The 282,958-nt window shown below is 44.9% G+C and overlaps 11 protein-coding genes and 2 long non-coding RNA genes across 22 annotated transcripts; 6 read left to right on the top strand and 7 right to left on the bottom strand.

Annotated features, from left to right (window-relative positions):
• Positions 1-5,585: 5,585 nt before the first annotated feature.
• Positions 5,586-10,183, top strand: LOC129128118 (ADP-ribosylhydrolase ARH1-like). Its single transcript, XM_054645234.2, has 7 exons — positions 5,586-5,718; positions 6,613-6,836; positions 7,505-7,603; positions 7,679-7,784; positions 8,349-8,428; positions 8,499-8,682; positions 9,158-10,183. The coding sequence occupies exons 1-7, from the start codon at positions 5,708-5,710 to the stop codon at positions 9,531-9,533; spliced, it is 1,080 nt and encodes a 359-aa protein (XP_054501209.2). The 5' UTR covers positions 5,586-5,707; the 3' UTR covers positions 9,534-10,183.
• Positions 10,184-11,549: 1,366 nt separating this feature from the next.
• Positions 11,550-14,605, top strand: CCDC61 (coiled-coil domain containing 61). 5 transcript variants are annotated; one of them, XM_077188282.1, is made up of 14 exons: positions 11,550-11,726; positions 12,234-12,394; positions 12,473-12,555; positions 12,651-12,808; positions 12,876-13,004; positions 13,099-13,174; positions 13,257-13,339; positions 13,428-13,540; positions 13,637-13,715; positions 13,820-13,884; positions 13,977-14,046; positions 14,116-14,179; positions 14,270-14,336; positions 14,423-14,605. In XM_077188282.1, exons 1-14 carry the CDS (start codon positions 11,572-11,574, stop codon positions 14,518-14,520), a joined length of 1,401 nt encoding a protein of 466 aa, XP_077044397.1. In that variant the 5' UTR covers positions 11,550-11,571; the 3' UTR covers positions 14,521-14,605. The 5 variants fall into 5 exon arrangements, with proteins under 5 accessions (XP_077044397.1, XP_054500945.2, XP_077044398.1 ...); XM_054644970.2 differs by having other exon boundaries at positions 11,550-11,831; XM_077188283.1 differs by having other exon boundaries at positions 11,649-11,692.
• A 270-nt stretch (positions 14,606-14,875) lies between these two features.
• BLOC1S3 (biogenesis of lysosomal organelles complex 1 subunit 3) lies at positions 14,876-16,560 on the bottom strand. Of its 2 annotated transcripts, none has more exons than XM_054645269.2 (2): positions 16,405-16,560; positions 14,876-15,821 (listed from the first exon to the last, which is right to left on the bottom strand). In XM_054645269.2, the coding sequence occupies exon 2, from the start codon at positions 15,816-15,818 to the stop codon at positions 15,345-15,347; it is 474 nt and encodes a 157-aa protein (XP_054501244.2). In that variant the 5' UTR covers positions 15,819-15,821; positions 16,405-16,560; the 3' UTR covers positions 14,876-15,344. The 2 variants fall into 2 exon arrangements, with proteins under 2 accessions (XP_054501244.2, XP_077044401.1); XM_077188286.1 differs by having other exon boundaries at positions 16,369-16,440.
• A 1,343-nt stretch (positions 16,561-17,903) lies between these two features.
• Positions 17,904-24,880, top strand: DHRS7C (dehydrogenase/reductase 7C). 2 transcript variants are annotated; one of them, XM_054645268.2, is made up of 7 exons: positions 17,904-18,175; positions 18,681-18,836; positions 21,332-21,444; positions 22,573-22,783; positions 23,058-23,150; positions 23,447-23,602; positions 24,614-24,880. In XM_054645268.2, the coding sequence occupies exons 2-7, from the start codon at positions 18,683-18,685 to the stop codon at positions 24,820-24,822; spliced, it is 936 nt and encodes a 311-aa protein (XP_054501243.1). In that variant the 5' UTR covers positions 17,904-18,175; positions 18,681-18,682; the 3' UTR covers positions 24,823-24,880. The 2 variants fall into 2 exon arrangements, with proteins under 2 accessions (XP_054501243.1, XP_054501242.1); XM_054645267.2 differs by lacking the exon at positions 17,904-18,175 and having other exon boundaries at positions 18,592-18,836.
• Positions 24,881-29,025: 4,145 nt separating this feature from the next.
• On the bottom strand, positions 29,026-36,867 carry GSG1L2 (GSG1 like 2). Its single transcript, XM_054645281.2, has 5 exons — positions 36,459-36,867; positions 34,534-34,581; positions 30,497-30,649; positions 30,166-30,277; positions 29,026-29,407 (listed from the first exon to the last, which is right to left on the bottom strand). The coding sequence occupies exons 1-5, from the start codon at positions 36,766-36,768 to the stop codon at positions 29,152-29,154; spliced, it is 879 nt and encodes a 292-aa protein (XP_054501256.1). The 5' UTR covers positions 36,769-36,867; the 3' UTR covers positions 29,026-29,151.
• A 2,950-nt stretch (positions 36,868-39,817) lies between these two features.
• Positions 39,818-65,325, top strand: GLP2R (glucagon like peptide 2 receptor). The gene is made up of 13 exons (XM_077188328.1): positions 39,818-39,916; positions 46,521-46,614; positions 47,194-47,298; positions 48,330-48,451; positions 51,143-51,249; positions 51,840-51,996; positions 53,052-53,211; positions 53,341-53,401; positions 55,401-55,470; positions 55,993-56,081; positions 57,151-57,289; positions 63,421-63,462; positions 65,017-65,325. Exons 1-13 carry the CDS (start codon positions 39,818-39,820, stop codon positions 65,323-65,325), a joined length of 1,554 nt encoding a protein of 517 aa, XP_077044443.1.
• Positions 65,326-73,859: 8,534 nt separating this feature from the next.
• Positions 73,860-156,478, bottom strand: GAS7 (growth arrest specific 7). Of its 2 annotated transcripts, none has more exons than XM_077188317.1 (14): positions 156,126-156,478; positions 124,209-124,329; positions 114,202-114,273; positions 112,577-112,662; positions 109,216-109,269; positions 100,629-100,718; positions 98,095-98,210; positions 94,036-94,110; positions 91,344-91,422; positions 89,625-89,753; positions 87,228-87,351; positions 84,245-84,324; positions 82,908-83,006; positions 73,860-82,224 (listed from the first exon to the last, which is right to left on the bottom strand). In XM_077188317.1, the coding sequence occupies exons 1-14, from the start codon at positions 156,306-156,308 to the stop codon at positions 82,111-82,113; spliced, it is 1,422 nt and encodes a 473-aa protein (XP_077044432.1). In that variant the 5' UTR covers positions 156,309-156,478; the 3' UTR covers positions 73,860-82,110. The 2 variants fall into 2 exon arrangements, with proteins under 2 accessions (XP_077044432.1, XP_054501014.1); XM_054645039.2 differs by having other exon boundaries at positions 124,209-124,332; positions 156,126-156,477.
• Positions 156,479-156,491: 13 nt separating this feature from the next.
• LOC143695500 (uncharacterized) lies at positions 156,492-164,581 on the top strand. The gene is made up of 2 exons (XR_013184746.1): positions 156,492-156,649; positions 158,690-164,581. It is a non-coding gene; the product is annotated as an uncharacterized LOC143695500 (long non-coding RNA).
• A 3,398-nt stretch (positions 164,582-167,979) lies between these two features.
• LOC129128226 (myosin-13) lies at positions 167,980-196,307 on the bottom strand. The gene is made up of 39 exons (XM_077188364.1): positions 196,104-196,307; positions 195,864-196,007; positions 195,616-195,772; positions 195,049-195,076; positions 194,847-194,958; positions 191,270-191,362; positions 191,110-191,173; positions 190,922-191,020; positions 190,723-190,826; positions 189,710-189,848; positions 189,174-189,292; positions 188,924-189,073; positions 188,676-188,846; positions 188,035-188,344; positions 186,998-187,077; positions 186,369-186,456; positions 185,589-185,706; positions 184,898-185,021; positions 184,314-184,450; positions 183,368-183,623; positions 182,536-182,778; positions 181,710-181,886; positions 180,960-181,105; positions 180,783-180,873; positions 180,081-180,470; positions 179,862-179,988; positions 179,334-179,452; positions 178,176-178,372; positions 177,515-177,698; positions 176,493-176,658; positions 175,607-175,731; positions 173,838-174,146; positions 173,545-173,748; positions 172,920-173,045; positions 171,674-171,844; positions 170,482-170,586; positions 170,307-170,402; positions 169,193-169,327; positions 167,980-168,192 (listed from the first exon to the last, which is right to left on the bottom strand). Exons 1-39 carry the CDS (start codon positions 196,305-196,307, stop codon positions 168,178-168,180), a joined length of 5,823 nt encoding a protein of 1,940 aa, XP_077044479.1. The 3' UTR covers positions 167,980-168,177.
• On the top strand, positions 171,890-189,583 carry LOC143695509 (uncharacterized). 2 transcript variants are annotated; one of them, XR_013184767.1, is made up of 5 exons: positions 171,890-172,994; positions 173,504-173,756; positions 173,952-174,112; positions 179,352-179,442; positions 186,255-189,583. It is a non-coding gene; the product is annotated as an uncharacterized LOC143695509 (long non-coding RNA). The 2 variants fall into 2 exon arrangements; XR_013184766.1 differs by lacking the exon at positions 186,255-189,583 and adding an exon at positions 179,714-180,137.
• A 9,001-nt stretch (positions 196,308-205,308) lies between the features above and the next one.
• Positions 205,309-223,228, bottom strand: LOC129128064 (myosin-1B). Of its 2 annotated transcripts, none has more exons than XM_054645141.2 (39): positions 223,108-223,228; positions 220,645-220,882; positions 220,414-220,557; positions 220,166-220,322; positions 219,821-219,848; positions 219,608-219,722; positions 219,436-219,528; positions 219,274-219,337; positions 219,093-219,191; positions 218,884-218,987; positions 218,659-218,797; positions 217,376-217,494; positions 217,126-217,275; positions 216,332-216,502; positions 215,609-215,918; positions 214,908-214,984; positions 214,518-214,605; positions 214,314-214,431; positions 213,972-214,095; positions 213,752-213,888; positions 212,745-213,000; positions 211,946-212,188; positions 211,668-211,844; positions 211,437-211,582; positions 211,259-211,349; positions 210,782-211,171; positions 210,303-210,429; positions 209,634-209,752; positions 209,117-209,313; positions 208,537-208,720; positions 208,285-208,450; positions 207,989-208,113; positions 207,496-207,804; positions 207,191-207,394; positions 206,646-206,771; positions 206,381-206,551; positions 206,185-206,289; positions 205,822-205,917; positions 205,309-205,613 (listed from the first exon to the last, which is right to left on the bottom strand). In XM_054645141.2, exons 2-39 carry the CDS (start codon positions 220,846-220,848, stop codon positions 205,461-205,463), a joined length of 5,826 nt encoding a protein of 1,941 aa, XP_054501116.2. In that variant the 5' UTR covers positions 220,849-220,882; positions 223,108-223,228; the 3' UTR covers positions 205,309-205,460. The 2 variants fall into 2 exon arrangements, with proteins under 2 accessions (XP_054501116.2, XP_077044476.1); XM_077188361.1 differs by lacking the exon at positions 223,108-223,228 and adding an exon at positions 222,839-222,930.
• A 3,762-nt stretch (positions 223,229-226,990) lies between these two features.
• Positions 226,991-241,305, bottom strand: LOC129128071 (myosin-1B-like). Its single transcript, XM_054645165.2, has 38 exons — positions 241,095-241,305; positions 240,864-241,007; positions 240,616-240,772; positions 239,981-240,008; positions 239,768-239,882; positions 239,596-239,688; positions 239,434-239,497; positions 239,253-239,351; positions 239,044-239,147; positions 238,819-238,957; positions 238,352-238,470; positions 238,111-238,260; positions 237,366-237,536; positions 236,818-237,124; positions 236,559-236,638; positions 236,032-236,119; positions 235,820-235,937; positions 235,015-235,138; positions 234,795-234,931; positions 234,436-234,691; positions 233,298-233,540; positions 233,016-233,192; positions 232,785-232,930; positions 232,607-232,697; positions 232,130-232,519; positions 231,873-231,999; positions 231,523-231,641; positions 231,073-231,269; positions 230,523-230,706; positions 230,271-230,436; positions 229,973-230,097; positions 229,478-229,786; positions 229,135-229,338; positions 228,346-228,471; positions 228,081-228,251; positions 227,885-227,989; positions 227,647-227,742; positions 226,991-227,143 (listed from the first exon to the last, which is right to left on the bottom strand). The coding sequence occupies exons 1-38, from the start codon at positions 241,296-241,298 to the stop codon at positions 226,991-226,993; spliced, it is 5,826 nt and encodes a 1,941-aa protein (XP_054501140.2). The 5' UTR covers positions 241,299-241,305.
• An 18,555-nt stretch (positions 241,306-259,860) lies between these two features.
• On the bottom strand, positions 259,861-273,269 carry LOC129128069 (myosin heavy chain, skeletal muscle, adult-like). Its single transcript, XM_054645158.2, has 38 exons — positions 273,041-273,269; positions 272,811-272,954; positions 272,563-272,719; positions 272,221-272,248; positions 272,009-272,123; positions 271,831-271,923; positions 271,638-271,701; positions 271,447-271,545; positions 271,250-271,353; positions 271,031-271,169; positions 270,675-270,793; positions 270,429-270,578; positions 269,540-269,710; positions 268,992-269,298; positions 268,829-268,908; positions 268,262-268,349; positions 268,051-268,168; positions 267,717-267,840; positions 267,497-267,633; positions 267,126-267,381; positions 265,927-266,169; positions 265,648-265,824; positions 265,417-265,562; positions 265,239-265,329; positions 264,762-265,151; positions 264,535-264,661; positions 264,236-264,354; positions 263,763-263,959; positions 263,310-263,493; positions 263,058-263,223; positions 262,763-262,887; positions 262,183-262,491; positions 261,828-262,031; positions 261,456-261,581; positions 261,191-261,361; positions 260,995-261,099; positions 260,767-260,862; positions 259,861-260,346 (listed from the first exon to the last, which is right to left on the bottom strand). The coding sequence occupies exons 1-38, from the start codon at positions 273,242-273,244 to the stop codon at positions 260,191-260,193; spliced, it is 5,829 nt and encodes a 1,942-aa protein (XP_054501133.2). The 5' UTR covers positions 273,245-273,269; the 3' UTR covers positions 259,861-260,190.
• Positions 273,270-282,958: the final 9,689 nt, after the last annotated feature.

Below are 282,958 nucleotides of genomic sequence, written 5' to 3'. Positions count from 1 at the left end.
GAGCCCTCTTGGTCTCTCTGCAGTTCGTGGAGTATCCTGAGTACCTGGACCTTCGGCCATACATGTCAGACCCAGCTGGAGAACCCCTCCTCTGCTCCCTTTATGCCATCGTGGTCCACAGTGGGGACACCTGTCTTGAGGGACACTTCTTGTGCTATGCAAAGGTAAAGAGCAACTCCCCTCCTGTGTGTTGGGAAAGACAAACCTCCCCAGCAGAGTTACTGGCAGCCAAGGTTTGGGGGGAGAAGGTCTCCTTTGGGGCTTGATTGGATTTGTGTGCTCCTGGTTTGGCAGTTTTCTGCCTTTGGTGCTGTGGAGATGTGGAAGTGACAGTCTAGTCAGAGAGGGAGAAAGCTAGATAAGCTTTCCCATGAGTTGCTCTGGGAGGCTTTAGGGAGCTGGAGAGAAATAATGATAATCAAATGGAAACCACCCACAGGTGCTGTTTGTAATAAGCTGTTTTCCTCATAAGGTTGTTTACCAAAAAGGTGGTTTCTTAATTAGCCATGGTGACAGTGTTTTGATTAAAGGACCAATCAGGTCCTCCTGAAGCTAACTAGAGTACAAAAAGGAATGGGTTCCTGATAAAATTGTTATTAGCTTTCTGAAAAAGCATGGGGTATGTCACTGTTATCTGTAGATCCTTTTGTCTGTGCCATTTGTGACCCAGACAAACCCTGCAGTTCTCCCCAGAGCTGGGTGCCTTTCTTTGCAGGCCAGCAATGGGCTGTGGTACAAGATGGACGATGAGTCTGTGGATATTTGTGACATCCACACAGTTCTAGGGCAGCAAGCCTACTTGCTGTTTTATGCCAGGTAAGAACCAGGATCATGTGGTCAGAAAACATTTCCTAATCCTGAATTACCTGTTTGTCTCCTCATCCTCCCGAGTGTTTGTGCCATAGGAGACAATTCCTTCCTGCACCCTCCAAAGCTGTCACTCCTATGGTATCCCACTCCAGTCTTCCTCTTTTCCTGCTGGGATTTAGGGTGAAAACATTTCCTAATCCTGAATTAGCTGTTTGTCTCCTCATCCTCCTGAGTGTTTGTGCCACAGGAGACAATTCCTTCCTGCACCCTTCAATGCTGTCACTTCTGAACTATCCCACTCCAGTCCTCCTTTTCCCTGCTGGGGTTTAGGGTGCTGCCCTGTACAAACTCTATTGTCTGCTCTTTGAAGATGACTCCTGTAGAGAAGAGGACTTAAAGGGAGCCCCTGGGAAAGATGGGGAGAGACTCCTTGGCAGGGAGGGTAGTGATGGGGCAAGGGGAAATGATTTTAACGTGAAAGAGGCAAGATTTAGTGTAGATATTAGGCAGAAATTCTTCCCTGTGAGGTTGGTGAGGCCCTGGCACAGGTGCCCAGAGCAGCTGTGGCTGCCCCTGGATCCCTGGAAGTGTCCAAGGCCAGGATGGACAGGGCTTGGAGCAGCCTGGGATAGTGTAAAGTGTCCCTGCCCATGGCATGGGGGTTGGAATGAGATTTCTTCCATCCAAATTCCAGGATTCTGTGAAGTGGAGGCCATAGGGGGTAAAAAGATGAGGACTCACTCTGACAGTGGCAGACATGGTGGGAGGACTTTAATTAAACTCACCACTGGTGACCTCGGTGAAATCTCTCTGTTGCTCCAAGAAAATGACTGAGTGCCAGAGGAACCTACAAGGAATGCCTGAAGCAGAGATAACTCTTTTCTCCTCCAGGTGCTCGGATTCAAAGATGAGAGAAAAGACAGCTTCCTCACCAGCACCAGCACATGCCCATTCCATGCTGGGCCAGGGAGGTTCTCCAGCACCACAGGCTGTGCCTGGCAGGATTAAAGTGATGCACAGCCAGAGGAGCCATGCCAGGGAGAGAGCCAGGAGCAGATCCCCACAGTGGGGCAGTGATCTCTGCAGCTGGATCACGAGCAGCACCAACGGTGGCAATTTAACGGGGAGGAGGAGGAAGAGAAGCAGTCCTTTAGGCCTGGACCATGCTCCCAGGAGTGCCACAGCTCCAGGGCTCTCTGACAGGATCTGCCAGGAGGTGCCTGCACCAAGCCTTGCTTGGGTGCAAGCCTTGCCAGTAGAGAGGGAGCTGGGCAGGTCCTCCTCATGGCAGGACTACAGCCTCTGGAGCCAGGTTGTGGAGATCACAAACTCTTACCTGTCAGTGTGGAGCTCTGAGCATCCCAGAGGTGCATGTCAGACAAGCACAGCCTGGATGCTGCAGCAGCACAGCATCTGAAGGGAACAAAGTCCCACCTGTTTGGAACCAACAGGCAGAAAAGCCAAAGCCAGAATTAAAAGCCCTTGTTGGCCTGTGGAGGACCAGATCTAAGCATGTTTTGTCTCAAACATTCTGATTATTACAATAGGAAAGGTCATTGGAGAAGACTGAGGCAAATTCCTGCTCTGCTTTGACACTCATGCTCACTTCCCAGAAGAGCTGGCTGTGCATGCATGAAGAAAACAGCACAAAACATTTAGTCAGTGTCAGAGGTAGGCACCAAGTTAACTATAAAAGGAAGCCAATTGACACCCCTGGCTCCTTTTCCTCTTTCTCTCTGGCTTTTTTTTGTCTTGCAATGCCTGCTCCAGACCATCCACAGTAGAACCAACATGGGATCTATGGACTGGTGATGAGCTTTGTTCTCTCTCTCCCTTTTCTGCCTTTATTACCTCCTCCCTTGCTTTGTCTGGGCAAGGCATGGCAATGATTCTACCCCATGCTCCACACTGAGGTTTGTTGTGGGAGCTGGTGGAAGTGTGTTGGGGCTTGTTAGCCAGCACTTCTGAGGAGCTGAGAAATTATTGAAGTGCTCTATACAAAACTAAGGGCTTGTCAGCCACCACTCGTGGAAGCCTAATGTAGAATTTAAGGGTTTGTTAGCCAACATCTTTTGAGCCTAAATATTTGGCTGGTTGCCAGAGTTATGGCAAGAATAAAACATAAAGAATTCCCTGACACGTCATCTTGTGTTTTTATTGAGCCTGTTGACAATTTCCAGTGACCATCATGCCTCTGACTGCTGGGCTGTGACATGGTATGAATAATTTACAGGGTGTTTCCTTCTTTGTAGGTTTTGAGGCAGCTGCTGGAAATGCCCACAGTGTGATGTTTGTGTGATGGGATTTTGGGAGCTGTGTGCTTGCATGTGCCCATCCAGCAATTTTAAACATGGAGTTTAAGTCCCTGGAAGGGACGTGGGCTGGATGTGACAGCAGGGGCTGAAAAGGGCTGAGGGCAGGCCCTGAGGGGGCTGCCCAGTGACACCATGACAGGTATGGAGCCAGGAACAAACAGCACCTCCCAAGGGTCAGGGCTGGTCCTCGTTAATGTCTTTCCTAACTGGATGCTGGGGCAGAGAGGACGCTCAGCAAGCTGGCAGAGGACACCAGGAGCGGTGCCTGGGTCAGGGGACTCGTGCCACCACAGAGGGGACAAGGGCAGATTGTCAGCCTGGAGGAGGGAGGAGCAGGTGATGGGACTTGTGCAACGCCAGAGAGGAAGAAGAGGAGTGCAGGAAGTACTAAAAGTGTCTCTAGTAGGGAGCAGCTTGCACAAAGAGCACCAGCAGACTGCCCTGATGTGGTTAGAAAGGGAAGAGATGAGAATCTTGACTCCATGGTTCAGAAGGCTGATTTGTTATTTTATGATATATTTTATAGTGAAAGAAAATGATATATTAAAACTATACTAAAAGAACAGAAGAAAGGATTTCATCAGAAGGCTTGAAAGGAATAGTGTGACTGTGTTCACAGGGGTCTGAGGATGAGGGAAGAGATGAGGATTTGACTCCATGTTTAGAAGGCTTGATTTATTATTTTATGATATATATTACATTAAAAGTATACTAAAGTAATAGAAGAAAGGATTTCATCAGAAGGCTGGCTAAGAATAGAAAAAGAAGGAATGATAACAAAAGCTTGTGTGTCAGACAGAGAGTCTGAGCCAGCTGGGCTGTGATTGGCCATTAATTAAAAACAATTAACGTGGGCTAATTAAAGATGCACCTGTTGCATTCCACAGCAGCAGATAACCATTGGTTACATTTTGTTCTTGAAGCTTCTCAGGAAGAAAAATCCTAAGGAAAGGAATTTTCATAAAAGATGTCTGTGACAGAATAGAAAGGAATGAAATGATGATAAAATCTTCTGAGTGACCAGAGAGTCCGAGCCAGCTGGGCTGTGATTGGCCATTAATTAGAAATAACCACATGAGCCCAATCCCAGACCCACCTGTTGCATTCCACAGCAGCAGATAACCATTGGTTACATTTCGTTCCTGAGGCCTCTCAGGAGAAAAGATCCTAAGGAAAGGATTTTCCATAAAAGGTGTCTGAGACACCCTGACCCTGCTGTGAGTGCTGCCCCCAGTAAGAGACCCCTCAGACACTGCAGAAACCTGCCCAGCCCTGCCAGCTGCTCCCTGCCCACTCTGAGCCTGGCACACGAGGGACAGGAGTCCCTTCAGGAGTTCCCTGCTCCTCCAGGCCTGTTGTCACCCCCAAGAGCTCCTCCTCCAGCCCACAGGGACAGCCTGCTGCTCTGCCTTCAAGATGAATTTCTTGAAGAACATCCGTCCTTCCTGGACACCTTCTGTTTTTAAGGGCTGCTTCCCAAGGAAGTTTGCAAATCAGCTTCTTGAAAAGGTCAAAGTCTGCCCTCCAGAAGTTTTGTCGGTGCCTCTCCTGGTTTCACCAATTACTGAGAATTCTGTTATTTCATGATCATCAACCTGGAGGTTATGAAACAGTAAACTTCCCTTCAGGACCAAACCTGTCTGAGGTAGCACTTTAATTTCTGTAGAGTGTGACCAAGCAAGAAAGAACAGGGGTTTGCTTGTTGGTTTTTTTGGTTTTTTTTTTGTTTGTTTGGTTGTTTTTTTTTAGCTGGGAAAAGAGCCAAATTGCCTGAAAAGAAGGCTTTGGAGAGGAAAAACCCTGCTTGGAACTCACAAAAAGAGAAGTTGTGAGCTGAAACATTCTTTGGATACTAAAAATGAGACTTTGTAGCCTAAAAGGAGCCTGATTAGGAAGCCAGAACTAAGAGCTTCAGAAGGAAACATGGGGTTTAGGACCATCCCAATGTGGATTTGTAGCCTAGGCAGGATTTCTGTCCAATAAATGAGGGTTTGGATCCAAAAGATGAAACTCTGTGCCCTAAAAAAGGCAACAGCTAATATAAGAGAGATTGGGAGGCCAAAAATTAGGATTTTGGCCCCAAAATAGAGGCTTTAGGCATGAAAAAAATTAATAGGTGAGATGCTACAAATGACCTTGTGGACCCTGCAATGGAGGTGAACCTCTCTTGCCCCAAGAAGTGAAGCTTTGGTCCTGACTAGAGGGGTTCAGGCAGTCCAGTGGAACCTTTGAGTGGTAAAAGAGGGTTTTAGACCCTGCAACAGAAGGTTTGGGTCTTAAAAAGAGGATTTGGGGCCCTGAAAATTCAGCTTTGAAAACATTTTGAACCCTGAAGTTAGGTTTTGTGCCCTCAGAGGATGCTTTGTTCCCACAGTTTAAAGCTTTGCCCCTGAGAAGAGATTTGGGGCCCCTGGAGCCTCTCTTTCCCTCTGCCCCTGGAGTCCCTCCCTGCTTTCTCCCTCTCACTGTGGGGGCAGCAGCCCTGCACCCCACATCCCCGGGGTGTTCTGGTCCCCTTAAGGGCCCCTGGCCAGCACTGGCCCCGTGCCCTGACCCTGACAGGCGTTCCCAGCTGCTGCACCATGGAGGAGAGGTGAGTGCATGGGATCCCTGGGGCTTCCCCTGCTGCTGGCACCCCTGAGCCCTCTGCTCAGAGAGGGCTCACCCTGAACCCTCTGCTCAGAGAGGGCTCACCCTGAACCCTCTGCTCAGAGAGGGCTCACCCTGAACCCTCTGCTCAGAGAGGGCTCACCCTGAACCCTCTGCTCAGAGAGGGCTCACCCTGAACACCCTGAGCTCTCTGCTCAGAGAGAGCTCACCCTGAACACCCTGAACCCTCTGCTCAGAGAGGGCTCACCCTGAACACTCTGAACCCTCTGCTCAGAGAGGGCTCACCCTGAACCCTCTGATCAGAGAGGGCTCACCCTGAACACCCTGAACCCTCTGCTCAGAGAGGGCTCACCCTGAACCCTCTGCTCAGAGAGGGCTCACCCTGAACCCTCTGCTCAGAGAGGGCTCACCCTGAACCCTCTGCTCAGAGAGGGCTCACCCTGCACACCCTGAATCTTCTGCTCAGAGAGGGCTCACCCTGAACACCCTGAACCCTCTGCTCAGAGAGGGCTCACCCTGGCACCCCCTGTTCAGAGAGGGCTCACCCTGGATCCTCTGCTCAGAGAGGGCTCACCCTGAACACCCTGAGCCCTCTGCTCAGAGAGGGCTCACCCTGGCACCCCCTGTTCAGAGAGGGCACCCCCTGAACACCCTGGCACCCCCTGAGCCCTCTGTTCAGAGAAGGCTCCCCCTGGCACCCCCTGAGCCCTCTGTTCCCCCAGGGTGCCCCCTGAACACCCTGGCACCCCCTGAACACCCCCTGAGCCCTCTGTTCCCTCTGGGTACACCATGGCACCCCCTGGCACCCCTGAGCCCTCTGTTCCCTCCAGGTTCCCCCTGAACACCCTGGCACCCCCTGAGCCCTCTGTCCCCCCAGGGTGCCCTCGGTGGAGGCCTACGAGGCAGCCATGGTGCTGAGCGGGGTCGGGGATGCCCTGGGCTATCGGGGGGCCCGCTGGGAGTACTGCACCTCGGGCCCCCAGATCCACGCCGAGCTGGCTGAGCTGGGGGGGCTGGCAGCCATCAGCCTGGAGCCCCCCGAGTGGCCCGTCAGCGATGACACCGTGCTGCACCTCGCCACCGCCGAGGGGCTGGCCACAGGTGGGGGACACCATGACCGAGAGGGAGGGGTTCATGGGGTCCCCGTTGTGCCCCAAGCTGGCACTGGAGGGGGTGTCCTTGTATGTCCCCTGAGGAGTGGGGGGGTCTCTGTTGTGTTCCTTGGGCTGTGTGGTTGGTGTCTGGGTGTTCCCTTACAGCCTGGGATGTGTCAGGGAGGTCCCCATGATATCCCTGGCTCAATTGGAGGATTGCTGGGATTGTTCAGTTCTGTGGGGGCCTTTGGGGCATCTTTATTACACTTTCCCCCACTTTTTAGGGGTTTTCAGGAGGCTTGGGGGGATGTGTATCCTTGTTTCCTCTAGATGGGGGTGGCATGGGGACTGTGAGTGTGTCTATGTGGTTTTCCTCATTTATGTGCCCTTTCCTCCTATATTGGGTGCTGGAGATGGGGACGTTTCCCCCTCCCACTTTGGGAACCTCTCTCACTCAGTCTGCAGTGCTCAGGAAGATTCCCCATTTCCCCACTAAACTCATCCTGCTTCCCCTCCAGTTTTGGAGGCTCTGTGGTGCAGTGTTCCCTTTCCCCACATTTCTGGGGGTGGTGCAATGAGGATCTTATTCCCCCCTTTCATATTTGGGGGGTTCATGGGGCCTCTCCCTGCCAGCCTGGGTAACCTGGGTGGGTTCCTCACTCCCACCCTGCACAGGCCTGGAGGGGGAGCCCCTCCTGCAGGAGCTGGCTCGCCGCTACGTGGCCGCCATGGGGGACATGGAGGGACGCAAGCCCGGACCCAGCAGCATCCTAGGTGAGCAGGGCCCAAGGAGCCAGGGAGGGGCAGGGGGGCTCAGGGAGCCTCACACCCCCGTGTCCCCCTCCCCAGGCACCTCCCAGCTGCGGCCGGGGGAGCCCCAGGGCTTCCGCATCCCCTTCAACCCCCGCGGCACCGGCTGTGGGGCTGCCATGCGCAGCCTGGCCATCGGCCTCAGGTGGGCACGGGGACACCAGGGACACCTGGGGACACTGGGGGCACTCAGGGACAGGGATGTGGGTGTCAGAACTGGGGCGTGGGGACAGGGATGTGGGGGTGTCAGAATGAGTGGAAGGGTGAACACAGGGAGGGACACGGGATGGGGATAAGGGGGTGTCAGAACTAGGGGAGTGGGGAGTGAGGATGTTTGGGGCTGGGGAAATGGGGGTGTCAGAGCTGGAGGGAAGGGGATGTGAAGGGATGGGAGTAGGGTAAGAGGGACATGAGGATGTCACAGGGAAAGGAGTGGGGTGGGTGACATGGATGGGGTTGGTGGAGCTGGAGAGGACAAGGTCCAGGGCTTGGGGACGTGTGGTGCTGGAGCTGGGAGGTTGGGGACGGAGAACATGGGGACAGCAATAGGGAAGAGGGACACAGGTCACAGAGCAGGTAAGAGTGGGATGTGGAAGTGATGGGGCTGGGAGAATGAGCACAGCAGGGACAAAGGTTGGTGGTATGGGAATGGGGACATTCCTGGAGGTACAGGAGCAGGGGCGTGGGGACTGGTCTGATGCCAGTGCAGGTACCCACATGCCTCAGAGCTGCCAACTCTGATCCGGGTGAGCATCGAGAGCGGGCGCATGACCCACCACCACCCCACTGGTGAGTGCCAGCCTGGCAGGGGAGGGCAGGAGGGGACAGCAGAACCCCCCTGAAACTCCTGTCCCCACAGGGTACCTTGGAGCACTGACCGTGGCCCTCTTTGGGGCACTGGGGGCTCGGGGTGAACCCCCAGAGCACTGGGGGGCTGAGCTGCTGCGGGTCCTGCCCCTGGCACGGGACTACGTGGAGGGCACCGGGGTGGCTGTGGAGGACAATGCTGCTGCCTGGCCATTCTTTGGAGAGGCGTGGCACCGGTGAGCAGGCACTGGGAGGGTTCTGGGGGGACACCGGGAGCACAGGGAGGGCTGGGGAGGAGACTGAAAAGGGCTCAGGGATCCATTCATGCCACTGGTGCCAGCCAGGCTCTCTGATGGTCCTGGCAAGGCATCGCAGCAGTGTCACTGGTGCCACTGCTGACCCTGACTGATGCCCAGTCTGTCCCTGCTGCACCCAGTGTCCCTCGTGTCACTGCCAGAGGTGCCATCCTTGGGGACAGTGACCGCTGTGTCCCTGGGGTTCCTGGAGCATTTCGTGTTCTTGGTGGTACTGGTATCCAGTGCCTTGCTGGAAACCACCAGGTTTCCTGGTTGTCCCCAGTGTCCCCACAGCTATCTGGGGTCACAGGGGCTGCTGAAAAGCCACAGCCCAGTGACCCCCAGCGTCACTGCTTACCCCATTGTCTGTGACAGCAGTGTCCCCGGTGAGCTCGATGTCCCCATGTCTCTGCAGGTACCTGGAGTCCCGCGGGCTCCTGGCAGGCGGTGGCCCTCCGCGGGTGCCATCGCTGCCGTCCCCAGCCGAGCGGGACACAGAGTACCTGGGCTGGGCGCTGGACGCCTGGCCGGGGCGCAGCGGCCACGACGCGCCCATGGTGGCGCTGGAGGCGCTGCTGGCAGCGGGGGACAGCTGGGAGGAGCTGTGTGCCAGGGCGGCGCTGCACGGCGGCGACAGCGACTCCACGGGCACCATCGCTGCGGGCTGCTGGGGGCTGCTGCGGGGGCTGGCGGCCGTGCCCCCGGGGCTGCACCGCCGCCTCGAGTACCGCGGGCGGCTCAGCGACGCTGCCCGGAGGCTGCACACGCTGGCCTGGGGGGCACGGCTGTGAGAAATGAAACCCGGGAGATGAGAGCGCTTTTTCACAGTAGTAATTGCTACTTGATGTTTATGACGTTGATAGGGTCTTAATTGGAAGTGTCGGTCTGTTGTTAAATATTGAATGTTAGAGTTCTAGGACTTGCCTTTAGTTGCCGCTGTTAAGTGTTACTGTTTTACCCTGGATTTGAAGCTCTCCCCGTCGTACTCTGTATTTGTACCCCTTTCTGTCTCACCCCGGATTTGTATCTATTCCCGTCGGGAACCACTTTCCCTGCTCCCCTGCTCCCAGGAGGACTTGCACCCGGACTGAATTTAAATGAGAGGCTGTGGGAACTGCATGAACCCTCTCAAAACAACAAACCAGCACATAAACTATGACTTTAACCCAGCAAAACCACACTAAATCACCCACCCTTGACCAGAGCCGGATTCTGTCCTGCCACCAGACCTTCAGAGTACTCAGCTTGGAGGATACCTCTAAACTACGAGCCAACATTGTCTTCCTAAGGACTTTTGTGAGGATGGAAGCCCCAGCTCTCCCAAAAGATAAAGTTTCACTCATCCTCCTCCTCAGTGTCGTCCAGTGGGAGCAGTGGCGGTGTGTGCAACCCCTTGGGTTCTCCACCCAGAGTTGTCTTTAATAAAGGCCTTTTTAAAGGAGCTGCTCTCCTGGCCCTGTTTATCTGTGACCACCACTGTGGAGCCTTCATGTTCACCTTTAATCTGATGCCCAGGCCCTGGGGAAATGATTTCTTTTTCCCACAGAAAATAGCCTCTGTTTGCGGCCACTCGCCCTTGCCAACAGGGCAGTGGCAGCTAGAAATTGGATTTTCAGAAATTCTAAACTTTGCTGGATTTCTCCAAAACTAAAGCTTTAGTAATCTGAGTTTAAGACTCCTCTGTCCCTGCAAGGCCCTTCAGGGTGTGCTGGGGTGCGAGGCAAGCCCCAGGGTGACCACCAGCTCTTGTGCTGCCCAGGTGGAGAGCTCAGAACCTGCCCAAGGAGCCTCAGTCACCCCCAGAGTAAAAATCATCTCCCGAGTCACTCTGGGTCTGGATTTGAGCCCTGTGCCTCTCGTCCTGCCTCTGCCTGTGCTTCAGGTCCAGAGGGTTACTCTTCAGATTCAGCCCCAAGCTTTTCAAACCTTTATTTACATAATGCAATCCTTAAAAGTAAGGAAATCAGCACCGGTGCTTTGGTGATTTTAAATCACCAAATAATCCATTTAAGGTCCAAACCGGCATTTTCATGCTACAAAACCACATTTATACATTCCAAGATTTATGTTTTTAAACTTTCAAAGAGTCATTTAGAGGGCCCAGAGGGTCATTTTGAAGGCCCCAATTTTGACCTGGGGTGCTCACAATGCCCTCAGTATCACCCACTGCACAGACAGACCCACAGACAATGTTCTGCCTGAGAAAGGCTGCTGGAAGTCCCAGGGGCAGTTTTGGGGTGTGCTGAGGAGTGCTGTATTTGCTCTCCTCCCCAATATTTTATGGGGGCCAACCTCCTGAAACATTCTGGGGCAGATCTGGAGCCTTGGGGCTGCCCCTTCCAACCATTTCAGGGGGAAAGTCTGCAATTTGGGGGGCGATCCTCCCAAACATTGGGGCCCTCTAGTGGAGTCCTGCGGCCTCTAGGGGCATCCCCCAGCTTCTCACTGGTTAATAAAAACAGGTTCGAGGTGCAGTTGCTCCACAACTTGTCGGTGCCCTCCTGCACTACCTGGGGTTCTGTGCTGCCCCATATCCAGCCCAGACCTCCTGCCCCAGGCCCAGTGACCCGCCCCATTCCGTATCTCCCGTCAGAGCGGACCGCGGCCATGATTAATGGCGGGTATGTCCCTCAAGGACCATGAGAAGGGGCGGGGCCTACACAGGCAGGCGTGGCTCCACCTCTTCCCCAAAATGAGCGACAGCTCCAATAACCAATAGTGCAGCGGGAGCAGGAGGCGGGCTTTGCCTGACAACCAATGGCAGCGGGAGGCTGGCGGGCAGGGCGGAGCGGCTAACGGCATTGAGATGACGGGCGGCGCCTACAGCCAATGAGCGGCGGAGAGTGGTGCGACCAGCCAATGAGGAGGCAGGGCGTGGCGCGGCCAGCCAATGAGGTGTGGCAGTGCGGCGGAGCGGGGCGCGGCCAGGCGCGGAGGATCGCGGCGGGCGGTGAGGCTCCCCCGATGCGGCACGGCTGCTCCCGGTACCTGTGGGCTGAGCGGTACCGCGGGCCCGGCCACCCCCAGCTCCCCTCCCTCGGTACCCCCCGAACAGCCCCGCCACGCCCTGGGATCCCCGCAGGCAGCAGGTCCAAACCCACGGCTCTCCCTTTGTTCCGCTGTATTCTCTCCACCCCTTCGCGCTGCGCCCGCCCCCAGCCGAGCCCAAGTCAACAAAAGCCCCGAGGTCCGCTCTGCTCACCGCTCGTGGGGCTGTGGGCTCCCCTTCTCACCCTGTCCGTTCCCCGTAATTCTGCTCCCGCCCGGCCCTCACCAGCCCGGACCCCACCCCAGCTCAGCTGTCCCAAGCCCTCCAGCCGGGCTCCCCTTTCCCCTCTGTGCTGCTGGGGTGCCCCGTGTGCTGCTGGGGTTCCCTGCGTGCCAAGGGTGCCCTGCGTGCCAGGGGTGCCCTGGCGTGCCAAGGGTGCCCCGGTGTGCCAAGGGGTGCTGCTGGGGTGCCCCGGTGTGCTAAGGGTTCCCTGTGCCCGCAGAGCCCCCGGCGCCATGGCGGAGCCGCGGTACCTGCAGGCCGAGTGCGCTTTCCGGCCCGGGGCACACACGGTGCGGGTGACCCAGACCCGCAGCACCTTGCGGGTGGAGGTGGAGGCTCACGGCACCAGCGACCTGTGGAGGGGCGAGTTCGATGCCGCCTGTGAGTGCTGGAGGGAGCCTGGGCGATGAGGGGATCTCCCACGGATGCCACTGACCAAATATCCTCTGCTCCTCGCAGTCATCGAGGACCTGACCCGCAAAACGGGGAATTTCAAGCAGTTTGGCATTTTCTGCAGCATGCTGGAGTCGGCACTGACACAGGTGTGGCCGTGCTGCTCCCCTACACGGCGTTTTGGGGGTACCTGGGGTGGGGTGTGTGTCCCACCGAGCCCTCCTGCTTTTCAAACTTCCTGCAGAGCAGCGACTCCGTCAGCCTGGAGCTGCTCACCTTCACCGACCTGGAGACCCTGCATAGCCGGAAAGTGGGGGCAGTCACCCGGCCTTCCCCTTCCACCTCTTCACCCCTCAACAGCAAGCGCTACCTCATCCTGGTCTACTCTGTGGAGTTCGACAGGTGACAGGGGACACCAGGCAGGGGTCACGGGGAAGTGACTCCAGCCTCACCTCGCGCTCTCCTCCAGGATCCATTACCCGCTGCCGCTGCCCTACGCGGGCCGGCCGGACCTCGTGGCGCTGGTGCGGGAGCTGCAGGAGCAGCTGGGGCAGCTCCGGGCGCGGCGCCTGGAGGAGACCCAGCACTTGCGGGATGCGTGAGTGGGGCCAGGGCACCCGGAAGGGTTTGGGGGTTCCTGTCTCTCAGGGTGAGGAGGGAACCCCCAGACCACCCCCTGGCATTCCCCCCAGGCTGTGGCAGGCACTGGAGGAGAAGCGGGCAGCAGAGAGCCGGCACCAGCGCGAGTACCGGCAGCTGGCAGCAGAGGTGGGCTGGGAGGGTGGGAGCTGCTCTGGGGAGGGACAGGGGCTGCCAGATGCACACTGAGCCTTTTTTGTCCCCCTCGAAGCTGGCCCAGGCAAAGGCGTCAGAGCAGAAGCTGCAGCTGCGGGTAAAGAATTTGACAGCTGAACTGGCCTCCTGCAGGAGGGGGTGAGGCCGGGGTGCACTCTGCAGGATGACCCTCAGGACTGTGGGGTGTCCCCCTGTCCCCCCCTGATGGTGCTGGTCCTCTTGGCAGCCGCCAGAAATCTGCCAGCCCAGCCCCACGCGCCCAGGAGCGACGCTCAGCATCCCTGGAGAGCCACAGGAGCAGCCGAGGCCACCCCTCGCCAAAGTCCCTGTCACCTGCAGGTGTGGGACACTTGGGGACACACCCAGGAGTGTGGGTGACAGGACACAGCTCACCCCCTCCTCACCCTGAACCCCTCCTCTGCCTCCCCCTGCCAGGCTCCCGCCCACCACGCTTCGACCCCACTGCCTTTGTCAGGGCCCGGCAGCGCCGGCAGAAGGAGGCTGAGCTCAGAAAGTAAGCGGTGTTTGCAGCTCCCCACATCCCTCCCTGGTTCTTGGGGGCTCTCCTCCCTGCTTCAGCCCCACATTCCCCCTTACCACCATCTCCCTTGGGTGCAGCCAGCGGCGTGGAGTGGCTTCTGGCAGCAGCAGCCCGGCCAGGAGCCACAGGCGCAGCTCGTCTGGTGAGTGGGGAACAGGAGGAGAGTTGGGGGTGCACCCACTGCAGGCTGGGGCTCCTTCCTCAACTTCCCCCCATTCCCATTTCTCCCTGCAGCTGAAAGCTCCCGGAGCTGGCGCCAGGGAGGGAGCCCTGGCAGCAAAGCCCCCGAGCCCACGCCCTGCAGGTAATGCTGGGGTTGGGCAGGATGCTTGGGCATCCCTTCTAGCACCCTTTAACCCCCCTCCTTGGGCAGGGACAGGAGAGTGACCCGTACACGGAGACCCCTGAGCACCTCACTCTGCAACAGCCCCTGTATGGTGAGTGGCTGCCCCTTTGGGGTTCCCCCACCCCTCCATCCCAAAGCAGGGTGACCAGGAGGTCCATGGTCACCCCAACCTCCCCCCCAGGCACCTCGCCCAGCTGCCAGCCACAAGCTGCCAGTGTGCAGGACTGCTGGCAAGCGTCCTGGTAAAGGTGAGGCCCCATCTGAGCCCCTAGATATTTGAGGGACACCCCAAGCCAGACATTTTTAATCCTTTTTTCTTGCACTGCCTCCCCAGAGAACCGCTCCAAGGAGGCCTCGGCTGAGCTGGCTGAGATTGATGCCCGGCTGCAGGCTCTGCAGGAGTACATGGACAGCCTCAACACCCACATGTGACCCCTCCAGGGACACACAGCCTCTCCCTGTGTCCTCTGGAGTTTTGGTACAAGTGTCCCCCCAAATAAACCCTTGTTTGGCCCCACAGTGTGTCCTTCTTGGGATGGGGTGAGGGCAGTGTCCCCTGGGAGGGACACAGTGTTTGGGCTGAGGGCACCAGGGACTTCACAAGAGGGTGACAGTACCAGTGCTTGGGGACATGTGGGATACAGCCCAGGCCACCAATCTTGTCCCCTGGGCTACCAGTGAATCAAAGGCCACTGCAATGTGACACCAGCACCCGTGTCACCCTCCTCTGTGCCCATGCCTGCAACACCACTGTCTTCACAGTGCTGGCCAAGCTCCTCACTATGGCTCTGACACCACCACGGCTTTATTCAGTTCCATGTCACATAAAACAGTGGTACTTGGGGACAACGGTGACGAGCCAGCACCAGGCTGCAGTTCAGGGATGGTGGCAGCTGGCCAGGAGACCAGTAGTGAAGATGTCACCAGATCATGCAGGTCCTGGGGCACCAGGCTGATGCCCTCTGTGCCAAAGCCACTCTTTGGTGTCACCATAGTGCACTGGTGCTGATGCCACCGTGGTGAGGAGGTCTTCAGGGTCAGCATGGGATGCTGCAAACACAACTCACAACTCCACCCTCGGCAGGATGCTGCACTGATGATCCTGTCGGTGATGACCCCGCCGTGGCAGATGCGGTACTGGCGATGCCGAGGACAGCAGCGCTGCTGGCAGCTGCCCGTGGATATCTGCCAGGTGTCGGTGCCGCCGCTGGTGCCACTCATTGAGGATGCTGAAGGCGGTGCCCCGGCGGCGCCGCTCAGAGCTGCCCGCGGATGTCGGGCAGGAGGTGACACGCTGTGACGATGTCGATGGTGTCAGCCACAGCCCGCAGATCGCGGCGGGCCAGGCGCAGGCAGTGCGCGGCCGCAGCTGCGGTCACCTGCGCCCGGCCCAGGGCTCCGCCGAGCCCGCCCAGGCTGCGGGCGGCGCTGCCGTAGCTGTGCCGGAGGGCGCTGCCCACCGCGCCCCGCAGCCGCCCCGTCCCCTCCCGCAGCCGCTGCTGCAGCAGCGAGGGGCCGCCCCCCCACACGGCCGCCGGCTCCTCCGCCAGCACCGGCGGCGTCTTCGGCCTCTGCTCCTGCTCCTCCTCCTCGTCCGTCTCGGAGGCTTCGCCCGGCACCTTCAGCCCGGCCCCGAGGGCCTCCCCGCCCGTCTCCACCAGCAGCTCCGGCTCCGAGTCGCTCTCCGAGGCTTCGCCCGGCACCACCCGGGGAGGGCGGGGGGCGGCCATGGCCTGGAGGGGACACGGGCGCGTCAGGGGCGGCACCGAGGGGAGGGGGGCGCCCCGGGCTCGTCCCTGCGGACCGGTGCCAATCCCTGTGCCCAGACCCCCGTCACCCGCGCGGCTTTCCCAGCGATCCCCGGGGCTCCCGCGGCCCCACACCGGGGTCCCCTGGATCCCACAGCCCGGCAGTGACCCCACAGCACGATCCCCTCGATCCCATGGCAGTGACCCCACTTCCCCACAGCGGGGTCCCCCTCGATCCCATCCATCACATCCCTATACCGGGGTCCTATCGATCCCACATCCCCACAGTGACCCCACATCTCCACAGCACGGTCCCACATCCCCGGCAGTGACCCCAGAGCCCCATAGCAGGGTCCCACATCCCCAGAGCGGGATCTCCTGGATCCCACAGTCCCGGCAGTGACCCCACATCCCCACAGCGGGGCCCCCTCGATCCCATATTCCCACAGCAGGATCCCACGGCCCCACAGTGACCCCACGCCCCCACACCGGGGTCCCCTGGATCCCACAGCCCCACAGCACGGCCCCATACCCCCGCAGTGACCCCAGGGCCCCGTCCCGCTCCCACCTCCTGCCCGCAGCGCCGCCGGTCACATGACGCGCTGCCCACGTGACCGCACCCGGAAGCGGCGGCTCCAGAAGGCCCAGGAACACAAACAAGGGTGGGATAAAGAGAGAAAACCAGCAAGGATGGGACTAATTAACCTAAATCTGTAACTGCACAATTAAATCAAATAAACTAATGGACTAGAACTTATAAAAATGAGAGACACCGTGATCGGTTGCGCATTTTGTGACCATTTTGGTTCGTCTTGGGTGCAGCCCTGGCTGGGCTCTGGTGCTGCCCAAGGTGCATCCATTGAGGAGATCCTTTGAATAAATCCCTGCTTTATTCTGGAACTCTGTCCAGCCTCTGTTCTGGGGCAGCCTTCTCAAGGCATTACCGTCTAGAACAATTTTAAATATCCTTGTTCCTCTGGCGTTCCCAGCAGTGCTCTGAAGGTGGCAGTGCGCAACACATTTCTCGGGTGTTTCTGAAACTCAGATTTCTGTGCTTTTGAAGATTTGGATGTTTGGGTTAATGCAGTCACTGCATATCTGTATTTTCCCAGATGACTCTGACAGCTTTCCTTTACAATTTTTCATTATATTAATGGACATGATAGCATTTTATCTTTACAGTCTTACACACTGTGGGCTATATTGTTCTTTCAATTGACTTTTTCCTTCCTTTTTTTACTTTTCTTGTGACTTTATTGTAGCTCATTTGGAAACAAATCACTTGGAACTCGTATAAATCCTCTATCTCTACTGTGTGCTTTTTTTAATTTATTTTTAATGTTTCAACTTTCCAGGAAAGATGTTTCCAGAGCCCTGACTGAATTAAACAAACAACACATCATGTTCCATAAAAGGAACAAACTGGCTCAGCTGCTGATAGGGAACTGCTCATTTGTTTATTAAAAGCTGATGCTTTAAAAGTAAGAGAAGATAGCTGGGGCTTTAGGAATGATGAAAAATTGGATTTCCTCTCTCTTGCTGCAGGTGGCCTGGCATGACTCAATGTTTTTACATTTGCTTACAGAAACTGAGGTACATTACAGCACACTGTGACCATTTTGCATTGAAAAACGTATTTATTTCTGTCATAGTTTTTTTAGCTATGTGAAAAACACCAATCTTGCATAGCATAGTTTCTATTCAGTTTCCTAAAATGTTTCATTTTAACATTATGTTATAATCTAAAACTATATTTAACACACTTCTTAAGAAAATTAATACAGCATCACTTTCTAACCATAACACATATAATATTAATTTTAATTTTTGCCAATTATAAAATAGATATGATTATAAACGATAATATAATTTTTATATATAGTAACATATATTTTATATAAATATATAAGATATAATCTATATATAATAATATATAATGATATAAATATATAATATAGTTTTATATGTAATAATTTTATATATATATATATATATATATATATAATATGATTATATATATAATATGATTATTATAAAATACACATTTTTCACAACAGCTAGAAAAGCATGCATTGTGCAGGTGAATTGATTCTGAACCAGGAGCTTTTCTGTGGCTGGTGGGGTGGGAAGGTCAGGCATGCAGATCACTCTGGGCAGGCTAAATTTACTCTGGAGTGCCTCTGTCACCAGCCATACATAGCCACTCTCACTCAGGGCAAGCAGCCTCAACAAATCAGTGCTCTGTGAAACTCGGAAGGATCTTCATTAAGTCTGTAATGAAAAAGTTTTCAAAAATGCAATAGAATGCTCTGTGTGTATCTGGAGTCTTCATAGCCATGGTAAGTGATTCTGTTTTCTCTGTCTTTTAGAACAGAAAAGACTTGTGTTGTGAGTTTTATCTGAAATTTGGATTAAAAACTTTTTCACTGTTTTCTAACAATAGCAATGTGATTAAAAGTTCAGTGTTTATTTCATGTTTTGCTTCAAGGCATAATAGAATACACATGCATTTATACATACATGCATACATACATATATACACACATATATATGTGTGTGTATTTTATTATGGTCTTGCCATCCTACAGTAATTTTGCATAAAAGGAAACCAGATTTGCTTAGACCATAAAAAGACAAGGAAAACAGACAAAGAAACAACATTCCCCTGTTCATTAAAAATAACATTCCACCATTGATTGGAAAATCACCTCCCTACTGTTTCAAGTTGCTGCTTTGGCATGCTGATCAGTAGATTTTCTATATCAGAAAACATTGGAATAATTGAAAAATAATCAATGTGCATTGTGATTGCTGTACTCTCAAGTGCTCTTTTGTTTCCCACAGCCATGGGTTTCTTTTCTGTCCTTGCTCTGCCATTGCTGCTCTTGGGGATCAGTGGAATTATTTACATTTACCAGTCAGTCAGGTGGCTGCTGTCCAAGTCAGCAGTGCAGAACAAGGTGGTGGTGATCACAGATGCCATCTCTGGGCTGGGCAAGGGTGAGTTGTCTCATTTCTTCTCAGTGGCACAGAACAGAAGCAGCCAGAGAGCCACCCTCGGGGTGATAAACATGCACACATTGCCTTGGGTGCATTCATAACTGGCTGGACGAAGCAGAAGTTAATAATAAATATTTCTATTTATAAAATATTTCTATTTGTATAAATATTTATTTATATTTTATTTATAATAATAAAAATATTTTCTATTTATGATATGTTTAATATATGTTTATATGTGTTTAATAGATGTCTATGCAGGTTTAATAGGTTTATATATGTCTAATCTATATTTATGTTTCATAGATGTTTATATTTATAATGAATATAGTTGACATAATATATATATAAAAATTATATCATTATATTTATATTTATATTTATTATCAATATTATATTATTATATATAATATATAAGTATTATATTGGTTAACTAGTAGGAGCTGCAGAGCTTTGTATTTATTTAATTCACTAGAGTGAGAGGTTTTAGAAGAACACTGAGTGCTATTTTTAGCAGGTTGCTACTGTAAGATCTCATTTCACAGGCTGTCAGTGCAGGGTGGCTGCATAAACAGGTGTCACCTTACTCTTTACATGTTCCTTTTCAGCCCTTAGAGACTTCAACAGTTCCTGCTTCTTGTGGACAGCAATGCTCACCCATTTTCCCTTGTTTTTATCTCTTCCCCCTCTAAATATATTTTAAATATCGCCCAAATTACTCCTCCAGTGTTTCCAGATGGGCTGCCTGGCTCTGTGCAGTGTGACTTCAGAGGACAAGGAAAAAGTGGCTGCTTAGAACAGAGGCTGGACAGAGTTAGAGAATAAAGTAGGGATTTATTAGGAGGCCTCAATAGAGCCACCTCTTTTAATATTATATATATTATATGTACGTTATATATATTATATATATATAAATAAATATATATATTGTCCACCTATATTATTATTATATATATTATATGTATATTATATATATATAATATATAAATATATTTTATATATATTGTCTACCTGTCACATTATTGTATATATTATATATCTATTATATATATTGGACAAGGTTAGGAGAATTAAGTGAGTATTTATTAAAGGCCTTCCACAGATTCACCTTGGGCAGTCAGAAACCTTGCAGAGCCTCCACCCAGGATGGATGATGGTCACCAGTTTTTTATACAGATTTAAGTTTGGTCCATTGCATATCAGAGGTTAATTGTCCAATTACAGCTTCAGCTAATGAAGTCATATTCTCCCAGTCTGCTCTCCCCTCCAAATTCACTTTTGTTTGTACTTTTTGGGGCCTGAGGCTGTAGGGTGTCCTTGGATCCCAGGCCCAGAGGGATTTTTCTGTCTGACCAAAATGTGAAGGCAGTAGGTGACACTTTATATGGATTTCAGAGTCCTACACTAATGGATCTGAAAAACATAAAAGCTAAAACTGAAGGCATCAAGGGTGTGCAATAATTTACCTGTTCAAACAACTGATCTGATTCAGCCCCAGAGCACCCCTGGTCCAGGGGAAGTGACAAAGATGCCAGGCTGGCAGAGTGGGGTGCTCAGGCAAACCTTAGAGCCACTTCCAGTGCCTGAAGGGGCTCCAAGAGAGCCAAAAAGGGACTTTGGGCAGGGGCCAGCTCTGGGTGTGGGCTCTAAGGAAACAGACAAATTCTTTTCCTACAAGCCAGAATTTCTGGACTAAAGGCAACATTCATCAAAGTTAAAAAAGAGAAACAAATCTATGATGATTGAGGATGTTTTCAATGGTTTGTGATTGTTGTTGAAACCTAGTTCCTGTTTTTTCGGAGTGCTGAAACTCAGAAAAGTTCTAGAGGAGAACATCATTGGTTTCCCTTTCCACCTTTATTGCTGTTCACATAGAAGTCTTTTTCTCTTTATTTTTTTTCACAAGATTGCCTCAACTGTTGTTTATGGGGAAAATACTGCTATAATTGTTCTGGCAAATACTTCTTTGGGCATTAAATTAAAAATCCTTCTATGCTAGAAAAAGAAAAAAGAAAAGAAAATGGAAGGCACTCTTAAAATTACTGTTGTAAATAATGAAAAAGATTGCTTAAATAAAAGCTTCCAGCTGCACAGGTTTGCAAAACTACAAGGGTGGATCCAGAAATACTTCCATACAGATATTAAGAGTCTAACATGATCATTTAAGAAATCTAAAATGGGTAAATTGGCATAACTGGATTTCAAGTGGGTATTGAAATCTGGAGGAAATGTTTCCTAGAGGACAGCAAGCACTGGGGTTGTTCTGTTGCCCATTCAACACAGGCATTATCCCATTACATTAAATTTAATTTATTCCTCACCTATGTACTATCACAAGCCAATGCTTTCTTTTTTCTCCTATTATTTTCAAATTAATGAATTTTAAAGCATGGATTCACCACCCTTAACAAAACCAGCATCCCATTTCAAGCAAAATAAACAAAATCAATTCACCACTATTGTAATTAATTTTTTTTAATGTATTTCTCTCCTAGAATGTTCTCGTGTGTTTCATGCAGGAGGAGCAAGGCTTGTGCTGTGTGGCAGGACATGGGAAAAGTTGGAAGCCTTGTATGATGCCTTAATTAGTGTGACAGACCCCAGCATGGTAGGTATGCACAGCCTGGGATAAACCTTGCTCAGGGACAGAATGGAATTTTAGATGCAGTAAAAAAAAAATGCACAAGAAATGGGATTTGCTGTTAATGATGGCTTTGGTCGCCCAGGTAATGACAGCAACAGCCCAGAGAGAGATGATGCCAAAATCCTGCTCTCCTGAGCTATTCCTGTGAAGCATCTGGGTGCTCCTGTGTTCTGAACAAGCCACCCAGCTAGAAATCCTCAGCAGAGCAATTTGCCTGATCATGTGGATGGAAGGCATCCAAATGCTTCATTTAATGACAGGAAATGCCACCAGGTTTTGATAGCATTCGTGTGCTCGAGGAGTGGGAGATAGGGCTAAAGATCAAATTAATTTTGAGCTTCTTCACTGTTTGTGGATAAAGTGCCAGGTAGAAGGGATTTGGAGTAAAAAAAGTAAAGAAAACTGCTTTTTCCTCTTGGCCACTGACAGTGGAGATGCAGGACTCCAGCTCTTTGGCAGATGTTTCTTGAGGCTCCTGGCCAAACTTCCCTTCTGTGACTAATTCAGCTGGCTATTCCAGGGCACAGGTGTTCCTGAAGGTATCACATCAATTTTGCAGCCATTGCTCTTCAGACCTACAAATATTTGCCCTTTTTTTTGCAGTGGGCTTCATTCATCTGCATAAATAACCACAAAAGTCGTGTGTTCATGTTAGCCTGCACAGATTCAACTGGGGAGAAATATTAAGTATTAAGAGAATATTAAAGAGAAATATTAAATATTAAGACTAAAAGTTCTGCATTACATTCTCTAATTAATACAGTAAATGGAAAAAACTTGAAGTTTATTCCTCTGTACCACAGCTGATAAAACCTGATTTTGCAGAAACCATACAAAAGCAAACTCCATTTGTATGACCTGTAGCAAAACAAACAGTTCCTACCTTCCCTCTGTCCCCATGTGTGTGTAGCTCATCCATCAAAGGAAATAGAAAGATATAGAAATAGAAATAAATATAAAGAAATAGAAATAGAAATAACTATAACTGTAACTATAACTATAACTATATAACTATAACTATAACTACAAATACAAATATAAATATAGTTTGTATCTAACAAGTCCCACTGAAATGAGTCTTTTGCTCACCAGACATATGCCCCAAAGCTGATTCTTCTGGATATCACAGACATAAGCTGCATCAGAGATGTAGCCAAGGAAATCCTGAACTGCTATGGCTGTGTGGATATTCTGATCAACAATGCAAGCATGAAGGTGAAAGGAGCAGTGCAGAGCATTTCCCTGGAGCTTGATAAAAAGATAATGGATGCCAACTATTTTGGACCTATAACATTAACCAAAGGTATTTAATTATATATTTTTTTTCTTTTTTTTGCTGTTACCACTTAAAGCACATTGGCAATTAAGTGTGTTAATTAATACTGCAGCCAACTCTGCATGTAGAATTCAGGTGAAGTCTAGAAGACAATTCCCAGCTACTGGATTTTGGGATACTTTTTCTTGTAGTATTGAGACAACCTTCACTAAATTTGTGCTATTTACACTTCAGCTGTTGCTCCTTTTCATTAAATCAGCTTTTACTCATGTGTCTCTTACTTGTATTTCTCTTTTTGCAGCCATCCTTCCCAATATGATCTCAAGAAGAACTGGCCAAATTGTTCTAATTAATAGCATCCAAGGGAAAATAGGAATTCCATTTCGTGCAGCTTGTAAGTTATACATTGCAAAAACATGAACTCTAATGCATAAGCTGTGAGGAGTCCCTGATTATTAAAAGTGGTTATTAAAAGTGCTAATTTGCATCCAAATTTACCATTACCATTACAGTATTTGGCTGAAATTTTTTCCAATTGGAACTCAATTGAAAACAGTTAAAATGCTACCTTAGAAATGCATTTTGGTTCATCATTCCATGCTCATTTTCCCAAACATTGGTGCTTTATTATACACCTGCTTCCATGCAAGCATATATCTAAACATGCACATGTGTGCTTTTTGCTTTTAGATGCTGCTTCCAAGCATGCTGCTGTAGGATTTTTTGATTGTCTTCGAGCTGAAATGGAGGAATTTGATATTTCTGTCAGCACTGTGAATCCAACCTTCATCTGCTCCTACCATCGCCAGCCAGCACCAGGCAACTGGGAGGCATCAATCTGGAAATGTAAGTTTGGGTGGATGAAGATGAGGCACATAAAGCAGGAGGGAGGCTTTTCCAGGGTTAAAAAAAAAAGGAAAAATGATGGAAATGACAGAAAGGATGAACAGGCATTAGGAGCAAAAGGAAAGAGATATTTCATATCTCTTTATGTACATATATTCTATATCTACATATAGATCTAGAATCTGTATTTATATATAAATATATTCTATATTCAGGCATGAGGAGCAAAAAGAAAGAGATATTTTATATCTCTTTGTACAGATATATTCTATATTTATATATAGATCTAGAATTATGTCTATATATAGATATATTCCATATCTATATAGAGTACCTCTATATTCCTCTGTATAGAGGTAATATTGGCCTGTTGAAAAGAGAAGGAGCCTGGAATGAGACAATGTTGTGTGAGAAAATAAATATATCAGGGCATCAGGAATGGAGGGGGAGGAGAGCACAGAAGTGTCACTATAGGACACAAAACAACACAACACAGACTTGCTGCTCTTTCCAAGGTAAAAAAGGGACTTTTTATTTTCTGACTCCAACATTTATAGATTTCCAAAAGTGACAGTGGATTGGAGGGTGACAGTGCCACCTCTCCAATGACACTGGACAAACCAACAGCCCATCAAATTTCTCCTCCTCCATAAAAGAATGCAAAACAATGAGTTATTAACATAAAGTGTCTGAGAAAGTTCCTTACAGGAATGTAAACTTAAGAAGGCTTAGAAAAATCTTAAAAAAATCAAGGCAACACAAAAGGGACAATTCCACTGCACTCAGGTTGCTCCTTCCCTTAGGGACTGGAAGGACTTTACCTCAATTATGAAAAGATCTTGGCCACATACTGATGAGGAGAATGGAGTGGGGAAGGGATTGAAAGTGCATGGAAATTAAACTGCTTTGACTGATTCAGCAGCTGTGTACCTTTCTAACACCATTCCCTCAGAGTACCTGCCTGTCTCTCTGTCTGTGTGTCTGCAGCTCTCACTCCTCTCTCATTTGCAGTCTTTTTCAGGAAGGTGTCCTACGGTGTGCACCCCGTGGAGGTGGCAGAGGAGGTCCTTGCCACGGTGAGCAGGAAGAAGCAGGAGGTGCTAATGGCCAATCCCATCCCCAGAGCAGCAGTTTACATCAGAACATTCTTCCCCGAGCTGTTTTTTGCCATTGTTGCCTCAGGGATTAGGGAAAGGCTGAAGACAGAAGAGGAAAATTGATTTTGTTCGGTTATTTCTTTGCTTTTGACCTGAAAAAAAAAGGTTTTTGTTTCGAATGTCAGTGACTTGGTCTGTTTGCTATGAGTAGAATAACTCCACTATCATTGACACACACAGTCTTCTATAAATTTAGGAACTTCAGATGAAACAGAACACCATTGAAAGGTCAGCTGGACTAGCTCCTAAATTTAAATTTAAATAATCTATAAATTGGTTTTAGGGATTATGACAATGTGCTGCTGCTGCTGCAAGTCCCATTGCTCACATAACTTCCAGCACTTACAGACCTCATTCATGATACAATCACCAACCATGACAGGAATTCTGAGGGCAAAGGAATATCTGTCACTTGCAGGGACGTGAACCTTTGGCTGTAGCTCTAAATGAATTGCTCTGGCTTCAAGAAACCTGGCTCAGGGAGGTGTTCACCTCTGGGATGGAGGGGGCAATTCCTGCAGCTCCTGCTGGAGCTCCATCTGCTTTCTGGTGTAGCACTGGGGTTTTATTGTAGTGTGAGTGATTATGCCTTCACTGGGAAGTCAAACAATCATTTGTTCAAAATGTTCTTGGTTTTCAGCAGAGCTCTACTCCTTCAAACCAATGGGCATTTGCTGTGATCTCAGTTCTCTTTGTTTCTGTACCTCAGCAGCAGCCAAGTCCTCCTCATTTCCGTAAGAGCAAGATGCAGAATAAGCATTCTAATTTCATCAGAAAAGGATCAGGCACCACAGGACATCCCAGCTAACCATGAACCAACGTTTTTTGTGGCTGCCCCATCCCTGGAAGAGTTCATGTCCAGGTTGGATGGGGCTTGGGGTAACCTGGGATAGTGGAAGTTGTCCCTGCCATGGGTGAAATGAGACAGATGCTCATTGAGGTCCCTTCCAACCCAAACCATTCTGTGATTTCTATGATTTCTCTTATTGTCCTTCTTTTTTTTTGTAAAACCAAGTGGATTACATGTTAAAATAAGCTGAATAATCCTTCTGCTCCATTTTGCATGTTCTAGAGCTCAGCATAAATTCTTCACACAATTTCACTCCCAAACTGTGAGCAGTTCAAGGAGCCACAGCAAAGGCAGTGAAAGAGGTAAAATAACACCAGTATCCTGTCAAGAAAGTTTTAAAAACCAGATGAATTTTTATCTAGAAAGTTGTATCTGAATGATTTTCAAATTCCTGAAATGTTCTGCAGAGAAGGAAGGACTGAAGTGTTCTCCATGTCTGCTGGAGTAGGACAATGTGCTAAAATTACTGCCAAGGAGATTTACAGGGACAGCATTTTCTGTAAATCCTAAGCACAAAGGATAAATTGCCACAGAAATTTTCAAATGCCTGTCTTCAGAAGCTTTAAAGAAGAGATTAATGAAACATCTGTAAAAAAGCAATGTAGCTTTAGTTTATCCTGCCTAAAAGAAAAGAGGGATTAGATGACCTTTTAAATGGGTCACACTTTTCTCTAATTCAGTGGCTTTTTCTCATCTTGAAGATGAGGTTTCTCCACTGGTATTTCAGACACAATATTTTTTTTTCCTCTCTGGGGAAATCTATTATTTAATCTGAAGTTTTCTATTTCATTTGTCGATCTCTGTTTTGCTGTCTCACCTGTGGATATATGTTGCAAATAAAGATATTATGATAAGAAAAAGAAATACTAAGATGAGTTCAGGACAACAGGAATTGCATCCCAGAGGTGCCTATTTCTCTCATGGTTTCCAGTGGTAACCAGGACTGCTGTAGATCTGTGTCTGAGATGCCACATTCATCAAAATTGATTGGATCTAATGAATCACAATAAAAAATGCTGCTGGTGCTCTTCCTCTGCTTTCAAATAATGTGGTTCCAGGACTTAGTGGGTGTCAAAAGTTAAAATAATAGGCAGAATATAAAATTGTGGCTCACAAATAGGGATAAGAAATCTTGCATTTCATCAGGTGAATTTATTTACCAGATGTCCAGCAGAAGACATACAGCTTCTGGAATGGTTAGCATGAGAAAAACAGACAGTTTGAGATTTAGGAATGGATCTGGATGGATTCTTACTGGGATCTGGATGGATTCTTACTGCACAATTATTTTAAAAGCCCTTGCCCACCTATAGCATTTTATGTGTTTGCAAACCAGTGTAAGAAACAATCCTGAAGAAGCAGCATATGGAGAGACTGCCAGGCTGTGTTAGTGACCTGAAGGCTAAGGAAAAAAATGAGGCACTTGCATAAATTTGATTTATCCAAGGACTTGTAGGCATTAGCCAAGTTTGTTCATGGATGAGGTGGAAATTCTTCCATCACACTCAGGAACAGCATGAGATGGGTAAAAATCTATTGTAAAAAGAGTTAGGGTTGACAAAAACCAGATGGAATCAGAAATAATTCCTCTGTTGGTGAAGGTGTTAGGAACATATCCATCACAAAGAAATGAGTGAAACAAGGGGAGGAATCAAGATCTTGTGTTTTGGTCAGGGGGTTGAGACTGCTTCTAACAGAGTGGGCACCAACTGTGGCCACTGCTCTGTTCCCCTGCTGGACTCAAGGTGGCACTTTTAGAGCACTGGAAAGGATAAATACAGACTTTTATAAAGATTAAAGAGGAAAACTTATTGCTATCTGCAGCCACCCTGGAGGATGGTGTAGGGAATATGGAGCCAGATTCTTCTCAAATATGCACAGTAGAAATAAAAAAGGTAATGGACATGAACTGGAACACATGGCGTTCTGATTTGATATAGGAAATTGTTTTTCTACAATTGCAGCAGTGAAGCTTTGGGACCTGTTGCCAATGAGGAAATCTCTTTTTTTTTAGTATATTCAATACACACACAAAACCTCTCCTCTCTTACCACTAATGGTTTTCTTCTGATTTAATTTTAATTTTTTTTCTTCTGATTTAATTTAATTTTGGGACCTGTTGCCAATGAGGAAATCTCTATTTTTTTTTTTTTTCCAGTAATTCAGTGCATACACAAAAACTCTCCTCTCTTACTACTAATGGTTTTCTTCTGATTTAATGATGCTTCTCTGTTATCAGCTCCAGCTTATCACTGGCCATAACCTGACCTGGTACACATCCTGCTGGCAGAAGAAGCTCAAACTGAATTTATTGCTTGAATAAAGGCAGATAGGGATTTTTCCAAAGCCAGAGCTGCTCAGTAGGCTGTGTAGGACCTGTGCCACCCAGAGTTCACAAGTGTGTTTCCCAAGGGGCTCAATAACAGGAATATTCTGGTGTCCTACCAAGCAGGCACGTGGCTCAGTTTCATGAGGAAGCTCCATGTTCCTGATCTGTGATGTTTGCAATCATTTCCACCTCCCCATCTTTAATGTGATTATAGATTCTTTATGTAGAAATGTATAAATCAAATTTTGATTCTTTCTGACTCTGTTCCCAGAATGATTCCTGGGCAATTCCATAGGTGAGTTGTGTGCTGTCCACAACCAGGTATTTTTCAGATTTCGTTTTGCCTCCTTATGAATCTTCCAGATTTTATTTTGCCTTCTCATTTTATCTAAATGTTTACACTGAAACCTGTTTCCTCTACCAACCTTCCTGTCACAGCAAATCCACCATGTGTAACTCTTGAACCATGAGCTGAGGTCCACAGGTTTTCTTGGAGAGATTGAACCTTTCACCACCAAAAATTATCCAAGCCATGCACCACATGCCTTATTTGCTGCCCTGTGTCACTCTAGTTTTTTAAGATTTTCTAAACTTTCTGATGTTGACATTCTGGTAGTGAATTTTCTCACACACTTTCTGTAAATAACTCATTGTTTTGCATTCCTTTATAGAAGAAGAGAGAGTTAATAGACTGTTAGTTTAACCAGTGGCATTGGAGAGAGTGCCACTGTCACCCTCCAATCCACTGTCACTTTTAGAAAACTATAAATGTTAGAATCAGAAAATAAACGGCCCTTTTTTCTCTTTCACCTTGAAAACAGTGTGAGCGTGTGTTCTTTTGTGTCCTATAGCAACAGCCCTGCTTCTCATGGGTTTTGGTTTCAGGATGGGATTTTTTACAGTCTTTTTAATAAAGAATCAGAATGGAGTGATGCTCTAAAATTCTAACAAACTCAAATACTCTCTATTACTTAAAAACTTAAAAACTAGACCTGGGGGGAACCTGTCTCACTGTTTTTATCTGTTTTTATCTGAACTGGGCCACCTGAATCTTCTTCTCCAATACCAAGACTTCCTTGAAACATCCACGGAAATATAATTTCTTTATTAAGAAAAATAAATAATACTACACATCGATGCATTTTATTCATTACACTGTTTTGTTTGGATCTAGGATTATAATTTACAGAATTCTCTGAGATCTGGTTCAGCTTTACAGGACTGAAATAGTGGCCAGGTGACGCAGACTTCTCAATGCATGTGTGGGGTCATCTGTGGTGTTCTGGAAAGAGTTCACATACACATTGCAAACCTTCTCTGGAGCTGTGTACTCAGGAAACTTGTACTGAATCCTAAAGCTCCTTTCCAGCTTTTTCCTTTTGTGCTTGAATTCCAAGATAGTTTTTGTGTATTTGTTAATCGTGGTGACAGCTGCAGCCATACAGCAAGCGAAGGAGGTCCATGCAAGGCTGTGAACAAAAAAGGAAAAAATTAGCAGAAATTAGCAGGGAATTTTCATATTCAAGCCCTTCAATTTTATTTTTGAAAACACTGTTTAGGTGTGATTGTGTTGGTGTGTGTTAGGGAAAGATGAAGAGGCCAGGTGAGGAAGAAATACTCTTGGTCAATGACCATTTACAGACCTCTACATATTTATTGCAATATATACATTTAACATACCTGTTTAATGAATTACCTCAAATTTCTCTATTTTAGCTCTATTTAAGCTTTATTTCTCTATTAAGCTTTATTTGTCTATTAAGCTTATTATTTCTCTATATATGCTTTATTTCTCTATTAAGCCTTTCTTAATATCAGAAAGGGTTTTTATAAAAAAAAAAAAAAAGAGGAATGCAGAGAAAGTGAAAAGGTGCCGTTATTAAGGGTATAAATCTCACAGAGGACACTGAGAAAAATGTGAGTTACCCAAAAGTGTTAAAAAGAACTATTAAATATCTGGGTAAAGCAGGTTCAGAGCATTGAAATGCATTCCTGAGAAAATGCATGGCACAGTAAACAGAGTAAAAAGGACATCAACTCTGAAATGTTAAAACACCTAAGGAGACAGAATTAAAAAAATTATATTGAAATACAATTTTTTTTGAAAATGTGTGAAATTAAAAAATATGGCCACATGAGCATGAATTGGAGGGTGCAGAAGGGCTTGGGCTCTTCTCCCAGGGAACAGGGACAGGACAGGAGGACAGAACCAAATATAAACCAGTACCCATAGGACCAGCCATAATCCCAAGTGTGAGGTCTCCAGTCTTCAGGACCAAGATTTACAGTCATTTGAAACACAGTTGTGTACATCATGTGAGCAACCATGCCCAGAAGACCTAAAAAATACAATGTTATGATGACATTAGTTATTTAGTACTTGGCAACCAACCTGACAACTGAATGAAAAATGATCAAGTTAAAACAATTAAGTTAAAGATAGCAAAAGCCACAAATCTAAAATTCCAAATAGGCCACATTAAGAAATAATTAATTGAAAAGAATATTTCCCCATAAAATTTGGCTTCACTTTGTGCAATGGAGATGTTTAGCTGTACCTGCTAGCACGGTGACCACTGCAGAGAAGGCGTTGATCTTCAGCCCATCAATGACTGAGCTGTAGTAGCAGATTTCTACTGACATGAGAATGTTCCCAGTCAGGAGCAAAACCACGTAGAGAAGCTCTGCTACAATAGACAGCCATAAAACCCCTGCAAACCAAATCAACAGCACTGAGATTATCAGCAATCATTTCAGATTTTCACCATTTCCTTCTTTGTTTGTATTGTTCACACAAAGTTAAATAGAAGCACAAGGGCTGTGAGGATGCTGTGATGATGAGAACATCTGTGGAGGACTTCAGTGTCAGTGGGCACCCCAAATTTTAATTATTGGAAAAACAGTTGCATGTTTATTTTCACCATTTCCTTCTTCGTTTGTATTGTTCACACAAAGTTAAACCGAAGCACAAGGGATGCGAGGGTGCTGTGATAATGAGAACATCTGTGGAGGACTTCAGTGTCAATGACAAACTGATTATAATTATTGGAAAATAATTTCAATTATTTTAAAAATTAATCTTAGTAATTTTAATTAATTAATTAATTATTTTTCAAATTATAATTATTGAAAAAGCAGTTGCATGTTCCTGCTACACACTTAGTGCAAGGTGTGTCAGTGTGGTTTTATACTCGGTAGCTACCCTAAAATCACCATAAACCAAAGGTAATATAAAAAGAACCAAAGGTAATATAAAAAGAACCAAAGGTAATATAAAAAGAGCTGTTGATATCATGGTTTTGAGTGCAGAGAGGAGCAGCAGACCCAGCTGACAACCTGGGGACCATGCACACACCTGCACTGTCAGTGGGTCCAGTCATTCAATAAAACCTTCCCCACAGGCTTAACTTTCAACCCAACAGGATCCTGATTGTACAGAGAAACCTTCCTGAGGCCAGACAGCCGCCAGGTTTTGCTGAGATTCATTTCCCTGGTTTTCTGCTGATTCCTCTCTTTTTGGAGATCTGGTAATTACATCTTATGCAAGAAGTTAATCCTGCCATGAAAGTCTCTCGGGCTGCTGTCTGACCTTTAGCGCGCTAATGTCCCACAGCCAGGAGCAGGAGGCCTCCTTATGTCCAAATCTGCTGTGGCAAGATCTGGCAAATGCTCTTCCCCAAATGTAAGAGCTGAAATGAGAGATGTGGGACTCCAGGCTGCTCTTCAAAATGCAGTTTATTGTACCAAGGATGTCACAGCAGCCCAGGGTTGTGGGTGGCAGAACTGGGCCTGTCAGCTCCAGCTGCAGGCAGGCCTGGAGGGCCACATCCCTCACTGAGGCTTTGCTAATGGTGCCTCAGGTTGGGCACCACTGTAAGAGCCAAAATGAGGGATGCAGGACTCCAGGCTGCTCTCCAAAATGCAGTTTATTGTACCAAGGATGTCACAGCAGCCCAGGGTTGTGGGTGACAGAGCTGGGCCTACGGCTGTCAGCTCCAGCTGCAGGCAGGCCTGGAGAGCCACATCACTCACTGAGGCTCTTGCTAATGGTTCCTCATGTTAGGCACCACTGTAAGAGCCAAAATGAGGGATGTGGGACTCCAGGGGCTCTCCAAAATGCAGTTTATTGTATCCAGGATGTCACAGCAGCCCAGGGTTGTGGGTGGCAGAGCTGGGCCTACAGCTGTCAGCTCCAGCTGCAGGCAGGCCTGGACACCCTCAGTTTAGATTACAAATGCATTCTATACTTTTCTTTTGGTTACAGTGCATTATAGACTTTTCTTTGCTGAGCATCTTCATACAGTAGAACCAATCTATACCTTAACTTTTACCTATAGCCTATCATAACTACTATAATTACCATATTCATGTTACCATTCTCCATTCAATAAAAGTTAGTACATTACAGTTTAAGCTAGAAGTTGTTTTTCAGTTTTCTTGCAGAAAACAGAAACTAGAAAGTTTCTGGAATGGCAAGCTAATTTCATTCTAATAATATTTACATATGCAGAGTGAGCCCCAGTTAAATGCCACCATTTAGGGCTAGTAAGTCTCCGTATCATGTTTTAGCAGGATGAAAATAATCCTCTTCTGCTTTGATTTGTGCAAGGTGAGATCCTAGTAAGAAAGTAGAAATACTTGTGCTCAAGAGGAAATCCAGGAACTAATTCAGGGGAAAATTCAGAGACCTTTTTTCTACTTGCCACATTTGCTGCCTTGTTTGCCTGTGCTCTCTTTCTGCTTGGTAAAAACATCTTCTTGTTTGGGGTGGGTTTATCCTTTGCTCTAAGCCATAAAAACCCCTTCTAACTAACTCACCCTTTGCCTCCTTGGTTATCCAGTGAGACTGGCTCAGCAATTCTTTTCTTCTATATCAAAACTTGCTTCCATCTCTATTCCTTCATCACATTCTACATTCAAAAATCTTTCTGCAAAGCATCCATATCTGTGAGACTTTCTTGTCAAACTTTCATCCTTCCCAACACCCAAACTTTTTAAAAACCAAATATGCCATGAGACACCTGGCTGTAGATACAAGCAGTGATTTCACGTGAAGATGTGCACAAAAAATCATAATTTAAAAACTGAAACACTGCTGAGACACATCCTTGGTTACCAGACACCACCTAGGGCAGGAGACAACGTTTGTGTGGTGTAGAACTCCAAATGCTGGCTTGGACAATGTCTGTGGGACTTCTGTGATTCATGGGCCATTCAGACATTAAATTCTTGGGCCAGGCTATGTGTGGGTGTTCTTGGACATGGTTTGTTTCTCCAGAAAATCTGTCTGGGTAAAAAATTGTGATTTTCATCAGGAGCTCCAGATGTTGCATTGCCCAACAGTTCTGCCTGCTCCAGCTGTGAGAGTTTGCATTTTAACATTTTTTGGGCAGTGAGCCATTGTAAGAAATTCCCTGAACAAGGGTGCCCAGCCCTGTGTGTGGGGTGAGGAATTCGGGGAGGCTGAGCCTGCTGCACCCTGAGCTTGGATCCCACAGCACCCCCAGGCATGTGCAGAGCACAAACCCCTTCTGGGCAGGATTTCCACGCAGAATTTCACTACCCAGGGGGAGATTTCTGGTTTTTAGGTACCAAGATGCTTCTTGGCTGTCTCCACCTGGCCTGCCAGGGCCTGAGACATTCTCTGATGCTGTTCAGAGTCAGTGTCAGCTCTGTGTGTCCACCAGCAGCTTTCCTTGGGAGGAACTCTCAAAACCACCCCTCACTTCTGTGTGACTACACCCACATCTCATTTATAATTTTTTCTCATGCTACAAAATTCTGTTATTCTGTTAAGACACTGTGATGAGCTGCAGCAGGTAGAAGGAAGACTGGCCTTCAGAAAATGAGTATTTCTCCTTCTCCAGGGTCTGAAATTGCATATCCAGGCAAATACTCCAGTCCCAAAATGCTGGGAAGAATGAGTTTTGGGGTTTTTTTCTGGATCAGCCACTTGTAAACTGATTGGTCTAATCAGATCAGTGATGGACTGATGTTTTCATACTGGGGACCAAGAGGAAGGCACAAAGCAGCATCTGCAGGAATGTTTTATGAGAATATTTGAAATATTCTGTATTAAGAATTATAATTCTTTATTGAGAATTAATTATTCTAAATAAAGAATGTTTGAATATTCTTTGAAAGAAGAGAATGGAAGTGTATCCCCACAGCCCTGAGTAAGGCACAGGGAGGGGATTCAGATTCCACCAAGGCTGGGTTGTGTGCCCTCAATCCCCTGGGCACACAAACCTCCTGGGTGGATGTTCACACACTGCCACAGAATTCCTGGCTGCAAATAGGGAGGTATGAGGAGACAGAGGGCAAAAATACACAAATTTTGACTTCCAGTACCCATATTCCAATTTCAAAAGCCATTCGTATTCAAGCGGTGTGTCTTCAGAAAGACATAGATTGATATTGTAAGCTGTATTACCTTCATTTTGAAGTTAGAAAACTAAATAAAGGACAAAAAATACTCTCTGCGATTAAAGGAAGCATTTTTGAAATGGATTAATTTAATTTAATGCAGAATACCTATATGGGTAAGTGTGATCAGGAGAGTTTTGACTACAGACAAACAATGTGCAATATCTACCTCGATCAGAAGCTGGAGTCAGACTGATGAAGCTTCTACATTTCTCACCTAAAAAAGCGAAAAATTAAATCAAATTCAGGATTATTTTGTACTCTGTAATGGTCTAAAGAAATAGAATAATAGAAAGAAAAAAAATTGCAAAATCTATGATATAAGCAGAAAGTGAGAAGATCAGGAAGCTGGCTTTAGTGTACACAAAGAACCTGGTACATCAAATTTCTCCTGGGGTTGAACCAGAGAGTCCTCACAGACTATTTCAAGGTAGAACCAGAGCCTGGAAGACCCAGAGGAAGGCTGTGAATGGATTTCCACGGGGTGAGAGGCAGGAGAGGAAAATTCCTTTGCAGAAGTGGAATCAGTCCTGGTGTCAGGGCAGAGCTGCTCTCCTCACAGCAGCAGGGCTGCTGCTCACACAAATTCCCTCTAAGCTTCATTCCAATTTCTTCCTGTAAGCTTTGATTTCCAAACCCACATGCCCCCCTGCCCCCCACACAGATGCTGTGAACAAAGCTCTGGGAATTAATTCTCTGATCTGAACATGCTGGGTGGTTTTTTTCCAGCTCCTAACTGCACCAAGTCAGAAATCATCAGCTTCCAAACTTGAGCTTCCACAGCAGATGCTCAAATTACACAACCCTGGAACCCATGGCGTGGATGAAAGTGTCTTTTGGACAACTTTTGCTCTGATCTTTGACATTTTCCCCTTAAAACTGCATAACTTAAAAGAAGTTTTGGTAAAACTGGTCCTTCAGGACAGGTGACTGTGAAAATATTTGCATTTTATGGCATAGGTGACAGCTGCTTTGATTTCTCTGAAGTTCTGTTCTAGCCAGGCTTGTAAACTGATCAGGGCAATAAAGGGAAAAACTTAATGTTGATCAGGTTTTACAATAAATGCTGGGATTCTTGGACCAGCAATTCCCTTATACAAAAATACAAAATTTGCTAGAAAGTTTCTGGAATGGCAAGCTAATTTCTTTCTAATAATATTTACATATGCAGAGTGAGCCCCAATTAAATGCCACCACTTATGGCTAGTAAGTCTCTATATCATGTTTTAGCAGGATGAAAATAATCCTCTTCTGCTTTGATTCATGCAAGGTGAGATCACAGGAAGAAAGTAGCAATACTTGTGCTCAAGAGGAAATCCAGGAACTCATTTAAATCCCTAGGATATATTAGTGGAAATTATTTTAAAAATTAAAAAAAAAAAAAATCATTTGGCGTTTTTTATGTTTTTATGTTTTTTATGGATCCTTCTGATCCATAGGGGATCAGGAGTTATTTAAAGCAAGTATTCATTTTGGAATAAATGGAATAAAACTACTGGAAAATGAAATGTAAAGTGAGATCACAGGGAAAAAGTAGAAATACTTGTGCTCAAGAGGAAACCCAGGAACCAATTTAGATCCCACAGATATATTAGTGCCAATGATTTAAAAAATAAATTTTAAAAAAATCAGTTGGCGTTTTTTTATGTTTTTATGTTTTTTATGGATCCTTCTGATCCACAGGGCATTTTATCCATAGGGGATCAGAAGGAGTTATTTAAAGCAAGGATTCATTTTGGACTAATGGAATAAAACCTCTGGAAAAATGAAATGCTTTCTTGTTAGAGCCATTTAACTTGCTGTTATGGTGAGTAGAATAAAAACCAAATAATCTTCATGTGTACCACAACCTGTCAGCTAAATCAAAGCCACAACTTGTCAGCTTCATGTTCTTTGCAGAATTTATTAGGAATTTTTTAAGGAATGACTAGACACTACCCTCTAAGGTCCCTTTTGCCAGAGAAGAGCAACTTTTGAAGGACCCAAACACCCTAAAATACATCGGCGGTAATGAAGCAGAAGGGACGGCCGCACCAAATAAGCAGGAAAACCCCACGATTTCTTCATTAAATAAATTTCCACGGGTTTACTCACCTTCCTCATTGATCATTTCCTCACAGGAGTACCAGATGCCAGCATGGAACTTCTTCTCCACGAATTTGTCATCGCCGGTCTCCCAGATGTACTGCACAGCCTGGCTGCCGTTGCCGTCGGCGCTGTTGAAGCGGATGCACAGGTCCCCTTTGCTGTCCCCTTTGCAGAAAGGTTTGGCCACTTTCCTGGTGCCCTCGCACCAGTAACTGCTGCTGAAAGCTGTGATGGAGAAGATTAAAGAGAGGAAACTCAGAGAAAATGCTGCTGAGGCTCTGTGCCTCCTGTCTGCCTCTGGGATGGAGGATGGCATCTTCCAGAGATGCGCCAGAAATTATTCCTGAAATTCCTTCCTGCAAATTTCTGCATCTGCCTGATGGAAACACCTGCCTTCACCATCTGCCTGCCTTCACCATCCCATTCCTCATCCCTCCCAGAAAATTGTGCTGGCTTAGGAGTTTAAGGCAGAGAGCAGAGATCTGGGCATGATCAGAAATCATGTGGCAGGGGAGATTAAGAATAAAGGACAGTGTTGCTTGGCAGCAATGTATTGTGGAGGGAATATGAGGAAACGTGGCAATAAATGTTAATTTGCCCCATGAATCATACACAGAGCACAGAAGCATTGGAAGCACCCCAGTGTGCAATCACTAAAGTTTTATTTACACAAAAAATGCCTGTTTACCTTGATCAGAGTCAGACTGATGGAATCTCTGTTTCTTAGCTAAGGAATAAATAAAATCTCACCGTTCCAAATGCTCCTGTGACACCGAGCTCTCTAAATTGAACACAGTTGTGACTCTTACTATAAAAAAACTTGTAAGGAGCTAAAACTGGTTGGTCAGCCAGAGCATTTCACAAGCATGCAGCACTAGAAAGGGAACTGCCCATGTTCAGAGCTCACCAGTGACAAATAATTATTTGAAAATAATTCAATTACCTGACTTTTGATGGTTTCCAGGGCACTTCCCAGCCTGCCCCCATGAACACACAACACAAGTTTTGCCCAAGGGAGCTGAAACATTAGAGAAAAGGCTGAATTATCCTTATTTGATATTTCACTGTGTGAAATAGAATTTTGTTCTCCTCCATCTAAGAAACATTTCCCACCTTATGTTGTATGTATTGTGTTTTCTGCCTGTTTGGTGATGCAGTAAGTCATGCAAAGAACCAAAAGGAGGTGGGTGTTGGAGTAATTCACTGCTTTATTTTATAGCTGTGAAGTCAAAATGTGCCCTGGGGGAGGATGGTTCCTCAGGACAGACACTGAAGTCACATATGTACCTTCTAATGAAAATAATTTGGATTTTCAAGACAGCTCTCTACCCAAAGATGTCCAAGCTGGAGAAGCAGGTGACACTCAAGGATAACAGGATCAATGCCTGCTTTAGGTTGCCATGAAAAGCTCGGCTTACAGAGTGCAAGGTACAGAGTGCAGATGCTGAACTACCAAGGCAGAGCAAATCCCACAACCCAAAATGCAGGTGTAGCTCCAGCCAGGAGTTATTTTTTCCTAAAATTAGAAAATTTCCTTTGTCTCCCTGCATTTTCTCAAGGGTGTAGCACATGTGAGAACAGGAGTGGGAGCAAGTGTGAGAGCAGGAGGGAGAAAGGGAGGGAGGGAAATCCTTCTAAGGATTAAACCCTGATCTCTCTGTTTCTGTTCCTGTGACTAATCTGCATATGGCTGTAATTAAATATATTTTGAGACCTGTGAAACCATTGATGCCTTCTGGGTGACACCTGCAGTCTGAGATGTTTCACAGAGACAGTTTTTGCTCATTCCCTAGCAATGCTGGTACCACAACTTTCAAATCAATTTTTGATGCAAGAATGGCTCTGTTTAATTGGAGAAATAGGAGAAATTTATTGGTTGGATCTGTCTAAATGTGAAAAAAACAAGGAGCAAATAGGTTTGCTGGACCTTCCTTCAAGCTAGGTGTTATGTGTAGTGTTTTTTTCTGAATAAAGTTGAGAGGTGTGTGAACAGAATATGAGCAGGTAACACCAAGGCAGCCAGCTGCAGCTTTGAAGAAAACACTGAACATCACAAAAATTGTAGTAAAAATTCACTGCTGGGAGCATAATTTTTTTTTTTTTCCCACTTAGATTCTCCCTGATCCTGCACTGGCTGTGCACATTTGACAAAATATGATCAAAAAGCATAAAACCAACTTTTAGTGAGCTGTTTTCTGACAGACAACAACGAGCTTCCTACACAAAGTTTTTCCTGTGTTTTAAAGTGCCATTTATTGATTTCATTAAATCAATAAATGACACTTAAATCATCAACCATTTATTGGTTTCATGAGGGGTGTGTGAATATATATATCTGCATAAATATATATGTATATAAATATATATGTATAAATATATACATATATAGAGATATGTATAAATATATATGTAAAAATATATAAATATAAGTAGAGTATATAAATATTAAATGTCAACAGAAATATAAATATAAATATAAATATAAATATAAATATAAATATAAATATAAAATAAACATAGATATATTTGTATAAATATATATGTGTATAAATATATATATGTAAAAATATATATGTGTATAAATCTATATGGATAAATATATACATATAGAGATATGTATAAATATACATGTAAAATATATAAATATAAGTATAGTATATAAATATTAAATGTAAACAGAAATATAAAATAAATATAAATCTAAAATAAATATAGATATATTTGTATAAATATATATGTATATAAATATATATGTGTAAAAATATATATGTGTATAAATATATATGGATAAATATATACATATATAGACATACGTATAAATATACATGTAAGATATATAAATATAGATATAAATATAAATCGAAAATAAATATGGTATATAAATTTTAAATGTAAATATAAATATAAAATCAATACACATATAAAATGAATATAGATATGTAAAAATGTATGTATGTATGTATGTATGTAGAAATATATATATGTGTTTTTGTGGAGCTGGATTGCATTCTGGAAAAATCACTGGCAAAATTCCTGTGGTGATTCAAGGGACAGGATCAGCCCTTTAATGTTTTAATAGTTTTCTGCCTCCTTATTGGCTAATGGAGAAGCTGCAGTAAGCAGAGTTTGTGAAGTTTAGACTGAGCTCTCTCTGCCTTTAATCAGAAACACCAAAGCAGAGTTGGAGTCCAGCAAAGCGAAACACTTCAGGAGACTTCCTCACTTATTGGAAAGAGCATTCATGGAACAGTGGCATTCATAAAAGAAGACACTTTTACTTCTTTTTTTTTTCTTTTTTTTAATTAATATAATTGAACTTTAGAGTGAAATAGCAGCAAACTGGGGACAAGTTTATCCCAAAGGGCATGGTGACACTTCTTGCTCTCTATTCCAGCATGGGACTCTGGTCCAGGATAGCTCCAACCTCTGCCAGCTCCCTCATGGTGTTGTTCCTTGTGAAACAGGTAAGCTAATTCAATAATTAATAATGGACACTGGCAAAGGGAGTTCCTAGCACGTAGCATTTTAAGTGCCACAAACAAAAAAGCATCTTTGTACCAAAGATCCTTCTGACATAACAATTTATTTTTATTGCTGATTAGCCATGAGAAATAATGGCTGCAAAGCTGTAGGGTTTTATATCAGAACTCTCTCTGACCAGGGCATTTATTACCATTTTATTCTATTAATCCTCATTCATGCAGTGAATAAATTATGTTTACAACCATTTGCACAATCATTTTTCATACCATTATTGATCAGCATTGAATTATATTTGTTTTTCCGTTTTCCTACCAGATAAAAATACTGTTATGAATCAGGTTTATTTTCTAATGGTTTTTCTCTGTTTCCTAAACCCTGCCTTGATTTGTTTCTGGCACTGACTTGTGAGCATTGAATCTCCAATTTGTGAAATCAGGCTGGTTTTGTTCTGCGTCTCACCCTCATGCAGAAAGCAAATTAATCTGTATGAGATTTCTGCCTTTATTTCTTGTATAGATCTTCTAAACATTTTTATTTTTATTTTTATTTTTATTTTTATTTTTATTTTTATTTTTATTTTTATTTTTATTTTTATTTCTCCCCCTAAATCTTTACAAAATTCTAAAGACTTCTTACTTCCCTTATAAATAGGAGGGGTTTAGCTACTTAATGAGAAAATATCTCAGTGTAATTCACTTCAAGGAAATTTTCATGTAAATTTTTAGTAATTCTTATTTATTTATTAATATCAATCTTGATTTGAATATTTTTTTAAAACAATGACTGATATTTGGTAAATTTCAATTTAACTGAATAAAATTCACAGATATATTTAGGGTTCATTTCTATGAAGTGTATGAGCGTCAAGACAATAAACTGAAAGCAAAAAGATATTTCTATCCACTTAATCTCCATTTTCTTGGGTTTCTAAGAAAGTGGGTTTGCAGCTGTTTGTGCAGTCGAGCCCATATCTGTGTTTCTAAAATTTTTATAAAGAAAAAATTACCAGGAGACAAATATATATATTTTTAAAGAAAATACTCCTAATATTTTATATAATAAAAATCTAGAGCTTCTCTGCACAGAGCTTCTGTTTATAGGACTGAAACAACTCAGATTTGTGAGACACCTCAGCCAAAGCATTAGTTCCATCAATGCTGACAGAAAATCTCCAAAATTCTTTTGTGAAATCAAAACTTTGCTAGACTAATGACAGTGAATTAATTTGTCATAGTGGTTCTTGCAATTTGTTTAAAGAAATATGTGCTGTATTTCATTATATTTTTATTTCATAAGAAAGAAACATTTAAAAGAATAATAGCCATAAATCTGTGAAAATATATAAATACACTATATCTGTATTTTCATAAATACGGAAATACACTATATCAAATACACTATATTAAATACATAAATACACTATATCTGTATTTTCTAGCAAAAACCTCTATAGATAGGAAAAATATCCATCAGACTTAACCTGGATCAGGGCTGAAAGAATGAATAAATATTTTTCAGCTTTTCTTTTTAGTTTATGCCTGAATTGAAGGGGCTTTTTTTCTGTCCATAAGAGCATAGCCTGAATAAACAGAAACATTTCATTTCACTGCCAGCTTAGTATGAAAAATTAAAAGGGTGAAATTCTGACTGCACTGTGGTCAGTTATGAAAAACTTAAATTTAAACCAGTCTGCAGCCAGATATAATCCATTTCCTAAATGAAAGCTTCAGGCAGCATTTTCTTCTGCATCCAACAAATGTCCATAGAGTGGGGTCTTCTTGGTGCAATCTCAATAAATGGCCAGAGATTTCCAGGGAATTTTGATTAAATTTCCTCACGGGTGAACTTCAGAGCAAGCAGGGGCCAGGCTGTCAGGCTGGGGCAGTTCCTTTTTTGCCAAAACCACTTCAGACCACCTGAAATGATGTCCAGTGTAGGGCAAAACACCATGGACTGTCTGAGCTTCTGTCTTGGACATGGGTGTTTAATTTTCCCTGTTTAAAAGCAGGGGCCAAATGGCAACTGAAATGCACCACAGATCAAAGGCTGCTGGTTTCCACTGGTTGAGATCATGGCAAATGTCCCTGGAAGTTTGTATTTCTGCACTGTACCTAGCCCAAAACCTGGATCATCAGAGAACTTCCCTGGGATTTGTAACCACAACCTTTGCTGTGGTATTTGAGGTATTTGTTGGGTGTGGCATTCACATTCTCTGAAAAATCCCTTCAGCCAGGATTTTCCTCCTGGGAAGCTGAGAAGCCTCAGAGAAAAAGGAAAATAATTCTTATCTCATTTGCTTCTCCTGTGTTTTGTTCCTTTGGAATGTGTTTGGAGATTGTTTACCCACAGGTGATTGTTCCATTGGATTCTGCTGGGAGTTGTTTTCACTCTTTGGCCAATCGGGGCCATGCTGTGTCAGGACTCTGGAAAGAGTCACAAGTTTTTCATTATTATCTTTTTAGCAACCAGTAATTATTCTTTCTGTATTCTTTAGTATAGTTTAGTACAGTATTCTTTAATATAATATAGTATCACAAAATAATAAATTATCCTCTGAGAACATGGAGTCAGATTCATCACTCCTCCCTGCCACAAGGGCACCCCACAAATACAATAGTGGGGTCTGTCAGAACGCAGCCAAAGGCTGTGTGACCAAAACAAATTCATCTCACAAATATTTACATCAGTAGTGACCTGGTCACTATTATATACACATATTTGGTCACTGTATGACCAAAACAAATTTATCTCACAAGTATTTACATCAATAGTGACCAGGTCACTATTATATACACATATTTGGTCACTGTATGACCAAAACAAATTTATCTCACAAGTATTTATATGAAGAGTGACCAGTATTGGCTATGTGACCACCAAAACGAATTTATCTCACAAATATTTACATCAATCGTATTTAGGCATTGGCTGTGTGACCAAAACTAATTTATCTCATAAATATTTACACCAATAGTGACCAGGTCATTATTATATATATAAATATATATTTGGTCACTACATGACCAAAACAAATTTATCTCACAAGTATTTATATGAGGAGTGACCAGTATTGGCTATGTGACCAAAACAAATTTACCTCACAGAAATTTACACCAATTGTGACCAGGTATTGGCTATGTGACCAAGACAAATTTATCTCACAAGTATTTATATGAAGAGTGAGCAGGTATTGGCTATGTGACCAAAACAAATTTACCTCACAGAAATTTACACCAATAGTGACCAGGCATTGGCTATGTGACCAAGACAAATTTACCTCCCAGAAATTTACACCAATAGTGACCAGGTATTGGCTATGTGACCAAGACAAATTTATCTCACAAGTATTTATATGAAGAGTGACCAGGCATTGGCTATGTGACCACCAAACGAATTTATCTCACAAATATTTACATCAATAGTGACCAGGCCACTATTATATACACATATTTGGTCACTCTATGACCAAAACAAATTAATCTCATAAGTATTTATATGAAGAGTGACCAGTATTGGCTATGTGACCACCAAAACAAATTTATCTCACAAATATTTACATCAATCGTGATTAGGCATTGGCTGTGTGACCAAAACTAATTTATCTCACAAGTATTTATATCAATAGTGACCAGGTATTGGCTGTGTGACCAAAACTGATTTATCTCACAAATATTTACACCAATAGTGGCCAGATATTGGCTGTGACCAGATATTGGATATTAAAACCTGCAGATTTCAAGAAATGGACAATTCCACCAGGAAATGATGTGGAACTGTCATTTAGACCTAACCTGCTCCTCACTCTTGTTGGGTGAACTTCCCCATGGCTGTGCATCACTGGGTTCCTCACTTCCAGAACTTCCCCATGGCTGTGCATCACTGGGTTCCTCACTTCCAGAACTTCCCCATGGCTGTGCATCACTGTTCCTCACTTCCAGAACATTCCCATGGCTGTGCATCACTGTTCCTCAGCTCAGGAACATTCCCATGGCTGTGCATCACTGAGTTCCTCACTTCCAGAACTTCCCCATGGCTGTGTGTCACTGTTCCTCACTTCCAGAACATTCCCCATGGCTGTGCATCACTGTTCCTCACTTCCAGGAACATTCCCATGGCTGTGTGTCACTGTTCCTCAGCTCAGGAACATTCCCATGGCTGTGCATCACTGGGTTCCTCACTTCCAGAACATTCCCATGGCTGTGTGTCACTGAGTTCCTCACTTCCAGAATTTCCCCATGGCTGTGTATCTCTGTTCCTCACTTCCAGAACATTCCCCATGGCTGTGCATCACTGAGTTCCTCAGCTCAGGAACATTCCCATGGCTGTGCATCACTGGGTTCCTCAGCTCAGGAACATTCCCATGGCTGTGCATCACTGTTCCTCACTTCCAGGAACATTCCCATGGCTGTGCATCACTGAGTTCCTCACTTCCAGAACTTCCCCATGGCTGTGCAAAACTGTTCCTCACTTCCAGAACTTCCCCATAGCTGTGCATCGCTGTTCCTCACTTCCAGAACATTCCCATGGCTGTGCATCACTGTTCCTCACTTCCAGAACATTCCCATGGCTGTGCATCGCTGTTCCTCAGCTCAGGAACATTCCCATGGCTGTGCATCGCTGTTCCTCAGCTCAGGAACATTCCCATGGCTGTGTGTCACTGTTCCTCACTTCCAGGAACATTCCCATGGCTGTGCATCGCTGTTCCTCACTTCCAGAACTTCCCCATGGCTGTGCATCACTGTTCCTCACTTCCAGGAACATTCCCATGGCTGTGCATTGCTGTTCCTCACTTCCAGGAACATTCCCATGGCTGTGCATTGCTGTTCCTCACTTCCAGGAAATTCCTCCTCTCCAGGAATGGAACCCAATGAGCTGCCAGGTAGCCACGGCGAGGTTTCCTCTGCATTCCCTTGGCTGTTTAACACATCTGTTTATCAGAAACTGGAGTGTTCTTCCTCCAGCCCAGCAGTTCTGTCCCAAATGTGTCATCCCCAAGGCTCTGCCTCTCCAGATGGGGTTCACTGACCCACCAGTGTCTGAGGAATCTCCCCTGGCTCCCAGGATTTGGGGGCCTGCAGGAGGGAAATGTCAAGATGCTTTTTTTTTTTTAATTTATTTTGGAAACATGCATTCCTTTCTCATGGCTGCTGTAAATATTCTCTCCTTATCTTGCAAGCCCATCCACGGAAGAATGATTTTAGTTTTTCTGCTCCCTCAAGCTTCAAGTGGGTGTCTGGAAATGAGATGAGAGACTAAAAGCAGAGTACTGAGCAGACAACATTTACACAGTAAAAACATGCATGAAATAGTGATCCTGCCCAAGAGCTAGACACCAGAACCCTGTTCTTGTTTTGAAAGTAAATAAATATGATTTTCTTCATTAATATAAAAACTAACCATAGGTTTAAGGAACAAAGGTGAAGTCCACAGCCATATATTGTTCTGGTTATGTATCTCAGACAACATCAGGACAACCAGACATGTGTTAAAGGCAGTTTCAAAGAAAGGGTGCAGTCCAGACAAAACGAAATTGAATTTTCCTGGAGAACTGAAAGGCATCTTTTAGGAAAAAGATTCTTTAGAATACTTATATTTTGTTCGCTCTCCAAAATTTCCTCATTAGAATCGGCAACATTTTCAACCAATAATGAATTTTTCATTTCTGGTGACTTGTAGTAGCAGTAATCTTTGACTGCTCTGGCCTCTGAAAGCCCTGGTGAGGAGGCCAGGGGGTTTTATTGCACAGAGGATGTGTCCTTTTCTATGGATAAATAATGATCAGATCCCCGTGCTAACACTGAGCTGTGAACAGCATCTCCCATTATCCTTCCTGAACTGCTTTGCTCCCAAAAAGGCATTTCTTCACCTAAATCACCAAGCGTTTTTGCATTTAATTCTTCTGGTTTTAGCCATTGCTTTCCTAAACAGCAATTATCAGCTCTTAGAGACCTCTGCAGACAGATGAGGAGGTGTCTGTCATTTTATTGTGTGAGAATTCTAGGGGGCAAACACTCTTCTCACCTATGGACACAAGGGGAAAGCAAAACAGTGCCCTGTTGAGCAAAAAGGGCAACATGGTGCAAATGGCAACTAAAACTAAAATTTACAGAAGTGTTTCTTTCAAAAAAAGCAGAAAAGAAGAATAGAAAGATGTCTATGGCCCAGTTGCAGCTGCTGGTAAAAGAAGTGGTCTGTGAAATGCTGGGCAGAACAGAATGCACCAGAGGAAAGGTGTTAGTAGCTAAATAGCATTGTTTATTCATTACTGCTTTATTCAACTTTTTTTTTTTTTGCTCTATTGTTCAACCAGGTGTGCTTGATTGTCTTTAAATATGTTCTAAAACCAAAAAGCCCTTTAGACATTTTACCTACCATTTTTTCCTCCACTACCCTCATTTCATTTTCACCTCTCCTCTTTCTCTCCTCATTCCTTTAGACGTTTTTTACCTATCATTTTTTCCTCCTCTCCTCGTTTCTCCTTTCTCTCATTTTGGACCAGAATTTCTTGTAATGGAAAGCAATCTGTCATTTAAGGACTAAAAGGTTCTAACTGATTTTTCTCCTGTACAGTATTTTCATTCCCAGGCCAAAGGTTCTCTGCTGGAAAAAACCACGACTGGATGGAACAAATACAAACAGGAATGCTTGAAAATGCTGCAGGAATCATCTGTAGATAGTGGTAAGGAATTAAACAACGAAGACGTTTATTAAGGTTGTTGAATATGCAAATATTGTCTTGCTGTATGTCTGTTCCTAAGTTCTAAGTGTAGAACAATTCACCTGACACAAATCTTAGCCTGAAGTCCTTGTTTATTTTCCTTTCTCTGTGGTCACACTATCATAAAATCACAGAATCACAGAGCACCCTGAGCTGGAAGGAGCCCCGGGGATCACCCAGTGCAGCTCCTGTCCCTGCCCAGACCCCCAAAAACCCCACCCTGGGCATCCCTGGCATTCCTGGGGAGCCTGGGCAGTGCCCAGCACCCTCTGGGATAAGAACAAATTCCTGGATTTCCCTATGTCCAACCCAACCCTCCCCAGCCATTCCATGGGTTCTGTCCCTGTCACAGGGCAGAGTTTGGAGCTGTCCCTAAGGAGGAATCTGCACACCCTGCTCGTGGTTTTAAGCAATAAACTTATCTCATACACAACATTTATCTGCAATACCTCATTATTCTGGAGCAGTTCAGAGTGGTTTCCATGACTGACCCTTGTCTGCACAACTTTTTGTAAAACTTTTATTTGCTTCTCTCTCCAGGAGTACATTGCAATGGGACATTTGATCAATTTGTTTGCTGGCCCTACTCACCCCCAGGAAATGTCTCTGTTCCTTGTCCTTCTTATTTGCCATGGCTGGAAAATGGTAATGTGAAAGTGGTACTAAAATGTATTTTTATATTATCTAATAAATATATTAGATAACAATATATTCAATATAAATAATAATAGACTTTTTTATGCTAATAAGCATGAAGTTCCTATCTAATCTCCCAAACTGCCTCTGCCAACCATTTAGGACAAACCCAGCTCTTCATAATAAACAAAAGCATCTTGCCTCCATGGAATGGGGACTCTTTTTCTTTTTTCTCATCTGAATTCCTACAAAAGGAAGATTTCTGATCACATTTCTTGGATGGTTTAAGGTTTTTTCCAGTGTCTAGCATTCATGCAGAGCTCCTGCTCCATCACCACAAACTGTGCTCCCAAAGCAATTTTCTGAGTTCTGAGCTAAGCAAAACAAGATATTCTGGTTTGCTATCACCCTTAAACAATTTCAACTCAAAAATGATTGAAAAAGCTCAGGCCTGATCAGAAATAAACAGGTGGGAACTGTTGAGGACAACATCAAACAAACACCAACCAGGGTTCCCACACCATTCCTCTGATGCTGTGGGCAAATTCCTAATTAGTTTAATTGGGAAAATTCAATGAAAACCAAGAAAAGTTCATCAGTTCAGCCCTCCCCTGCTGAAGGTGCACAGAAATGAAATATCAGCAACATCAGATATTACAGAGAAAGATCATTCCCTGATCAAATCCTTGTGCAGTTTGGACTGCACAAACCTGCTCAATGAATTACCCATTCATGAGCTTAATGAGGAAAAATGAATAAAGGGAGATGTCTGTAGGCTTCTCTTTTGGATGTACTGTGTGGATTTTCTTGTAAAAAACAGGTACATTCTGGGAATTTAATTCTGCTGGACTACATTCCTCCTTTGTCCTATGTTACTATAAAAAATATATATTGACAAAGACAAAAGAAAAGTGGGTTTAATTCTTTTTTTTGAGTATGGGTGGTGTAGAGTCGATTGTGGAGGTAGAAATCTTTCAAACATGTATGAAAAATGAAATCTCTATTTTGACCTTTCAAACTAAAACTCTGTTTACTTTCAGGAAGTGTAGGACATGTATACAGAGTCTGCTTGGATGAAGGGATTTGGCAAACAAAGGAAAATTCCACAGACATTTGGCGGGATAGTTCAGAATGTTCTGAGAAAAATCATTTCCAAAAAAATGTAAGTATGTTTTATATTACAGCTGAAAACTTTAATCTTCTTAGTCCTTTCTTGAGTAACTGACAAAACATTTCCATTTAATACCTGCAAAGCATCTTCAGATTTCATTTAACCTACCAGATGGAAAGCTGTTATTTTATTTATAAGAAGCAGAAAAGCAAATATTAAAGAAGGGGATTCCTGCTTTAGATGCCACATTTTCTGTTCACACTCCGGAGTTCACATGTGCTGATTTTCTCCTAAGAAAACAGAAAACCACTGCAACTTGTCAAGCGAGTACCATCCCAGTATCTCCCCAAATCACACTGGTCTGTGAAAGCCAGACAGCTCAGCTTCCCTCCCGAGCCTTTCAGCGTTTAATGAGCTGTTAATTGGTAATTTCAAAGTTAACTGGGCAGAGGCTGCAGGATTCCCCCTCATCCAATGCCCTCCTTCCTGTGTTTCTCATATTGCACCAGGCCAGGGCTGGGCTTTATAAGCCAAACTGCTTTTACCACAGAATTCAGAATTAGGTCTCTTAGGTAAGCACTATCACCACTGATTTTTTAATTTTTAATACTGACTGAGTGCTGTTTCTTACCTTATCAAGTAACACTGCTTTACTGATTTGTTATGAAACATTATTAGTTTAGTAGCTCTGTGTATTACTACATTTTTACTAAACTCTTTATATGGTAAATACATGAATTTCCAAACTTTCAGTTTATTTGTGCAAATGTAATAAATATTTATTAGTTCTGAGTGTTTTCCAAGGTTTCTTGACTATTCTGGATAGCTTATTTGATATTATTTCATCTTGTGTGACAGCAGACAATTTCTTTGAAAGCTTTAACCAGCTTTCCTACCAACACTAAATGTGGGCTTGTATTATTTTATTTAATTGAATAATTTTTTTATTCATTTTGTTTTATTTAATTGAATAATATGGGCAATTTGTTTGTTTTATTTAACTGAAACCCCCCAAGCTGTTGGAAATCACCCAGAACCAGCATCTTCACACATCAGAGGAATCAGCTTGGTTTCGTGTGCTTTGGTGTGGCAGAATTGAAATAGCCAAGATGATTACTTGAGATTTTCACAAGGTTTCTACCTGCTGGAACGTTTCCATGGAGCAGAGTGACCAGCAGCTGGGAATCTCCTGCACCCACACTGCTTTCCCTGGGCCCTTTCACCCCCTTCAAGAGTGATTTGGTTTTGTTTCTCTAATAATTGGAATTTTTAGAGAAAACTGCTGGCAGGAAGAGAGTGCTGAAGTCCTGCTGCTGAGTAGTAGGACAAGAAAAATAGCAAAATCGGCGAGGAAATGACACAGGTTCCAAGAAAAGCTCTGTAGGCCAAATGTGGATTATGAAAGCCACGTATCCTGTATCTCATGGGAGATGCTCTCCTTGGGCTGGAAGTTTGAAGAGCTGAGAGGCAGACATAAGCAGCTAAAATGGAAAAAAAAAAGGAAAAATAAATGTTAAATTAGGCAAATTGAAAGGAAATTTCTGCAGGGCCAGGAGCTGGACTTCAACAATCTTTGTGGGTACCTTCCACCTCAGGGTGTTTATGATAATCTGTGAGAGTGTGGGTAGTTCCCTTCCTTCTCTGAGGTCTCATCTGTCATTCAAAGACATTCAAGAGAGCTCTGATTTAATAATTATTAATTTTTCCTTTGAACTCAGGACAGAAGTCAGCCTGTTTCAACAGCTCCAGGCAGGGCTGGCTGCCAGCATTGTGCAGGCCCAGCTGGGCAGTGGCTGTGTCCAGACCTCACACAGGCTCAGTTATCTCTGATTTGGGCTACAAATGGTGTTTGGGCACGAGAAATCTGGGAATAGTCTGGGAGAGCCTTAGGATTTGAAAAGAAATTCAGGGTGCAAGCATCTTTGTCCCACACTGATTTCAAAAGGCAGTGCAGAGAGTGTTATTGTCCTGTTTTCTGAAAAATCCCTTCCCCAGGACTTTTCTCCTGAGAAGCTGAGAAACCTCAGAAAAGAAATGGAAACAAGAATTATCTGATTGCTTAGAATGTGGTTTAGAGGTTGCTCACCAGCAGGTGCATCTTTGATTGGTTCCATGTGAATTGTTTTTAATTAATGACCAATCCCAGCCAGCTGTGTCAGACTCTCTGAGTCTGTCATGAGATTTTATTATTCATTCTTGTCCAGCCTTCTGATGTCTCCTTTCTCTTTCTTTAGTATAGTTTTAGTATAGCAATATAATATAATATAATATAATATAATATAATATAATATAATATAATATAATATAATATAATATAATATAATATAATATAATATAATATAATATAATATAATATCAGCCTTCTGAGAACTTGGAGTCAATTCTCATCTCTCACCTCATCCCAAAAACCCTCACAACACAACAACAATTAGTAACCACAACAATTAGAAACCTGAGCAGGGATCAGAATCCTGCCCTGGCTCCTTGAATGAATATTGTCTTTGTCAATCTATATTTTTTATAGTTACATAGGACAAAGTAGGAATGTGATCCAGCAGAAATAAATTCCGTAATAAATAAATTCCCAGACTGTAGCTGTTTTTCACACGAAAACCCACCCAGCACATCCAAAAGAGAAGCCTGCATCTCCCTTTGTTCAAAAATGTGACCCCCAAAGTTCCTGAGCTGGGTTCCTGCCCTGTCCCCCTGCCTACATCACACATTTCTCTTCTTTGTTCCCAGGAGGAAGAACACAAACTGCTCACCACCCTACAGCTGTTATACACAATAGGATATTACTTTTCTCTCATCTCACTGGTATTAGCTCTGCTTATACTTTCTTTACTCAGGTGAGTAAAAAATTCACATGCATTTTAAATGTACAGAGCCCTGTACTCATATTCTTCTTATGAAATTGAAGTTATCATTTAGTTATGAATGAAATTATCATTTAGTTTCCAGTGTTCCAGTACCTGAAGGGGCTACAAAAAACAAAAACAAACAAACAAACAACTGGGGATGAGCTTTGGAAAAGGGCATGGAGTGATAGGACAAGAGGGAATGGCTTTAAGCTGAAGATGGTAGATTTAAATTAGGTGTTAGGCAGAAATTCTTTCCTGTGAGGTCACCCAGACAAACTGCCCCATTCCTGGAAGATTTTAAGGCCTTGGAGTATCCTGGTGTCCTTGCCCATGGCAGGAGGGATGGAATGAGATGGGCTTTTAGATTCCTTCCAACCCAAACCATTCTGTTGGTCCCATGGAAATAATTTGCATTTTTCCAAGGAGCAATACAAATGCAATTTCTAAGCAGAATGCATGGATGGCAACAATGTGAATAAAACAGTTGTTTTGCTGGGGTTTTGTTGGTTTTTAAAAATTTTCTTTCTGCAAATTACACCTATTCTGGAGGATTCATACATTATTTTTTTCTCCCCCAGAAAACTTCACTGCACAAGAAACTACATCCATATGAATTTATTTGCATCCTTTATCTTGCGTGCTGCAGCAGTTCTTATTAAAGACTCTGTGTATTACAATATTTACTCCAAAAGACCAAATGATGAAAGTGGATGGATTTTATACCTCAGTCCAGAGGTAATGTGTTAATTCATAGCTGATAATAAATGTGTGCTTCTAGTGGTCACAACAGTTCCAGTTTTGGAATTTTCCCTACACCATCAAGTGTTGAGGTGTTTGTAAGCTGAAGTTTTGATGATAAAAGTTGGGGTAATCAACATGAAATCCTGATTGTAAGAGATTTATTTTAAATTAATAGGAAGTACAAATTAATTAATGGTAATGTTTAGAAACAGCCACTTAAGCAAAGCATCTCACACCTTGTAGCCTTTAGGAAGAAGTCTCTGTTTATTTGGTACAGATTATATCTATCTATGTCTATAAATTATATAGATATATCTATATAATATATAGACATAGATATAGATATTATATATATTATATATATTATATATATCATATATATTATATAATATTATATATATTATATAATATTATTATATCTATTATATTATAGACATAGATATATAATATTATATATTATAATAATATAATATTATTATATCTATTATAATGCACATTATTATAATATATAATATATATTATTATAGTAGTATTATATATGTATTATGTATATTATTATATCTATATATTATATACATTATGTATTATATATAACTATCTAATAGATATAATATATAATATGAATAATTATATATTATATTTCTAATAATTATATATTAGCTATATAAACGATATAGTTTTTTATATTAAATAAATTGAATAAAGACTTATAAATGTTATAATAGTAATTCTAATTATAATAATAAATAATATTATTGTTATTTATAACAATAATTATAAATATTATTATAATTATAATAATATTTATATTATAATATATAATATATTATATAACTATAATTCATTATATTTATAATTATTATATTATAATAATAAAGATGATAAATATTTATTATTTCTGTTTGTTTTTGTAGGAATAGAGCTTACACACATCAACAAGGAAAATTATCTGCAAGATAATTGTAGATAACTTTTATTTTAACAGCTCACCAGCAAAAACAATGCAGATCTTGACATCTACATTTACTCCTGGTTTCTCCTTCCTACAGATTGTGATCATCTGCAGGACTGCCCAGTTTTTCATGCATTACTTTGTTGGGGCAAATTACTTCTGGCTGCTGGTGGAAGGAATTTATCTGCACACGCTGTTGATAACTGTGGTGCTCTCTGAGAGAAGGCTGCTGCAGACTTACATTGTGATAGGATGGGGTGAGTCCAGAACTGCCCCAGCTCTGCTTTCCTTTTGCTTTGCTGAGTCAGTGGAGGATATTTTGTGAAGGAAATGAAAAAAATCTACTTCTACAAGCTTGATGGAATCGATTCTTCTTTTCTTTTCAGTTGTTCCAATCCTGTTTGTGGGCCCATGGGGAATAAGCAGATCCAAACTGGAGAACACTGGGTAAGTTATTCAAGAAAATGTTCTTTGGAATCCTGACTTTCTGTTTGCTTGGCTGTGCTTGACACAAAAACTGACCAGCAAATTATCAGATTATCCAGCACCTATGGGTATTTGTTACACTTTCAAGGTTCCCTTTAGTACTTTTACATTAAAAAAAAACTTTAAAAAAATAATAATAATAAAACTTCTGGGAATTTTCAGATATTCCTTATGCATTTAGCAAGGAATAGAATGAACTGTCACTGTTCCTGAAGTGTTCATCCATTTCGTCCTATTATATATATAATATATAATAGGAGGAAATGGATATTTATATAAAATATATATATATGAGGGAATATATATAAATGAGGAAATTGGATATTTTACCTCAGTCCATAGGCAATGTTTTAATTCATAGCTGATAATAAATGTGTGCTTCTAGTGGTCACAACAGTTCCAGTTTTGGGAGTTTGCCCTACAGCATCAGCTGTTGAGGTGTTTGTAAGCTGAGCTTTGGATGCTGGGATTTTGTTGATGAAAGTTGGGGTAATCAAGATGAAATCCTGATTGTAAGAAATTTCTTTTAAACGAATGGGAAGAACAAATTAATTAATTGTAATGTTTAGAAACAGCCACTTAAGCAAAACAGCTCACACCTTGTAGCCTTACTAACCTGTCAGTAAGGAGAGGAGGCCAGTGCTTTCCTTGGAAAAGGAAATCTACACTACAAAGGAAACCCACCATCTACACTTTGAGCTTATTTCATATTCACTGCCACTTTTTAAAGAAAAAAAAAGTCATTTTTCATGGAGGCTCATGACCAAACCTGGCAGTGATATTTAGTGAGGGCATCAGGGACAGAAACATGGGCCAGCAAGCACCAGTTCCTGCTCTGGGTGATGCTGTTGGTGACAGCCCATAAACCTTGTGGTGAAAAAAGCCAATCACTTGTTTTTGGAATTTTAGAAGTTTAATAGTAATAAAATGGTTATAAAAAGAGTAATATAATTAGAGTAATAAAAATATGGACAATTTGGGTTTAGGACAATATGAGACAATAGAAACAAAGAGATAGGGACAGTCTGGGTTCCTCTTTCTGGGCAAAATAAACCTGAAAAAGGACCCACATTAACAGAGGATTAACCCTTAAAACCAGCAGCCTGTTGCATATTCATACACCTCATCCATGATGCATGAATTCCATTTAAACACAGGATTCTGCCTGGGCAGTGTCAACTTCTTCCTCTGGATCCTCACAGCTCTTCAGGTTATAACCTAAAACTATATTTAACACACTACTTAAGAAAATTAATACAGCATCACTTTCTAACATAACACATATTATACTCATTTTAATATTTGCAAAAAGCCAATGATAAAATACACATTCTTCACATTTGTGCTTTGTGTATGGAATCTTTTGCTCTCCTCTTATTTTTTGTGGTTTCTGGAGAATTTTATTTGCAACGCCAACATGGATAATAAGCAAGATCCAAGCCATAATTATGGTCTTACAGAGCCAGATAAATTCTAAATGACAAGCCAAGATCCTACAGAACCTCAGGCTAATTAGCAAGAAGAAATAGGACAAATCAGAGGGGTAAAGCAGGAGAAAAAGAGACAGCTGCAAGGAAACCGTATGCACATTTTTAGCAGATGAAGAAGCACAGTCACAGTTCCCAGTTCTTTCATTTCCAGTCTCCAGTTTCAGATTGATAATTTAGGTAGGATTGATTCCATTCTGAGGGTTTGGTGTCGTGTTTTGTGGAGTCAAAGACTGAGTTTGCCAGATGGTTCTGAAGTTTATGGTCCAGGGAAACCTTTATCAACATTGATGCTGCAAGATCTTCAGAGCTGCTGGTGAAACTCTTCCGAGTTTTATTCCATTTCTTTTCAGGGGCCACCTGAAAATGTTGAACTTCACCAAGTTCCTTTTGAAACAGACAATTATGTGAGCATTCTAAGTCTTATTTTTTTTTTTCCTATGAAAATAATTATACTTTAAATTATTCTCCAGGTGCTGGGGAACAAATGAACACATGGGGATCTGGTGGATCATCCGAGGACCAATGTTGTTTTCCATTGCAGTAAGAATTATATAACCTGTATTATTTTTCCCTCCTTGGTCTTTGTAATTAGTGCCATTTCTGTCCTTCAAAATTTTGGAACAAATAAGGCACAGTTTCCTACCACAGAAATATCAAAATAATATTTCATGTTTCAATAATTCATATTTCATATTTCAATAATTTCACAATATTGCAATATTCAGTATTTCAATTTTCACATAAAGTGACCGAAGGGATAAACTTTTGTTCCAAAAATGAGGAGGCAGGGTTCTGTGTTAAGAACATGAAATGTGATTTTGTAGAGGAAGATCGTGTATTGAATTATATGCCAGGCTGAATAAGGCAACACCAAGTTACTCAATTTTGCATATTTAGTATGTTACAATAACCTGATTGTATTCCAACCTCATCCCAGCTGCATTCCAGTTATTTGTTGGCAGGTTTTGCAAGTGTTTAATATCAATTATACATTTATTTAGTTGTTAACTGATGAGTGCAATAACGTTTGCTCTAAATAAACCAAATGTGTTTTTCTTCAAGGTTAACTTTGTCATCTTCTTAAAAATTCTCAGAATGCTGATTTCCAAACTGAAAGCTCAGCAAATGACCTTCCATGACTACAAATACAGGTATGTAACAAATGACCCAGAAGTCCTGATAGTTTTTTTCCTTGAGTTAGGTCTGATGAGCTCTTATTGAATTTATTGCACTTGAGATAGCTTAGCTACTGTGAATGGTATAAAATTAGGAGGATGGTTTTTGAGGTAGTGTTGGAAACAGAAAAGCTTTAATAAAGGGCAAAATAACAAAGATTTTTTAGAGAAAAACTGAGCTAGAGGTAGGAGATTTTTGTTTTTGTTAAAACATTCTACAAACACTCTATTTCTATTGTTCTCTTCTTTTCCTAGTGAATTATTTAGGTGGGACTTTTTGGCCTCTGTCCAGTTGGGTAGCTCTTGGTCTGAGGTGAAGTTTTAAAGGTGTTAAGAGGTGTCTTTTTACTAAATTGAGGAGAGAAACTTTTGGGCTTTTTGTTTTTTTAAGTTGACAAAGAATAATTTGGTCACTTTGCTAACAGAGGGTCCATTCCTCCAAAGTCCTGGCCCCTTTTTAAACATTTTGTCACATCAAAAACTTAACAGATATATTCAGAGTATGGGAAATAGCTATATTCTGAATAGATATTCTGAATATTCTGAATAGATATTCTGAATAGGCTCCACAGACATTTCCATATCTGGGAGCAAAGGCAGCTCAGCACCTGTGCTGAGTTTTGGGGGCATTTTCACAAAAGCTTTTCTTTTTTCTTTCTTTCTTTCTGAGATCTCTGCCCTCAGGTACCTCCTCTCACACCTGTGGCTCTGCTGCTATGACAGATCTTTCCCTTTGTCACCAAAATTTGGGAAGAAAACTAAAAACCCTCTAGCACTATGTTTGTAGCCTGATAGAGAATTGGAATTGCTTTATTCTGGCCAGGATGTGCCGTGGAAAACATTTCATTTACACAAGCCTTTTAACTAGACTTTCCACAGATTTATGCACACATTATTCTCAAAATCACAAAACTGCTGCTACCATTCCAAAGTCAGAATATTGAGGGCATGTTTTTGGAATAATTTCTTTGTCTTTGAGCTTTTGATTTCTGTCAGCAAGGATGTTAAAAAATAAACAGTAATCAAACATTTTCTTTTTAAAAAGATTGGCAAGATCTACGCTAGTGCTGATTCCATTGTTGGGGATCCATGAATTTGTGTTTACCTTCATCACTGATGAACAGGTGGAAGGACTTTCAAGACATATAAGACTTTTCATTCAGCTGACAATGAGCTCATTTCATGTAAGTTCTGAAAATTCTGGTTTTTGTGTTGTGCAAATATTGTTTTTAGGGTTCATAGATCCATGTGCATTTGCTGCTCACCACAGTTACAGTGAAATCTGATTTAATATTATATCCCAACCTACAATATCTCTAAATACACTGTTGCAGTAACAAGATAAAACATTCATAAATAAATATGATAGTCCCAAACACCAAAAAAAGGAGTTCGACATTTAAGAAAAAAAAGGTGTCCTCTGATAACAGGCAACAGCTCATCACAGACCCCTAAAATAGGATTAAAATGGTTCATTTAAAACACTCCCAGCCAAAATCATAGCCATGAGAATGTCATCCAAGGCTTGGGCTCCATTTTCCTCAAGGTTTGTTCACCTTACCTGCAAAGTGAACACTGCCAGATGCACTCTCACAGAAGTGCTGTACACCTGCATCCATTTCCAGTCAGTTTTAGGAGAAAATTTGTCAGAGCCCTCAGATGATGGAACAGAAAAATGGAGCAGCATCTGCAGGTGGAGAAGAGGTTTCTCACCCACCCAGTCAGGAGTGTTTTACAGTGTTCAGGCACTTGGCTCCTCTTCAGTCCCCCTGTGGCAGGTTTTGCAAGTGTTTAATATCAATTATACATTTATTTAGTTGTTAATTAATTAATATCAATGCTAAAATAAATATTAATTAATTAAATATGTTAATTTAATATCAATTATACATTTATTTAGGTGTTCACAGGGGTCCCAGCATGAGGGAAGAGATGAGAATCTTGACTCCATGTTTCAGAAGGCTGATTTATTATTTTATGATATAGATTATATTAAAAGTAAATGATATATTAAAACTATACTAAAAGAATAGAAGAAAAGATTTCGTCAGAAGGCTTGAAAGGAATGGAATGATGATAAAATCTTGTGACTGACCAGAGAGTCTGAGCCAGCTGGGCTGTGATTGGCCATTAATTAGAAACAACCACATGAAGCTAATCCCAGATGCACCTGTTGCATTCCACAGCAGCAGATAACCATTGGTTACATTTCATTTCTGAGGACTCTCAGCTTCTCAGGAGAAAAATCTTAGCAAAAGGATTTTTCATAAAGTGTGTCCGTGACACCCCTGCCTTTATCTTCATTTTGCTACCACATAATGTTGGGGTTTTTTCCAAACTATTGTGTTATACTGTGACTGCTGCTATTTGCAAATGTGGTAAAATAAAAAAAAAACTGCAGCTTGGTTTCTCATATTATCTACATGCTTGTTTGGGTTTGTGAATGATTCTACTGAGATCTCATTTGGGCTCTTTTTACAAATTATTTCTATATTAAATGATTAGTGTTAGTTCAAAGTCCAGCTATACTGAGTGTTATGGCCATTTGGAATTGCTGTTTTTCCTTTGAAACTGATTCAGATAAAGACCTTAAAAAATCCTACAGCTACAACTTATTTTCAACCAAAATCCCAAAATTATAATTTCCATGGTTTGGCTTGAGCAGGAGAAAGCTGAGGCAAGGGAGGGAGGGCAGCTGTGGATCTCAGCTGCAGCACTGGGGTGAGGGAGCCACATTCCAACCAAACCGAGTTCCAAGGAGCCCAGAGGCCAGGGTGAGCTGCTCTGGAGCTCAGGGTGATTCTCAGGTGGTCACTTGTTGTTCTTCTATTATTTCTAGAGTCCCATATTGTTGTTATTACATTTCCAAAGTCCATACCTCTCTGAGGTATTCTCATGGCTGCAGATCTTCGCTGCACAGACTCCTTCTTCTGCACGCTGTTCTCTCTCAGGTCAGGGCTCCCCCAAGGCTCTCCCTGACTGGCTTACCCACCCCTTTTATCCCAGTCATCTTCATCAGTTACAGCTGCAGCCCATTTAAGGACATCACAGCTGCAGCCCATCGAGGGCAACTGGGACCTCTGGGGTAAAACCTCTATACAGATATTCTAATACAATTCCTCTACTATATTTCCCCCTTTGCTTTTACTTAAGTTAACAGTTATACAGATGTTAAATTACAATACATACATTTCTCATGACTCACAGGTCATGCACAACACCCACATAGCTCCTTGCTCAAAGGCCATACTCTTTCACAGCTCCTTGACCCAAAGGCTATGTTGTCACAGCTCTTGGCCGTCACAGCTCTCGGCTGTCTTATCTTCTGCTAGCAACCACCGAAGCTCTTGGCTGTTCCGTCACAGCTCTTGGCCGCCACAGCTCTTGGCTGTCTTAGGTTCTGCTAACTATCACGTCGGGGTCACCACTTGTTGTTCTTCTATTATTTCTAGAGTCCCATATTGTTGTTATTAGATTTCCAAAGTCCATACCTCTCTGATGTATTCTCGTGGCTGCAGATCTTCGCTGCACAGACTCCTTCTTCTACACACTGTTCTCTCTCAGGTCAGGGCTCCTCCAAGGCTCTCCCCGACTGGCTTACCCACCCCTTTTATCCCAGTCATCTTCATCGGTTACAGCTGCAGCCCATTTAAGGACATCACAGCTGCAGCCCATTGAGGGCAACCGGGACCTCTGGGGCAAAACTTCTATACAGATATTCTAATACAATTCCTCTACTATAGTCACTCATGCCCAGCCTGTGCTCCCTGGAACCGTCTGCTCCCGTTTGCCAAGCATGGGGCACTGGCACAGACATCTCTGCCTGCCTGTCTGCAGTGCTGCAGCCCTGCTGAATGTTGAATTTTTGAGAGACTGCTAAAGCTGTCCTGCACCCACATCTCCCTGCCCTGCCAGGACAGCAATTTCCAGATCTTCATTTGCTGCAAAGCCCAGGAAACCTCTCTGGCTCCAGTGGCTGCTCCCCAGCATTCACAGCCCTGACACTGCTGCCCTTTTCTGCAGCTTGAGGCCACCTGAGCCTTCTTTTGCTGCCCTTTCCCCACAATTTATCACAATCCTGGGTTTTTCCCTTTGCATAAATGCACCTGTGCTCTGGTGCATGTGTGCATCAGTGTTTTGGCGCTGTTATTGAGGCTGTAATTTAAAATTTACACCACAGCTTGAGGGGAAAAATGTCCCAGTGACAGCAGAAAATTCCTGGAGAGCCACAACCCCGAGGAGCCTGCTGACATGGTGTTCACAAAATCCCAGGATTATTTGGGTTGGAAGGGACCTTAATGTTGGAGTATAAGTTCCTTGGTTAGAAATATCCTTACTTGGAGAGGTTGCAGTGCCTAGATGTTATTTTAAAAGTGCAGAATCATTTTAAGTGAAGATTTTATTTACTGGCTTGTCCAAAGAAATCTGATATATAAACCAGCTTACTCATCCTTGCTAAAGAACACAAACTTCATTCCTTTTAGAGAAACATGCATGAGCTTGGCAGCATGTCATGCTTTAGAAGCAAAGCTCCATTAAAAAATACCCAGAGATCTCAGCCAATGTTTATTGCAGATTCTCTTTTTTAGCTGCAGCATTATTTATGAAGGGATTAGCCAAAAAGCACATAAACTGTACCCAATTACATTTGTTTAGTCTGTAAATCTTCTCAGTAGTTTAAAAAGGCAGTTAAACTGTTTTGTTAAAGAAAAACAATTATCCTCGGGATCTCAGCTGAAGGTTTAACTCAAACATTTTCAAGGAGCACGAAATTAAATTCTAAATAGGAGTTCTGTTGTAGGTAGGATGCTGCTCTGCCTTAGGAAATGGGGAAATCTAAACATCTTGGCTCCCTTGTGCATGGAAATTGTTTCCCTCAGGAAAAACCACTGGTTTCTGGTGGAGAGAACCCAGTTATTTGATGAGTAATTTCTCACATTCCAATCGTCATTAGAAGAGCTTTGAAGAACTTTGAAGCTTAGGTGTGCATCTGTCCTGTCCTGTTGGTGTTTCTGCTAAGGAGCATTTATTTATTCTGAATTTCTGATTGTCCGTTTTCACTCACACTGGGAGAATTCTGAAAATGTGTGTTTGACAAGTCACAACACACCGGGGAGCTTTCTAAGTGTGAAGATCAATTCACTGGCAGAAACATGAGTAAGCATGAAAGAGAACAGTATTTAATGAAGTGAACGTCAAATATAAATAATCAGTGAAGTTTTCCACCTTCTGGGGGGGTTTTACAGCGCTTGTCACTCCTGCTCTGGCCCTGCAGCAGCAGGGAAGGAGATTCCCAGAGGATTTCCAAACTGAAACCAGCCCAGGGAGCCTCGCAGGCAGCTGAGCCTCTGCCTTTCTCCCAGTGCCCATCACCAGGCTCAGGAGTGCAATTTAAATCCTCTTTCTGCTTCTGGTGAGGCCAAATTTACAGTTTGTACCCATAACAGAAATCCCCTAAACCACCCAGCAGAGTCAGGAACTTTCTACCCCCTAAAAAAGAGAACTGCTTCAAGGAGCAGGAGAAGCTCTGCATAAAAAGTGGCTTTTTAAGCTTGTAAATTTGTATTTAATATAATATATTTAAATATTCAAAATATTAGATGAGAAGACATTATATATTTATGTGATATATATGTCACATAAATATCATCTATTAATATCACCTATTAACTCTATAATCACCTATTATCATTAATATCACCTATTATTAACACCCATTTTTAACTCTATAATCACTTATTAATATCATCCATTAAATAATATTGATTATTAACACCTGTTAATAACACCTGTTAATATCACCGATTATTAACTCTATAATCACCTATTATTAACTCTATAATCTATTATCATTAATATCAGCTATTAACTAATATCAGCTATAATTAACACCTATTATCACCTATTAATATCACCTATTATTAACTCTAATTAACCATATCTTCCCACATTAACCCAGGTGAAGCATGAAAAATGACAGAAATAAAATACATGGAGACAGCAATTTTGTTTGCTGTTTCTCCTGTCCCCAATTCCAGTGGTGTGGCAGATAAACTGCACATATGCTGAAGGAATTAATGACTCCAAATTATTCAGGACTGCTGGGAAATTAACAGCAGGCTCAGAAGGCTGTTGGTTAATTTTAGGTATGATGAAAAATGTTGAGGCTTCTGTGTATGTGGATTTCTTTTTAAACTTTTGTCTGAGCAAAGCAGAAATATTTCTGGAAAAATGAGTGTGGGAACCATCAAATGCTGTCAGCTGAGTTGCACCTTTGTAGCTGTGATATAAATATTGCCGTGGGACTCAGAGTATTTATTCTCTTAATCAGAACTTGTGTCTCAGATGCCTTTAGACAACCAAAAAAGGGCAGTTCCTGAAGCAGGGGGAATGAATCTGCATCTCTGTGGGGCTGAGATGCAGCCTGTAAGCTGCTTTGGTCTGAGACCAAACCCAGACAGAAAGAGGCAAATGGAAATTATAATTTTGGGATTTTGGTTGAAAACATGTTGTATCTGTAGGATTTTTTAAGGTGTTTATCTGAATCAGTTTCAAAGGAAAAACAGCAATTCCAAATGGCCATAACACTCAGTATAGCTGGACTTTGAATTAACACTAATCATTTAATATAGAAATAATTTGTAAAAAGAGCCCAAATGAGATCTCAGTAGAATCATTCATAAACCCAAACTAGCATGTAGATAATATGAGAAACCAAGCTGCATTTTTTTTTTTTATTTTACCACATTTGCAAATAGCAGCAGTCACAGTATAACACAATAGTTTGGAAAAAACCCCAACATTATGTGGTAGCAAAATGAAGATAAAACTGGGGTCTATAATCTGGAAATATTATATATATATATGTAACAATATATAAAAATTTAATTATTTATATATTTTATCGTTATATAAAAATTATATATATAATGATAAATAAAATATTTTATATTTTTATATACATATATAAATATATATTTATAAAATATATAATAGTTATATATACATATTTAAATATATAAAAATAAATCTATATATTTAAATCTTTATTTATATATAAAAATATATAAGAAATTTATATTCTTCAGCATCTGCACAAAATGTGCCCTGCACTTGCCAAGGAACTGCCCAAAAACAAGTGACTGGGTACTTAATTAATTAATAATAAATAAATAAATGCAGGCAGCCAGTTTCCTTCTTGAACATTAAGGAGCACTGTTTATATTTATGGTTTTAACACTAATGTCACCTTTAAATTAGAGCTTCAGTTATTTCCTGCACACTGACTTTTCCTCTCACTCCTTTTCTCTTACAGGGTTTTTTGGTAGCAGTTCTCTATTGCTTTGCTAATGGAGAGGTAAGACTCAATGCTGTGAGAGAAGCTTTTGGCTCATTTTAGTAAAATGCTTTTAGTTCATTTTAGTACATTTTAGTAAAAGCTATTAATGTAAAATGTATTAATGACACCAAGAAGGATGAACACACTGACCAGCTCTGCTTATTGAGAGCATTTGTGCATTCTTTTGAGCTGGTAAAATTGTTTTGAGTGAAGAGAACAGCAAGAACTACCACAGGTTTGGACTCAAATGCAAAATATTCTGTCTTCTTGTAGTTTAAAACCATGCCCCTCCCTGTCCTATCACTATTTGCATGTGTAAAAATGTCTCTCAGCTTTTGTGTATGTCCCCTTTAGGCACTGGAAGGGACTCTAAGATCTCCCCAGAGCCTTCTCTTCCCCAGGCTGAACAACCCCAGCTCTCTCAGCCTGACTTGCTGCACGCTACCCTGGACAATGATGTTATCTCAGTTCATTTTAAATGTTTTCTACACTGAATCTGTCTGCTCTCCCTGACATTCGGCCCAGGTGCAGACTGCCACTACTCACACACATCAGATTTGCAGAGGAAAAACTTTCCTGAGTCAGGGTGAAGAGGTTGGGCTCTTCAGATTGATTTAGCAAACAAATCTGTTCCCACCCTACGAGCACCAGGTGCACCCAAACCCTGTAGGGGAAGATGAAACAGGAAAGCCTTATCAATATGATTGCCTGGCAAAAGATTTGGAGAATATGGAACCTATGAGTGAGATTGAAATGAAAGCAAGCTTTGAGATCCCTCAGTTACTGAACAACTGGAAAACAATGGTGTGGCCAGCTGAAGGTGATCCCCTTTTGATGGAACAACACCCTCTGCTTGCAGACAGGCCCAAGGGTCAGAGCAGACCCTACAGCTTGGCAGAAGGGGCCAAAGAGGAGTTTGTAGGGTTTAAAACTACTCCAAAGAGTAGTTTTTAGGGTTTCCAAAGAGTAGTTTTTAGGCTTGGCAGAAGGGGCCCAAAGAGGAGTTTTTAGGGGTTTAAAACTACTGCAGAGAGTAGTTTTTAGGGTTTCCAAAGAGTAGTTTTTAGGCTTAGCAGAAGGGGCCCAAAGAGTAGTTTTTAGGGTTTTTTAGGGTAACACAGTATGGTAATGTAATGATTCTTTTAGGCTGTATGTAAATGCTACAGGGTTTGTATCTTGTACTAGATTGGTCAGTGAGAATTAGAATATTCAATACAGAAGAAGATTTATTGTATTGGAACGGGAACCTTGCTTTCTCATCCCCTTTACCACGCTCTTGCCTTCTCTCTCTTTACCTCTCTCTTCTCTTTCCGTGTTCAAGCTGTGCTGGCAGCTCCAGCAGGGCCCCTGCACTTGGCCCTTTGCAATAAACCACAAATTCCAAGCCCTGGCTTCAGGGATCTCTGGTCCCCATCCATCCTGACCATCCCACCCCCCCAATCACTCCTACAAATCCCCAAAGGGGCAGGAAGCTCAGCACTTCACAGCTCCTCTCATTTTCCACCTGGGATTTGTGTCAGTGAGCAGCAGGTGCTCACATACCATTACATGATTATTTTCTCCTCTCCTCAGGTGAAAGCAGAGCTGCAGAAGCAGTGGTCCCGTTTCCTGCTGGCAGATCCCTTTGGCTGCAAGCTCTGCTTTCTAGGGGAAAACATCAAATACCTCAGGAAATGTTCCCAGAAAAGGCAAAAGCAGCACCTCAGCAGCAGGCAGCGCTGCTGCCTGGAGGCGAGCAGGCCCTGGGAGCTGCAGCTGCAGCAGAGGCAGAGCCCAGGGGCCAAGGCAGGCCCTCCCCAGATGAGCATGTCTGACAGCAGCGAGGGAGAGGTCACCACTGCAGAGACCACCGAGGAAGTCTTTGAGGAGAGTGAGATTTAGGGAGCTGTCCCCTGGGGCAGCAGCAGGGCTCAGGAAAAGGGAGCGTTCATCTCTCAGCTGCAGCCGTGCAGAGCTCTGAGATGGAGCAGTTGATGTCCCAGGCGTTTTCCAGCTGTCTCGGGCTGAGAAAAATGAGATTTGTCTGGAGGGTGCTAAGCTGTGTGCCTGGGAGAAGAGGTCCTCTGGATGGAGCATTTTTGCATTGAGCTGCCATTTCTGTAGCATACACAAGGAAGCAGGATGAGCTCTGGAAAGCAGCAGGCTCTGGAGACACATTTTGTCAGCTTCATCCATATGCGACTGGCTTGAGTCACGGCATGAGAAGTCAACTTTTCTCTTTCATAGGAGTGGATAATAAACAGAGAGATGTGTGTGGAAGACTCCTTCCTTCACAGACTGAAATCTTACCCCATCCCAAGAAAAAACACCCCAATTTTAGAACAAACCAGACCAAACACACACACACACACATACATATATATATATGCATCTGTATGTATATAAATGCATATATATATATTTATATTTATACATACATGCATATATATATGCACATACAGATATATATGTATATATCTAGATATACGTATACTTATATTTGTGTGTGCATATATATGTATATATGTATATATATATACATATATATATATATGTGTGTGTATATATATATATATATATATATATATATATATATATATATGTATATATATGTATATATATATATATCCAAAAAACCAAAAAACAAACTTGGGAAGAACCAAGATTTTCCTTGCATTTTTGAGCATCTTCACATAAAGATAAATTTCCATTTACTGCTGGAAATGTCATTATGAGGTGAAAAGCCAAAATACTTCCGTGGAATGTGCCCAAATGAAATGTTCTGATACAATTTTTGTTACCTTTTTTTTTTTTTTTTTTTTGACACAAGTCACTGTGACTTCTGGTTTGCCCTACGTGTGTCCTTAATGACAAAACAGGGGTGAGTGCTGCCTCCACCTTCCTCCCAGGGGACCCAAAATGGATAAAAACATGGAATTGTGACAGCACCAAGAGTATTGCAAAGTCATTCTTCTTCCATTTAACAAGAGCCATGGTGAAGTTTTATTTCTCACATCCAAACTCATCCAGAGACTATGAAATGCAATCAAGTTTATCAAGAATATCCTATCAAGAATATAATAAACATTCTGTGATTCCACTTCCATAACTTACCAATGCTTTGCTGATTATTTATCTGGCTACAAAGGTTTAGCCATGCAACCTGTGGCATTTATGCTCTTCTATTGCAAAGAACAGATAAATTCACTGACTAGCACTAGTTCAAGAACCTATTTCTGGCACTTTAAAAAAGTATTTCTTTTACAGTTCTATCTGTGTTAAGCTATTTAATCAATACCAAGTTGTATATTTCAGTGATCTATTAATAAACTGTAAATGTTTGAGCTATTTTTAAATAATTTATCTGTCGTTTTTAAAGGGTTTTTTTTTACTAGAATGTGAGTTTTGCTTATATAGAATTTTACTGCAATGGATTTCCTCAGCAGCCCCTGGAAACAGCAGACACCACACATGCACACTTTGTGTCTTCCTCAATTTAAAACAGACTGATTTCTTCTAGAGCCATTGTTTAAGACACTGAAGAGATTGAAAATATTTAGAATGTGTTTTACTTAGGTGTTAAAGACATTGAAATGGTAAGATCTTATGGCACCTCAGTGAAAGAGTTTACTCTTTAATTGCATTTTAAAGATTTTCATATGGTCAAGAAAGCAGTTTTCTGTGTTTTGAACAGCAGCCCCTCTAGCTGCAATTTCTCCTCTCTATTATGTGTTTGGGCTTTTTGCCTCTTTCAGTTTATAAAAATCAACTCCTGTTATATAAGCAAGCCCTGTTGGCCTGAGGTCTAATCCAGACAAAAACAACCACCACATGGATTCCTTCAGAAAAGTGCCTTTCTAAGTAGACAACAGCAAGAATACAGCGTTATTTATTTTACAGAATTATTACCAGCTCCTAATTTCTAAATATTTCTAGAAGACAGCAGCGAACTGCACAACCCACATAGGTTGGTCAGGGGCAGGAATAGCTGAGTGCCCTCGTGGGAATCTGAAGGTCAGGAATCCCCCTGGGATTTTCTTTCCACCCTCTGTGGGGCTCCTGAGGGACACTGAAGCTGATAAGACCTGGTGAGCTGATAACACCCCCTGGAGCAGCCAGGGATGCTGCAAGTGCACAGGAACAGTGGGAAGGCATCACTGGCACTGCCAGAAATGAAGGGATGGGACTGGTTTTAAGTTAAGAACAATTCACTGTTTAGATAAACATCAACCAGTGATATTTTAGAGGAGTAAGCATTTGGCTATAGCTTAAGAGTAGTTAAAAGTTTTTTTGTTATAAGGTAATATATAACTTTCTAATATATAACTTTCTAAATAAATACATTAGAAATATATTAGAAATATTAGAAATAATATTAAAAATAATATTACAAATAATATTACAAATATTATTATTAATATATATTTCTTTCTTCTATAAGCAACTAATAGCCAGTTGCTACAGGCTTTATTTTACTTTTCTAACTTATCATTTTTACTTACTTCTGCTGCACTGGGGACACTTTTATCTAATGGGCTTCTAACTCACAGGCACACATATGCTTCTGTTTTAACTTCTAAACTCTTTAGCTTATTCCATACAAGCACACCCCTTATTAGTTTAAATTTTTTCACTATAAATTATATTTATATTATTATTTCAGTTTGCATTATAGACTTTTCACTATCTTATTTAAATACAGTTTCTCACTTAAGGCATATTCTTACAACTATAGAAACATAATTTATGATTTTTCTGCTTAACGTCTGTGTTTTGTATTTTTACACCAACCTAAGTGTCTTTTAAGGCTGCAGATCCAACTCTTCAGTGCCTGTGGAAGTTTCTGTTTTTCCAATTCCCACAGGAAGGACATGAAATAGGATCTTGTTCTAACAACACAAGAGGAGGAGACAGCCTGACCTAAACTGGTGTTTGTTTACCAGTGGTATTTTATGGAAATTATGGATTTAATTTGCAGACTGACTGATTATCAGGCAACAGAAAGTTTAACATTCCCCCAGGGGTTCATGCTCATGCAGACCTGGAAACAGATCTTTTATCCATTGGTTTCTCACCTTTACTGCCCAGGTTTCCACTGCCTCTGGAGAAAGCCTGGTGGGAGATAAAGGCTTCCCATAGTCCTGGGACTCTGCTGAGTCAATCCATTGAGTAAAATAATTATTACTGTCCTCCTGAATATTGGTTAATTAATCCTCAGGACATCAAAACCAACCCATGCCCAAACGCAACTGCCACAGCTTTGGAGTTGTCTTTGCCAAGGATTTTGCTTTCTGTCAAAACTTGCATGACAAAAGAAAGGGAAAAAAATCCCATTCCAAGCCCAGAATAGCCTGTGGGGGCCAGAAGAGCTTTGCCATGAGATGTGGGGTGATAACTGATCTGATATGCACAAGATTTATTCCATCTCAGTAATCTGTTTGAGACAGGCTATTAATCTCTGATATTTTATTACACCTAGAGCACAGCCCTCCAGACACAGTGGCTCCTCCTACAGCCAGAGATGTCAGCTGTATGCTAATTATTCATGTGTACTTACATTCTTTGTTAAATATATTGCTTCTGCACGTCACAGTCTCTTGTGCCTCAAAGGCTCAAACAGTAAAGCAAACATTCCATTCTGGAAAGCTCTGTCAGTTATGCCTTGGAATTGATAATACTGGTCCTTCCTTTCACTCCTTTTCATTTGATTCTGGATTTTTCTTCCCTTTTCCCATCAGTCTGAGCTCCCATTACGGAAAATTCTGTGATTCTGTAAGGAAAATTCTGTAAAATTCTCCATGATGTTATTTCACTAACATCATCTTCCCAACTCCCATAGCAACCACCCCTCTGGATTTTTAACTGGCTTTTTTCCACCTGCCATTTCAAATCTCACAAACTCTCTGCTGTGCTAAATGTCATCTCCTGTTTAGGCATCTCTGCAGTCATTCCTGGAGCCACACACATCTACAGTGAGAAGCAGCTGCTTGTGAGCTTCAGCATTGCAATTAGCTCCAGGAAATTAAAGTTCAGCTGCCACATACCAGCCCTCCAAGGCTGTTTCCTTGTGCACCACATTGGCTCAGCAAAGAGGATGCAAAACGCCACCCAGAAGAACTAAGAAAAGGAACAAGAACAACAAAAAGACACTAGGAAGAATTCTTCAGCTTTTTCCTTTCTCCTTTTCCTTTCAGGGAAGGAAAGAGGTGGATTTATTGGACTTTATTTGAGAAAGGTATCACAGAAGATCAATTATCAATCACTGACTGAACTGTCCATCTATTTATCTCTAGGGAGGCAAAATATCTGTCAGGAGCTGTTTAATTCCAGCACTGACTCTGCTGGGGAAGATCCTGAGCAGAGGATCAAATCCCAATGTATTCCATGTAATTCATGACCAAGCTTTCTTCTCCCACCCTTCCCTATGGAACTGGTGCTTATGGACTAATTTGGTGCTATATAGATGAGTCCAGAGTTTTATTTCTCACAGACTTGGGAGAAGTAAAACTCTGGATTTGTTGCAGACATCTTTCATGAAAAATCCTTTCTTAGGATTTTTCCTTGTGAGAAGCTGCAGTTTCAGCAACCAAAAGGAAACAATGGTTATCTGCTGCTGTGGAATGTAACAGGTAAACCCATGATTGGTCTCCTGTGGGTGTTTGGATTTCTTGACCACTCATGGCAGAGCTGGCTCTTGCTCTGTCTGAGACACAGATCTTTGTTATTCATTCTTGTCTATTCTTAGCTTAGCTAGCTGCTGAAGAAACCTTTTCCTTTCTATTTCTTTTTAGTATAGTCTTAATGTAACATATATCATAAAATAATAAATCAAGCCTTCTGATCATGGAGTCAACATTATCGTCTCTTCTTCATCCTGAAAACCCTTGTGACCACAGTCACATGGATTTGCAATGAATTGGTTTCAGCAAGAGAGGAAAAGCACAAAGCAACAAAGGTGAGAAAAGCCAGCACTGACAGTGCTGGGGAAGAGTCCCTGAGCAGGGGATCAAAGTGCAACCCGGGGTTGAATCACAATGAATTCCATGTAATTCATCACCAAGCTTTCTCCTCCCACCCTTCCCAATGAAACTGGTGCTTACTGGTCACTGTCATGCCAGGACACTCAGCTACATGGGCTAATGCACAGTTTCACTTCTCACAGACTTGGGAGGTGAGGAATGAATTGGCTTCAGCAAGGGAGGAAAAGCACAAAGCAGCAAAGGTCAGCAAGGCCCCGAGCTCACATCTGCCCGTGGAAGCAGCCCAGCAGCCAGGCTGCTCCCCCTGCACAGCTGCACACAGTTTGCAGGCACTCTCCTGGGAATGTGAGACACAGAGAGATCCCTGAGAGCTCTGAGCAGGGCTGGTCTGCACTCAACCCCCACATTCCCACTTTCCACCACAGTGCCACCCAGTCCTCCTCCCTTGTACAAACCTGCAGGAAGTGGAAAGGCAGTGGGAACAGCCCCTAAAGCCCGAGAGCAGAGCTGCAGAACTCAGGTTAAAGACATCCAACCAGCTGCCACAAAACCAGCCCCAGTCTCTTTGAGCAAAGAACCAGAGACAAGTGACACGGTCTTAAAACATTTGCTAAGTCTAAAAAAAAAAAAAAATAAAAAAAAAAAATCATTGCTCTGTAAATAAAAAGACTGTAACTTCTGCTGTAGCTCTGGGAGACTCAAGTGTTTGGTTTTCTACTTGATAAAACAGGAAGTCAAAATCAAAGCTAAGCTGAAGGTTTTCATCCTCTGCTTTCAGGGGCTTGTGAAAACAACAGTGCAAACAGCCTGCAGCACAGACCACTGAGCCTGGACTGTTTGTCCCTACAATAAATACTTCACCAGTGCATGTTTGTAATTTTTTTCCATTTGTATAAGGACTGAGACAGTAACTTCCCCAAGAAGAAATATGACACAGGTATTTCTGTGGTTCCAGTCAAGCTAGAGGATCATGACTGCTGAAACTTCCCTTGTGTGTGAGGTTAGTTCAAAGTAAGCTGTGCAAATAGAATTCCCTGAGCCATCTGACCTTCAATACAGAAATTTCCTCTGTATTCCTTGAAACCACATGACAGAAATGGTGGTAATGCAGCAAACCAGGAAAGATTACAAGATCTGAGTTAAACCAATGCTTTAACTTTACACACAGCTTTACTTTTACTTCACACATAGCTTTACTTCTGAGGGCTTCGTGCAGAACACAGGTCACACTGACTTCTGAAGGTTTAAAAACCCTTTCAACCCATCCATCTTGTAGAATCAGTTTAACTTTTTCAATTGCCCCACAGCAGTATCCATGTCTACTCCTATTTCAATGGCTTTATGTGAATCCTTCATGAACACTGCAAACATACACATCTGTGACCTGCTGCAGGCTGTCTGTCTGTCCCTCCCAAGCCCTGCAAGGCAGAGTTGTCTCTCTGTGTGCCCAGTGGCCAGCACAGATGAGGACAGATCCAACAGATTATTGTCAGGGTCCCCAGGAGCACCATCAGGACTTACCTGGCCCGTGGGTCCAGGAGCGCTGCTTTAAATTCAGGCCTGAGACATCTGCAGGTGCAGTCATGTTCTGCTTCTCCTCTTGGATGGACCTCAGAGGTCAAAGGCTTGATTACATTGTGGAATCCAAGCTGATTTTTTTCATTATTATGGCAGCAGAAGCCTAGCACAGATATTCCTGTGCAGAATGGTGTCAAACCTTGTGCTCTCTGCCATGTAAATATTGCAGACTGCAAGGCTGCCACCCTGCCACTGCCAATACCTGCTCTGCTCCCTAACTGGGATGTTTTTCTGGGCACTGGCACTACACCAGCACAGCAAATGCTTTGTTCAGTGTCTCCCCAGTTTGGGTTTCCAGGTTGTGTCAAAGTCTCCACAAGGAAGTGCTTTTAGCTCAGGGCACTCACCAGCTGCTCTACACCATGCACCAGAATCTCAGAGATTATTTTAGAAGAAATTTAGGCAATTTTGGACAAGGTGTAAAGACACTGCTGTGAAAACCAAGCTTCCACCTGGAACTTCTTCAGTGTTTAACCTTCAGTGTCTTCTCCTTTCTGAGAAGAGTGTGCACACCTCTGCCAGCACTGCTACACCAGCACAGCAAATGGTTTGTTCAGTATGTCCCCAATTTGAGTTTCCAGGTTGTGTCAAAGTCTCCACAAGGAAGTGCTTTTTGCTCAGGTACTCACCAGCTGCTCTACACCAAGCACCAGAATCTGAAACAGCTTTCTGAAGTTTTTTTTACACAGCTTTAGGCAACTCTGGACAAGGTGTAAAGACACTGCTGTGAAAACCAAGCTTCCACCTGGGACTTTTTCAGTGTTTAACCTTCAATGTCTTCTCCTTTCTGAGAAGAGTGTGCACACCTCTCCCACTGCTACACCAGCACAGCAAATGGTTTGTTCAGTATGTCCCCAATTTGGGTTTCCAGGTTGTGTCAAAGTCCTCCACAAGGAAGTGCTTTTTGCTCTCAGGGTGCAGCTGAATGTACCACAGCATGTGCAGGGTACTCACCAGCTGCTCTACACCAAGCACCAGAATATGAAACAGCTTTCTGAAGTTTTTTTTAACAGCTTTAGGCAACTCTGGACAAGGTGTAAAGACACTGCTGTGAAAACCAAGCTTCCACCTGGGACTTTTTCAGCGTTTAACCTTCAGTGTCTTCTCTCTGCCACCACCTCCCACCTCCATGCACAAAGCACAGAGTGCAGGGGCTTGCAGAAACCAGTTCTTACATGAGTGCAAAACTGGAAAAATGCCCAGGAAGAATCTCCACAGAGGTTTCTGAGAGGTCTGGATGTCTGGGAGTGGGGCAGAATGTGACCCCCAGCTGCTCTGAGCCCCCTTGCACAGACAGGTGTTGGCTTAGGCAGGATTTTGGCAGGCCTGGTTTTGACTTTGTCAGAAAACCTGTCAACATGCATATTAACTCCAATATCGAAAGGAGAAGAATCACTAACAAGGTTTTTACAGCAGTGTTTTCAGCTGAGCTTCCAGCTGCATGTGAGGCTTGAAAGTGAAGGATTGACTGGGTGGGGAAGAGCTCCAGATCACTTAAAACATAAAAACCACACACCCATTCCATGGCAGCTGCTCTCATGGTCAGCCTGCTTGCTTCAAGAACCACTTAACCCCACGTGTTTCTTGAACTGATTTCCAGAAAAAAAAAAAAATAAAAAATTGAAAATAAAAACTGCAGGAACCAAACATGTCTGAATATCACGTGAAGATCTGAAAAGGGTAAGCACGAGAAAATTACACCCCAGTGATGTGGCTGCAAAATCAAGCTGCGTTAAGATAATATAATAGCAATAAATAAATATAATAGGAATTAATAAAGATAAAAAAGTCCACGTGGCACCCCACAGGGTCTTTGACCAAACTGCACTCATGAGGTTTGAGGCTGTGGGAGAAGAAAAAGCAACTGGGTAAAGACAATTCCATGCTCAATGTGTCTCTGTACAGTTTATTTTACAGGAGATGAGATGAGCACTATGGTGTATATAAACTTGCAGAACAATATAGGAAAATACAGTTTAACCATATGAAATTGTTTTACAGTAAGACAGAAAAATTACATATAGGAAATGCCTTCAACACTGAAGGACAAGATCCACAGCTGACATCAAGTAGCTTCCACTGAACCCTGCCAGTTTATTCAAGCTGAAGATCTGCCCCTTAAATCTTCTCTTCATTCAACTTAAGTTCAGTAAGTGATTCCTTCATCTACCCTTAGGGAACAAAAGCCATCCTAGAATTTCCACAATGATCCAAGATTTACTAGTAACCCAGACAGAGGCTGTGTGATAAATAAACTATTTAAGGGGTCTAGTCAGCCAAAATTTATGGGAGGTTATAAAATTTTGGTTAAGCATCTGTAAAAACAAGTCATTAGTACTGGCAAAAGACAACTTTCCTAGAAATTTAGAAGTATTTAGGAAAACTTACACAAAAAAGGACCAAATAAGCAACTTAATTTTGGTAGAAAACTCTGGTTTAGTGTAAGCCTGGTATCTGTGAATCCCTGCTGCTACAGTGTCTGCAGAACTGCCCAGTGGAATTCTCACTGCCTTGTGTTGCAGAAAAGAAGGGAAGCATCTAAGGAGAAGAAAGAATTTTTGTCCAACACCAGTAGCTGCAGTTTTCCTACTGGACAGAGGCTGCTGTCCCTAAAGAGTGTTTCTGACCTAAAAGAGTGTGGACATCCAAATTCCTTAGGCAATTCTGATAATCTCAGCCATTTCATCAAAAACCTCCAAAGGAAAAAGGGATTTCAGGTCAACCATTGCCAAATTCTGGTATTAACATGACTTTGATTATTTTGTTAGCAGATGTGAGATCCCTGAAATCACATTCAGCTTTTGAGTTCCAGGACCAGAACATTTCTTATCTGCAACTGCTGTAAAAAAAAAAAATAAAGCTGTGGGCTTTTAAAAATATTATTATTAATATTATTTATTAATTTTATGCAATAAAGTGAACATCTCTTTTATGCAAAATTATTCCTGCATACTATTTTTATGCAAAATTCCCTGCTTATTCTACTGAGACCAAGCACGGGTCCAAAGATTAGTTTCAATGCAGTTGCTTTTAAATTCTAATTTTCTCTATTCCATTTTCAGCATTGAGAACTTGGGATGCCTGAGCTGGACAGCAAATTCTGAGAGGCAAAGGCAGCTCTCCTGCAGACAGGGCTGTCCTAAAAGGGTGCCCAAGTTCAGGGCAAGGAAGGGGCTGAGAATCCTGCACAGATCTGTGCACAGTGGCTGCTCCTGAGATTTGGCAATTTGCAGGGTAAATCTGTATTTTTCACGTGCTTGTAGCAGATACTGTTTAAAGAGGCACTTCAAGGGGATTTACGAGCAGGATTTTAATAGGGTTGTGATACTCAGTTACTTGTTAGATCAGTAGCCCTAAAAGACTGCATATATTCACAATTATAGTCCTGTCCACTCACTGAACCCAGACAGAACAGCTGGAAAGCTTTTGTTCTGAATATCCACTGAGTTTGTCTCTTATGACACACCTGAAATAGTCCAACTTAATGTAAGTTGAGGGAATTAAATTTGAATGTCTCAAATCTATACGTGGGTTTTTTCTGTGACTATTATGTGGTTAATCTAAGATTATTTTTTTTATTGGTCTGTGATTTTAGATTTTATCCAGGTACAGTTCTTAAACTCAGATGCATCGTTAGGCACAAAAGGTTTCTGCCTTGAGGAATGCATGGGATTAGAAATTTAAGCTGAATTGTGCTATGTGTTGGTCCCTTCAGAAAAAAAAAAACATTCAGGAAGGAAAAAGAAACTGCAGCTAGCACAAGAAGAAGTTATTACACTTCCAAAATAAACCCCAAAATAACCTCTCCAAAAAAGCTCTTAAAACTCTCAGAAAACAGCCAAAAGCATGAAGTCTGGTTAGCACATGGAAATAACAGATATGTTCTATGAAATTTCAAAATTAAAGGTGTTGTACTTCACTGATGAAGGGCTACAGTAACAACAGAGAGGGGGAAATAAAGAGTTGAAAGATGCACCACTCATGTGAATAGAATCTATTTTAAGACAAAGCAGTGGGTGTTATTCTTCCAACAGTGGAAAGACAAGGATTTGCTGCCAGGAAAGGCTCCATCCCCACTGTGCCTGAGCAGGGCTGAGAGTGCTCCAGGCTCCTGAGGCTCAGCAGGCTCAGCACTCCTGACCTGGGGCAGCCAAAAGCCAGAGCCCCTCTCCAGGCCCAGGGCAGCACTGGCACCTACTGGCCTTGCATGGTGTGAGCACTGACAGCTCTGAACCAGCCACAGACACAGCCAGCACTGATCTTCCAGCTCTGGGCAGGACTGGGACAGTGATGGGCTCCTCACTCATCATCACCCAGTGCCCATCAGGGTCTGAGAGATGCCACTGAGGTCACCATCCTGCTTTAATCTGAATTTATCATCATCACCCAGTGCCCATCGGGGTCTGAGAGATGCCACTGAGGTCACCATCCTGCTTTAATCTGAATTTATCAGCACCACTCAGTGCCCACCAGGGTCTGAGAGATGCCACTGAGGTCACCATCCTGCTTTAATCTGAATTTATCAGCATTACTCAGTGCCCATCAGGGTTTGAGAGAGATGCCACTGAGGTCACCATCCTCCTGCCCTATTTGCCTGCTTTAATCTGAATTTATCTGTGGCTCCTGCCCACCTGGTTAGGACAGGTGTGACCTGCAGGCTCCTCTGGTGCACACAGGATGCCTGTGGCTGCTCCCCATCCCTGGGAGAGCATGGCAGGAATGTCCACACTCCAGCAACTCCTCAGAGCCAATGCTTCAGCAACCTCTGCCCCAGCACTCTGCTGTTTCAACACACACTGGGGAGCAAAAAGCCTGCAGGCTTTCCAGAGAGGTCTGTGAACTGAAAAGCTCATTATTCTGAAAACTGCCTTTTTGACACTGCCTTTTGAAGATGCAATTGCCAAGGAGAGGAATGTCAGGGTGAGCAGGACTGCCCTGAGGACACTGCTGCCATCTCTGGAGCAGAGCCAGCAGGCTGCACTAGTGGACAGAGCACAGGAGATGCTGTGGAACAGTAAATCTGCTCTCAGTTCAGAAGGAAACATCCAATAACCACACCAAGAAGCCACATCTACCCATTCCAGGGGGACCTTCAAAGTGCTTGTCTGGATTTCTTAAGGTGCTTGGTAGTGAAGGACCCACCTGGGTAAGCAGTGCCCTTTCTCTCCCTGTGTGTGATGAAGGAATGGATGGGCAGAGCCACTTGGCCACTGAATTATGGATTTGAGCTTTTACAGCTGCATCAATAATCAGCTTTTACAGCTGATCATCTGTGGGTCCAGACTCCAGAGGTGTGTTCTGCCTGCAGCCCCACACAAAAACACCACAGGAGCTGCACAGAGAGCAGCTACACGTTAATTATTTCTCATTTCTCATTATTTACTTTATCCATGTACTTGAGTATAAGTAAGGAAAAAAGAGGCTTGTGCATTTCTGTTTGTTAGCCTGATTTTCAAAGAGTCTTACCTCTTAGCTCCCTGCTGTATTCCAAGAAATCTCTGAGTGCTGAGCACTTCCAAAGAACAGGTGAAGAATGCCCAGTTCTATAGAACAAGCCTAACTTGCAGCCAATATTAAATAATGACATTAAAAACAAGGACAATTCTAGGAAGTTCTAACAAAGCCTGAGAAACTACAACTGCTACAAGCATAAAGAAATTTCCTGTGAATGCCCCACAGAAAATTCCCGTTAGGGGAAAAGAAAAAACCCCCAACCTAAGCAAAATTAAAAAAAAAAAAAAGCTGCATAAAGGGAAAAAGAAACAGTGCACAAGGTTGCATGCTGCTTGTCAGGCACTGAAGGAAGTGTGATTTCAGTGTTTATCTGTGCAATAAGGGGGAGCACAGCTGCCCCCCAGCAGCTCAGAAGTGACTGCACAGGGGGAAAGGGAGTCTAGAAACATAAGAGGGATTCCTCTATGATTTTCACTGCTGTTACAGTATTTCAAAATTTAAGAAAAATTAAAGCTATCTTCTACAATTCCAGTGTCCAATAACGAAGTAATGTCCCTATAAGGGAGCAACTAAAATCTTTCAAAAGATGTCCAACCCACAGAGGTGATGAACAAGTGTGAGCTGCAGAGATGACTGAACCTGGAGCAGGTTGGCAAACTGAGAATTTGGCCTTTTTGGGATATTGCTCCAAGAAAAAAACTGGAATCTTGCTGCTAATGGGAGAAGAGTGCATTTGGCCCATGTGGTAAAATACTCACTGCTCTCAGCTCATAAACTCCAGCAGGAATCAGCCAACAGCACTGGACCCATGAGTTCTGGCAGGAAATGAGCTGAAAGAATAACTTAGGGAGAAAGATGTTCAACTGTGCTTTGGAGACACAGGCAGGAGGGTCTGGGTGATGAATACAAAGTTCTCATTGTGTGTGGCAGCTGAGGGTACAGCTGGCAATGCCCTCAGCAGCTCTGGCACTGCTGGGTGTCAGACACCCAGGAGAGCTGAAGCCATGGGGCTCAGGAAGCCCAGAGAAGGGCCAAAAGGCTCTGGCTGAAATGGACAATGCCAGGGAGCCCTCCAGCACAGGACAAGAGTGTGACAGCATCACTCAGACCAAGAGGGAGCTCACAGGTGTGGCAGCACTCCCAAAACATGGGTGGCTTAACAAACATGGGCAGGCAGAGCCACCTGCTAAGGACCAGAGGGAAATTCCCCCTTTTCTACCCCTGGCAGTGAAAGCAAACGGTGTTAGCTGAGAGCTGGCCTCTCTGTGACCTCAGGGCATTCAGAGATGTGAGACAACCCTGCCAATCTGGTCCCCACAGCGACCAAACCAGCCAAAACTCACACCAGGGGTGTGAGGTGCCAGCTGAAATGAGATGATGCCTAAGCTCAGTGCTGGAGCTAAGAGACTTCCTTTGGTGTTCCATTGCTCAGCTACACTGCAGCAGCATCATGCAGCATCCACACGTGCTGGAATTTTAATAAAACACTGAGTTTGCTCTGAAGAAGCAGCTGTTTAGGATGAGCACGAAGACAGACTGGGCTCCACTGCATTTTTGAAACTCAGTGGAGGACAGAGCAATGCTGAAACTCCCAAAGTTACCTGTGAGAGCAGGAACCCATGCTCTCCTTTCAATGTGCCACTACCCTCTTTGAGGGTGCTGCCTGCTAGAAGCAAGGGGACTCCAGCATGCCCTGACCTGGAAGGCATCACTGTCCAAAATCCATCAGTCAGAGAGAGGGAATGAGCCAGGTAACTCTGATCTGCAGGGTCACATCAAGAGGGAATAGCATCTTTTGAAAGAAATGAGCTGAAAAATGCTTACAAGCAACAGCAAAACTTGCACTGAACGCGGATGGAAGTGTTGTGGGTGAAGCATCTCACCTGTGGTGGAGCAGAACCCAGAGGCTCCTGGGGCTGGCAATGATCAGCAGCCAGGTGCCTGTGCTCTCCTCTGCTCATGGAAGTGAAAAAGAGACACAAACTCCACCAAGAGAATTGCTGCTGTGGGCAGCTCACATCCCTGAAACATTTCAAATGGACCAAGAACTGGAAGAGGGAAAAGTGGCTAGAAATAAAACCAAAAAGTAAAAGAAAACCCAAAAACAAACCTTCCCCCCCCCAAAAAAAAACCCCAGCCAAACAAAAACAACAAACCCTCCAACTAAGAATTCAGAGCAGCATAAATACATCTTAGCAGAGGAACCAAAACACATTACAGTCTCCAGAGAAACCTGTGCTAATGGACAGTATTTCCAGTCCAAAAGAGATAAAATAACAAACATCTCTAAAGAAAGGAAAAATAAAATGTAATTGCTAACTTATTTCAGGTATTTATTAAGGAGAATACTGTATAAAGTGCACAACTAGCTTTGCTTTGCAATCAAAACAAGAATGTGCTGAGGCATTGTCAAGATTGCTCATTTAAATTTACAATACAGCCTAGAATAGGGGGAAACCTGAAATGCAGCTTTCATGTATTCACATTATATTTTGGCCACGGAAGTTTTCAAAGTTCAACCTGCACTTGTGGCTTATAAAATAAAAAAGTGCCTGTCCTCTGAAGTGCAAGGGAAGAGTCAGAAGCACACACTGACATGGCCAAAAATCAGTAAGACAGAGAATGAATCAGCAGAAACTGAAAAGGAGAGATCATAACTGACCTGCTGGAGGGCAGAAGGAGGAGAGGATTCCAGGGAGGACACCCAGGCAAACCAAACCCTTCAGCTGGTGCTGCAGTGCTCTGTGCAGGAGCCTGGGGGAGGCTCACAGCACACTGAGCTCTGCCACCAGCAAGAATAAAATCCAAACTCCCAAGTGTGCAGGGGGAGAGCAGCACGGAGGGGCCACAGCAGGAGCAGCGACCCTGAGCACGCAGCAGCCATGGCACTCCACCTGCCAGCGTGCAAAGGATGCTGCAGGTTTGGAAAGGCTGATGGGGCAGCAGAGGATGGGTTGTGAAGGCATTTGCAAGACAGGAGTGAAGCTGTGCTAGTAAAGAGATGGCTGGGAAAAAAGGGACCGATAGAAAAATGCAGTAATAATTTAGAAATAATAAACCAGGAAAATAAGCACGGCAGCAATGTTACAAACATGCTCCAGGTAAGACTTTTCTGTGTCCCAGTTTGTATTTGTAAAGAGGAATATTGACTCCCAATGATCCAATCCCAGCATCTGGAGGATGGTGAACAAAAACCTGGAATAACAGTAGAACAAAGGAAGGATGCAGCTCTGGGGCTGGGGAGAAAAAGACAGTGAGATAAAATGGAGCAAAAGTGTGGATCAAATGAAATAGTGTGGTTTGGGATATTGTAGCTAAGACCACAGTAAACACTGAGTAAAGGCCACAGTGGTGAGAATCAAGATTTCTCCTGGATCTAAAGCAAGAATCTGAATAATCTTTGCATTGTATGAAATGCTGAAAAAATATTTTAACAGCAACATTGAATACTCCATCAGAAATAACAGCAGAAGAAAATAAATACCTTTTCAAAACCAGTCTCCAAACTACATAACACTATTTGCTAAGAGCTGTGTTGAATTTTTGGTGGTTTGCAGTTAAGGGTAACAGAAAAAAACCTCAGATGGTACGGAAGTGCTGGGCACCTACATCTACACTGAATGCAATCCAGCATCACATATTCATGGCACCTTTGAAAATCAGGCTCCAAAAAGATAAAAGCCAAAATTTAATGGGACAAACCCAGTAATTAAAAATACCTAAAGTCTGTGATATTCACCTGAAGAAACCAACAAAGGAAAATTAAACCTGAATCCCAAGTAAACTATTAGAGGGCTGTCTTTAAGGAGATTCTCTGGAAAAACACCTTGCATGAGCAGGAAAGATTTTGAACATCTCATTTATTCCTTGGAATACGACCTCCTTCTGTCATTGAGGGCACTCTGACAGCTAATGAGGTAGGTATAGTACAACCAAGTCTTTCCTGATTAAAGTTGTGATGGTAACACTTTCAAACTTACCGACCGGCTGACAACAGAAATCATGAAAATGGGTTTATGTATCCCTGAGAGGGAGTATAAAACAGGAAGAACAGGAATCCTCTCCATAGGTTTTGGGAGAAGGGCCATCACTTCACTGCCATGGTGAAAGACTGTGTTATATGAAAGCAATGCATCCACACAACATTGCTGCAGGATCCACAGATTTTATAAACGGGGGAGCCAGGAAAGTGAATTGATTTGCCTATGGCCACGAGAGCAGTCAGTGACAGACCTGGGATTGGTGATCAGGACTTCCTTGCCTCCTGCATCATGTTCAGTTATCTCCTTGCTGGCCAGAGGCTCTCTGCCTGCTTGTTCTAACATACTGGATAGAGAGAGTCATGCAAGGGGTGGAGCACAAAGTCACTGGAGAACAGGGCACGTTCTGTGCCAGGAAGCAGATTTCTCCTGGAAGCTGCGTGCAATTGGGAACCTCTGGTGGGAAGCACACATCTGGTTTTTTTTTTTTCACCCTGGAATGTCTGGTGCTTAAGGCTTAGCACAACGAGGACCATTGTAATGACTAAATGGAACAGAGATAGCCCATACAGGCAAAAATTACAAGGTGTCTGTCTGGTAGTGAAACAACCTTTTCCCTATGCTCTTTTGACCCTTAAAAACAAACGTTAGCCTGCTTAATTCAGTGGACTCATCACATCCAACCACAGATCAGTCTATATTTCCATGTCCACAGGTCGGATATCTCCAGTTTTGTGTTCTTTTACCCACAGTTCCCTGTCTTTGGCAGGATCCACTTTCCGAAGCAACTGATCCACAAGTTCTACTGTCTGAAATGAAGAAAACAAGAATCCAAATGTCAAGGGCACACTTCAAGCAGAGAGTCATTGCTCTGACATGCAGAGCAGCTGTGGGCATGCCTACACTGCATCTGCAGACAAGTGAGAGCTGCACGTACATGAGACTGGATGGACAAGACAGGTCTGGATGTGCAGCCTTGTGGTGAGAGGAGAACAGGGAGGCTTGAAGAAGCAGGGACAGGTTTCCTGTGCCAGGCAGCACCAGGCAGCCTCTGACTCCTGTCCTGCAACCTGCACCTTACACCAAACACAACTGCACTGAGTCAGCGTGCATCCCCCATACTTCAATATTTGATAAACGGCCAGTTTTTAATAATGAAAATATATATATATACACTCCCTTCTCCAACAGTGAAGCAATTCAGCATCTTCCCTGCACAAACAGAAGACCTCATGGAGTAGTGCATCATGCTGGGAGAGCTAATTATGGCTCATGCTGGCCAAATGTACTTCAGCTGGCTGTGTCTCCCTCAGGAGAGAGCTGCGTGAAACGCGATCAGTGAGCCCTGCACTGCAGGGAGGCAGCACAGCACTGCTGCAGACACTTCCCCCCACATCCTTTGACAAAAGGCAGTCAGAGCAGGTCAGGAGGGACAGCTCTGCTCAGCTGGAGGGCAGTGAAGGGCACAGGGAGCAAACAGAAGCACACTTACACTTTGGTTGAACATGTCTGTCTCGTGCCGCAGCTGTGTGTACTGGCACAGATGCTGCCGAATCATCTCCACCCTTTCAACTTCTAGTCTCTCAAGCTCCTGGACATGAAGAAAAACAAGTCCATATTTTTACTGGAACCTGAGCTTGGAGGCCCAGAGAAAGGAGGATACACAAAAGGCTGCCAGGAGGTGCGATACTGCCCCAGGGTCATGCTTTGGAGCTGGACTCTGTGGTTGCACATTCCTCTGCTCTGCAAAGAATAAGAAACAGCAAGCAACAGCAGTCATCTCAGCCTAGCAACAGAAAAGAAGGTCAGACCTTTCCAAAAGGCTCCAAAACTGAGCCAACCAAGGCAGAGAGTGCAGGCGCTGCCTTCAGAGACGCTGCAAGCAAGAGGGAATCTGTTTCCTGCAGGAAATTTTGTGTGTTTTATTGCTAGCTACAGAAATGATGGTGATTCCCTGGGACAGCACTGGGGGGAGGGCTCAGACCACCCCCATTCCAACCAGACACCTGTCAGAGCACAGCTCCCCAGATGATGAGCTGGGACAAGCTTCCACCGCGCTCAGCTGGCAGTAAGCAGAATGCAGCAACACTTTGGTTGAGAAGGCAGGTGATTTCTGTCTTTCCTCCTGACATTTTCTGCCTCCCTCTTCTTCTGGATTCTGATATTATACCCCAAAATCTGCATTTAGTCCTTCGGAGTGCACTGAGCACTGTGTGCAGTTATGGGCACTGCAATATATAAAAAAAAAAAGACCTTAAGCTGTTAAGAATGTCCAAAGCAGGGCCACAAAGACAAAAAAGGGTCTGGAGGGGAGGCTCTGGTGAGATCCCACCTGGAGCCAGCTCTGGGCTTGGCAGCACAAGAAGGATGTGCAGCTTCTGGGTTAAGTCCAGAGGAAGCCCAGAGATGCTCCAAGGCAGCTTGCAGCAAGCCAGGCTGAGACAACTGGGGTTGTTAAGTCTGCAGAAGAGATGGCTCTGGGGAGACTTCAAAGAAAATTGTGAAATAGAAAAATTCATGAATGTGTAAATAGATTTGGTGATCTATCATGTGTTTTTCTGTGTTTTCCTTGTGCATTACTTCATCCCTCTCAAGGACAATTCGAGTGTTCTGGCCCCTAAGCAGCCCTGAACTGGTTTAATGCCTTCTGCAAAGAAACAATTATTTCTTCTTTCCCCTGTTGATGAGTTTTTCTTAGGACTGAGAATGGGAAACACAACGTGAGATTTATCACCCAATTTTCCCCACTGCTTTGCCCTGAACTGGCTGTGAATGATGAATACTGGAGGCTATGACAATTCTGCAAGGGTAGCTTTAGATGTTACACACCAGAGTGGTGGTCACCATCTCCTCAAACCACTTGGACTGGGCTTGATTGTAAAGATCCACACAGCGCATCAGGTCATCCCCTGAAAGAGAAAAGACAGAAACACATCAGTCTTGTCAAGCCAGAGATTAGAAGGAAAGTGCAGGTCAGGTTTTGTAAACCCCAAGGATCTGAAGATGAACCCTGGTGGAGCTCAGAGTTGTGCTACATGGACCAACATTTCAACTAAATGCATGCACCTGATGTATAGGGCAAGAAAGCAGGTAACTGGGGTGAGAATGAAGAGATTTTGAAAAAAAATATAAGCATTAAGAGTAGTATTTTACAAAGTGCCCAGAAATATACGAAAAAGGCAAGTTAATTCAATGAAAAAAAAAAAAAGCCATAGATGGAAACATAAACCAATAAAATGGGAAATCAACACTGGTGAGTTATGGAACTGCAGGGCAGCATTCTGCAGGTGAGGCTGCTGTGCAAGGGTCTCTGTCTCAGAGGGGAGGGATGCAGCAGGGCCCAGCTGCTGGATGAAGGGATGCTGATCTGCAGCCTCATGCATTCTCCAGCCTCTGGAGATGCCCAATTCCAGCTGAGCTCCTTCTGTGATAACACAAGAAGTTGCACTTCTTTCCATCTTTTTCTTTGTTGCAGGACTCTGCACTGATGGAGGGGGAAAGGCAGGTGGCAAGTTTGGAAAACAAATTTCAGAGATTGCTGCTTTGCAGCTAGGAAATTCTCTTTGTTCTTTAAATGAGGCTCAATTTCTCTGATCTTCAGCTCCTCCTTGCTTATTCAATAAAAATTGATTATAAACAATTTCTAAAGGAACCAAGGAACAAAGAGAGATGGTGAATTTTCAGGTGATAAAGAACATCTCTTACAGAGCCTCCTGTTGTTAAATCATAACTTTTCTTTCTCCTCAAATGCTTGCCTGTAGACATGGTCACACTGACAGGGACTCTTCCCAGATTCCTTAAAGCCCAGATACCTATCCTGAAGTTTTAAAATCCTCAGAACTCTGAAGGATCACTCTGCCAAGGAACAGCCCTTGTTGGAGGAATGAAACATGGGAGGCCTAGCTAAAACTTATTTTCAGCCAAGGTACTGAGCTGCATGCATCAGCTCTGCAGATCTCAAAAAAGCTCCTGATGGATCCTGCAGATGTGGCTTGAGCCTCTGTAAAACATGCAAAGGTCACAACAACTGCCTGGATCCCCAGTACAGGACAGCACACACTACTGTATCCTCAGTGTTCCTAGAAGAGAAATTATTTTAGTCACTGAGTAGCAGAGGGAAAAAACCCAAAAGCCATCACTTTCAAGGAAAAAGACAGTAATAGTAAGTGTAATAGGCACCCACCAAGCTGTGGGTGAGTGTGATTTAGGAATGAACCAAGGAAGGAACTGTGATTTATGGAAGAAACACCCTCAGCTATGCTTCTCTGAATCTGACTCTGGAAGTTCACAAACACTCAGTAACCTAAGGACACCTTCATGAGACAGATAACTCAGCCTACTTTTGCTGTTCTCACCTCAATTATCAATACTTTGTGACATCTGAGTCAGAAAAACTAGGCTTGCTTCTTCTGAGGATTTAACATCACACAGATTTGTAGCATGGTTCTCTTTGACTTTTGTACCATTCACATTCTCTGAAAAAATCCCCTCACCCAGGATTTTTCTCCTGGGAAACTGAAAAGCCTCAGAGAAAAAGGAAAACAATTCTTATCTCATTTGCTGCTCCTCTGTTGTGCTGTGGAATGTGTTTGGAGATTGTTTACCCACAGGTGATTGTTTCATTGGTTTCATGTGAGTTGTTTTCACTCTTTGGCCAATCAGGGACAAGCTGTGTCAGGACTCTGGAGAGAGTCATGAGTTTTCATTATTATCTTTTTAGCATTCTGTAAGTATCCTTTCTGTATTCTTTAATATGATATAGTATAATAAAATAATAAATTAGCCTTCTGAGAACATGGAGTCAGATTAATCATTCCTCCCTGCCACGGGGGCCCCTGCAAATACAACAGTCTTTGTTTTTACAACATTAAAAACAAGCACCACGTGGATGGAGGGATGGATGATGGATGGAAGGATGGATGATGGATGGATGGATGGATGATGGATGATGGATGGATGATGGATGGATGATGGATGGATGATGGATGGATGATGGATGATGGAGGGAGGGATGATGGATGGATGATGGATGGATGATGGATGGATGGAGGGATGGATGGAGGGATGGATGGATGATGGATGGATGGATGGATGGATGGATGGATGGATGGATGATGGATGGATGGATGATGGATGGATGGATGATGGATGGATGATGGATGGATGATGGATGGATGATGGATGGATGATGGATGGATGGATGGATGGATGATGGATGGATGATGGATGGATGATGGATGGATGGATGGATGGATGATGGATGGATGGATGATGGATGGATGATGGATGGATGGATGGATGGATGGATGATGGATGGATGATGGATGGATGATGGATGGATGATGGATGGATGATGGATGGATGGATGGATGGATGATGGATGGATGGATGATGGATGGATGGATGATGGATGGATGGATGGATGGATGGATGGATGGATGGATGATGGATGGATGGATGATGGATGGAGGGATGGATGGATGATGGATGGATGGATGATGGATGGATGGATGGATGGATGGATGATGGATGGATGATGGATGGATGGATGGATGGATGGATGGATGATGGATGGATGATGGATGGATGGAGGGATGGATGATGGATGGATGATGGATGGATGGATGATGGATGGATGGATGGATGGATGGATGGATGGATGGATGGATGATGGATGGATGGATGGAGGGAGGGATGGATGGATGGATGATGGAGGGATGATGGATGGATGGATGATGGATGGAGGGATGGATGGATGGATGGATGCATTTCCCCTGGCTCCTGCTGTGTGCTGACAGGCACAGGTACTCACCTGCCTGGGTGGACTTCCGTCTGGCCTTCTTGATTTCCTCTTCTGTCTTGTTGCTGAGTTTCACCTCTAGCTGCTGTGTTTTCATTTCCAGATCCTTCTGCCTCTCTGTCAAGGCTTTCCGGGCCTTGGAGGAACGAGGAAGAGTCAGAAGTTACACAGAAGAAGCTCTGGCAGCTGCTTTCAGCCCCCCAGGACTCCTTCTCACAAGTGGCTCTCAGCAAGGAGTCAACAACTGCGCATGGAACTGGGTCCTAACAGGGATTCAGGCTCTTACAACACCATGGAGTTCACAAAAGTGTCCTGTGGCCACAAAGGGGTCACCACCAACAAACCACAAATGTATCTGAACTCCTCACAGAGTCTTAAAAAGGCAAAGGAGTAATGGCATCATCAGGCTCTCCTGTTTTTAACAGCTTTCTCATTGTTTCTGCAAGAAAAGAGAGCTGGAGCCTCTTTCAGATGAATTAAACAGCATCATTACCAGGACACCTCTTCCATTCACTTTTCTTAGGATCTGAATCGTTGAAGTAATTTCAAGTATCTACAAAATTTGTCTTTGAGTTCTGGACCCAACGTACACCCATCTCCAACAATAGGAACTTGATTCAGAAAAACTTATTCAGGTTCATGCCAACAGTAGAAATCAAGAACCTGAGGCCTGGTTACAACTGATGACTTGAACTACTTTACTTAGAAGTTCTTCAAGCTGTTAAAACTTGATTTATCAGTACAAATATATATTATACATGTAAATTAGTAAAGTACCTTAAAAATAAACATTGGTACATGCAGGTTAATAAATACATAAAAATCACTTGTTTTGCATGGATTTGTTATAAAACATGTCACATTTGTTCTTTATACTGTGCTAGTGATTCAAACTAAATTGGCATGACTGTATTTTCTTAGAACTTTGCAGTTTTTTACAGTCACACCAGCCTAAATGTTACAGCTCTGCTAAAGCATTCCTGGAATTTTTTCCATGTGCAGCTCTGAGGCCCTGGTGGGTCCTGCAGGTCTGGAGAGGGAGCTGCAGGAGAGCAATCTGTGAGTGCTGAGTGCTCCACAGGCACTGCAGTCACAGCTCTTCCCTTCTTCCAAAGGTTATTCCAAATTCTCTCTTACCAATATTGCTACTGAGTTGCTTTGCAGACAGGAGTGTGAAGAACTTGGTGTTCTGCAGGAAAATGCCTTCCTTGCAGACACTCAGCCTAAGGACCTTGTGTATCCTGCCACAGTTCTGTCCCTGGGGAGCTCCTGCTGAGCTTTAATAAAAGCACAAACAGCTTTGGGCATGACTGGGAATGGTATTTTCCTTTCCAATTTGCAAACCTCATGAGGATTCAATTTGGCAGCTGAGGCACAAGCATCCCCATTTCTGCCAGCTGCTGCTGGGAGATCACAGTTTGTGGGTCCAACTCCTTGCACCACAGCCTCAGCCACCTCCTGGTTGGTGTCACATCAGCCCATTACTGAGTGCTGCTGCTGTGTGGGTTTTTTCACTGAGGATGTTTCTTGTGAAGGGTTTGTGATTTGCCAGGCCGTGGTCCAGCCAGGTGAGCCTCTGACCAGACCCTGCTGCCATTCTAAGGCAAGGTGCTCTAAATTTTGAGGACAACAGATGCACACTAATAAGAAGCATTTGCATCAAATTTATTGCCCCAAGCTGGCTGGATGAACCAACAAGCCACTTCAGCAGTAAGATGTTTGCCCTCCACTTCCCAGATCTCAGCTCAACACCAAATTATTGCTGGGGCTGGGCAAGGCACAGCTAACAGTTGTGGCATTCACATTCTCTGAACAGAGACACATAATTCTCTCTCTCAGCATTTTTTCCTGAAGAAGCACAGAGAGAAGAAGAGAAAAACAATTCTTATCTCTACTTGCTGCTCCTGTTGTTTTGCACATGTAGATATGTGTTAGGAAGACTGTTTACCTGAAGTGATTTGTCAATTGGATTCTGCTGAGGATTGTTTTGTTTCCTTGGCCAATCACTCAAAGCTGCGTCCTAGCTTTCTCAGACAGGAGTTCTCTTTAGTATCTTTTAGTATTCTTTAGTATATAAAGAATATATATATATATATATACATTTTTTTTTAGTATACAAAGAATACTAAAGAATAGTAGTCTTCTAAAGAATAGTAAGAATTGTAGTCTCTAATATAGTATAGTATAATGTCATATAATATAGTTTAATAAAGCAATTATTCAGCATTCTGAATCAATGGAGTCGGATACCAATCATTCCCTGTGTCAGGGGCCCCCTAATTTCAATGAACAGGGAAAGCCCTCAGCAGGAACAGCTGTGACAGAGCTGAAACCCTCCAAGGGGCAGCTGCTCTGCTCAGGCCAGCAGTCTGGTTTGTCTCAAAGCCTGCAGGCTGCTCCTGCTCCCACCTTCTCAACAGCCGTGTAGCGACTGGCCAGGTGCTTCCGCAAGTCCGCGATGTGGTGGTCACACTTCTTCATGTCCTTCTTGAAGTTCTCTCTGAAGTTCAGCAGGGGTTTCTCCACCTCACTCTGGAGCTGGCAATGGAAACAAAGGAAGGATTGAGGAGCCAGGCAGCAACTCATGGTTCTTAACAGAACCACAAAATCATTAAGCTGGAAAAAACCTCCAAGATCATCAAGTCCCATCGTCAGTGGGACGAGGTGTGGGATTCACATTCTCTGAAAAAATCCCTGTGCCCAGAATTTTGCTCCTGGGAAGCTGAGAAGCCTCAGAGAAAAGGAAAACAATTCTTATCTCATTTGCTTCTCCTGTGTTGTGCTCATGTGGAATGTGTTTGGAGATTGTTTCATTGGATTCTGCTGTGAGTTGTTTTCACTCTTTGGCCCATCAGGGCCAAGCTGTGTCAAGACTCTGGAAAGAGTCACGAGCTTTCATCATCATCATCATCATCATCATCATCATTATTATTATTATTGTTATTGTTTCTTTATTATTATTTTCATTATTATCTTTTTAGCATTTAGTAAGTACCCTTTTTGTACTCTTTAGTATAGTATAGTCTTCTTTAATATAATATAGTATCATAAAGTAATAAATTAACCTTCTGAGAACATGGAGTCAGATTCATCATCCCTGCCTTTGTCAGGACATTTCCTGGCAAATACAATACCCAGGGCTGCCAGGTCCACCATCAAACCCTGCCCCTAAAGTGCCACATCCACGTGTTGTTTGCACACAAACAGTGGGAAGGATTTGGAGGATGCTACAGGAGTTTCTGTGCAGAGTTTAAGGAGAAGTAAAATAATGGAAAAGCCCCTCTCAAACCTGGCCTGCCTACACACACACACATCACTCCAAGGTGCATTTCTTCCTTTTGGAAAACAATTCAGGAGGACAATGGGGAGCACAAAGTATTTCACTAATTACAGCCCTGATGTCGAAGTTTAAGGCAGAGCAGTGGGTTACCAAGGCAGCAGCTGGTTGCCTGAGTAACCTCTGCTGAATTGCCTACAAATGGTGCAGAGCTATAATTTTCCTCCAGAACATGGCTGTTGTGCTGAGATATCTGCCACTGAATTGAACTTGAACACCCACAGAGGTTAACAGAATGCAACAGGATTCAAGAGCATGTCACATGTGGTAGAAAAAAACCCTGATAAATACCATAATTTGTAAAAGAAATCTCTTTGGGCATCACTTGAGATAAAACCCCAAAATAACATGATGTTCCCAGCAGACTTTTAAGAAAGGCTAATGGTACAAAAAAAGCCATAATTTGGGTTCTCTTCCTTCCAGACAGGTAGAGTAGATTCTTGTTGAGAAGCCAAATAGTGCTTTTCATTTCTTCCTTTGCAGAAGTGAGGTGTACAAGCACTAGTTCAATTTACTGGCTGGAACGCAGAGTCCAGGTGAGCAACATCTAGAATCAGTTTTACTTCTTTTTTATGAAAAATTAAAGCTAGATGTGTTTTAATTTACTCAGCAGGTAGACTAAATAAACTGATTGTGAGGAAGCTGGGGCAGAGTTTCAGTAAGTTTATTCACCAACTTCTTAATTCTTCTAAATTTGTACAATGCATGTGTATTTCCCCCACTAACATGCACTGAAGGAAGAGGCCCACCAATTCAGGGCAAAAATCTTTGGAAAAGAAAGAACCATTTACCTTAGAAGAAAATTTGAGATGAACCTCTGCTTCATCAGCTAAACTCTTCTTGAGCTGAGCCCAAGCTTCTCCCAGTGTGCTGAAGGAAGAGCAGGACAATGATCAGTCCCTTCCCCACCTTTCCTTGTGGATCTGTCAGAGAAATCTGGCACAACACTTTGTACCATGTCTTAATCAGCAAAATCATGGAAAAGGGTAAGAGAAATCTGAGAAAACAACCAACCTTTGTGGCCAAGGCAGAATTGTGTTGGCATTGTTTGCAGCAGATCTTTGAAAGCCCAGCTTATGACAATCTCCTCTTACAGAGACACCAGAGCCTCCCTAAGCAAGACCCTTCAGTATCTTATCCTCACCATAACAAACTTTCCACCAATGCAGTTTTTTCTGCCTCTTCTACTTTACGCCCTACTTCAGAGAGCAGATTCGCACTTCAGGTGAAAAGTCTCAGAGAAGCTTTTCAGCACTTGAAAATTCCTCTGTTGTCTTTTTCTTTCAGATTATTTCCAGGACAGTGGCAGCTGAGGCACACTCCTCCAGATCCTTTACAACAGCCCAGACCCCTCTTAAGGCATCCCAACCAAAACTACACTGTCCCCAGTCCAGTGCAACTCCAGGGGCTAAACTGGTGACAGATTATTTTGTATCAGACACTCTTTCTTCACCATATTTCAATGTGATTGCCTTTTTAGACAACAGCATGAAGTTGTTGATGAATAAGCTTGTGATTCACTATAGCCAGATCCTTCTCCCACCAAGTGTTATGTAACTGTATCTCTCACATCCTGTGAAAGTATAAAACCCGCTGCTTTGTCCTCATTAAAATGCATCTTCTTTTTTTTTTTTCCAGTTAATTTCTCAATTTTAAGACAAGAATTCTGAATTACAATCTTTTCTTCAAATTGCACGTACCAACATTCCTAGCTCTGTCACATCTCTGGATACAGTAAATCCATAATTTCTTCTATCATAGGTTGTTCATTACAAAAACATTTTAAAACCCCCTGGACTTAGGACGAACCCTTTGGGATCTCATTCCACAGCTACTTTCTGCAGTTTAGTTTCTGTGAGCAGTGGGTTTTTCCTACCTAGTTTTTTGCACATTAAGCTTTATTTAGGCCACCATTTCTCTTGTCTGCCTACGAGAATCTCCCATCACAAAAAGCAACACTAAATTAAGAGCTGTGAGGCTTGACCTACTCTTTTACTCCATCACTGAAGGAATTTAGGTTGGCTTGGCATGGCTCTCTATGCATATACAACAATTGCATCTAATTTTTCCCCAAAGTGGAAGTTTGATGGTTTACTCCACCACTTTGCACAGGTTAAATAAAGCTGAGTGATCTACAGTTCCTGGCTCCTTCTATCTCTTCCCTAGCCCCTTTTCAAGGATAATGAGATTTGACTGTTCCTGATAGCCTGAAAAATCACCTGTCACCTGCAATCTCAAGCTAATGATCTGTCACCTGTGATGCTGCAGCAAGCACTTGAGTCCTCAAATATGGTGTTCATCAGCTGAACAACTTGGATACACCTACAGAAGTGCTCCCACTATTCCTCCTTCCCCAGGGTCCTCTCCCACTGCCCATTTCCCACTGACACTAACCCTGTTATCTGATGCAGGGAGAGCACCACTGGACAGTGCTCTCATCTCCATGCACTCTGCACCAAGCCCTTTCCTTCCCTACTTCAACATTTCTTAGGCTTGAGTGCTCATTCCCTTTCTTTTCACCTGCTTTGTTTCCTTCCCTTTCATTTCCTCACTCATTTCCTCCTTTTCCCAATGGGGGTAGGAGAAAGTGGAAGGAAGATGTGGAAGTGGGTTTAGCTTTGCTCTATCAGCTGAGCACCCAGCCCTAAGGAGAAAGGAGGACAGAAACCATTGCAGGTGCAGGTGCTGCTCAGGGCAGTAACAGCCCAGTTATCATTTGCAATTTCTGTCCTTGCCTCCTGGAAGCTGAGCAAAACTCCTCATGCAGCTCGAGTGCAGGCAGAATCACACTGTGCAAAGGTGAGGACAGTCACTCCCAGCTTTGGCCCTCAGTGCTCAGAGGGTTTGGGGTGAAACACACAGAGCCACCAGGTTCTGGTCCTTCAGGAGTGGTGCCTTTGCATTAATACTGAAAAAATGCACTCAGGCTGAACTGCACTGCCTAATGTCTTCCTAGTAACTTCCCAAGTGTGAAAATGTTGGAAATAAGCAGCAGCCTGCTGCTTTTCTTGAAGGGCCAGAACCCTGATGAGAAGAGACTTCTTTATCCTCCCTCTTGCTGCCTGTGCTGCTCTGATTGTACCAGCATTGACCTTACACAGCTACTCTCAGTAGTATATATATATATATATATATATATATTCTATGTGTCTTTCCATTTTCAAAGTAGTTTAGTACACACACATGCTAATCCTGGAAGGAACCAGTCCTGGCTACAACAAGGACAGCATATAAACCTGACTGGGAAGGCAACATTTTATACACATATTTCTAAAAAACTTCTCAGTAATAAGCTAAAAAAAAAAAAAACCCCAAACAAACAACTCTGAAGCAATTCCATCTTCCCTAACATGCCCAGGGTGCTAATCTAAATAAACCTCTACTCAGAGGGAGAGAGCTGGGGAAAATTACTTGTACCTGCGTGGGAGAAATGCCTTTTATATTAAAATTCGTCTTCTGTGAAAGTCACAGAGACACACTTACCCTTCTTCCTGAGCAGCCAAGGAATTCTGAGACAGTTTGGACAGGTTCTTAGCATATTCCTCCTCAATCTTTATCCTACACTCACATACACACAGAGAGAAAATAAAAAGACAGCAGTAAGTAAGCTTTAAGGCAGAAACCCACACACATAATTTGAAGAAATTCTCTGCATTTTAACAGATTTTGCCACAGGAATTTTCCTTTCAGTCTCCAGGGCTTGGCAGCACCAGTTTGATGAGCAGTCTTCTCCCCACATATGCTAAAAATGCAGAGGCAAGAGCAGGGCTATATGCAGGACGGCATGTGAGACAAAATTAGCTGAAGAAGCTCCAGTTCTGGAGAGCAAATAACAAGGACAGAGTGTTTCTGCTGTGTTTCTGCTGTCTGCAAAACCAGGAGCACGTGCTTCAGTCTGCTGTGAAATGTGAGGCTGCACATCCTTGAGGCAAAAATGAAGGAGTGCAGCCACCCAGGAAAAACCAAAATGAGATTTTTGGGGCTGAAGTGCACCTTTCTTAGGGACACCAAAAATGCTTCCTGCTCTCTGTGACGAGTGACAACCATGGCAGAGACGTGGCAGCAACTTCTGGCACCTGCACACGGGTGGTGCAGCCCCTTCCTCTCACTCACTGCCCTGTCCTGGTCTTCACCCACCTGGAGGCACCAGGAACAGGAGCTGAGCTTGCCAGTGGCAAGGGAGCAGAGGAGGAAAGGTGTGACTGTGCTCACAGGGGTCTGGGGATGAGGGAAGAGATGGGGATCTGACTCCATGTTTCACAAGGCTGATTTATTATTTTATGATATATATTATATTAAAACTACACTAAAGGAATAGAAGGATTTCATCAGAAGGCTGGCTAAGAATAGAAAAAGAAGGAATGAATAACAAAAGCTTGTGTGTCAGACAGAGAGTCCGAGCCAGCTGGGCTGTGATTGGCCATTAATTAGAAACAACCACATGAGCCCAATCCCAGATGCACCTGTTGCATTCCACAGCAGCAGATAACCATTGGTTACATTCTGTTCCTGAGGCCTCTCAGCTTCTCAGGAGGAATAATCCTAAGGAAAGGCTTTTCCATAAAAGGTGTCAGTGACAGAAAGGTGCTGCCACACAGCCCAGCAGGGAGGAATGAGCCACTGCTGGTGCAGAGGTGATGGGAATCCTGCCTGGAACCATCTCCTGCTGCCAGTGAAACACCTGCAAGGTGCACACTCTCCCAGGAACAGCAAACAGTTGTCTGTTCACTGGTTTTCAACCCAGCTTGCTCAACAGAACATTTCTGAGAGGGCTGTGTGTCCCCCAGCTAGAAAAACTCCTGATTCTGTGCCAGCCATGCACAAAAGCTGCTCTGAAGTGTCTTGATTTGTCCATCCACACAGACTCAGAAGGTGGGGTATTCCTGGCAGGCCCCTTTGCAGGAGCTGGTTGAGCAAGTGCCCTTTTGTGGGGCACGTTTGAGATAAAAAGAAGTACACTTTTTGTGCCCACTCTCAAACAATTTCAGTCATGACATATTATGGTGGATGAAGAAAAACTAGAGAGCTCCAATGGGAGGCAAAGATGATCTGATGTGACTGCCCTGCAAGAAGAAACTAAATGGAATAAGACAACAGGGGGAACAGGGAGAAAAGGTGGTAGAGGATATCTGACAGACAGCTCCATAATTCCCACTGAGGCACGATTCTGCCTGAGTCTTTTTACACTGTTCCTCCAGATTAGGAGGGAACAATGAAATCATCAGACAACAGAAGCATAATTATTTTTCCTGTAGTGCAGAGGCTGCAGAAATCTTCCATATATTGGTCAGACAAACAGTGAAAGGTGCATATATGGATCTGCTGAACATGGCAGAATCTAAATAATCTGCTTTTTAACTTACATTTTCTAAACAGAGCACTGCTTAATTAAAAAGTGAATAATGCAAACAATTTGCTTATGGAAACACTATTTCTTATACCTGGTGCTTCTCAGGGCAGCCTGCAGACTTTTTTTGGCTGTTTTGGAGCCTTTCCTGAATGCAAATTCTGGACATTATTTTCACTTTTGATTTAAAGTAATACATTCTTTCACACCAACACCCTGGATTTTTCAGTTCAGTATATTTATTAATTACCTTCCTTCCTTTCTTGAGGTCTGTCTTCCTAAAAGTCAAAGTCTGTGACTATTTGACTTTCATAACCCCACCTCTGTTAAACAGAACTGAATGAATATATAATTGCTCAGTCTGAAATCACTATGGGCAAGAAGCTCCTGTAAAAGCATCTACCTGATAAACCAAGTATCAGTTAGCTTCCCTTTTGATATTTGATATATTTGATATTTGATATATTTGATATTTGATATATTTGATATTTGATGTATTTGATGAAGAAATCTGGTTATCATGTCTGGCTATCATGTCCACACCAGCTTCCTATTGAAGGGCTGTCTGTAACAGCTGCCTGAACTCACCTCCAGCAGGCTGATGGTACAAAGAGATTTTTCTGGACACAGAAATTCCCTGTTAAATGTAGTCTGGTGCTCCCCTGATGGTCATCATGAACACCTTATCAGTATTTCAGCCCTCCTAGCTGGGAACACAGAGGCTCCCCTGATGGTCTGAGCTGTTTCCATGAGTAATCCCTCCAGTTTAACACCACCCTCCTCCTTTTCCACACAGAACAATCCTGACCCTTTGTTACAAACAGATGAAAAATGAAATACTCTCTCTGTGACTCCCATCCAGACTCTCTTCACACTCCATTCCCAGCCTTTTCCTGTTCCCAGCACACAGTGGGTCCTTTCCTTCCTCTCCAGCTTGCCTCCCTCTTGCTCTGCTGAGGACAGCCCTGCCTCCCCACACTGTCAGAGCTGCTCTCCTTGCTCTCTCGAATTTCACACCAACTTTCCTTTCCTCTTGAATGCCTCCTGCTTTTATTTCTGTCACATTTCATTATACATTACTTCCTTTGAAGCAGCTTCCCCTTCTTTCCCTTGCTGTCATAATTCTGCTTGCCTTCCCATCCTCTCCCATAGCATTCCTATTTCTCAATGGCATTTTTAATGTTCCAGGTGGTTCTTTCTTCTACCTCTGGTCACACTGTAGCTGCCTCTTGGATTATCTGATGTCAAAGGCTACAGAAACCTCATGTGAGTGTATCTGCTCACCATTTCTGCCTGTGACACTTTGCATTTTCCCACTGCTGCCACATCCCTAGCATGAAAATAAAGGTGAGAGGGAGAAACAAAACAAATTATAAATGAAGCAACTATCTGCAAGTTCTGCCCAGCTGAACTGCACCCTGAGAAGGCTCTGGGGAGACCTCAGAGCTTCTGACAGTGCTTAGAGGAGCTCAGGAGAGCTGGGGTCAAAGGATGGAGGGACAGGACACAGGGAATGGCTCCCACTGCCAGAGGATGGCAGGGATGGATGGGATATTGGGAATTGGGAATTGTTCCCTGGCAGGGTGGGCAGGCCCTGGCACAGGTGCCCAGAGCAGCTGGGGCTGCCCCTGCATCCCTGGCAGTGCCCAAGGCCAGGTTGGACAGGGCTGGGAGCACCTGGGACAGTGGGAGGTGTCCCTGGGACAGTGGGAGGCGTCCCTGCACTTACAGATGGCAAGGGGCTGGAATGAGATGATCTTTAATGTCCCTGCCATCCCAAACCATCCTGTGGTTCTATTACCAAGCTCAAAGTGATGTCTTTTTAAATCTTCCTCTAGGAAACTGTGCCTATGCTCCACGTGAACAAACTGCTTCTGTATTTTTCACACGAAATATTTCCCTTTTAAACATCACCTCCACTGTGCTTCTCTCCTTTTCATGCTTTTTCCTTGAATCTGCAGCTTAAAACCTTCTTGGCTCCCTCTAACAGACAGCCTTTGTGCACTCCAACTCAGACAAGTGAGAACTGGAGAAGCCTGGAAAGTGTGGACAAACACTAGAGAAATATTAAATCTTCATTAAGAACTTGTAGCAAACCTTTTATGCAGTTCAAGCCTTAACATATTTAAGGAGCATCTAAATTGGGAGAAAACAATTGCAATAAATATTTAATTTGACAGCCAAGTGCTGATTACCTTTCTCGAACAAACTCTGCCATTTCTTTCTGCATCTGTTTCCCTTTAAGCTGCTTTTGAAGAAGAATTTCGAATCCCGACACTGTGTTGTTCCCTTGTGAGTCCTTCTTATCTGCCTGAAAGAAATAAAAGGAAGTTCAACAAAAAGCTTTGGAGGCCAAACCCACAGAGATGTGGCTCCCAGCAGTGGAGCCTGAGGAATCCTGCCCTGAGAGCAGCTGTGGCTGCAGCACCTCAGACCCTCTCAAAGAAATGGCCCAACCCTCTCCTGATCCTCTTGCTCCTCTGTTTAATTTGAAAAGGGAAGCTTCACAATTATCTTTAGCCAGCAAAGGATGCTGTGGGGCCAGAGCAGCAGCAGCCCTGCTGTGGTTTCTGCCCAGCATCCTTCACAGCTGGGTAAGGGCAGTCCCAAGGAACCCTGGAGCAAGGGAACACTCCTGGGGCAGGGAAGAGAACAGGGCTGCTCCTTCCAGCCCTGAAACACCTTCAGCAGCCTGCCAACTGTGATTTTCACTGAGGAAAACAGAGCCAGTCTGCACAAATCTGCTGTAAGACAAGGCAAAGTCATCCCACAGATTACCCCATCCCTCACTGCCTGTTTTTCACACAGCCCCTTGCTCCACTGGCCTCAAGCACCAACAGATTTCTCTCTGCAGCCTCTTTTCTCTCTGCTTCCCTATTTCATTTCCTACCCTCTCCCAACACCCAAACTCTCAGAGAACATCTCCCTCAGTGCTGCAGGACCAGCCAGAGGAAAATGCCACATTAATCAAAGCAGGAGACTGGCAGGATGCCCCACCAGGCACCAGCAGGCTGAGGCACTGGGAGAAGTGGAGATGATGGAGGAAGGAGAATGAGCTGTGGGCAGAGCATGACAAGGCCAAAGAGGAAATTCCTACAAGCAGAGTTATGGAAGGATAAAAGTCTGCAAGAAGGAGCTGTAAGTAGAGTTTCACTGAAATCAAGATGTGACCAAGCACTGGCTGAGCCTGAATAGGGAGGACCAAACAGGGCAGGAACTTTTATGAGACACGTGCAAAAAAATCTGTCTGTACACCATTAATGATTTAGGGCTCACTGGGATCAGGAGGCTGGAAGGAACTGAAGAAATTTTGTGGTAACATGACCATTTTCAAATATGTGTATTTTTTTTTTCAGTGTATTTTAGCAATGTCCTGCCATCAGCACTGAGCAGGCACAAGGGGACATTCTGCTGGGCCTCCAACACTGACACTTTTTTTTAAAAAGAGAAATATTTCAATCACTAGTAACTGAAAACACACATGAGATCCCTAAAAGCTTCACTGTTGATTCCTTTTGTAGTATTTGTTCATTCTATTGTGGTTTTCCTCTCACTGCCCAGAAAAATATTCAGGTGGAAGGAAAGTTTTCCACTGAAAGACCATTTTCTATCATTTTCTATCAGCTCCACACTCCAAGGATTACTGCATCATTTTCATGTGACTCAGGAGCCTGAAAAGAGCCCTGAGCACAAGGGGGCACACACAGAACCAGCCCTGGAAGACTCTGCATGCTCCAGGCTGCATTCAAACTGCTCAAGCTATAAATTGGCCTGTCCTTCACAAACCTCACCCTACAAAGAATGCATTCATTACCTGACCTCTGGAATAGCCTGTGGAGGGAGCTGTACAATTTCACAGAGAGTTTTCAACTTGCTTTAGGAGGGGCACCCCCTGCTTCCTTGTGCATCCCTGGCTCTCGTGCTCTGGGAACAATGGAATCACATTCCCTGCCAGTCACCTGAGACTGCCCATGGAGCTGGGGGTCTGTTGGGTGAGTCCAGAGGAGGCCACTGAGCTGAACCCATCTGCTCTGGAGATGGGCTGAGAAAGTTGGGGCTGCTCACCTGGAGCAGAGAAGGCTCTGGGGAGAGCTCAGAGCCCCTTCCAGTGCCTCAAGGGGCTCAGGAGAGCTGGGGAGGACTGGGGACAAGGGATGGAGGGACAGGACACAGGGAATGGCTCCCACTGCCAGAGGGCAGGGATGGATGGGATATTGGGAATTGGGAATTGTTCCCTGTGAACAGAGCAGCTGTGGCTGCCCCTGGATCCCTGGAAGTGCCCAAGGCCAGGCTGGATGGAGCTTGGAGCAGCCTGGGACAGTGAGAGGTGTCCCTGCCCATGGCAGGGGTGGGACAGGGTGGGCTTTAAGGTCCCTTCCAACCCAAACCAGTCTGGGATTCTGGGATTCTATTCCCTTCCTCCTGCACTGCCCTTTTGCCTGTGGCATTTTGAAATATGTGGCTTCTCCTACATCCTCCCTATTTCCTGAGCAAATCCATCTCCTGGAAACTGCCCCTGCCTTTCCTTCTCTGATGATCAGCCACACCTCAGACTGGTCAGATGTTTCCAGGAAATCTTCACTGGCATGCCCAGTCTCTGTGGTACTCCCTGAACCCATTGTATCTCAGCCCAAATTCTCCTTTACCTTGTACCACAAATCAAGCTGTTTATTCCACTTTCTTGGAAGCTCTGGAGCTGCATCTGGCATGTGGCTGGCTGCCCACTTACCCAGAAATAATCACAGTAGCTCCACTCTGAAGGTTTCAGCAACTGCTGCTCTGGCATTACGTCAGGGTGGGGGAAAGTCACACAGTTGATCTGTTTAAAAAAAAAACCAAATAAAAAAAGGAGAGTAATACAGTAATGAAATTTAGCTGTTAATGAGAAATACGTAAATAAAAAGTTATATCCATCAGAAAATCCGCAGTGAAGGCATGCCAGGGCAGAAAAACTGCTTGTTGCATGGAAACAGCAGCGAAGTATTCCCAGAATGCTACTCTCTGCAGGCAGAGGGAAACCAACTTCCATTTCACATGAGGAAAACCTGCTGGATTTGGAAAGCACCACGCAGGGAGTTCTCCCAGGTCCCTAAAAACTGTGCTAAAAACCCTGATGTGAAACACCCCGAGCACAGAAACACAGTGAGCACCAGAGAGCACTGCAGGCACTGTCACTGCAAAACACCCTTGGCTATGCCATCCCCTACAGGATGCCAAAAAAAGGAATTATTTTATCAGTGCACAGCCCTTCAATCTACATCCAGGACCTTTTCAGATGGAAGTGATGCTCTGTGCAGAAAGGAGCAGGGGCTCTCTGGAGCCAGCAAACCTTCAGTGCTCACAGAGATCTGTCAGACAGGACTCATCACACGCTCATTAAACAACAGCATCAAAAAACCCAGGCACTCATTAAGCCATCCCAGTGGAACACTGCAGCCTGCTAACAGCACACTGAAGGCAATGAGCACCACAGCCACTGCAGAACAACCCTGGACACAGCTGAGCCTTCCAGAGCAAGCACCAGCATGAGTCAGAGCTCGTTTGTAATGCTCACCCCAAATCCCTGCTGGGCAGATGCCCTAAAATCAGCCCCTCTCAGGCTCATAGGAACACTGAGAGCACTTGATCCACCAAGGGATCAAGAGATATTGGGGCTGGGATGTCACAGATGTATCTGTATGGGGGTGGGGGTTTGTTTTGGATCAGTTAACTCACAGGAAATCCACACAAATCTGTGGGTAGGGTTAGCACAGCTGCACAGGCAGACCCAAAGGCATGCAGTGAATCTGCCTCTGGGCTCTCCAGAGAGGATCAGAAAGGATGTGGCTGCTGACACAGCACAAACCCACCACGCCAGGGCACAGCAGACAAAACCTCCAGCTGATACAGGCTGCTCCTACAAACCCACACTGGCTCTGCTGCCTCTGCCCAGGCTGGAGCTTCAGCAGCTGCCCTGTAACAGTGCAAGAGCTTGCTCCACACAAATCACCCTGCCAGAGCTTGCCAAGCCCATCCCAAAGCAGGCTGAGCACCCTGAACCTGTCCTGTCCTTGGCTGTCACCTCAACCAGATCCTAAACCATGTGTCTTGCTTTGCAGCTCCCACCAGGCTCCACACTGACCTGCAGGTCAGAAAATTGGGCTTTGCAGGCAGTGGCCATGCACTGGTGACCCTGCACCTCCAACCAGGAGCCAGCATCTCCAGCCAGAGCAAGAATGTGCAGTCAGAGCTGGCACATCCAACCAGATCCAGCCTCTCCAGCCAGAGCAAGAATGTGCAGTCAGAGCTGGCACATCCAACGAGATCCAGCCTCTCCAGCCAGAGCAAGAATGTGCAGTCAGAGCTGGCACATCCAACCAGATCCAGCCTCTCCAGCCAGAGCAAGAATGTGCAGCCAGAGCTGGCACATCCAACCAGATCCAGCCTCTCCAGACAGTGCCAGCCTCTGCAGCCAGAGCAAGAATGTGCAGTCAGAGCCAGCACCTCCAACCAGAGCTGGCACCTCCATCCAGCTATGGAATTTTGGGTAGTTTTTCTAGAGTTTTGAAGATTTTCAGAGCTGGCCTCCACTGGCCACAGGACCCCAAGCACAGACAGCACTGCAAACACCCTCCCTGTTCCCTTGTATTCCCCAGCAGAAAAGTCATGCACCAGCTGAGTTCAGAGCAGGATGGCCATGCTCTAACCAACTGCACCTCCCAAGTGTGTTCTGCAGCCTTTTACAGAATTCTGGGCATCACAGAATGATAGAAAATATAGAATATCTTGAGTTGGATCATTGTGTCGTGGTACTGCACACCAGGACAGGGAGGTGATCTGCAGTGAGGGGCACAGGAGTTGCATCCTGCAGATTAAAAATCTGCAAAGAGAACCAGCATGGGAAATTCCCACTCCCTGCTCAAGGCAGTGCCTGCTCCACAAAAACTAAATCTGTGTCAGTTGGAAGCTGCTGATTAGAGCTGTGACAGTGAGTCTCCACGTCCTGAAGCAATAACCACAGAGTCACTGGAAATGCCAGGGCTGGACTGGTGACAGTGCCTCACTGCAGTGCACAGAACTCCAGGAATGCAGCAGGAAGTGGAACAGTGTGTGCACATCAGCAGGTGATGAAAGCAGGGCTAATAAATCAAAATATTCTTCATTTCTCTAAAGGCTGAATTGTCTGGAAATGATGCTGAATTGTCTGGAAAGAGCCATGAGGCCATTTGGGTGTAGTATCACTTTCAAAAGGGAATTGGTGCCAGAATTAAAAACTAAAAAACACAGAAGCTTTTACAATCTTAAAAGCAAACAAGCAAAAAAACAAACAAACACATTATGGTAAAAAGAATTTACATCTTTTTACACTAAGTCCCAGCAAGGGGCATGAAAATTTTCTAAACTCTAGAAATACTACTAAAAATTCCATATGACTACAGAGGTAATCCTGTGATCTTTCTTTCCTTTCATTACCCCAGATTGCTTAGACTTAAACAAGAGCTCTTGGATTGGTATTTCCCAGTATTTCTAAGAGCTCTCAGGATTTCCCAGCAGGAGGGGAACACAGGCTGGCACTGAGCAGCAGTGGTGTGACAGTGTGGCATTCCCCCCTCCCAGTCCTCCCTCTGAAATTCTCCTTTTCTTCCTTCTAAAAGCAAAGAGAGCTGAAAAAAAACCAAAAGAACAAAAAAACCCCACTCAGCTTCACCAGCTTGGTGCCACTGATGAGCTGAGTGATGTGGAGCACTGCCCTCACTAATTGTGAGAGACCACACTTTGCTGACATCCCTGAGAGCTGTCCAGGCTCCATGCAAGCTCCAAATCCACACCTGTGGCACTGTGGATATTTTAATAATGCTGACTTGCCAGCAAGGATTAACAAAAGCTTGCAGAAGGTGACTATTACAGCTGTAATTGCCAGGAAGAAACAAAACAAATTAAAACAGGTCTCTCAGATAATGATGGAATCACAGAGCATGAAGAGAAAACAAGGTGTGATGACCTGCATTGCATTCCCACAAGCCCCACTGGGACAGCTGAGGTGATAATCAGCCTCACCCCATGATATTAAGTTCTTATGCAGCCTCTTTGTCAAAATAATGGCTATTGTCAGCTTGCAACAAAGCAGAATTAATAACAAGACACCAGCAGGGCAAAACCCCAAGGAAGAGCTGAGCAAACCTGCCAGGGGACAGCAGCTTGTCTTTCCAGCTGCCACTGGCCAGGAGTGGCACCAGAAAACCTGTCTGGGAGCCACTGGATTAAAGAGGACAGAAGGATCAGAGTCAGAGAAGGAAGAAAAACACAGTGACAAACAAAGCTTGGTGGAGGACACACACAGAGGGGATCAGAGAAGCAGCACAAATGCATTTCTCTTGGCAAGCTGTGTGCCAAACTCGATGGATTAAAATACTTTTGCCTGTGTACTGATCACGAGCAAATGCAATTATTCTCCTAACAGCTGAATATTCCAGCTCCTATTTCCCACGAGTGCACTGGCAATAATGACAAAATGAGCTGTTTATGTTGTAGGTGACTCTTAATTATGTCTGAGACACAAAAGGGTGACAGAAGAGGAACAGACCCAGGGAGCCAGGTGAATGCACAGGATTTGCACAGGAACAACAAACTTTGTTGGGCTGGACGTGCACATTAATCTCCTGGATTTCAGAGTCTCTACAGGCTTTGAAGTCACTCACCAGTAAATGAGACATTGCCAAGCAACAAGAATAAAACAAGAATAATTTGATCAAAGCTTAGATAATCAACTACATGTTTATTACATCAGTCACAACATAAATAAATGAGCAGAGAGCAGGAAAACTTACTGTGCCACACTCACGTGACTAAAGCAGGGCAGCATTTTTGCTTGTCTCTTCAACTTAAAAATGCACATTATTTTTTTTGATTTCTACACATTCTCAGCACTTTAAACACAGAAGAGATATCCCAGATTGCCTCACTTCAGGATCTTTACAATTTCAGCTGAGACCCAGAAAGTACAACATCCAACACTGAGCTCATAGGGCAAATGGAACTATTTGGGTAAAAAAAGCCAAATGCAAAGGCTGGAGAAGAGCTTGGGCAGCCTGAACTCTCCCCAGACAGGGAAGCCCAGCAATGCCTAGGCTGTGTCTGGGCAGCTTCAACACCATGAGTTTGCCCTGGGTTTTGGCTCTGGTAGGGTGATGCTGCAGCTATGGTACCACAGAAGGGAAGAGCAGACAATTCAAGTCCTCACTGTTAACAAATCCATTGATTCTCTCCTACTTCAAAGGAAAGATCCTGCCAAAAGCATGGAGGAGCCCTCTTCACTTGGTCTATCTGTAGAAAGGCTCAGGTATTATTCAGGCCCCTGCCCAGCCAGGGCTTTGTGACAGGATCTACCACAGTCAGCCCCAGGGCAGAGGGGGGACCTGTGCTGGGCAGGCAGCCTCATGCTGTGCTCATCACAGCCCTGTGTGTGTCACACTCGTCAGACACAGAGCAGAGAGCAGGAAATCCCAAGGTCCTGTGCACAGGCTGCCCCTCTCCCCATCTGCAGCACTGCTCACTGACGTGGCCAGCACCTGCAATCCAAACACCAGCATCTTCCAGGTCCTGCACTGTCCTCACAAGGCACTAGAGAATTTTTAAGAAAGAAACCCTCACTCAGAAATACCTTATAATCAGGCAGCTTTCCAAGCTCTTCCAGCTCTGTTCCTCAGGTGAAACCCCCCTGTACATTCTGCATTTAACTCTCCCTCACTATTGTAAATATTTTCAGCTTCCACAGACCAGAGGCTTCAGGAATCAGCCAGCAAACCATCCAGCCTTAAAACAGCAAGTGCACCTTGAAATTAATTGTAAAACCAGCAAAGACCACACACCTGCAGTTTCATAACAGCCACTGATATACCCAGCTGGAGTTTCTCTTCCAAAGAAGATGGAAGACCGTGTCAGTAACATTCACTGACCAAAGAGAAAACACCAGATTATTCTTGTTGGTTGCACACAGATGGGAAATACTCCAGCTCCACCTGCCTTCAGGGTTTCCAGAAGCTGTGCTGCTAAATGCCACTTGGATGCAGAGGAGGCAGATGCATCCTGAGGAAGATGCTCCCACTCCTCTGCTGAAGGCGATGACGCAGCAACAGCTTGGCTGGACATCACCTGATGTCTGCAGCTTGTGTGCCACAGGATCTCAGTTTGCAGGGAGGTTTCCTGCACCAAAAGCCTCCAAGTAGATCACAGAATTCCCCTCTGCAAGAAGAGGTTGTGCCTGAGCACAGCTACAGACCAAGGAAAAGCATCTGACAGCAAGCTAAGGACATGGCCTGCAGCTCTGCTGAGCAGAACATCCCCACGTCAGCTTGAGTGGCACTGAGCACACAGAACCTCCTAGGAGACAGTGGAAAACACTTACACTATTTTACAGTTTACACTCCTTATGAGATTTATTTTTCACAATGCTGCCTTGATGGAGGCAATGGCTTGGAGCAAACAGCTGTTAAAATTAGCTTATTTTTGTCTATCTGATTCATCCTACTTGAAAGCTTTGTGCTTCTGCAGGAGAAACGCACACCCAGTGACCCTGACATAACACACAGTTTGCTTTGCAGATGTTACCTGATGGCACATGGGCCAGCAAATATGGAAAACCACCCTCAGAGAACAGCCTGAGCCTCCAGCCCTGTAAGGAGCAGGGATTGCAGAAAACAAGCTCTCCTCCTCTTGTGCTGATGCACTCCACCCTGCATGACCATGTCTAGTCCCTCTGGATGCGATGCTCAGCCCATGATTGACCTCAAACCCCCAATATGAGCAGGCAGGAGCTGCATTCAAGGGCTGGGACATCTCCTGCCCCAGCCACTGCAGCCCTGGACCAGCTCATTCTCCCAGACATCTGCAGAAATGCCTGAACAGACAGATTTGTACTTGCTTCAAAGCACACCACGCTCTCAATGTACCAATTACCACTACTAACATTGGTAACAACAAATTTTTGTAACTAAAATCACTGATTGAAATGGCTTTTTTTTCAAAAACTGCTGAAGATTTCCCCCTCCTGCCCCAGAACACTGTACCTGCATGGCAGTGGCTGACTCACATCTCAGTCAGAGGCAGTTCTATGTGCTTCTTTTGAGCCCTGGTCTCTGTCACCAGCAACCCAGCCCACTAATGAATAAATCTGCAGGCTGCACGTGACAACGCAGACAACAATCTCCTCCTCATAGTAACACTAACAAGGATGTAAAATATTAAATTATTCCTTTTGTTCTCAGGGACTTGATACCCTGCCAATACTTGCAGCTGCAAGAATTGCCTCTCCTTTATTGCTGAAAATTAATTTATCTGTTCATTTCTTCTGATTTCCATTTGAATAAAACTTTATATTACTAGCCACTTTCATTCATCTATTTTGATTTCCCTTCTGGTTTTAATCACCTGTCCTGCACTGAAGAGCCCACAAGTGCTAATTGTGCTCCAGATGAGGTCACCAAGCACACTAAAGATATTAATGTCTGTAAACTGAGATACATCATACAACTGAGAACATTTCCATTCATAACACAGACTTATAGGATGGCTTAGGTTGGAAGGAACATTAAAGCCCATCTTGTTCACCACTCTGCCATGGGCTGGGACACCTTCCACTACCCCAAATTGCTCCAAGCCCCTTCCAACCTGGTCTTGGACACTTCCAGGGATCCACAGCTGCTCTGGACAGCCTGCACCAGGGCCTCCCCACCCTCACAGGGAAGAATTTCTCCCTACTAGCTAATCTGAATCTTCTTTCTTTCAATTTTAAACTACTGCGCTCTCTGTCCTGTCACTACATGTTCTTGTAAAAGTCTCACCATTGAGCCGGTTATACTTAATTATAAAGACTAAAAGTAAATGTAAAGATTAACTTCACACTGAAATATAAAACCTTTGCCTGTACTTTCCAACAGAAATCTTTACTTGGGCATTCTGGCACAAGAAACATCCTTGACACCTCAAATACAGATTGGGAAAAAAAAGATCCTGCTCTGTCTTCCTCTAACTCTTCAGTACTTCTCCCAGTACAGACACTGTTGTGGAGATGATCAGATGAGGGAGTTTTTTCAGGACACACTGGTCACAGTGCCAGGCACCTCTTAAGGCACCGCATTCCCTCCTGCTCATCCTGGAACCCCCCACTATTCCACGGACAACCACGCCTGAACCCCAGCACAGGGCAGCGATCCCAAACCCTCCGTGGGTTAGCAGCGTTTGAACAACAAAACGCCGCGGGGCAGGATGCTCCGGCACGGAACCCCCGGGGCAGGATGCTCCGGCACGGAACCCCCGGGGCAGGATGCTCCGGCACGGAACCCCCGGGGCAGGAGGATCCGGAACGGGATCCCGGGGCAGGAGGATCCGGAACGGGGTGCCCAGCACGGAACCCCCGCAGCCTCCCAGCCCCGGTGTCCAGCACGAAATGCCCGCAGTTCACCAGCTCACTGCCCAGTGCCCATCACGGAATCCCCGCGATCCCCCAGTCCCGGTGTCCAGCACGGAATCCCCGCGGCCCCTCGGTGCCCAGCACGAAATCCCCGCGGTCCCCAAGCCCGGCGCCCGGTGCCCAGCATGGAATGCCCGCGGCTCCCCATCCCCATTGCCCGGAATCCCCGCGGCTCCCTAGCCCCGGTGCCCAGCACGGAATCCCCGCAGTTTCCCAGCCCCTATGCCCGATGTTCAGCACGGAATCCCCGCGATCCCCCAGTCCCGGTGCCCACCACGAACCCCGGCAGCCCCGGTGCCCATCACGGAATCCCCGCTGCCCCGGTGCCCATCAGGAACCCCACGCAGCCCCGGTGCCCAGCACGGAATCCCCGCGGTCCCGCAGTCCCCGTGCCCAGCACGAAGCCCCTGCAGCCCCGGTGCCCATCACGAACCCCGGCAGCCCCGGTGCCCATCACGGAATCCCCGCTGCCCCGGTGCCCATCAGGAACCCCACGCGGCCCCGGTGCCCAGCACGGAATCCCCGCTGCCCCGGTGCCCATCACGAACCCCCGCAGCCCCGGTGCCCAGCACGAAACCCCGCAGCCCCGGTGCCCAGCACGAAGCCCCGCAGCCCCGGTGCCCATCACGGAATCCCCACGGTCCCGGTGCCCATCACGGAATCCCCGCGGTCCCGCAGCCCCGGTGCCCATCACGAAGCCCCCGCAGCCCCGGTGCCCAGCACGAACCCCCGCGGCCCCGGTGCCCATCACGAACCCCCGCGGTCCCGGTGCCCATCACGGAACCCCCGCGGTCCCGGTGCCCATCACGAACCCCCGCGGTCCCGGTGCCCAGCACGAACCCCCGCGGTCCCGGTGCCCCGCTCTCACCGTCAGGCTGCTCTCCTTGCTCTGCCGCCGCGGCGCCGCCGGGGAGCCCGGGCTCTGCGGAGGGAAGCGGAGCGCATCATCGCGGCCGCTCTCGGAGCCCAGCATGGCTGCGCGGGGCGGGGAGAGGCGGGTCCCATGGCACGGCTCGGCTCGGCTCGGCCCGGGAGGCAGGCATGGAGGGAGGGGGAGCTGGGGAGGCCCCGGCTCGCTGCTCCGCCTCTCCCGCCCCCGCCGCACCGAGCGCGGCGCCGGGGGTGGGACGGTGGCACCCGCTGGAGGGGGTGCGGAGTGCCCTGCCACGGCGTGGGATGGGGGCCTCACACCCCCCCGAGGACAGGGACAGCAGTCCTGGTGTCCCATGGGTGGCACTTTGCTCTGCTGGGTACGAGAACGGGGACATCCCCTGCTGGGGACACTGCTGGACGCCACCACTGATGGTGGCAGTGTCCTGCCATCAGGCAGTTCCTACCTGTCTGCGGAATGGTGGCATCAGATCCTCCTGGGAACAGGGACACAAAGATGCCCCAAAGCCCCCCCAGGGGAGCGGAGCAGTGTCCCCTGTCCCTGTCGCAGTCCCTGCTGGGGCTCAGATGCTGTGACTGCTGCTGGCATCATCTGGGACTCCCACCCCAAATCCCACCCGGTGCTCGTCCTGGGACTCAACACCCAGCAGCAGCAAGGTGCCAGCACCGCACACGTGCAGTTCCACGGCTGTTCTGCTGTCCCCTTGGTGGCAGTTGTGACAACTTGAACGGGCAGCATTGAGCTGCTCTCTAGGAAGCCATAAACAAGGTCTGGCTGAGTGCCCAGCACAGCATAGCTCCGCGTTGTTCTCAGTTGTGGCTTTTCCCCCCACCCCCTGACCTGTTTCCAAGAAATGTGGCTGAGCTTGCTGGAGGGATCTTGCCAGCATTTGTTTGCATGGTGGCTGCTGCCCAGGTCCAAGAAAGCATCCTGGCCAAAGCCTAGGAGCTGCTCCACAGTGGGAGACAGCCCGTGCCAGGAACAGACAAGGAAGCAGTCAAAGCAGAGCAGCTTAGGATGGCCCAAGACACACAAGGAGAGAGAGAGACAGTCCAAAAAGACTTTCAGGGTATGCAGAACAGCTTCTGCAACCACAGGTTTATGGTCAGATGCCTTCCTTACTAAGGACTCTTCTGCAAAGCTGCCACAGCCCCCAGGAAAAGCAGCTTCCCAAGAGGGCGTAGACACAAGCTGTTCTGAGAATTAATGCCACCAGCAGCCAGTTAGGGATTCAGAACTAATGCAAAGCAGGTTCAAAGCAGGGATGAAGCCAGGAGTTCAGTTTGGAAAAACCTGTAATAAAGGAGCAGTGGAAAGTAGCATGGAGGCGATGAAGGGAATGAAAAAGCCATGAAAGGGATTTCTGACAGGCTGATGGCTGAGTCAGCTGAGCAAAGCACTGCAAAGGCTGAGAGAGCCTGGAGAAGAGAAGGCTCCAGGAAGACCTCAGTGGAAACTTTCAGTACCTGAGGTCAGTCTACAAAAAGCTGGAGAGAGATTGTGGACAAAGGCCTGGAATGGTAAAAAAGGGGGAATGGCTTCCCACTGCCAGAGAAGCAGGGTCAGATGGGATAGGAGGAAGTAATTTTTCCCTGTGAGGCCCTGGCACAGGGTGCCCAGAGCAGCTGTGTCTGCCTCTGAATCCCTGGCAGTGTCCCAGGCCAGGCTGGACAGGGCTTGGAGCTGCCTGGGACAGTGGAAGGGGTCCCTGCCCATGGCAAGGTGTGGCACTGGATGGGCTTTAGAGTCTCTTCCAGCTGAAAGCATTCCGTGACTCTATGACTCCTCATGTACCTCAGATGTAAATTTGAGTAAAAAGGTGTCTGTGAATTTGAGTAAAAAGGTGTCTGTGAATTTGAGTAAGACTCAGCAGTGTAAAAACAGAAGGTGGCAAATGTTGCTACAAAGGAAATTCTGCAGAAGTTAATCTGACTGTGTTCCAAGCCAACTACAAAAACTTGGGAGTCAGATACCTTGAGAAATTATTTTTTTTTTTTTTTTTGGCAGAAGGATTCACAAGGGACTTTTTGAAGGAAGTCACAGCTTACAAGTTTATTTGGGTTCTCCGAGGGAGTCACGGGAGATGTGTGGACAGGGGTGTCTGGTAATGCACTTTGTAAGATTCTAAAATGCTTTTGACCTAGTTTAGGTGCTCACTGTCTCCAGCCCAGGCAAACTGCTCAGAGAAACAGCAGCACAGGGAGTTAGCACAAGATGTTTGATGTGGAAGAAACAGAGAATCCAAAGAGCTGGACTGTATCGTGAGAAATGCCATGAATCTAAACCAGGAATACTGACCTGGGTGAAAGGCTGAAGGGAGCTACTGAAGAGGCAGCATGTGAGAAAACAGAGTCAAGGCAAAGCAGGACAGTGTTCAGACAACACAAAATTTAGCCCAAGAAACAGAGAATGTCAGAGACACTGAGAGCACCGGGCAGGCCAGGTCCACGTGGCAGCAGCACACCAACCAACCAGGCACTTCCCCAGGGGCACTTAGCACTGTGAAAGGAATCACCACTTTCATAGAGAAAGGAAAACAGAAAACTCAGGTCTGGGACCACTGGGGGAAACGCCAGAGGGTGGGGAAGCACAGCCCAAGTGGAGTGTGATCCACCAGCTGTGGCAGTCACATGGCCATATGGGGATGTTTTGGCAGGGAGCAAAGGGTTTCATGGGAGGAGCTGGAAGAGGGCCCTGTGCTGCATCTGCATCCCCACATCTGTGGGGAAGAATTTCCCAGGGATATGACGTGCTGCAAGCAAAAGTGCAGAGATATTTATTGGAAATCTGGACAAAGGCAGGGGAGGTCCACAGGTCAGCATCCTGTAGGTTAACTTGGGGTGATGTGCTGGGTGAGGCACTGAGGAGGGGCTGTGAAAGGACAGGCCAGAGTGGATGAAGTCATTGAGAAAAAAGCTTTGGGTGAATTCTTTGTGAATACTGTCTTTGGGAGGGAAAGCTGGAGCTGCAGGAAAATACAATGAGATACAGACATGGGCGGATGTGCAAATGTAAAGAGAGGACTGTGCTGGACACAGGCCCAGGGTTCAGGCTGGAGCAGCAGGAAAATTCATAGGGTTGTTAATAGTGACTGAAGTGGCCTGGTGCATTTTTCAGAAAGGAGTGACAGGACAAAAAATCCAAAAGATCTTGGCTTTTTTTACTGTTTTACCAGCTGGCCACAAGGCCTAACTATACTACACACAACAAATCTGTCTGATCTGAGAGCTTCTAAAAGAAAATGACCTATTGACTTCTTGCTCTGGGTGGATTCCTAAACTACTTAAAAACCCATTTATTCTTGGATCCTGCTGTTTGGCTTTTTCCCAAAACTTACCTGGGGGTCCCCACTGGGTTTTCGGAGGCTGGTGTGACCTGAGTCGAGCTGGTGCACTGGGGACCCAGAGATGTAGTAGCCATTCACTGCAAGAACAGAGGGAGAGTTGTCAGGCTTGCTGCTGATAGCCAAGGAAACTTAAGATTTAAATTTAAAAATTAATCCCATATGCACAAATTTAAAAATTAACCCCATAACTGAATTTGCAGATATAGATCGCAGTGTTTAAGGCTTAGCTGCATTTCTCATTACCCTACTGTGATTTGATGGGTAATAGATTAAACATTTTCCTGAGTGGAGTGTGTTTTGCCCATGACCATAATGAGTGATGTCTCCCTGCCCTCATCCCAACCCTTTTGTTGTAGTTTTCACCCCCATCCACCTGAGGAGGAGAGTGACAGAGTGGCTGGCTGGGCACCTGGCATCCATTCAAAGTCCTGGTCTAAGGGAGTTTTCATGTAAAGAAAGCAAGCCTTGCAAGATGTTCATGGTTCCTGCATGGAACTGTAAATTGCCTTTTTTTTTAATATACTGAGCAATGAATAATGCTCAAACTAGTGTTGAAACAAGATCCTCAACTACATTATAAATCCTTTGGTCACAATGAAATGCACAATCTTCACCCAGACTACCCTCCCAGTTCTGCCAATAAAGAGGGACATCAGTTATAAAATTTCTAAGGAAAACATCTTCTAACCTACTTTATTTACAGTCAGATGTCACCAGTGGCCTTTACATTTAACACTTTTTATTCTAGAGTAATTTTTGCTTTGCTTTGTCATTCTGCAGTATCTAAGAGCTTTTCAGTACAGTTACACATCTGACTCTGTTACTTGCTTCCCTGCAACCTCAAGTCAGAGATGATCTATATGGTCACCCCTGTAGCCATCACATGCTGAAACTCTGCTGTGCATATTCTCTGTGTGGAAGAGCATCAGTCAGCCCCTGTGTGTCTGCAGCTCTTTGATTTCCCTGCCCTGTCACAAAGCAGAACTGAGGAAGTGCTTGTTGGGCCCCTCTTTGCCTTGGTGCACCCAGAGGGAAGCGCCCCAGCTCCTGAGTGGACACTTCAGACACCCAGACAGAAGATGGGCTGGCAGGGAAACAACAGTCCACAAGTTGTGTCAGGAGGGAAAGGGCACCATGTTTGCTCTGCTACACTCTCACAACCATGTAGGCTGGAGAAGAGAAGGGTCTGGGGAGACATTAGAGTCTGCCAGGATGCAGGAGAGCCAGAAAGGGACATTAGGGGAGAGTCTGGAGTGACAGTACAAGGGGCAATGGCTTTAAGCTGTGGGAGATCAGATATTAAGAGAAATGCTGTGAGGGTGGAAAGGCCCTGGCACAGGGTGCCCACAGAAGCTGTGGCTGCCCCTGGATGCCTGGCAGTGTCCAAGGCCAGGCTGGACAGGGCTTGGAGCATATTCCATCACCTGGGATAGTGAAAGCTGTCCCTGCCATGGCAGGTGTGTGGAACGAGACAATCTTTAAGGTCCCCTCCCACCTGAACCATTCCATGATTCTATATGTCCATCAATACTCCCTCCCACTGTATCACAGCACTCTCTTTGCTTTGCTGAAAGGTAAGAGAAGCAGATTGAGCCAGGCACAGCATCAGACAGTACCTGCAGAACTCTTCTGTGACACAGGGCTCTTGGGAGTGCCAGGCACACTGCTCGGCCGCTCCCACGTCGTTTCTGTGCAGGGGAAACACCAGTGTCAGGGTGATGCAGGCTTTTGTACACATATCAGAGTTATGACACATCAACCAGTGGCTCTGACCCTCACTGTCCTCTGAAGCAGGTTCTCACCCTGTGAGGAAGATGCCTGCACCTCCCTGCCCTTCCTCTCTCCCCTCATCTCTTCCTGCCACAGCTGCCAGCTGGGCTGGGTGCAGACAGAGCAGGCTGGAGGCTGCATCACTGCTTCTCCCAGGTCACTGCCTGGGAACACTCACCTGGCTGCACTGAATCCAGCCCAGCCTGGGCACTGCCTGCAGCAATGGTGGGCACTGCCAGGTGCCAGCCATGCTGCTCAGCCTGGGCACAGAGTGCTGCTGCCCCTGCTCTCTCCATGGAGGCAGCTGTGAGTGACTCACACATGTGCTTTCAGTCACATATACTACACAAGCCTTAGCACCTTTTTTCCCCCCCAAAAAAAATTTTCTCTGGAAAATTTCCTTTTTTCCACCCAGGTCACTTAGCAGCTGGAATGTGCAAATGTTTGTCACACCAGTTGTGACACTCCAAAGACTGCTGCTGCTTTCCCCCCTCAGTTGCCTCTGTAGTTTAACCATTCTGCTCACTTTCTCAGCAAATGCAAAATTGATTTTGACCACATGCTGAAGACAGAAGATTTAAGTACAGAACTTTTTAGAAGTTGTGAACAGAAGACAGTGGAGTGAGAGTAGCTACTTCCACAGAAGTCCAACCAGGAAGCCCAAGGAACCATTCCTTTTGAATGCACATCTCCAAATCAACTAAACAACACTGACTGTGCCACATGGTATCAATAAGAAAATTAGCAAGTCATGTAAAAAAGTCTGAGGACTACTTGGGGTGCTTTGTTTGAAACTGCTGTTTCCCAAATCCCAATCAGCAACCATCTAATTCTACCAAAGCCTGAAATCCTGCCCCTGTGTCAGTATTCTGGATGACCATGGTCAGGAGGGGATGGAGGAGAGCCCTTGAGCATTTTAGGGCTGGCAGTGAGCACCTCCCTCAGGGCACAGAAGGCTTTTTGTCCTGGGTCAGTGCTTATTTGGGCATCAAGCAGGATGTTAACATGCTTCAAGAACCATAAAAAGCCTATTTTTATATACAGATTCATACACATATGTATATGCATATATGTATCTATATGCACATAGATGTCTGTGTGAATATATATGCAGGTGTGTCCTCAAGGGTTGTGTTAGATTCCTTATTTCAGAAAGAACTCAGGATTACAGATCCCAAATGGAAGCAGGTACCCCTCCCCAAGCCACAGCATGCTTTTGCCTGCAAGGAAAAACACTTTGAGCTTTTTCTTCCATTACAAGTGCAAAACCTGAACTAGAAGCTTTGCTGGGTCACGGGGGAATGTTTAAATTTTAGCCTGTTTTTGTGAACTGGGTAGTAAGTAAATAAATTCCACGCTAGGTCAATAAAGAAGAACTGAGAAGTGTCTTAACTAAACAGAAGCAAAATCAAATGCAAAGAGTTGTCTTTTATGAGTCAGCTTGTCTTGGCTTACAATCCACAAGTGCATGGTTAAATAAATTCTAATTTACATTTACTGTAAGGCAAAGGTAAACAACACAGTACCCAGGTGTGTGGTGGTGTTCACAGGGGTCTGAGGATGAGGGAAGGGACGAGAATCTTGACTCCATGTTTCAGAAGGCTGATTTATTATTTTATGATATATATTATATTAAAAGAAAGTTATATACTAAAACTATACTAAAAGAATAGAAGAAAGGATTTCATCAGAAAACTTGAAAGGAAAGGAAATGATAATAAAATAATATGGAAAGGAATGATAATAAAATCTTGTGACTGACCAGAGAGTCCGAGCCAGCTGGGCTGTGATTGGCCATTAATTAGAAACAACCACATGAGACCAATCCCAGATGCACCTGTTGCATCCCACAGCAGCAGATAACCATTGGTTACATTTTGTTTCTGAGGCTTCTCAGGAGAAAAAATCCTAGCTGAAAAAGTATTTTTCAGAAAATATGTCCGTGACACAGGTGTCTTATAGATTTTTTTTTTTTATTTGAAATTGTTGAATAATTAATAATGTGAGTTGAGATCTGTGGGAAGGGACTGTGATGCCCCCTGATGCTGAGCCCCAGTGCAGTCAGTGAAGCAATGGTTTTTTGCCAGCACTGACTTTGATGTTAGCAGTAAAACAAGCTACCTTCCTATTTGGCTTGGGGGTTTCACACAACCATATCTGTCTCTAGCATTTTTGAGACCCTGCAGAGGAATGTACCTAAAAACCTAACAAATATATATGAAATGTAATTAAATGGTTAAAGAGACAGCTCAGTTAGCCAGAGCATGGTGCTAATATAAATGAAGGTTGTTGGTTTGATCCCTGTATGGGCCATTCACTCAGAGCTGGACTCGATGATCCTTGGGGGCCCCTTCCAACTCAGACTGTTCTGTGATTCTGTGAAAATCACCAGCTGCTTCTTGTAACTGCTCTCTGCTTTGCCTGCTGGCTGTTGTGGAGCTGCTGTGCAGTGCCTCATTCTTCCCCTCTGCCACACAGAGCACCCAGACACATAACTCGAGGGCAGAAAATTCACACATGAAAGAGCAGTGCCCAGTGGTTAGCAGAGTTGTGAATCCGATCCAAAACATTCGGTGTCTTGACAAATTTTCCAAAATAAAATGACTTTGGAGTTAAGCACATTGAAAAATGAAGAAAAAACCCCAATGTTATAAAATGCATTAAATAGGAAAAACATCTTTAATTAGGTAGGAAATGAACAAGAGTGTTGTAACTCCATTTATTTTGAGCATTAGGAGGAAAAAAAACCCTCCTTCTGTGCAGGGATTATTCTGGCAGCTCAAGCAGGGACAGGAACTAATCTGGATCAGGACTGCATGGCTGGAATGCCATCTACTGGAAGCAACTACATTTACCAAGGCAAAACTGTGACATTACAGATTTCTCTGCAGCTTAGTCATGCTTAGAAGTGAGAGTGGGGATTAGAAGTGAGTGGGGGGATGACTTTTTTTACAGAGACACAGAGAAGGCTTGTTGAGAGATAATGCACTGTCTGATCCAGCCAAAGCACAGTCTTGTCTGGGAGTACCAGCACAATCCTGGTGCTTGGAAAATCAGAAGGCCACTTGTAACCCTGTGGTAAAACAGTGATCGTGGCTTTAGGAACAGATTCCACACTGGCCTGGATTTTACATCCCACACAGTTTTCCCCAGAGGATGCTCCAGTCAAGCTGAAGCCCTGTACTCTGGGTGCAATTTAGCACTGGCAGACCAACACCAGCAAGTTCTGTCCTCCCTGATCAGCCACATGTTAATTAGACCATGTAGGCAGTGTGGGGAAGGAATATCCAGCAGTTTCCTTGAGAGAGATGACCCAGCAGACCAGTGCAGACAATTCTTGACTGGGAAGGAGGGCAGTGAACAAAAACAAGTACTGCAGCCCTGGGAGATACCCAAGGCCAGGAGCCATCTGGTCTAGTGGAATGTGTCCCCTGCAGGGAGCTGGCACAAGGTCCCTTCCAAGCCAAACCATTCCGTGGCTCTGTGGAATTCACTCAGTGAACAGCAAGGCAGGAGAAAACCACTTGTTAGAACTGCAATGACGTAGTAAAAGGGAAAACAGCTACAAGATCCAAGCTCCACCAGCCAATGGAACCAGAGAGGGTTTTCACAGGAAGTGGTGAAGCATTTCCTACCAGAGGAAAAGTGGAAACCTGTGGTGTTTGGGGGAAGCAAACTCACTCCTGTTTGGCAGAATGAGGAATGACATGATCTGTCCGAGAGCCACACACTCTGGGAATTGTGTTAGTCAAGAAACAGAGCTTCTGAGACTATCCTGAAGCAGACAATTTTTGTGATCACACTGTGGCAGCTGAAGAATTAATTGTTGGTCCCTCTTCCATGAATTCAGCAGCACTCTAAGGAAAAAGGAGCTGCTTTCCAGTTTGAACATACATCATCAGCCAAATGTCAGGGCTTTAGGTACCAGCACAATCCCTCACAAATGTGCTTGTATTCCTTTCATTTCAGTACCTCAGCGTGGTGCCATGTGTAGTTCTATTTTTGGAGCTAAATGCTCCATAGTTTCATTATGGAGCCATGGAGAAGGCACCATGCAGGAGTTCCTGAACTGTTGTGTCCATGTGGAATGGAGAGGTGCTTGTCACCACCTCCACAGCACAGGGAAAAGCTGCTGACAAGAGCTCTCACTTGATCTTTCAAAATGATTACTGGGATATCTCCCATGCCCCTCCTTTTGCAAACACTGTGTGACAAAAGGGAGCCCTTCACTGCAGGCTTAGCTGTGATAATAATGCTATTTCCAGCACTTTCTGAGACGTGCTTTGTTTTGCTAGGTTTTAGGCCACTTTACCAAGGCAGGTTCCTATTACCACCCTTTAGCTAGAGCATCCTGTTTCAGAGGGAAATTGTCACTGAAACATTTTAACTGTGTGAGAAAAAAATTTGTAATAAAAATGCTTGACATCTCTTTGGTGTCCCCATGGATGTCTTACTCTTTGAGCTGCAGCTCATAAGTTTAGCTGGAGTAGGAGCTGACCATAGCTGGTGAGGCAGGAATAAAACCCCTCAACTCAGAGGCCTTGCAAGAAAATGACCTTTTTCAGCCACACATTTCAGGACTGCCCCAGAACTTACTGTTGCAGGTGGCATTTCATTAATGATGCTTGTGATGATAAGAATATATGGACTTTGATTAGGATCAAGATAACACAAAAGCAGAAGTTCTGCTTTCCAGGAGATAAAATGCTGTTTAGTAAATGGGAAGGACCTTACATAAAAGACAAGAAAAGGCTGGAAATAAGAACACAGCACATAAAGCTGGCCTCAGCTGTGAAAGCAAGGTGGCAGTAAGCCACACAAACACTGGTGTCACAAGCACATAACTCATCTTTAATGTGATGGGCAAGGTAGCTGCAGTGCTATTGTTTGACTAATGCAAGAGGTATTGCAGCTGCAGCCCATCAGAGAATTTCTTCAGCATAATGAAATATTTTCTTGCTGAATCTACCACCCACACACAGTTGAAAACCCCTCCTACAGACACTGAGTAACTCATTAACCACGTAGTGGCTGTGCATTCCGGGCACTCTGTCTTGTGCTCTGCCATGGCAAGCAGGGATGGCTCTGGAGGCTGCACAAGGAATTACCCAGCTGAAATGTCACTGGTGTACATTCAACCCTCGTGTGGCAAGGCCATGCTCAGGAAACCCTGGGTGCACTGAAATTGTCTTGGGTTTCACTGGGCAGATTGTATCCAGCCCAGAGGCCCTGACAATGGTTTCAGGATTGAATTGAACCTGCTTCAAAGGAGGATAAATGTGGAGTGTTTATCTGGTGGGATATCAAGTGGAGACAGACAGGAATGTGCTGTTTGTCACCTCTGCACATCTGTTTGTTCCAGGGTCACCCCAATTCCTTCATTACTGGTTTTCCCAACATTTTTCTTCCACATAAGAACACTGTCTCATATATTCTATTTATTTCTAGTTAAGAAACAATTCCTTGTGTTTTTTTTTTTCCTGTAAAGACAATGAAAATTAGACCACACAACAACACATTGTGGAAATACTGTTACAGTCAGATAAGATCACAAAATCACAAAATAGTCTGAGTTGGAAGGGACCCAGAAGGATGATGGAGTCAGACCCTAAGGTGAATGGCCCATGTGGGGATCAAGGCCACAACCCTGCCATTGTTAGCACCCTGCTCTGACCAACTGAGCTCATCTCAGGGTCAAGATGTGCAGCAAAGGCAGATAATCCCAGTGTGGAAGGACATCAACCACTGAAAACAATGGTGACAATAATAGTAATGCCTCACAAGAAGGGAGGGCTGCTGCATTTTGAAGGCTCAGAAGAATGAAGGTTTTACTTGACCCTAAAATCCCACTTCCCCTCCTCAGGAATGCAAGCGGATCCTTGTGTTACCACTTCTGAACGGCTCAAGCACTAAGAGCAATAAAACAATTCAACCCAAACAAAAAGCTTCTGCACTGAGGCAGAGAAGATGCACCACCAGGCTAGGTCAGAAAAGGAAGCTGTTGAGCAGACAGGTCACCCAACACCTCTTGTCTTTAGGAGGAGGGCACAGAACTACACACAGGGCTCATCTCGGGAGCAGCACAGAGCTCACCACACCCCATCTGTCCAGCTTTACCTGGCTGACCTTCCTCTGTGCCCCCCTGCTCCCAGCCATGCCCCGTCCCAGCAGATCCTGTGGGGTGGAGCCCACCCTCTGCTGCTGCCTGGTGACATTCCTGCCTTTCCCTGCAGAGATCAGGGCCAGGATCAGTCCATGGAGGGGCAGGACCTGCCCCAAAATGCAGCGAGAAGATTCAGCGCAGCTGCAAATGAAAAGCACAAATGAAAAGTTCCTCTGAACTCATATTAAGATTTTTTGACTCAGACAACCAGAAAAAGCAAACCAGCAGATGAGTGACAAGAGCCTGGTTAAACATGATGATTGTAAAAACTGGGGAAATACAAAGACACCAAATAAAGAACAATTTCCATTGAAGGCATTTGTCAGTTTCTATATTAATAAATATTTTCGTGTAGTTTAGGCTTTGCAGACTGAAACAAACAGGCCTGGCAGGGATTTCAGGAAGTCATACTGCCCCTGCTCTACCCCAGAGAAGGCCAACCATGAATTTTCATGGTTTTGCATAACCTGCTCGGGTGATAGAGACTCCCAGGCAACTCTGTACTCCCACACTTCACTCCCAACAGAGCTTGGAAGGGTTAGCTGTCCTGGTTGCAACTGAAATGTGTTCTAGAGATGAAAATTGAAGTTGAAATTGAAATCTTCTGGCGATGACAGGCATTGCAAACAGCATTCTCCTGAATGGCAATTGATGCACTTCAAGCCTACTTCCACAACCCTGCCCACATCTTTGCTTTCTAAGGGCAGACATCCCCAATCTCTCAGCATTTACCCACAGGCTATGTTTTCCACATCTTCCATCACTTTTGCTACTCTCTTCTGGGCTTTATCCAGCTGACTCACATATTTCCTGAAGTGTAGAGTCCAAACAAGATAAAATATTCCAGCTGAGGCATTATAATTTCCTTGTAAAGTTGGAGGCTTACTTCATGCCTCACAGACAGCACTCCTATTTATACAATGGAAAATGCTGGCTGGTTTGTGCTAGCACAACACTGCTGGCTCTCACTCAACTTCAGATCCTCCAGAGCCCCAATGTCTTCATCTGTAAACTGTTCCATTGCCTGTCTTTGCCACTTAATTATTTCTGGTGAAATCTCTGATCCTAAATGCATCTTTACTGAACAGCATCCTCCTGTTCCAGGGTGATTGTGAATTCTGAGCCTGTTCTGTGCAGGAGAGAACACCGTGTTCCCTCCCAGCTCCAGTTAAAAGTTATTTTTTGAATAAGTGCTCTCAATGTCAACATGCCATTCATCACTGGAAATGCTGCCTAGAATGGATTCTCGGGCAGATCACTGCAGGATTCCCTTCAGCACAAACTCCCCCTGGACAAGGGACCATTGATGACCACGCTCTGAGGATGAACTGGCAAACGGTTTTGCAGCAGCTTATTGCAATTTAACTATGGTCCCTGCTTTGTTTTTCCCTTTAGTCAGCTTTCAAACTGTCTTTGTTGCTTTTAAGACCTGTTTTCCCATCAATGAAATGCCTTCCTTCACACAGGTCCCCTTCCCACAGACCCTGCCTGGATGCTGGGTAAATGTTTAGCCACAGTCCCATCCCACAAAAAGGCCCAAACCTCCCCTCACCAGAGCCTTTCAATGGTGGAAGTGGGTTTAGGATTAGTCTGGTGAAGAGATTCTCATCTGAACAGAACCTGAATAAGTGATCCCTGCAGCAAGGCTCAGAGCACAGGAACAAACCCCACTTCCACCCTCTCTCACACGCTGTTCTTCTGAGAACCACACGACACTGTAATGGTTGAGAGCACAACCACAGGTGGGCTGGGCACCCTCCTGAGAAAGACTGCATGGAAGTGACCTCTGGAAGTGTCCAGCCCAGCTACTCTGAGCAGGGTCACTGCAAACAGCAGATCAGCCACAGCCCTGGCCAGCCACTTTCTGAGATTTTCCAAGGACGGAGATTCCCCCGCCTCCCTGGTCAGCCTGTGCCAAAGTTATCCTCCCTTCCTAGACAGATCAGAAATCTCCTGACTTCTGGCCTGAGCTCTCAAGAAGGATATGGCAATTGGCCCTTGTTGTATTACTTGTAACTTTTCTGAGGGAAATACAAAACTGCCTGACATTATGGAGAAATTTAGTCCCAGTCCTGACCTTTCTGAGGCAGGGTCCCTGTGACAAGAGCTCTTATCACAAGAGAAACAGGCTCTGCCTCTTACTGCTTTTACCTGGCCTCAACCCAGTGAGTATGGGTCCATCCCAGTGATGGCTCAGAACTGAGTATAATCACCTCCTGCCCTGCATTTGAACTGCAGTGGGGATGAGGATCTAACTCCTGCTGCTCTCCCCAGCTGTGCAGGGAATGCTGCCCACCAGCCAGAGCAAACTGCTTGGAAATGGAGGCAGAGTTAAATGGAAATGCACTTTCTAGAGGGAGAGTCCTGTAAAATGTGTGTGCATCAAGCTCCAGTAAATAATGACTTGGCAAAGTCCTGGGCCAAAAGCTTCTGAAATAAAACACATCAGTCCCTGAACAGACCATGAAGTGCCCACTGCTCTCCTCTGTGAGATAAAGGAATGCCAGAGGTCACTCCTGACGGCTGCAACTTCCCTGTGAACAAGGCCAGCTCCCGCTGTCCTCTCCTTCACGTCACTCTGGCATTCTCTTTGCTGCAGAAATGTGGATTTGCTGGTCACAAGAGCCTGTTTTGCAATGCTGCTGTGAGCTCATGATGAGAAGAGCAGGTCGACACAGAGTCTGGGGTAAACTGGAGGTGGTACAAGTTTGACAGGTCTTGAGCAGGTGATAAGATCATGAGTTAAGTCTGCTTCTCAACATGACAGGGAACAGAAGACACAAATACAGACTGAAAGCTTTGTCTGTTACATGTGTTTTTTCTTTCCTTGTCTCCATGGGCAAGCTGAGTGTGACCTTCACTGTTTCTGTTTTCCCCAATGGTGCTTTAGTGATATCTGATGTTCTATCAAACTACTTTACATGTATATATAGACATAAATATCTCCAGGCAAAGGAAATAGGGAATGTGGTAAAATTGTTTCTTTAACAGTGTTTCAGATTCTAAAACATTTATGACAGGGGCATTTCTACTCTACATTCTCTGTCTTTTGTCAATGTTTCAGATGTCTTCTGATGATGAGAATTAAGATGACAGAGGATCATAATCTTCTTGTATTTTCTTTCAGGTATGGTGTCAGGATCATATTAATTACTCTGGATCTGCAGCTACTTTTGTTATCAAAATCAACTATCAAGATGATTTCCTGAAACAGATCTGTGCTGATATGATGAAATATGTACTGGAAAGCTGTGCCAGTCACATTCTCTGAAAAATCCCTTTGCCCAGGCTTCTTCTCCTGGGAAGCTGAGAAGCCTCAGAGAAAAAGGAAAACAATTCTTATCTCATTTGCTTCTCCTGTGTTTTGCTCACATGTGGAATGTGTTTGGAGATTGTTTAGCCACAGGTGATTGTTCCATTGGATTCTGCTGTGAGTTGTTTTCACTCTTTGGCCAGTCAGGGCCAAGCTGTGTTGGGACTCTGGAGAGAGTCACGAGTTTTCATTATTATCTTTTTAGCATTATGTAAGTATCCTTGGTGTATTCTTTAGTATGGTTTAGTATACCATTCTTTAATATAATATAGTATGATAAAATAATAAATTAGCCTTCTGAGAACATGGAGTCAGATTCATCATTCCTTCCTTTGTCGGGGGGAACCCAAATCCAGTAGAAAGCTACCCCCACTTACCATTTGTGAAGGTGTTCACGTAGTACCTGCGCCCCTGGGGAGACATGTAGCTCTGCCAGCCTGGGGGAAGGTGCCCGTTCACGGTGTCTTCTCCTGGCTGAGGAGTTGCCTTTCGGGGTTTCTGCTGAGGAAAGAACAAAAACAAAACAAAACAAACCTATTAAGTCAATATCCAGATAATGTAAAGTCTAACCAGACGCACAGCTGGAAGGAAATGATTTGGTTTGGCATTATACAGTTCCCAATATACTCAAAGAATTTCAGTCCATTTCTCCCTTCATCTGTGCTAGCTTCATCCAGAACAGGAAGCAGCATTGCCCTGGAGAAATCACGCTTTGGGATAGAAATGAACCCCTCTGTATTTAATGTCCCAAGAGGATGTGGAGCTGTCCAAGAAAATGACTCTGGTTGAGCAGAAAAATACAAAGCATGAAATGATGAAATGTCTGAGAAAGAGAGGCAGGCATCTGGCCCTCCTTTACCTTCCCATGGATACACCAGTGGGTCAAAGCACTGGAGGTGCTGTCACAATTTATTTTACAGGGGCACCATCACCTGAACCACAAACCCAGACCCTCTCCCAGTAACTCCACTGGATGGCACAGAGTACTGGAGCAAATCCTGGGACAGCTCCTCCACCATGGCATTATTGGTCCCCTGTTACTGTTTGCAAAAGCACTGAAGAAAATTAAACTGTGCAGTGGGGGAGTGTAGCAGCTCCACAAGGATACAGCAGCAGGTTGGTTCCCTCATGTTCCCTTCACAGATATCTGGCCTTGAAAACAGCAAAGATACTCCAGACTATCTCTGCTGTGCATGAGAACCTCACAAAGAGGAATGTGGGGTAATCCAGCCCTGGGTTCTGTTTCAGAAGATCCAGGTTTCACACATTTTTGCTGCACTCTCGCTGTTTCTGTACCTAACGCCTTCTTTCCTTTCAGGAACTGAAGTCCCTCCATTCCCACTGCCCCTTTTCCTTAATTTGATCCTACAGTGATTCCCTGTGCCAAGCAGGTCACCATTAAGCTCAGATCACTTTAGGGGTCCATGGTGTTCTTCCACTTTGCACAGTCAGCACCAGAGCCCTGCAAGGACAGGTGTTAGCAGTTTGCTCAAGGGAAGCTCTGAGTTGCCCCAAGATCCTCTCAGTCACATTTTCAGAGTGCTTCATGTGTCTCTGCTGGACTGCAGGAAAAGCAGAGCTCTTTCACAGGTGAGCGCCATGGCTGTATGCTTAAACAAAGGCTATGCCAAGAGACAGATGGCGATGGTATACAGTGAAAAATCAGCAAATGTTGGATGGAAACAGTATAAAAAGCTAAGTTAACCCGGTGTTTCAGCTGCAGTCCCTGCCAAAACGTGCATCATTTCAAAAAGCATACAAGCATTATGTTTTGCAGTTGCTAATTCTGTTTTTTGGTAAATAATATTTCTACCTTTGCTTCTGATTTTGCCGATCAAGAAGGGCTGTGAGCACAGAAGTCTCTATCAATGACAGACAAGAGAGAATCTCAGCACTGCCAAATGCTGAAGTTCTTGCAAACAATGGGGAAACAGTTTGCTTTCATGTGCATGCATTGTGGTTTAGCTTCAGCCAGCAACTCAGCATTACACAGCCACCCACTCCCTGCCTCCCACCCCTGGGACAGGGAGGAGCACCAGAAAAAAAAGTAAAATTCGTGAGAGGAGAACAGTTTAATCACTGAAATGAAGTAAAAGATAATGATAATAATAACGATAATGATGATAATAACAAAGAAACAGGAGGAAACAAAAAGAGAGAGGATTAAAACCCAAGCAAGACAAGTGCTGCACAGTGCAATTGAACAGCCATACCCATAGCCATGAGCAGCATCCAGCCCCTCCTAGCCAATCCCCCAGTTCTGTGGTGTGGAATATCCTTTTGGACAGCCCTGGCCCTGCTCCCTCCTGGCTCCTTCTGCAGCTCCCTGCTGGCACAGCACAGGACACTGAGTCCTCCATTTAGGGTTAGCATTGCTGAGCACCAACTAAAACATCAGGGTGTTATCAACATCATCATCATTATTATTATTATTATTATTATTATTATTATTATTATTATTATTATTATTATTGTATAATTATAATTATTCTCACACTCAATCCAAACTCAGCACTGTGCCAACTGCTAGGAAGAAAACCAACTGCACCTCAGCTGAAATCAAGACAGCATGGAGCAAGTGTGGATCTCTTCCTTTTGTTTTAGACAGGAATTCGACTCAGCTCACTGTCAGGCAGGACTCATCCCCCCATGGAGGCTGCAGAGGAAAATCCACTGAATGCTGGGACCACTCCTGTGGTAGAGCCCCTCAATGGTCCCAGAGCAATCCCCTCCCAACAACACTTGGACTCCAACTCCTACAGCAGCTTTAGGGGGAAAGAGGAACTGAAAATGCCATTGGGGAGGAAGAGAAGAAGAAATAAAACGTGACTTCATACAGGTTTCCTCACAGAATCACCAACTGGTTTGGATTGGAAGGGACCTTAAAGATCATCTCATTCATCTCCCCTGCCATGGGCAGGGACACCTTCCACTGTCCCAGTCTCCAAGCCCTGTCCAACCTGGTCTGGGACACTTCCAGGGATCCAGGGGCAGCCACAACTTCCCTGTGCCAGGGCCTCACCACCCCCACAGTAAAGAATTTCTTCTTAATGTCTTAATCTCCACCTACCCTCTCTCAGTTTGAAGCCGTTCCCCCTTGCCATACCACTCCAAGCCCCATTCTCCTCAGGCAGGAGCCCAGGATGCTCTGGCACAGATAGTGTGGGATGTTGAGATCTGGGATAGATGCACATGGGCCTGGGCATGTTTAGGCACACTCAGCAAGCCATCCTTTCAGAAATGAGACTTCCAGAGAGGCCATCGTGGGTAGCACATTGTCCCTTTTCTGCCAGAACAGGAGATCTGAGGAAAAGGAGAGATTTTCTTGCTCTGTTTTTCTCAGCAGACACAGCCCTGTTCCAGCCAGGCCATCTGCAGCCCCTTCTTTCACCAGCACAGCCAAACCAGGACCATGTTTGCACACCTCTGTGGGAGAAGTTCTGGTTACTGTGGCATGTGGTGACAGCAATCCTGCTGCTGGGACACAGCAAGGACAGGGCCATGGGACTGCACAGGCAACTGGCAGACTGTTCCAGGAGGCCAGCTCCACATCTGGCACAGCTCCACATCTGGCAGAGCAGCCACAGACTGGCTCCAGAGCTCTCCCAAGGCCAGCTCCCACCAGGGCACCCCTGCTCCCAGCCACATGGACAGTGCTGAGAGGTACCCCTGTGTAGATGCACCTCTTCCTTAGATCAGCAACACTGGACTGTTACTTTGATTTCTTGTTCCTGTTTTAGGGGAATTTTTGCCAGGATAATTTCTGAGAACAGTAAATCACAAGAGATGATGTCTGCATGGAGAGGAGAGGTGTCAGCAGAGAGCATTGCAAGCCAGCAAAGAGAGAGCAGCAGGCAGGGACTGGAAGCTGAAGAAAAGCTCAGCTTGAAAAGAATCTGCCAATCATGAGGATAAGTATCAAGGCTTACCAGGGAGCTGTGCACTTCTTGTGGTTCCTCCATCAAGATTAAGTGCCTCTTTCTAGAAGTTCTTCTGTATTCCAGTAAAGAGAAAAGGCCAGGAGCCTGACACCCCTGTCCCAGCTCAGGCTGGGTGGGCTTGCAGTCCCTTCTGCTTTCTAAACCTTCCAGCTCCCACAGAGCCTTTGAGCTCAGAAGTGTTCAGGCCACTCCCCTCACTGTCACTGCTGGAAGTGTCACCAGCTGCTGTCACCATGGTGGTGGACAGGCAGATCTGGACCCAGAAAGGATGTCTGCAACACACACGCTCGAGGAAACAGGAAACCTGAACAATGCGAGCAGCGAACGTGTGACCCCAGTGAAATCCTCCTCCATCTGTACTGGATGGCTGGAAAAGGGATCAAAGTGTCTGACAAAACATCAGAATCCAACAGCACAAGCACTTCTCTCCCAGGAGATTTCCTAGGATCAGAATTTTGTGTAGCAGGGGAATATACAAAAGCCAGCCACCCAACAGGTCTGTTCTATGTGACAAGGGATGGTTTTTGTCTGCTGCCTGCAGGAACACAGGGATGGAATTCTCCTGATAAATGCACAGCAGAGAGGAAACAGAAATGAGCAGCTATTGCAGGAAGGGCACTTGTGCTCTTCAGCACCAAAGAGAGATGAGAGAGAGAGGGATAGCAAAGGCAAGCACATGGAATAACAACAGATCTGTGGGTTTAACTCCCCTAATCCAGGAGAGCAGCACTGACAAGAGACAGAAGGATTTGCTGTTTAGCTCAGAGCACACAAACCTGACCATTCCCTGTGCTTCTTTCCCTGCATCCATGGGCACTGGGCAGGGATGCCAAGAAGGGGACAACCTGTGTGTGGGCCACAGAGCCACCCCAGAGGGCCACAACCCTGACCAGGAAATGCTGTTTAATGTGTGCTGCTGTACACTGATGGCCTGGAAACATGTCTGAAGAGAAGGACAGCTGGGTCAGACATCCTGGGTGCTTCACATGGAGAAGAGCAGAGCCAGGGGAAGAGCTCTGGCACTTTCTGTCTGGCTGGGCCAGCTCAGAACAGGGCAGCAGGGAGGTGCTGAGTGCCTCTCCCCTTCCACCTCTTCTGACTTTCTGACTGGTCTTTTTTTCTTTTCTTTCCTGGTCTTCCTGATCAAGTTAGCAGAAGCACAACCCATTCTGTTCCTCTGGAAAAGCCCTTGGCATTGTGATTCTGTTCCAGTGGTGGAAAAAAGCCAAAGGGAGTTTTATGCAGCAAAGTGGGGTAACAGGGAGTAACACCCATCAGTTCAATCCATGATGACTTGACCCTGAGGCAAGTTCTGCCTTGCTCAATAGAGGAAAATGACTTCCCATTTTCAAACTGCAGGAAATCCCCATTCTCCTTCAAAGAGGGATCCTAGGGAGGAAACATCTGTGTGTTGACAAGCCTGAGCTCCCTGAAGATGTATGGGCTTGCACAGTGCTCCAGCACAGCTCAGACCAGGGGCAATTCCCAACACATAACCCCAGGGAAAGGAAAGCAAAACAATCCCAAAACCACAAGTTCAGGCCTTGAGCAACCTGATCTAACTCTGAACAAGGGGCCGGACCAGAGACCTCCAAAAGCCCCTTCCAATTTAAATTCTTCTGTAATTTTATGATCCTATTTCAGCAGAGCATGCAAATGAAGAGGAGCCTCTGGCTGTGGGACAGGGCTGGAGGGCAGCATCAGCACCCACCTGCTGCTGCCACAGTCACACCTGCAGACCCAGCAGCACAAGGAAAGCCACAGAGCCCAAACAAGCAGTGCTGGAGGATCACTGGTGACAGAAAAATGGGCAAACCATGGAGGGGAAACTCCCTGCAAGGAGCAATGCAAGGACACAGCATGAATGAAGGAATGAATGAATCTGCCCCAGAGCAGCCCCTGTGCTGCGGGGAACAGCTTGTTCTGCACTGACAACACTGAGCTTATCTTTCTGTCTGACTGCAGTTCGTGTGATCACTGAGCTTTCAAAGGGTGTGTGTCAGTCCTGGTGCAGAAAAGGCAGAACCACAGGATCACAGAATGATTTGGGCTGGAAAGGACCTCAAGGCTCATCTCATTCCAACCCCCATGCCACGGGCAGGACACTTTCCACTAGCCCAGGCTGCTCCAATCCCTGTTCAACCCAGCCTTGGACACTTCCAGGGATGGGACAGCCACAGCTCCTCTGGGCAACCTGTGCCAGGCTGCCACCCTCAGAGTGAAGAATTTCTTCCTAAAAGCTCATCAAAACCTGGTCTCTGTCACTCCAAAGTCCCTCTCTAGCTGTCCTGGAACCCCTTTAGGTGCAGGAGGGTGCTGTATGGTGCAGTTAAAGAAGAGGGGTCTGTGTTTGGCTTCAGCTGATGCCTGTCCCAGCCTGTACCCTGGCTCAGGAGAAGGCCTGGGGCACCCCCAAACCCCTCAGCCCAACCCACAGCCTCTCTGTGCCTCGCACTTTGAGTCATTCTGCATTTTGTTCATTTTTATGCAATCTTTCTTGCTCAACATTTGGTTTCCATGGAGTCACATACACTGTGTGAAACAGACTTATATATAGAAAGTGGAACGGGTCATATGATCAGTCCTGGTTGTCATGGCAACCAGCACAGCTCCCCTCGGGCTCAATAGGATGGCACATTCCGCTGGGGACAAGTCACCCTCCCTGGGTGGCCCTGCCCTGCAGCCCTGCTGTGCCATTCCTCTGCTCTGGGCACCAGCCTCCTGTGCCACCAGCCCTCGTGCCCCCTTCCTGTGCTGAGTTGGAGCATCTCAGAATGCTGAGGCTGAAGCTGTGTGCTGAACTGTGCCCAGCACATACCCACATTCCACTTTAGCTGGGCAGCCTGCATTTCTCCCAGTTTTAAAAACCTCCTTGTGCCAATAAGCTTCCCCTGTGCCATGGCACTCTGCTTCACTCCTTCTTCTTCCTGAACAACTCCTGCACCTCCCTGCAGCTGCTGTCTCCTTGGATGCCATCTCTGTTTCCTTGGATGCCATCTCTGTTTCCTTGGATGCCATCTCTGCCACCTTCCCAGCAGCTGATGGTGGCTGTGACCAGGAGGACAGGGTGGCCAGCTCTGCCATATCTCTGCACTCCTCTGTCTGGTTTGGCTCTGGAACACAGTGTGCATGCTTCCCACCCAGCTCTGCCTGGTCCCCAGCCAGACCCACAGCTGCCAAAAGCCTCCCTTGTCACCCACCCAGGTCCCTGGCTGTGGCACAGGCATGTGCCCAGCACTTTGCTGCAATGAAATGCACATGAAAATCACTGTGTTAGCAGAGAAGGAGCCTTCTGGGAGTAGGGTATTTTTCTCCATCAGTACCATAAATGAGGGAGAAACAAGCTGTTTCTGAAGGTACATGACCCAGGGAGATGGAGTGGGTGATGTTTTCTGCCTCAGTGCTGTGTGAGAGACCAAAATGTGTGGGAAGAGAAATCCTCTGACCTGTGAATCCCATCCTGACCCCTTCAAAATAGGCGCTGTCAAACCAGAAGGGAAACAATCTGAGTAACTGCAGTGCAGCTCAGCCCTCTCCCTTCCTTCCCAACATGTGCCTGGTGCACAGAGCCATGTGCCAGACTGGGAGAGGTCCCAGCAGGAGCTGCAGCTGAGCCTGGCCCCGTGCTGGGTGATGTGGGACTCCTGGCACCAGGGCTGCTCCAGATCCTGCCACAGACGATGCTCACTCCCTGGCAGAGCAGCAGCTCTGGGAGTGCCTGGCTATAGCAGTCGCTGGGGTTTGGCTGAGGAGGGAAGCTGGGCAGGTGTAAGAAGTAGGAAGCATAAAAAAGATGGCAGGATTGAGATTGAGTGTGGAGAAAGAGCATTGGGAACAGAGCCCTGATTTGAAGAGGGTGGTTAGCAAAGAGACAACAAAAAGCTTTTGATAGCAGGGATCTGGGGAGTGGTAAGTGAGCAGGAGGGTGAGAGCAGCCTGCAAAGGACAGCCCAGCTGCCAGCCTGCTCTGCCTCTTGCTCTGCCTGAGCTCTGCTCCCTCTCCTGGGCTCCTTTCTCTGGGGGTGACAGCATTCAGCACTTCATGACAAGGGTGCAGAGATCTGGCACTGAAAGAGCAACCAAGAAGGGGGAAATGAAGCACCACCCTCTCACCAGGTGCCAAAGAGCATGGACAGCCAGATGGGAGTAGTGTCTGCTCTGAGAAAGCCCATCTAGAACACAGTGACCACAATGCATCCACAGAAGAATCACCCCCAGGAAAACACACAGCTGTTTTTCCCTTCTGTGCTAACAGAGAAGTCACTGAATGGACAAATCTGTCCAGTTCCCTTCGAGCAGCCCCTCTCCTGTATCCAGCTGAGCCATGCATGGCCAGGTGATGGCCAGACTGACACTGGACAGGAAAAATGCTGTGGGTGGCCACACTGAGCAGCCACAAGGATGCAGCTTCTACAGCACAGCCCTGGAAGGCCAATGAGGGGTCCTGTAGACAAACTGCTGCATTATCAGGAAAAATTTCTTCACCAAAAGGGTGGCAAGGCATTAGGAGAGGCTGTCAAGGCAAGTTGTAGAATCACTGTCCCTGGAAGTGCTCAGACAATGAGGAGGTGTGGTGTTCAGGGACATGGTTCAGTGCTGGGTTAATGGGGGACTTGATGATCTCAAAGGACTTTTTCATCCTTAGGGGATCTGTGATTCTGTGGAGGGCCCAGCTCCACACACAACAGAGCAGAGAGGAACAGGAACAGAACACAGAGGGACAATGATGGGAGCTGAGATAATCTAATCTCACAAACACAGCACTCTGTGCAGTCACCTCTGTGGTGAGAGCCATCAGGGCCTTGGTCTGGGGTGAAAATCAGCCCAGTGAGTCACAGGAAAGGTCCTCTAGACCACTGAGGGACAGAGGGACGCAGGGAAAGAGGTGTTACACAAGGCAAGAGATGATGAGGGGTAGGTGGTTAGAGGAAGAAAACGAGGGTGAGGGAAGGGATGAAGCCAGTGAAGGGTAAGAGAATTCAAGGAGCCAGTTCAATAGGCAGCTGGTGATGACATTTGTCTGTCCATACAGACTGTCCTGTGTAAGAAACAGGTACTGAAGAGAAAAGGGGCAGATCTTGGCATCAACACGTGGCCTTGGACACCCCTGTGGGAAGTCAGCACATGAACCACCCAGAAGTGACAAGTCCAGTGAAAGGATGCCAGAAGGACTGGGCTGATACCTCTCACCCATTCCCAAGCATATCTGTGACCAGCTGACCCCTGAAACATGGAGCAAACCCTCCCAGCAGCCAGCTCCCCTGCAGGAGTCATGGAGTTTTCTGAATTAGCTGTAGTCCTTTTCCTTCTTCCCCAAAAGAATTGCAGAAGTTAGCACTCTCCCATTCCTCTGTTTTCCTTTCAGCACCAATGTTTCTTGCTGTTCAGAGAGTTAACATCTGGAATCTCATTTGCTAACCAGCACAGTGGGTGTGGGCTCTGGAGGTCTAGGCATGGTTCATCTGCCAGGACATAGCCAGCACACTGAGTGCCCTGCTCTGCTGCTCTTCTGCCATCAGAAAATGAAGCCATGCTCTCTCCCTGCCACAATGTCTCAAAAGACCAGGATGTGGCCAGCTGGGACAAAGCTGATTTCTCAAGAGATTCCAGAGCTGCCATGAGCACAGTTCCATGTTTCTCTGCAAAAGCTCTGCATGCTGTTGTGCAAACTCAGCCCACTCTGATGTGACAGAGTTTGACATGAGGTACTTGAGTCACAGCCCCATTTCCTCAGTGGGATGGAGACCCAGAGCTCTGCCACAGGCTGTCAGGAGCTGCCTCTCCTGGACACCAAGGCTTCCCCAAGCAGGAGTTATCACACCATGGCTTGGTAGTGTAGGAATGGGCAGAAGAAGGTGAAAGACTGAGGGTGAGGCACATGCCAGCCCTTCAAGAGCCCTGGTGTAGTAAACCCCATAGATTTAGGAAAAGCACCATGGAGAATATGAACAATAGGAATGCTGAAACAGCAAAAGAAAATTCCTGTTTCCCTGTCCTCCGCCCTCAACCTATCTCTGTAACCCTATAAGGCAATGTCATGTTAACCCCTTACCATTGGTCAAGCTTGGATCCTTTCCAGCCCTATAAAAGAAGCATACTGTACCCCATTAGGGGAGAAAGAAGAAGAGCAGAGACCCTTCACGGACCTCCCCAAATAAAGCCATCTCCGTGGAACAGCCTGTGCCTTCTCCTTCTCCTCTCTCTCCGTCTGCTGCAGCCTCCAGCCCAGGGCACCACTACCTAGCAAGCAGAGCTGAAATCCTGAGAGCTTGCAATCACTATAGAGCTGATAATCACCATGCTTGCTGGATGGCAGCCCAGCGGCGTTGGCATGAGCGAGCTTCGGGCACCCGGTCCCTGCCCAGGGACTGAGCTCCTGAGCCCTACTGCTCTGCTTTATGATAAGGCCAAATCAGAGAGGTTATTACCCTGGGCTGGATGATCACTGTGCCAGGGCAGCCCAGGAGCAGCAGGAGCCTCCTGCCTCCTTTGGAACCCGCAGTGCTCCAGGGGGAGCTGAGCTGGGATCTGCAGGCTGTGCTGGGAGTGGGGAATCGCCAAAGCCCCTGGCAAGGGGACACTGAGCCTTCCCCTGGCCAAGGGCTCAGGGCCCTGCAGGGCTGAGCAGGGGCTGTTTGGTCACCCAGGGACTCTGCGGGAGCCAGAGAACAGCAGGAGAGCCTGGACTCAACCACTGCAATGGGAACGTGGATTGTAAGGCTGTAAAAGCCCAGGGATTCCTTTGTTCAAGGTCTCTCCCCAGGGCTGTCTCTAGCACTGTACCAGTCAATTATTAAGTGATTTTCTTCCCAGAACTGGATGCCTGAGACTCTAATAAGGGAAACCTGGAGCAGAGAAGTTTTTTTACAAGGCTCACCCTTCTCAGGAGGGATGTGCCACTCTGTCTCTGACACCAGCATCTGGTATGAGGCAGAGCACCAGGGCCAAGTACTCTGAAGGGCTGTGTTGTTCTGGGCATCCAGGGACAACAGGGCCATTGTTGAGCAAACCTTGTACTGTCAGAGTCACCCCCAGGAGCACAGAGAGTCACAAGCCCAGAGCAAGCCAGCTGCAGCATTACTGCTTGTCTCCAGTTTGAAATGGCCTGCTGTGGGGACAAATCCCTCCCTGAGGGGCTGCAGAGTGTGGCACACCAGCTGGATGGTCGGAGGCAAGGGAGGCAGCCAGGGAGCTGGGGGCATGCTGCCTGCTCCAGGTGCTCTGCCCTGCAAGGGTGACTGGAAGCAGTGGAAAAAAGAAACTCCCCACAGACTTAAATTGGCTGTCTGACCCCCCTCCCTGGGCTGTGGCATGAAAAAGGGGGGTAGAAAAGTCACCCTCAGCAGGCTTGAGGGCAAACAAAGAGCTGGGCAGCACGGCTGCCTTCTGGAATTCTTGTGCCTGTGAGTGCAGCTGGGCTTGGAGGAATGGAACATCTGGGAATAAAGCCAAATGTTTTAATGTGGGGCCTCCAGCCTGTGCACTGCAGGAAGCTCAGCCTGGCTGAGTGCTCTCTGTACCTGTGCTGCAATCCTCCTGCAGCATCCTCTGCAACCCCAGCAGCTGGATGCAATTCCAAACAATGCAATTCCAGCATCCTCTCTCCCGTCTGTGCCAGGGCATCCCTTCATGGGCTTCATTTCTCACACATCACTGGGGTTTTAACAAGCCACATTCTACTGCTGGCTTCTGCAGTTTCCCAGACACAATAAAATCACTTGACAACAACTAATAATTAGTGTCCTTTCAGGAAGGAAGGGATTCTCCCTTAAAATAGAGACTCCCTCCCACATGCACACACAAGTATGCAGAGCAGAGCTAAGGCACAGCAACCTCAAACCTTGCTGCAGTCATCAGCCAAAACCATGTATTTACAGAAACACTCTGGAGCAAGTAATCCACCTATAAGTTGGAAAAGCAAGCAAAAGCATCATAGGTAAGTTTCTGGAGATCTTGTCAGATCTCTTGTCAGATCTCTAGAGCTAGTGTATTCTTCTCATGAGAAGTTAATAAAAGGACATTCTGAGAGTGCTCAAAGAATAATCCCTATTAGTTAGTCTGTATTTATCATGGAATCACAGAATGCTTTGGGTTGGAAGAGACATCAAAGCTCATCCCACACCACCTTACTGCCATGAGCAGGGACACTTTCCACCAGACCAGACTGCTCCAAGCCCTGCCCAACCTGGCCTTGGACACTTCCAGGGACAGGGCATTAATTTATTTAACTACTTTTAAAAAGACTCTAACTAATCTTCTCTCTTTTAGCAAGAATGTTGGACAACGTGCCTGAGAACCTTATGTTTAATGATCCACATTTCTGATAATTTTATTATAATTACTATCTAAAACCCCATGAAATTAAAACAAAATTGCAATAGTTAGCTCAGATTCTGTTCCTGGCCCCAGGCCATGAGCAATCTTTTGGCATATCATAGCTACACTTTCCTCTACTTTAAAATGAATTTGCTTCCTCCTGTTGCTGTGGTTGGGCAGTTCCCTACCTTACCACCTTTTCAAGCAGCAACCTTTCACTTACAAACACCCTCAATTCTTCTTGAATGGTGTTTCCCTGCAGAGGAAATCTGTTCCCTGGATTAAATGGCCCTCCATGACCAAAACTTTGGGAACCTCAGATGCAGAGAAAGCAGTGAAATGGCCAAGACACAAAGTGCTGCCAGATGCACATTCCTGCGCCCTCCCTTGTAATCTCTCTCAGGCGTGGGGGATGTGGCTGTTGTGCCTGTAACCCCGCAGCACAATGCACTCACACACACACACCACCTCCAGTTTTTCATCTCTGCTGCTGCTACAAATGTTAATAAACCAGCAAACAAACAAACAACAAAATAAAGGGCGGGAGGGAGGCCATTCTGCCCCCTTGGCACGCCTGAACGAGGCTGCAGGAGCCCCCGCGCGGGGCCGTGGCTCACCCTGCCCAGACAGACAGACAGACGAGCAGCCAGGCAGACAAACAGGCAGCTCTGAGAGCAGGGCCATGTGGCCATGGCTGCTGGCAGGACAGGGTGGCACAGGAAGGCCAAGGGACTCTGGGGGCAGAGTGCTTGGTGCCCCTCTCAGCTGGGACGCAGGCTCCTGCCAGGCTCAGCAGGCAGGGACAGCCCCCTGACACCAATCCCTGCATCTGCAGCACTTCCAGGGGCCCCTTCTCTGAGGATGCCAATGTGGGGCTGCCTCTGTGCCCTGACAGCAGACTGAGATGCCCCTCAGGAAAATCTCCTTCTCCACCAGGCTCAGCCACGCTGGGGCCTGCTCAGGCAGGAGCTCAGCTATCTCTGCCTGCCTGCCCCAGTCCCGTCCCACAGCAAGGCAGCCACATCAGAGCTGTGTGCTGGGCTGAGACCAAGGCCAGCCTGTGTGGGACATCCAGGTAAAGCAGCACCCTGGAGAAGCCCCAGGTGGGCAGAGCAGCAGAGGGTCTCTCTCCAGGCTCTGCAGGAGCTGCCTGCTCCCCTCTTCCCTGTGCTCCTGGGAAGAACTGAGCTGGGCCTCATCGATCCAGCAGCACCAGCAGCTGCTGCCCCTTCTCCAGCACTCCTGGTTCTGCTCCCTCTGGCCTTTCTGATTGGGAGGAGGACACAAGCAGAGGGCACCTGTGTGTTTCTCCCACATGCAGCCTTCCCAGGGCTGTAATGTGAGCAGACATTTCACCAGACCAGGCAATGAACTGAATGCCTCTCACCTCTGGCTGAAATTAAAGGCTTTGTTCACGTTTACCTTCTAATTAGTGGCCTACCTCTGAGGTAAAAAAAACCTGTTTCTTGTCCTCACAGCTGCTGCTCCTGGCCCTCTCACACACTGAAGGGAGTTTAGATCTCCTTTGCCTGGTTTGGCTCTTTTTAATGAAACTCCATTCATCTGAGAAGACGAATATCCAGGTCACCACATCTGTGCAGTGAAATTTATTCAGTGCTGGTCCATGTAACCATATGTGTTATAGAATAACACTGAAGGCAGCACACTGCCAGCGGTGGGGAGGACTGCAGAGATGAGGGATGGAAAAGGCAAACCTCAAGGAAAGAGCTGAGAGACAGCAGTGGCAGCTGAGCAGGAGACCTGCTGCTGGCACAGGATCAACTGCACATGGGTCAGATGCATGCAGAAAACAGAAAAAATGGAGCAGGCAGAAACACCCAGGAAATATCAATTCAATATTCAGCTTAGAAAAAGTGCAAATAGGAGCAAACAGCCCTGAAAAAAGCCACCAGGGGGAAATCCCTGGAAACAGTTATTGATGGATTTTAATTTGCTCTGTGCAGTAACTGAGCATCCTCAGAAGAGCACAATGAGTGTCACTGGGTCCCCTCCACCCCCTCTCTTTTCCCAGCCAGTCTCCTAACTCACTGGATAAAGATGATGAATGAACTGGCCATTTTAAAACTGCCTGGCACCTCAATCCCTGTGACTATCCTGCCAGGAGGATGCATTCCCAACGTGGCCCAGACACTGCTGCATAGACCAGACTCATCAAACCACACTCTCAAAGCAGATAAAGAAAATCTATTGGTTTGACTGCTGTACACCTAGCAAGTTAATCTTGTTTATGGGATTGGGGATTTCAGTATCTGTCTCTTCCTCCTATGTCCATTACAGCACATAATTACCTGTTACTGCATCAGTGAATTTGAATAATTGTAATATAGAAACATCAGAAGTCACTGGGACTGGGAAGCCTTTGTGCTTGGTGCTAGGCATGTAAGAGAAGGAACCTTTTAGACTGCTTTTAAATTAAAAAAAGCTGCCAGTTATTCCTATGACAAGTAGAGAAGTGTAGGCGCAGAAGTAGATAAAATCAGCAGAGAAACATTAACAAGCAACAGGAAATAGTTTATAAATGTGTATTAAGAGGAAGGCCAAGTAAAAGAACCAGTGGAAGCTCAGCATGAGCTGAGGAGAGCTACCCATGAATGACCATGTTCAGGATATTCAACAAAATGTCATTTGTTAATAAAGTCCTCCACCATCCAGTTAATACCAGCTACAAAGATTTCAGCCTGCAATAGGGAAAGAATAACTTGCAGAACCCTGAGATTGATAGAATTTTGAAGAACTGGCTCATAATCTCAGAGCATTTGCTAATTTTCTCTGAGAATCCATGGAGAATCTAGTCCAAAAGAGAGTAAGAACTGGAGATCTAGGAAAAAATGACCTGAACAGAAAGAGAAAAAAGTAGTTTAACACAGGGCAGGAATAATGAATAAAAGGGGACTGTCTTGGATATGTCACCAATCTGCCAAAAAGAAAAAGGGTGGCTTTATTTTCCCATCCCTCACAGGAGAAAAATGAATTTAACCTGCAGAAGGGAAGGTTCAAGATGGAGGTGGTATCAAAGCCACAGTAAAGGTTGAATTTCTTTAAAAAATACCAAATAACTCTTTATAAGAAATGATGTAGGTATTATTCAGCCTTTCTGAAGCAAAGCTGTGAGCCTGTGACTGGAGTATAAGGTAGACATGTGTGTCCTCAGCAGCTGTTCCCAAAGATTACACCATGCTGCCATTCCACTGGGACATGGCTTGGAATGGACACGTTTGATATGAAAATAGAAACATTATTTAAATATGACATCATGCATTAAAAAGAAAATAAAACTTAATAGAAATAATCTCATGATCTAATAAGAAAATGCTGCTTAGGAAAGATCAACAGAGCTGAAAGTTAAGGATTGGGGTGGGGATGGTGCAATCTTTCTGATGGCATTCACATTGAAACCTTTAATAATACCAGCACAGCAAAGGTGCTGTCTGGCCACCCTGCACTACCTGGACACCATCACCTTCAAGAGGCATAAAGAAATCATTCCTAGCCTACAAACCCTCTCCACATGAACCTCTGCAAGCTTTTGCATGTGAATTACAGTAGTATTTGCAGCTGAGGTATTTTGAAACTGCAAAAAAAAGATTAAACCTAGGAAAAACAAGAAAGTTCTGTTGAGTCTGCCAATTATATTCCACTACTTTAGATGGGATTTTTAAGTCCATGGGGTTTTTAAGTAATATGCTTTTCTGAAAAAGGTAGAATTCAATTTTTTAATCTACACTTAACATAAAAATAAATGGCCATAAATTTCCAGATCACAAGCTGCTATCCTTGAAGAGCATGAAAACGCCAGTACTGCAGCACAGCCTCTGGTACAGCTAATCCAGGAGCCATGGAAACACTCTTTGGATATTACCCAGAGCCCCAAGCTCCTGCAGGGTCCCTTCTGGCAGCAGCTTGTCCTGCTCAGGGCATCTCCCTGTTTGTGCTACTTCCCTTCTGAGACTTCCAGTGAAGTCCTGGGGAACCTCTCTGTGCCACCTGTGGTGCTGCACCCAGCTGCCTGAATGCTTGTGCTGGGCTCAGGCACATGCAAGCTGGGGGAAAAAAAACCAAACAAACTTATTGGTTTTTTTGGGAAAATTTAATTCAAACCCAAGAGCTGCTTTCTGGGCTGTAAAAATCATATTTGCACCTTCCTGCTCTGCTGCAGCAGCCTTGTTTGTGGAGGAGGGAATGGGGAGGCTGAGCACAGCCCTGCATTCGCAGGCAGGTCCCACCTCCTGGACACCAAACCCTGGCCTCATGCCCGGGCAAGAAGCAGGAGGATGCAGAACAGATGCTGAATTCAAACTCCAGATTGATAACAACACCCTCAGGCTCCTGCTCTCTGACTTAGCAAGAGAAGAACAGCTTGGCAAGACACGAAAACTACATCTCAGTTTGGTTCCTTGTGGGGATTGCCATCCAGCCTGTTTGAGCACATCCACAGGCAGAGCTGCTCCATCCTCCCGCCTCCAGCCAGCACTGCAGCCTCAGCTGAGCAGGTGCTCACAGCTCTCTGGTCACCAGGGAGAAAAAGAACCCAGCTCCTTCATCCTGGACATCTGAAAAAGCACTGGGAGAGTCTGGCCTCAGGAGTTTCTCTGCCTCAGCTGGCTGTAAAAATCAGAGTGTTCTGTCTTTCTGAAATAAGGATGAACTTGTTCTTGTCTGCCGGACTAAGAAGTTCCTGGCCCAAAGCTTCTCACCTGTCCATGCTGGAACACAACAGCACAAACAATCCTTGGATCTTAGGAGAAACCTGCCATGCCCCTGGACAACCTGTGCTGGCACTTGTGGTGGCTCCCTGGGGCAGCAGGATGGTCACAGCACACACAGCAGCCCCTAAGGAAGCACGTGGTGCTTGATTCCATGCAGGGAAGAAGAAACTGCAGCCATGTCCATCAGTTTCTGCCCCTGAGCTGCTCACCTGGCACAGGAGGTTGGTTAATCCTCCTCTCCTGGAGACACCAGTGACACCAAACACACTCAGCTCCCAGCAGGCAGGGAGGAGCCCTTGCTCACCCCATCCTAGGAGTTTTCCACTGGTGTGACCGTGTTCACAGGGGTCCCAGGATGAGGGAAGAGATGGGGATCTGACCCCATGTTTCAGAAGGCTTGATTTATTATTTTATGATATATATTGTATTAAAACTATACTAAAAGAATAGAAGAAAGGATTTCATCAGAAGGCTGGCTGAGAATAGAAAAAGAAAGGATGATAACAAAAGCTTGTGTGTTGGACAGAGAGTCCGAGCCAGCTGGGGTGTGATTGGCCATTAATTAGAAACAACCCCATGAGCCCAATCCCAGATGCACCTGTTGCATTCCACAGCAGCAGATAACCATTGGTTACATTTTGTTCCTGAGGCCTCTCAGCTTCTCGAGAAGAAAAACCCTAGAGAAAGGATTTTTCATAAAAGATGTCAGTGACACACTGGTGAGCTCTGGGCAGCTCCTGCCAGGCATAAACCAACCCCAATCCCCTCTGGAGAAATCAGCATCACCTGCACAGCAGGGCTGGACTCCTGTGTCAGGAGGTGGAGAGCACCTGTTGGAGCAGCCCTGTCAGTGCCCAGGCTCTGGTGCCATCTGTGCCACCTTCCCACCCGTGGGCTCCAGCTGCTCCAGCCCCCACCCAGGGCAGCACAGGACACATTCAGCATTCCTGGGGAGCACCCAGGGCAGCACAGGACACATTCAGCATTCCTGGAGAGCACCCAGGGCAGCACAGGACACATTCAGCATTCCTGGAGACCAGGCTGCTGCAGCCACAGGGAAACAGGGCGGGCACTGGCTGCCAGCAGGGTCCCTCTGCCCACCCTCAGTGTCCACTCTGGACAAGTCCTGGTGCTCGGTGGCCTCAGGAGTTCACACCCCAGGAAAACACCAGCCCTGAGAGCTGCCCCAGAGCACGGGGGAGGCTCAAGAGGCCTTCCTGGGGCTGCTGCTGGGTGCAGATGGCGTTAAGGAGGCACGAGAGGGTTGAAGGGGAGCCCAGAGCGCTGCCATGTCTTCAGCTGCCCAAACATCCTTCTCACAACTCCAAATACTTCTGTGCCTGCTGCTGAATTGGAACAAAGCTTCCCAGCAGGCCTGGATGTGCAGGATGGCTGTGCCTGTGCACACCTGCAGCCCCCAAAAAGCAGAGTCTGCCTCCCCCACCCTCAGTGGCCCTTCAGAGCAGTGCAGGGCTGCTCCTGCTGCAGCACCTCCGGGCTGCTCATTGCACGTTCCTGTAACTGACTGCATCAAGGGGAAGAAGTTGGTAGGATTACAGGAGGAATGTTTTTGGGTGAATTTTGCACAGCTGCAGGATCTCACCATGTGAAGAAAAATGCTACCTGTTTTATTTGAGGGAAATCTGAGAGGTTATCTTGGTTTTGGCCTCCCTCTAGGAGTTGTCTTGCGTACTTAAATGTATTGAGTCTAATGCCTAATTAATCCCACTCTGCTACACTATGGCAGCACACTTCTGTGTACTATATTATTATAATAATATAGAGAACTGAAACTGTGCTGTAACTCGTGGTTGTTGTTCCCCTGGCTGGGCTCCTGCAGAGGGAACCTCTGGAGCTGAAGGATATTTTCTCAGCACGCTCTGAACAAAAGTTGTAAATGTAACATTTCATGATCTCCACTGAAAGAGAAAAGTCTTTAGACAGGAAACAGGGCTGAGATCAAAATTAGTGTTACAGGAATAGCTTTCAGATCTGGCCTGCTCTTTTCTGGGGTGGTAAATTTAACTCCTTCTGCTGAAGATGTTGCCTCACTACTGCTGGAGCTGCAGCCAAGCAGAGAGAGGGGGAAAATGAACAATAATGAAGAATTTATAAATTTATAAATGCATCCATTTTATTTAGTTATAAATAAATTTCTCGCCTTAAGAAGAAACTGTGGTAGTTGTCAAGTAAGGCAACATCATAAATAAAAGAAAAAGCTTACAAGAGAGGAAAAAATTGTGTCCTACATTGTGATGAACAGTAATTCAATTGTACTTAGGAATATTCTGATAAGGCAGCTGAGGTAATTTTATGTTATGTGATAAAGAGGGACAATTGCTGCTCTCCACAGAGCAGAATGAGACATCCTAGATGTACAGGCTATCAAAAGCCAAGCTGTGACCTTATTTATTAAAATTAGTAAATAAATTAGTAAAAAAAAAATCTATAAAATTAGTAAAGTGAAAAATTATTTTGAAGGATTTTAGCTGCACTGCATCTCAAACCATAAGAAGCTGGTGTGCCACCCAAACAGAGAGACAATGACAAACCATGGCCTAAATCCAGCCTGGTGGCAGAACCCCCATGGCAGCTGTGTGATAGTGCCAGTGCTGCATTTCTGTGGGGTTACAGGTGTGCACCCCAAGCAGGTACCACCCAGAGGTGCTGCAAGGAGCAGCCCCACGACCCCCCTGGCAGAGAGCACAGCTCAGCAGCCACAATCATTGCTGCTTCAAGTGAAACACTGATGGCTCACGTTGATTTTGACTCTTCCCAAGGAGGGGTGTGCCCCAGAGGGTGAAGGTGCAGGGTGGTTGAAGTGGGACTCCTCAGAGCTAAGAAAAGAGCAGAAGACTTTACGAGGCTCTCTCTTGGTGGTGAGGAGCACACATCCCATCCCTGCACAGGAAGGGATGTGCAGGTCACATCAGCCTCCCCAGAACATTTCCCTGCCGTGGGGAAGGGAGGAGTAAAAGGTTCCCAAGCTCACTTTCCTCTAACCACAGGCAAACATTGGATGCTCCAGCACCGAAAGCAAAAGCAAATTCCCTACCACAGAAGTGAATGTTGGGATTTGCTCACTCCAGGGCCTGACTCTGGGCTGGAAACAGGCTGTAGCTTCTGAGTGGCTCTTCAGAGGCTGCCAGGGCACAGCTCTGACCCCAGCCAGGGCACTGGAGCTCCTGCTACAGGAGGCAGCAGGAGGGAGGAGAGGGCTCAGCCCTGCAGCTCTACCACCACTGCATACAGCAGGGACACATACCCAGAGCACTAATCAGTGCTAGCACAGGGGCTACAGCCATTCCTGCTCATGTGTTTCTGATTCTAAAATCACAAAAGAGACATTTCCAGAGACTCACATCTTGCCCAGCAAAAAGCTGCTTCGTTCAGTGCAGCCAGCTGTATCCAAAATCACTGTGCAAGCTTAGAAGACTGTGATATAAAGACCTGAGCATCACTGGGTGGACATCTGTGATCAAGATCTCTGACCTAACTGAGTAAAAACATGCAGCCAGAGTTGAAGCATTCAGCATTCTCAGCTCCTTCCCCCTTTCACAAGCTACTTAAGGCTGGTGGTCTCCATCTGCAGGTTCCCTGTCCCCACTGTGGGGCTCCAATGTGGCCAGCACACCTCCTCTCCTCCTCCAGCAGAGTCCCACCTCTGAGCTGGGACAGTCCCACCTCCAAACGGACAAGATTCCCTAGGAGGGTATCAGAGACAAGCTGGGAGATGCCCTGTTCCATGAGCAGGCACACAGAGCACTGGCCAAGGGACCACAACGTGCTGGGAACACTGATTTGCACCAGCAGAATCTCCTCCCCAGCACTGCCAGCGAGCTGCACAGCAGAATTTGCCACAGTCCCACCCCTGAGATGAATTATGTTGCTGGCCCATGATTATGTTTCTGGCAAGCACTGAGGGAAAGCTTTGTCCCTCATTGAAGATTCATATTCAGCCTTAGTAAATGGTGCTGGTCAAGAGCAGAGCAGGGAGCTGGGCTGAGGAGTCCCCCAAAGCCTGGGGCAGTGCAGCTCAGAGGAACTGTGCACACTGACTCAGGTTCATTCCAAAATTATTGTCCAAAAGATGATTTCAACCTGATTTCTTTTTGGAAATACCTGAAGTTCTCGTCTTCATTCTGTAGCAGACTGAGGCTATTCCCAGTGTTCATTGGTCTCAGTTATCACTGATCATCAGCAGTCTGCAGTGCAATGAGACAAGGCATAGGCTCTCTTCTAAATCTTGCTATTGAGAGTGATTACTTGGCCTTGGGTAATGAATTAGTCCTATTATACAGCAGCTGGCACAGGAGAAGCTAATCTGCTGCTCAGGCAGCTCATTACATGGGCAGGGCTGGAAGTGCTCAGCTGTGTGCTGCACACACAGCCCTCAGCAGCATTTTTAAACTGAATTCTGCACACAGTTCTTCAGGACTACAAAACAAACTCCGGCTATCAAACCAGTTTCTGTCTGTTCCTTTCTGAGTTAAGCATTTGCTCACTCCTTGGAAGTACAATTCCTCTTCTGTGCAAATTCTACGTGGCACCTTGCCATATCTGTTTCAAACCCAAACTCTGTTAATTCTTCATTCTCTGTCAGCCCTTGCAAACTCTGTCACTCCTCATCTCCATTTTTCTCCTCCAAACTCCTCTGTACCAATTATTCCATCCACCCCACTACCAAAAGCTTGCCAGCTCTGCCTCTTCTATGACCAAACTTCACTTCTGTAGCAACTGGAACTGCTCCTGTACTGCACCAGATTGTCACTGCAGGTCTGGCTTTGTGGTTTTGTGGAAATGGCTCAAGGAGGAGCATTTCAGCACACTGCAACTGCAGGGTTTCATTTGGAAACACGAGCAAAGGGCTAAATAAGTGAATTAGAAAGGATCAGGAAGACAAAGCAGATCCAGGCAGCCAATTTAAAAGAATGTTCTGAAAGTGCTTATGGATGACCACAGTCAAACTAAGCAGAATGACAGAATAAATTCAATAGCAATGTTGTAGCCATGAGCTCTGTGTGGTACTCTTGGGAGTGGTGATATCTGCTGTCAGACCAACTATCACAGGTGTGCTTGTGAAAGCATAAACTCCTTTCTATGAAGACTTCCAGGAAAAAAGAAGCAGACAAGGAGTGAAAAAACTACTAAACAAAATAAAAAACAGATAAGCCAGAAGGCAAAGAGCAGAAGTAAAAGGAGTCTCCCTCAAACCAAAGGTGAGCCACAAAGGTCTGGTTATGTGTCTGAGGAGTGATGATGCCAGTCACTCCTCAGACAATTCAGGAAAGTGAGAAATAGCTTGTAAATATATTCAGGTTATACATCATTGTTTACATGAGCTCTGGTAACTTTTCAAAGAACAGGCAGCAACACAGCAAACAAACCACACTGGGAATAAATGCAAAGTATTACATATGGAGGTAATAACTGAAATCCTGTTGCACTTTTCACGTCCCAAACAATGTCAAGCTCAGAGATCCTTGTTCCTTGCCTCAGACTTCCACAAAAGCTGGTCTTTCAGCAGCCCAGGGAGCTGCTCCATGTTAACCCCTTCCATGCTCCCCATTCCACTGCTTCATTTTCCTCAAGCAGTCTCAGAGCTGCTTGGCCTGTCCCTGGTGAAAGGGCTGTGAGGGGTGAACAGGAGCCACAGGCAGGGCTGAGCTGCCTGGGAGGACACTGCAGGTGCAGTAAATAATGACATTTAACCCTGAGCTAGCAGATTTAAAGGAAGTTTTTACTGTGATTCCAAGTAAAACATAGGGGCAAGTTTGGGAAGATCAAATGAACGGTTTGAGATTCTTATTTTTGTGCCTCTCATCCCTCCCCACTCTCATACCTTTCTCCTTTTTATCCACTGCTGGACTTGCTGAGAGTGAGAGGGCATTTTAAAGATGAAAATTCAGTACTTGTGGGATAGCCTGATTATTCCAGGCTTCATTTCCAGCCCAGAGGAGCTCCTGCTTTCTCTGTCTGTGATGAGCTAGAGCCTTGCAGCTCGCCCCTGCTTTGGCAACATTGATCCTCTGCAGCTTTCACATCTGCTGTGTCCCTCCTTTGCTGAAAATCATGGAATATCTCCTCAGAGCACTCTGTGGAACATCACACACCTTCCTTACAGACCCTGGTCTGATCCATTTTACAATACAAAACCCCTGGTCTTTCCAAGACTTATTACTTCTAATTTCCTGTCACCGAGGGCTTTTTCCACAATGCCAAGAGAGGCAAAGAACTGATGGATATGGGCACACGAAGTGATAGCCTGCAAAGGAGTTAAAGATTTTGTTCCTGGAGACTGTGGCAGCAGAGGCCATTCCAAGTGCCACAGAGCTGGGAAAGCCCTGAGAGATCTGTGCAGTAAACAAACCCAGGGCTCAAACAAACACTGGAAGACCACGGCGCTTTTGCTGCCAGCATCACAGTGGGAATATCTGTGGCTCAAGAACAGCCTGCACAGTCTGCTCTTACCAACCACGAAGGTAGGAGAAATGCCAGGCAGGTCTCAAAGAAAGGTTTTCAACCTTTGCATCTGCACCTGTTGAGGAGCTCAAAGATTAGTGACCAAAGTCATCTGTCAGTCAGCCTAAATTAACTCCACAGTGCCTCATGCTGCTGGCTGAGCACTGAGGGGACTGCTCACAAATGCTGACAAAAGTGGATGTTAAAAGATGCTGGCCTGTTCTGCTGCCAGATATACTCTACAAAATGCAGAGTGGCAGCTCCTGAGTAACCCATGGCACCCCTTTCTGGAATGTGCCAGCAAAAAAGCAAACCACAGATGTACTAGGCTAGTACAAAAGCTATTTTGATAGCGTGATGTGGAAAACTGGATTACTAGTACAAGCAAAAAGCTTTCTGGGCTATTCCATATGCCTGTACAAGGACTGCTCCCCAGGGCAGTCACCACAGCAGGTACTGGGAACCCACAGCAGGGAGGGAGTCTGGGGAGAATGCACAGCCTGCTCTCCCTCTCAATCACAAGTGCACTTCTGCAGCTAGGGCAGGTATGCAGGGGGCTCTGCCATGCCTAACCCTGTGCTACAGACTCAGCCTGCTCACCTGCTCTGCAGGTACAGGGCAATTCTGTAAACAGCCCTGCCTCATACCAGCCCTGCACAGCAGCTCCTCTCAACAGCTGCTGCTTTACACAGTGGAGTGGCATAAAAAATCCCAAATACGCTAAAGCACACTTCACTTTTTCAAGACAAACACTAGTTGAAGCACAAACTTGGAAAACAGTGGCTGAGCAAACTGTTGGCCCTGGTTTCACACTGTTCTGCATACTCAAGGGCTCATACCAATAAAATGGAGTGTGACAGGTAATGAAATATGGCAAATGATGCTTTGAAGTGACATGAACTAGTGAGAGGGTGCAAAGCAGAGTGTGGGGACCACCAATTCCATTATGCTGCTCTCAGGCTCCCTCTGTCCCTGTCTGCAGAGGCAGAGCTGTGCAGGCTCCTGGAAAGGAGCACACAGGGAGCAGCCACTGCACCCAAGCCCCAGCTTTTGGGAGGCTTCAGCAAACCTGCCTTGCACAGGGAGCAAGGCACAGCCCAGAAGTGCTGGATGCTGAGAAGGCTGCCCAGAATCAGTGCTCCCTGGGGGTGTAAGAAATCAGAGACAGAAATATCAGTGCCTTATGTCAAACCCCCCAAACACAAGTTAGTAGAGTGGTTGGCTCCCTTTGCTGTCAATGGAGGGAACAGGATGAACACACACAAAGTGAGAAACTCCTCCTGCCCTGAGTTGTAGCATGGCCACAATGAAAACAACTGCAACAGACCCAAATATTTTCAAAAGAGATACTACCTGCTGCTGTTATTGTGGAGCTTCTCCAAAACAGACAATGAAATGTCCTATCTTTGGGATAGCACTTTTGGTGTCAGCAGTCAGCAAAAGAACAAAAATAAAATAACAAAATAACAAAAAAACAAGTCCTGAGAACACACTCACACACTCATATTCTGCTAATGGGCATTGGGGCACAATACTGAAAATAATGGGCTTCATGGGCATAAGCAACCATGGAAGATAAGGAATCATGGAGCATAAAAACACAGGTTTAATCTGGTTAGTTAAATGACTAGTTAATTCTACCTGGTCATTTATTATCCCACAAGTAAAAGTGAAATAAGTAGAGAAACCAAAATCCTATCGAAGCTGCCAGAATTTTCTGGTCTTGATTACAGAGCCAAATTTTCCATTCTGAACATGAAAATACAGCTTTGGTTTTAGAAAATAAGTATCTGGCATTTTCTCATTATTCCTACTGCGTCTTTTTAAATTACATTCAGTTTAAAGTGCTGTGTGGTACATTCAGCACCTCTGTTTGTGGCAAAACACTCAAGGCACTGAAGGTGCAATTTGCACTCAAGCTGCAGAGTGAGACTTGAGTTCCCCATATTTGCTGCTGCAGAAATCACTCTTGTAGTTTCCTACAGGACATGTGCCCCATTCAGAGCACAGAACGAGCTGGAAATTCTTTAGGGAACAAAGCAATCTTCAAGTGAGTGTTTAAATGCTCCACATTTTTCATGGTTCCTCTATATCCACCCTTAAATTGCAGGTGCACAGCAACTCAATCCTGCACATCTAGAAGGCAGACATCTGCAGGGAGACTGTTTTTAGATTCTTTTTGTAATCCACAGGCCATAAGAGATATTCCAGTTAAAGCCTTCCATGGCACTTTTTCATCTTTTAGCTAAGGATAAAGGAAAAACATCTTTAAAAATTCTGTCCTGTGCAATTTTTCTAAGGCCAACAGTGTGATTGCTCTCACCTGCTGCAGAAGCAGCACCTATGAGCCCAGCTTCTGCAACACCCTAACTTCTGCAGGGGACAGAAGAGCTCATAAAAAATACCACAACCGTCTTTAGGACCCTTGTATGCACAAATTTTGGCTATTTCTGGTACTATTCAGTTTTTACATTTTAGCTGTAACTCCAACAGAGCGAGACAGTTATTGCTAGATGCATAACAGGGATTGTGAACTGCAGCCTCACATCCCCTTCACATTCTCCTGGGGCTTTAAATTCCCTCAGAACTTGATTAAAGAGTGATTTTCTGGCAGCAAAACATAATTTCCTCACCCTTTTATATTTGATTTCATTCACATTTGCCAGAAATATCAGTGGTCAGATGATCACAAGCTTCAACTCTCAAAAATACAGAAAGTCAAAGACAGAAAAAAGCCTGTGTGAAACTAAACCACAAGGCAATACCACAGGATTCTCATTGTCACTTCTCTCATGAACACTTTGAACAACAGTTTGCTGTTGGATCATGCAGAGCAGACCAGCCTCAGCCTCATCTGTGAGCACTGAGCTTTGGGAACTTCACCTTTTCCCTGAGGAAACACCCACAGCAGGTTCCATCCACACCAATCTCTCCCTCTGCCTTCATTGGGGAGCCAGCCCTGCACCAAGAGAGTGAAAACCAACCTTGCACACCAGGGGAAATGCCATCCCCAGTTCAGCCGTGGTTGCTGCCCCAGCACCACCTCCCAGGGGCAGCAGAATGGCCAGAACACTCAGGATGGTGCCACAAGCACCCCTGGGCAGGAGGCAGGAGATGAGCAGCCCAGCCTGGCAGTGATGCCATCCACTCTCTGGGTTCAGCACCCACAGACTGATCACACCAGGTTAAACACCAGATTCCTTCCCAGCACCCAAGACTACAGATTGGAGCATTCCTTGCTTCACAGAATATCCTCAGGAAAAAGCAGTGGCAGCAGTCACATCTGTGCCTGAGATCATCCCCTCAGTTCCTGTGGCTCTTCAAGAATTTTATGTTAAGCTGATTTTTGAGTGGGGAGGTGGAGGAATGAGAGTGAGACAACAAACTCCAAGGATGTAGAGGAACCTTCTGAGACAGCAAAGCACCATTGCTGTGTGCAGGAGATAAGGACACCATGTACAAATAGCTCAGGGCTCAGGTGCCCACAGCCATCCGGGTGCACACACAACTTCATTCTCCTTTGTGCATCAGGAAAAGCTCTGTTGCAACAGGTACCAACACACCCTCCCTTTTAATACCTATCACACACATCATCCAGCCCCCATGATGGCAGAGAGCAGTTTAGCACAGAAATCCTCTACACATTCTCTGTTATTACAAAATAAATAAAAGGTATTTTAATTTCTGTGCATTCCTTTCATCCTTTCCTTTTCACCACGAAGGAAGCAATCTGTGCCATGCTATGCCATGCTTCCTGCAGCTGGATGTGCAGCAACCTCCAGGCTCAGCTGTCTGCACATCTCCACCTGTCCCAGGTTGGTTTAGGTGAGGTGAGTATCACACAGCAGTGGAAGCAATGAACCATCTGTCTGACAGCTGCAGGTGAAGCCTGCACCAGGGAGAAGCGCACCATTCCTTCCTTCCTTCCTAAGTGCCTCACAGTTCTGGTAAATCAAGCTGTGGAGTGCAGATAAGATCAGTGGCAGCTCGCTCAGTCAGATTCCAGAGCCACCTCCATCCATTCTGGAAGCACACACTGTGCTTCATACAGAGCCTTACATCTGTGGGATGACTGAAGCTATAAAAAGTGCTGACAATTTCCAGCAAATTTGCATATGTTGCTGCTGCTGCTGCTTATATAAGTGATTTCTAGTTAACTACAAATACAAAAAAACCAAGGGCCAAAAATAGGTTTTCAAAGAAACCACTTGGAAATGTGACTGAATGATACATCTCTCCAGCACTCCAAAAATCACTTGTCTAGAAGAAGCAGACGCAACAGAGGTTTCTCCAGAGGGTCCCATGCAAAGCACCTCCTGGAACACACCCTACCCCACTTTCTCAACATCTGTGCTGCCCTGCACCATGCAGGTTGTCACCAACTGAGCCTTGTGCCAGGTTGCTCTTACATCTGGAGCTGCAGAGCTCTCTCTACACACGTCACCATCCCAAGCACCCTGGTGCAGCTGGGGGGAGGAGGCAGCCAGCCTCAGGGTAAGGAACAGGAGCTGTTGAGAAACCCCCCAGTGCATCCCACACCACTGGCTCTGTGCACACCACCTCCTCACCTGCATCTGCACAGGTTCCCTCTCGCTCCAGGCTGGGAAGGACAATTGCTTAACCTGGGGCTGTGACAGTCTGGTACTGAGGGGCCCTGTAGGGCTCTGCTCAATGGTCAAAAGGTCAGGCAAAAATATAAAGCACACAGGCGGGAGGAAAGGGTCAGAAAATCCCAGATTTTCAGGTCTCACAGCTGCCATAGCTATTAATCACCGAAAGAGAGGTGAGGGTTGAAGCTGATGGTATCTACTCAATAGGATATGGATCAACAACATCAACAACATCAACAACATCTTCCTTCCCTTCAGCTTGCAGAAGGGTGATGCTTGCTCATGGAGCAAACTCAGCCAAAGCAAAAGCAAATGCAACTGACAGCAGTCTTCAGGATTGCTCTAGTGTCCATGGATTCTCACACTCAGGAAATACTGCTTAGAGACCATTTCTCCATTAACCTACTGTCTACAGCAGTGTAAGGAACTGCACTTGGTTTTCCAACAGAAGGAAGGCAAGGACACACTGGAGAGAGTCCAGCAATGGGCCATGAGGATGATTAAGAGTCTGGAGCATCTGTCATACAAAGAGAGGCTGAAAGAACTGGGACTGTTTAGCATCAAGACGTGAAGGCTTGAGAGGGATGTTATCAATGTGAATAAAAATCTATGTGTGGGACAGTAAAAAAATTATATAGACTGTTCTCAGTGATACCCAAGGAAAGGATGAGCTGCAATGGGCACAGATTAAAACACAGAAACTCCCTTTAAAGGGACAGAAATTCCTTTAAAGGACACAAGAAAAAACTGTGAGGGTAGTTAAACACTGCAATACATTGTCCAGAACAGTGTGTCCACCCTTGCACACGTTGAAAACCTAACAGACATAGCCAGGCAAGCCAGACTAGCTGATCTCCAAAGGTCCTTTCCAACCCAGTGATTCTGTGATTAAAACCACAGCAGCCTCCTCAACTGCTCCCAACCAGCCCAGCCTCGGGGAATCCATCTGGAACCCCCCCCCTTCATGAAGCCAATACCCTCCCTTTCTCCCTTTGCTCTCTGCTTTTGATCAGTTTTTGGTTTATGCTCCCCTTTTGCTCCCTGACAGCAGTATCCTCTCCAGAGCTCACAGAGACATGTCATTTCTGCCTTGTCCCCACCACGAGCTCCTCCAGCTCTCACTGCTTCCATCACTGCCTTGAGCATGATGTTTTCCTGCCATCCCTGTTTTCCTCTAACCCTCCACTGTGGGCTTGCAGCAGCCACAGGAGCAGGAAAGAAAACAATGCCAAATGTCTCAATCTCTTTACCTCTCTATGTCTCTCTTGCCCCACATTCACCACATTTTTGGTCCTTTCCTTGATCTTCTGTGATGAATGAATTGAAAAGACATTTTTGCTAGCAAAAGAACACAGGAGGCAGCAAAGGCAACAATCCCTCAGGAACACCCATCTCTGGCACAGGGCTTTGTTTCCTTCACAGCTCCAGAGAGAGCACCAGCAGTTGCTGGGGTAAACTGGGCACAGGGAGATGAGGGCAGGACAGAGGGAGAGAGTAACATCTTCCTCTTCAAACAGCAATGTGTGGTCAAGTTGAGCTGAGGACAAAGCATTTAACCTTACTGAGAGCTGCAGGCCAGGGCCACCAAAGCCCATGGAAGGGCTGGCTGGTACAGAAAGGAGACTGATGTCCATGGCTCCATCTGGACATGCACTGTGATCACCTCCCTGACGCCAGTTCCCATGTCAGTGTGGCTGGGCAGGGACTCAGATCAGAGAACAGACAAGGAGAGAATTCCTCTTGTGATGTCTTTCAGTGAGATCAGTCCCTGAGCAAGCTGCACACAGGGGATAAGCTACCTGTAGAGAAGGGAAAGGCTACCTGAACAGAGAGAGCCATGAGAGACAGACACACACAGAGCTTCCTTCCACACATCTACCCTGATGTCTGCCAAGTAGCTGTCATCCCATGGATTTGGTTAATTAGCTCTCATTTGATGTATTTTTTAACTCCAGCTCATGGTCCTTATTAGGTACCATCTCTGGAGAAAAGGAAAACATACAAGAATGAACACAATCAGCCCTTGCCATTTTTCTTGCCTTCTTTCTTTTTTTTTTTTTTGCCCAAGAGAAAGGGGCTAGGCTGTGTGGACAAGTGGTCTCCATCAAAGCTGTCAGTGGTACACAAGCCAAGGGTCAGAAAGGCACATTTTGGAGCTGTGGGCACTGAGCATGGTGAAACTTGCTCAAACTTAAGCAGAGAAACAAGAGTTTCTGACAGGAAAACAAAGTTATGGTATTTTGAAGCAATTCCCCACTGCCTCTGCTGAGCAGAATCTTCCACATCTCATGATACATTTTTCCTCAAACAACTCCCAAATCCCTAGATGTGTAAACATTTAGCAATTTGTGAAACCACAAACATTCACTTATCTCAAGAAATGATTTTGTAGGTGGCAAAACTGACAAACAATAGGACTCTCACATTCTGAAACCAACAAAAGAAATCCCCAGTGTGTCAGTTGCACAGCAAAGTCCACGGCCTCACTCTTGCAGCACTGCGTGGGCAACTCTTGCTTCTACTTTCCTGTCTTTCCAGGAAAAATAATAAGAAACTGGAAATCAATGGAAGCATCATGGATTTTTTAATTTATGAGAAATGAAAAGGCAGCACCAGATTTGTGGGCAAAATGTCCTTTTGCATAGACTCTTTTGGTCACAGAACATTGCTCTAGATGCAGGTTTTGCTCAGGACTCTGCTTCCTGCTTCTCTGGATTCCCTGGGAGGTGTGCATGGAAAACTGGGGATGGGCATTGCCTGCCTTGCATCTAAGCAAAGCAGGCTGGATGATTCCCCTTGGAAGGGGAGGACAAACAGAGGCTGACCTGAGAAATGAGCTGTGAATGGCTTCAGCCAAGTCAGGGAAGGGAAATGCTCCCCAACACCACTGCCATGCCCACAGCCTCAGTGTAAGTTCCTAATGACCACGGGGCATGGCCAGCAAGGAGAGGACTGATGGGGTCATGGCAAGTTCTTGTTTTAGTGCACAAGATGCTTCAGAATTCACATGCAGATATTGTGAAGGCACTCTTCATGGACATATTTTTTACCCTCACATGGAGTCTTGTTTGCATGGACTGAAAGCCATAAACACATTCAGGCACAAGCAGTCCCGAGGTGGGAATCCAACTGTCATCCCAGCTGTCAGGGCCCTGAAAATGACTGAAGCTGACAGAACTTTTCAGTATCCTGGCAGAAAGTCCACGGGTCTGCACAACCAGCCTTAACCCTGCTGGGGCTCCCTGAGCTGTGCCACAGGTGGGTGTCTGCAGCTGGCTGGGGAACTCCTGCAACAGAGGGAGAGACGAGATGGCTCCAGGGAGAACTTAGAGAATCTTCCCCATACAGGTACTGGGGAGGGACTGGGGAGAGGGACATGGAGTGAAGGGGGAATGGCTTCAAGCTGAAGAAGGGCAGATTTATATTAGACATTAGGAAGAAATTCTCCTTTTGCGAGGGTGGTGATGCCCAAAAAACCTGTGGCTTCTCCTGGAAGTGTCCAAGGCCAGGTTGGACGGGACTTGGAGCAACCTGGTCTAGTGGAAGGTGTCCCTGCTCATGTGAGAGTGGGTGTAATAGGACGATCTTTAAGGTCCCTTCCAACCCAACCCATTCTGTGATTCCATCATTCTAGACCTGAATCACCTCTTCCACAGCATAAAGCCACGACATGTTCGGTGAAAGGAAATGAGAAGGAGCGGGGCTTGCCCAACATACAACTCTCGTGAGGGACTGACAGGGGCTGCATCCCTGCAGCCACCGACTCCTGCTGCTGTTCAGCCGCTGTGAAAACCCAAGCGTCCGGAGCAGCTCGTCCCTCACACACCTCAGCTCTGCCTCTCCATGGATACAGCCACAAGCACCAAACGCTCCGGCTGCCGGAGCGAGGAGGGGCAAGGGGATTCTTACAGCACCCGGCAGCCTCAGCCCCGTGTGCCGGGACACCTGCCCGGGGAGGGGAACAGCGATGGTGAGGGGGGATCCATCAGCAGCACGGCCGTGGCTCCGTGTGCCCGGGCAGGGGAACAGCGATGGTGAAGGGGGATCCAACAGCAGCACGGCCGTGGCTCCGTGTGCCGGGACACCTGCCCGGGGAGGGGAACAGCGATGCTGAGGGGGGATCCAACAGCAGCACGGCCATGGCCCCGTGTGCCCCCGGGACCGCCGGTTCCCCCGCGGGACGTCCCCGGGCCGGCCCGTCCCGCCCGGCGCAGCCCCGGCCCCGGCCCCGGTCCTACCTCCAGCAGTTGGACGTAGCTGGCCGGGAACCAGCCGCGCAGCCCGTCCTCCTTCTGCCCTTCCCACCAGCCGCCGTCTGGCACCTGCAGCACCGTGATCAGCTCACCCGCCGCGAAGCGCAGCCCCTGCCGGTGCCGCTCCCCGGAGAAGGGGTACAGCGCCTGGCAGCGGGTCCCCGACATCCCTCCGGGACGCGCCCGCCGCCGCCGCCGCCGCTCCGCGCCCGCCCCGCTCGGCTGAGGGGGCCCCGCTCCGGCCCGGCGGGCGGCAGGCGCGGGCAGCGCGGGCAGCGGCAGCCGAGCAGCCCCGGCGCCGGGCGCCCACGGGCACCGCCGGCTCGGGGTGGGGCGGGAGAGGCGGGACGGGCTGGGCGAGGGGAGGAGGGCGAGAGAGGGAGGAGGAGTGCTGGGAGGAGGGGGAGAGCGGGAGAGGGGAGGAAGCGGCGGGAGGAGCGGCCGCGCGGTGCGCGGGGCGGGCGGTGCGTGCGGCGCCGGTGTCGGCGGGACAGCGAGAGGGAGCGCGAGTGAGTGACCCGAGGGGCGAGGCGGGGGGACAGCGTGGGGCCGAGGGCACGGGGAGCACCGCTGTATGCGACAGGCGCTGCTCCGAGGGACTCTGTGCGCTCCACACCCCTCTTCTGTGCATCTGTGTGACACACTGTTCCGAGGGATGCTCTCTGTGTGCTCCGCACCCCTCTTCTGTGTATCTGTGTGACACACTGTTCCGAGGGATGCTCTCTGTGTGCTCCGCACCCCTCTTCTGTGTATCTGTGTGACACAGTGTTCCGAGGGATGCTATGTGTGCTCCGCACCCCTCTTCTGTGTATCCGTGTGTGACAGACATTGTTCCGAGGGACTCTGTGTGCTTCTTACCCCTCTGTGTGTGATAGACACTGTTCCGAGGGATGCTCTGTGTGCTCTACACCCCTCTGTGTATCTGTGTGTGACAGACACTGTTCCTAGGGTCTCTGTGTTCTGCCTGAGTTCTCCACACCCCTTCTGTATGCCTGTGTGCGACAGACACTGTTCCGAGGGATGCTCTATGTGCTCCACACCCCTCTGTGTGTGACAGACACTGTTCCGAGGGACTGTGTGTGCTCCACACCCCTCTGTGTGCGACAGACACTGTTCCGAGGGATGCTCTGTGTGCTCCACACCCCTCTGTGTGTCTGTGCGTGACACTGTTCTGACAGACTCTCTGTGTTCTGCCTGTGTGCTCCACAGCTCTCTGCGTGGCTGTGTGTGACAATATTCAGAGGGACGCCTGTGTGCTTCACCCCTCCGTGTGGCTGTGTGTGACAGACACCATTACGAGGGATTCTCTGTGCGCTCCACACCCCTCTATGTATCAGTGTGTGACAGACGCCGTTCCGAGGGATTCTCTGTGTGCCCCACATCCCTCTGTGTCTGTGTCTGTGTCTGTGTCTGTGTGTGTGTGTGAGGGGGACAGATGCTGTGTCACCCGTGGGTGCGTTAGTGATGCTCACCTGTAGGTCTGTGAGAGGCAGCCCTGTGTACGAGAGTCACCGTGTTTGTGACAGCAGGACACCCGCGTGTGTCACTGGAAGGCAGCAAATGAGACACTGGGTGTGCCTGAAGCGTGTGTGACGCTGTGTGTTTGTCACCTGTGTGTGTGCTGGTGGGTGAAGCACCGTGCATGTCCAACACCTGCACTATGACCCTGTGTCAGACACTGTGTGTGTTTGGAAGGAATGATGTCTGTGAGTGTGAGACGTCTCTGATGTGGGACACTCACCGTGCATGTGCGTTTGTCACACACGATCAAGGGTGTGAGATAAAGACATTCTGTGACACACCTGAGCACGTGTGTGACACATCCCCAAGTGCAGCACCTGTCTGAGTGCACACCTTGCTTCCTGTATGTCTGACTGCAGCTCATGTGTGAATTTCACATGTGTGAGCCTCTCTGTGTGGCACCCTGGTTGGTGGCCTTTCTCCTAGACCTTTCAGCAGGTGGCTTTCAATGTAGCTGCCCTTCATCTAGACAGCACAGATCAGAGCTGAGCTCTGCAGGGTTTTTTATTAGGATTCTTTCAACAATTTTCAGCCTTTTTTCACAGTTCTATTTTTGATTCTCTGGATTGTGATGAATTGCTTAAAATCACCCCCTTTTGATAGGTGTTTAAGCTGATAACTACTGATCTATGATCCATTATGTGGTATTATCACAGCAGCTGTGCCTTGCTTGGCAAAACTGCACAGACCTGATATCATGGCACACATCCAGGTACATCTATCAGCAGTATTCTCTAACAATGCCATTTATTGATGGCAAGAACTGAAATCAAAACAAAATCCTCTCTTTTTCTTCAGCATATATAAACCCAGCTTTGGTTTGGATCCAAGTTGCAACATAGCAACATAGCAACTTGGATCCACATAGTTTAGAGTATTCACGTAAAATAATTAATTTTGGTTAAAATATTACTTTTCTTATGTTCAACAGAATGCTTCAGTATTTTCTTTGGTTTATTCTTTGATATTTTTTCCGTCTACTTCCAACTTGTTTTTTCTCACCATCTCCCTTTCTAATATTTTTGCAGGCTCCTGTTCTTTTTTGCAGGAACTCTCTTGATGGGAAAGCCTCTAGCAGTCCTAGGGTTGTCTCCTCTCTGAATCAATTACAAATTTCAATTTTATAGCAGGCAAACCCAAACGTAAACACTTGCCTAATTTTTATTTTAAATTTTCTTTCTAAACCTGTTACTATGGCTTGCCTTTGGCTTGTGTACAAACGTCCAGTCCGTAAGCAGAAAACCTTTTAGTCACTTGAGGTAAAGATCTCTTGAACAGTTCCATAAATAATCCTCATTTTATGCTGCAGGTAATGACCAGGTTGGGCTCTCTTGAGCTGTGTCTGGTCCTTCTCCTCAGCTTGCAGGATGGCTTTGCTTCCTGAGCAGAGAGCAGCTCTTGCCAAAGGCTTGGCTGGACCTGTGCTTGCTTCTGCATCATGTCATGTCTGTATTGTGAAGGGTGTTAAAGGGGGACAAGCTTGGTGTGTGAGGAGAATTATTTCTGAGCAAAGGCATCTTTTTTATCCAGCATATGAGAGTCAGAGCTATGGTGAGGTACAGAAGCCATCCCAGAACAAATCCTAGTGTCAAGAAATGCTGTCTGGGAATGAGAAAGAGGCAACTTCACATAACACTGCAGAAAACCTCCACTGTGGTCACCCAGTCAGAGAGAGAGATCTCATTCCATGATTTCACAGCTTGTTCTTGGGCCTTAAAATGCCACCACTGCAACAAGTCCTGTGCAGATGGGCAGATTTCCTGAAGAGAGACCTAAGAACATCCTGGGAATACCAGAAGAAGGCTCACACCTGACAGCTGTGGGAGCAGCATGGTCAATTTATTTATTTTTTTTTTTGTTCAAAGCAGTATTTGACAATCTGTCTAGCCTGTGAAAAAGATCTAAATGACTCCAGCTGTCTTCTCAGATCCTGCAGAGCTCCAAAGAGAATGGGTTAGCACAGGTGTATGGGAGAGCTTGATAACCAAGATGGATTGGAGATTCACATCAATAACTGATGGGCCATACCTGCTTTCAAGAGGCAGCACCACACATCTCCTGAGGCCAGGAACCAGGAAAGAAAGAGACTAAAAAGAAGCCACATGCAGCACTGGATCTTTAAATGACCTTTGATATCTAAGAGACTAGCAGAAATTAATTCTGGTTTTGGAGAGTAAATGTTCTGAGCGTGTACACAGAAGATTCTTGCAGTTGTTAAAATGCTTAAAAGTTTTTGGTGGAAGGAGCCATTCTCAGTGCTTTTAACAGTCAAAATACCACAACAGATCCTGGGGCTCAGAACAAAGCTTCATCTGGTCTACAGTCTCGTTTTGGTCATTGACTCACAGAGAATGAATGTCCTAGACCAGATACTCATGAGAATCACATTTGGAAATTTAGGCATTCAGGACTTCAAACATTCTAAGCAGAGGACTTGGATTTATGAGTCATGTTCATCTGATCAAATATGTGATTCAAACATGAATTTTTTAAAAAGCACCAAAGGATACAGCTTGGCTTTACCTTTGGTTTCTGCTTTTAGAAGTTTTTCAGATGGCTCTGCTGACCTTGGAACTCCCTTTGTACAAGTTCAACCCTGAAAATGAAGTCAGATGTGCAGTGCCCTGCCTGGCTGTGGTTGTAGTAAAATTTTGTGATGTTCCAAGGCAGGTTTAGTCATCTTTGTCTAAGTAGTGCCCAGAGCTGTATCTACTATTTTAGAATCAGACATAAACAAGTGTATTCTCTGTCTATAAATGGACAGTGCTTGTGGTGATTCACATGGGAATCAACTGGATGTTTCTGCCAGAATAATTCACCTGGAGAGATGGCTGCTTCCATTCACTTCCTTTCTTGGAAGCAGGCTGAGAATAACAAACTGTTCCGATAACATCAGCCTAATTCCAGTCAACATATTTCCTACGGAGAGGCAGGGCAGGCCCCACCCTGCTGCATGACAGGCAGTAATTGGCCCTAGAAATGTGACTCATGACTCTGACACTTGGCCTCAGAGTTAGGTGGCAGCAGCAGCAGCAGCCAGTTGTCACAAACCCCAGTTTGAGTGGTGCCAAGCCTTCTCTCCAGCAGTTCAGTGCTCACCTCTCACCTCTTGGGGCTCTGAAAAGCTTCGGTCTCAGTTGTGTGCTCCTATTTGATGGCTGCAGAATTTCAAATCAGAGTTTGCCCCTCTGTCTTGCTGCTGTTTCTCTTGCTGCAAACTAAACATTCAGGGCATCCAGGGCACTTCATGGTGGTCAGTGTGCCCACAAAGAGAGGGCAGGCCTCATTTTAGACCACCTCAGTGATTTCTAAGCATTTATATTGAAGCAGACACTATTGTAGCCTTATCCTCTCTTCTTCCAGCTCTATAAACACTAGGTCATTAAATGTTTAATGGTTTTGGGGTCATTGAATGTTTAACTATTTCATGCTGAATGGAAAAGTCATTAAAAGGAAGAAAGGCACTGTCTATAAATCATATAATTACAGTATTAATAACAATAAGCAGTGACTACACAGATCTCAGCTTCTAAGTGTTAGACAACAACATTAGACAAATAACTCTGGATCTGACTGTCTGACTTATTATCTTGTCTCCAGCAATATCTTACAGCAGAAATCTAGGGAAAAGGACAGGTAGAGAGAGACATTTCTGAAAACACCCTCTTCATTTCCAGCAAATGATAGCTCCTGTCTTTCCCAGTTAGAGGTGGTGTCACATCATTCCACATTCATTTCCATTATTGAAGCTAGTCATTTTTTTTTTAGGCCATGCAAACTTTTGGCATGCATAACATTCTGTAGCAAGGGTTTCCAGTGCAGGCATGGTGTTTTGGAGCCTGTCCCTTGTTTGTTTCATCTGAGGGTTGTGCTGGCCCACAGTCATAGGCTCAACCCACCCACAGTGACCTTTATCCCCTAAGAGCTGCACTGGAGTCCAGACCTGAGCCATTACTCTGATATTTACCTGCACATGGAGATGAGGGCATAAACCTACTTTGAGGTTCTAAGGACTTGTCCAAGATTACATGGAGAAGCACTGGAAAAACATCTCAAGAGGACTCTGATGAAAGCACCCAAATTTTCCTTCAAATGTCCTTCTCTCTGGCTTAGTATCAATCTTAGTGCTACAATTTGGGCTTGCCAGATAATCCACAGCAGCTTGCTGGATCCCAGAGTGTCTGATCTTCTCTTTTGAGCCCATGGAGAACTGGGCTTCTGGCCAGCTAAGGAGAACAATCCAGGCAGGCAGCCCTCTGGCCAAACTCCCTCTGGGTGTGCTAGCTTGGACATTGATATTTCCCTGACACTAAGCTTTCCTCTTCAGCATGAATTGCTCATTACTTGAATTCCATCAGGGATTTCTTGTGTCATGAAAGAGTGGAGATTCTGCCTGAGCACACTGAGCAGGACTGGCTGCTTTCTGTGGATGGAGCTGTTGATGTGTGTGTGTGTGCCTGTATCTGCAGGACATAGATGTCTCAGTGTTTGCCTCTCAATGGTGCCTCTGTTCTACAACCATCTGTGGATAAAGCTGCTATTCTGCCATGAACAATGACTCATACAGGAAAGTCTTGAAGAATTAGGCAAGAACTGTGTTTATCCTGAGGACTATTGAAGATGAGGCTCCAATCCCATAAATTCTTGGAAAAACTCAGCCTTAGTTTTCCCTTGACAGCTTTAATCTTTAAAATCTGCTCTTGCTGATACGCATTTGCAAACAGCAGGTTGGCAGCAAACTGTGTCTGTCAGTGGGCATCACACATCCACTGCTTGCCTCTGAGCCCTGCTCACTGTGACCAGCTTCTCCTCACTCCATTTTCCATGCAGGATTTTACTAGTGACTCTTCCATCTCCTATAACCTTCTGAGCCCCCACAGATTATTCTCTCCAGTCCCTTTTCTTGTATTTCCAGGCTACTCTACACCTCTGCCAGCAATAGTGGCGGAAAGTAGGCTCACTATTCCTGACTCCCTGCAAATTTCACCTGGACCTGGGGCTGCCCAAAAACTCTGTGAAGGCTGTAGGGACTATCTGGGTATCAAAAAATCACAACAATCTCTGCTTCAAATATCTAGCCAGGTTTGGGTACTCAGGAAAGAGCTGAAAGGAAGGAAACATCCAGAGGATTTTATCAGGCAGTCTCCTGTAGGCAGAATGAATACAGAAGGAAGAGTTTCTGAAGATCAACTGAGCTTTCTCCAGCTCGTGAGGAAGGTTCTAGTTTGTGGCACCACTGTAGAAAGAAAAGATTGCAGGGTTCTTACATTGCAGTGACCCAGAAAGGAAACTGTCTGAGGAATGAAGATTAAAATGATCAAGAAAGTTTAAAACAAATGGTGACAGATCCTCATAATGTAATCATAAGGAAATTCCAGGTATGTAAACCATACATACAAAAATTACACACAAAACCCAAAAGTTTTCAATTGGACTAGAATTTAATGAGGAATTTTATTCTCAGATTTGGAAATTTCTCTAGGTACCAGGCCTGTGCTTCTTGACCTTTCCAGTGACTTGATCAGTCCTCAAGCTGCAGAGTGCAACTTCCTTCCTTCCTGCTAGATTAGTGAGTTCAGCTGAGTCAGTGACAAATATGCATTGAAGTCCCATCTCCTGCTCCAAGCAGGGCTAACTTCCAACTTGGCTAAAGTCACTCCAGGGTCTTGTTCACATCTATCCTGGAAATCCCAAGGATGCAGAGTCTACAACCTCCTTGGGTAGCATTTTCCTGGTAGATGAGGTGCTGCTCCCTTTGTTGAGAAAGGATTTTTCTGGCTGGCAGCACGAACCCATTGTCCCTTGTCCTTTCACTGTGCACTCGCAGGAAAAGCTTGGATGTGCTGAAATTCTGAAATTCTTATCCCCCCTTGCAGCAGCATCTCTGCAGTGCGATCCCCCAGCCTTCCCTAATTCCCACCTCCTCTCCTCGCCCAGCACACGCTCCTGCTGGTCCTGGGGCCGTGCTGGAGCCTGTCCAGCGTGTCAGCATCTCCCTCACAATGGGCTGTGTGTGTCTGAGAGCTGCACAGAGCGTGGCAGATGCAGCCTCCCCCGAGGCAGGCGGGAGGGAGTGACCACATCCCTGCCCTTGCTGACCACTTGCTAATGCAGTCCCGTGACTGGTGGGTGTTGCTGCTGCAGGGCAGCACTGCTGACACGGGTCCAGCTTGTTTTCCACCAGAACCCCAAGGCCTTTACTGCAGGGCTGCACTCTACAGTCAGTCCTCACTTCGTCCTAATACACGGAGTTGTTTTGTCCCAGGTTAAAAAAAAATAAAGAGGTTGTATTTATCGCAGAACAAATGTATGAGGGGGATTAAAGCAAATTTATCATGGGATTGGAAAGGGTCAAACCCTGAGTCCTCTTGTGTTGATGCTAATACAAGTACAGATCAGGACTGGCACTTGGGAGCAGCATTTCAGCCTGAGAAATTTGGGTTTTCTGCAGAAAGTTCTGATGTCAGTCACAGACTTAAGCAAAGGGGCTGTTAACTCTCAGCACAAGTTACTCTTTTCCTACAGGCTTGAAAGAGAATCTTGTAGGCCACTGGAATGAGTCCCACTTCTATCCATTCCCCCAGGACCTCAAAGGAGGAGCAGGCACCATGCCTAGAGGGGATGAGCTCCGTGTGTGCATGGTGTGGTTTTAAATCAGCATTTTAATCCTCCTTTTGATTAAAAAACCCTCCTTTGCAGATAGGCAAACTAGCAAGAATTATTCTTTGGATACATTGTGATAGGACACAGCTCCATCTCCCTTAATCAGCTATTTTGTTACTGTTCTAAAATAAAGAGTCCTTTTTTAATTTCCTAATAGAGGAGATATTTATATTTCGTGTCACTTCTGGTTTGACTAAATGAAAAATAGTACATTACTTGTTCTTAAAGGAATAAATAAAGTTCATTTTATAAACCTAGCAGTTATCTCTTTTCAACTTCCTTCCAGCTTTCCACACTTTTTTTGAGGGACAAGCAAAGGACTCAGAGGGCTCTGTAGGTCTTATGAGAGCTACGAAACACAACAGGAAACTTCTGGAAATGCAAAGCATTATTCAGACAAAGGCTTTATAAATATGTTTTCAGCCATCATCACAACAGAGCAAAAAATAGCCCCAAGAACGCTCCTGCAGAACTGAACTCCCATGCAAGAGCTGTTTCTCCTTCTTGCAGTTTTTTCTTCCTTTATGTACAAACAGGTCTGTGTTTAACAAAAGGCTAAACCCTGCTAATCTGCTGATTTGTCATCCAGCCCTGTGCTTATCACAGCAGTGTTTGTTGGCCGGGGCAGAGGCAGTGCTAACGTGCACAGCTGTGCTGTGAGAGCATCATGGTGTGTGTGTCATGTGAGACAGCGTGGGCAGGACCTGCACTGGGGGCTGGACACAGCCCTGCTGTTTGTGACCAGCCTGAGCACACTCATCTCTGACTGGGCAGGATTTGCACTCCCCTGGACACAGCCCTGCTGTTTGTGAGCAGGCTGAGCACACCCATCTCTGGGCAGGACCTGCACTCCCCTGGACACAGCCCTGCTGTTTGTGAGCAGTCTGAGCACACCCATCTCTGGGCAGGACCTGCACTGCCCTGGACACAGCCCTGCTGTTTGTGAGCAGGCTGAGCACACCCATCTCTGACTGGGCAGGACCTGCACTGCCCTGGACACAGCCCCTGCTGTTTGTGAGCAGGCTGAGCACACCCATCTCTGACTGGGCAGGACCTGCACTGGGGGCTGGACACAGCCCTGCTGTTTGTGAGCAGGCTGAGCACACCCATCTCTGGGCAGGACCTGCACTGGGGGCTGGACACAGCCCTGCTGTTTGTGACCAGGCTGAGCACACCCATCTCTGACAGCAGCTCCTGCCACGCTGCAGGATGGGCCAGCCAGAGCTGGGGGTGGCTGTACAGGTACCAGTTGTGGTTTTCTCTGGGTCTGGATTGAAGGCACTTGAGACAGTAATTCATGTTCAGACTCAGGTGTTTATTATTTCTTATCAGTGAAACAGTCTCACTACTGTGAGTTCTGCAGCTTTTCATTAGAAGGCACATTGGCCAACAATCTCTTGGTACAAGGTCTTTTAAGAATAAACTATCTATTTAAGAACTGACACCTGGATTATTTTCCCTTTTAATCCAATAACTGATCCCACAGAACCCCTAGTGAGGACTTTTCTGCCCAATTACAAAATGCCACCAAACCTATGAAGAAGAAAGAAGAAGAAGCATGCAGAAGAAGCCCAGGATGACACCCTGTGCCCTCCATCTTGCTGCCATCCACAACACACTAAAAATCCCAAAACCTCAATTTCTCACCAAGTGATTCACCTACACTACTCTCTATAATCTATTTCACACTTTTGTGGATTCCAGTCTATCTTGAAGTCTGGGAAACTTTCTCCATGGATGAGGGTCAAAGTCAGTGCTCCCCTGGGGGTCAGGGCACCCCAGAGCAGACAGAGAAATATTCCCTGGGTCCCTGGTTTCCACAGATGGCAGGTAGCCATGGAGCTGGGGAATGAAACAATGAGATGATTTTTGTCAGCTTGACAGACAGATCATTGCTTGATGGCAGGGCGCTGTCCAAGGGGCGGCAGCAAACAACGTGCCAGGGAGTTCTGACTGGCACAAAGGAGCCCAAATGTGGAGGGAGGATGAATGGCCAGTCAGGAGGCATGGGTGACAGCCAGCTGTGATGACAGGGTATAAAACAGAGGACAGAAGATGACAGAAATCTAAATGGAAAACAACGTATGGGAGCAATTTAAGCAGATAAATACACAGAGGAGGAGAAAGGAGTGACATGGGAGGAAGGGACACAGAGTGCTGGATGTGCATGGGAGGAGGCAGGAGCCTTGGCTGGGGCGACCAGCAGGTGTGGGGTGATGGCACCGGTGCCTGGCGACACCACTGGGAGTGAGGAGAGCAGCCAGAGCCACTGCTGCTGTGGCTGTCACTTGGGCTGAGCCCAGCCACAGGGCACAGCCCAGCACGAGCATGAGCTGGGCACTACCTGTGCCCTGGCACTACCCTGGCACACCTGCCAGCAGCGGGGAGCACCCAGGGCGGGATCCTGTCCGGGTGCAGGAGCGTTTCAGAGGCACCACGGTGAGCCCCTGGAGCTGAGGGTGCGCTCCCAGCTCGGCGGGGCTGTTCTGTCCTCTCCGGGACATGGAGCGGCTCAGCGACCTCGTGTCTGGGGCACCCTGCACAGACTTCACCTCGCATCCCCCGCACCTCTTGCACAGCGAACCCCTCAGTCCGCACATCCTGGAACCCCCGCACACCCCACACCCCGCACACACCCGCACCCTGCACCCCGCGCCTCTTGCACAGCGAACCCCTCAGTCCGCACATCCTGCAGCCCCCGCACACCCCACACCCTGCACACACCCGCACCCTGCACCCCGCGCCTCTTGCGCACCGAACCCTTCAGTCCACACACCCCGAACCCGTCAGTCCGCACAGCCCGATCCCACCCCGATTCCCCGCACACCCCGCATACCCTGTAACCTCCGCACCCCGCACACCCCGTACCCCCCGCATACCCCGAACCCCTCAGTCTGCACATCCTGTTCTCCTTGTATCCCCTGCACCCCTTGTATCCCCTGCACCCCCTGTAGCCCCTGTACCCCCTGCACACCCTGTACACCCCGATCCCCCTCACACCCCGCACCCCCTGTAACCCCCGCACCCCCCGGACGCCGCACACCCCGCGGGCCGGCGGTTCCACAGCGCCCCCTCGCGCCGCACCGGCGCAGCTGCGCCTGGCAGCGCCCCCGCCAGCCCGCGGGCACGGAGCGCACAGCGGGACACGGACACACGGACACACGGACACAGAGGGACACACGGACACAGAGGGACACACAGACAGAAGGACACATGGACACACGGACACACGGACACAGAGGGACACACAGACAGAAGGACACATGGACACACGGACAGCAGGATACGGACACAGAGGGACGCACAGAAAACGGACACCGCGATACGGACACACGGACAGAGGGGTACACATCAGAGGGACACACGGACACATCACACGGACAGCGGGACACAGACACACACAAACAAAAAGACTGAGACAGACACAGACAGGTGGACACAGACAGACGGACACGGGGACACGGACAAACAGACATGGACAGATGGACTCTGAGACAGGCACAGACACACAGACAGGAACAGACAGACTGAGATATGGGCACGGATGCTCAGACATGGACAGACAGACATGGACGGACAGACACAGGGACACACACAAATACACAGACACTTGTCAATCTCATAGTGAATCAATAGTCCATATAGTCACTAAAGCATCACCCAGGTTTATTTATATATATATATATATAAAATATATATATATATAAGACTTCTTACAGCTTCACCTTAAGGCTGGCTAAATATATCAATTACACACAAGCATGCCAGGTTACTTGAAGAAAGTAATGGATATCTGCTGGATACACAGAAGTCTTTATCAGGAGGGACCCTGCTGCAGCTCAGGTCAGGAACCTCATTTCTCTGATTTCTAAGAACAGAAAAAGGAAGATAATGTAGAGGGTATTGGAGCAACTGAGTTATTTGTGGTCTCGTTTCAAGTCTGTGGCTGTTGCAATTGTTCTGCCATTTTATAATGAAGAAGTAATATCTCCCAATTGTGCTGAAAGACCTGGATTCTTAGGGTTGATTGTATCTGGTCTGATTCCAAAAGAACTTGCAAAATGCAGTGGTTTTGAGTAAGTGACCGTCCCAGACTGCAAGATGTATTCTATTTGCCATCTGTGTGGCAGCTATCTTCTGTTCAGTGGGCAGTTTTTCCTTATCTCTTCCACACCCACTCCTCTCTCAGGGCAGACACCTGCTGATAACAGCTATGGAATGTCCCTGCGTGGCTGATAAGAACTACAGCATCCCATTGGGAGATGTGAGCCCAGAGGGAGGAGCCAAGCATTCCTACCTGGATATAATCCAGAGGTTTTGAGACACCAACACTTTCTCCACTGGATTCCCCAGAGGAACAGCAGCTGCCTCTTGCCCTGGATCTTCAGAGGCAGAGACTGCACCTTTCTCCAGGATCCCTGCTCCAGCAGAGCCACCCCTGACACTGCAGGAGGGCTGAGCCACAATTCCAATGGTTCTGCTGCCAGCACCCTGACCCACAGGGTGTCAGGCTGGGTTCTGACTCTGGCAGTGTTGTTCTAGTGCACTGCATTGATTATTTTATCCTCTCATTTTCTTCCCTATTAAAGAACTGTTATTCCTGCTCCCATATTTTTGCTGGAGAGCCCCTTAATTTAAAATTTATAGCAATTTGGAGGGAGAGGGTTTACATTTTCCATTTCAGGGGAGGCTCCTGCCTTCCTTATCAGACACCTGTCTTTCCAAACCAAGACAGCAACAATTCCTGGCCTTTCTTTGACCTCTTTGAGTGAGGACACTCCAGTGAAACAGTGGGAGGAATGCAGCTGTGGCTGTTTGGGCAGTGACCACCTGCACATGAAGGCCCCTCTCTGCAGCCTCCAACTCACCTGGCCTTCCATGTCCCTGCTTTTGGCTCTCAGCTTGTTCACCTGCCCTTCAGCAATGTCAGCCCGTTCCTTCGCCTCCTCCAGCTCGTGCTGCGCCTTGCGGCACCGCGAGAGATTGATGTTTGCCTGCTCCTCCTGAAAATCAGACAGCATTGGCTCAAATCACACTGCCCTGCTGCGGGAATCCCCCAGGAGGGGGAACTGTGGGAATCCATAAAATCAGAGGGTTTGGGAGAGCTGCAAAAGGCAGCCTCAGAGACAGCAGAACTGGGATTGGAGCTAAGCAGCAGCCATGAGATTGGGCAGCAGAAAAATTATGTAGGAAGTAGAAAAGCAAGGACAAATAGAACAATGGTCTGTGTATTAATGCTTGTCTAGAATAGCTCCCCAAGCTGCAGAAAAGTTTATCCAGTGAGATATTGGGGAGTTCTAAGCTCAATAATGGAGCTCTGTGCCTTGTGTTTGAAGGCTCACAAGCAGGTATTGTATTTGAAATAAGCAAGCATTGTTTAACCAAAGGTACCTGTGCTTATAGTGATTGGATGGAACTACTGTCAATGTGCTTTTGCTTTGTGGGATTGGTCACAAAACTCATCAAGTGAGTTGTAACATTAAGTTCTGTGTCTGCTGCCTGGGATGTGAGCTGCTGGCATCTTCCCATTGTCATAGCCATGGAATGAGACTGATGCTGGAAAATCAAACAGCTCAAGGCACGTTCCCAGCAGTCCCATCCCATTTGTGATTTGTACAGAGACCCCAGCCAGCAATACCCTGCCACCACTGACACCTGTGCTGGCCTCACAGGTACAGCCCTGCATTGCCAGCACTCTGTGTTTATATCCAGTACCATCCACAGCATGGCCACTCAGGGGGCAGAACAATTACCCCACTCCCTTCCAGGTGGGAAAATTGGCTTGTGTGGCTCCAAAAGTGCACCAGTTCCAGGAGAACTACAGCTACACCCGCTCTGTTGTGAGCCGTAATTAAGAATATTCAAAGGCAGTGTGGCCTTGGCTGACCTGTCAAACTCAGTATTCAATTATTTTAATGATCTAGGCAGCCCACCTTTCAGAAATCTCCACCCAGGCCCCACTGAAAAGATTCCTCCACTCACAGCTTCCTCAGCCTGTTTCTTGTAGGCTTTCACTTTTAGCTGCAGCTTGTCCACCAGGTCCTGGAGCCGAAGGATATTTTTCTTATCTTCTTCAGACTGTAGGAAGTGAAAAAGGAGTCAGCCTTGGCAGCTGAACTGAGGTGGCCCACGTGGGAGGGTGGAGGATGTGCAGTACCTGGTAAGTGAGCTCCTTCAGCCTCCGTTCGTACTTGCGAGCTCCTTTCAGGGATTCTATTCCTCGTTTCTGCTCAGAATGAAGCTCATTTTCTAACTCATTAATCTGGAACACAGGATCACAGTGAAGATGGCAAGAATGGCTGCTGATCCAGCTGCTTCTTGGGTCTAGATTAGCTAAAATATGCTCCCTGTGTTATGTTGATGATGACAAAGTGTGTGAACCAATAGCTGTTTATAAAAGGAACTCAGCTGTGCATACCTAGAGAATCTGTAGTGAAAATCAGGCTTAAATCTGTCAGAGAGGAGTGAATTGAAACAGGGAAGGGTGGGTTCTGTGAATGCTCACCAGGTAAATGGGAAAAATCTGTTTTAGTTTTTGTCCTTCATTTGTTATCTTTGGGAGTGGCAGTGGCAAATACTGTTTAGGGACAGCATGGAAACCTGGCTGCTGTCTATTCCCTTTCCACTTGTCCAGTTTCCACAGGCACTGAACTGGAGATGTAAGGTGGCATATCTATGACTGTGCCCCTCTGTAAACCTGCCCTTTTTGTACCTTTTACCAGCTGCCTCTACAGCCTTCCATGGTGGCAGGTTTCCAAATTTCACTCCCCACTCTGTAAAGTATTTATTTTTATTTATTTTACAGGTAAAGATGGGCTGGTCTCTCTCAGTGGCAGAGTCCTAGACTTGTATGTCAATACTCAAATCTTTATCTTGCAGATCCTTCTTGAGCTGCAGAGACCAGAACTGCACGTGATATACTTAATATAGTGGCAAGAATGTGTTGCCATACAGCTCTGTCTGCTTCTCAGTGCCTTTCCTAATGAAGCCCAATTTTTCTTCTGTTTTAAGTGTCCATTTCTATGGCACATTCAACAGCTTCTGAAGTGTGTCCATTACCAGTTCCAATTTCATGCCCAAGTAAATACAACTTAAATTATTTTTCCCTAGACAAAACCACCTTCTATGTCTCCCTGATGTCCATCTGCCCCCATTTTTGCCCACTCAGTTTTTTTGAGGTCACTCTCAGGTTCTTCACCCCCAGTGCAATATTTGGCTACACAGCACAGCTCTCACCAAACCTGCTGGGAATATCTGGGGCTCTCCCTGTTTCCACCCTCCCAAGATGTTCCAGCAACCAAGGGCCCAGTCAGAAACTTCACCTTAATCTACCCAAATCTTCACCATACCCTGGCCTCCAGCTTCTGGAGCTGCTTCTTCCCCCCCTTCAGTGCCAGCTGCTCGGCCTCATCCAAACGCAGCTGCAGGTCCTTCACTGTCTGTTCCAGGTTCTTCTTCATCCTCTCCAGGTGGGCACTGGTGTCCTGCTCCTTCTTCAGCTCTTCTGCCATCATGGCTGCCTGGTTGTGGTCACAGTTATGTTACAAATATTTCCATCCCAGCAGTTCTGGGTGCCTGAGAAAAACCCCCAGCTTCACATTGGTGAGAGGCTCTGCACATTCTCAGTGCCCATGGCCTGGCTAAGGCTCTGTCACACAAACAGGATCACTCTTTCTCAAAGTCTGTGCTTCTAAAACTGCTTCACCTCAGAGAACAGATAGGGTTGATAAAAAGAAAATAATAATCAAGGTGTGCAAATGGATTGGTACCAAAGTTCTGTGTTCTAAGTCAAAACTGAGGTATTACCAGCTAGCACTCTGCATCTCTGGGCTTCCTCATGACTTGGAGTATTTGGCTATCTGAAATTTGCCAGAGTCAGACTTCTAAGCACTTTTTGCCAGTACCTCAAACTGCACTGAAAAGCTTTTTCCTGCTGAGGAGCTCAGAAGCTGGGGTTGATAGCTGTCACCCACATGGCCCAGCAGAGAGCTCAGGGGTCCTGCAGCACTGCTGCTGGTGGGCAGGCAGGACCAGACACTGGTGAACCAGCACTTGATGCAATAGTGTCACCATTCTCCTCTGTTTAATTTTCCTATACCTTTCCTAGATGGTCCCAGGTGTTGTTATTTCTGATAATGTGGAACCTGTAGCCTCATTTAAATGAAACACTTATATTCTCTCTTTTTCTTTATTGCATGTCTAGCATTTGTGTAGAATTATGTATGATTTTAGCCTTAATTTCTGCTTTTCTGTGCTGTGTCTAGACAGGCCTTTGTTTCAAACTACTCTTTTTCTATTACAATTTTGCCACCACCTGTTCTATCCTGCCTACTACATTTACTCTGGAAGCAAAAGTGAATGGGTATGGAGAAGGGGAGAGAGAATTCCTCCTCAATATAGACATCTAGCAGGACATGAGGACCCTTTCTGGAGGGATCTTCTGGGACAAATGGTAGGGCAATGGCTGCATGAGGCAGGGACTGTGTGTCACAGATATTTTCTGCTGAAGAATTGGTTCTCCTCCATCTGACTGCTGCCTCTCTAAAGTGGAAAAGTGACTGTGGCAGCACAAAATGGGAGAGCAAGAGGACTCACATCTGTGATTGCTTTCTTTGCTTTCTCCTCTGCATTCCTGGCTTCCTGAATGCTGTCTTCAACTTCAGTCTGTAGGTGAGTTATGTCCACTTCCAGTCTCTTCTTGGTGTTGATGAGGCTGGTGTTCTGTTGGGGCAGTCAGCAGACAGGTCATTCCCACCCCGTTTGCACTAATTAGTGTGGGATGAGCTGCTGCCTAAAAACTCAGAATTCTAGAATATTTAATTCTTCCTACTCCCTGTGAATTCCACAATATTGAATTGATCCTAGTCCCTGTGAATTCCACATTTGAGGGAATCGGAAGCAGAGAGCCACATGAGCATAGCTCATACAGGGGCTGCACTTATGGTGCCCCCCTGAGCCAGGGAGCCCAGAGTGGGGTTGGGAGCCCAGAGTGGGGTTGGGAGCCCTGCCAGGCACCTGCTGGTCCCTGACCCAGCCCCACCTCACCCTCCAGCTTCTCACCCCAGCCCCAGCTCCCATTGCCCTCACACAGCAGGTGAGTGTGTTTGTGCCGCTCCCATTTGTGAGTTTGTGTTTGTGCCACTCCCATTTGTGAGTTTGTGTTTGTGCCACTCCCACAGGCCTGTAGAAGTCTCCCGTGGAGCCAGGAGGTGCCCAATACCTGTGAGTGGAGCAGCTGCACCCTCTCGCTGGCGTCTGTGAGCTCCTGCTCAGACACCCTGCGGGCTCGCTCCGTCTGCTCCATGGCAGCTCTCATCTCCTCCATCTCCGTTGTCATCAGGCCATTCCTGCGCTCCACGATAGCCAGCTGCTCCTTCAGGTCATCGTTCTCTCTCAGGGCATCATCTAAATGGAGCTGGGAGTCCTTGAAAGGTGAGAGCGCCAAATGTGAGAGCCAGAAGCGAGCAGAGGGAATGGGAAAGGCCCAGGGGACAGCAGCCTTGTGGTCCCTACCTTGAGCTGCCCTTGCACAGCTTTGAGGTGCTTCTGTGTCTCTGCTACCTGACAGTTGGCATGGCTCAGCTGGATTTCCATGTCATTCAGGTCTCCTTCCATCTTCTTTTTCAGCCTCAGGGCATCATTTCTGCTTCTGACCTCAGCATCCAGCATGGTTTGCATGGACTCTAACACCCTCTGGTGATTCCTCTTCAGCTGTTGAATTTCCTCATCTTTCTCTGCAGTCCTTCTGTCAACATCTGACTTCACCTGGTTCAGCTCCAGCTGAACACGTAAGATTTTCCCCTCTTCATGCTCTAAAGAGCCCTGTGAAGGTTGAAATAATTATAATTTGTCTCTGTAGCATCCATTTCTGGGAAATGCCCATGCAGAAATGTGGCCCCTGGCAGCTGGGAGGGACCCGAATGTGAACCTTTAAAGACCAAGCACTGAAAAAGCTGACTCCTATTCCACACTCACTGTACCCCAGCTGGATGTTCAATGGTAATTTAGGAATAATATTCCTTAGGAAAATGCCTCAGATACCACAAGGTCTGGGCACTGAAGTCTGTGGTGACACTGGAGAGACAACAGATCATGAGGAAATATAAAATAGGACAGCCAAGATTCCTGCTCAGGAGCAGCTTGCCTGCTCTGGCATCTCCATGCTGATTTCTGCTTTGCCCCACCCCAGTGACTGTGTGGCCAAGTTGCCCTTTCACACAACCTTTCCTCTGGAACTCATTTCCTTCCCTCTGGTGCCATCCAGATTCAGTTGTAGTCGTAGTGAAAAGCCTGAGGCTGGGTCTTTCCACCCACTGGTCAGAAATAAGCACATGCAGAGAATAAAACAGCTGATGCAGCCCTGGCATCCCTTTTAAGAACATATTTTCCAGAGATCCCTGATTCTCCTTTTGGATTCTAGAATAAGCCAATGTTGATTAATTCAGAATTAGACTGATGCTATTTAGGTGCATAAATTGGAGTATATGGATTACATGACCATGATAACTCTTGCTCCTACTGCCCACCCATTTAGTGAGATCTAGAGATTGTTTTATACTTCTTTTTCTACCTAAGAGGAGTTAAAGAGAAAATAAAGTGAAGCTCTTCTTGGTGGTGGACAATAAAAAGACAAAAGGTCTGTTAAAAGTCAATACAAGGGAAATCCTGGCTGCACACAGGGATAGAAATGTTTAACCCCGAGAATGATGTTGTACTGGAAAAGGTTTTCCAGCAATACTCTGTAATCTCCATCTTTGAAAATTATAAAAACCAATTAGACAAGGCTTTGAGCAACCTAATGTAGGGTCAAAGTTGCCCTTCTTTGACCAGGAAGTTGACTAAAGACTTGTAGGGATCCTGTACAAGCTAATTCTGTGCTCACAAAGATATTTTGTGGAGTATCAGATGTGGTAATACAGAAGTAATAAAATCTTTTCCAAGTGGCAGTCAGAGAAAATAGAGAACAGAAGGCTAGAAACAAAACTATTAGAGTTTTTAAATTTTAGTGACTTTTCTTCAGCCTTCCATGGAAGCAAATTCAAAGAGATGGTGCAAATGAGCTCAATTTTAGACTGGGACTGAGGGGGTTTTGTGCATGATAGCACAGCAAGGAATGCCACCTTGGTATGGCAGGGGAGCAGTCCCTGTGCTTTTTGGTCTGTCTGTGCTGTCTTACTGCACTTCTGGGACAATTTCAGGATAAGCAGGAATATAAAATATATCCCCAAATTTTCTCTGTTCTTCATTTCTCTAAAATCAAGCCCCTGACTGAGGACACTTGCCTCTGCTTCTTCTAATGCTGCTTGTAGGTCACACTTTTCTTGCTCAATTTGCTTCTTTGCTTTCTCCAGCCCATGATTTGCTTTTCCAGACTCAGCAATCTGTTCAGTCAGATCAGAAATTTCCTCTGCAACCAGAAAACACATACTCAGCTCCTCTCAGACAGTGTGATCAGTGGCACCTGCAATTGCTCTTTGGCAATGGGAGTGGCAAAAGAGACTCTGGTGTAATGGGATGTAACTGTGAGAAAAATAATCCATCTTATGTGCAATCTTTCTGATAACCTGCACATCCCAGCTCAGTGTGCAATTTGAAAATGAGAGGGACCAACTGGAGTAAGCTCAGAAAATAATGTCAACTTCCTCTGGGTAGTGAAATTACATCTCCAGAGGCAGTCATGTTTGATTGATCTCTTTATGCTCAGATAATTCCCAGTGATCATTCAGTTCACAAAAAGGATCTGAGTTGTATTTCCTTTCTATAATTAGTTTGCTTATTAAATGCCAACCTATTGTGCCACAGCTGCATGATCCTCCAATAATCAGGAGACAGGCAACAGCCTGCCAGATTTTTTCTAGTATCAGTGACTGAAGCAATCTGAAAAAAAACCTGAGTATCATTATAATTTCTGTCTATTCAGTTAACTTGGTCCTCATCCATGCAGAGGATTGCCATGGTGTGAAGAAGGGGGAACATCCTGAGGAGGCAGGATGCTCTAGAGGTGGAAGTGTGTGCTGGCAGGTAACTTTATGATCAGCTGAACAGGAAAGGAAGTCACCACCTTTGTGGGAAAGTCATAAAGAACAAAACCCTGGGAAAAGGCAGAGCTCTGGCAGTCCAGAAATGTGGATTCACAGTGAATCCAAGGTGACAGACACATGAACTCACGCTGGAGGTTCTTGTTCTCCCTCCTGACAGTCTCGGCCTGGTCCAGCATCTCCTCGTAGGCGTTCTTCATCCTGAAGATCTCGGTGCTGAGGGAGCGCGACTCCTTCTGGGCAGCCTCCAGCTCAGTCTGGCTCTCCTGGTACTTCTGCTTCCAGTCAGCCAGGATCTGGAGGGACAGGAGAATGACCCATTCTGACCCACTCCCTCTCTGCACCTTTGTGTGAAAAGAACCCAAGAGGCCTGGCCTATCTTAATGGTCTTTTGCTTTGGACTGTTCTCTGCCTGTGACAATAGCTCCCTGTGATGCATGCTCTGGTGGTTTTGGTGAGATCTACATAAATTTACCTCTTCAACCAACACTAGTGCATGCCCCAAGCTGCCAGGAAGGAGTTTGGTTTGACACTAGCCCGAACATAATGTAGCTGGTCTGAATAAGGATGTGTGAGGATTGATAGTGTTGCAGGAGCCAGTGGTCCTGGACTAAGCCCACCAAGCAAGGCCATTCTCTACCAATTCTCTCCTTACTTTGATACCACAGACCTGTAAGTTCCTTTTTTAGCACAGTGTTCTCACTCACACAAGGGTATGCCAAGACACAAGGCTGTGCAGCATCACTTGGTCCAACAGTGCAGATTCTTTTAAATGTTAGTAAGGGCACTGAAGGCTGGAACTTGCCAAGAGTGTGAGGCTCTGCCTAACCCCAAGGTCAGGCTGGCAGACTAGCACCAGGGCCTCTTAGCTTGCATGTGAGTACTCAGTCTGCTTGACCAGTCTCTCTTGTGAAGACCTAATGTTTTTTTTTAAATTATCAGAAGGCTGATTTATTATTTGCTGTGGCCACCTGGGGCTATTTACACAGTGACTTTACCATATGTCCCATTATGGGGTCCTTACCATAATTTTGCTTTGGGTAAGATGCAATTTATTTTACTGTGAGTGCCGAACTTTGGTAATTTCAGAATTTGTCCTGTCCTATCAAATATCTGATGATGTTTAGATCTGGCATGATCTTTTGAACAAACCTTATCAAAATTCCTCTGCTTTTTATCGAATGCTGCACAGACTGCATGTGACCTCTCCACGTCAATCATGAGATCATCCACTTCCCCCTGCAGCTTCTGCTTTGTCTTCTCCAGTGAGGCACACTTTGCATTGACAGCCTCAATCTGCTCCTCTGATTCCTGCAGGCGCTGGGCCAGCTTCTTCCTGCAGGATGGGACATTCAGCACTGAGGAAAAGAAAATTCTGCCCTTCTCAGAAAATGGACATGAAAGGAGTTTGGAATGGGGAAGATGGGCACAGAGAGCAATATATAATGCTGTGGTGCCAGGAGCCTGGGGTGGCACAGCACTCTGAAGTGGTGCATAGATTGAGAGGATAAGAAACTGTACCAATGTGGAGAGGGACCAAAAATATGCTTTCAATACTGACAGTGTAAAGAATGTGCTCTTTCAACTACTATGATTAACTCAATGCACTGGAATTCTCCTTTATGTAGAGCCCCCTAAGCCTCCACCCCTACTTCTCCTTTACATATCCACTCACCCCCCTTTTCACTTCTAATACATTAAAAAGCACACTTCTCTGCATATTACCCCTACAAACACATTCTGGTTTCCTTCAGCTCCGCCCTCATTACGCTTAAATATCCTTCTACTTGCTCCAAGCCACCCCTCCACCTACTTGGCCTCCTCGAGCTCCTCCGTGCGCTGAATCGCGTCCGTCTCGTATTTGGTTCTCCACTGGGCCACTTCACTGTTGGCCTTGGACAGGGCTCGCTGCAGCTCCCCCTTGGCCTCCTGCTCCTCCTCATATTGTTCCCGGAGCAAGTCACAGTCGTGGCGAGCGGACTGCAGGGCGTGGGCCAGGGCGTTCTTGGCCTTGGCAGTTAAAATGAAACAAGTTGGGAGAACACAAATAATTTGTGACTGGGTATTTTTCCTCTAGTCTGATAAAATATTCATGTCTCCCTGTCCATGTACTGCAGTTGCTAGAGAAACAGAAGGAGCAAAATGAATAGCGTTAGGGATTCTGTGTTTCAGGCCTGATGTTGTTAAACAGGGTCGGGTGCTTGCCTGTGGTGGTTTTTGTGGGTCCCCAGGACAACAGAAGAGATGAGAATCTTGACTCCATGTTTCAGAAGGCTGATTTATTAGTTTATTATATATATTATATTAAAATAAAATTATATACTGCAACTATACTGAAGAAAGAGAAAGGAGGCATCAGAAGGCTAGTAAAGAACGATAATAAAATCTTGTGACTGACCAGAGAGTCTGAGACAGCTGGACCTGTGACTGATCATCAAGTAAAAACAACCACATGAGACCAATCAAAGATGCACCTGTTGCATTCCACAGCAGCAGATAATCATTGTTCACATTTTGTTTCTGAGGCCTCTCAGCTTCTCAGGAGAAAAAATCCTGGCAAAAGGATTTTTCATAAAATATGTCTGTGACAGTTGCCCAGCTTGTCTGGGGGGATAACACCTCTCAAACACATCTGCACCAGGTGTTTCAGGCAGAGGCAAAATAAATCCACCAACAAACCAAGTGCAAGCAGTCCTGCTCTATATCCTTTTCTTGGCTGCTGCTGCTTGCTTTGCCTATAGGCACAGAGCTGCTTTCCTTCACTCCTCTCATGTTTTTGATCTTCAGAATGCGTGATGAGAAGGGCTTAAACTGTCTTGCTTATTTAATTTTTTAATGTCTCCTCTCTGTGTTGTATTCCAAGGCAAAGTTCAAATTTTTCACTACTCTGATGTCCCTTCTCTGAGGAGAAATCTAATTTATTTTAAAATAAATTTAAAATAAATATTTTATTGTTTCAAGTGAAAGTCACCTTATTTTCTTCCTCTAGTTGTCTCTTCAGCTCTTCAGTCTGCTGAGTGAAAGTATGTTTGCCTCGAGTTAACTGAGAAATCAAGGCCTCCTTCTCCTCCAGCTGCCGAGTAAGTTCACCTAACAAGAAAAAGGTTATTTTTTTACACAGAGATATGAGACATTAAACAAATGAATGAGAGCAGCTAGCCATGTGGGATTGCAAGATATAACATAGTAAATTGAAGTAGTAATAGTAGTGAAGTAGTAATAGTAGTAATTGCATTCCCACTGATAGGAAAAGCTGTGCTGACATCAAAGAAAAGATGAACTGACCACAAACTCACTTGTTAATTTTGACTTACAGTACTGCTTCTGGTTTGGTTTTGTTTCCTTGGGCAGGTTTCTATGACTGCCACCAGGAGGAGATTCTACATTCTGAGTTTTGTTCAGATCCCCAAGTGATGAATATGTTGCAAAACACACGGGCATTCAGGCAGCATATTTAAGTGCTTGACACTGGAATATTACATTTCACCAGGGGACGTACCATTCTCAGTCTGTAGGCGTGTTTTCTGTGTGTTCAGATCATTAATGAGCCGCACATGTTCATCATCTTTGGCTCTGACTTCACTGAACTGGTCTTCAAGAGCTCGGCACATCTTCTCCAGATTACTCTGCAAAGAGGTTGAAAACAAATCCCTCAGTTCATCCATTTGCTCCGAAGAACAACGCTAACAATGACAAATACTCCTTCCCATGCAGCCACCTTGGCTTTGGAGACAGACTCCATGTTGCTGGCCAGGTCATCAATCTCCATCTTCAGCTCACTCTTCTCCTTCTCCAGCTTCTGCTTCACGCGTTGCAGGTTGTCGATCTGCTCGCCCAGCTCAGCTGTGCTGTCCGCGTGCTTCTTGCGCAGGGCGGCAGCCGTGGCTTCGTGCTGCAGCGTGGCCTCTTCCAGGTCACGGCGCATCTTCTGGAACTCTGCCTCACGCTTCTTGTTCATCTCCACCTGAGCTGCTGTGGCTCCTCCTGCTTCTTCCAGGCGCTCGCTGATCTCCTCCAGCTCCCTGGACAGGTCGACTCTCTGCTTTTCAGACTTGGCGCGGATAGCGCGCTCTGCCTCGATTTCCTCCTCCAGCTCCTCTATCCGAGCCTATGAGAGTTAATTGGTTAAAAGAGGACTTTTGGATGGACAGGTGTAAAATCATCACTAAGGAATAAAGAGGAAACATTCACACCCATTCTCAAAGCCTGCCACAATGTTCATGCAAGAAATTTCCTATGTGGTCATGTACAGAGTTTCTGTAAAAGTGCCCTGAGATGGGAACAGCACCCAGAGTCCCATATTAATGGTTTTATTCATGTGAGGGATAATATTTTTGTAGAATGGTCTAAGAGTAAATACCAATTAATTCTAAGAAACTTGTGCTTGCCACTAAAATGATAAATAACTCCTCCACTTTACCTGAATCTCCTTAATTTTCTTTTGCAGCTGAGAACTTTGAGCCTGCTCATCTTCAATTTTACTTTGCAACTGGCTAATTTCAAAGTCCTTTCTATTAAAGAACAAGAAGGCAAATTCAGTGTGGTTAAGCTAAAACACGAATTTCAGAATTCAGAGCACAATAAGTCAGTGTAATACTTTTTTAGCCTTTCATCCATTTGTTGCTTATCATTTTCCAGATCCATGATGGAATCCTGAGACATTTTCAGATCACCCTCCAGTTTTCTCTTTGCTCTCTCAAGGTCCATTCGCAGCTTCTTCTCTTGTTCCAGAGATGCTTCAAGCTAAAACATATAAAACATAGTTTGAAATACATAAATTATACTTTCAAAGTAACTATTCTTGATTTAAAGATCTAAGTAAGTTGGAAATTGATGAATTGAGAAAATAATCAGGACAATAATCAGGACATCTCTATGTGTGCTGCACTCTCACCATGAGAGAGGTGTCAACAACTTGACTGTGCACATATGAAATATAAATACTGAAACACCAGTTTTTGAAAAAACAGAAATTAAATTTTTCCAGTAGCTGTAGTTCCTAGCATATAGACTGCTAAATATACACAAATTCCCAGTGTTTATAACTTCCTGGAATATATGTGCACATAAATAACTCTGCAGCAACCTTCAAACTGTTACACATCTCCTGCTTCAGCTAATGGGTTAAATCACATCACAAAAGTCTACAGTGCTGAAATACCCTGTGATGAACAGGAAAGATATGCTGGATTCCACAATTGCCTGTAAATTAGCAGTGTTTTATTGGCTGAAGTTATTAGAGCTGGCTTATCTGCTTTAGGTGTTGCATATACTCCAAACTACAGATTTCTAGTCTACTGTAATCTGTCACAGTGTATACATACATGACCCAAAAACTTCTCCTTACATCATCCACTTGCTGCTCCAGTTTGGTCTTGGCTTTGGTGAGGGTGCTGACTTTGTCTTCCTCAACTTGCAAATCATCCAGTGTCTGCTGGTGGGCTTCCTGGAGGGCCTTTTTCTCCTTGGTGAGTTTAGAAATGTTTTCATCCAGAGCTGCCATCTCTTCAGTGAGGTTCTTTACCTGTCAGACAGGCAGCATCCATCCCACGGGGGGATGCCTTGAGAAACGGCAGGCTGAGAACGCAGTGACTGCATCCTTGCATGGATGTAGTCAAAATGCTCTCTGCAAAATGTTTCTATTGATTGCCATGAGGGCAGCAGCATATATCACACCTGAGAGTCTCATCTCTCTGGTCCTGCAGTGATAGGAATTCTTGCTTTACTTGTTTTTGATCCCCACCCCTAGCCTACTAAATTTATAGTAAAACCTGCTAGAGGTTTCCTTGCCTCTGAAAGTTTTTCCCATTGGGATTTGCAAAAGCCCTCTGAGTTGCTCTTGCTCAAGGAATGTCTTTCCTGCATATATCTGCTGTGAAAACAGCTGTAATTTCTCAGCAAGTAATGTTCTTTAAAAAGAGATGATCAAGTGTTAAGCACAGCCAAAAATATGTTAAGTTTTCCGTAAAAGTGAAACAAACCATGATAACATGATAAAGAAACTTAACAGAAAAAATTTTGTCAGCTGATTAAGTGAAAAGACCTCTCTCCTATGCATTGGACACACCTCACTTCTATTCACAGAACTTACAAGTAGCTACATTTTCCCACAAAACTGACAAGCTGTGTGAGAGCACTGCCTGGGAAGAATAATTCCCTGATTCCTCTGTCACCTTGTTCTCTGTTGCATGCTTCTCCTTTTCCACTTTGGCCAGAGTCATTTCAAGATCATCAATATCTTTTTTCAGCTCCGAGCACTCATCTTCAAGTTTCCTCTTCTTTGCTGTCAGTTCAGCATTTGTCTCCTCTTCGTCCTCCAGTCTTTCGTTTAGTTCTTTAATTTTAGCTTCTAGCTGGATTTTACTCTTGATGAGTCCTTCACATCTCTCTTCAGCATCAGCTAGATTTTCACTCTCCTACCAGAACACATTCAAGGCACGTTATATTGATCATAAAAATGACAAAAGACATTAAAGATTGTTGATGAGTGAAACAATACTTGGGTTTTTTTTGAAACTGAACTGATTTGAAAGCATGTGGCAACAAGTGGCAAGTCCACTTTCACCAAACTGCTCTTGGCCATGTAATAATTTATTGCCTTTTAGAACCTGACAGGTGCAATTTCAGTCTCTGTTCAGGAGTATTCCAGAGAAAAGCAGTTTCCACAGTTTCAATCCTGCCTCTGACAGAAAAGCTCCATATTGTAGTGGCAGCAGAGGTGGAAACAGCCTGTATTTCATCCAGAATCAAACACCACATTATAGACACTGTGGAATGTCTGATTCCTCCACTGGTGATAGCACTGGAACCTCCTGTATTTTTACTGGTGTTAGTGTTTGGTGTATGCTTTGCACCTTGCTTGGGTGTAAGGGACAAGATCAGACACAAAGCAGTGGAGGGTTTCTCCCCATGACGTGCCTGTTTATAGAGGACAATGGAAAAGGGGAGAAAAAGAACAGCAGAGTAAGAGGAAATGAGGTGAATCTGCAAATGGAGTTTACTCACAGACTGAACCTGGAGCTGCAGGTCATTTTTCTCCTGCACAAGTTTCACCATTTTCTCCTCCAGCTCCTTCCGCTTTGCCTCAGACTTTGCAAGCTCCTCCTTGGTTTTCTCAAACTCTTCCTTCATGTTTGCCATCTCCTTCTCAGACTCTGCACTCTTCAGCAAGGGCTTGATCTTGAAGTACAGCTTCATCCATGGCCAGTGTTTGACATTCATGAATGCACGAATGTTGTACTGGATGATATAAATAGATTCTCTGAAAACACATGAAACCAGTTAATGAGGGTGGTGAGGCTCAAGCTGGAAACATCCTGATTATTTTCCACACATCATCAGGATTTACCCCAAGACCTTTTGCATGAGGCTTTTTTCCCTCATCTCCCTTGCTTTTATTAAAGACTAATTTCAAGGCCCTTACTGGAGCATGGCTGGTTCAGTAGCTTGAATAATATCTATTGCCTGAATATACAAGGAAGAAATACTACAAAACAGACAGACTTCTCTGCCATATTGACTGGGAATCTCTGAGGCTTTCCTCAGTCTCAAGGAAAACACAAGTGCTCAGGTAAATACCAGAGTGGCAACTGATATGGTTGAGGTACTGCTGCTAAGACTACAAATCTGGCAGTTACTGTCGATTGTGGAAACAACATCTTGATGCTTTTTGGGTCACTCAAAATAGCCAATACCATATTAGAAATTTTTAAGACAGAAAGTGAAAAATAATTTCTGAAAAATAAGGAAACGTTTTTATGGAATTGAATGCTAAACAGCTGCTGCCAGAATTTGTGAGACTGTCAGGAGGAAGCTGATTGTTTGTACTTGCTCTGCTCCCCAATAATTTCTAAAGTTCTTTCCCAAGGGCAGCTTTTTGCCTGAGACAATATATTACATTGATGGGCCTTTGGTCTGACACAGTACAATTGCTGGCATTTTCTTACATTACCTTCTTTCATTCATCTTTTTAAATTCAGTTCTCATGAGGTACCCTCTGCACATAGCTTGTGTATGAGTGATGAGGCTCACAAGCTTCTCATCTCTCATCTCTTCTAGCAGTCCCAGGAGACCTGCCTTGAAGAACACCTGGAACATAAAGAAAAGGGTCAAACAGCCTGAGGCTTGGGCAGATACATGGCCACTGACAGCTGATGCAGGGCAGTGCAAGGAGGTTTAAGAAAAATGCCTCAGGGGAAAGGTTTAAGTGCTAGAGAAATTTTCTGTCAGTATTCAAATCCTCAGCGTTCCTGTGATTCATGACAAGTCACCCTGAGTATGAGCTAATCATATTATTGCAGTTATTTGATGCCTGCTCTACTGTAGTTCATGGAGAATTTAGCTCCTCTCTGGAAGTGTCCAAGGCCAGGTTGGATGGGGCTTGGAGAAACCTGGGATAGGGGAAGGTGTCCCTGCCCAGGGCAGAATGGTTGGATTGTTTACAATCATCATGAAGGCTGATTTAGCATGCAAGAAATACTTCCAACAAACAAAATATTTTGCTTAATTATACCTGCTCTTCCACAAGGACTTTACCTTGGTGTGGCCAAATTTATACTGGTTGTGGTCAACATCAATGGAAGAAAGAAGCTTTTCTGAAGCCTTTTTGCTGTCGATGAATTGGCCTTCTGGAATGGCTGAGGCATTAAGGATCTTGTACCTGTGGTGAGACAGGTTGCAAGAACTGGTTGCAAAGAGGGTGAGGAAAATAGTAATAATTGTATATCATGGGTCAGTTTCACACCAGTGCAGCATGGAAGATGCTGTATTTAACTATAACAGCAGACAGTTCTGATTTAGCACTCTATGGCAACTGAGCCCCCATGAACCAGTTTAGTTTTCTCCATTTTAAAGATTATGGAAAGGCACACAGTGCAGAGACAGAGCACTGTGAGGAGGCTCTTGTGGATTGACTTTGTACTCTGGAAGACTTCAAAGAGTAGCCTATAATGGCACCTTACTCATTACACTGCGAGTGTTTTGCATCTCTTTGAATCATCAGGCACTGGCTTCACTTTAGAAATTATCCTGGTTCTGATATTTAGAGAAATCTCTGGTCTGGTCAGAGAGGGAGACACTGGAGTGACCTCAGAACAGAATTAATGCCTCAGTTCCCTCCAGTGCCACTAATCTGGTCTGGCTGGGCAAGTCTGTGACATTGTCACCTGAGCTGTGTGCTTATTGAGGCCTCTTCCTAACAGACAGTGAGTAATAACTGAGGACCTACCTTTGCTTAAAATCTGCATAAAGGATTCTGCTTGGAAACCCCTTCCTGCAGATTCGGATGCCTTCCAGAACCCCATTGCACCGCAGCTGATGCATCACCAGGTAATGGTCCATTGCACCTTAAACAAAATGCATCCATCATGATCCCTTTTTTATCCCAGGGAATCTTCATGTGTATTCGCATTTCAGAATTATCTCCTATCTTTTTTTTTTTTTTTTTAATTGAACCAGCTCTCAATTAAAGATGCAGGAAGAGCAGACAGAACATGCCTTCAATTCATATAAGTTGTGGAGAGTTGCATCAGTGAGTTTTACTAAGAACACGAGGGCTAGCAGTGCTTGTGCAAAGCCATCAGGCCACATTTCTCAAAAAGTGGCAGGATGATGCTTTAGGAGACCAACTGAAAAATCTTCAACAGCATCAGCCTCCTCACTGGATGTAGGCAAAGATGGAACACTGTAGTGCCATCCAGACAAGGGATTTTCAAATGCTATTATTTATCAGCTGTAATCAAACCCAGCTTTTTCACCCTCAGTTCTGTACACACAATAAACAGAGATGCAGAGACACACATAAGCAAAACTGAGTAAATGGGCCATGTAATGCTCAAATTCTTTCAGTCACAGTAGACAGCACAGAAAAGCTCCCCTTGTTACTGTCTTGCAGGCCAGCCCCCAAAAGGATTCACATGCAGAAGGAGCTATTTGGGAAGTTGGTGTGGAAGCTTAACAGGCCAATTCCTGCCAGTCCCATGTCTTCAGAACATAAGTGTGGACTTACCAGGTGTCTTGGTCTCGTTGGGAATCAGGCAACGCACAAAGTGAGGATGGGTGCTTCTCAGGTTAGTCATCAACTTGTTCAGGTTCTCCTGGGATAGAACAAAACAAGGGCTTCTGCTTCAAGCTGCAAAGCTTTTGCATTCTTATTTAAACTCAGGGAGTTATTTAAGTTCAGGGAATCACAGAATGGTTTGGTTTGGAAGAGGCATTCAAAGGTCACCAAGCCCAGCATTCTTGTCCCATTATCCCAGGTTGCTCCAAGCCCCATCCAACCTCGCCATGAACACTTCCAGGGATGGGGCAACCACAGCTTCTCTGGGCACCCTGTGCCAAGGCCTCCCCACCTTCAGAGTGAATTATTTTTTTCTTATATCCAGTTTAAATCTACCCTCTTCCAGTTTAAAATCATTGCCTTTTGTCCTGTCACTACAGGCCCTGGTAAAAGGTAATTTTCTGTCTTTCTGATAAGCCCCCTTTTATATATTGAAAAACCAGAATAAGGTGTGCCTGGAATCTTCTCTTCCCCAGGCTGAGCAGCCCCAACTCTCTCAGCTGTTTTTCTAAGATAGGTATTCCAGCCCTCAGATCATTTTGTGGAAGCATGGCTCATGTAAAAAGAAATTCACATACCCTGAACACAGCAGACACTGTCTGGAAAGAGCCCCCCTTCTTCTTAGCACCCTTCTTGCCACCACCACCAGCACTCTCACCTTGGAAGAAGTAGATGGGAGGTGAACAGTTAGAATATGCAGTACATTTTGTAGGCTTCATCTTCCTTTGCCCATGGACTAATAGAATATTTCATTTTAAATACTGACACGCTGCTCCTTGAGAGTTTAGTGAACTGCTGCTAGGTAGTAGTTGATCAGTGTGTGGGATATTTCATCTCAAATACAAGGTTTAGGTTGTTTGTATGGAACAGTATGGCCTGACCTACGTTTCCTAACAGTGTACTCTGTGCTTCTGGTCACATACTGCTTTCACTATTACACAAACCCCCATTTAAATTTTTTTAAATTAGGTGAAAGACCTCAAAAATGAGACTCAGCACTGGGCATCCACTTAGTTCAGGGAGGTCTTCTATAGAAAAATCTCCTAATCCAGTACTCCCAGTGAAGAATACAGTTCTATTCTGAGTTACAACAGGAAGCAAATTTTAGTCTCAGAAATGCAAGTCCAAGTAGCTCAGTGTCTGTCCATAGTTGCTATACTGTGAAACCAATTAAATCAAGATTTATAGAGCAATTCTAAATTTATTCTCTGTCTCTTTTTCTGTCACAACACCAGGACTGCCCAGCTGGATATGAAATTATTCCATGGTCTCCTTTCTGTTCTTCCAGTTCCCCTCAAGAAACAAAACTCTGTCTACAAAGACTAAAATGCTTGCACTTTGCACATTTATTTGGTCTCTGTCTAGAGGCTGAGTAAGCATGCAGGTGATTCACAGCACAGTCAGGAAAGATACACCTCCTGTCACTTGGGGTTGGACTTGCTGTACTTTACTTCTCCGCAGCACATAAATGTGTCCTAGTTTTGGCATATCTGGATGCACACAAGAACAAGATCACCTTAGGGGCTAGTAGCCTTGAGTATACCACTGAGAGGAGAAGCAGAAGTAAGCTTTAGTTGACTTTTGCCTTATTGGCCATCGCTGAAAAGGCGCTCACCTGTTTCTGCACCAGCGTAATTAGAAAAGAGGAAGGACAGCAGCTTCAAGGATGATTTCTGGTACAACCCCACAACAGTTTCATTCAGAGGGTCCTTGTTCTTGTCAAGCCAGCCAGAGATGTTGTAGTCCACTGTGCCAGCATAGTGCACCAGGGAGAAGTGGGCCTCAGCCTTGCCTTTGCCTGGCTTGGGCTTCTGGAAGCTGCTGGACTTGCCCAGGTGCTGGTCATAGAGCTTGTTCTTGAAAGAGGTGTCAGTTGCCTTGGGGAACATGCACTCCTCTTCCAGGATGGAGAAAATGCCCATGGGCTGCGAGAAATATGAGTACACAAAGGAAGTCAGAGGTGGGGAAGGGAGCCATTACCGCTCCTCACTGTTCACCTACTGTTCAGAGGCAGTTGTTAAAGTCATCAATTGAACATTGTGTAGGCATTCTCCCTTCCACCCCAGCTGTGTTGTTCAGGAAACCATTGTTTGTGCAGAGACAACTGTTGTTCCAAAAGCTTTGGTTTCATAAGCTGCCTATTTTGATGTGAAAAGGTAACTCAACAGTAATGTATCATTTTGTCAAGAATGACTGAAGTAAAATAAATTATCATAAAAGAAATGTACTCTCCTACAATAAAAAGATTTTTTCCACCTTCTCAATGAGCTCAATGCAGGCAGCCAGGTCCATGCCAAAGTCAATGAACTCCCATTCAATGCCCTCCTTTTTGTACTCCTCTTGCTCCAGCACGAACATGTGGTGGTTGAAGAACTGTTGCAGTTTCTCATTGGTGAAGTTGATGCACAGCTGCTCCAGGCTGTTGAACTAAAAATTAAAAAAAAAAAAAAAGCCATTTAGTTTCAAGCAACCCTCAGTGGACGAGCATACCTACAGTAACTCACATCAAAGATCTCAAAGCCAGCAATGTCCAGCACACCAATGAAATGCTGTCTGGGCTGTTTTGTGTCCAGCTGTTGGTTGATGCGAATAACCATCCACAGGAACATCTTCTCATAGACTGATTTAGCCAGTGCACCCACTGAATTGTACACCTGTAAGAAGCACAGCCATGGCAGTAACAAATGTTGAGTCAGCTTTAAATTTGAAAGAAAACTCTGAAGAAATTGAAAAGCTGATGGGCTGTTTATATACCTGTTGGACATTTTGTCCTTTGGTTACATATTCATTCCCGACTTTCACCCTGGGATAGCATAAAGCCTTGAGCAAATCAGCAGAATTCAGACCCATCAGGTAGCCAGCCTTGTCAGCCACTAGGATCAGAAACAGCAAATGAGTTCAGTAGGGACAAAGAAAAATGTCCTGGTTCTCTGGGATGTTTCTGTTACAAGGAGCCTACTTTTGGCACAACTCAAATGCATGTGTTATCAAGAGAAGCTCCTCTCCAATCTCATGGAGAATATTCCCCTTGCTCCAAAGGCAACATCTCAGCTGCAGCACAATGCTGTGTCCATGCCTAAAGGGCTGCAGCAATGTTTTAGTTGTATGTCTTTCTGTTTCCTTGTAGAGCATAAATTAAACTACAGACTTTGTGAAACTTGAAACTGTCTTTAAAAAAAACCTAATTTCTGGAAAGAAAAATAATTTTCAAAGTGTTGGGCACTCTGTGGGGTTGGGTTGCTGGCTCTCTGCTGGTGCAGTTCACAAGCAAGCTCTGCAATCAGCCCTACCTTCTGTGCCGTCCGGCTCCGCCTGCTCCTCCCGCTGCTTCTGCTTGAATTTCATGTTCCCATAGTGCATGACAGCCCCTGTCAGCTTGTAGATCCCCACCTTCTCATCAGGGCTGAAGCCCAGGATGTCCACAGCATTCTGCAGGGGCAACAGGCAGGTTGAGAAAGCACAAAGGGTGAATCACAAGGGGCACATGGGGTTTCTGTCCCTGCCTGAGCTGTGTTCAGCACCATCCCAGCCCCATGGCACTGGGCCAGCAGTGCTGGGTCTGGCTGGCCAGGCCCCCCTGGCTGCAGCTGGGCTGGCTGCAGGGCTGCTCTGCTCTGCTCTGTGATTTATTAAGAAAATTTATTAAGAAAATATGATCTAGTACCGATATCCAACTGTAATGGACAAAAATTTTTTAACAGTTTAATGTTAGAAGGTGTATGTTTATTGTGGGATAACTCCCAAATACACACCACAATTTGCAGGTGATCACAGAGTCCTTTTATCTATACAAGTATTGAATACCCAAAATGCAAATACAGAGTCATAACTTTGGTACATCCCCATTCCCCACTTTGCATGGTAATTAGTTCAAAAGCCATTAACCATGCATAGTTTGTTCCTTGAAATGGGTTGGTGATCCCTTTCATGGGGAGGGGTCCCAAAATGAGGAAGTAAATGAAGTCTTCCTCATTCTGTCCTTTCTACCTTTTCAATGCAAATATGACAAATGAACTCATTGGTAGAACTCCCATTCTCGTCTTCAGTTGGTTTCAGAACAGAGGAGGCTACAATTATGTTCCTAAAAGCTAATTATCAGTTTCTATATTCTTCATTATAACCCCAGCTAACCAAACACTGTGTTGGCAATCAATCAATTATTAGTTAACTACTAACTCTTAACTTCATCAAGGCCTACCCATTTATTTTAATCACCTCCAATAAAGCTTATCTCTAACTAAAATCTTAGCTCCTCTAAAATCTCTAAATTCCTTAAAGTTTATGTCTCATCTGTTCTACTCACATCTGTCGCCAGCAGCTCCTCGCTGTCATCGATGCTGGCAACCGTGATTTCTCCTTGGCTCACGTAGAGGAAGTCATAGGGGTTGGTGGAGATAAGGAGGAGATCTGCAGGTATGTGGGTGACCTTTAGTGGCACTGGGGAGGTCACAGTGGGAAGAGAAAGCACTCACTGAGCCAAGCCCAGCACTGCTGGCACTCACCAATGAGCTCTGGCTTCTTGTTGGACATTATCTGGTAAAAAATGTGATAGCTCCTTTCGCTAGACAGCTGAAAAGTGACTCTGGATTTCTCCAGGAGATCTAACCAAAAGAGAGGTGCTGTTAGTCTCCTGATAAATTTGAGGTTGCAAATGCAGAAGTTCTGCTTGCACTGAGTTGCTCCCACTCACAGGTTTCGATGTCTGCTGAGGCCAGCTTGCCAGTTGGTCCAAAGTGAATCCGGATGAATTTTCCCTGTCAAGCAGAGCAGATCAAACCATTGGTTATGACAATCAATGGATGAGACTTGCATTAAATTTCTTCCTTCCAACATATGTGAAATGAACTCACAAAGCGTGAGGAGTTGTCATTCCTCACAGTCTTAGCATTGCCAAAAGCCTCCAGCAGTGGGTTGGCCTGGATGATCTGATCCTCCAGAGTTCCCTAGTCACAGAAGAAAATGCTTCTTTATCACTTTAGTAATTAACAAATATTGCAAAAAGGATATTACAGATAATTTTTACATATCACATGTGATTTAAACCTAAAAATTAACAGAGTTCTTAATCACTCATCAGCCAACACTCATGGATATTGCCATTGGTTTCAAAGGGAAGAGTGCTGAAAGATGGATCTGTGTTTTGCTTGTTTCTTGTATCTGGTACCAGATCTTGGTTATTGCATACAAAGTCACTTCAGTTGATTTCAGGGCATTTGAAACCTGTATGAGAAGTGTTTCTGCACTCCTGTTCACAAAAGTATTGACAGTTGAATAAATGTGAGAAATCTGGAAAGTTTTTTGAAGGTTGCTCAAGCCCTACAAGTACAGACTTGGGTAGGAAACACCTACCAAGGGAGAATGCAAAGCTTTGCAGTTGCAGTCAAACAACAGCAGCCTTTCAGGATGCAGGAATACAACTCTTGACATTCTTTGAAAACTGAGACATGGACAAAGCCTGACACTCAAATACCAGACTTAGATAAGCACAGAACAGAGACACTTCAATTTCTTTTTTTTTTTTCCCTGTTGCATTACTGCAGAAAGAATTATCAACATGTAAAGTTTTGATACTGTGTTGTATATCTCTTGGTAAGTGCAAAAATATGGAAGGAAAAAAAAGCTTCTGTGACATTATTCTCTCCTTCTTGGTTCAATAGAGTCCAGGAAGCAGAATTCACTAGTGTGACTCTAGCAAAGTCATAACTGATCCTACATAACCTGGGCATGAAAGTGTTGCCAGGGATAATTTCCAAGACAGATGGAAAACAAAGAATAAGAAAAAAAAAAAAGCTAAATTAGTTTATGTCAGATGAAAGGTGAGCAGCAGCGTTTCAGTTACTGCATCTCTGTGCATGCAGTAATTGCATCTCTGTGCAGCCCTGGGCACAGGGGAGAGGCATTGCTGTTCCCAGCACTGTCTGCAGATGGCACAGCAGGTTTAAATTCGTTTTTGGTAGTCCACGGTGAAGATGGGCCTCTAAAATTGAAGCAACACAGTACCATAGAAACCTCTATCTTTTTAAAAATAAAATATCCTAAATCCATTGAATAATTCCCTCTCACATGTATCTTTCGGCTTTCTAAGTGATGAGGAGAGGAGAGGAGAGGAGAGGAGAGGAGAGGAGAGGAGAGGAGAGGAGAGGAGAGGAGAGGAGAGGAGAGGAGAGGAGAGGAGAGGAGAGGAGAGGAGAGGAGAGGAGAGGAGAGGAGAGGAGAGGAGAGGAGAGGAGAGGAGAGGAGAGGAGAGGAGAGGAGAGGAGAGGAGAGGAGAGGAGAGGAGAGGAGAGGAGAGGAGAGGAGAGGAGAGGGATGTGTGTGTCAGTGCAGCTGACTAGACCAACCCCAAGTCTCTTTTGAGTGCACAGCTGTAACCAGGGAACTAAAACAGGAGCACTGTACATGGATAGCAGTGTAGAAGAACATGGCAATTCTTTACACAAGTTCATTCTGGAGTCCTGTTTACAGGCTGGGTGACAAAGTGCTGGAGGCTGAGACCGTGTTTTGAGGAAATGCTGTTACACACTTCCCTTATTCCTGCACCATTACCTGGCATCTGATTTCAGCTTGGATCTGCCATTGAAAGCTGTGCTACACAGAACCATAACCTGTTTTAGTTAATGTTCTTATAAAGGGAACATACTATTGTCACAGAGATTGGAATGCTAAAAATATGGAGTATTCTGTGAATACTCAGAAGAGGGCAGAACAGATTACTGTCAGTCTGAGAGCCAGGTGATTTTCCTTCTACATGGTTTGTACATGTCTCAGCTGTCTTGAAGCTTTTCTGAGATCAGTCCTGGCATAGTGAGCAGCTGATGAAAGCTGAGCCCAGGAGATTCTAACATGGTGCTGATGGAAAGAGTGCCTGTGATGAACTTGCCTTGGCCACAACAACCCATCAATCACAGACACCTGCCTCTGAGTGAAAGAATATTCAGCCTTGGAATCTCCTTAAGCTCCACTATGCCCTTGGGGACTCAAATAACATGCTGACACATGTCACACGCTTTGATGAGCATCTCACAGGCTGTGGTGGCACACACTTGTTCCACAAGGGTGTTTGCTGCTTGTTCTGTGACGGGGAATGAAGTTTGTGCCTTGCAAATGCAGCAGTGGGCTCAGATTGCAACAGCTGTGCTGCTCAGCAAAGGGACATCGAGGCATGCACTTTCTTTCCTGCAAGGCTCCTTTCTGAGGTTCCTTTCTGACTGTCAGGGAAGTGGTCCCAGCTGTCCCAAATCCAGCCCCTTTCTCATGCTGTCCCTCTGGGCCATTCTGTTGACCACAGACAGGAAAACCAGCCAGTGGAAGCTACTGCCTGATACAAGTGAAATGATGCTTAACTTCAGCACAGCCACTCTGGAGTGCAGAGCTCCTGTACTTCCCTGCCAACAGGAATGAGCCAAGGGCCAGGAATGGCACAGCCATGTGCCAGTGGGAACTGACTGCTTGTCACAGCAGGTGTTGTAGTTGAGATGGCCATGATACACAGGGTGTCACTACACAATTTCAGAAGGCTTTAAGCATTTGCCCATACAGAGTAGCATCAAATAATTTCAGGAGGCTCCAAGCATCTGCCCTTCTTGTTCTTTACCCTTCTTGTTCTTTACCCAACCTTTTACACCCCTGATGTTCCTGCACTGCCCCTGTGTGCCCTCTGCTCCCTTGGGTGGTTGCTCAGCACACCTGGGCACTCCATGGCTCATTGCTGCCAGTGCTGCTCACCTGCTGCTCACAGCTGCACCCACTGGGGATGAGGCTGGGCCACAGCCCCACTGCCAATGACCCCATACTGTGTCCCACACAGCCCAGTGACCCCAAACTGTGCCACACACAGCCCCATCCCAATGACCCCAAACTGTGCCACACACAGCCCAATGACCCTCAACTGTGCCACACACAGCCCAGTGACCCCAAACTGTGCCACACACAGCCCCACTGCCAATGACCCCAAACTGTGCCACACACAGCCCAGTGACCTCAAACTGTGCCACACACAGCCCCAATGACCCCAAACTGTGCCACACACAGCCCCAACTCCAATTCCCACAATCTGTGTACCTACAGCTGTCCTCTTTTCACCTGCAGCACTCAGGTGCTGTGGATCTCAGAGGACACTGAAGTACACAGATGGACAACCAGCTCAGAGAAAGCTGCTGTCTAACATTATCTCCCCCTCCCTGGTAAAGACTCCCCTGTGTAAATAGAGGCTTTCCTACACTGACAAAATGCTTTTATGAGAATTCAGCAGATTTGAGGCTGGGCATCAGGGGTAAATGAGCACAGGTGTTCTTGGGGTGTGCATCCTGATTGTCTTCTCAGCTGCACAACACTTCTTGCCTTTAGATAATCCTGCAGCCCCAAAATACACATTGGTACTTTCTCCTCAGTGTTGGCAAATTCTAGAAGGGGGAGTTGATGTCATACCTGCATTTTGCCGGGCTGTGGATCTTTCTTCTTCTCACCAGTGACTGCAATTGTGGCAAAGTACTGGATGACACGCTTGGTGTTCACAGTCTTCCCTGCACCGGATTCTCCACTGTTGAAACAAAACTATTAATTATTACAGGAAACAGGAAACATCATCACTTTTCTGTCAGCTCTGTCACTCAAACCAAAACATACTCACGTGATAAGGATTGACTGGTTGTGACGATCTGAAAACAAAATCACAGAAAGAGCTGTTCAGATGAGATGTGGAGGATGTCAGTTCCCCAGACACAACTGACTTCAAGGGAAAGAGCTGTGTTATATCAGTATTTATCACCTTCATACAAGCTAAGGTAAGTGATGCATGAATACACATTAGTTTGCATCTGGGCTTTTTTTCTTTTTGGTACAGATAGGGATGCAGTAGCACAAAATTTGACTGCAAGCAGTGATTCTTTACAAGGCTTTCCATTTACTATTTGTTTTCTTTTATGTCTATACCTTGGCTTAAATACTATTTAATTATAATCAGATTATTTGCTGTGTTTCTCCTTTAAATTCCTTACAAAGAGAGGAGGCACATAGCCATACAGCCAGCTACTGCTTTTCCTTTATTATCTGATGATTTGAGACCATCAAGATTTACACGGTGTGATCTTGCGTTGTGCTGTAGGACTATGGGACCACCGAGTAGAACCTAAAATTCCTTGACCAAATAGTCAGCCCTACATATATCAGGGTTTTCCACTCTTGCCAAGTAACTCACCAGTCAGCATGAACTGATAGGCGTTGTCAGAGATGGAGAAGATGTGTGGAGGGGCCTCCTGGCGCTTCTTGCCGCGGTAGCCAGTGACCACCTCGGGGTTGTACACCGGCAGCCACTTGTAGGGGTTGACGGTGACGCAGAAGAGACCCGAGTAGGTCTGCAAGGAAGGGACACAGCACCTTGGCTTGCCCTGAGGCTGGCCCAGCAGCTGCTGAGGCTGCCCAGAGGAAGCTGCTGCTGCCACTTACGTAGATCATCCAGGCTGCGTAACGCTCTTTGAGGTTGTACAGCACAGCGGGTTCGTGCAGGTGGGTCATCATGGCCATGTCCTCGATTTTGTCAAATTTGGGAGGGTTCATGGGAAAGACTTCATCATCCTTTACAGTCACAGTCTAGCAAGATAAAGAGAAGGGAACAACAGGAGAAATCCAAAACAGGGAACTGCCTGAAGTGGATGATCCCATAGGCGTAACAATGGTATCACTTACTGTGTCATCGTATTTTTTAACGGTGACTTTGTCACCTTCTTTGCTCTGTATGGTACCTTTCACATACATTTGCTTGTCATCTACTACAAAACAGGCTGTCTTAGCGTCAAATGGGCGATTCTGGGCTTCAATCCTCTCCTTCTCTGGCTTCCGTAGATAGGGAGCAGCTTCTCCAAAGATTGCCATCTCTGCATCTGAGCTCATGGCTGCAGCTGCTCTGGAGGAATGCAGAAAAGTTGCAGAAAGTTTGTGCATTTGTAATTTACATTTATCCAGACAGTGATCCTGCTCAATAACTTAAAGGAAGAGGAGGACTAATCAGGCACTTAACTTCTGCCTCAATTTTATTTATCCACTGAAGAACTGCTAATAAAGAAAGTTCTTCTTGTATCCAGATTGTCTTTAAAGACATCTCTCTTAAATAGGCCTATGTGACCAAGTGAGGGCAGAGAAAATATCAAGCTAGAAGTCTTCAAAAGCTGATCCTCCTCTATCTTCACCCTCTATTCACAGAGCTGCACAGCCACATCCTTCTCAAGGCCACATACACAAAGCCACTGAGATTATGCCAAAAATTTAGACAAAAGTAAGCTTTGTGAGTCATGTAGAGTGGCTCTCACATGTGATTTCCAGGTGGAGGTAAGTTTAACACCCTCTGGTTTTGATATTTTAATACCAAGCATGGGAAGTTCAACTAGTTTCTGTCTATACCAAGCACTGGAATAAATTGTGAATGTCAGTCATCACTATATTAAGCCAAACTTGATTATTGGGTGAACCAAATATAAAACATCTTTTCCTGTTATGTTACAAAATTGGACAATAAAGGAATATCTTGTATATTACAGATAATAATTAAGAACATAGTGTTAACTAAATAACATAGCATTTAGGTAAAGAAGTATGTGATATAACATTTCAAATAATCTCAATTATAGCTTGAACATGTTATAGCTTGAACATACTATATTAGTTATGAATCACTAAAAGACAATTCATATGTACCAGATATTTTTAAGGATTTGTCTAGTAGAAATTTTTCAGAAAACTAATTTATGCTCCGTTTTATTTTGCATTTTTTTGAAACAGCAAGTAAAATTCTTCAACACAGTTGTAATGCTACTTCTGGACATGTTGTAGAAGTGCAGATCTGTACCAGCAAAAGCTGTGTGCTATGGGATCTGCACCCTGCAGGACTTTGAGGAACTGCCTCATGCAAGAGCTTTTAACAGCCAGGAATTTCAATAGCATAAAATCCAGAACGTTTAGCTTACTTTGAAAGTAGTATTCTGTGTATACAGAGCCCAGAGTTTGTGCCTATGTGATCTTGTGTCTGTGGGGCTCAAGAGAAGCAGTAGGAAAGAAAAAGAGAAGGTATTTCACAGTGTCCATGAAAAAGTGAAATCAGAAAATGCCATCAGACAAGGCAAATCATAAAATTCCTCAAGGGGCACAGTCTGTTAAACTACTGAATGTCTTTGACAGGAAATAGTGTAAAATTTAATCTTTACACATTCCTCAGCAGAGAAGGCAGCATCTCCTAGGAGAATAATCTGTGCTTCCATCCCTTTCAGCTCCAATTTCAGTGAGCACTTTTTGGTTTTAGGATAGAATGCAGATGTGAGGAAGGTTCCTTCTCTGCTCTGCTGCACACTCCCAGTCTCTAACCTTCCCCAGAAAACCTAGAAGGGAGTGATGCACACAAATTCTCTGTAAAGGTTACTCTTTGGACATGAACAGACCTGCCTAACTGGCAAGAGACAAGAGAATTCTGAACTTTTTCTGGGTTTCATTACCTGTGTGATAAACCAAAGTCAGTAAATAATTTTCTAGACTTTACCCCAGAGGAAATTAACACTTGAATGTTACTTTGAGCCTCCTCTCTGAACACAACCTCAGGCTTCCAGCAGCTGTGCAGATGGCAGAGGATGAATTTTAACAATCTGTAAATCCCAGAATTCAAGATTACACCACAAAAAGCCATTCCTGTCTCTGTCTACTCTGTGCTCTTCACTAAGTTTGAGCATCTGTAACTTTTTTTTCCCAATACATGGAGTATTCCTGCCAAGAACTATGACTATTGCTCATGTTGATTAAAATGCCATATATCCTTTCCAGTGATCCTAGTTCTGCTGTCTTTTGCACCTGCCCTTTCCATTGTCTGGGTGAGCTTTTTTTTTATTGCTCAGTATCAATTAGCAAAGGTATTTGTGTTGTTTGTTAAACCCCTACCTTCAGAGATCCCACGAGGAAATCTGTTTTCGGAACCTGTGTGGAATGGTTAAAGAAAGGACAGAGAGAGTTACATCAAAACCAGTCCATTGTCCATCAAAACCAGTCCATTGTCCTGAGCATGTTCCATATCAAACATTCCTACACCCTGTGTAGCCTCTCCAGATAGCTGCACGGCACACAGTGCCTTAAAACTCCCGACCTAGAGCAAAATTCCACAGAGCCTTGTGTTCCTCCCCACATTTCTGTGAGCTGCTTGAAACAAATCTGATGTCCAGGAAAAAATTCGTTTGCTTTACATATTTAATCCCATTCAATTTCAACTGCCTTCAGAGTTAGCCTTCCTGTGGCTTCCACAGGGCTTGGAGGTAGCAGAGCTGGTAGAAGGCCCCTCCAAGGAGTGGCATGCTGTGCCTCTCCTGCTTCTGCTTGTGCACCACTTTGGAGTGGCTTGGGTGGTATCACCTTGACTCTGCATGTAAAGCATGACCTGGAATGTTAGAGGTGGGGAATGAGAAGAAAACACCCCTTCACATTCCACCTTTTTGGGGATCTGTGGAGATGATCATGGTCAGAGCATGAAGCAAGTGGATGGCACTTACCGTGAGATGCTGAGATAACAAATCACAAAGTTGCCTTCAGCTGCAGCTCTTTATACCTTATCTCCTGCCCACACAGCACTCCAGAGCTCTATTTTTGGTCAATAATAATTTACTCTTTAGTTGTAAACGTGTTGTAGCTCTGATCTCTCTGCTAATTACTCAGGGACAGGAATGGTTTAAGGTTGTATGGAGTCAGCTGCCCTGACCTGTCCTTTTCACATTGATCTGTGCCAGGATGGAGGATGGAGAAACCCAAAGACAGCTCTGATAAAGCCAAATAAGGCAACACTTGGCTCTGCACTGCAAGGGTTTGATTGAGTCAGCAGGATGGGGTTTTGCTAATTGTGCACAATTCCTTCTTTAAGGATATAACATTAATGGGTGCCCTCCTATCCTCCCTGTTTGTCTACACATGCTGCTAGATAAGAAGAAAGATTTATTGAGGGCAAATTTTTTGTACTTTTCAGTGGGTGCTGGCAAGCCTGAAGCCAGCCTGTCTTGGGACAGAGTGAACCAAGTGCCAGCTCATGGACCACAGGAGAGACTTGCATTCCTGACCTGTGAGTTTGCAAGGCTTGCTCAAGGTCAGCTGCAGAAAGGTGCCTGATTTTTGTGCCACTCCACTGTCCTGCACAGGCTGCCATGGAGCAGGCTGGACGTCAAACCACAATGACTGTAAGTTGCTCTGCAAGGGAAGGTGGAAGGGGATTGTCTGCTTCTTTCAGGTTAGCTGTGACTGGTTTTGACACTGCAAGGGACAGTAAGAAAAGGAGGAATAATTGAGAACGTGCTGGGACAAAACCCTGCCTGACAAATGGTAAGGGAGGAGGTGGTGTGAACCAAACCTGCTCAGCCACGCTGCTTGGTGAAGGCATTTGAAAGTGTAGAAAGTAACAGTCTTGAGGGTCTCTCACATCTTTGGAAAATACTCTTACCACAAGATGATTTTGTAAAGGAAAAGTGGTGGCAAAGTAGATTTGTCATCATTGCCTCATTTTTCTTTATTTTAAGGCAGAAGAATCTTTCATCAGAAAATTACTTAAACTTCAGAGGCCATGAAATCTAACCACCTCTTTGTGGAATGACTCAGTTTCCTCTATGGGAAGAGATGCATTGTCAGATGGATTGTTGTCTTTGCTTCACGTTGGCTCAGTCTGGGGAACATCCTTGGTGCATTTACACAGCTCTGCTTGGCTGTTTGCTTTGGGTTATCTTCAGGGTGCCCATGGTTTAGTTACACTGGGAACAAAAGGCATCTGTATTGGATTCTGCAATGGAAAATGGATTCCTGCAGTGTTGAGAGGAATCCTACTTAGGCCTTTTCTCTTGTTTTTTTTTAGTCCTTTCTAGAATGTTTTTCAGTGTTTTCATTACTTTTTTTTTTAAATCAGAGTCTTTTCCAGTCTGACCTGAAGTGTGAGTGCAGATATTCTCTGAAATGGCAATGACACCACGCAGATGGGGAGATAATATTATTATTGTATTTTCCTTCTGCCAATTGCCGTGTATCAAACATTTAAATTAGCTTTTAAATTTGGTTGCAACAGCAAAATTGCAGGCACTTTTTACATTTTAACAATCTCAAGACCTGCTTTGGGTCCCTCACATTACAGCTATTTATCTGGCGAGGGAAGGACCACACATTTACTGTGTCAGTCTCTAAATATGTGTTGTACCAGCAGATTCATCTGCATGGCTTCTGTAAATTGTTATTCCTGGAATTCTATATATTATCCTATTTGCTAATGTTGGTCAATCACAAACATCTTCAGGAGTTCTCATAATTCTGGCTTTGTCAAACTGTGTGCTCCATAAATGTCAGCCTGTTTTGGGAGCTGGAAGGTTAGGTAGCATGCCAAGCATAACCTGGCAGATTTGTTCATTTGGTTATCTCAGGAATTCTTTGCTTTTTTGGACGGCAGAGTGTTTGTTTTCTGCCAAGACTTAGGCTACACACCACACCTGTTCCAGCACTAAAAGCTGTGATCCTGTGACAGTTGCCCAGAAGCTTTTCCAGTGGATGCTCATGAAGAGAGAATTTTCCCAGTACAAGTGGCCAGGGAAGCAAGGCTTCCATACGAGGTGCCCAAACCCCTGACAGATCAGCTGCTGTATCTGCAACTATCTGATACTTTGGGGACAGATGGACATTTTGGTCTAAACTAGTACAGCTCTTCTCACATTTCATCCCCAACCCCCTTTCCCTGGGCCTTCAGGCACATATGTGTGTTTCTGATACCATCACCTTTCAGACCTTTCATCACTCCATCTTAACAGGTTATTGTGTTGCTTTTGTTACTGCACACCAGGTAGACTGAAAGGGGAAGAGGGGCAATTACCTTCTTGTTGTCCCTCATCAATTCAAAAAGCTTCTGAAAATGTAATTTTTTTGTGGATTTAGCCTCCATGTAGGAGCTTTCCATCACATCTGGCGCAAAGTTGCCTGGCCTTTAAGATCATTAATCTGCATTAGCAATTCTGTAAGTTTGGATTTTATCCTTCACTGTTCATGCAGGTCTCTGAAAACTGCAAAGATACTCTCTGATAAGCATTATTAGTGCTCATTCATGGGATAAAGCCTGTTCCCTGTGATTTAAGTTATGTGTTTGCAAAGTTGTAGGGGACTGGTTTTGGAGAAAAGGAGGAGAAGAGACGCCATTCCCAAGGTGCATAACGTAAGTCACTGAGATTTATTGCCATGGTAACCCCACAGTTTAATTTGGTGGTGTCCTGTTTTATTGAAAGCTTTTTGGTCTTTGGTCCAAATGGACAAAGACCAAGAATTCCTCCCCAGCTCTTCTCAGGTCTCTGATGACTTTTAGGCTCAAATGATCAGTGTTGCCAGAAAAACTGCATATACACATATATAGAGATGTACACCTTCAAACAAACTTTTGTTTCAGCAAATGTTCCTGCATTTAATAGAAACAAATGAATTGAGCTTTGAGAATATGTACTTTTATCTTCTGAGCCTGTCTTTAAGTGATACTCTTTTCTAATGAAAGTACAAAGATTAATTTATGTAAAGGGAACAGAAAGATAACCCAAACTTGTCAAAAGTATATGATGTTTCATATTGATTTCTGCACCACTGAACATGAGTTTGACACTGCACCAAGGCCAAATTGAATTAATGACAATCTTTGAGGGATTCCTTTCTAAAAATATATTTGCAAGATTTTTTTTCACAGCTGTCACTTACCCCCAGCCTAGAAAAGCTTCTTTTATAATACTGGAACATGGGCACTGAAGATATCTTTCAGCTAACTACTGAACACTGCAAAATAGCCAATGATTTATACTGTATATTTTAGGGCAAAGGGGATGTCTATCCTAAATTTATCTTTTTTTCTTTCCCCAGCATAAACCAGTGGTGTGATCATGTCTTCAGGTTGTTTCAGCAGTTGCAAAGTTGGCAGCAATCCATATTCTGTGCAAGTTACTGACAAGAACTATTTATTACCTTGTGGATTTCAGGGCTATTTCACCTTAAATGACAGATCTTCCTTATTCCCTTTTGGAGGCAACCAAAAAAAATGAATTGAAAAATGAATGAAAAAAATGAATTACCAGGCTATTATTTGTACCTTGTCACTCTGAAGCCAACAAAACACTTTTTATTCTTTTTAATCCAAGATTCTGGTAGCAAAAACAGAAGTAGAGGCAGAAGCAATTGAAATAATACATATTGTTTGCTCCCACTTACAGCTGATCTCATATCTGTACTGTGTCCTTGCACAAGAGCAAATTATACTGCATATTTGGGATTTTATCTAGTAGCAGCAGAAAAAACTGTGTTGAGATAAAAATGGCTTGAGTTCCATACTGGAATTTTTCAGCTAATTAAATGACGAGGATTGTAAACCTGCCAGTTGCCAAATAGACAACAAAAATAGTCAGTTACAGGTGGCCAAGAGCAGAGGGTACTTACCCAAGGTTTCCCTAAAAGCATGGAAATGTAACATCTGGGCTGTTGGCTGTGGTGTGTGAGCTCTTGCTGAAGCTGCCTTGCATTTGGAGATCTGGAAGCTGTCTAGTAAAATTCTGATTTTTGAAAAGTGTTTCAGGGAATGGTGGCCCGCTAGACCTAGTGCCAATACTAGGAAAAAGTAGAAGCTAATAATGATTGGAATTTGAGGACACAGTGATAAATAAACATATTGAGCACAGCAGCATTTGTAAAGGGAAGTAGCATTCCACAAACCTAGTGGGGAATCAAAAAATATTTGTATAGGTGGGAGAAGCAGATGGTGCTCTCTTAATGAATATCTGTGAGGCATGTGAGAAGGTATAGCTAAGTCTGTGTCTGTGATGTTATTTAAGATAATTTTTTGAGAAGTGATCCTGGACAAGGACAGGCTGATAATCCTGCTACAGAAATGTAAGTCTCCCTGGGGATGATGTCTGTGTGTCCAAAGTGGCTTGATCTAAAGCAAATCCCAGGACCTTCCCAGGGGAAGCTCAGTCCAGCAGCTCTATTTATGTATTTATTGCATTAGGGCCCTCCTGGGATGCTCTTTGTCCTTGATGAACCTCACAGCCCTACTCAGTAATGTCCCCTAAACCCTTCTGCACAGAGCCTGCTAGCAGGTTATGAAACAGCCCCAGTAGGGATTACCAGGGCATCAGGAGGGCCTTGCCTGCTGCTAAGGACTCCTCTGCTCTTTGTAAAATGTATTCTGTGGCTGGGCCATCAAAACTGTGCTTTGCTGGAGCTGTCTGGCAGTAAATGCAGTGTGGAGGAGTGAACTTCTGTCACAGCAAGGCTGCTTCTCTCTGCTGCCTTCTGAGTGCCCACATCAGCCTCACCTTTCCCTTGCAGTCCTGCCCGCAGCCAGGTGCAGACCTGGGTCACTGGGCATGCATAAATATCTATATTTGTATTTGTATGTGTATATAGACACCTATATATCTATATGAATGCATTAACTGCCTTCCCAGGCACATCTACAGGCTGGGGGAGGAATGAATCAACAGCAGCCCTGAGGAGAAGGACTTGGGAGTATTGGTTGACAGGAAGCCCAACAAGGCCATGGGTACTGGAGCCCAGAACCCCCCTCTGTGCTGGGCTGAGCCCCCAGGGTGGGCAGCTGCTCAAGGGGGGTTCTGTCCCACTCAGGTGAGAGAGACCCCACCTGCAGAGCTGTCCCAGCCCTGGGGCTCAGCACAGGGAGGAGCTGGAGCTGCTGGAGAGAGCCCAGAGGAGGCCATGGAGGTGCCCCAAGGGCTGTAGCCAGGCTGGGAGAGCTGGGGGTGCTCACCTGGAGAAGGCTCCAGGGTGACCCCAGAGCCCCATCCAGGGCCTGAAGGGGCTCCAGGAGAGCTGGAGAGGGAATGGGGATGAGGCATGGAGGGACAGGACAAAGGGCAATGGCTTGCCACTGAAAGAAAGTAGGTTTAGATGGGATATGAGGAAGCACCTGTGTGAGTGCTGAGGCCCTGGCACAGGTTGCCCAGAGAACCTGTGGCTGTCCCATCCCTGGAAGTGTTCAAGGCCAGGTTGGATGAGTCTTGGACCAACCTGGTCCAGTGGAAGGTGTCCCTGATGGTACAGCCCATGCCAGGAGATGAGAGTAACCCAGGCTCTTGTTCATAGGTCACTTTGGGGTGCAACAGCATGAAACAACACTGAATGATCAATGTGATTTTTAATAGGTGACCATAGATTTCTCTGATGTTTGCTGATATCCACAAAGGGTGAAAATCCACATTTTGAGCGAGGCCACGTTGGGCAAAGTTATCAGGATTACACTGGAGACTTGATAGGAGGTAAGTGTCTGCCTGACCAGTTTAGAAAATGTAGGGTAGTTTTGGAAACAGAATATAGACAATGACCAACTGACTATGAGGTTGCTGGCTATGCTGCCCTGGGAATGTTGGTTTGCACATCACTTTCATGAACAAGAGCTGAAAGTAGATCTCATTTTAGGTTTAAATATCCTCTAAATTATACTCCAAAGCAGCTTGAAGGATTGAAGAAATTTAACTTGAAGTAAGATCTTGCAAAGAAGACACAAGAATCAAAAGAAAAATCAAAGATTAAGTGGGAGTAGGAAGGAAGGCGTAGTAAGTTCTTATTGCTTGGACAGAACATTTGGGATAATATCTATTTTATTCCTAAAGCAACTGTTATAAGGGATAATTACATTCTGTTCCAGAGAACAAAATATTTTTTCCGGCTAAGGAAGTATTAGATGAAATTTCCTAGTGAGAACAAAGCAGGATGTCTGATTGGACCACTTTAAAAGTGGTTCAAACACCTTGAAATACCTAAAGCAAGATTTTTAATTGAACAAATAAGTTTAAAATAAGCAAGGAAAAATGTAAACCTTAGAAGAATTCAGGGTAATGATGAAAATACAACACTCAACTTCTCATTATTTACATGGCATAATCTCTACAATTTTTATTATGAAGGCATTACTCATCTACAGATTAATGAAGGACAAAGCAGTGACTACAAATAAAAGTGATAGAACGTCACATTTTGTGCAATTCTCTCACTTTACAGCACTGGAGGCATTTACTCTTCACTTTCTGCCTTCTTGCTGATCTCCCTGCTCTTGGCTCGGAGCTTGTTGACCTGTGACTCTGCAATGTCAGCCCGCTCCTCGGCCTCCTCCAGCTCATGCTGGATCTTGCGGAACTTGGACAGGTTGACATTGGACAGCTCCTCCTGGACATAGGAGGAAGCATCAAACAGGGGTTAAAACAATTCCACTGTAAAACTGCTAGGTGAAAATACGAAATAAAGAAAGCAAAACGAAGAGAGACGTACTACCACAATGTTGAGCTGGGTTCAAACAGAGCTACACAGGGGAAAACACCAACACAGAATCCCACTTTCACCTGGACAAGGACTGACTGAACACAGTGATACTCACAGCCTCCTCAGCTTGTCTCTTGTAAGCTTTCACCTTAGTTTGCAGTTTGTCCACTAGATCCTGCAGCCTGAGAACATTTTTCCTGTCTTCCTCAGACTAAAGAGAATGACAAGACAGAGAAGCATCTCTTTTACCCTCCTCTACATGAAATAAAGGGTAACATTTCTATTTGACATTGCTGCCCAGAAACACAAAAGTGATAAGCCGTTTATTGTTAGAATGACTAGAAAGATACTAATCTTCTGATGCTTTCATTATTCTCCTTTTTGTATGTGAGACTCAGGACAGAGAGAAATCCCTCAGGGATACATTTTCGGTTCCAGAAATAAGAGTGCATCAACAGAAAGAAGATTCCTGCCTTACCTGGTAGGTGAGTTCCTTCACCCTGCGCTCGTACTTGCGCACACCTTTCACGGCTTCAGCGCTGCGCTTCTGCTCAGCATCAACCTCCCCTTCCAGCTCCCGCACCTGCAAGGACAAGCCCAGCCCTGCAGCTGCCCTGGCAATGTCTCTCCAAGGAGGGACACGCTCACTCAGGCACAGCCCCAGCCCTACACACCCTGGCCTCCAGCTTCTGGATCTGCTTCTTCCCTCCCTTCAGTGCCAGCTGCTCGGCCTCATCCAGACGGTGCTGCAGGTCCTTCACTGTCTGGTCCAGGTTCTTCTTCATCCTCTCCAGGTGGGCACTGGTGTCCTGCTCCTTCTTCAGCTCTTCTGCCATCATGGCCGCCTGATCAGAGCAAAAGGTCAAAGCCATTTTGGGGCTGGAGATATTTTGGGGAGACTACATTCACCATCAGCAATGCCAGGAGTGTCCAACTCACATCTGTGATGGCCTTCTTGGCCTTCTCCTCAGCATTGCGGGCTTCCTGGATGGTATCCTCCATTTCACCCTGGATCTGGGCAATGTCCGTTTCCAGCTTCTTCTTGGTGTTGATCAGGCTGGTGTTCTGTTGAGTAGCATCAGAGGTTTGTTTTTGTGAGTTCAGTATTTGAAATCATGAACATTACAAGATTGTCAATAATTTAAGACATAATTATTTAAAAAAAGCAATACTAGAGATTTTTCTAGTAGAATTTCTGTTCTCTGGGGAAAAGACATTTTGTTTTTTTTCTTTCTCCATTTTCCATTAATTTGAAAAAGTGCTTAGAAATATAATCTGTGCCACATCTCATCCACCAAGTCTGGCACAGGAAAATAATAAAAATAGAGTAAGGGAAAAGTCACCAGTACACACATTTTTTTTCAGCAAAGATTTTTTTTTTAGTAGCATGATGAATACTCCAGAAAAGAGGACTGTCTTCCTCCAAGTTGATCATTCAATGGTGACTGGAATAAAGCACAAAAGTGTTCACCAAATGACCTCACCTGGGTGTGGAGGAGCTGCACACGCTCACTGGCGTCCATTAATTCCTGCTCAGCCACTTTCCTTGACCGCTCCGTCTGCTCCAGGGCTGCCCGGAGCTCCTCAACTTCAGCCTGCAGCAGGTTTGCTCTGCGCTCCACCATGGCCACCTGCTCCTTCAGGTCCTCCTGAGACCTGAGAGCATCATCCAAGTGTATCTGGGTGTCCTATAGAGCCATTGAAAGAAATTATGAGCAGATTTAGAGCTCCTGTGGACTGAAAGTATTAACCAAGATATTTCTCTGTAGGCAATTTCTGTTCAACAGACCTTGAGCACTCCCTGGGTGTTCCTCAGGTTCTTCTGTGCCTCTGCAGCCTGGCGGTTGGCATGGCTCAGCTGGATTTCTATTTCATTCAGGTCTCCCTCCATCTTCTTCTTCAACCTCAGGGCTTCATTCCTGCTCCTGATCTCAGCATCCAGGGTGCTCTGCATGGACTCCACAACTCTCTGGTGGTTTCTCTTCATTTGTTCAATCTCCTCATCTTTCTCTGCTATCTTCCTGTCAATCTCAGCTTTCACCTGGTTGAGTTCAAGCTGTAGGCGCAGGATCTTCCCCTCCTCATGTTCCAGGGAGGCCTGGTCAAAAAAAAAATATGAATACTTTTCATGTAACAAGTGTTGAACCTGAAGCTCTGAGTAAAATGAGTGCTATGTTTAGATAATATCTCCACTTCTATAAGATCTCCACCTTTGTCTCAGAATGAGACAAGCAAGATAGAGATCCAAGATACGTAAGACAGCAAGAAATAATGCTGTGTACCTCAGCTTCCTCCAGAGCAGCCTGGATTTCAGATTTCTCCTGCTCAATCTGCTTCTTCACTTTCTCCAGCTCATGAATCGCCTTTCCTCCCTCCGCAATCTGCTCTGTGAGGTCGGAAATCTCCTCTGTGGGAACAAAGATCAATGGCACGGTCAGGCACAGAGCAGAATGGGAAGGGCCCTGTCCCACCAAGGTGCCAGGCATCTCTGCAGACCTGCAGGCACAGAGCCATGAAGAATGGTGGGAATGGCTGATAGTGAGAAAGGCCAGGGAGGAGCAGAGGGCCAGGGGCTTACGCTGCAAGTTCTTGTTCTCCCGCTTCATTGTTTCCAGGTGGTCCAAGGACTCCTCATAGGCATTCTTCATCTTGAACAGCTCCGTGCTCAGAGAGCGCGACTCCTTCTGCGAGGCCTCCAGCTCAGCCTGCGTTTCCTCATACTTCTGCTTCCATTCTGCCAGGATCTGAAGAGAAACGGGGGGTGAGTAGGGCTGTGGCCATCACGGGGCCCTGCTCTGGCCAGGAGTGCTGGTGCTGGAGGCCAAAAGACCTTGTCAAAGTTCTTCTGCTTCTTATCCAGAGCAGCGCAGGCAGCATTGGATCTCTCCACATCAATCATCAGGTCCTCCACTTCATTCTGCAGCCTCTGCTTTGTCTTTTCCAGGGAGGCACATTTGGCATTGACAGCCTCAACATGCTCCTCTGCATCCTGCAGGCGCTGGGCCAGCTTCTTCCTGGGAGGAGAGCAGCACATGCCATGTTTGAGCTTGGATGGGCATCAGTTCTTTACTGTCATGAGTTTGTCACTTTGGAGGTTTTGCTCCAAATGCTTTCCACAATGTTTTTTATTGTCCATGAGTACATGCAGCCAACAAGATCTATCATTTCTGTGTCTTTTCCCTATGGAATATTACGCCTGTCTTAGTCCTTCTAGCCCTAAAGCCTATGTCTTCCCTTCCAATCTCTCTCTTTTTATCTCCCTCCCTCTCTCTCCTTTTTTTACAAATACACTACATCCTCGCCTCTGTGACATTCTTATCTTAGCCCACTCTCAGACATTCCAATTTCCCTTGACCTTGAGAAGATTTTCAGTCTTCTCCAGTCATTTCCCATTCTGCTTCCCCACTCACTTGGCCTCCTCGAGCTCCTCCGTGCGCTGAATCGCGTCCGTCTCGTATTTGGTTCTCCACTGGGCCACTTCACTGTTGGCCTTGGACAGGGCTCGCTGCAGCTCCCCCTTGGCCTCCTGCTCCTCCTCATATTGTTCCCGGAGCAAGTCACAGTCGTGGCGAGCGGACTGCAGGGCGTGGGCCAGGGCATTCTTGGCCTGTGTGAAAAAAAAACAGTGGGAAAATGAATGGAAATATCCTGGGAGATCTCCTGACAGAAATGCTGATGGGCACTGATTCTGCTGTGAGTAATGGCAATCTACTGAATGAAAATCGGACGTCTGGGAATCTGCAAAACAATTAACATATAGACTGTAGGGAAGGATGAACAAAACTAGTATGGCAAGGCTTGCACTGTATTACTTAAGTGGTTTTTTCCCTCCCTTGCATCTTGTTGATTCTGTAATATTGTTCATATCCAAAGCTCCTCCTAGACAGGAGTGCAATGGACAACTCAGAATTTGGATAGCCTTCTTACCTTTATCTCTTCCTCTAGATGCCTTTTCAGTTCCTCAATCTGTTGGGTGAAAGCCTGTTTGCCTCTTGACAGCTGAGAAATCAGAGCATCTTTCTCATCTACCTGACGTGAAAATTCACCTGCAAGTGTTCAGATGAGTAAAAAAAACTTTTTATGACTTACATAAAAGTTTTAATTTTGATAATAAATGCCCATATACAAATACTTTGAGTTAAACAAACTTTTACTTCTTTTCTGCATTCCTAATCACTGATACCCACATCTCTTAGAGACTAGAAATGACATGTCATGTAAAATCCCACCAGCCTTACTCTGTGTTTGCATTAAGCCTTGAATTTACAGAATGAGTACCACAGTGCCATCCAGAGGGATTATGGCCCATGGGAATCTCAGGAGGTTTAACAAGGCCAAGCAATCCAGGCAAGGTCTCATGTGATGAGTAGGGTGAATGAAATGATGACTCTCTGCTAACCCGTTGTCAATGCTTCTCCTAATGCAACTCAGGATTCTCTCAGGGTTCTGTTGGCCAGCTTCATAACAAAACACATTTTTGGCTCAGGTTCAACTTAGTTCATGTCCAGTCCTCCAAGACTCCAGGTGAGTTTTACTTTTTTTTTTTGAAGAACACAGATAATATACAGTATTCTCTTAAAAACACAAATGTCTTACCAGATTCTGTTTGTAGCCGAGCTCTTTGAGCACTAATGTCATTAATTATGCGCTGCTGTTCCTCCTCCTTTGTCTTAATCTCACTGAGCTGATCTTCTAGGGAACGACACATCTTCTCCAGATTTGCCTGTTTACATGAGGAACGGAAGGAAAGATGTTTAATGGTTCAACTCATAATATGTGAGCAAATGAAATCTTAAAAACGAAGAAAGAATGATTCAGATGCCAAAATTTCTCAGTTAACTGATATATATTTCTATGAAGTTTGTGGTACCAGTTCCAACACCAGTACATTCCCTGCCCGTTGTAGGGTAGATGAAATGATATGATCAAATGATTTAAATAATGCTGAAGTGTTTAAACACACAATGAAGTTGCAAAGTGAAATAGTTTATTCTAAAGTATGACTAATTGAAATTTCTATGTTGAAATATAAATATCTGATTAGGTTTGAATCAATGAGAAGAAATATTATGTACCTTGGCTTTGGAGACAGACTCCATGTTGCTGGCCAAGTCATCAATCTCCATCTTCAGCTCACTCTTCTCCTTCTCCAGCTTCTGCTTCACGCGTTGCAGGTTGTCGATCTGCTCGCCCAGCTCAGCTGTGCTGTCCGCGTGCTTCTTGCGCAGGGCGGCAGCCGTGGCTTCGTGCTGCAGCGTGGCCTCTTCCAGGTCACGGCGCATCTTCTGGAACTCTGCCTCACGCTTCTTGTTCATCTCCACCTGAGCTGCTGTGGCCCCTCCTGCTTCTTCCAGGCGCTCGCTGATCTCCTCCAGCTCCCTGGACAGGTCAGCGCGATGCTTCTCTGCTTTAGCGCGAGAGGTTCGCTCTGCCTCAATTTCCTCCTCCAGCTCCTCAATGCGGGCCTGCAGAACAGCAGGGACCCTTCACAGCTGTGCCCTCCTCCTGCCTGAGCTGAGCTGAGCAAGGCAGGGCAAGGAACAGAGACTTGCCTGCAGCTCCTTGATCTTCTTCTGAAATTGCATGCCTAGGGCTTGTTCATCCTCAATCTTGCCCTGGATCTGGCTGATTTCAAAATCTTTCCTTTGGGACAAGTGAACCGTGTTAGAGCTCCAAGAAACAAGATAAGTGCTGCAGCCCAGCACTCAGGTGCCCCAGAACCACACTTACTTCTTCAGTTTCTCATCCAGCTGCTGCTTATCATTCTCCAAATCCATGATGCTGTCCTGGGCCAGCTTCAGGTCTCCTTCCAGTTTCCTCTTTGCTCTCTCCAGGTCCATGCGCAGCTTCTTCTCTTGCTCCAGGGACCCTTCCAGCTAAACACAACAAGACCATCAGGGCTCTGCCAGCCACATTGGACTCCATACCTGTCCTGTTCCTGCTCTATGTCTGTGTGCTTACATCATCCACTTGCTGTTCCAGCTTGGTCTTGGCTTTGGTCAGAGTATTGACTTTGTCTTCCTCTGCCTGCAGGTCATCCAGGGTCTGCTGATGGGCCTCTTGGAGGGCTTTCTTCTCCTTTGTCAGCTTGGCAATGGTCTCGTCCAGAGCTGCCATCTCCTCGGTCAGGTTTTTCACCTTTGAGAAGAAGGGAACAAGCAGAGACAGAAAATGGTGCTTAACACTTTCTAACAAGACAAGTCTTTTCCAGAGTGCAAGTGGCGGGTTCTACCTCATACCTTGTTTTCAGTGGCATGTTTTTCCTTCTCCACCTTGGCCAGTGTTAGCTCAAGGTCATCAATATCTTTCTTCAGCTCTGAACATTCATCCTCCAGCTTCCTCTTCTTGGCTGTCAGCTCAGCATTCATCTCTTCTTCTTCTTCTGCTCTCTCTGTCAGTTCCTTAATTTTGGCTTCCAGCTGGATTTTGGTTTTGATGAGCTGGTCGCACCTTTCCTCCGCATCAGCCAAACCGTCAGCTTCCTACGTGATTCATTTAAATAAAACAATGTTCAACCTGGGGCTAATGGCTCTGATGTACTTTTAGGTTGTAGACATCTAAATGCCATCAGAATAATCCAAATACTTACTTGTAATTACAGTTTTAAGGACAGTATTGTTGCTACATTCTTATTTCCTGGGAAGAAGGGAAGCAGTGAACTTTCATCACCATTTTTCTTGAAGAGACAGGGACCATAAATGCTTGATAAATAACTGACACTATCAGATCTTCCTACTTCATCCAAACTCACTTGGGATTCTCCAAACAAAATGTGTTAATTGGACCTCCAGACAACCTTAATTGGTCACTTGATGATATATCAAAATTGCTATGTTCGTATACTTTACTTCTGTAAAGTATATAAAGTTATAGCTTTAAAGATTAAGGTAGCAATTGTATGTGGTTTTTCTTCCCATTTTATAAAATATATGTATGTTTTTAAAATAATTGCTATTTTGGGATAATTTGTCTTTAGGGAGACATTTGGGATGATTTTATATAGGACATTACAAGTCAAAAAACTTTAGTAATACTCACAGCCTGCACTTGGAGCTGCAGGTCATTTTTCTCCTGCACCAGGGCCACCATTTTCTCTTCAAGCTCCTTCCTCTTTGCCTCAGACTTTGCAAGCTCCTCCTTGGTTTTCTCAAACTCTTCCTTCATGTTGGCCATTTCTTTCTCAGACTCTGCACTCTTCAGCAAGGGCTTGATCTTGAAGAACAGCTTCATCCATGGCCAGTGTTTGACATTCATGAATGAGCGAACGTTGTACTGGATGCAGAAGATGGATTCCCTGAAAGGTAATAACAAAATATATTTTGGTACATATGTACATATTCTAAAATCTATAAAACATATTTAACAGTATATATTAATATGTATAACAGGAAGTTTGAGACATAATACTTTTTAGTTGTATATATATATAAGTATATATATACAATCTATGTACAGTATATATGTATCATATATAGTTCTGTATATCTCTATGAGTAAAATATTTATCATGTATTATTCAATATATATTTCTTGATAATATTTAGATCACTTTTTATATATATAATATATATATTTCCACTGAAAACATTCAAGTGTTATGTAGAATATCAACCTGTATAGACAGTTTTGGAGTCCAGATGTTTGGTTCATTCTTACAGCCAATGAAAGAACTCTTCTGTAAGTTGGCTCAGTCACTTTTATGAAATTTATCAAAGGGAAGAGGATGCTTCTCTTATGATAGAAATATGTCTTTCTCTCATTTTATTTAGCAATGACCTAAAAGAATTAGCTTAGACTTGATATTGATTTGCTCGACATACATATAATAGAGCCATTTAATGACTTCAGCAACAAAGTATTAAAAAAAGTGTTTCCCTAAGTTGGGGTTTTACACTACTTCATCTGTTTTCAGGATATACTTTCATATTGACAAAATGAATTAATGAGAAATAAATGAGATTTTTTGTGAAGTAGCTTATTTTCAGTTTTGTTCATGCCATTAGTATCTGTTAAGGATTGGCCCAGCAAGCCAAGTAAATATCTACCTCCTCTCCATCATCTTCTTGAACTCCACCCTCATCAGGTAACCCCTGCACATGGCCTGGGTGCGGGTGATGAGCTGTGCCAGCTTCTCATCCCTCATCTCCTCCAGGAGCCCCAGCAGCCCAGCTTTGAAGAACACCTTGAGAGAGGGAACGTTGCAGCACATCACTGTCAGGTAGAGAGAGCAAAGCCCAGGCAGGCAGTGAATGGGGGGGTTTGTACCTTGGTGTGTCCAAATTTGTACTGGGTGTGATCCACATCGATTGACCCAAGGAGCTTCTCAGAAGCCTTCTTGCTATCGATGAACTGTCCCTCAGGGATGGCACTGGCATTAAGCACCTTGTATCTGTGGAATCAGAGGAAGATAAGGAATAAATAATAGCCCTTTGAAAATGTCTTTTTTTTTTTTTTTGTTTAATAGCTATAGAAAGAACCTGGATGACTCACTTGGACAAATGACTTTTGTATACCTAAAGGTAACTTCCACAGTTCTTAAAACAATTAGGAAATGCAAATGATTCAGCATTTGTGGATCTGGTGGAGGGTGATGAAAAGTAATCTGACCTCTGTTTGAAATCAGCATAGAGGATTCTGCTGGGGAACCCTTTCCTGCAGATCCTGATCCCTTCCAGCACGCCGTTACAGCGCAGCTGGTGCAGCACCAGCTCGTGCTCCATGGCACCTAATAAATCACAGAATGAAATTGTATATCATTTTACTGCACAGAGAAGATCAGATATATCACACCTCTGAACTTTAACAACTTACCAGGTGTTTTTGTTTCATTAGGAATAAGGCACCGCACAAAATGGGGATGTGTGCTTCTCAAATTGCTCATCAGCTTGTTTAAATTTTCCTTAGGAGCAAGAACAAAGCCTCAGGTTTAAAAGTGTCATTTACACAATCTCAATACTAGGTGGAAATAAAAAGACTGCAATAAAACCAAGACCAATTATTTTTTTATAGAACTTTTGGGCAGTTCTGAAAGGATACTTCCCAAGATTCAGTAAGAATTCCTCTTTACTAGAAGCAAGTTATTTTATCCTTTCTGAACACAAAGATATATTAGATCGATCTGAAGCATTTCTGAATTGAATTTTTTTGATTTTCTTTTTATGAAAAGAATGTGGTAAGTTTAGAATGATTATTCTACAGTACCCGGAAAAGAGCTGAGACGGTCTGGAAAGAAGAACCCTTCTTCTTGGCGCCCTTCTTGCCACCACCACCACTGCTCTCTAAAAAGTAATAAATTTTTTATAAAGACGTGAACAACAAAAGCACACAGAATCTGAAAAACCTTATATGTTCATCTTAAAAAATATAGCAAAAATAATAATATGATCAAAATTTGCTAACTCAGGCTGTAGTTAAAGTTACGAGAAATACTTGAATTTTTCAGATGAGAGTAGAAGGAAATTTAATGACTTCAAGCTGAAATTTAGAAAATACAGGGGGAAAAAACCCATAATATTTTGCATAGAAAGATATTTGTGGCACTAAACTAATATTTAGTAAATACACCAAATGCAGTGTTTATGTATCCTTACATCTAAGTGTATGCATAAATTTAACAGCATGTTGATACATTTGATTCTATTTACTGAAGTATTTGAGAATGGTCCATATTGCAGAAATCTGGTTTCTCAGCTAGACTGGGTTAATGCTCTAGTACAGCTATCTCATTCTAAAACCTACAGGTCTATTAAGGTCTCTAGGGAGTAATAATGTCCTTTATTAGACTAGATGATGAGGTTTTGGGTTTTCAATTTTAGAAATGTAAATATCATTGCAAAATATTATTACAACATTTAGATTTAATTTTCTGTAAATTATAGTAGAACTGATTTCAAAGAAATCACCTGCTTCTGCCCCTCCAGCAGATGCAAAGAGCAAGGCCAGAGTCTTCAGGGATGACTTTTGATACAGCCCCACAACAGTTTCATTCAGAGGGTCCTTGTTCTTCTCCAGCCACCCAGTGATGTTGTAGTCCACTGTGCCAGCATAGTGCACCAGGGAGAAGTGGGCCTCAGCCTTGCCTTTGGCAGGCTTGGGCTTCTGGAAGTTGTTGGACTTGCCCAGGTGCTGGTCATAGAGCTTGTTCTTGAAAGAGGTGTCAGTTGCCTTGGGGAACATGCACTCCTCTTCCAGGATGGAGAAAATGCCCATGGGCTGGGAGAAATAGCAACATGTGAAGAAAGTGTGGAAGGAAGAAACAGAGGCAATGTATGTAAGAAAGAGGAATGGAAGATTAAAGTTATACCAAAAAATCCTCCTCAGTATGTGTAATCTTTTGTTTCCCCAGAAAGGGCATTTTGTCAGTGGATATGCCATCAGTTACACAAAAACAAGCTCCCCTGTAAGATTCAGGGTTGGGATGTAATAAAGATCTAGCATGCAGAAATTAATTTTGTAAATGTCTGGTGAAAGTGGAAAGCAAAATAAATGAAAGTAGCAGCATTCAGATATAAGGAAGAGTTTAAACTTCCTATATGCTCTTTCTTTAAAACAAGACAGAAAATTTCTGAAGAACCATTAGAGATTTTATAACCGAAAAAACTGTTAAGTATATGGGGGCCAATAACCTTTTCAATGAGCTCAATGCAGGCAGCCAGGTCCATGCCAAAGTCAATGAACTCCCATTCAATGCCCTCCTTCTTGTACTCCTCCTGCTCCAGCACGAACATGTGGTGGTTGAAGAACTGTTGCAGTTTCTCATTGGTGAAGTTGATGCACAGCTGCTCCAGGCTGTTGAACTGCAGAAGGCAGAGATTTACTTATTTGTGAATTTCAGTTCCAGGAACATCTTCTGTCTTCCAATAGGCTTCATTCTTATCCCACTAAGCTCTCCATGACTGGAATCTTGAATTTCTAGTGCAGGAACTGGACAGGTGACTGGCACATTCCATCCTCTAATATATCTAACTTCTTAGGCCCTGGCACTGTCTCAACATATTTCTGAGCTCTGAATAGATCTGCAGAGCTGAGCCCTAGTCCAGCTTTTCATATGAATTTGTGTACCTTACCTCTCTATTCCCAAGCATTCAGAGGAAATCTGGCTTCAGCATTAACAAAATCTTCCTCTAAAAAGGCATATTTTAACTTCCTCAAAGTCTCTCTCTGCTATTATTTATCAGTTGTTCAGGGCAGTTTTCAATGCAATTTTCACTTCTGCATGCAACAACATTTACAAATAAATACAGTCCTATGGGATACTACATGCAATGAGAACCAGAAGGGGACAGTTCCTAGAGAAAAAGCAGGATTATCCAATAAATAGAAATAACCCATAACTGATATAAAGCACATCCCAACCCCCCGATTATTCCAACTTCCTAATGCCTCTTCCAGGAATGCTTTATGGAGGTCCTCCTCTTACATCAAAGATCTCGAAGCCAGCAATGTCCAGCACACCAATGAAGTACTGCCTGGGCTGCTTCGTGTCCAGCTGTTGGTTGATGCGAACAACCATCCACAGGAACATCTTCTCAAACACAGACTTAGCCAGGGCACCCACCGAGTTGTATACCTAAGAAAAGGTTAAAGGAAAGCTACCATCTGCAGCAAAAGAGGAGTTCGAAATTTTTAATTCAAGTAATTTTTTTTTCCTATTTTCACTTGTCTCTTACCTGCTGCACAGTTTGGCCCTTGGTCACGTATTCATTCCCCACCTTGACTCGGGGGTAGCAGAGGGCCTTGAGCAGGTCTGCTGAGTTCAGACCCATCAGGTAGGCAGCCTTGTCAGCAACTAAGGAAAAAAGCATAGAGCAGGATCAGATATTAGCTCTCCAGTGAAAGGGTCTTACAGTAATTCAGATTTCTACAGAAGCCTCATATACGTTACCATTTCCTTTAAAATATTGTCGTTTTACTTGACTTGCTAATTTTTTCTAATTTAATCTATATGATTAATAAAGGTAAATATCATTCCAATACTTTTACAGTGTACATGCAAGAGACTAGACAGACAAAAGGACTAAGGGCCATGAAAATGGCAGATCAAACAGTCACAATTTCTTAATAAACAGAATAGAAAAGTGGTTGGTATTCAAGTACACTGCACTGAAAATTGTAGTCAGTGAAACTCTCCTGTCATTGGAGAGAGAGAGGTAGATCAGTGAGGTATAATGCTAAAAGTATGAATAGGATATCCTGTACAACATTCATAGTCGGATTATATTGTCCCTAAGGATAAATATCAAACACATTAAGTCTTTCCCAGCTCCCATGTTATCCGCAGCTGGGTTAACAAACACAAGCAGCACAGCATATAGTCTGTCATCACTTTCCAATTTGCTGCCTGTCTTGTCCCACAGAGAAGCTGATAGCAAACACCAGTACTATTTACAGACTTCTTCAATGTGAGAAGGCCAAACATCATTATGTAAGATTTATACACAGATGCTAATTTTGAGCTGCTTTTATGTGTTATTTCCAACAAGACATTTAAGGCACATTCATAACTAGAAAGCTGAAATAAGAAGAAATATGCAGTATTATAGATATATATATGTGTGTGTATATACACACTGTGGTTGTATATATAGGTTGTATACTCTGCGATAATTATATAATTATTCATTAGTACTTGAGAGCAGTTCCTGGTTCTGTGTCAAGTCTGGGAAGTTTCCATTCAACTCAGCAGCAAAGTTTGCTTTACTTTTGCCTGACTCCTACTCTGACAGAAGACAGAAGCTTGCTTTAGGAGTCAATAGACTTAATTTTTGCTTTCTTCAAAAAAATCTACAGGTTCCACTGAGTTATGTTCCTGTAGAGAAGTCCTCTGGGTGTTCAACAGTAGTGGCACTGGGGAAATGCACAGGCTGAGTCAATCATTCTGACCCTCACATGCTGCCTTCAACTCAGTGAATATTCACTGTCTCCTGTGCTCTGGGATGGGTTGTGTTGGTACCTTCGGTGCCATCAGGCTCTGCCTGCTCCTCTCGTTGTTTCTGCTTGAACTTGAGGTTCCCATAGTGCATGACAGCCCCTGTCAGCTTGTAGATGGCTGTTTTCTCATCAGCAGTGAAGCCCAGGATGTCAATGGCACTCTGAGAAAAGAGTTTTTAAGGTGAGTACCCCAGCTGTTAAAGGGCAGAAAAATGAAACTTCACCTGAGAAAATTTCTGCTACTTACGTCGGTGGCCATCAGCTCTTCCTGGTCGTTAATGCTGGGAACTGTGATCTCACCTTGACTCACATACAGGTAGTCATAGGGGTTGGTGGTGATCAGTAACATCTCTGAAAAGAAGAACAAAACCGAGCCAGGTCAAATGCAATTGGCACAGAAAAGAATTCAAAGTTGCTCCATGACCTTTTCATGGAGGAGTTACTGATCTTTCCTACCAATTAGCTCCGGCTTCTTGTTGGACATGATCTGATAAAAGATGTGGTAGCTCCTTTCCGCCTTGAGCTGGAAAGTGACTCTGGACTTCTCCAGCAGATCTGGCAAGGAAGGTAGGACACAGTCAAACACAAGGAGTGGGGAAGGCTGGAGGGAAGGGGGATCAGGCCAGAAGGGTCTTACATGTTTCAATATCAGCAGAAGCCAGTTTGCCTGTGGCACCAAAATGGATTCTGATGAATTTACCCTGAAAGCAGAAGGAGAGTCAATGGAGATTTCTTTTACCAATCTGGACAGCAAGAATATCCAAACTGGTGTTGACAGTTGTACCAATTAATAACTCACAAAGCGTGAGGAGTTGTCGTTCCTCACGGTCTTGGCATTTCCAAAGGCCTCCAGCAGTGGGTTGGCACTGATGATTTGATCCTCAAGTGTCCCCTAGAACAGATGTCTTCTTGTCATGATCTAGCTCATCAAGAAATTGAGTTGTTGCAGGTTTCTAGCCCTGGGACCTCACCTGCATTTTGCCTGAGGTCTGCTCCTCCTTTTTCTTGTCCCCACTGGCTGCAATTGTTGCAAAGTACTGGATGACACGCTTTGTGTTCACAGTCTTCCCGGCCCCGGATTCTCCGCTGCCAAAGCCAAGAGAGAAGCAGAGGGTGCGTGGTCAGGCAGGAGGTGCCCTGGCACCGGGCAGCCCCGCAGGGACCCGCGCAGGGGGGGTACCTACGTGATCAGGATGGACTGGTTCTCACGGTCTGTGAACAAGGCAGAAACACAGTGCTCAAAACTCAATAACCAACAGAGAAAGAATCAAACATAATCAGGTAAGTCTAATGTTTTGCTTGATGTCAGCTTCACTTAAAGAATCAAACCTCCAAAGCACATCACTGTGTGCAGAGATATCTTTCATTTAAAACAGTAGAAACAATGCTATGAAGATAGCAAACTCCAACAGATGTGTATGTCAGATCCAAGAAAGATTTGAAAAATTCTCTTCACTTTGCTGAGATAGGGTATCCCTTAAAAGAATTTAATGGTCCAATGTCCCTAAAGACTAGACAGAGCGACTCACCAGTCAGCATGAACTGATAGGCGTTGTCAGAGATGGAGAAGATGTGTGGAGGGGCCTCCTGGCGCTTCTTGCCTCGGTAGGCCAACACCACCTCGGGGTTGTACACCGGCAGCCACTTGTAGGGGTTGACGGTGACGCAGAAGAGACCCGAGTAGGTCTGCAAGGAAGGGACACAGCACCTTGGCTTCCCCTGAGGCTGGCCCAGCAGCTGCTGAGGCTGCCCAGAGGAAGCTGCTGCTGCCACTTACGTAGATCATCCAGGCTGCGTAACGCTCTTTGAGGTTGTACAGCACAGCGGGTTCGTGCAGGTGGGTCATCATGGCCATGTCCTCGATTTTGTCATACTTGGGAGGGTTCATGGAGAAGATTTGATCTTCTTTCACAGTCAGGGTCTGTCAGAGGGCAGGAAGGGACATGCATGTCAGCAAAAAGCCAGAGTGGGAATGAACTGCTTTTCACACATTTTGTATTTTACGCACCTCTCCCCCTTCAGTCTTGACTGTGATTTTTCCTGGTTCCCTGCTCTGGATAGTGCTCTTCACATAGGACTCCTTTGCATGTACCACAAAGACTGATGACTTGGCATCGAAAGGTTTGTTCTGGGCCTCAATTCTCTCCTTCTCTGACTTTCGGAGGTAAGGGGCCGCCTCCCCAAAGATGGCCATCTCAGCGTCCGTGGACATGGCTGCTGCTTACAACACGTAATGCAGCAAGTATCTGTGAGGATAGAGAATATATTAAAATAGCATGTGATGGAACAAACACTCCTATATCACATTTGATTGCTCTTCTTTAGGTACGAACTATATTGCCTTCTCTTTTTCTGCTAGTTCTCTTCCACATTTTTTTTTCTGTTACTATTATTTTTTTGTGTGGTCAGATTGTTATTCCTACTGGACAATTGCATTTACAGAAGAATGCTTTCTGTGTTTTTGTATTTCGGGTCCCAGCAGAGGAAGGACATGGAGCTGTTGGAGTGAAGCCAGAGGAGGCCATGGATTTGCTCCAAGGGATAAAGCCCCTCTGCTCTGGAAATAGGCTGGGAGAGCTGTGTTGGTTCTGTCTGGAGAAGAGAAGACTCCAAGGCGACCTTCCAGCCACCTTTCATTACCTAAAGGAGTTCCAAGAGACTTGAAGGGGAACTTTAGACAAGGGCTTGGAGCAACAGAACAAAGGGGAATGGCTCACAACTGAAATAGGATGAGTTTAGATTAGATATTAGGAAGAATAATCTTTACAACAACAACAAAAAAATTACTTTGCCTTCTTGGCCAAATACAAACTTCATGACACAAATTATTGTTATCAATTCAAGTGAATGGGTGCAATTTCCTGACTGGTTTTGTCTCTAACAACATGTTTTTCTACTTGAATAATATGTTATAGCTCAAATGAGACCATTCCACAAAATAATCACAGAAGGTTGAAAAATTGTGCCAGATTTTCTCCAGCAATTTTAACACTGCTTATATTCTCTCACATTTTCTTACAGGACTCCTAACAAGAATAATATCAACTATTCCTAGGAGGAATAAGATTGCTATATTATATATCTTAGTATATACTATATCAGAATACATATAATCTTATTATATATGACAATATATTAGTTTATATTTGTACATAATACCTATATTGTACATTGTGTTATTTCATAGACACTGGATGCTTTTCTCACAATATATCCTTATAATACTATCAAAAACTATCATATATATTTTAGGTTAATATACATTAATATATATATATATAAAACGCATCAATAGTTTGACTTTTTAAAGTACTAAACTATTTTCTTTTGCTTGTTTTGTTTGACATTTCCTGAAATTAATGCTATGCTAATTGTCCTTCACTGATTCAAAGCATGCTGCTTATATTCGTTGCAGGATTGCCTGTTGACATTTTATAATTTTGAGGGATATATTCTAGTCACAATATTTGACAAAATTAACATAAATTACTGTAGAAAATAAACATGAAGAGTTTATTTTCCTCAGTGTAAATATTTAAAACTGAGTTTAGATGCAGTTCCATCTCTCTTTTTCCAGTTATCCAAGTTATCCTTTATTCAGTTCCTTGTGATTACAAATATTTGCTTATATAATTTTGTCACAATTATGCAATATTTTCAAAGGCAGAAACAAGTCTATAAGGAAACTAAGACTGAAATGCTTACTTTTAGAACTTTGATGTTTTGACACACAAAATCCTAACCACATTCCTCAATCTTCCATGTGAAAAAAAGACATATTAACATTATTTAAATATATATTTCTTTTTCTCTTACTTCACAGTGAGTGCCAGTGACCCTTGATTTGAGATAAATGCAAAACACCCACCCCAAATAATTGAAAATGATTATAATTGTTATAATTGGAATTTCTGATGGGTTTTCTTTTGTTTTTTTTTCCCTTCAGGACAGTTACTCCAGGATCTGGTATCCACTGGAGATTCCTGGGGAGAGTGTAGCAATGCTGCAGTGATCAGTACTTTAAAGATCACACTCTAAGAATCCTGTGACAAAAATAACATCAATCCAGCCCAATTCTCACACTGTATTTATACATTGGACACAAATATAATGACAATCAGGATTTCCAGCATACCTGCATAGAAATCCTGCCTTACAGCAGCTCTACCTGTCCCTAAAAAGTGAATAAATCAAGATCTTACCTTTTGTGAGACAAAGGGTTGCAGATTGGAAGATGAACAGTGTTAAGAAACAGAATAAGTAACTTTCTTCTTACTGCTGCACCCCAGCCCACATTTATAGACTGAAAACAAATGGATGGTTGGAAAGCAGACTGAAAATCCCAGCTGACACTGGCAGACCCTCATTGAACAAGTGTGAGCATCCGTAGGAATGCACTGGAACTTGTGGAATGCAGAGCAAGTTTCCCTTGATTCCCAACCTCCCTAGTCCCAAGCCCTGAAACTCTTACCTTAGGGATTTCTGAGAAAGGACAAGACACACAGATCCCAGGGTACTTTTATAGGATCTGATCTGCATATGTAGCCAGCACCTCCTCTTTCTTAGGTCAAAACATTTCTGGCAATCTTAACTCCTAACAGAATTGCGATTCAGATTAGAAGTGAATGGATATAATTAGACATAACAGGTCTGTGAATCAATGTCCTATAAATAATTTCACAAGAAAGCACGAGAAGGGGGGGAAGTGGGAGGGTGTGCTAAAGGAGATGAAAGTGGCTTCATTGGTTCTGTAATCCATCAGATGCTGACTCGCACAGAAAAAGTGAAGAGTAAGAGCCAGTGTGTCTCTTAGGAAACATGTAGGGATGGAGAGAAGTCACAGCTCCTGCCTGCTGCAAGCACTCAGAGCCCTCAGAGTGGAAAAGCAGGAGAGGTCCTACTGAGAGGCAGGGATACTGTTAGAGGAAGAAAATTCCAGTGCAGGAGAAAGCACCTGAAAAGGAACAGAAGTCACAGAAAGTGAGAATCAGGAGATGATAAAGAAAAGACTGGATGTGGCACTCAGTGCCATGGTTTAGTTGATAAGGTGATGTTAGGTTAGGTTGTATTCAGTGATTTCAAAGGTCTTTTCCAACCTAGCTGATTCTGTGATTCTGTGAAATAAATCAGGATGGGACTCCAGTGGGATAACATCAAGTCACGATGGACAAAAGAATCAATAAAAGAGCAGAACAAGTTTAGCCTAAAGAAAAAAGCTTCAAAGCCCAAGGTCATCAAGTTAAATCCCAGACAAAAGGCACAGGAATCAAATTCTTGTTTTTGGAGCTGAAGGTTTTCAAAGATCATATGAACAGCACTATGGAAGTGTTGTACTGAACTTAGGATATTTATCCCATTGGAATCAGGAGAGATGGCTGCTGTCTCAACATAGCATTATGTTGTCTCATCATAACATTATTGCTGTCTCATTCAGCATTACTTTTGCAAGATAAGTGTGCCAGGAAAGATTTAATAAACATATATACTCTAAACTAGAGTCAGCCATACCCCATGCTGCTCTGGAAGACAGGCAATTATTTTAAGAGAGATCTGAACCTCATGATAGATTGTGTAAAAAACCAATCTACTGTTCTGATGTCTGGAATATTCCTCAGCCAGATTAAGGAGGGGTCATGTTCTATGTTCACAAGGATCAGAGTGGTGAAGAGAGCAGTGGAACCATTCAATTTACTGAGAAGCAATTTCCTCCCCATGCAACAGATCTGGATTTGTTCAGGGTTTGGGAGTGCTCGGGTTTGGGTTGGTTTTTTTTTCAGTGTGGTGTTTTTGGCTGGTTTGTTTGCTGGCATTTTTTGTTTGTATTTTGGGGGGGGTTGTTTGTTTGTTTTCATGTATTGGTCTTCATTTTCCAAACTACAGTTCCTACCACAAACAAGGAAATCTGGAGTCCCATCTCAGCAGCTTCACCTGTCCCACAGCATATTGCCTCCCCAATTACTGTACCAGTTGTGCTCCTGTCTCTCTTAGCATCTCTTACTCAGAGGTCTGGATAAGAAAGTGAGGTAATTCCTTCCTCCTCTTCTCTCAGCTGTCTGTGTCTCTGTGATGGCACTGTAATCCTGGGTGTGGGAAGGAGATTCACAGACATCAGTTTCATGTTTGGAGTAAATTGCTTGAATAGGCCTTGCTTTTGCAATAAACAGATTCCTTTTGCACCTGCCTGGAGGGTCCATAATGCTCTGCATAGTTACAGTTCAAGGCCCTGGTGGAGGCTTCCCATCTCTCTTGTTGTGCCCAACCATGTCTTGCTCCCACTATTCCCCTCCCTGCCTCCCACAGCTGCCCTCCCATGCCCTGCTTTTGTAGCAGAAGGAGCTGGATGTAGGTAAGCAGACACATGGGGAAACAAATTATTATTATTGTTATTATTATTATTATTATTATTATTATTATTATTATTATTATTATTATTATTATTATTATTATTATCATCATCTGCATTAGCAGAACAAAGTTCTCCCTCTTGTGCTTTGTTGGCAGAGGCCCCTTTGGTTCCTGCAGCTCCTGAAGCTGGCTCCAGGAGCATTTCCACCTGTTTTGTGGCTTTGTGTTGTGGGGCCCCACCTCCAGCCAGGATCTGTCCACACAAGGGTTCTGACACAGCAAAAAAGCCATGGATGGAGGAGAAATGCACGTGCTAGAGGAGCAATAGAGAGCTTTTTGCTGCCCAGCTCAAGCACAGTTTCCTCATTCCACCCTTTCTGAAATGCAGTGGGTACAAAACCAGAGATGTGTTGGTGGAGGGCTCTGATGAGCCCTTAGAAGCACAGTGACACATCCTGTGCTGGGCCATGCAGCTGGGCAGTGTTTGACATCCCCAGAGTCACAGGGAAGACAGGTCCTGCTCATACAGAGTGTGCAGCAAGGGCCCAAAGAGTTCAGGGGAGCACCAAAAATCCCACAGATTGTGGTGGATCCTAAACTATCATTTCTACAATGGATGGAGTAGTGTCCCTTCCCAGCTCCAGCTGTCATCTGCTGCTCAAATGTTATTTTCATATTTAATTATGAATGTTTATAATATTAAAGCAGTGGTTTTACAGCACTTGTAGACTGGCTGAAGGATTAGAAAGGATATCCAAAAGGGACATATGAAGGTCAGAAGGACTGACAGTTCTGGTGGGATGCCCAAAGATGTTTAGGACTTGCTTTAAATAAACAGCAAGTCTGAGAGAGCTAAAGCTTGACACAAAATACCAACCATGTCAGTATCCCAGTCTGTGTCTGGCAAAAACAAGTTTATCAGAAGCAGGAGAACCTATCCAGCTTTGCTTCTAATTTACCAGGCCCTTAGACTCATAGAATGTAATCCCAAACTCTCTAATTTACATACCCATCCAATAAAGTGTGATCATTATTTAGATACCTTATCCAACCAATGTTGTACTTTATCTTACATTTCCAATCAACATATAAATGTGGACTGTCTAGTTCAGCTTAATGCAAAATACAATATTTTGGGCTAATAATCAGTTCTTAGGAAAATGAGCAGGCACAGTATGTTGAGAATGACAATAGACAGAACAGAACAGTTAGATTGTGGACAGAGCAAAAGGGTTGAATCTAGAAAGGCAGTGGAAGTTTTCACTGAAATTATAAATAGAGTCCTTAATCTTAGCTATTCTTTCTTTTCTTATAGTATTTTAAATGTGGATTCTTCTCACACATCCTACATGGGAATGGATATAATTTTGTGCTATGCATGAAAAAGAATTACTTCAGAGAAAGGGAGTGGGGATATCTCTCCATGCTCCACTTCCTCCCCATGTTGGTTTGACTGCTTGTCACTCCTTGGAATGAAATTTGAGTTTCCCATACTTTTACTCTTAACTAAATAAGCAATGTTTTTCAATGAATAAAAATTGTATATATGTGTAGTTATATACATATTTATATTTATATATATGTGTGTGTGTGTGTGCGTATGCTAAATGCTTCAGGAATCTTTACTCCTGTTATTTTATTTTTTTTCTAAGAAGACGTAAATCACTTGAAACAATGTAGTCTTAGTCCATTAAAAAAATGCATTCTTCTCATTGCTAGAGAAATAAAAATCCATATAATTATTACCATTCTTCATGCATTTTTAAAAATGCAAATGCAAAATGTTTTGCTCTTTGCTATACTTTTAAATGTGAAGATGAACTGTGTACATGTACTTCAAAAGTAATGAATACAAGAATAAATGAATAAATAAAGCATCATAGTCACTGTTCATATGCAAGGGTCTCTACTCTCTTTATTACCTAGACATAAATGATAATTACTAAAGAAAGCAACACAGAGGTTTACATTTTATGCATGCCTCAGGTCACTTTTTATTCTTGGGAACCTCATTCCTCTTCTTCAATCTTCTTGTGAATCTCGCGGCTCTTGGCTCGGAGCTTGTTGACCTGTGACTCTGCAATGTCAGCCCGCTCCTCGGCCTCCTCCAGCTCGTGCTGGATCTTGCGGAACTTGGACAGGTTGACATTAGACAGCTCCTCCTGTGTGGGGAAAGGGAGTTGGGAAAAAAACAGGCAGCGTGTTGGACATTTATTAACATAAAAGTGGGCAAACAAAAATTCAAATGTCACAGCTGGGCTAGCGGAGCAGATTCAAAACCAAGATGAGAAGCGGCTCAGGGTGTTATTTGTGTCAGAAGAGAAAAGAATGCTGGAATGTCAAAAAGATATTATAGACAGCATGGTCTAGGCAGAGTTCATGTCATGGTCCTGAATACACAGACTGACAGCTGTTTCTGGTATCCAGAGCAAGGTATAAGGAAAGAAATAGTCGGAAATGAGGCTTACAGCAAAACACATAGGGTTGGGGAAGTATATTTCCTCCCAAACCCAGCAAGTCTTACTCTCACATTTCCCATTGTATCAAAATATCATCATGTTGCATCAAAACAGTGAAGGTTTCAAAAAGCTATACAGAGGAAAACATGAAGACGGAATTCCACCTCCATCAGAAGAAAGTCTGGTTTGGAGAAACTGGTACTTACAGCCTCCTCAGCTTGTCTCTTGTAGGATTTCACTTTCATTTGCAGCTTGTCCACCAGATCCTGCAGCCTGAGCACATTCTTCCTGTCTTCCTCAGACTAAAGCAGTTGGCAAACACAATAGAGAGTCAATTCTTGGTTCTGCATCACGTGAGATTAACAATTCCCCATGGGGATGGTGTGGGCAAAATGTGACTCACTGTGAGAAAGCCCAGTGAGAGCAGGAGGGCTCCTGCCTTACCTGGTAGGTGAGTTCCTTCACCCTGCGCTCGTACTTGCGCACACCCTTCACGGCTTCAGCGCTGCGCTTCTGCTCAGCATCAACCTCCCCTTCCAGCTCCCGCACCTGCAAGGACAAGCCCAGCCCTGCAGCTGCCCTGGCAATGTCTCTCCAAGGAGGGACACGCTCACTCAGCCACAGCCCCAGCCCTACACACCCTGGCCTCCAGCTTCTGGATCTGCTTCTTCCCCCCCTTCAGTGCCAGCTGCTCGGCCTCTTCCAGACGGTGCTGCAGGTCCTTCACTGTCTGGTCCAGGTTCTTCTTCATCCTCTCCAGGTGGGCACTGGTGTCCTGCTCCTTCTTCAGCTCTTCTGCCATCATGGCCGCCTGATCAGAGCAAAAGGTCAAAGCCATTTTGGGGCTGGAGATATTTTGGGGAGAGTACATTCATCAGCAGCAATGCCAGGAGTGTCCAACTCACATCTGTGATGGCCTTCTTGGCCTTCTCCTCAGCATTGCGGGCTTCCTGGATGGTATCCTCCATTTCACCCTGGATCTGGGCAATGTCTGTTTCCAGCTTCTTCTTGGTATTGATCAGGCTGGTGTTCTGTTGAAGAGCACAAACATGATTTTCTTTTTTTTCTTACCTTGCAGTATCATATCAAGTACGGCATAAGTAGGTTTTTTTAATATAGATTCTGCCATCAGGTCACACTGGATTCCAAGAGAACTACTGTTGTAACTATTAATTTCTCAGGTATGATGTGCTTTGGTATTTCATGAGCATCCTCTAAGAAGTCTTTTCTCAGACAACAAGAAAGGAATTTAAACTGAAAAATGAAAATAATGCTTTCCTTACCATGTTCACTCTAGTGACCATAAAAATTTGAGATGGTTCTGTAGAATACTTATAGTGACATTGTTAAATTACATTAATGACAGAGTTAGTGTGGTCCTTTTTTGCTCATGGTCAGCCAACATTTGCCTTTAAAGTCTCAAATGGAAATGTGAAAGGTGTTGAACTCAAGTAAAAGAGGAAGAACCTCACAAACTTCTCTGGATTTACTAAGGTATCCATACTGTAGTCTACAGGAATTCATACTCTATCTACATCTTAAACAAAAGACTTCATATTATCTATCACCTATTACTTCTTATTTACTGTGAAAGCCCCTGCATTTAACAAAATACTGTTACAACTCTGCCAGTCTTAAGCTCATTTACATGTATGGAGCAATACTATAAATATTAACTATGTTTATTAACTGACCTGGCTATGGAGGAGCTGAACTCTCTCACTTGCATCCAGAAGTTCCTGCTCAGCCAATTTCCTCGACCGCTCCGTCTGCTCCAGGGCTGCCCGGAGCTCCTCAACTTCAGCCTGCAGCAGGTTTGCTCTGCGCTCCACCATGGCCACCTGCTCCTTCAGGTCATCCTGTGCTCTCACAGCATCATCCAAGTGCAGCTGAGTGTCCTGGAAAGAGAGATATAACAGACTGGGAGGTGTGTGTTTTCTATCTTTGTATTTCCTATTTTCCCGTCAACTTAGAACTGAAAGAGTTGTAACAGAAAAAAATTTTAGCGGTGTCAGAAATCAGCACATTGTGCCATACCTTGAGCACAGCCTGGGTGTTTCTCAGGTTCTTCTGTGCCTCTGCAGCCTGGCGGTTGGCATGGCTCAGCTGGATCTCCATTTCATTCAGGTCTCCCTCCATCTTCTTCTTCAGCCTCAGGGCTTCATTCCTGCTCCTGATCTCAGCATCCAGGGTGCTCTGCATGGAGTCCACAACACGCAGGTGGTTTCTCTTCATCTGATCAATCTCCTCATCTTTCTCTGCTATCTTCCTGTCAATCTCAGACTTCACTTGGTTGAGCTCAAGCTGCAGGCGCAGGATCTTTCCCTCCTCATGTTCCAGGGAGGCCTGGAAAAGTCGACACAAACATTGATAACATTGATAAAAGTTCTTCTTCCATTCTAGGGAATTGCAAACTATTTAGTGAGATCTCAGCTGTCTGCACACCCAAGAAAGAAGAGAGGCCAACCCAGGCCTTGTTAGCCCTATTTCCTCATTTCTTTCCTGCAGACACCAGTGTTTACAGTCATGTACCTCAGCTTCCTCCAGGGAGGCTTGCAGTTCAGATTTCTCCTGCTCAATCTGCTTCTTCACTTTCTCCAGCTCATGAACTGCCTTTCCTCCCTCCGCAATCTGCTCCGTGAGGTCAGAAATCTCCTCTGCAAGGAAGGGAGAAAAGCGCCATGGTCAGGCAGAGAGCAGAATGGAGAAAGGCTCTGGTGCATCAAGGTGCCAGGCAAGATCTTATCCCAGCAGGCCCAGAGCTGTTAAGTGTGGCAGGTAGACAAGCTTGTGAGAAAGGCCAGGGAGGAGCAGAGGGCCAGGGGCTTACGCTGCAAGTTCTTGTTCTCCCTTTTCATTGTTTCCAGGTGGTCCAAGGACTCCTCATAGGCATTCTTCATCTTGAACAGCTCCGTGCTCAGAGAGCGCGACTCCTTCTGCGAGGCCTCCAGCTCAGCCTGCGTTTCCTCATACTTCTGCTTCCATTCTGCCAGGATCTGAAGAGAAACGGGGGGTGAGTAGGGCTGTGGCCATCACGGGGCCCTGCTCTGGCCAGGAGTGTTGGTGCTGGAGGCCAAAAGACCTTGTCAAAGTTCTTCTGCTTCTTATCCAGAGCAGCACAGGCAGCGTTGGATCTCTCCACGTCAATCATCAGGTCTTCCACTTCATTCTGCAGCCTCTGCTTTGTCTTTTCCAGGGAGGCACATTTGGCATTGACAGCCTCAACATGCTCCTCTGCATCCTGCAGGCGCTGGGCCAGCTTCTTCCTGCAAAGTGGTAATCATAAGTTAGACTGTGGCATGAAGCAGCATGCTTTTCACAAGAGTAAACTTAGCCGCTTTGGTATTGTGTGATCCACATTTACAGGGAGGTGTAAGACTTCTCCGAGACAGTCACTGTATTTTCATGTATGAATTCTGGAACAATCCTGCAGCAGTTCCCTCTCTGCTGGCTTCTCTCTGCTATTCTGGATCTTCCTGCTTTTCCCCATGGTGTCCCTTCTTTCTGTCATATTTTGTCTCTTTGTGACCCCACTCAAAGCAGAACACTGACTTCTTCCCGACAATGCCACAGTGGGCTCCTCAAATTTCCATCCTTACTTTCTGCCAGTGTTCTCCACATTCCCCACGTACTTGGCCTCCTCGAGCTCCTCCGTGCGCTGAATTGCGTCCGTCTCATATTTGGTTCTCCACTGGGCCACTTCACCATTTGCCTTGGACAGGGCTCTCTGCAGCTCTGCCTTGGCCTCCTGCTCCTCCTCATATTGTTCCCGGAGCAAGTCACAGTCATGGCGAGCGGACTGCAGGCCATGGGCAAGGGCGTTCTTGGCCTTGGTGAGAAGAAAAAACAGTGGGAAAATGAATGGAAATATCCTGGGAAATCTCCTTAATGAGAAGATCTTAGAAAGAGTTCCTATGGGAAAGATGTGTGAATTTGCAAAAGAATTAATGGATAGACTGAAGGGAAAGAGAAGTAATGCTTCTTTAGGAAAACTTGCACTCCATTATCTAAAGGGGTTTATTTTTGTCCCTTTCTTCTTTTTGATTAACTGATTTAATATATTTAGGAAAAAGGCTTCTCACCTTTATCTCTTCCTCGAGATGCCTCTTGAGTTCCTCAATCTGCTGAGTGAAAGCCTGTTTGCCTCTTGACAGCTGAGAAACCAAAGCATCCTTCTCTTCCACTTGACGTGAATATTCACCTGAGAAAATTTGCAGATACACAACAGTTTTAAGGCCATTGATGGTGACACTGCAAACATTTGGAGATGTAAAACCAGATAGTTTTCAGTCCATGCTGAAACTTATGATCCCATTTCAAGCATTTCACAGTAGATGTGACACAAAGTGAAAAAACCACATGCCCAGAAGAGTAATTTTTGCAATAACTCTGAGACATCATTGATCTGCACATGTAGATGAGGGTGTCTCACCTGACTCTGTCTGCAGACGAGCTCTTTGAGCATTGAGGTCATTGATCATGCGCTGATGCTCTTCTTCCTTGGACTTAATCTCACTCAGCTGATCTTCCAGAGTGCGGCACATCTTCTCCAGGTTGGCCTGTGTTTCAGAATATGGAAAACAATGCGTTAACCATCTACACTTTAAAGAAAGCAAGGAGCAAGTGTATTCCACCCAGTGGAATACAACCCAGTGTTCTATTCAATGAACCAATAAAATAATTGTGAACCTTGGCTTTGGAGACAGACTCCATGTTGCTGGCCAAGTCATCAATCTCCATCTTCAGCTCACTCTTCTCCTTCTCCAGCTTCTGCTTCACGCGTTGCAGGTTGTCGATCTGCTCGCCCAGCTCAGCTGTGCTGTCCGCGTGCTTCTTGCGCAGGGCGGCAGCCGTGGCTTCGTGCTGCAGCGTGGCCTCTTCCAGGTCACGGCGCATCTTCTGGAACTCTGCCTCACGCTTCTTGTTCATATCAATCTGAGCTGCTGTGGCTCCTCCTGCTTCTTCCAGGCGCTCGCTGATCTCCTCCAGCTCCCTGGACAGGTCAGCGCGATGCTTCTCTGCTTTAGCGCGAGAGGTTCGCTCTGCCTCAATTTCCTCCTCCAGCTCCTCAATGCGGGCCTGCAGAACAGCAGGGACCCTTCACAGCTGTGCCCTCCTCCTGCCTGAGCTGAGCTGAGCAAGGCAGGGCAAGGAACAGAGACTTGCCTGCAGCTCCTTGATCTTCTTCTGAAGTTGCATGCCCAGGGCCTGTTCATCCTCGGTTTTACTCTGGATCTGGCCGATTTCAAAGTCTTTCCTTTGGGACAAGTGAACCGTGTTACAGCTCCAAGAAAAAAGACAAGTGCTGCAGCCCAGCACTCAGGTGCCCCAGAGCCACACTTACTTCTTCAGTTTCTCATCCAGCTGCTGCTTATCATTCTCCAAATCCATGATGCTGTCCTGGGCCAGCTTCAGGTCTCCTTCCAGTTTCCTCTTTGCTCTCTCCAGGTCCATGCGCAGTTTCTTCTCTTGCTCCAGGGACCCTTCCAGCTAAACACAACAAGACCATCAGGGCTCTGCCAGCCACGTTGGACTCCATACCTGTCCTGTTCCTGCTCTATGTCTGTGTGCTTACATCATCCACTTGCTGTTCCAGCTTGGTCTTGGATTTGGTCAGAGTATTGACTTTGTCTTCCTCTGCCTGCAGGTCATCCAGGGTCTGCTGATGGGCCTCTTGGAGGGCTTTCTTCTCTTTTGTCAGCTTGGCAATGGTCTCATCCAGACCTGCCATCTCCTCAGTCAGGTTTTTCACCTTTGAGAAGGAGGGATCAAATATAAATAAAGGAAGCAGCTATAGAAGTCCTGTAATAGCACAGGGCTCTTTTCTGGAGTTCGAGTGACAGTTTCTACCTCATACCTTGTTTTCAGTGGCATGTTTTTCCTTCTCCACCTTGGCCAGTGTTAGCTCAAGGTCATCAATATCTTTCTTCAGCTCTGAACATTCATCCTCCAGCTTCCTCTTCTTGGCTGTCAACTCAGCATTAATTTCTTCTTCATCCTCAGCCCTTTCAGTCACTTCCTTAATTTTGGCTTCCAGCTGGATTTTGGTTTTGATGAGCTGGTCGCACCTTTCCTCTGCATCAGCCAAAGCATCTGCTTCCTAGTAGAGAAACATAGATTTGTTTGCTAATCACAACTGTCTTTCAAAGGTGAATAGAGAAATGGTATTTCTCGCTGTGGAAAAGAAACATGGAATTATTCTTTTTTGTTTTCTTCTAGGAAGTTGGTTTTTGCATAGACTCTTTTAAATCAGCGTAGGGTTTTATTCTGTTTCATTTTTTTTGCTCTCATCCATTATTCCCTCCTATTTTTCTTATGGATAAGATGATAATATCCAGTAGTACTTTTATTTTCAAGAGTTTAGATTACTTTCTCTCAAAGTTAAGTACTGTATATTAATATGTAGGGATTTTTTTCTTTATGTTTTCATAAGGTTTTCTTGTCAAGACTGACTTTAAATGAATTTTCTCTGAGCAAGATAAGTTGATATATAGTCTAGGTGCAATCAGAGGTTTCAATTTGAACCTGAGTTTATTTTTTAATCTGTGTAGTAAACATCTAAATACAGAAGGTAATCTTTAAATATTGACCAATCCCACGATCTCCCAATGGACTTAGGAGGTACATATAGGGTTGGGATAGAATGTAGAGGGTTTTTGTGTCCTCCTGGAAAAATGGTTACAGAAAGACAAGTGACATAACATGTATCATAAAACATGGCATAGAGGTCTTTGGGCAACTGACTGAAACCAAAGAAAGTTGTCAAATGAATTGCTCCACAGACTCTATTAACTGTAAATTCTGTATCTCCAGTGACTATACTGGATGTTGTATTTTGAGCCTGGAGAAACAGCCCCATGCGCATTATAACACTGAATGGTCTGAATTCTACCTTCCATTGTTCATATTAAAATATTTTCTCTGACAATTTATTGTGTAACATGAGAGTTATGTGCTGTGAGGGTACCTAGAAGAAATACATTAACGATACTTACAGATTGCACTTGGAGCTGCAGGTCATTTTTCTCCTGCATCAGAGATGCCATTTTCTCCTCAAGCTCCTTCCTCTTTGCCTCAGACTTTGCAAGCTCCTCCTTGGTTTTCTCAAACTCTCCCTTCATGTTTGCCATCTCCTTCTCAGACTCTGCACTCTTCAGCAAGGGCTTGATCTTGAAGAACAGCTTCATCCATGGCCAGTGTTTGACATTCATGAATGAACGAATGTTGTACTGAATACAGAAGATGGACTCCCTGAGGCATAATTAAAAAGTGCAATGAATATTCTCTTTCTGATGAGTGTCAACACTTCCCCCCAAGCAGAATGACTCTTTAACTGAAGAAGAGGAAGGTGTACCTGCGCTCCACCATTCTCCGGTATTCCACCCTCATCAGGTAACCCCTGCACCTGGCCTGGGTGCGGGTGATGAGCTGTGCCAGCTTCTCATCCCTCATCTCCTCCAGGAGCCCCAGCAGCCCAGCTTTGAAGAACACCTTGAGAGAGGGAACGTTGCAGCACATCACTGTCAGGTAGAGAGAGCAAAGCCCAGGCAGGCAGTGAATGGGGGGGTTTGTACCTTGGTGTGTCCAAATTTGTACTGGGTGTGATCCACATCGATTGACCCAAGGAGCTTCTCAGAAGCCTTCTTGCTATCGATGAACTGTCCCTCAGGGATGGCACTGGCATTAAGCACCTTGTATCTGTGGAATCAGAGGAAATAGAAATTAGGAAAATTTCTAGTAATAAGAACATTCTGTTTACTGAAACTAAGAGCAGTGTTTGCAGTAGAACCCGGCTGAGGAAACTGGAATTTCCTTCCTTGTTTAGAGATACCATTCTGATGAAGTCTTAACCTGGTAACAAAATTTAAGGAGACTTTTCTGATCTTTAGGTGACCAGCCACAATGAAGAAGACATTGATCTCCAGTGAGCTCAATCCATATCCTTTTACTGAAACTATTCTGTTGAAAATTGCTTGAGAGAATCATTGCCATTTTCCTATACCCTCTGTACTGGAGAAAAACCTCTTTCCCTGAAACTTGCAGCTGGTGCAATGGCCAAGGAACTCATGGTTTTTAATTTTTACCTGAGTAACTTTTGCTACCAATCCCAGCCTACATTTAATAATCTTGTAATCACTGGCTTGTGCAGCTCTACTGTGCTTCGATACTCAGATGCAGTCAGTGAGGACACCCGACACTCTTCATTTCTCAACAATTTTTCTTTTCCATATATGTTGCCTTTTGTTATGCACCTCAAAATTCCCTTTTCTTCTAGTTATAGCCAGAAAGACCTATTGTTAAAAAATATCCCCAGGTGATAAAATAGTTGGCAGAAAAGTCGTCAGGAAAGACAGAATGGAAATCAGAAGGGAAACTGACCTCTGTTTGAAGTCAGCATAGAGGATTCTGCTGGGGAACCCTTTCCTGCAGATCCTGATCCCTTCCAGCACGCCGTTACAGCGCAGCTGGTGCAGCACCAGCTCGTGCTCCATGGCACCTAAGCAAGAAGGCAATTATTTGATAATTCGTGATAAAACAAAGAGAATAATAGGCGCATCACACTGGTTTTTATTTGTGCTTGGGGTTCTTACCAGGTGTTTTAGACTCATTGGGGATGATGCAGCGCACAAAATGTGGGTGGGTGCTCCGCAGGTTGGTCATCAGCTTGTTCAGATTCTCCTGTGGGTTCATAAATTAAGGTTTTTAATTAACACATAGTACCTCCTCAGTTACTCTTTCAGATGTGAGAACAGTCTTGTAAAACATTAACAGATTTTTAATTCCCAACTACAGCCATTTTTGATGTGAGTTTTCTTCTGCCTTTCACTCTTCAGCAGGAGAGAATGTCACAAAATTTTGCAACGTGCTTTTATGAGAGTGGGGAATATATCTATATTTTCCTCAGCTGGCCTCAGCCAACTTGATGTCAGCTCATTTATGAATAACCAAATAATTATTCTTGATACAGAAAAATGTTAACACCTGCAGTTAAATGGCCTTATTGCAGCTAGAGTGCGGATTTACGATCTTCAACTCAAAACAAAACAAAGCAAAAAAAACCCAAACAAACAAACCACAAAAGAAGTAAAGAAGTAGAGAGAATGACTTTGATGCTCACCCTGAAAAGAGCTGAGACAGTCTGGAAAGAAGAACCCTTCTTCTTGCCTCCCTTCTTGCCACCACCACCACCACTAGCCTCTGAAGAACACCAAAAATAAAAAGGGAAAAAAAAAGATGGTTTTGCAACTTGTTCAGACAACTTGTTCTTATATACCAGTCATGATAAGAATGGAGCATGGAAAAGAACAATAGCTGATATTCATGGTTCTGGTAGAGTCAAGAAATAAACATGGAAATAAGAATTTCAGGGAACTGACCTGCCTCTCCTCCAGCAGAGGCAAAGAGTAAAGCCAGTGTCTTCAGGGATGACTTTTGATACAGCCCCACAACAGTTTCATTCAGAGGGTCCTTGTTCTTGTCAAGCCAGCCAGAGATGTTGTAGTCCACTGTGCCAGCATAGTGCACCAGGGAGAAGTGGGCCTCAGCCTTGCCTTTGCCTGGCTTGGGCTTCTGGAAGTTGTTGGACTTGCCCAGGTGCTGGTCATAGAGCTTGTTCTTGAAAGAGGTGTCAGTTGCCTTAGGGAACATGCACTCCTCTTCCAGGATGGAGAAAATGCCCATGGGCTGGGAGAAATCACAAGGAAAGAGGGAGGACAAGGTAAAAAGGCAGAAAGACTCAGAGATGAAATAACTTCCTGAGTGGGACAATATTGCTGCTCTCAGGGATTGCTCTGTTCAACAAATCTAAAATAATACAAACTGATGTATCTGCAGTATCATATTTACCATTTCAAGCTGCATTTAGAAATAGTTATAAAATGACTGCATTTCTGAAAATACCTGACCTTGTGAATTACAGAAATACCTTCTCAATGAGCTCAATGCAGGCAGCCAGGTCCATGCCAAAGTCAATGAACTCCCATTCAATGCCCTCCTTCTTGTACTCCTCCTGCTCCAGCACGAACATGTGGTGGTTGAAGAACTGTTGCAGTTTCTCATTGGTGAAGTTGATGCACAGCTGCTCCAGGCTGTTGAACTGCACAATTACAAACCAAGATTATTATGAATGTAAATTAAGGAAGTTAGGGATAAAGAACAGTGCTACCTATTTGTACCAAACACTGGAGGATCTGTAAGTGCTCCATCTTATTTGATCCAGAAGTTTGGAATTTCTGTCAGTGTTTGTCAACCTGAACTTTATATATATATTTATTACTCTAGAAGCTTAGATAATTGTAATAACTCAGATTTTTTCAGCTTTGATATCTACTAGACTGTGCTAATTCAGTTACAGGAGAGTCTACACCACAACACTATATCCAACATTCACAAATGTTTTTTTCAAATCATGTCCCAAACCTTCAGAAAAAAATCTGTACTTAGGGATTTCACTGGCCTAGGTACAAAACAAAAACCTATTTCCAATTAAAACACTATTAGAATCAGAATACACTAGATACACTAGAAAAGATCAAGCCATTTATTAAAAAAAATTAAAACAAAAAAAGAAAACAAAAAACCACCAACAAACCAGCACCATTCCTTCTGATGTAAATTGTCACATAGCAATGTGATTTTAACAAGCATGCAAATAAATCCCTGTTCCTTACATCAAAGATCTCAAAGCCAGCAATGTCCAGCACACCAATGAAGTACTGCCTGGGCTGCTTCGTGTCCAGCTGCTGGTTGATGCGAACAACCATCCACAGGAACATCTTCTCAAATACTGCCTTTGCCAGGGCACCCACTGAATTGTATACCTAAAATGTAAAACAGAAAGAGTGTAGTATTCACGCAGGACAAAAGAGAAAGTCCAGAGAACCTATCCACAAAGCAGGGGGTTGTTGTTACCTGCTGCACAGTTTGGCCCTTGGTCACGTATTCATTCCCCACCTTGACTCGGGGGTAGCAGAGGGCCTTGAGCAGGTCTGCTGAGTTCAGACCCATCAGGTAGGCAGCCTTGTCAGCAACTAAACATCAAAACAATCAGTTGTTAAGGGACCAGTAGACAACACTGTTCCTTTAAAAATATATTAAAGGGCAATTCCAGTAAAAATCAAAAGAGTAGTAAAGATTAAAAAAAGGATGCGTGCTACCGGCAGCGCTCATTGGGAGACACCAGACCTTACAATCTGCATTATTCAAAATAATCTGAGTTCCTCCAGAGAAGTCCTCTGGCTAGGACCCACTGCTATTCTGCAATACTGGCACTGGGGAAATGCACAGGCTGAGTCAATCATTCTGACCCTCACATGCTGCCTTCAACTCAGTGAGTGTTCACTATATCTCCTGTGCTCTGGGATGGGTTGTGTTGGTACCTTCTGTGCCATCAGGCTCTGCCTGCTCCTCTCGTTGTTTCTGCTTGAACTTGAGGTTCCCATAGTGCATGACAGCCCCTGTCAGCTTGTAGATGGCTGTTTTCTCATCTGGAGTGAAGCCCAGGATGTCAATGGCACTCTGACAAAAGAGTTTTTAAGGTGAGTACCCCAGCTGTTAAAGGTCAGAGAAATGAAACTTCACCTGAGAAAACTTCTGCTACTTACGTCGGTGGCCATCAGCTCTTCCTGGTCGTTAATGCTGGGAACTGTGATCTCACCTTGACTCACATACAGGTAGTCATAGGGGTTGGTGGTGATCAGTAACATCTCTGAAAAGAAGAATGAAACCGAGCCAGGTCAAATGCAATTGGCACAGAAAAGAATTCAAAGTTGCTCCATGACCTTTTCATGGAGGAGTTACTGATCTTTCCTACCAATTAGCTCCGGCTTCTTGTTGGACATGATCTGATAAAAGATGTGGTAGCTCCTTTCCGCCTTGAGCTGGAAAGTGACTCTGGACTTCTCCAGCAGATCTGCCCAGGGAGGTAGGACACAGTCAAACACAAGGAGTGGGGAAGGCTGGAGGGAAGGAGGATCAGGCCAGAAGGGTCTTACATGTTTCAATATCAGCAGAAGCCAGTTTGCCTGTGGCACCAAAATGGATTCTGATGAATTTACCCTGAAAGCAGAAGGAGAGTCAATGGAGTTTTCTTTTACCAATCTGGACAGCAAGAATATCCAAATTGGTGTTGACAGTTGTACCAATTAATAACTCACAAAGCGTGAGGAGTTGTCGTTCCTCACAGTCTTGGCATTTCCAAAGGCCTCCAGCAGTGGGTTGGCACTGATGATTTGATCCTCAAGTGTCCCCTAGAACAGATGTCTTCTTGTCATGATCTAGCTCATCAAGAAATTGAGTTGTTGCAGGTTTCTAGCCCTGGGACCTCACCTGCATTTTGCCTGAGGTCTGCTCCTCCTTTTTCTTGTCCCCACTGGCTGCAATTGTTGCAAAGTACTGGATGACACGCTTTGTGTTCACAGTCTTCCCGGCCCCGGATTCTCCGCTGCCAAAGCCAAGAGAGAAGCAGAGGGTGCGTGGTCAGGCAGGAGGTGCCCTGGCACCGGGCAGCCCTGCAGGGACCCACACAGGGGGGGTACCTACGTGATCAGGATGGACTGGTTCTCACGATCTGTGAACAAGGCAGAAACAAGTAGACTTTGTAAATGAAGAACTCAAAAATACTGAAAATTAATATAAGTTATAACAAGAAAAACACCTGCATTTTTTTTTCTTTGTTTACTCCTAAGTCTTTTTTTCCATTTCAATTTCTTGCAAAGCAATTTGCACTTGCACACTCTCTTGAAACATATTCACAAACATTCCTCCAAATGTTATAGGGAAGGCCCATGGCATTTTTAAAGCCTCCTTTCAGCACAAAACATTCTGCTATTCTATAATGCTTTGCCATGAAATTGAAAACCCTTGAAGAGACATATGCTGCTTCTCTGTTCCAGTCTATAGTCCTTTCCGTCTCTTGCATACAGTAATTTGTTTTAATTTTCTGCTACTCAGACTGCTTTTAGAGCAGCAGAGAAAAAAGAGACTTAAGACCCATGACAAAGGAGTCCTGATCATGGGTAACACTTTGGACTCAACAGCACAGAGAAAGAAAGGAATGAAAAAGGCAGAAGCAAAACTAGCCACAATATGTAATCCTATTTCATTTTTTATGAGAGGCTTTTGTCAAGACAAAGCAGAACAGTTGTGATGTGATGCTTATGATGAGAGCCACTCACCAGTCAGCATGAACTGATAGGCGTTGTCAGAGATGGAGAAGATGTGTGGAGGGGCCTCCTGGCGCTTCTTGCCTCGGTAGGCCAACACCACCTCAGGGTTGTACACCGGCAGCCACTTGTAGGGGTTGACGGTGACACAGAAGAGACCCGAGTAGGTCTGCAAGGAAGGGACACAGCACCTTGGCTTCCCCTGAGGCTTGCCCAGCAGCTGCTGAGGCTGCCCAGAGGAAGCTGCTGCTGCCACTTACGTAGATCATCCAGGCTGCGTAACGCTCTTTGAGGTTGTACAGCACAGCGGGTTCGTGCAGGTGGGTCATCATGGCCATGTCCTCGATTTTGTCATACTTGGGAGGGTTCATGGAGAAGACTTGGTCTTCTTTCACAGTCAGGGTCTATCAGAGGGCAGGAAGGTACATGCATGTCAGCAAAGAGCCAGAGTGAGAATAAACTGCTTTTCATAAATTTTGCATTTTACGCACCTCTCCCGCTTCAGTCTTGACCGTGACTTTGCCCGATTCCCTGCTCTGGATAGTGCTCTTCACATAGGACTCCTTTGCATGTACCACAAAGACTGATGTCTTGGCATCAAAAGGTTTGTTCTGGGCTGCAATTCTCTCCTTCTCTGACTTTCGGAGGTAAGGGGCTGCCTCCCCAAAGATGGCCATCTCAGCGTCCGTGGACATGGCTGCGGTTTACCGCGTGCAGCAAGGCACGGCGCTGAAATGGAGAGACAGTTCTGATTGAAGGTGGAAATTTCTTTTTAGCAGCTTTCTGAGGCTTTGTAGTGTTCTTCTGTGCCTGTTATAACAGACTTCCTCTCTGCTTTACCTGCTTTTTACCATAGGTGTCTTTTAGTTTACTTTATTCTTAAAGATAGGTGTGTTTGATTGAGGTAAAGGTTTTTTCCCTTTTTCCAGTTTACAGTTTCAGTTCATTAGATCTCATTGTGTTTTAGAAGGCTATGCAGAAAATTAGATTGATTGGAAGATCCAGTGGTAATGAAATTTCAGCAGAAATACCAAAAATACCAGAAATACTCTTCTGCAAAAGCAGAAGATACCAAGAGAAGTCATCTTATCAAAATTATGAAAGCCCACTTATATTCTTTCTCTCTCTCGTTTCAGCCCTTGTAATTTGTGCCAATTATAGAGTTGGAGTATCATCAGGGAACAGATGTGGAGTAAGCAGAAGCAGAAGTCTGAATTGTCTATGCAAACCTTTTTCATCTGTAGAGAAATCAGAGTTTTGTTTTCTCCAATTGCTCTGCCTTTTCCTGTTCAAGCTCACCCTTTAATATTAACTTGTATAGACAAATGAAAACTTCTCAATAAAAAGCATTTGGAGGGATTTGAGAAAATCTTAACTATACACGTGCTCTTCATTCACCTTTTCTTTCCTGGGTTTCTGTTTACAGTCAATCTCCTTTTAAAGAGTTCTGTGTGTAAGTGGTCAGTTATTTCCCAGCAGGCTCCAAACAAATGCGTCCAGCACAGTTATAAAAGGAAATTTGCTCTTTTAGACAGCGCAGCTCAGGTAGAATTGCGCTGCTTTAGGGTGCACAGATGTAAAGGTTTATGGGAAGTGGCCTTAGAAATCATTAAAAAAGCAAACCTGGAGTCTGTTCCTGTGGAGTAAGCAAATCAGTCTTACCTCTTGTATCACCAGTTGACTCTAAGCCTGGAAGCTGGTCAATACTGAAAAAGAGAAGTGACAACTTCTTTCTTATCTTTGTACAGACTCCCAAGAATAAACCACAGGGCAAAAACATGCCAGTGACTTCAACAGAGAAGGAACATGCCTATTGAGACAGACAGTGCTTTGAGGAAAGCAGTTCCACACAGGCAGCAGGAATGCTGTGGGGTTCTGCCAGCACCCAACTGTCCCTATTCTTACCTTTAATCCTTCCACAGAGGCAGAACAGGCTTGTCCTACCAGCACTTTTATAGGTTCTGCTTTGCACATTCAATTCCCTCCTCCTCTTTCTTAGGTCAAAAAATTTTTGGCAAAGCATTGTTTGGCAAACTTGACTGAGTGCTTGTGGATATATTTAGAAATATTTGAGGTCTTCCTAGCTATGTGAATAAATCTATAAATATTATGACTAGGAATCTAGGAAGGAGGAAGTGCAGTCCAGCAAATAGAGCACGACACTGGATCTTGGAATTGTTGGCTTCTCTTCTCCTGTTAATTGCTGTTTGACATATAAGATTTGTGTGTCTCAGGACTCAGCAGAAGTTAGAAGGATTACTATTTCAAGAGCTTTGGGGGGAACCTATTCTAAAATATTCTGGAAATAAAGAATAGGAATAATCTATTATAGTCTAATTCCAAGACTGGATGACCATATCATGCTTGTGTTACTGCACCTATTTACAACTCCTTAGCTTTTTGGTGGGTACTTTCAAAATATCAGATAAAACAGATTATTCCCCTTGATTCATACATTTAATTACATCTTTTGCCTTCTTCTGAAGTATTACAGAGTGGCTGTGATTTGAAATTCAATTTTAAAGGTATTATTTTGCCATTCTCCATAGCTGGCTGTGCTGGTTTGCTCTGATGTATGTCCAGCAGAAATTTCAGTGAGCTCACACTAGCAGGAATTCCTAAAGATGCATTTTACGTCTTTCATCTTTTAGATTTATTGGCAGTTTTAACTCACCAATGTCTATTTTGGAAATCTTGGACAGTGGATATGGTTACCAAATGCAAGAATTGGATTAAGATCCCAAGCTGTCCTCCAGCCTTCCCAAGCACAAACACAAATTCCACTGAAATATAGAGAATTCCTGGGAGACTTTGCATTTCCTTTGCAAAGAATTAAGAAGGATTTACTGTTCGAAGTTCTTCCATGGAGCTGGGATGTGGTGTGTTTCTCTATCATATTCTGAAGACTCACATTTTCTCTCAAATGTCAGGAATAAGAAGGATGACCAGTCTTTTCAACTCACTTCTTTAAAGAACATTTGCGTGCTTATAACACTCCATGTATAACTGAAACATCTGAGATCATGTATTCTTTTAAGAGATTGCCAATGTCTTTCTGAAAAATATATGTCGAGATAATTTCCGTTTGAAAAATAGTATTGTGTTTTTGTAGAACTGTCACTGAAAAAAACATCATCCTCTGGCATACAAGAAAGGGTAAAGGAGGAGAAAGAAAGGAGAGATTTTCCCCTTCTTCTTCTTCTTCTTCTTCTTCTTCTTCTTCTTCTTCTTTTTCTAATGCATTACATAATACTTTAACAAAGAATATACTTGACTCTTCTTTATGTGTCATATGAAATTAACTACAAGATGAATTTGCAGTTTTTTAATAAACTTGTCTCTCACTGCTGACTCCTGAGTTGTGTGGGAACTTAAAGCTTTCCAGCTGAGAGCCATATAGCCATAGGAAAGCTCCCATCCAATATCTCCTTTTACAGTTATTACTGTGTTTAGGTGTCTAGTTGCAGCTGCAAAATGATTCCTCATAATTCAATTTCCCTCCTGGGTTCTCTGCACATGTCAATTAAAGAAGATGACATGGATCCCAGTGCACTGGTTCAAAGGTCACATTTGTAGTATATCATCCTCTCTGTCAGTTTGATATCTTGCATTTTGTTTCACCTCCTAGAGTAATGGGAATCATCTGGGAAGGCAACAGATTCAAGAAGAAATGACAGACAACTTGTTTTTCTGTTTCTTACTAACCTAGAAGTCTGACAATAAAGGACCACTTTCTACAGCCTGATTTTCATCTGCCTTGTTCAAGAAATAGCACCTCAGCTGTATTTTTTCCTGCAATGAGTACAACATCAGGCCCAAAGACATTCTAGGGCTCTGAGTTCTTGTAGATTGCCTTGCTTCTTCATGTTCTTTGAATTTTCTGAATATTTTTCCATCTTTGTGACATCTCATGAGCCTGTTATATTTCAGACTTTTTACAGAGTTTTTTTAACTAGGATGAAATAGTGTCAACTTGTGCTTAAGCTATTTTCTGCTGTTTGCAAATTTTGGAAAGGATTGCATAAAGGTTTTTCACTTGTGGAAGGAAAAAAGATTAATAAATAAAGAGAAGTGAGGGTTCAACTTCTGTGATTGTAGAGATGGACTTCATGCTACTGGAAAAGTTATTGACCTCAGTCTTCAACTCATCTTTCTCCTTTGACAGCTTCTGCTTGATGCTTTACAGGGTTTTACTCACCAAACTGATCTGTCTGAAGTAGTTAGTTTGTGAAACAAATATTAAAACTACATGTTTTCCCCAAGACTTCTGAGACCCTGCTTCATTCCTGATTCCTCTGCCTCCATCTCCAAGCAGTCGAGTTAGGTAGGGAATGGGAACTAGAAGTGATTCCATAACAGTTTCTCTCTGCTTCTTCTTCCTCTTCAAACTTCTCCCTTACTCCAACATGGGCTCTCCATGGGCTGCAATTCCTCCAGGAAATTTCCACCTCCTCCAGTGCTGAGTCCTTGAGCTGCATGTGGGAATTTTGTCTACAGTGATCCTTTCCACAGGCTGCAAGGAAGTCTCTGCCCCAGTGCCTGGAGCACCTTCTCCTGCTCCTTCTTATTTGACAAGATAGACCACAGGATCAAAAGAAGCAAAACACTCACTAAGGTCAAACTCACCAACAGACACTGCTCTATTCCTCTTCACTAAAATGGTAATTTCATCACAAAAAGCTTGATCAGGTATTATTTCTTCTTTTAAGGACTCCAAATGATCTTCTTGTCAATCAGAGTAGATTAAATAAGTTTCCATGAAGATTTTGCCTCCACAATAACAGTCTGGCAAGTTAATTCAGAAACTTGAGTAATATACCACAAAACCAGATAATGAGGGTAGAGCAGAAGGTGGGAAATGTTGATGGACATTTTACACCTCTTGAGAGACCTGAGGATGATGAAATTGGAAACTGGGACATGGGATGTTGTAGGCTGGATGAGGCCTTCTGCAGCTTGTGAAGATATGACCACCCATCCTATGTACTGACGTATCTTGCTAAGGATACCTGGGATGTATCTTTCCCCGTATGATTTTTGGATTTCCTGGCTCACTGGCTGCTTCCCAGAGCCAGATGTGCTGTTTCTCTGTTTCTGCATTTTTTTTTTTGTTCTTACACACTATTCTTCACAGTAATATTAGCCTTAGGGGTATAATAGTGCTGATTTTATCACATTACAAAAATGATTTATACTGCAAAGATGTGTGAATTTGTTGATTTTCATAGTCCTCAGTTACAATTAATTTTCAGTGAAAATTTCATGTTAGATCTGTGCTAGGGATTTGATGTGGGGCCATAGGTGGAAATATGACTCTTATTAGACACCATTTGTTTTTGGAGCCTTGTGTAAGACAAATGTATTCCAGGAGTTGGTGATACCTACTTGGTTGGTCCTTGCACTGTGGACTTTAGAATTCCATATGTTATTAAGGTAAGCTTTAACTTAAACATCCATGAGAAAGGCAAATTGTGTCTGTATCAAAGAGTATGAGAGAATGTCTCAGTCCTGACCAGGAGACCACTGTCCATGGAGAAGTCAAGGATCTGCATCCCAGTTAACCCCAGAGTGCCCAGGCCCACACTGAGCTCTGCTGCCCATCCTGCACCATCTTAAGGCTGTGCTGTGCATTTCTGTGTGAATCACATCTTTTCTTGTACTCCCTGCCATTAGCATCGCCCTTGCTACTGTTCTTTTTCTTATCTCATTGCTATTTCCAGTAAATTGTCCTTATCTCAATCTGTGATCTTTGCTTTTTCTGCCTCTCCTGTGTGCTGCAGAGGAGGGAGAGGGAGGAAGGGCCCATGGTTTTAGAGGGAGTACTAATCTGTAGAATACCATTCACAACACTATTTTATTCATCTGGCTGTTTTTATTAAACCAGATTTTCTTGGACCTTTCTTATTGAGATCCACAAAAAAACCTGCATTGTCCATCTCCCCCTCCCTGCCCGCTCCCATCCGCCTGCAAATCTGCAGCTTGTTCACACCTTCTCACTTCAAGCCACGATTTCATCTTGAGTTACTGTGAAAATCCTCCTTTGCGGGCTAATTGGAAAGAGCACCTCTTCCTCAAAGACAAAAATAACTATCTAACTAGGTGTGCTGGGACAATTGGACAATCTGCTGAACTGCCTTCCCTGCTTCTTGTGCAAGCAGGGTAGTGTGTTAGGAACTGGGAGCAGGATGAAATTATTTAGATTTGCCAAATTGTGTGCAGTCAGAAGAGGGGCTGTGACCTTTCTCAGCTGCTTTATGGTTTGTTGAAGATAAACCCAGATGAAATTAATGATGTGATCAGCATTTGTCATGGCATTCTTTGGAATACATCGCTTTGGAATTCTTGGCTTTCATCGAGATCTTATTCGCTCTTTCTCACTCTTCCCTGCTGAAATAAGTTTCCAGAGGGATTTGCCTCCCATCCAGATTCAACAATGTCATTAGCTCTTCTGTAAAAGTCATGACAGAGCCTAATTCCTTCTTACCTGCTGTGAGAAGCAGCCTACTCCCACCCACCTCCCACAACAAATCCACAGGTGAGCACCTCCTAGGAGATTATGACAGGGACCAGCTTTGGTCCTTTTAGACATTCCACACGTGAAGGGTTTTTAATGCTTAACACCAAATTTACTTATTTGAAGGTGTTTGATGTTGCATGCGATTTTGCTTTAGCACAATGGCACAGCAGTGTGATGGAGCCACAATGCAAACACTGCAGAGTGATTGCAATATTGAGTGGGGTCACAAATCACACCTGAGTCCTGCTCCACACACTCAGCATCACTGAGGGGCCCCAGGTGCTGGGAAGGAATGTCCCTCCCATGCTGCTGACAGAGTTGTCTTCCCACTCTGTAATGGCTGTGAGGGCAAGACACAAATGGGTTAAAAGCCTGTCTGGGCAGCCATCTCTGCACAAAAAGAGGCTTAAGCTGGAATTGGTGCATGAAAAAAGTGATTTAAAAACCACTGACTTAAGAAGCAGCAAAACCCAGCTTATATGTGAAGGGTAGTCAATGCCAAACCTTTCAGTGAAAAAAGATACCTGAAAAACACTTTTCCAGTGGCAGGAAAGAGTGCTTGGTCTAAAGAACTGCTAAATAAATAAAAATAAAAAAAAAGCACTGTAAAACTGCCAATAACATAACACAGTCACAAATAACTGGGTAAGAATTTGGTTTCTGAAGACTGTTGTGTAGTCTTTGGGCCACCAAGAAGGTCAGGGGGCACATCATTGGAGCACATGATGTGTAGGGAGAAGCTAAAAGAAATGTGTTTATGCAATCTGATGAAAAAGAGGATACAAGGGAGATCTTACTATCTACAGGTATCTGATACAGTGAGAAAGAGTGGACACAAGATGCAAGGTGGGAAATTCAGATTAGATATAAGGAAAATTGTTTTTACCCTGACAGTGATCCAAGTCAGAGAGGTTCCATGTTTAGAGGTGTTCAGGATGTGGCTGGACAAATCCTGAGCAACCTGAAGTAATTTGTCTTGCTTTGAACAGGGTGTTGGATTTGGTGACCCTTGAAGAGCCTTGAAATCTCAGCTCTTCTGAATGGTTTCATGATCCCAGTTAGCAGCACAGCAAGGCTCTTCTACTGAGGGAAGAAGCAGCACACATCTGGTTCAGGCATTGCTGCCTGGCTTTGCAGACTGTGGTACAGATGTGCAATAACAGCATGGCTCACTAAATTAGCTTGTAATCTCATCAGACAGCATTAGCACTGAGGTTATGGGCCAGGCACTGAAGAAATCCAGGATCTATGATAAACTTCAGCAGCTTTGCTGAAAGCCCTGCTGATGTGTCCCACTGCCCATAGCAGCCCAGGAGAGGGCTTTGCTCAGCTGTGAGCAGCCCCAGCCATGCTGTGGTCAAACATTAGCACCTGAACCCAGTGGGCATCTGAGACTGTGGCTCCAGCCCCATGGGATGGATGCAAGGAGCTTTTCCCCTGCCAGGAGTGTGCTCTGCCCAGAGGCACAAGCAGTGGCTGTGTCTGGCTCTGCCTGTGCAAACAGAGGCTGTCCTGGCTGCAGAGCAGCAGCACCTGGGCTCCAGGCTCTCCATGGCCTCTTGGCAAGGGGGACATCCCTGCCCTGCTGCTGCCTGTTGGCTTCTTGTGACAGACATGACAGGAAAAGGCCAGCCCAGAGCCTAATTTCTAACTGTCCTGGCACTGGCTTGGTGGTGGCTGAGGCTGGGCAGTATGGGAAGCATGAACAGACTGATGTGCTGAGGCTTTCCCTAAACACTGCCCCCTTCCTCAAGTGCTCCTGGCTCAGGCACATGCCAATCTTGATGTCTTTGTTGTATGTGGGATCAGGAGTCTGCACCTGGTTCTGCTCCCATGCATTTGTGTGGCAGATCCTTGAATGAATGAAAACCTTCAGTAGCCACTGGGTTGGTGGTGATGATCTGATAACAGTGGCTGGTTTGAAGGCTCCTGTCCCTCTGTGTTTGGCCACCAGCTGACTTCACCTGATGCCCCTTCTTCTGGTACAGGGAAGTTCAGCAATGAATCCACTCCCTTTCATTGTCCTATCTAGATTTTACAGACCTTATCTTACATCTGCTGGCTGCCTCCTCTTCAGCTTGAGGGGCACAGGGCTGACGGAGCACTTTCAAGAGCTGACATTTCAGACACCTGTGTCGGATGACACTGGATGCTGTTTTCAGTGGGAGTGCAGGATGCCTGAAAATATCCCTCATTCTGGTCCATGTTAGTGTTGGAGAGTTGAAAAAGCTGTCTGTCTGCAGTGTACATAAAGCCTATGAGGATCTCAAAATGAACCTGCCTATGCTGGGGAAACCCACTGGAGCTTGATTTGGTATGAAAATCTCTTGGCTTAGCAAATCCAATACAAACACATCTCTGATGACCCCAGCTGATGGGCCTATTTTTAAGACTATTGATATCAGTGCTCTCAGGGGTCAGGTTTCAGAAGAAAGAATCTAATTTTTCGCTGACATTGTAAATTTGAGGGGGAGGTTAGAGGTCTGAAGCATTTGACTCCACCAGCTGCAAAGGGAATATGATCTGGGCCAAATATAAGAACTCAGGGATTTATACATTTGTTTTAGACGTTAGAATTTTATTTAAAGTGATAGTTCTCTTCACAACCATACCCACATATGCCTGTCCCACACCATTTATGGTATTCTAATGTTTCTGATCTGAATTTGCCTTGCTGTTGCTGTGCAGTCTGAAGCCCTCCAGGGAGTGAATCTCTGTGTTACTGTAGATGGATTAGTTTTTCCTCAGAGAACTATGGACACTGTTGAATATGGCCATATTCACTCCCTTTTTTTGTTTAGTCATCCCAGTTCTCACCTAAGTATTTGCAACAGCATTCATAGCTGTCTCTGATAAAGAAAAGAGACTCTTGTGTGCCACAGAGGGAATTTTTTCCTCTTATTAGGTAATAAAATTGCTCCAGAGAGATCAATTTCTCCACTTTTACTTTTGCATTGGGAGTTGGAATTATTTCCTCCTTTGGCAGTAGAAGCGTGGCTGTGGAACAGCAGAAAAGGGGTTCTTGTGTCCTGTTGGACTAACTGCTACCTGCGTAATACAACAGGAGGGAGGTATCCTGTGTGGCATCAGATTTCCACAGGGAACCAGGATCATCATGTGTTAGGCTCATGAGAAGTGATTGCAGCATCATCTCTGTTCTCCGAGCCTTCAATATCAGGAGTCTCCAGAGGCACTAACTCAAAAAAAAAAAAAAAAAACAGAGGAAAATTGTGGACTGCATATCTAAATGTCATGGAAGATCTCACTTAGCAACCTATTTCATGCTCAAATGAGTTCTATCCTCCTTCTGTTCAGCCAGGAATGACACATCAGTGCCAGAGAAAACAGCATGTGCTCCCTGGCCACAGAAGTATTGCAGAAAAGGGAGTCCTGTTATTGGGAACTTGACAATGTACCACAGAGACTGGACTGTTGGGAAGGATGAAAGTTTGACAAGAAAGTCTCACAGATATGGATGCTTAGCAGAAAGATTTTTGAATGTAGAATCTGATGAAGGAATAGAGATGGAAGCAAGTTTTGATATAGAAGAAAAGAATTGCTGAGCCAGCCTCACTGGATAACCAAGGAGGCAAAGGGTGTGTGAGTTAGAAGGGGTTTTTATGGCTTAGAGCAAAGGATAAACCCACCCCAAACAAGATGTTTTTACCAAGCACAAAGAGAGCACAGGCAAACAAGGCAGCAAATGTGGCAAGTAGAAAAAAGGTCTCAGAATTTTCCACAGCAAGAAAATTCAAAACCAACTTCTAGCTTAAACTGTAATGTACTAACTTTTAGTGATTAGAGAATAGTAGCATGTATATGGTAATTATTGTAGTTATGATAGGCTATAGATAAAAGGGATAGATTGGTTCTATACCAATCTATACTCTGGTTCTCTTAGTTCTACTGTATTAAGATGCTCAGCAAAGTAAAGTATACAAGGCAATGTAACCAAAACCAAAGGGTCTCCAGGCCTGCCTGCAGCTGGAGCTGGCAGCTGTAGGCACAGCTCTGTCACCCATGACCCTGGACTGCTGTGACATCTTGGATGTAATAAATTTCATTTTGAAGAGCTGCTTGGAGTCCCACATCTCTCATTTTGGCTCTTACACTGGACAACACTGGGCTGTGGTTGCCAGTGACTTGAATTTAGCTACAGGGAAGGTGCTGGGCTTTGTGCAGTTTGCTCCTGCCAAAGCAGCAGTTCCCTCATGTCCTCACCTGAGATGTCCATGCAGCAATCCAGCCCGTGCCAAAGGGCAGTTAACACGCCCAGGAAACAATCCCACTTATGCAATGGCTGCTTGGGTTGTTTGGGAGCAGGCTGTGGCATGGCACCCATTAATCTGCATAACAAGGAAGATTGGCTTCCACATCATGCAAAGCATTCAGGGTGCTCCCAGCACAGGCAGTGTGTTAGCAGGGAGGCATGCACAGAGCAAGGAGTTCAGGGCAAGGACAGGCACAGGCTGGGTGCTGATACTAGCACAGCTTTGTCCTCTCAGAAAGGAAAAGGGAAATTAATAGTTTGGCTGTAAGGCTCTTTGTTTCAGAGAAGAAAATGTTGGAAACATGTTCCTTGAATTGCAATGGTCAAATTGCAGATCATGAGGGAAGCATTTTTGGGCTATATAATTGTGCAGGAGAGTGTTTGTGTGTCTGAGAGTTTGTCTCTGTGGAAATGAACAGGGGTTCTCACACACACCTGCATTTTCCATTGCCTTGAACCAAATGCTCTGCCATCTCTTCTGCCAGGAAAGGTCACAAATAAACAACCGTGGTTTGCCTGTGGCAAAAGACTTTTACTGATAGTTTTATGAGGCCATATTGGGCTGGACACTTTCATCACAACCCCACCATTCTGGTTGGTTTCTCTCCCTTTTATTTTGATCTATTTGCTTCCCAGCAAGCAAATATTTGCTCAGTGCTTCCTCCCTGTCAGCACTGAGCAAGAAACACGTGTGGCTAATGCAGAAGAGAAATAGGGAGGTTGGTGCCTTCCAGCCAGGTCAGCCAGAGGAACTTGCTAAATATGTTTGTCATTCACTTGTTGTCTCAGACACTGCCAGAATATTTTGAGCAGCAAAGGCCCCTGCAGCCCTGCTGGCTGAAGGGCACCAGCTGGCAGATTGGCTGTCTCGTGGGAAGTGCTCCTTTCCCTATCTCCCAGTGCTCAGTGCCTACCTGTTTTCCAGCTTTACAGCAGTTTCCATGCAGGATTTGTTCCTCAGGTTTTCTTGTCAGATAACAAGGCTGAGTCTGGCACTGTGGCAGAAACAAGACTGCCACAGATCCAGGTCCAACCAAGTAGTGAGGCTGAGCAAGAATTCCCCAAAGGCACAGGCACACGGAGAACACAAATGTAGACAAATACACAGCTGACCACATGGCAGAGCAGGTGAACACACAATTGTGAGAATTCCCACAAATAAGAGAGCACAGAGATCTCACCTCATTCCCCTTGGGCAGTTCAGGATGAGGTCCCAGCAGTGATGCTTATAAGTTCAAGGGGAACCTTCTGGAACCTTTCTGGGCATAGACACTCCATGTGCCCAAGACCTGTCCCTGGATCCCAGTCTCCTCAGGCCACATGGTGTGCTCCTCATGACTTGCACAAAGGCAGCTCTGAGAGGTGTTGGATATCTGAAGGAATCAGAGGACTTTCCCACTTACTCAGGTAACCTACTGCCATTTTACAAAGCAAAATTTATGGATATAATTGATACCATTTTTAGAGTGTGCTTCAATGATTTCTTTAAAGGTCTGTTAACAACAATTGCTTTTTTTTTTTTTTTTTTTTTTGGTGCAAAATACTGTCTTCCCAAGCTCCTGAGCTGCATCTGGTTGAAACCTGCAGAAACCTGCAACCTGTGATTTTTTTTTTCCAGAAGTGTTTGTATGTTTGGGCTCCAGCAGCTCCAGTTCTCTGATGACAATAATTCTTTTGCAGTTGTCACCAGGTTTGTTCTGGGCTTGCCTTTCTAGAGCAGAAGACAAACGTGCTGCTGCTTAACTGCACTGCATGATGGATCAGCTGCTGTCACATAAGGATAAAACTCTTCCACATTGTTCAGCAAGGGCTAAATGGCTGGATAATGAAAAGGAGGAAATGAACTGGGGTTACATATTCCTTCCCTTGTGTAGGACTGGACTTCAGTGTATAGATTCCTGATGGGAGACCCCCAAAAATACCATGAATTGCACATTTCCTCAGCTGAGAAAAGAAATTTGTCCACTTTGACCCTGCTCCATTCCCACATCTGTGAGTCAGAAACCAGAGCCATGCCTATATGGGTATCCCAGTGGATTTTCTTCCCCAAAGCTTTTGAGATAATGTTGTCTGCTTGCAGAAATTTCATAGCAAATTCATGCTGTGGCTGCACTGTGCCCAGTCTTGGTGTCAGATAGTCAGAAAAGCCCTGCATGCCTATGCTGCTATTCAGCCCAGAGACTGTGCTACAACCACTAATTTGTGTTACATTTAATTTCATAGAGAGTCTTATTCATTATTCTTGTTTTATTTATATGTTTAATTTTTTTAATTCTTTCTTAAGGTGAAGTTAATTTTCTTACTCTAATCCACAGTTTGGAACTCTGTCTTCTTTTTTTTATTCAATTTCTTTCTCTCTGGCCTACTTACAGCTCCATCCTTTCTGAGGTTGTTCTGCTGGGAACCCATTCTTGCCAATCATTCCCATGGGCTAATCAGCACAGAATACCTCATAATGTTAGTAACATTAATTTGAAGATATTTGAAGCTGGCCCACACCCAACAATGTGATATTTCTGATAATGTCTGTGAGGGGGTTTGGTAACAAAACTGGTCAAGGAAATTCTTATCTCAAACTTCTTCCCTCCTGTGTAGGGAAAGACAGATATTTCTGATAGTGTACCTGAACTGAATAAAAGAACAAAGTTAAAAGTAACTGTGCCAAAAAGAGGGCATCTCATAGTCTCTCATGTTTCTTCCTCTTCAAACTTTCTTCACAAATGAACTGCCTACATTGAATCCTACTGTCCTAGGAAAGATCTTAGGCCTGGGATAAAACTAACAGTGTTGTGGACAAATCTTTGTCATTTAAATAGAGACATGAGCTACCATCAATGGAAAATTCTGTTTTCCTTGGTAACATTTTAGGTATTTTTTTAGCTATAATTGAGCACAGCTCTGCACTGGGGTGGTTCTGGCCTCAACCATGGAGCTGGCAGGAAACTTCTGCTGCTGCCACTGAATTTCTCTGCTCCAGCCTGAGCACAGGAATACCCAGCACTGATCACAACACCTTTTTTGCACACACTTCAGTTTTACTGTACAAAAGTTGTGTTGGTACTTTCAGCATGTTTTCTTCCTTATTTAGCAGTGTTTATTGATACATAAATTACAAGTGCTGGGACATATTCTCAGATTCACTCCTGAGTCCCTCTTAAAGCCTGATATTTTGTTTGCAATTTCCATTTCCCTGGCATTGGTTTGAGCACTGTTTATACACACTAGAAAGTATTTCTGTTTATTCAGATTTTAATTTATTTGGCCGTATTGGATGAGTACCCTCTATTCTTGGTGCATTGCTACTCTTCTATTTATTCCAACACCTATTGCATTTTAAAAAAAGCAGGAACATTGTTAATTGAAAAATTAGCTTTTCTGTGCTTTTCTGATCATCTGTTGGCTTTTTAGATGCTCTTGAAATCTTCATTGCAAGCAAAAATCTCACAAGCAACTCCCATGGGATTTTGGTAATCTAGAATTAGCTCCACAAACAGCTTTCATTTAAAAATAATTTTTCTCTTAATCACATTGATAAAAATTATTGTTGGTGCAGCACTGTTGGTATTACAACAAATCTCTGAGTAGTCAACAATAGGACGATTATGTCTTCAGACTGCCATTGCTAATCTTATCATGGAAGCAATTTTATTCCCCTGCTATGAACAGTATTTTTCATTCTTTACACTCAGCTGTGCCAGATGTGAATCTTGTCAGACAAAAAACTAAACTGTGATTCACAGGTAATGAAAATGATGAAGATATCCAGAAAAATTAAAAAAAAAAAAAAAGGGAAAAAAAGGAAAAAAGGTGGTCAGATTTTATAAATCTGAGGATTATTCAGTGCAACACTATTTGAAAAGCATTCCCCATGGGATTTTCAGCTTGCCTGTGTTGTTGTCAGCCATGCTGTCAGTATGACAGGGCATGCTGGAGGCATCAGTGTGCTCTGTGGAGCCCTGATGAGCCCTCTGACAGGGAATGCTCAGCTCCTGCTGCAGCAGCACTTCTGCTGCCCTCTGTGTAAAACGAGAGCTGCCAGGAATCTTAGCACCAAAGAAACAGAATTGCTGAAACACTGATCATTCAGAGCAAGGCTTCTCATCCCAACACTTCCCAGTTTTAAGATGCAGCTGGGCACTGGACTCTGGAGATGGTAGGACACACTTTCCTTAACCTAACATCCCTTTCTCCTGTTGGAAAATGAAGTGCATGGGTTTGGTGAAATGCATGCTTCCCTGCAGGAAGTGTCCAGTCCAAAGTGGTGTTGCAGTGCTGTGTGGTTCAGAAATTCCATATCAGGTAAGACTAGAAGGGTTAATTGATTTTTGAGTAAAACAGAACCCCCAGAATCTTACAAATATTCAGGGGGAGAAATACAGAGTAGGTACAGGGAAATTTTGACCATGGCAAAGGTAAGCTAGTATTTCTGGGGCTAGAACTCACTTGTGAAGACTGCTCTGTCCAATGCACCAAAACATGGAGGGACTTTGAAGATCCTTCTGTCTCCTCATTCTACTCTCTTGAGACTGCTTCAAGGTTAATTTTTCAATTCATTTATGGTAAAGCTTAATGGTATAGCATAATATGCCACATAAGCCTGTACAACTTTTCACACTTGTGCATTTCAGAAAAGAGAGAAGGAAGAGAGAAACTTCAACTCCAAAGATATCTCAGCATCACTTGACTGTGAAGTGGAGCAGAAGGTAAAAACAGAACACCTGGGCAGGTGCTGAGTGAGTACCAAAGCTGAACAGTTATTTAGGCTCCTCCTGTCTTTACAGGAAGCATCCATGGAAGAGAGCAGGAGGGTTGGTCCTGGATGAGGACACGACCTTCAGGATGCCCTTTCCATCTCTCAGCAAAGCAGCTGAGGAGCTCCTGTTACAGAACAGGTGTGTGGGGTGAGCAGCCTGGGTGCTGCTGGGTGGAACAGTCAAGAAGAAAGGCAACAGGTGGTAGAAGGAGTTGAAGGTGGAGAAGGATCTGGATCAGAAGGGAATCAGGGTTACTGAAATAGTGGAATTTTGAAAAGGTGACTGCTCCTCCCAGAAAACATCGGAGAACATGTTGGGCAGTTGAAATCACTGAGAGATAGCAGGTGCCATAAAGGCATCTGTTTTCGATAACCTTCCCTTGAATGCCATTATTTGAAGAAGCATATATATTATCCTTGTCTGAGATGTGGCTGTACTCTTAAGAATTGTCACATGCTACTTATGACCTAAAAACCAGTTTTAACACCCATAATACCTCCCGCAACAAAGTTCAGGCAGTTACTCACAGAACTATTGTGGGTTATGTTGTATTATGTTTTTCATGCCAGTTTTCCCCCCACTTCCACAAGGCCTCATTCACAATCTCAAATCACTCCTAGGAAAAACAGATTTTTCTCTCTGTTAGTTCTAAGCATCTCCTAGTTTGATTTCAGAGGTTCTGTATTGCAATGTGGACATAATCCATTCTTCATTAAGGCCAGATTTTTGGGTAATTGAGGCAGGTATCTTTCAGGACAGCACAAACATTTAAAAGTGTTTTGGAATACCAAAAGAGGAGGAAATTATGAACATTTCCAAGAGCATTTAAGGCTGGGAAAACTTCCTGCATAGCTTAAATTCTATTACTCTGTGCACTGGCTTGTGTGTCTGCCATGAACACCATCACATTTAGACTCTGTGTCTAGAAGTGTTACCAGCTTGCAAAGTAGTTGGATGTCATGCAAAGCCTGCAGTGCAAACCCATTCTCTCCTCTCTCCAACGAGTGTCCCATATTCTCCACATCCTTCCCAGTCCCCACGAGCACTTCTGCTTTCCCAAGCTGCCTCACCTCAGTGTTTTCAGCCTTTTCTTTTAGCATCACTGCTCACAAGGCCTTGGGAAGTGAGGAGGCACCAGGCACAACCTGCCTGCCCCTCCTGCAGTGCCAGGACAGAGCAGAGAATCAGAGAATAGATTTATTCCTCAAGGCACACTCTTGCTCTTCTTAGCAAGGCACCCATTGTAGGGCATTGGGTGTGATATGGGTCAGTGAACAGGAGGTTCACAAGAGCAGTGATCAAAAGCAGCAGAGTTCAGTCCAGTGTCAGTTTGTCAGGTACCAAAACTCAAACAATGCTAAATTGTTTGCTCTCTTCCTTTCTCTTTTTCTTCCTTCCACCTCTACTTTCTGTCTCTTTCTCCCCTGCTCTTTACGAATTTTCTTGCTCCCCATCTCAATATTATTTTCTCAGTCTTGCTTTCTTTCTCATCTTTCTCAGTATCTTCCTGCTTTCCTCTTTTTTCTTTGACATGTTTTGTGCTTCACTCTTTCTCCATTTCTTTCTCACAGTATCTACCAAACCCACTTCTCCTCTCTTCTCCCTCTCCTGCTCCATCTGCCTCTCCCTCCTTTGAATCTCTCTGCCTTTCTGTCCTTCACTCCCTGGCCCCCTTATTTTCTGCTGTTGGGGAAGAAAACCCTTTCTGGTCAAGGCACTGTTGCTGGGGGCTGAGGGCATAGACAATGAGTACTTGGAGAACTGGAAGGCTGAACTGTTGGCAAGAAGCCTCTGTGAGAAACCTGTGTCTTTAGGTCAGAAATACTTTCTCCATGTCTTAGGGCCCCAAGAAGTGCTGATGCTTTTGTGCCCAGGGGACACAGTTGTCCATGCCCAAGCTGTTTAAAGTCAGAGAACTCCAAAATCCACATGGGGCAGCAGCTCTAGTGGAACTCATCAGCTGCATCTATTTTAAACCTTCTCTGAGACTTCTTTCTTCAGACCACTTATGGGCCCATGTTTCTTCCTAGATCAGTTACCTGTGCATCAGCACATTTTATATCACAAGCAGCCTGACTCCAGAAATAGTGTGTTGATGCAAAATGACTGCTTGTCCTCCAGCCAAAGCAGCAAATCAAAAGTGAGGAGAAATTGGTTTTCCTTACTCATCCCTTTAATATTCCTCTCTGATTCCAACAAGTCTCCAGCCCTGCTGTCCAGGCTGCCTGGTGGCAAGGCCAGCTCAGCACTGTTCAATGTGTGCGATTTCTCTCCCTCTCCCACTTGTGCAGTTGGAATTCTGGCCCCAGGTGTTGTCTCTAAAGGAACCTGCAATGTTACCTTTCATCAGTTGAGCATTAGTAACAAATCCTCAGGCCAGAATTTCTTACAGGTGAGAGAGAGAGGAGCCCCAAGAGTCTCAGGTGCTTCATGTGCATCCTGATTCTTCCACAGTCAGAGCAGCTTGTTCGTTTTGGAGGGTGCTTGTAATATTGTTCAAAGGGAACAGGGAGTTTTGGCATTGAAATATGGTCCCCAAAGTTGTTGTGGTATTTACTACTCTGTCAGCAGGTCTATAAAGGTACCCAAGGTTTCTTTTCCTTGTTGCCCAGATATCGCTGGCACTGATGAAGTTTTCACAGCTTCGCACATAGAGATGATGTCTCTGAAGAGCATCACTTACAGTGACATAAGAGTCAAGCCAGGGCATCATCTTTTCCTGAAATATATTTAGCTGCTGCCTAGCCAACTACTTCCTTATTTGGTTGTACCATGGAAGGATTCTATGGGTGTAAACCTCAGTGTGTTTGGGAGGAGGAGGACCTCCCAGTTCTGAACGCTGTTGCTGCAAACACACTGAGTGCTGTGGTCAGTGCAAAAGGCTGTGCAGTACCTCCAGCTGCCTTCCCCAGCCATTTCACAGCTCTTTGGAGTACTCCCTGTAAATGGAGAGGTGTAGAGATAGCAGGGACCTTGAGAGACCTGTAAGTGTCCCTGTAGTCAAAGCCAAGTCTCATTTACTGTTCCCCACATCTGCTTGTAGAATCTTCCCTCGGCAGCTTCCTGATGTGCCAGGGTCTGGTGAATGGTGTGTTCAGCTGCCTCTTGCTGTGCAGGTCGCCTCTAAACACCTATTCCAGACAAAGGAGGCTCCAATCTCACTGGCAGTGTGATGTCCCAGTGGGCACTGATCTCTTTGCTTCAGGGTTGGAGGTACCTGTGCTCTCCAGACTCACCACCTGCTCAGCCTGCACTGGGCACTGAATGAGAATGGCTGGGAATGAGAAACATCCTTGCTGCCTTGCTCCTCCTCATGGCCAGCTTTTCCTCATTTTTGTCCTGCTCATGCATTATATTCTGCAGTGTTACCCCATGTGGGATGAATAAACAAAAACCAGGGTCTAGCAGCTACTTTTTCCCATCCAGTTTTCAGATTCCTTATACAACAAAGCTCATGCACTGCTGCAAAAGGAAGACAGGAAGCACTGTTTGGCAGAGTGGAAACACCATGTTAAGAGCTTCTCTGTATTCTCATGGTGCAAGACTTGGAGATTTCTTTATGGTGCCGTGTTAACAGAGTTGCTCTCAATTCCTGAGTTAAAAAATAAAAGCAGTTTCTTTTGATATGTATGCTTGTAAATTTATAAAACACAGGCTTAAAATTTCTCATCCTAAAAAGCATTATTTATTTAATATTTATTTATTCTAACTTTAAATCACAATTCCATTTCTAGGGAACACTGTAGTAAAGATTAAAACTTTTTGTTTTCTTTCATGCCAATTACTCTTACTGTAGTTGGAGTACTGGAGTTTCTGAATTTTACTCCAGAAAACTCAGGAGTTTACTCCTGAATATTAATTGTTAGAACACAGTCAACACCCAAATAACTGCAGAACTAAAATGTAGCTACTGCTTTTCATGCAAAGGAATCTACGGTCTTTGTCTTTAGACACTGACTAATATATAAAGCCTTGTTGCAGAAAGAAGTGACAAAGGGATCACATTTTGTGCAGCCCTCAGGTCACTTTGCTGCCTCCTGCAATTCTCACTCTTCCTCTGCTATTTTCTTGCTGTGAAACTCGCGGCTCTTCACTCGGAGCTTGTTGACCTGTGACTCTGCAATGTCAGCCCGCTCCTCGGCCTCCTCCAGCTCGTGCTGGATCTTGCGGAACTTGGACAGGTTGACATTGGACAGCTCCTCCTGTGACAGCAGAGGAAATCCAGGCTCAGGAACACAGAGCAGGGCTTTCACTCCTACTGCAAGTCAGCCTTGTGGGGCTGCAAATCTCCATCACCCTCCCGCCGCTGCTCACACATCAGCCTCACACAGAGCTCCTCATCCTCCCCTTTTCAGGACCCTACTGGGACAAGCTTCACCAGGACGGTATCCTGGTCTCCTTGCTCCATGTCAGGAGCAATTTCATAATTTCAATTTGTCATTTCTGTACTTATTCTCCCATTTGTTTAGTGTTCATGTGCTGGGGGAGTATATCTCGATGACACAGTTCCCCTCCTCACCAGATGATTTTTGACATTTTCAAAACTTCTGACATTCCTCTCCTGGACACCTGTGTGACACTCAGAGGAAGCAATGCTTTTTATTTCCCTGAGCAATACTTACAGCTTCCTCAGCTTGTCTCTTGTAGGATTTCACTTTCATTTGCAGCTTGTCCACCAGATCCTGCAGCCTGAGAATATTCTTCCTGTCCTCCTCAGACTAGAGTGTTGGCAGAGTGGAAAGAGTGAATTATTGCTTTCTGCACACCACAATATAGCATTTATCCTTGCCACCCATGAGAATCTCTTTTGATTGATGGAATAAGGGTGCATCAGCCCAAGGATGCCTTACCTGGTAGGTGAGTTCCTTCACCCTGCGCTCGTACTTGCGCACACCCTTCACGGCTTCAGCGCTGCGCTTCTGCTCAGCATCAACCTCCCCTTCCAGCTCCCGCACCTGCAAGGACAAGCCCAGCCCTGCAGCTGCCCTGGCAATGTCTCTCCAAGGAGGGACACGCTCACTCAGCCACAGCCCCAGCCCTACACACCCTGGCCTCCAGCTTCTGGATCTGCTTCTTCCCTCCCTTCAGTGCCAGCTGCTCGGCCTCTTCCAGACGGTGCTGCAGGTCCTTCACTGTCTGGTCCAGGTTCTTCTTCATCCTCTCCAGGTGGGCACTGGTGTCCTGCTCCTTCTTCAGCTCTTCTGCCATCATGGCCGCCTGATCAGAGCAAAGGGTCAAAGCCATTTTGGGGCTGGAGATATTTTGGGGAGAGTACATTCACCATCAGCAATGCCAGGAGTGTCCAACTCACATCTGTGATGGCCTTCTTGGCCTTCTCCTCAGCATTGCGGGCTTCCTGGATGGTATCCTCCATTTCACCCTGGATCTGGGCAATGTCCGTTTCCAGCTTCTTCTTGGTGTTGATCAGGCTGGTGTTCTGTGCAACAGGGAAAAAGCATTTTTTTTTTCCAGGTGCTTGACACGATTCTTAGAAAAATCAAATTACCTGGTTTTAATTATGGTTTTCTTACAGTTTCTTATGAAGAATACAAATAACTGATAAGTGGCAATGGTAGATTGCCAAAGACTATCTGTTGTATTTCAATTAAAATAGGAAAGCAGACATATTTATTCTCTAAATACTGTAGGTGTTATGTTATATGTGTTCAATTCTAGAATTTACCTGAGTGTGGAGGAGCTGAACTCTCTCACTTGCATCCAGAAGCTCCTGCTCAGCCAATTTCCTCGACCGCTCCGTCTGCTCCAGGGCTGCCCGGAGCTCCTCAACTTCAGCCTGCAGCAGGTTTGCTCTGCGCTCCACCATGGCCACCTGCTCCTTCAGGTCCTCCTGTGTCCTGAGAGCATCGTCCAAGTGCAGCTGAGTGTCCTGGAAAGAGAGACAAGAGAGATTGGGAGGCATATCCTTCCTATTTACTTTTTTTCCATTTCCATATAATTATGGAAAAGATAGAACAGTAGAAGAGAAATATTTGCAGCTGTGGAAGGAACCCATGAGCACCTGGTCTGTAATGCCATACCTTGAGCACAGCCTGGGTGTTCCTCAGGTTCTTCTGTGCTTCAGCAGCCAAGCGATTGGCATGGCTCAGCTGGATCTCCATTTCATTCAGGTCTCCCTCCATCTTCTTCTTCAGCCTCAGGGCTTCATTCCTGCTCCTGATCTCAGCATCCAGAGTGCTCTGCATTGAGTCCACAATTCTGAGGTGGTTTCTCTTCATCTGATCAATCTCCTCATCTTTCTCTGCTATCTTCCTGTCAATCTCAGCCTTCACTTGGTTGAGCTCAAGCTGCAGGCGCAGGATCTTCCCCTCCTCATGTTCCAGGGAGGCCTGAAAAAAGTATAAAATCCAGTTAATCATAAAAAACAGCAACGTCAACAACTTTACATGAATTGTTATCACAAAGAATAATGTATAACCACAGGTCTGTGATTGAAAGAAAAAATAAAAAGCATACCTGTGGTTTTCAAAGATTTTACTGGTGTGAAGAAAAGCTGCTTCCTATGCCTCTGCTCTATTCTCAGAGCATAGAATTATTTCAATGTTACCTGAAGTTGCCGAGCTGTGTTGCAACTAATCAGGTAATGACAGAAGGCTTTACCTCAGCTTCCTCCAGGGAGGCTTGCAGTTCAGATTTCTCCTGCTCAATCTGCTTCTTGACTTTCTCCAGCTCATGAATTGCCTTTCCTCCCTCCGCAATCTGCTCCGTGAGGTCGGAAATCTCCTCTGTGGGAACAAAGATCAATGGCATGGTCAGGCACAGAGCAGAATGAAAAGGGCCTGTCCCACCAAGGTGCCAGGCATCTCTGCAGACCTGCAGGCACAGAGCCATGAAGAATGGCGGGAATGGCTGATAGTGAGAAAGGCCAGGGAGGAGCAGAGGGCCAGGGGCTTACGCTGCAAGTTCTTGTTCTCCCGCTTCATTGTTTCCAGGTGGTCCAAGGACTCCTCATAGGCATTCTTCATCTTGAACAGCTCCGTGCTCAGAGAGCGTGACTCCTTCTGTGAGGCCTCCAGCTCAGCCTGCGTTTCCTCATACTTCTGCTTCCATTCTGCCAGGATCTGAAGAGAAACAGGGGATGAGTAGGGCTGTGGCCATCACGGGGCCCTGCTCTGGCCAGGAGTGCTGGTGCTGGAGGCCAAAAGACCTTGTCAAAGTTCTTCTGCTTCTTATCCAGAGCAGCACAGGCAGCGTTGGATCTCTCCACATCAATCATCAGGTCCTCCACTTCATTCTGCAGCCTCTGCTTTGTCTTTTCCAGGGAGGCACATTTGGCATTGACAGCCTCAACATGTTCCTCTGCATCCTGCAGGCGCTGGGCCAGCTTCTTCCTGTGTTAAACATATCTCGTGGTTTAAGAGAAAAGGGAAAGTTGGGGCATGTGGTTGATGAGCTTTTCCCCGTCTCTCTGCCAGTCCCTATCTTCTACAGGTTTGCCTGTGCTTTTTCTCCAACACCACATGCATTATAGAATTTATTTGCTATTCTCCTTTTGCCCCAACCCCAAGCAGAACACTGATGTCTTCCCAATAATGTCACAGTGGTCTCCAGGCATTTCTGGTCTTAATCTCTGTTAGTCATCCTCACTTCCCCCACGTACTTGGCCTCCTCGAGCTCCTCCGTGCGCTGAATCGCGTCCGTCTCATATTTGGTTCTCCACTGGGCCACTTCACTGTTGGCCTTGGACAGGGCTCGCTGCAGCTCCCCCTTGGCCTCCTGCTCCTCCTCATATTGTTCCCGGAGCAAGTCACAGTCGTGGCGAGCGGACTGCAGGGCGTGGGCCAGGGCACTCTTGGCCTGCAGCAACAAGGGTATTGGGCCATGGAGCATAAAGATCCCAGGAAATTTGACTGAATATTAATGGGACGCTGGATCATGATTCTATGCAAATAGACAACTATGCATTCAATAACAAAAGAAGTTGGGACTGAATAAATGGAAGAGTGGATAAACTGGAGTTAAAATTTAGCATGAAACAACTTGCACCAAATTACATGAGATTTTTTTCCCTGTCTCGTCATATAGTACAGTAGTCACATAAGTGTTTGGAGCACCTCTGAGAGAAGGAATCACCTTTATCTCTTCCTCCAGATGCCTCTTGAGTTCCTCAATCTGCTGGGTGAAAGCCTGTTTGCCTCTTGACAGCTGAGAAACCAAAGCATCCTTCTCTTCCACTTGACGTGAATATTCACCTGAGAAAATTTGCAGATACACAACAGTTTTAAAGCCATTCATGTTAATGCTAAAAACACTTGGAGATCGAAAACCAGATTGTTTTTAGTCCATGCTGAAATTATATAATTAATATATTAATAAATAATTAATAACCCTGAGACATTATTGATCTGCACATGTAGATGAGGGTGTCTCACCTGACTCTGTCTGCAGACGAGCTCTTTGAGCATTGAGGTCATTGATCATGCGCTGATGCTCTTCTTCCTTGGACTTAATCTCACTCAGCTGATCTTCCAGAGTGCGGCACATCTTCTCCAGGTTAGCCTGTGTTTATACAGGTGGAAAGGGATGATTTAAACATCCATGCATTAAAGAAGGCAAGGAGGAAGGATTCCACTGCGTCAATGAACCTATAATTGTGTACCTTGGCTTTGGAGACAGACTCCATGTTGCTGGCCAAGTCATCAATCTCCATTTTCATCTCACTTTTCTCCTTCTCCAGCTTCTGCTTCACGCGTTGCAGGTTGTCGATCTGCTCACCCAGCTCAGCTGTGCTGTCCGCGTGCTTCTTGCGCAGGGCGGCAGCCGTGGCTTCGTGCTGCAGCGTGGCCTCTTCCAGGTCACGGCGCATCTTCTGGAACTCTGCCTCACGCTTCTTGTTCATATCAATCTGAGCTGCTGTGGCTCCTCCTGCTTCTTCCAGGCGCTCGCTGATCTCCTCCAGCTCCCTGGACAGGTCAGCGCGATGCTTCTCTGCTTTAGCGCGAGAGGTTCGCTCTGCCTCAATTTCCTCCTCCAGCTCCTCAATGCGGGCCTGCAGAACAGCAGGGACCCTTCACAGCTGTGCCCTCCTCCTGCCTGAGCTGAGCTGAGCAAGGCAGGGCAGGGAACAGAGACTTGCCTGCAGCTCCTTGATCTTCTTCTGAAATTGCATGCCCACTGCTTGTTCATCCTCGATCTTGGTCTGAATCTGGCTTATTTCAAAATCTTTCCTTTGGGACAAGTGAACCATGTTAGAGCTCCAAGAAAAAAGACAAGTGCTGCAGCCCAGCACTCAGGTGCCCCAGAACCACACTTACTTCTTCAGTTTCTCATCCAGCTGCTGCTTATCATTCTCCAAATCCATGATGCTGTCCTGGGCCAGCTTCAGGTCTCCTTCCAGTTTCCTCTTTGCTCTCTCCAGGTCCATGCGCAGTTTCTTCTCTTGCTCCAGGGACCCTTCCAGCTAAACACAACAAGACCATCAGGGCTCTGCCAGCCACCTTGGGCTCCATACCTGTCCTGTTCCTGCTCTATGTCTGTGTGCTTACATCATCCACTTGCTGTTCCAGCTTGGTCTTGGCCTTGGTCAGAGTATTGACTTTGTCTTCCTCTGCCTGCAGGTCGTCCAGGGTCTGCTGATGGGCCTCTTGGAGGGCTTTCTTCTCCTTTGTCAGCTTGGCAATGGTCTCATCCAAAGCTGCCATCTCCTCGGTCAGGTTTTTCACCTTTGAGAAGAAGGGATCAAATATAAATTAAGTAGCTATAGAAGTCCTGTAATAACACACAGCCCATTTTCTGGAGTGCGAGTGACAAGTTCTACCTCATACCTTGTTTTCAGTGGCATGTTTTTCCTTCTCCACCTTGGCCAGTGTTAGCTCAAGGTCATCAATATCTTTCTTCAGCTCTGAACATTCATCCTCCAGCTTCCTCTTCTTGGCTGTCAACTCAGCATTAATTTCTTCTTCATCCTCAGCCCTTTCAGTCACTTCCTTAATTTTGGCTTCCAGCTGGATTTTGGTTTTGATGAGCTGGTCGCACCTTTCCTCTGCATCTGCCAAAGCATCTGCTTCCTAGTAGAGAAACATTCATTTGTTTAATAATCACAACTGTTTACAAAAGGTGAATAGAGAAATGGTATTTCTCACTGAGGAATAGAAACATGGAATAAATTTTTTTTGTTTTCTTCTAGGAAGTTGGTTTTTGCATAGACTCTTTTAAATCAGAGTAGGTTTTAATTCTATTTCATTGTTTTGCTCTCATCCATTATTCCCTCCACTTTTTCCTATGGATGAGAGCAAATGATGATATGAGATATTATCATCTTCTTATAAGATGATAATATCCAGTAGTACTTTTATTTTCAAGAGTTTAGATTACTTTCTCTCAAAGTTAAGTATTGTATATAAATGTGGAGAGATTTTTTTTCTTTATGTTTTCATAAGCTTTTCTTGGCAAGACTGACTTTGAAATAATTTTCTCTGAGCGAGATAAGTTTATATATTGTCTAGGTGCAATCAGAGGTTTCAGTTTGAACCTGAGTTTATTTTGAAACTGTAAAGCAAACATTTAAATACAGAAGGTAATGTTTAAATATTGACCAATCCGTTGATCTCCCAATGGACTTAGGAGGTACACATAGGGTTGGGAAAGAATGAAGAGGGTTTTTGTGTCCTCCTGGAAAAGTGGTCGCAGAAAGATAAGTGACATAACACATATCATAAATAATGGCATAAAGGTCTTTGGGCAACTGACTGAAACCAGAGAAAGTTGTCAAATTAATTGCTCCACAGACGCTGCTAACTAACTTCTCAACCTCCAGTGACTATACTGGATGTTATATTGTGAGCCTGGAGAAAAAGACCAATGTGCATACATGCTTCAAAATCATTCCCAAGCTAGAACCTCCTATTATAATGGTGAAATTCAGTGGTCTGAATTCATATTAAAATATTTTCTCAGACAATTCTCTAACATGAGAGTAATGTGCTGTGAGGGTACCTAGAAGAAATACACAAACAATACTTACAGATTGCACTTGGAGCTGCAGGTCATTTTTCTCCTTCATTAGAGATGCCATTTTCTCTTCAATCTCCTTCCGCTTTGCCTCAGACTTTGCAAGCTCCTCCTTGGTTTTCTCAAATTCTTCCTTCATGTTTGCCATCTCCTTCTCAGACTCTGCACTCTTCAGCAGGGGCTTGATCTTGAAGAACAGCTTCATCCATGGCCAGTGTTTGACATTCATGAATGAACGAACGTTGTACTGGATGCAGAAGATGGATTCCCTGAGGCATAATTAAAAAGTGCAATGAATACTCTCAGTCTGAGAAGTGTCAACACTTTTCCATGAGCAAAAGGAGCAAAAGGTCAAGACTTTGACTGAAGAAGAGGAAGGTGTACCTGCGCTCTACCCTTCTCTGGTACTCCACCCTCGCCAGGTAGCCCCTACACATGGCCTGGGTGCGGGTGATGAGCTGTGCCAGCTTCTCATCTCTCATCTCCTCCAGGACCCCTATCAGCCCAGCTTTGAAGAACACCTTGAGAGAGGGAACATTGCAGCACATCACTGTCAGGTAGAGAGAGCAAAGCCCAGGCAGGCAGTGAATGGGGGGTTTTGTACCTTGGTGTGTCCAAATTTGTACTGGGTGTGATCCACATCGATTGAACTAAGAAGCTTCTCAGAAGCCTTCTTGCTATCGATGAACTGTCCCTCAGGGATGGCACTGGCATTAAGCACCTTGTATCTGTGGAATTGGAGGAAACAGGAGGAAGACAATGTCCAGTCATAAGAAAGTTCTCTTCACTGAAAGCAAGAGCAGTGTTTGCAGCAGAACCAGACTGAGGAAGTTGGAATTTCATCTCTCCATACTTAAAGACCCTGGCAAAACTCAGCTGTGTGACGGAGAGCAATTGGTGAGGACACTTGACTTATCTCTTCATTTCCTAGCTCTTACCTCTGTTTGAAGTCAGCATAGAGGACTCTGCTGGGGAACCCTTTCCTGCAGATCCTGATCCCTTCCAGCACGCCGTTACAGCGCAGCTGGTGCAGCACCAGCTCGTGCTCCATGGCACCTGGCAATGCAGAGCACAAATGAGGGGCACAGATTGCAGTGCAGAGGGGAATGGATGTAGCAGAGCAGGGATCTTTCTGCTTGGGGTTCTTACCAGGTGTTTTAGTCTCATTGGGGATGATGCAGCGCACAAAGTGGGGGTGAGTGCTCCGCAGATTGGTCATCAGCTTGTTCAGATTTTCCTGTGGGATCATGATTTAGTGTGGGTTTACAAGAAACATGGAAAAAATAAACCATTGCATTCCTTGAATTTAACATGAAAGATTGATCAATGGAGATACACTGGGCTGAAAATTGTCAGCTGAGCATGCCTCAATCAATTGCTCAGTTCCTTCTGATTCCCAGCATTAAACCTCACCTTGTAGGATAAAAAAACTTACCCTCAACCTAATGAAGGCTAAAACGTGCAGAAGTTTTATGACAAAATTTTATGTTTATATTAAGTGTAAGTTTAGGATTTTACAGTGCTATTTTTCATTCCATAGGATTTTTTTTCCCAATAGCAGTCTAAAGACAAGGTATTGTTAAAATATTTTTTTGGTAGTTGGTTGGTGGGTTGGTTGATTGTTGGGGGGTTTTTTGCTTTTTTTTTCTGTGTCTGAGCCAGCTAAAAATACAGAATAATTCTCTGCATATATGAAAAGAAAAGGTGTTTACATACCCGGAAAAGAGCTGAGACGGTCTGGAAAGAAGAGCCCTTCTTCTTGCCTCCCTTCTTACCACCACCACCTCCACTAGCCTCTGATAAAGTAAAGATAATGAGACATCTGTTGCTTTGGGGACCAACCGTCATGCATCAAAGAGATGAATTGCAGAGAACTGACCTGCCTCTCCTCCAGCAGAGGCAAAGAGTAAAGCCAGGGTCTTCACAGATGATTTCTGGTACAGCCCAATGACAGTTTCATTCAGAGGGTCCTTGTTCTTCTCCAGCCACCCAGCAATGTTGTAGTCCACTGTTCCAGCATAGTGCACCAGGGAGAAGTGGGCCTCAGCCTTGCCTTTGCCTGGCTTGGGCTTCTGGAAGTTGTTGGACTTGCCCAGGTGCTGGTCATAGAGCTTGTTCTTGAAAGAGGTGTCAGTTGCCTTGGGGAACATGCACTCCTCTTCCAGGATGGAGAAAATGCCCATGGGCTGCGAGAAATCACAAGGAAGGAGGGAAGATAAGGTAAAAAGGCAGAAAGACTCAGAGATGAAATAACTTCCTGAGTGGGACAATATTACTGCTCTCAGGGATTGCTCTGTTCAACAAATCTAAAATAATACAAACTGATGTATCTGCAGTATCATATTTACCATTTCAGGCTGCATTTAGAAATAGTTATAAAATGACTGCATTTCTGAAAATACCTGACCTTGTGAATTACAGAAATACCTTCTCAATGAGCTCAATGCAGGCAGCCAGGTCCATGCCAAAGTCAATGAACTCCCATTCAATGCCCTCCTTCTTGTACTCCTCCTGCTCCAGCACGAACATGTGGTGGTTGAAGAACTGTTGCAGTTTCTCATTGGTGAAGTTGATGCACAGCTGCTCCAGGCTGTTGAACTGCTCAGAGGAAGAATCCACAAGAACCAACCCTCATCAAATGTGCAAAATTCTTCATCATTCTCCTCCAGCCTTTATAAATCTCCCCAGTTAAAACACAACTGTATTACCAGGACCTATATAACTATATAACCAGGACCTATATAACAAAACCTATACGCCGCTCCAGAAAGAAATACCTACATAATGAAAATGAGAGAATTTTTGGAGCAGATTTTTTTAGTGAATCTGATAGAATTAATAAAATGCTTTGGCATTTTTTTATTCAGGAAACAAGATGAGTGCATGCTTGTCTCCAAATTGAAAGCCCTTGATATCTCTGATTAAACAAATAACTATTCCTTTCTTTGTTCTTTAAACATTTTGAACATCTTTAACATGCTATATATTTGCCAATGCATCTCCTAGCTCTGCTCCAGAAGCTCTTTTATAACTTTATTGGAATTATTTTGGGTTATTTAATCCTTAACATTAAGCCCAAACAGCTGTAACTTTTAACATTACAATGTAAAAAATTCTATTTGTTGCTTCTGCACAAACAACATGACTTGGTGCTTATACTGATGGAGCTTTTGAGGATTTTGTTTTCTGTATAAAAGGACTGGGTTTTTTCCTACATAAAATCACAAATGACTAGCATGTTAAACCTTCAGAGGAATATGACTCTGATATAACAATCTTTCCCTTCAAGAGCAGCCCTGAAACCTGAAATCCTTACATCAAAGATCTCAAAGCCAGCAATGTCCAGCACACCAATGAAGTACTGCCTGGGCTGCTTCGTGTCCAGCTGTTCGTTGATGCGAACAACCATCCACAGGAACATCTTCTCATAGACAGCCTTTGCCAGGGCACCCACTGAATTGTATACCTAAACCAAAGGAGAATGGAGCAGAAGGAAAATAGTGCCCAAAGGGAGAGAGTAAATCAAGTCAGAGGTTCCCAGTCACCAAGTGGTTGTTGTTACCTGCTGCACAGTTTGGCCCTTGGTCACGTATTCATTCCCCACCTTGACTCGGGGGTAGCAGAGGGCCTTGAGCAGGTCTGCTGAGTTCAGACCCATCAGGTAGGCAGCCTTGTCAGCAACTGATCACAAAGAGAAAGAAACAGGGGAGAAGTGATAATTGAAAGTGGATATCCTCTAAGATGTAGCCGTTGGTCTCAGCACTGAAATTTTGTGATATCTTGAAGGGAAGTTTAGAAGCATGAATAGTCTGGAAGCTGAGATTTATGCATTTGTGATAGTAAACAGAAGGAAAATACATGATTGCCAACTTCCACCTATCCATATCTGTTATTAGGAGTTCTACAAGGCTTCAATACCTTCGGTGCCATCAGGCTCTGCCTGCTCCTCTCGTTGTTTCTGCTTGAACTTCAGGTTCCCATAGTGCATGACAGCCCCTGTCAGCTTGTAGATGGCTGTTCTCTCATCAGCAGTGAAGCCCAGGATTTCAATGGCACTCTGGCAACAGAATCACTCAAATAAACCTCCAGGCCATTACAAGGAAATTTCACTACACCAATATGCTCTGTGACACTTACATCCGTAGCCATCAGCTCCTCCTGGTCGTTAATGCTGGCGACAGTGATCTCACCTTGACTCACAAACTGGTAGTCATATGGGTTGGTGGTGATGAGGAGCATGTCTGTAAAGAGGAATAGGATGTATCTGGGTGTGAGAATGAAGATAAATATTTAGCACATTCAGATTTTATCAAAAAATTCAAAATATTTCATACCGATTAACTCTGGCTTCTTGTTGGACATGATCTGATAAAAGATGTGGTAGCTCCTTTCCGCCTTGAGTTGGAAAGTGACTCTGGACTTCTCCAGAAGATCTGGTAAGGAAGGTAGGATAGAGTCAGGCCTGAGAAAGAACACCGAAGTGGAAAGGGAGGAAGGAATGGGATCAAGTCTGATAGTCTCTTACAAGTTTCAATGTCAGCAGAAGCCAGTTTGCCTGTGGCACCAAAGTGGATTCTGATGAATTTGCCCTGTGAAGCAGAAGCAGCAGCAGGTCAGCCTGGATGTGTTCTGCTGACATCTCCTTTGCATGAAGAACTGCTCAGGCATCAAGTGTGTTGCCATGAGGGGGGGAGATCTTATGCAAAGCAAGAACTCACAAAGCGTGAGGAGTTGTCATTCCTCACGGTCTTGGCATTTCCAAAGGCCTCCAGCAGTGGGTTGGCGCTGATGATTTGATCCTCAAGCGTTCCCTGCAGGGACATCATTATTCAGTGACTGTGTTTGGTTGGCAGGGCAATGACAGGCTGAGCATTCAGTCTGTCCTTCCTGACTCACCTGCATTTTGCCTGATGACTTCTCCTCCTTCTTCTTGTCCCCACTAGCTGCAATTGTTGCAAAGTACTGGATGACACGTTTTGTGTTCACAGTCTTCCCGGCCCCGGATTCTCCGCTGCCAAAGCCAAGAGAGAAGCAGAGGGTGCGTGGTCAGGCAGGAGGTGCCCTGGCACCGGGCAGCCCCGCAGGGACCCGCACAGGGGGGTACCTACGTGATCAGGATGGACTGGTTCTCACGATCTGTGAACAAGGCAGAAACACAGTGCTCAAAACTCAATAACCAACAGAGAAAGAATCAAACATAGCCAGCTAAGTCTAATGTTTTGCCTGATGTCAGCTTCACTTAAAGAAGCAAACCTCCAAAGCACATCACTGAATGCAGAGATATCTTTCATTTAAAAGAGTAGAAACAATGCTATGAAGATAGTAAACTCCAACAGATGCGTATGTCAGATCCAAGAAAGATTTGAAAAATTCTCTTCACTTTGCTAAGACAGAATCCCTTCAGAGAATTTAATGATCCAATGCCCCTAAGACTAGACAGAGCAACTCACCAGTCAGCATGAACTGATAGGCGTTGTCAGAGATGGAGAAGATGTGTGGAGGGGCCTCCTGGCGCTTCTTGCCTCGGTAGGCCAACACCACCTCGGGGTTGTACACCGGCAGCCACTTGTAGGGGTTGACGGTGACGCAGAAGAGACCCGAGTAGGTCTGCAAGGAAGGGACACAGCACCTTGGCTTCCCCTGAGGCTGGCCCAGCAGCTGCTGAGGCTGCCCAGAGGAAGCTGCTGCTGCCACTTACGTAGATCATCCAGGCTGCGTAACGCTCTTTGAGGTTGTACAGCACAGCGGGTTCGTGCAGGTGGGTCATCATGGCCATGTCCTCGATTTTGTCATACTTGGGAGGGTTCATGGAGAAGATTTGATCTTCTTTCACAGTCAGGGTCTGTCAAGGAAACAAAAGATCCCCATGTGTTTCTGAAAAGCTCAGTGTTCAGATAATGTTTTCCTTCAGCCTTGTTTTTGACTTACCTCTCCCCCTTCAGTCTTGACAGTGACTTTGCCTGATTCCCTGCCCGTGATTGTCCCTTTCACAAAGGATTCCTTTGCATGTACCACGAAGACAGATGTCTTGGCATCAAAAGGTTTGTTCTGGGCCTCAATTCTCTCCTTCTCTGACTTTCGGAGGTAAGGAGCTGCCTCCCCAAAGATGGCCATCTCAGCGTCCGAAGACATGGCTGCACTTTATGGAGGGGTTTGTCCCCAGAGAACACTGTGGAGGAGCAGATATTTTGCCCAAATGAGTCTATATTTTTCCTTGTCACACACTTGATTGATAGACCCTAAGAGCGTAATAGAAAGTGTGATTTGGGAAGAATCTTGAGTAGTTCTTTGGTTCACCTTCCTGTGCAACCAGAGCCAATATTGGAAGCAGGTTCCCACAGATTTTTCCAAGAAGTTTTTATTATGTCAAAGAACAGATATTTCTTAGTGCCTTTGCATCCCAGTTTAATGTCTGATGTCCCTGATGTTGATTTTTTCCCCTATTTATTGCCTAATCAAAATTTCTGTGGCTGAAACCTGTGTTTTTTATCCCTCAGCCTTTCACTCTGCCCATCTGAGAAGTCTGCCTCTTTCTATGATATTAGCATCTTCTTTTTGTTAAAGATAACAATAAGATAACCACTTTTTAATTTCATCCCAGTGTAGACAAATTTCACCATTGCAGCCTATTTTCATACATCATTTTTTCCTACTTATTTTGAAAGATCTCCACTGGATTCCTTCCAGAATGTCACTGTCTGGTCACCAGAAAGCACCAAACTGAACATAGTGCTCCAGATATGGGAGCTGAATGCAGGGAAAGAATCACTTGTCTTCACCTGCTGACCATGCTTTCATGAGTGTCTGACAATGTGCTGCTGATCTTCCTTTCCCCAAAGGCACACAGTGACACTTGCATCCAAATTCATGACCCTTTTCTGCAAAGTGGTTCTCCAGCCAAAATGAAATACAACAGCTTCTGTTGCATGGGACTATTCTTTCTCACATGCAGGATTTGTGAGGTTCTTATCAGCTTCAGGGTGAAGCTTTCTGAGGATCTTTTCCAGGGTAACATTGCCTCATAGCATATTTGCAAGTTTCTGTTTGTTATCGTCTATAATTCCTGAGGATGCATTCCATGCATCATTTGGGTTGCTAATGGTCCACAAGGTGTTCTGAGGACTATCATGATGGCTTTTGCTGATCTGCATCATTCACTAGAGCTGTTTGCTTCTCATCCCAAATGATTTCAGTAGTATGTGAGCAACTGGCATGTCAGGACATATAATTCATCAGGTTAAAATACTGCACAACCAACCGTTTCTTCTTATGTTAATTCTTTGTGGAAATAACTCTAGGCAAAGCTAGAAACCTCAGTAGAAGAATTTATAAATCAAAGCCAGATATCTAAACCCAGTACTGGACTTCCAAAGAAATGCCATGTGGCCAGTAATAGAAAGTATCTGAATTCAAAGGAAGTTAGACAGGCAGCTTGGCAAGATGTCTTGTCACAACTTTTAGTTAGGTAAATAACCAAAACGTTAACAAACATTTGCAGCTACTCCTAATAGCATGCAGATCTTCCATTTTACGCAGTCTTCTTCTAGAGGAAGCGGAGCAGCACCTCCCCTTTTTTGTTGTTTGGTTAGTTAGATGGCTATTTTTGCATTTTTATCAGGTTTACTAGTAGGAGGCCTACATGCAGATTATAATCCTGGGGTATCATTTGGAAAGCATTTTCATAACATTTCTTGGCCAGTTTCATATGCAGCAATAATTACAATTCACAAGTCTGTAAGACTTTGCAACATTCTGTCTGTTGGCTAGTTCTGTCTGTCTGTCTGGACTTCATGCCAAAATAGATCATTTACCTCAGTGTTCCATAATTAAACATAAGGAATCCCCAAGAAGCATTTCCTGGCATTACACAGTGGCTGTGTGTTCTAGCACAGCCACTTATGAAAATTTGCTAGCTGTGAGCAGCCTGCCCAACCATCAGCATGCTTTATTAGTTATAGCAGAGCACTGGCCAGGAACACATACAGCAATTGCCTACAGAATTTTACAGTGACTTGTCATCATGAACAAATCTGTTCTACAGAAATCTTCCACCTTTCTCTGTCCCTTAAATGCAAGCAAATGTGGCTCTTACCTCTTATGCTATGAGAAGATGCCTTGCAGTCTGGGAGGTGATCAGTGCTGTAAAGCAGAACCATGAGATCTCTCATTATTGCTGCACACAATTCCACAGACAGGTCACAAAGTGAAAATACCAACATGCTTTATGATACAAATATCAAATCCTTCCAGGTACATGTACATACATCAGGACAGCAGGGCTGGAGAGGGAATGTCCCTTTCTGCCCACCACAGACGTGCACTTACCATGAATTTCCTCTGCAGACAGAGCAGCCCAGATCCAAGGACTCTTTTATAAGGTCCGGTCAGCGCATGCTGCAGATGCCTCCTCTGTCTTTGGGCAAAGCATTTCTGGCAAACCTTGTTTTTGGCAAAGCATTGTCTGGCAAACTGAATGTACTGAAAACTGGAAAGTGATGTTACTAGATATAATTAGAAAATTTTTGTGTCTTCCTAGCTATGTGAATAAATCGCCTATAAATAATACGAGGAGATTCCTAAGGGGGGGAAATACAGCTAATGATGACTAGAGGAATGAAGGTAAGCACTAATAACTGTAAGGCCATGGATGCTCCATGAGTCTGAGCTAAGGGAGCAAGGGAAAACCATTCCCTGGGCGAGCATAGTGACATTTAAATGCATACTTCAACTTATTCTGAGGACATCATATCTCTGATGACAGATGTCCTTTCACAGAGCTCTCTACTTACGGATCTTGGACATGATACGTGGATTTCACTGCTGTCTGCATGGCTTACCTTAGTCAGATTATTACATATTACTCTTTATTCATATTACTCTGTATCCATATATCTCTGCAGGGCTGGATTCTATCGGTGCCGGAAGCAAAACACAGCCCAGCTGAACGAGACAGGGCAGAATGAAGGATGTCTATGGGAACCGTCTGTTCTGCCCAGAAAGGCAGCTTGGGCAAAGCACTGCAGTGCTGATATTCTCCATGGAGGAAAGGGGATTCAGGCATCCTGAAGACAGGCTCTTGATGAGAAGAAGATCACAGAATGACAGAACCTGGTCCAACTCGTCTTGGACAGGGGAGTTTCTTTAATAAATAACAATATCTGGATTTTCTGAGTCAGCAACAATGTCTTGATGTATTTTAAGTCTAAACCTAATTTTTATACTATGAATTTGTCCATTGCCTGGCATCAAGTAGTTGTACACCAGAGGGATATGCACATCACTTTGGTGGAAAACCTAATGTATCCCATTATTGTACCCCAGCAAGTTCCATTATTTATCCAAGTCTGAGGCCTACAGGCATGTCTTAAATTAAAAAAAAAAGAAAAAGAAAAAGAAAAAAGAAAGAACAAAAAAACCAGAGTAGGTATTGCTGTTGAAGAGCTATAAGTGAGCTTCCTGCTCTCAATGACAGAAAAATCCTCAGACAACAAGGTTTCAGATAAATGAAAAATAGTAATTATTTTAGCGCAAAAAATGAATTGAATTTGTCATAAATGTAAACATTATAGACTCAGAGAATTCAACACTGAGGTTCTATTTGCAAAAAAATAATTGGAACAAGTTAATATTAAGAAATTTAGACTCCCAGGCAGGGGCACATTGCCTCCAGCTTGAAATGAGAGCATGTAAAAATTGGGTCGATTGGATGTAAATGTAACTGCAGTCTAAGTAGGCATTTTTTTATATTTCCTGGGAAGTGGAATGTTAACAATCACCATGCCTGTAAAGTATGCTGGCATAAATACAGCACAAATCACTTCCTAGAAGCAAAATTCTGATTTTCCTGAAGTAGGTGTGTACTGAAGGCTAAAATGAGAGCAGAGATGATAACTTGATGTTGGATCCATATAAGCTGTATGACAATGGGGTAAATATAAATTGTATATAAATTTATTATATAAATTAAATAATAAATTGTATATCAAAATAATCTAAATTTATAATAAATTTATATTCTATATAAATTCTAAGGTGAGATGAGAGCTTGTAAGAAATAATGGCTGGGAGAGAGTTCAGATCATCAGATGTTGATTTCTCAAGGTCAGGATTGAAGGCACGAGTAGTTCATTGAGACAGTAGTTCATGTTGGGACTCAGGTGTTTATTATTTCTTATCAGTGAAACAGCCTCACAACCATGAGTTCTGCAGCCTTTTCTTAGCAAGGCACAAGATGGCCAACAATCTCTTGATACAAGGTCTTTTAAGTCTAAACTATACAATTAAGAAATGACACCTAGATTATTTTCCCTTTTAACCCAATAACTGATGCCTTGAAGCCCAAAATGCAGACTTTTCTGCCCAATTACAAAACATCACCTAAACCCATGAAGAAGAAGGAAGAAGGTGAAGAAGAAGGAAGAAGAAGGTAAAGAAGAACAACCTGCCTTCACCCTAAAACCTCCATCTTCCTTCACATTTATTACTATATTCTAAAACCCCAATCTCTGAGTTTTCCACCCTGTGATATTACACAATTCTAACCAACTACACACCCATAATCCCAGTGCTCTCAACCAATTTTGGAAGCCTTCTCCACAGCCTCAGGTCAATTGCAGTGCTCTCCTGTGGGTCTGTGCCTTTCAGCACAGAAACTTTAGCAGTCTCAGCATCCAGGGTTCCAACAATCAGAGCAAGTCACAGAAGTGCTGTAAGTCTTCATCAAGAGGCAAGATAATGCTGAGTTCATGAGCTAACACTCTACTGGCATGGGGTAAGACCCTGGTGATACAGAAATACCCTGTACAGTATCAGCCAAGTCTACTGTAGGGGCAAGACATTCTTGAGCTTCAACTCACCCAATGCAGCAAAATGCAGCAAACCTTTGCTCTGCTCCAGACCTGAGACAATGTACTTCAGGGTCACCATGTCTGCCCAGCTGCCACCATTTCTGCCACCCTATTTGCTCTTTTTTCTGATATGGAACTTTGCTGGCCCCTCAAAAAGCCCAAAGGCAGCTGATGGTTTTTCAGGCCTGCCATCAGTGCCAGTCCTTTGGCTTCTTCCCTCTCCAAAATGTGCCAGCCTCATGTTCTTCCTTCAGAACTCGTCCTCCCTCTGCCCCTGGCCAGCACCCAAGGGGCACCAGTGAGCCACCCACTTGCTTTTAGTGGGGACAGACCTGCCAGGACCTACAGGCCAGCCCAGAGCATTGTCCTGGCAGTGGCTCAGCCTCAGTGGTGTCTGAGGCCGTGTGGCAGCAGGGTCTGCACACACCTTGTCCCATCTTGAACCAAATGCCCTCCCACCTCTCCTGCTACCTGCACTGCCACCTGAGGGTCAGCTCTGTGTGCAAACACATCTTCATTTCATTCAGGAAAGAACACTTTTCTGTGGTTTGCCCTATGACAGCCTGTTGTCTTCAATTGGACCGGGAAATGTCCCAAATAAACAAATTGGGCTCCCCTGTGCCAAAGATGTTACCAATATTTCTCTGAGGACATACTGAGCTGGACACTTTGACCCCAACCCCACCATTCTGATTGGTTTCTCCCCCTTTTATTTTGATTTATTTTCTTTCCATCAAACTTCCTCCCTGTCAGCACTGAGCAAGTAACACGTGTGGCTAATACAGAAAAGAAATAGGGAGGTTGGTGCCTTCCAGCCAGGTCAGCCAGAGGACCTTGCCAAATACATTTGTCATTCACTTGTTGTCTCAGACACTGCCAGATTATTTTGAGCAGCAAAGGCCCCTGCAGCCCTGCTGGCTGAAGGGCACCAGCTGGCAGATTGGCTGTCTGGTGGGAAGTGCTCCTTTCCCTATCTCCCAGTGCTCAGTGCCTGCCTGGTTTCCAGCTTTACAGCAGTTTTCCTGCTGCATTTTTCCAGATCCTGGCTGTTCTGATCCAGCTAGATCAGGAATGCCACAGCTCTTTGCCTGGACACTCTCATCTGTAGAAGATGACAGGTTAATCTCTCTTGGCCTGCTTTGGACAAACTGCCTTTCATCCATTTTTCCTGTAGCAGGTCTTGCAGAAGGTAACAGCCCTTTGGACAGTCATTCCTTCCCCAGACTTTGTCATTCCTAGTCCTTACTCTAGTCCATACATGGTGTGTGCATGCTGTTGGAAGGCAGGTCTGGAAATCCCTCCTGAAGGGGAACTGAGCAGGTATGGTCCCAGGAGAAGAGAATTTCTCCCCAGCTTGTCATCTGGTCCAACCAAATGTTCAATATTGTCTGGTCTCTGCTACGGCCACAGGAGCACTCCATGGCAGCCCCTCCAGAATGAGCTTTCAGTGGGCAGAACACTGGAGTCTCATGATTCACAGAGGCATTCAGGGCTGGCTTGACTGGTGGGAGAATCTTCCCCAGCCTCACCATTCTGGATCATTTAGTCAGTCTGTCATAAATTTGAACCACAATAGCCTCCAGATAGAATAGGGGATATAGGTAAACTTCAGCTTCTTTACCTACAAGCAGGCAACAGAAAGGAACTGCCTTTGTTATCACAAAAGTTGACTTATGTTTTTGATAGAGGGCTTTCACTACAAGTGTCTGAGCCTTGCTTTGCCTTGCCAGAGGGAGAACCATCCATGTGCAAGTGAGGGGATGTGTGCTGGAAGGATTAAGGTGTTTAGTGTGGATGTGTCCTGAAGGAAGATGAAGAATGTTCCCCCCACCTTGCTCCCCACAGCCCCCACATTGTCAGAAGGACCTGCGGGAGCCTCATGGCCCCTGATGGACTTTTGTCCCAGAAATTCACCAGCTTCTCCATTTTTTCCCTGAGCTTTCCAATAACCTCACAGGTAACACAGACAAACCTACTGCTATTTACATTTACTCCTTCAAATTATCTGATTCACCAGATATTATATTCAAAAACCTTCACCATGGGTTCTGCAGCTTGCCAGTGCTGCAGTCAGCCATGCTGTCATATGAACTGGGTGTGCTGGAGGCATCAGTGCACCCTGTGGACCCTGATTAACTGTCTGGCAGGGAATATTCACACTGCTGCAGCAGCATTTCTGCTGCCTCTGGGTAAAACGAGCGCTCCCAGGAGCATTAGCACATGCTGAAAACAAATGCTGATGCTCTGATCTGCTGGAGCAAAACTTCTCATCCCTACTCTTCTACTAAGACCTAGCTGAGCACTGGACCATTGCAATGGTAAGGACATACTTTGTATATAAAAACCAGGAAGAATCAGATCAGACTAAAGTAAAGTGTATTTCTTGCAGGCTGTTTGTGTGTCATACTGTGGCTGCTGTGATGAGTTGCCCAGCAAAGAAACATGGTTTGGAGATCTATTAGGCATCCCTAATCCATGCTGGTGCAGGGAATGAAAAAAAAATAGTAAGAAACATGAACTGACCTAGAAGAACGTTATTAATTTTCATAAGTAATGACAGACTTGAATGCATCCTTTGGGATGGAAAGCAGTTCAGGATGTTCACTGCATGGGCTATGAGAGATGAGAGCTAAAATCCAGGGAAGTAGAGCATAAGGCCCTGGGTAATGCTGCTGGTGAAATCTGGGGTTGGGGGCAGCTGTGTAGGTGGAGATTTTATGGAGCAGGGAGAGGGGAGTGAGGCTGGCTTTTATTCTGTTTGTTAATTTGTATGAATTGGTGTCTTTGCTCTTTTCAAGTCCTTTTCCTCTAGTCTTAGTTGTTCCTATGCTTGTGATTTGCTGCATTTCATGGAAATCAGTGTTGCTTTTCCTGGTAGGGACTGTTGTGATTTACATGTTTGTAAAGGTGATGCCATCCTTTTTCAGTGGGGACTCCAAGTGGCTTCCTGAAAAACTGCAGTGGCAGATTATCTGCAGGTAAGAGGAAGGTGTCATTTCACTGAGCAGAGGAAGGTAAAAATTGTGACCTGGAATGTCAGGATAAACAGCTCTTGAAATTGCATCACAGTTAGCTAATCATTCTCCTTCTACCAGCAAACATGAGAAGATGACATCTGAGCAGTGTTCTAAATAATATCAGAGTGATGTAGGGGATACATTTTTTCTCACACACTGGAGCTTCAATTACAGAGAAGATGAGCAGAGTGGAAGGACTGATAAGCCAATGGGAGGAAGATCAGTGCCTGGAAATGTCAGAGATGTTGGAAGGTGAAGCAGAAATGACAAAAATCAGTGTTCAAAGTTCAGTATTAGAAAGAAAAAAAGTCCAGCTTGTACTGAGAAAAGAAAAAGAAAGGATGATGAAGTAAGACTCACATATATTGTCTTAGGGCCCCCAAAAGTGCTGATGTTTTGGTGCCCAGGGGACACAGTTGTCCATGCCCAAGCTGTTTAAAGTCAGAGAACTCCAAAGTCCACATGGGGCAGCAGCTCTAGTGGAACTCATCAGCTGCATCTATTTTAAACCTTCTCTGAGACTTGTTTCTTTAGGCCACTTATGGGCCCATGTTTCTTCCTAGATCAGTTACCTGTGCATCAGCACATTTTATATCACAAGCAGCCTGACTCCAGAAATAGTGTGTTGATGCAAAATGACTGCTTGTCCTCCAGCCAAAGCAGCAAATCAAAAGTGAGGAGAAATTGGTTTTCCTTACTCATCCCTTTAATATTCCTCTCTGATTCCAACAAGTCTCCAGCCCTGCTGTCCAGGCTGCCTGGTGGCAAGGCCAGCTCAGCACTGTTCAATGTGTGTGATTTCTCTCCCTCTCCCACTTGTGCAGTTGGAATTCTGGCCCCAGGTGTTGTCTCTTAAGGAACATGCAATGTTACCTTTCATCAGCTGAGCATTAGTAACAAATCCTCAGGCCAGAATTTCTTACAGGTGAGAGAGAGAGGAGCCCCAAGAGTCTCAGGTGCTTCATGTGCATCCTGATTCTTCCACAGTCAGAACAGCTTGTTTGTTTTGGAAGGTGCATGTAATATTGTCCGAAGGGAACAGGGAGTTTTGGCATTGAAATATAGTCCCCAAAGTTGTTGTGGTATTTACTACTCTGTCAGCAGGTCTATAAAGGTACCCAAGGTTTCTTTTCCTTGTTGCCCAGATATCGCTGGCACTGATGAAGTTTTCACAGCTTCGCACATAGAGATGATGTCTCTGAAGAGCATCACTTACAGTGACATAAGAGTCAAGCCAGGGCATCATCTTTTCCTGAAATATATTTAGCTGCTGCCTAGCCAACTACTTCCTTATTTGGTTGCACCATGGAAGGATTCTATGGGTGTAAACCTCAGTGTGTTTGGGAGGAGGAGGACCTCCCAGTTCTGAACGCTGTTGCTGCAAACACACTGAGTGCTGTGGTCAGTGCAAAAGGCTGTGCAGTACCTCCAGCTGCCTTCCCCAGGCATTTCACAGCTCTTTGGAGTACTCCCTGTAAATGGAGAGGTGTAGAGATAGCAGGGACCTTGAGAGACCTGTGTCCCTGTAGTCAAAGCCAAGTCTCATTTACTGTTCCCCACATCTGCTTGTAGAATCTTCCCTCGGCAGCTTCCTGATGTGCCAGGGTCTGGTGAATGGTGTGTTCAGCTGCCTCTTGCTGTGCAGGTTGCCTCTAAACACCTATTCCAGACAAAGGAGGCTCCAATCTCACTGGCAGTGTGATGTCCCAGTGGGCACTGATCTCTTTGCTTCAGGGTTGGAGGTACCTGTGCTCTCCAGACTCACCACCTGCTCAGCCTGCACTGGGCACTGAATGAGAATGGCTGGGAATGAGAAACATCCTTGCTGCCTTGCTCTTCCTCATGGTCAGCTTTTCCTCATTTTTGTCCTGCTCATGCATTATATTCTGCAGTGTTACCCCATGTGGGATGAATAAACAAAAACCAGGGTCTAGCAGCTACTTTTTCCCATCCAGTTTCCAGTTTCCTTATACAAAAAAAGC

Source organism: Agelaius phoeniceus, chromosome 19 (assembly GCF_051311805.1).
Source record: "Agelaius phoeniceus isolate bAgePho1 chromosome 19, bAgePho1.hap1, whole genome shotgun sequence".
NCBI classification, from domain to species: Eukaryota; Metazoa; Chordata; class Aves; order Passeriformes; family Icteridae; genus Agelaius; species Agelaius phoeniceus.
This window is presented reverse-complemented; position numbering and strand designations above follow the sequence as displayed.

What these genes read in the sequence shown, in the direction of transcription:
- LOC129128118 (XM_054645234.2), top strand. An exon ending in CGGACCCAGCAGCATCCTAG is followed by an intron (nt 7,604 to 7,678) that starts GTGAGCAGGGCC and finishes CCCCCTCCCCAG; the next exon opens with GCACCTCCCAGCTGCGGCCG. An exon ending in AGCCTGGCCATCGGCCTCAG is followed by an intron (nt 7,785 to 8,348) that starts GTGGGCACGGGG and finishes ATGCCAGTGCAG; the next exon opens with GTACCCACATGCCTCAGAGC.
- CCDC61 (XM_054644970.2), top strand. Translation starts at nt 11,572, where the DNA reads ATGAGCGGCGGAGAGTGGTGCGACCAGCCAATGAGGAGGCAGGGCGTG. An exon ending in GGGATCCCCGCAGGCAGCAG is followed by an intron (nt 11,832 to 12,233) that starts GTCCAAACCCAC and finishes CTGTGCCCGCAG; the next exon opens with AGCCCCCGGCGCCATGGCGG. An exon ending in AAAGTCCCTGTCACCTGCAG is followed by an intron (nt 13,541 to 13,636) that starts GTGTGGGACACT and finishes TCCCCCTGCCAG; the next exon opens with GCTCCCGCCCACCACGCTTC.
- BLOC1S3 (XM_054645269.2), bottom strand. Translation starts at nt 15,818, where the DNA reads ATGGCCGCCCCCCGCCCTCCCCGGGTGGTGCCGGGCGAAGCCTCGGAG.
- DHRS7C (XM_054645267.2), top strand. Translation starts at nt 18,632, where the DNA reads ATGTGCATTGTGATTGCTGTACTCTCAAGTGCTCTTTTGTTTCCCACA. An exon ending in CATCTCTGGGCTGGGCAAGG is followed by an intron (nt 18,837 to 21,331) that starts GTGAGTTGTCTC and finishes TTTCTCTCCTAG; the next exon opens with AATGTTCTCGTGTGTTTCAT. An exon ending in AATTCCATTTCGTGCAGCTT is followed by an intron (nt 23,151 to 23,446) that starts GTAAGTTATACA and finishes TTTTGCTTTTAG; the next exon opens with ATGCTGCTTCCAAGCATGCT.
- GSG1L2 (XM_054645281.2), bottom strand. Translation starts at nt 36,768, where the DNA reads ATGCCATCCTCCATCCCAGAGGCAGACAGGAGGCACAGAGCCTCAGCA. An exon ending in GGAAATGATCAATGAGGAAG is followed by an intron (nt 34,582 to 36,458) that starts GTGAGTAAACCC and finishes TCGCTTTTTTAG; the next exon opens with GTGAGAAATGTAGAAGCTTC. An exon ending in AGTGGTCACCGTGCTAGCAG is followed by an intron (nt 30,278 to 30,496) that starts GTACAGCTAAAC and finishes TGTATTTTTTAG; the next exon opens with GTCTTCTGGGCATGGTTGCT.
- GLP2R (XM_077188328.1), top strand. Translation starts at nt 39,818, where the DNA reads ATGGTGACACTTCTTGCTCTCTATTCCAGCATGGGACTCTGGTCCAGG. An exon ending in CAATGTTGTTTTCCATTGCA is followed by an intron (nt 55,471 to 55,992) that starts GTAAGAATTATA and finishes TTTTTCTTCAAG; the next exon opens with GTTAACTTTGTCATCTTCTT. An exon ending in ATTGCTTTGCTAATGGAGAG is followed by an intron (nt 63,463 to 65,016) that starts GTAAGACTCAAT and finishes TCCTCTCCTCAG; the next exon opens with GTGAAAGCAGAGCTGCAGAA.
- GAS7 (XM_054645039.2), bottom strand. Translation starts at nt 156,308, where the DNA reads ATGTCGGGGACCCGCTGCCAGGCGCTGTACCCCTTCTCCGGGGAGCGG. An exon ending in AACCCAGTGGGGACCCCCAG is followed by an intron (nt 109,270 to 112,576) that starts GTAAGTTTTGGG and finishes TTCCCTCCGCAG; the next exon opens with AGCCCGGGCTCCCCGGCGGC. An exon ending in GCAGAGTTTGTTCGAGAAAG is followed by an intron (nt 94,111 to 98,094) that starts GTAATCAGCACT and finishes ATGTGAGTGTAG; the next exon opens with GATAAAGATTGAGGAGGAAT.
- LOC129128226 (XM_077188364.1), bottom strand. Translation starts at nt 196,307, where the DNA reads ATGAGCTCAGATGCAGAGATGGCAATCTTTGGAGAAGCTGCTCCCTAT. An exon ending in AGGAGCTGCTGGCGACAGAT is followed by an intron (nt 189,849 to 190,722) that starts GTGAGTAGAACA and finishes TTGCCCCTGCAG; the next exon opens with AATGCTGTGGACATCCTGGG. An exon ending in TCCAGAAGCTGGAGGCCAGG is followed by an intron (nt 170,587 to 171,673) that starts GTATGGTGAAGA and finishes CCTGTGTTCCAG; the next exon opens with ATTAATGAGTTAGAAAATGA.
- LOC129128064 (XM_054645141.2), bottom strand. Translation starts at nt 220,848, where the DNA reads ATGTCCACGGACGCTGAGATGGCCATCTTTGGGGAGGCGGCCCCTTAC. An exon ending in AGACCTCAGGCAAAATGCAG is followed by an intron (nt 219,529 to 219,607) that starts GTGAGGTCCCAG and finishes CATCTGTTCTAG; the next exon opens with GGGACACTTGAGGATCAAAT. An exon ending in TGGAACAGCAAGTGGATGAT is followed by an intron (nt 211,583 to 211,667) that starts GTAAGCACACAG and finishes TGTTGTGTTTAG; the next exon opens with CTGGAAGGGTCCCTGGAGCA.
- LOC129128071 (XM_054645165.2), bottom strand. Translation starts at nt 241,298, where the DNA reads ATGTCCACGGACGCTGAGATGGCCATCTTTGGGGAGGCAGCCCCTTAC. An exon ending in AGAGCCTGATGGCACAGAAG is followed by an intron (nt 238,471 to 238,818) that starts GTACCAACACAA and finishes TTTGATGTTTAG; the next exon opens with TTGCTGACAAGGCTGCCTAC. An exon ending in TCGTCTGCAGACAGAGTCAG is followed by an intron (nt 231,642 to 231,872) that starts GTGAGACACCCT and finishes AAATTTTCTCAG; the next exon opens with GTGAATATTCACGTCAAGTG.
- LOC129128069 (XM_054645158.2), bottom strand. Translation starts at nt 273,244, where the DNA reads ATGTCTTCGGACGCTGAGATGGCCATCTTTGGGGAGGCAGCTCCTTAC. An exon ending in CAGAGAAGGGTAGAGCGCAG is followed by an intron (nt 267,382 to 267,496) that starts GTACACCTTCCT and finishes ATTATGCCTCAG; the next exon opens with GGAATCCATCTTCTGCATCC. An exon ending in AGTCTGTCTCCAAAGCCAAG is followed by an intron (nt 264,662 to 264,761) that starts GTACACAATTAT and finishes GTATAAACACAG; the next exon opens with GCTAACCTGGAGAAGATGTG.